This window comes from Nannobrachium achirus (genome assembly GCF_963921795.1).
Source record: "Nannobrachium achirus genome assembly, chromosome: 18".
In the NCBI taxonomy this organism is placed as follows: Eukaryota; Metazoa; Chordata; class Actinopteri; order Myctophiformes; family Myctophidae; genus Nannobrachium; species Nannobrachium achirus.
The window spans coordinates 20,186,384-20,422,238 of record NC_137825.1 but is presented as its reverse complement, the minus strand read 5'-3'; the positions used below and the strand labels follow the sequence as shown (position 1 = coordinate 20,422,238).

Below are 235,855 nucleotides of genomic sequence, written 5' to 3'. Positions count from 1 at the left end.
CGTAAACAGTATAACAGCACTGGGGTGTTTTTCTCAATAATTTTGGTGATCCTGGATTACATTCTGCTTGGCTGTAATCAATGTTCCTTAAAACTAGCCTAAAAGTGTATGGGCGGTTAACCTAATGGAATCCAGCACTTTTTTTGATTAGGCCCAAACATGAGAAACAGATGGGATAAAAACAGATGCAGGTGTAGACTTGGGCTGCTAAGGAAATTAGAGTGACTTAATCCATATAGTCTGATAACCACATAATCCACACCAAACCTAACTGATGTTCTTATTGCGAATACATTGTTTTGTGAAGGAAGTATAGGGCTATACTACTAACTGTGACAGTTAACAGGCTACTTTTTAGAGTCTTGTAAAACCGCAAACGTTATATATCCACAAGAGTAATTTGAGTTTACACACGTATATTTTCTCAACAGCAAGGTATTAAAAACATATTATTGTTGTAACATTATTCGCAACACATGAGCTTAAATGTCACCGTTCGGGTAAATAAATCTCTCATAGGCTGTTGATAATAACATCGTTTAAAAAACAAATACACACAGACATGATCGGCTATAAAGTTTAGAGTTGTTAGCGGGCGACTAATACTTTTGACAGCTCGATCGGGGTCTCTCTCTATACGGTAATGACAACCTGATCAGCGTTACACAGCGCTAATGACAGCTGCATACGATCAATGCTCACTTTCTGACAGCTGCCCCGAGCAGAGCAGGGCATGTATGTTTAGGTTCTAGTCTATGTCGACCGAGCCGAGACGTTCCGTTCCCCTACGCGGAGCCGCCACAACAACCCCAGCCATAATAATACATCCCCTTAACTAACAGACAAACCGACCTATGGAGTTGTTGAATCATCCGTTGAGGAGTTGCCGAGGAAGGATCAATGACACCAAACGTTTGCCCACTAGTGAGTAGTGTTACTGATGTCACCCTAAACAGTCGCCATTTTGTTACAATGTTGTAGTTTACATGAATCCGACATGACGCTGATTACAATCCAATGGAGTCTCATTAAACCTCTACCTACGCTAATGTGCCCTCCCCAGCAACTTCAATATTGGCTGTAAAGACAAGATCCGATCGCTGGTTTGATAAAGCACATGTCAATCTTTATGTATGAGCGCAGCGTGCGAGGCGCCGCACTGGCTGCGTGATCTGTCACTCAGGGCACGGGCACACACAGACATCACAGGGGGCTCGAGCCCCTGCCCCTTTAGCTGTCTGTAAAAAAAAGTGCCCTCTCCTCCAGAACCATGAATGTAGTTTTTGTTATGGTGAAATAAATACAAATGCCCTCTTTAGCATGCCATACCTGAAGATGGCATTCAAAAGAATTGCTAGTTGTCCAAACTCTCCCTCTCTATTTAGAAATCCATAGTACATCACATCTCAAGTGTTGACTTGATTATTGTTCTTGACTTAAGAACAATAATGTGTTTAGTTCAGTGTGGTGTCAAGCACCGAAAATAGCTGACCTCAAAGCTCACAAGCTTGGAGGTCTGCTATTTTCAATATTTTCACCAAGAGGCCCTTTTAAATGTCAGACCCTGCCCCCTAACATTCTCTGCACGTCCCTGCTGTCACTTCACTGGCGTTGACCCGCCTCTTAAGGATGCCTCGCTGTAATGAATTGATATCATTTACCTTTTTATCGCTCTGGATATTCGTGCTCGCGTGCACGAAAGGGCTTATTATCAACTTATGGAACACACTATGACTGAATTCATTAGTGTAATAGCAACTGCTAATTTCTTTTAAAAACAAACAACAGTCTTGCTTTGCAAAGCCCCAGTTTGACGCCAGCCCACCTTTACTGCGAGATTCCTCCTTGAAACAGTTGGTTACACTTGAAAGTGATTTGGGGATCATTTTAGACTTTAATTGGTTGTTTGTTAAATCCATCATTCTGTTTGCATAAAAACCCCTGCAAAAAGGCTGGGACCAGTCGATTTAAAGCGGCACATTGTTATTTCCTAGCAATTTCTACTAGTACTGCGGGTAAATAAAATAACATAATGTGGAGCTTTATCGCCTGCTTTCTCGTACCGATCTTCGTTTTTCTTCCCCCCCTGTTTTATTTGCCACCAGCACCACGTAATGACTGAGAGCGGTTCTCCACTTTATAGCATGCAACATTTATTATAAGCTACAACAGCGGATAAAATGGCACAATAAAAACACCTCATTGCCTCAAAGTGTGCTTTCTGCACACTCAATGCTTGCAGCGCCGATGCAAAAACCCTCGTTACGGTAATGCAATAATGATGATGACATGACTCCCCCTCCTATCAGTATTAATAACTAGGCTACAAAATATTTCCGATGAGAAAATAATGAACACCGCAGGGAAAAAGGGGGACATGATGATCGTTCTTTAGGGAGGAAGAGAGAAGAAGTTCCATGACTATTGGGAGAGAGTAGCTCCTCTCATGTCCCTTCAATAATGCATCGCTACAGTTCTCTTCTCTCTTCGCTCCTCCGTCTCTCTCAGATCGGATCCATTCTCGTTTTGCTTTTTGCAGATTCTTATTAGGAAACATCGTTTTGCATTATAGACGTGCCGCTCATTGCCCGTGGGCGAGGAGGCAAAACAAATTACGCAAGTTTCACATGCAAGGATGAACATGGAACTATAAGTGTAGGAGAAGAGCTAGTAGGGAGAGCGAGTAGAGAGAAAAAGGCAACACTCTACCGTAAATATTTGCTGGGTTAGTTTTTTTTTACCTCTTCAAGTTTTTTTCCACCCGGATACTCCTTCTTCATTATTTAGGCTGATGATTGAAAAACGTCGACGATTGAACACACGGCGACATAATATCCATTCGATTTGGTTCGTATTTGATCCCTAAAACGACACGCTGAAAGCTCTCGCCGAGACAGAGGGGACCTGATAACAACTAATTGAAAGGTTAATCTACATAGCAGCCTGTGACAAAGTGGTACCCTCCCCCTTCTCTTCTTCACTGTAGACATCCCTACTTCACTGGAGCGGAGCGGACCGTCGCCCCTTTTAGTGCGCTTTTTACAATCATACTGTCAATTTCACTTTTTCCCCCCTATCATCAACATTCAACATGTCCAAGACTCCAATGATCAACTTGGACATTATACACGTTATTTATGTTTACACTTAATGCTGTGAATATCATGGATAGTGCCATAGTGGTTATAAAATTGCACGCATTTTAATGTGATAATCTGATCCATGATGTGTAAACTACACTGAAATTCACATTTCTTCCATCCGTGGATAAGGATACTTTCAGTGGCCATAAGTAACTCCGGGGGTCGTATAATTTAATTGGATGGACCCCCTACAAGTTGCTGTGTACAATATATATAGGCTATATATATATATATATATATATATATATATATATATATATTTAAATATCACACCTAATCATCATCTATGTATGTATGCATTTGTCAAACATGATTTGTTGTGGCAGTAAGTAATGTATAAATACCCTCTCATTATCATGCTAGTCATAACATCTAATAAAGCCATGGCAACTAATTAATTGAGCATGCTTGCCCAAGAAAGAGGGATCATAGTTTTCATTGTTGACTGAAGCTAAAGCTATCTTTTTCATGACGTCAAGCACACAAGTACCTTAATGCTCATTTTACATGCATCAATAGGCTACGTGTGTAATCTGAGACAGTTTCCCATAGGATTATGAACCCAAAGCAAACCTAAAACAAATCATGTAAGCTACATATGCATAATAAGAACACACCTGACACGTTTTAAGTGTAATTACATAATAATACATATGCCAACTACAAGATATTTGTCAATTTCACATAAATTGTCATTGTGTACAGTGTATTGCTTCATGTCACAGATCCATGTGATACTCTGCACATTACCTTGGTGACCTTGTTTTTCCACCTGCAGGCTTTGTCCCACGTTTAACCGTTTCTTGGGTCAGTATTTTTCCTATCTATGCAGGTAGCATTATCTATTATGCAATAAGTGTTTGGTGACAAATGTGTCACAAATGGTCCAATCAAGTCCTTCTTTAATATCGATTTACATCATAAGAAATCAGTCAGGGGGCATCATGTGAGCAAAATATCATTGTGACGAGGTGTGGTATGGATGTGTCATGTCGGAGGCGATGATGCCCAAACAAGCTTATGCATATAATGAATACCACCCTGGACTCAGCAGGTCCTCCAGTGCTGCATGTGTCCAAGGATAATTTGAATTGGAGCATGTGCCATCGCAGTCTGCCCATCCCCCTACGCAAGCCATGCCAAGTGCCACACTGGTGTTCACAAACACTGCTGCCCATCTGTGGGGCAAGAACACTGGCCGGGTCCCTAGTCACTCCCCTTGTCTGCGTTCAAAGAAGAAACGCTGGTCATGATGAACCCATATGATGCCAGACACCACATAGAAGATATACCCACCCCACACATCAAAAGTCGTTACCATGGCACTGTACCTTATAGATATTACCAGTCAGACACACAATACAATTGTGTTCATTTACCTCTGGGTGTAAAAATGGACCCAAGTGGGCCGGCAAGGTCCATTTAGATCCATTATGGTCCAGCTCTGATCCATTTTTACACTGAGGATGTACATACACATCTCTTACATTGCACTTACTTTTGACATAAAACGTTTTTCAAAGTGTGCCGTATGGACTATCGTTTGCAGCGTTACAGCAGCCGCACTGTAAATCAAAATTGAAAACGTGTTAAGTTTATTGTTTTATTTTCCCACCTCTTGCGAGCTTTACAAGGAGAAAAGTGTGAAAAGTATGTGTTGTAGCTTCCTTATCGTGGCGAGCGTTCTCATTACTTAATCATGGAGACGTGTCTGTTTCTGTCTTTTGTCAGAACTAACCCATTTAGGCCTAGGATTATTGACTGCTTTAACTATTGAAAAATAGCAGATATACAAGCTCACAGCGCGGCACCGAGTGCCGCGCTGCGAGCTTGTAGATCTGCTATTTTTTTTCCCTTGTTTTATGACCATCTGTCATCTTGAGAAGCAAATGAACCAGCTGCCATGGAGTGTGATCTTGCCCAATCAGAAATGTGCTCCTTTTCAAAGCGCATCTGTCTGAAACCTTAAAAACGCTGATGAAAAAAGAGTGTCTCAAAGTTGTTAATAACAGTCTGGCTGGAGAATGTTTTCACCTAGATGCCCCTTATTAGCATAAACACATAAACCATTCCTCATTACTGGAGAACAGAGCGCTTAGTGCGGGGAGCGTGGAAATGGGATTCTTTCTTGACGTTTTAGCGATGGCCATAAAACAAGGGAAAAACATATGATGAAACAGGTTGTTTTGTGGGGGGGACATAAGACGGCATCGCTGATCACCTTCAAACATATATATTTTTTGCCCTCCCAAAACAGACCAGAGGGGGTGAATTGTTTCAATCAAACCACTTGTGTTGGCCAGTGCTCTGAGTTGGGTAATAAAGTTACCCAAAACACAAGTCTGACCACCAGTGCACAGTCAGTGTGGGAGGGGGAGGGGCGGGATCTCCAACAACCCCCAGTCACAGCACAGCTGGGTACCAAGGAGCAGCCTAATGTGCAGGTCCCTAATATAATCACCATGAAGAGGACCTCTAATCCCTCAACTGAGGGAAAAATGACCTCCTGTTGCCATGCAATGGAGAACCAGGGTCTGTGTGTTTCCACTTAGATCCCACACGAGTAGATGTCTCAGTGGAACCAGGACACTGGACCAGCACTGGGTCCCCAGTAGGGGTGGGCGATATGGTGATAATTATCGTGGAGACGATACAATGTCTCCACGATATGCCTTTTCAGAGATATCGTATATATCGTGATACAGTTGAGGGAGCCTTGTAAAAAATCCTGTAAAATAAATAATACAGAGATTCATTGCAGGATTCAACATAAACCTGCATTTTGGTTTAAATCAGTAGTTCTCAAACTTTAAAATGTCAAGGTCTCCACTTAACTCTGACAGTATACAAATGAAACCAAATGGACCCGTAAGGGTCCATTTGGTTTCATTTGTATACTGTCAGAGTTACATACTTGTAAAGTTGAATTTAGACCTCCCAAAAGGAACCCAGAGCTAGTTTTTGTCAAGTAACTTGAAAAATAACCATAAAAACCAACGTGAAAAAGAATCACGATAAAATTGTGTATCGTGATACAGCTTGGGAAAATATTGTGATATTGTATTGATATTGTATATATTGTATATTTACATAATGTAAAAGCACTAAAAATGTTTCAAAATGTGTCAAACCTTTTCGAAAACAGCTGATCAACAAGCTCACAAAGTGTTGCGATGCAACTCGTTGGGATGCGAAAAATGGAAACACTCAAGTAAAAGTTCCCAAACATTTTACTCAAGCACAGTGGGCTACTTGAGTGAATGTACTAACGTTACTTTAAACCAGTGGTTCTCAGCCTTTTCAGGCCGTGACCCCCCAAATAATCATATTTTAACTGGGGACCCCCCACCCTGACGAGCACTAGGAGTTGAGGTTGTACATGTAGTTGTACATGTAGTTGTAGTTGAGCACTAGGAGTTGTGTTGTACATTTTGTACAACACACTTCTATTGTGAAAATAGCCGATCTACATGCTCAACTGCTATTTTCACAATTTCTGCCTCTAATATTTGACATTTTGGCCAATGTTTAATTTGTCATTTTAGAGGTATTAAAAAGTCCTTAAATTGTCACTTTACAAATGTTTAGATACCCTCTATACACTTACTGTTGAGTGGGAAAACAATGTTGCACATTAATGTAATTATCTGGGGACCCCTCCAATAATTTGGGGTCCCGACCCACAGGTTGACAACCACTGCTTGGTGTGAACAGGACCCCCCAAAAGTATTGGCACGATAAACAGAAGCCTTTCCTCGGTTAAGTACTTTGGGTAGGAGAAACACTAAACGTTGTTTGTTTATTGCAACATTGCTTTTAAGATTGTTTTTTCCACGTTTTTCAATGAACTGGGGGAATATGGACAGATGGCGCTTCTTCTCTTGCAAAGTTTTAATATTGAAAGTTCTCGCAGACAACTTGGGAGACAAACTGCATATTCTGGCAGGATGTTAGTTATGGATATTATAATATATTTTATTTAGGAACATCACAAAAATAATATTCTTCTCGTTTTTGTCTCCTCGTTTCTTCTTTTTGTCCATGTTCAAAATCAACGAAACAATTGTTGGGACAATTGAAGGCATCAATATGTCCAGTTCAAAATGACAGCTTGTGGCTTAAATAAAACCTTGTTATGCAAACAGCAAATAAATAGACTGGGACAGTTTAAAGGACGATACCAGCCTGTTTGACATGAGAGTCCTTTGTCACTAATCTGTCATAAGTAAATCAAATAATTGTCTATGCATGGTGAAGGGGCGGGGGTGAATTATAGCCTACGGCACAATGGACCTAAATTACGATATCTAAGTGAGAACATCAACATCAGATAATAGATGAAGTGTGATACGTTCTGTGTGATTCCGAGGTGTTTAAAATAAGACTTTGATAAACAACGATGAACAGGCCGATGTATCTAAATAAAGTGGAGGCTCACAAGCTGGGGAAAAGGAGGTCTGATGACTCCTCTGTGTGTGCATTCCCTCCGAACTCCACCCACAGTGGTCGGACTGCACGGGTGAGTGGCATGCAGCTACCTGCTGGAGAGGCGAATTCTACAGACAGATAAAGTATATCGTCGTTGTCGGGTGGAAACCTTGTATGTCCAAGACCGTTCGTTTTGTATTTATCATTTTAAAAATGAACTAAACTAGTGAAAATAGCAGATCTACAAGCACACAACGTGTGCTTGTAGATCGGCTGTTTTCACTACTTTTGTGAGACAGCCTTGTGTGATGAAGCAGGGCTTTACTTGGTGAGAAAACGTACAAACTTGAAACTTGGAGATACGAGGTTTCTACCCGACAGTGACGATATACTGTATGTATAGAGTATTGAGGAATTAAATCCTATAGCAAGGAAGTAAAGTGTGACAAAAGGCCCCTCGTGTCCAAAAGGCTAGTCTGATTCTTTAGGAGTAGTTCGGCATTGGAGTGGCTTAGGTTTTAAACAGGACGTTGCCAGTCAACATGTATTCAGGTTGCAACTCTGATTTACTCCAATGGAGTTAAAGCAAATACAAAAACTTGACACAGTCTGAGGCAAACATGCAAGTATCGTAGAAAAAACAACAGAGAAGTGTACAGTGTTTGGTTGCATTATTTAAACTCTGGCTTTTCCGGGAAGGTGCATCCCACCCGCCTGATGATGACGTTGGCGGCGTAGTGTCCGGCCCGGATGCATTCCTCCAGCGGTTTCTCCTGAACCAACTCAGACAGGAATCCTGGATGGACAGAAACACAATTCTAAGATCAGCAAGATTCTAACAACTTTTGGATTAACCACTTAAGCCCTATGTAATAGCAGATGTCTAAAAAAGCTAAAGCGATTTTTGCCATTTCTTGAATCTATGACATGCCCAAGATAGAGATGCCAGGTTCAAAGATACCTGAAGATGGTCTGTTGAGCGAAACATTGCCTAAAAAAGTTGGCCTTATCGGGCACGTGTAGATGGTGAGCGGGTTATTTTATTAAGCCTGATCCGTGCCTACTCTGAGCTGATCAGGTGTGCATAAGACCTTGTTTTTTCCAGGTTCAAAGCGAGTAAAAGGGCAATTCATCCACACAACAGGATTCAAATTATTACCACTTTATGTGGCGGTGGTGGTGTGATCGGTTTGTGCAGAGGAAAAACACACTGTCATGTTCATATAATCTACAGACAGAACTGTGTCACTTAGCCTGGTTCAACGGTTAATGGGCAGTGGATGTGGAAATCAAGCTACGCTTTGAATAATTTGTAGAGGTTTGGATCATGCTGTACCCCCCACGAAGGCATCTCCTGCTCCGTTCGTGTCCACAATATCGTTCTGGTCGATGTCCAAAACCGGGAACATGGTCACCTTCTCACCTACGGTTGGGACAAACACAAAAAGGACACGTTTATTCAAATGAACGACACATTTTGGTTTTGTCTCTATGTTATAATCTTTCTAGACATTTTTATCTCAATTCCATCGACTAAGAAATAGATGGGTAGTTGCATTTCTTATTATAATTGTCTTATTCTTATGTAATTTCCTGTGTATTAAAACTAAGTCATTTTAAAATAATGTCATGCTCTTGATCAAACATCTAACAAACATAAAATCCCGGAGGGATAAGGTAGGATTTTTTCTGATGCATAGTATGTGCAAAATAGATTACCGCTATCAGCTCTAACACAAGCTATATCGTTCCTGCTGAGTGGATTGATTTAAACACTAATGAGGAACTAAGAGGGAGTTATTCTGTGAATAGTAAGCTGGTTGTAAATGCTTTTGCCGGGCAGAACCAGTAATGCATTTCTATGAATAAAGCACAAACCGCTCAGGTTGCATTGTTAAATGATGGTTTCCATTGACACAAAGATGTTGGAAAAGTATTTAGCGAGAGTTTTAGACAATAGGAAGAGCCAAGGAAGTTAAAAAGATGCTGTAATCATCAAACAATTCCCCAAAATATACTAATGTTATTATTTTCAAGTACCTTTACCTGATACTTAAAGTTTGGCCTTAGAGCAAATCCCTAGTCTCCTTCAAAATTGGTATGAAAAGTCACCTTCAGGCGGCTGCTACTCGTGACTTGTAAATAGACTAAGCCCCCATGCTCCCCCCCCCCCCCCCCTTTTTGCTTTTGTAATTGATCTTATGCCTTTAATGCTTTTGAAATTGATGTTATACTAGATGAATCACTATGTTCTATCCGTCTGTCTTTCAATGTTATATGAGATACATAAAGTGTGGTTCCTATGTAAATAAGCCGTAAGGGTTTCTAGGATCTCCTTTTAGTTGAACTTGTACCAGTGAGTTGTGCTGTCATGAAACTGTATTTTTTTCTATTGCAAACTGCTAATAAATTCTTCACTCAATCAATCAATCAATCAACCTTTGACTCAGAGACCAACTTAGGACACAAAGTCAAAATATATCTATGTGCAACAGACAGGGACGAAATATGTGAGCGAAAGCAACTCTGTGCACCTAAAACAGAACCTAAAATATAAGTTAATATTGCTGTACTCAAATACACAAATATATGATCCACCAATAACAATGCAAGAACAGCTTCCATGTCTAAAAAATGGATTCCATTAAACAAGTGCTCTTTATTATCTTCTGTAGATTATATTGCTTCAATTATCAGTAGCATATGCACTTCAAAGAAACTTCCACTTAAAAGAGGGAACAGGGAGAGAGAGAGGGGGGTGGGGGGGGGGCAGAGGGAAAAAAAAGAGAAGCAAAAATCTACCAGATGACTAAGTCTTGAGGTGTAGAATGACATTAAATCAGCAACTTATGTCAGAACGATCTAAACCACGCATGCACGCACGAACGCACGCGCACGAACGCACGCACGCACGCACACACACATGCGCGCATGCAGACACACACACGCACATATACACACACGCGCGCGCACACACACACACACACACACACACACACACACACACACACACACACACACACACACACACACACACACACACACACACACACACACACACACACACACACACACACACACACACACACACACACACACACACACACACACACACACACACAACCTTCAAACGAGCCAAGGTTCCTGGTGCCGACGTGAACCTTGAAAAAGGTGTGAGAGACAAAAGACTGACGTGTGGATGAAAGGAACAAGAGGAGGCAGACAGCGCTCCTATTGAGGAAATAAAAGGCTAGGAGTTTAAGCAGATGTGGAAGGGGGAAAAGAAGCCAAAAATGACAAAAAAAAAGTCGTTTAATGAGGCCCCCCGCTAATCTAACCGTGGCTCACTGATTCGTGTTTGAGTCACAGGCAAGACACTCTGCCTTTATCAATTTGATCGCGCCCCAGTCCTCCTGTAATACAGGCATGCAACCAGGAGGGCCTAATGTATGCTCAATACCCGATATCAATTACATGAATTATGCATTGTGGGAGACAACAGTGGGGTTGTTCCTAACTAACATTATCTGATACAGAGGAACGTGACTTGATTACAGGTCAGATACTGACACTGTATGATGAATGGAACTTCCATGGAGAGTGTAATACTTGCTGTCTTACTGTACACAGACAGGTGGATATACAGTAGGGCTGGGTGATGTGACTTCAAATCAATATCACGATTATTTGAAACTTCTGCTTAGATTATAATTTAAGAATGTTTGTTTTTTTAATAAGAAAGGTGAAAATAGCAGATCTACATGTTGACAACGTGTCACATTGCGGCGCGTTGTGAGCCTGTAGACCGACTAGTGTTGCTATTTTTGTATGCCACCATTGTAAAACAAAGTATAATAATTCTTGATTATTTGACTAACCTACATGAGCAAGAAAACTTGATCGGTTTTGATATATTTTGGGTAAATTGCCCAGCAGTGCTGACACTGCTTGATGAATGGAACTTCCACAGAGAGTGTAATACTTTGTGCCTCCATAGACAAGTGGACATATGGCTTTTATCAAAGAACATTTTTCCCTTTGCAGGAAAAGCAGCTGATTGCCACTTTGATCATAAATTACAATAGAGCAACATCCTTTTAGGCTCAGCTAATTAGTAGCATAACGACTATACTTAATTAATGTTGCACATGAAGCCTGAGAATCCTCCCTCTTGAAATGATTAACCGCACATCTAATAATAAATTATACTTTGTCAATTATTCCGCAGTTAAGAGTTTGAAATTATTAATTGCGAACCTGCTTATGCAGAGGGGAGTTTAATTTGGGACATCAATAATGACGGCAGGTGCTAAATGGATGGCAGAGACAATAAGAAACATGAGTCATTTATTTTTGTGAATGAATTCTGCTTTTCAGTACATCTAGGGACTTCAAATAGTATTCAGAAGATTCACTATTTGTTGATATAGTTCCAATACAGAGGTTACTATTCATTCTACTTATATTAGGACTTGTTCCCTTGTTTTCTTTCTATTCTTTTCTCATTTTGCTGAAAACTGCAAATGTTGGGAGCTTGTACAACAGATCATTTTTCATCCACTTTTCTTACACATGTAAACCTTGTGATGTGCCAATAAATGAAATTGAAATGAATCTTTCCTAAAGGTTTCCCCTATGGTGAACGGCCCCTGGATCATGCATTAAAAAATCCTTTCTTTTAAATCACCTATAAAGTGAGGTATATAAAAGGTAAATATATATAAAGAAAAGTCTCTGCATTTTACTGATATGGTTACTGTAGCGACAAAACCCAATATTTGCCTCTACTGCTGGTTGCCGATTTATAAAGAACTATAGTCTAGACATGTGGTGCGATACAACTGATGTCCAAAACGTTCTTCAGAGTTGCAACAAAAGGTGTAATTATTTTCAAACTTTGTCCGTCAATACTTTGACAAAAGATAATAAAGAAACAAAGAAAATAAGCAAAAACGGCTAAACGACAGCCTCACACTGCACAGTCAAAAGACTGTCTCAAACCGACAACACCAGTCACTGATTACTGCACCTCCCCAAGTAACCTGGCCACCTTGGCCTTGAACTTGGGCGTTAACCTCAAAGTGACGTCATAGCAAGAGAACATGCAGAAATCATAATATGGCTCTTACAGTTACAAAGCATCAAATGAAGGTGCAGCATTACACATTTGTCCAAAGAGGAAGATGAGTGTGCCTACAAATCGACAAAAAATCGACTACATCTTCCATTCACACTGGCGTACGAGCGCTCATGTGGTGTTGCATTGGATTTTTTTCTTTCTGCAGGAGAGTAACGTAGTCAGTTATAACTACTATTCATCAAACAAACACAACTCAACAACACTGATAACAAATGTCATGGCATCCAAGGAATCTCAAGGATCGGGATTTCCCTACTAGTTTTCCAAAGCTACTAATTTCCAGGTACTGCCGCAAAATTAAAGATTATTTTCCAAACACAGACTGTATTAAATATAACTACATCCTATATTAAATTTGGCTTAAGTGAGTACTGGCGGACCATGGTAACATCACTCTGACTCAGACATAACCATAAACTAGTTAGTATTTTGTTTTTAGGTTTTTTAGAACCTTTTTTTCTTGACTGATTATATTGTTTTCTAGATAGATAATCATTTGCATTTGTTATATTGCTGTTGATGTACTGACATGTTATCTTGTTTATTATAGTGATGTATTATCTACTTATTGTAAGTCGCTTTGGATTAAAAGCGTCTGCTAAATGCCTAAACTGTAAACTGTAAACTGATAAACAAACCAAATACGCTCATACAGTATGCATGTCACTATGACTCAGATCTTACCATAAACAAGACCCATAGGCATATTGAGATCCAGTTGTCCATAGCCACAGATCCGAGTGCTATGCACATACAGTATATGTTCATGTGCATATATTGGATCAAGCGACTTAAAACCCGGCTCACGCATCCGCAAGGACTCAAGGGAGTGCGTCACCTAGCGCCGAGTTGTTCGGATATCCATTTGTCCAGAACTGGACGATCCAACCAATATGCCCATATAAAAAGTGAAAGAGTGAAGCATGAAAAAAGTGTGTACTGTGTGTACTGTAGATCTGCAGATCTGCAATTTCTGAAATAAATTATAATAAACAATTTTGACAATCTTTCAAAAATAAGCCAATGAACAAGCTCATAAAGTATTGCACTGCGAAGCGTTGTGAGATATGTTCTATTTTTATATAGATGATCTTTTAAGTTAATCATCTTGGGACCCCCCCCAAAATAATTTGGGGTCCCCCCTGCCTGGGGGTCCCGACCCACAGGTTGAGAACCAGTGGCCTATGTTGTACTGTACTATCCTGGTCACTTACAGTAAGCTCTGAAACATCACTACCATACACCCTTTTCCTCTGCCTTCAATCATCCTTGCCAATACTTGCACTTTGCTGCTCCGGAAAGTTCACATAACCTCCGCTGAGGGAAATTATTAGAAGTGACTGACATGTTAGCTCAGGTTACAGTCCACCAGTTCTCTGGCTATGTGTAACAAAGAGCTCATTGGCAAAGGTCTGTCATGGAAACGGTCATAAAAAAAAGAAAAAACCCTCCTGCCAAAAACTCGGTGTCTCTGTTGTTATTGGCTTGTACCGATGTCTGAAAACATCGCCCTGCTGAAATCATTTCACATTTCACAGTAATGAGGGCAACGCCATTATTCGCAGGCAATAAAAAACGCACTATACCTTCTTTCAGTATGATCATAACACCAAAACGAACTTTATATATATATATATATATATATATATATATATATATATATATATATATATATATATTCTTTTCTTCGTTTCTTTTCTTTTTGAAAAGCTGTCCCAGTAGATGGCAAGTGTGTGTGTGTGTGTGTGTGTGTGTGTGTGTGTGTGTGTGTGTGTGTGTGTGTGTGTGTTGGGGTTACAGTAACTGTGTGTTTTCCGAGTTAACCTCTGACATATACTGTGACGGAGCGAGAATCTAAGGGTTTAAATAGTTTATCCCAATAAGCTGTAATTGTGCGCTTTTGTTAATTCATAACTCGCTCGTTACAACCCTTGAATGGAAGTGATTAAGCTCAGGAAATTCTTTCAACAAGCCACTCTCTTTGAAATCAGTATCAATTAAGCCCTTTGTTATTGGTTGTTCTTCTAACAATGCCAATCCACTCCCCTGCGGGGACCAGAACATGCACACTGCTGGAAGAAAAAGAACCCGGCAAAGTGAGGCAAACCTCACATTTATTGGAAGATTAGCGCATGCAGTTTTGATACGGCAATTACTACATGTTTTCACTTGATTCCGCTCCAATAAGGCTCAAAGATCAATAAAGATATGTCATCTTGACAGATAGGTAGAGTGAATGCTCGTCAGGTCATAAAAAATTAACTACGCCAAATGTAACATTTTACTATCCAGACAAATTCAACCATTAACCACATCATAATAAATTTAGGCCTGTCAAGTCTTTGGAAATTAGAAACAAGTAGCTTTCGCTCGGAGGCATGCACTTGAGCATGCTGCACAGCTTTAATGCAATCTTTCTGCAAAAGGAACCTGCCCAAGATCACTTCTTCTGGAGCAAATTCCTCTTGCATTTCAGCCAAAACCTGCCTTTGAAAACAAACATTACCACTTTTCTGGCAAACACGACGTTCGTTCGGAGCAAGTTGACATTCACTCCGTTTCCTTATCATACCACTGCATCTTTATTCACAACCAGGGACGTGCTGGGCCCCTGATTCAGCCCGGGAAAAATAGTTGGAGAGGCCCACTTATTTTTTAGTTATATTTCGTCGTTGTCGGGTGGAAACCTTATATGTCCAAAACCGTTTGTTTTGTATAAAAACTAGTGAAACAGCCGATCTACAAGCACACAACGCCTCGCACTGCGAGGCGTTGTGTGCTTGTAGATCTGCTGTTTTCACTACTTTTGTGCAACGGCCTTGTATGATGAAGCAGGGCTTTGCTTTGCGAAAAAAATTATAAATTTGAAACTTGGAGATACAAGGTTTTTGCCCGACAGTGACGATTTACTTTGTTGGCCGCACAGCCCCCAAAATGGAACGAAGGCCGACATTTTATTTTAATTTTTTTCCTAATGGCCGGCCTGGACCGGCCGGGAATGAACCGGCCGTTCGGGAGTTGTCCCACTTTTCCCAATGGCCAGCACGTCCCTGTTCACAACGGAGTTAGAAAAAAGATACATATGCCTGTAATTATTGGAACAACAGGCAAAAAGATCATCGTTCGATGCGGGATGAAAGAAAACACTTCAACGTGAGATGCCAAGTAAAAGAGTGGAGGTCATTCTCAGCCACTAAGCTGCTAATTGATTCCATCTTTTTTTGGAATATGAGGAACACAAACATGGCCTTTTTTTTGCAAGGCAATTGCAAGACTTTCCAATTAAAATCTCATAATAGTGCTGCAAAGTTTGTTATGAATCCAGGAGGCCAAATGTGTCATCCAGTATAGAATAAGAATAATAAGATCACTGCTAACGTGCTTTTAATAGTTGAGGATAACAATGACAAATCACTGTTCTGTTCTTCTCCAGAGATGACGAAGAATGAAGCTTGCGTCGATCGTGCAGCCTCTATTTAAGATGACTCTGCTTTCTGTGATTAACTCGTACAGACCTGGGACCATATGTATGAAAGTGTGCACAGCACACTAAATGGATGCACGCACAGTTCTCCTCACAGACGTTTTTCGTCAGATGTAGTAAAAAGGAAAGAAGGAAAAAAAAGAAAAGAAAGAAATACGTACACCTGTTTTTCCATCATAAATCACGGCATGGCGGAGAAATCGGTGTGGAAATGTGCACGGATACTCCCATTTTTACCCCTAAATGGTTCGAAAAACTCCCCAAATCAACCTATTAATTCTCTATAAATGTCCAAGTCCAAGTTCATATTAATACAGGTAAAATGCAGAAGACAATGGCCGAGCAAACAGTGAAAATGGGGCGTAACTTAACAGACTGTGAAATCCAAACATTAGTTGAGGAGGTAGCAAACGATAAACAATATTATTTCACACAGCCTTAGTAGTGGCATATCAAGCAAAACAAAAAGAAGAGTGGGAGAAATTGGCTTGTGCTGTAAATATATTTACGCTATGGCATTCGTAAAAGAAAGTGGTGGGTGGGACTTAGAAAGGGTATAATGTGAATCCATGCCCAAAAGGCAAGAGTGAGCTTCTGGAAGAGCTGCTCAAATGTTGTTGTTTTTTTGTTTTATAAATGCATGTCGGCCTATTCATTCATAATGATATGCAGTAGCACTCCACGTTCCTAGTATCACTTCTTGTCACCATTTGGTTCATAGATTGTAATTATACTACTATACCAGTAAGACTCCCTAATCGGGAGATAAGCGTCCGTCAGGTCGCATACACAAACTTTAGAAGACAATTAGAATTAGCCAATCAGGAGGGAATATGGCAAATGGCACAGATCCATGTTGATGACATGCCTTTAGAGATACTATGTACCGCTTTGCGTGATTTTAGGGCAAAATCTGTAGGAGCCAAAAATGTGTTTTGCAAGAATCTGCCTCATGGTGGCGCTAGAAGTGGGCCATGTGAGAAATGAGGGGTGGAGGTTGAGGTTTGGCAGCCAAGGACTGTGTGTGCAAAGTTTGGCATGGATAAGGCAACGGTGGCGGAGATATGAGCAGGGGAAAAGTTTGACGTGTGATGTGACTGACAGATGGACGGACTGACTGACAGCCGGTGGAGGTTTTGATAGTAACTGCGACCTGACGGTCGCAACTAATGTTGGTTTGTGCACAGTATGCTATATTAGTTTTTTTTTATTATAGAGACATACTGGGAATTTGAACACAAATGCAAATATATTTCGATAGCATGTGGTTTAGACAGATGCTAGGTTTGAGGTTTACCTAATTGTTTACTTACAGTATGTGACCAATTTAGCCTGTCTTTTTGGAGCTGTGTGAAGCACAGGCTCCCTATACGTGGCCGTGTGGGTCTGTGTGTCTGTGTGTGTGTGTGTCTGTGTGTATGTAGCCTGAACTTCCTAAACTTCGGCACGCCACTAGTCCCACAGTTTTGCCACCGCACACTCGCGCCATATGTCAAATCGACCGGCTTACTCGGGAATCGTGGGCTATTACTTTTCTAAGAGAAAGGTTCTATAGTTTAATTGATATTAATTTATTAGTGAATTAATTTTCCCCATTGACTTATAATGGGAATTGCAAAAACTCACATTCAATTATTTGTCTCTCGCAAACCATAGGGGCTAGAGTTTCAAGACTTGGAGAGGAGGTTCATAATGATTTCAAGGATTAAATAAAAAATAATTGTGTCATTTGGCCGCATGGTGGCGCCATAACACCCCACTTTACGTTTTGGCCTGTAACTCTTGAACCGTAGGTCGGAAAATTAAAAATATTTTTTCCCTGGATTCCTTGGGTCATGACGCATCTCCCCATATAGGCCACGCCCATTTGCGCCATGATAGATTTTCCGCCATCTTGAATTTTCTCCAAAACACACTTTTTGCTCCTTTTCCTACATATTTTCTTCAAATGTCACAAAAATCGGTACACATGATCCACACACACACACACACACACACACACACACACACACACACACACACACACACACACACACACACACACACACACACACACACACACACACACACACACACACACACACACACACACACACACACACACACACACACACACACACACACACACACAGCTCCACTTCACACGGGTGTGATTTTTTTAGATAATGGCTCATGCCATTTAATGAAATCTGCATCTTACTGCACTTTTAAGTTGAATAAGAGCGTCTGCTTAATGCCTAAACTGTAAATTGATAGTGCACTGAACCGAGGAGATGTTTCCAGTAAATATAATGTGCAATAACGTAACAAATTCTTATCTGATCCTGAGCAGAATGCAACCAATTTAAATCGCACAAACATTATTATGTTGCTATGAAATGATATTGGAACAGCAGGCTATTAGAACAGAGTATAACAGCAAAAAATAAATAAACACATTTATAATTGTTCCTGTATGAACTATCTTTGTGATTCTTTGTCACCAGCATATGGGGTGGGTGATATGGTGATAATTATCGTTGAGACGATACAATGTCTCCACGATATGCTCGATAATACAGAGATTCATTGCAGTATTCATTTAAACCTAAATTTTGGTCTAAATCAGTAGTTCTCAAACTTTAAAGTGTCATGGTCTCCACTTAACTAGACCTCCCAAAAAGAACCCAGAGAGTCTAGTTTTTGTCAAGTAACTTGCAAAATAACCATAAAAAATGAATTGTGATAAAATCGTGTATCGTGATACAGCTTGGGAAAATATGGTGATATTGTATTTTTCCATATCGCCCACCCCTACCAGCATACTTTACATTCTCCCTGAAAACATTGCGTCCATCACCTGCAGTGGGTAGGTGTGTGGAGAGATACACAACTTCTCACATTCTCAAGTTTCCTTTTCGTATTACAGATCTTTGCGTAGATCTTTTTGTTCAGCATCGTTTTTATGCGAACACACTCCCTCCATACAAATGGCCCCATCAAGTGTCCCCCCCCCCCTCCCCCACCCAGCTTAGCCCCCACGAGAGCCCTAAAACCACTGGAGAGTTGACTCAGGCTCTATCAAGTCCTTATCAGCGATTAGGAGCGGCGGCAACCCCCGCTGAATGATCGTTTATTAGATCTCCTCACCGTTAAGGTTCAGGGCACAATGATCTTAATTAGTGCTGTAATGGACGTATAAGCAAATGCCCGGTGTAGCTCAGCGCCATCAGTGGCAGCTAAATAAAGGCGCATTTTCCCCTGCTCACGGCTGTTAACAACCCATTTAGGCCTAGAATTATTGAATGCTTTAACCAGTGAAAAATAACAGATATACAAGCTCACTGCGAGCTTGTAGATCTGCTATTTTTGAAAAAGTCGTTAAAACGTGTGCAAATCTTTGAATATACTGTATTTTCAAAGCGAACATTTGTAACTCAAATTTTGCTTCTGGGTGGTCCCTGGAACTACATATTTTGAGATGGGGGCCCGTGGCCAAATAAATATCATTTTGGGGGTCCTTCACATGAAAAGGTTTTAGAACCACTGACATAGTAGTCTCTCAAGAACAGACTAACTGAGCTCAAGTGAAAATGACCTTTTATTTGACGATGGCTGGCCAGATTGCTGACATAGAAACATAGGTTTTTCAAAAAATCTTAGAAGGATTCAAAAGACACTTATAGAATCGGGTCAAAATTCTAATTTTCATGATTTTTCAAAAATAGCTGATCTACAAGCTTGCAGCGCGGCACTCGGTGCCGCGCTGTGAGCTAGTATATCTGCTATTTTTCAATAGTTAAAGCATAAAATAATGATACACAATGTGTACCCGTTCTAAATGGGTTTAAAAGGCATGTTTGAAGCACTACTAAGGTGATGAACAGACTGGTTTCAGTATCCAAATGAAGGGCAGAAAAGAAAAAGATAACAAAAACAAATTGACATCTCTTTTTTTGGGGGGTGAATTATACCACAGGGGAAAGCATTCACCCATCCTTAATCACTATGAAATGGTTTAACATGACGTGCGGAGGCTGGCGAATGATCAAATCCTGACAGGGGGACAAATTGCAAACAAAATGAGAGATCAAGTTTATTAGAGCTCCGCCTCTGGGAAATGAAAATCTTTAATTCTCTTTTTACATTGACATTTATTTGGCTGGCGTGAAACAGCGGCGTTCACACACACACACGTGCACGCACACACGCACAGTCGCACACACACTACACATAACACACACACAACACACCGATTCTGCTACAACCTACAGTACTAGTGTAACCGCCTGGGCCCAGCACGCGCACGTTCAATGACATTCATCATGTTTGCCTTTGTAGATGACATCAGAAACACATTGTCTTTCATCCCACCTGCATTCATCATGTATTTTATATAAAGTTCACAGAGGCACACACAGCTCTGTCTCCGTGCAGAGGAGCAATGAGGGAAGCAGGCAGGAATTATCCATCACCACAGAACACCTCCCAGACAATGGATGGCTTCATTTACTTTTTTAACCACTCTACCACGTGAGCCCTAGCTAGCGTCTGGGGGGGGGGGCAAACATTCGGCAAAGAACAGCAGACATACAAGCTCACAAATCAAATCGAATTCATACGTTTATACAAGGACGGTCTCGTTGTCGTTTTGGTGTTGTCACCAAAACATGTATCACGTTTACGCGTCGTATTGGCTCGTATTGTCTTTAGGGTTTGTGTGTTTACATGACAACGCACCAATTCACGCAAAAATGCTGTATACATATGCCTGTAATATGCCCATAATTCTAAAACAGTTGTAGGTGTAAAGATTATAAAGATTCCGCAACTTCATGGCATATTTACAGCCCAAAAAGTACGAGTCTTCTACAAAATAGGCGTCAGTGATTAGTTTCGTGGGTCCACCGCGTCTCCTTCCCAGCTCTGAGGCGCTTTTAGCGGCCATGTCCTGCTGTCCAGACTGGGTCAGAAATACGCGTCTCTGTGAGTCACTATCACTGTATCAATATCAATTACTGAATTTCCCCCTTGGGATAATAAAGGTATCTAGTCAGAGAAATTCGTACGTGTAAAAGTCCCCCAAGTATATGGGTTTAAGAGGAATCGCGGTACGTCAGGACGGTCTCATTGAAACAAATGTATTTTAATGAGATGTCATCGCTCACGCCGTGGCGCTGGCAGTGCGGATGAGCCGTTAAGGCTTTTTTTGGACAATGTTTTTGCTTATAAGTGCAAGGTTCAGTGATTTTCACTAGGAGATCTTTTTTTCAAAACCTCATGAAAGGGAAGTCGTCCCCAAAAAGGCATGTCCTCCAACTCTCTCTCTTGCTGGCTGACAATTTTAGTTAATCCCGTTTATTACACTGTAGCTGCTATTAATAATTAAAAACAGCATGGGTGTTCCAATACACTGAGCCTATTGTGGCATTTATCTAGTTATGCCAATAATTATAGTGCAGTAGACTGTAGAAAAGGGATGGGATCGGCTATTTTTTTGGCAAAAGTTCCGCCCCAGGATAATGGATTTTCGCGATTTCGTAAATCGCGATTTCTTTGGTCACAATAATCGTGACATAACATTTTCATATCGTCCCATCCCTACTGTAGACCTTATCGTGATATCACAAATAAAAAAAAGAGAGAAAGAAAAAAACTTAAAATGTGAAACATTTAGGCCCCGTGCCGTTCCTGCCAACGGAATGAAACTGTAGACGTTCAAAGCCAAACACATTTTGAAGGCTGCTATTGGATCAATGCTTGGTGTCTGGGAGCGCCAACTGTACTGCTGTAGTTGTGCTTCTCTCTGCAGTCCCCAGTGATGAGTGATATGTTAGGAGCCTTTACCTGAGGCCATCTTTCCCCCTGTACACGTCTCACTAGTCTGAACTGCAAGGGCAATGAGGAGAGACACCCCGTGGCTCCAAACAAAAGGCAAAGGCTCCCAGCAGTAATCGGAAACCATCACCCCCACACACACACACGCACGCACACAGAGCTTACCCTCGCAACCCCTGCGCGGTTAAGATGACACCAGCTGTAATGTCCACTAACAAATATGGCCCATATTGCACGAATTGGGATTGATTTGAGGGGCCCGCGTTGTCAGCCTCTCCCCAAGGTCACACACGTCGCACACGCATGTACATGCACACGCAACACACCAAGAATAGCCGTAACTTAATTTTGTGTTATCCTTTTCTATACATATGTTTGTTAGATCAAATTAGTACAATATAAATCTAACTAACATTAATGTCTTAAAAGTTGCAACAACAGTAACAATCACATTGTTACACGTGGCAAGGTAGCAACCATGTAGCGTTCCTATTTGGAACGTCCTGAACACCATTAAACATTACTGAGCAACTTCATGGCCTACTTATATCGCCAACATTTCAACTAGAAACCGTTTTGTCTGGACTATATCACGTCATCATAAAAGAACTGGAGACATGGCTAGGGATGGGACGATATGAACATTTCATGTCACAATTATTGTGACCAAAGAAATAGCGATTTACGATATTATCGCGATAATCAAAATATAGCCAACATCCATTATCCTGGGACTGAACATCTGCCAAAAAATTGCAGATCTACAAGCTCACAACTTGTAGATTGCCAATTTTTTGTCAAAGAGATTTGGTAGAGAGTGAAAAAAGACTGTATCAAGTATGTTATTTCCAAGTCCGTTTTACCAATTATAGAGGCTTTAAAGAGGTGGTGCCATGATTTATCCCCCCTCTAAAACATGATTATCAGGTATTATGATTATACTAGGAGGAAGATTTTTTTCCAAAAAAGTATACAGAAAGAGTTAAAATTGGGTTTTTATGTGGCCACACCCCCAGTTCATTAAGTATGCATGGATGTCATGGTGGGTGGTGACCCAGCTGAAGTTAGCCACACCCCACAGTGTTGGGTGAATGGTAATTAGGGGAGGAGTTGATTCTGTGATGTCATCGTATCTGTGTTTTTTAACTGACACTTTTGACCACAAGGTGGCAGCCTCCAAGAGAAAACAAACAAATACCAAGAGAATACATAATTGCTCATAAAAACCACACCAGGGGGTCTAATGAAGTACTGTCAACCTCCTAGACACATGAAAAACAGAAAAAGTACAAAACTATATGGCACCACCTCTTTAAGTGGTAACACGTATGCAGCTCGACAAATAAAAGGTGAATTGATCCCAGTTCGTCGTAACAGAGGACAATTTCACGATAAATTTAAATCTCTGCGATACGATTATTGTGGGTGTTTTTTATCACGATAAATAATAATAATGATTCTCGTCCCATGCCTAGACATGGCTGCCCATTCATTTCAATGAAACTTGCTGAAGCAGCGCATACGCCACAATATATGCTATTATAAACTCTTTCACGCACAAATCTCTTGCACATAGTATCACATAGATAGCCGGTTTGTATATCGGTTTCTTATGGTGATAAACTGATCTCCCTTACTTCTTCTTTCGTGTATCATCATCCTTGATGATTGGTTGACAACATTTTATTTCACAAGATTTCTTGTTACTTAGGGGAGGCCATGGGGCTGGCTGTCGTCTTCCCTTACTACATCTTAACGGTTAAACGACCGAATGTCTGTCTGTCCATCTGATGCTGAAACTGCGCCCAAATTTGGAGATGACTGACATCACTTATTTGTACACTCTCAAGAGGAAAATTGACACTCAGTATTTTACTGTGATATACACGTGCTGGCTTAAAGTTTTAAATGCATTATGTTTGATACGATTTGATACCGATTATCTGCATTGTAAAATGATACCGATACGATACAAAGCCAAAACGGTACGATATATGCTTTTGCTTATCGATATAGTAGATCATTGCAAATTAAAAATATGTTTTTTGATCCACTTACTATATTGTTACACGCCTATTAGAAACAGTTCTACTAAGTAAAATGTTACAATCTATCAATCAGTAACTGGGCTGCGACATTCATGTTTATAGGGCTGGCCCGCTAGTCCAGCCAAAAGAGGAAACCTAAATAAATAAATAAATAAAAGGGGGGGCAGGATGTAAGAGTTGACGTGTAAAGAAATTGCTGAGGATTGTTCTGGAATCCATCCAAGACAAAGTTAGAAGTACTTCACAAATCAATGCCTGCTCTGCTACTTCCTCTGCACTCCTTTTCATGCTCTGAAATGACAGAATGTAGTGCAAGCATTCTGTAGGGTTGCTTTTTTCTTTTCTTCTATTCTTCTATTCCTTTCGTTCTTTTTTTGGTTCATTTTCTAAACATCTGGCGTCAATATACAACTTCAAAGAAATTACTGTTGTCACTCAGCTCTCATCAGTTGGCAATCCATCCCCTGGTGTGGTTTAAATCCTTTGAAGAATCCTCTCTGTTCAATAAATGTACATGTCAAGTATTTCTCTCCCTCCAATAACATCACAATACTGTAGGTGCTTTACAGTAACCCTTTCTTTGCTTTGTATTTGCCCTCATTTAGTATTTCAGTATCAATGATTAACCCAACGAGTATCTACAGCAGGGGTGGGCAACTTTGATGATGGCGAGGGCCACTATATTTCCACCTTCACTCTAGAGGGCCACATTACATATTGTTACGTCCTACTAGTTCTACAAGCTTTTAGATCAGCTATTTTTGCATCTTTTGAATTGGAATCCTGAATAATGTTTTTGTTCTTTTTTAATTGGAATCCTGAAATGTAACATTTTGATTTAATTTCAAACGCATTTAGTTATATATTCATGTTAACTTTATGAACCTAAATACAAATACATTTGACATGAAATAAATACATTTTAATACTACGATACTAGTCATTAAGCTACTAATATAGAGTGACGGAATTAAAGCAGGTCATGTTTGGAATAGTAACAGCTGAAATCAATAATACTGTATATCAGTATTCCGGTATCAACCTGCGGGCCGCATTAAGTGAAGGTGGGGGCCGCATGTGGCCCCCGGGCCGCCAGTTGCCCATGTATGATTCTACAGAGAACAACCAAACATCATGAACACCAAAGCTTGTAGATCAGCTATTTTCACCCTGTAGAAACATGCAGGATGTGCGCGACGGTTAGAAACTTCCTTCACAATAAGAGTGCAGGAAGAGTGGGCACCTAAACATTGTGGGCACCTCAATGTTCAATTGGAGTAAATAATTGCTGTGTGTGGTTCTATATGGGCTGTGTCAATAATTTTGACAAATAATAATAATACAAAAATTGAATAAAGTTTAATTTATAAAAAATAATTGTTTAAAAAAAGTGAGTTCATTTTGGGAAACCATGAACTTTAGTTCAAAATGTGGAATTATGAACTATGAAATGAGCTAGTTAATTTTAGAAGTTGTGAACTTGAATTTGAAGTAGTTCATGTTGAAAGTGAACTTTCCCAACATACTTCCTAATTGTCTAATATGTAGCATTTTGTGATGCTCTGACTAGCGTTTGGTGTGCGATGTCACACCTCATCTGTGTCCCGTGCCTTGTGTCAACCCTGTTTTCAGTGTGTTAGACTTGAGTTGTAAAACACGACGTTAATGTTTTGGAGATATGCAGGGCGCAAAAGAAACTATCAGGACTTTCAGGGGTGAAGCTTAAATAACCAAACAAAAAAGAAAAAAAACATGATTTTGGTGGCGAGAGGGACGACTTTAAGGCAACATTCTGCAATTCTGAGATATGAGGTTTAAGTGAAGGATAAAGACGTCCAAGAGGGGGCCTGTGGCAGCAATGGCTTCAAGTAGTGTTTTAAACCAATCCAATAACGGCACAGATAAGCAAGTAAACTGAAGGAATTAAAAGAGGATTTGTTGTTGTTTTTTTTTGCCTACCAACAGTCGCAACGGTGTCGTCCTTGCCCTGAGTGAAGACCACCACTCGCTGCCTCGTCTTGTTCACCTTGGGCAGGTTTTGGGTCTTGCTGGCGATCTCTGCAATGTCCTCCGTCTGTAAAAAGACACGACGAGGCCCACGGGGTGGGGATAACAAAAAAAGAGATTCTAGCGTTAAATAAATTAACACAGTAACTGCAGTGATGATGAGAAGCAATTTCAGATGAGTTAATCAGGGATCACGAGTGCAAAGGAGCGAGGTCAGCCTTTTGCCAATATTGGCAGAGGGATCAAGTGATAATGAAAATAGATGGGGTTATGAAACAATTTAAAGAAAAAGGAGATCAATATAGGGGCCCGCTCAATGTTATTTGCGATTCTCTGCATTCTTATTTTCTCTGCATAAGTGCATGGTACTGTGTTTTATCTGTCATTCAATGTTATATGAGTTAAAAGTCATGTGCTTACTTGAGCTTATCGTCGTTTCGGGTGGAAACCTTGTATCTTCAAGTTTCAAATGTGTATGTTCTTTTGCAAAGTAAAGCCCTACTTCATCATACAAGGCTGTCGCACAAAAGTAGTGAAAACAGCCTGATCTACAAGCACACAACGCCTCGCGGTGCGAGGCGTACTGTCATGAAACTGTACTGTCATGAAACTGTACCTTTTCCTATGCAAACTTCGAATACATTCTTCAATCAATCAATCAATCAATTCACACTACAGGTTCCCCGAGTGTAGATAGCTGCTGCTATGCTATCCATGGAGATATGCTCTTGTCAGATGAAGTTACTTTTGCGAGCCAGAGGGATAGGTGGTGCGTGTACTGTATCATTCTCCTCCTGAAACGGGCCATCTCCCCACAGCATCTGCACAGAACAGATACTCGCCTAGAGACGACAGAACTCTCCAGAGTGCTTGCCTTTGATCACGAGCGAGGGATGAAAAAACCCACACCTGTCAGTGCTACTTTATTATTAACTCATCATGATGTACTATGAGCAGGTGGAATGTCTTTATCGCCGCCTCGCAGTGGGGTGGACGCATGTTTTTTTTTTTTTGGTGTGTATTTTTTAGAATACAGCCCACAAAGAGCTAACATTAAAGGGGCGTCGGTATGCACTCTAGCATCACGCGCAGCATGTGAAAACACTGAAGAGTCTTTAGGTTGAGCAAATTCAGCGGTGAATCGAGTAGGGATGGGACGATATGAAGATTTCATATCACGATTATTGTGACAAAAGAAATCGCGATTTACGATATCATCGTGATAATCAAAATCCATTATCCTGGGGCGGAACATGTTCCATAGAATTGAACATTTTCCAAAATAATTAACATTTACCAGAAAAATAGCAGATCTACAAGCTCACAACGCGTCGCAAACGCGACGGGTTGTGAGCTTGTAGATCGGCAATTTTTTTGGCAAATACATCTGAGAGAGTGAAAAAAAGACTGTATCAAGTACGTATATTATAAGTACCTTTTACCAATTATGGAGGGTTTAAGTGGTGCCGGATATGCAGCTCGGCAAAACATCACAAAATCACTCTCAAGTGATGTCACGATAAATGTAATCTCCACGATACGATTATCGCGAGTGTTTTTTTTATCACACTAGACGATAATATCGCTTATCGTCCCATCCCTAGAATCAAGTAATCACAGAGAGATAAGCTGCACACCAATACTACCAGCCAGGCAGCCACACTGCATGGCTCACTCAAGCCAATGAGGTTTAACACCTCTAAATGTTTCCCAAACGTGCTTTAATCAGCCTTAAGAGGTCCAGGGAGACCTTGGGCAGAGGAAAAATGGGTGTAACACTCTAAGTAAGTGCTAATGGCGAGGTTAATACAGAGGCTGTTAGCAGGCAATAGGCAATAGCTAAAAAAAAAAGAAAAAAAAAAGAGGAGGGGGGAGAGGCAATTTGTCACTGTGACTGAACGTAACCACAAGCACTCCTTGAGACATGGAATGCAAAACCCACAGAGGACATGGGTACATTGTCACCCTTTGGTTTTATGTTCTCTGAACATAAAAAGCACTACACTAAGGTTTAGGACCTAAAAGGTTCTAAGAGGCTAGAGGTGGTAGGTTAAGATTGTTGGGGACGGCGGAACTAAACGGACACCTGCGCACAGACACACAAATCTCATTTTGCCTAGTATAGACTAGTAAGACGCCTCGGGGCAACATGCGACCTCGCCCTGATATGGGCATTCCCAGATCACACTTGCAAATGAATTACATCCTTGTCCGTTTTATGCCCATATATGGAGATCCCTGTCCAAGTGTCATCAATATTAAGGGCATATCTGGGAATGCCCATATATGGACATGTTCTGACATCACATTGTCGACTATATACATGTATGGGCATAAAAGGGACATGAAGCCAGAGAGTGATGTCAGAGCAGCAAACCCATTCTGTTAAGAATGATGTCAGAGTGATGTCACAGTGACAAGGGAACCAATAGACTGTAAAAATGTGTACTGACTGACTGAAGGACTGACACAGACGGAGACAAGCTATGACATTTCTCATGGTATACTGCGACCTTCGGTCACAAAATAAACCACTTACTTGGAAGCTTCCTATGGCAATATAAAATACAAAAGAATGTACATTTAGAACGTGGGTCCAAAACAAATGAATTGACAAATTATACGGTCAATTTGGTTTACTGCTGAGAAATGGCAATGGACGTGATTGTGAGGCAATTGATCAGGCATAAATCAACAAACCGTGAAATATGAAAGGTTTTATAAGGGTGTTAAATTCTGTGTCTGTATTGAAGCCAATGAGGAATTGATCGTCTCCGATGCAAGGCTGTTTGTGAAAGACTGCCAGGGAGAGATTCAATTACTGCTGCTCTGCAGATATTTCTTTGGGCATTTAAAGGAGGCAGATCCCAATCATGCTACTCAGTGTGTTCAGATCTACTGATTGCTGTTTTGGAGAGCACGGGCCTTTTATCTTGTATTTAAGCTGGGGGAAAAAAAAGACACTGATGTTTTCATTGCGACTATTTATATAATGAGATGACTCGCCGTTAAGGAACACTCAGAACACAACTTTTATCATCAAACAAACAACAACCATGATAACAGGTGGAGGGAATACTGATAACCATTTAAGTGTTATTAAAACCATTATTTGATGATAACCTGAAATATAAACGACGGTGGAACACAAACCATAGTAATAATGACGTTCAAAGGACGACTGTGACAGATAAGGACATCCACTGAAATGGCTGTGAGCTTGTAGATCTGCTATTTTGGCTGAATTCGCCTATCATGACATGACCAAAATGTGGTTAAATACTGTAGTAATGCCCTAGCAAGTTCCAAATAGCATTCTCAAAAACAACAGTACAGTATCGACAAAACAAACACAGACCCAGCCGTACTAAGCAAATTGCTCATTTAACTCCCAGAGTTTACAAATGAAACCAAATGGATTTTACAGTGCATCTGTGAACGGAAACGTTTTTGTGATAATATATAGTACTGTAGCTGTGAGAGAATTTATCTGCTGGACCCCCAAAGTGAGAGTTTAATGCCTCACATTGTTATAGCTCGATGACTTTTAAATCTTGTCTGAGCAATGAAACAGGGAGGGTGCTTACACAACGCCGAGCCAAATTGTTATCAAATGGCCGTCATGAAAAATTCTAAAATTTGATAACAAAACCTTTTTGAACTGCTAAACCGTTGAGAAATAAAAGTACATAATAGCAATGTTATCTGAGAAATTACACTCATCCGATGCAATTTTGCAGCGTTGTGGCAAATCAAGTTAACACAGAAAATATCAGAAAATTGTTAGTACCAAGAGAGTCCATTCCTTGCCCTGTATATCGTCACTGTCGGGCAGAAACCTCGTATCTCCAAGTTTCAAGTTTGTACGTTTTTTCACCAAGTAAAGCCCTGCTTCATCTTACATTTTGAAAACGATAAATATAAAATGAAAGGTCTTGGACATACAAGGTTTCCACCTGACAACGACGATATTTATTTTTTGTGATGCGTGCTTCACTACCCGCCCCCCTCCCACCCCCTCCAGTCCCCCCCTCCCCATCCCTTTCATCCTTTCTCCTCTCTTAAACCTGTCACTGCCATCGGGATTGCATTTCTATTCCGGTCACGTTGATCACACCGTAAGTGATTCTGGATGACAATTATTCACACAGAGCTGAGCCATATTCAAGCTCTACCTTTGAAAAGAGAGACGGCACTTAAAATACCTGAGCCCAATTCAAAACGCACAGGGCTATTTATGGTTTTTGATTTCCTATTTACAGAGGAGGAGTGCATGAGTGTTGTTAAGGGTATGCAGAAGAAAAGCGCAAAAAAGAAAAAAAATTAAGGCTAAGTGAACATTCATTCCTAACCCACATGAAACACACACACACTTCTATGTATGTATTAATAGGGCCCTGTAATTTTCATTTACATAATCTAAAACCACAGGTAGCTGTGAGTTGGTTATTAAAAGACTACTGTGTGCAGTACAATGTGGTGTAGTAGTGCTGAAGGGGAGACATATCATCCCTGGGTGCAATGAAGCTAATGAGGAAGCCTTTTTAATTCATTAAGACCTTGAATTATTTTATACTTCGATTGAAAAATAGCAGATATACAAGCTTGCAGCGCGCTGCGAGCTTGTCGATCTGCTATTTGTAAAGAATCATGAAAATGTGCACAAATCTTTGAATATATATCTTTTTTAAGTGAACATTTGTAACTCAAATATTTGCTTTTGGGGGGTACATAATATATTGAGACGGGGGGTCGGCGGCCAAATACATATAACTCTAGGGGTCCTTGACATGAAAATATAACTCTAGGGGTCCTTGACATGAAAGAGTTTGAGAACCACTGACGTAGAAACATGCATTTTTCAAAAAAAAAAAAAAAAAACCTTCGAAGGATTTAGACGACATTTATAGAATGGGGTAAAAATATTCAAAGCCTTGCCCAAATCTTCACAATTTTTTCCCCAAAAAATAGCAGATCTACAAGCTTGCAGCGCGGCACTCGGTGCCGGGCTGTGAGCTTGTATATCTGCTATTTTTCAATAGCTAAAGCATAAAATAATGGTCAAAGTAATAATGCGTTCCCGTTCAAAACAGGTTAACCAGGCAACCTGACGAGCCCCGAGCCTGCAGAGGAAGGCTTGAAACCATGCCCAACTTCTCGGCTTCCCAAGAGGCTTTTCAAAATTCAATAAATAACATCTGTAGGCGATGTTGGGTGCAGACCTAGCAGAGTGCGTCATAACAGAGAGCTGCACTGAACAAAGAAACCATGACGACTGCCAGGTTGCCATGGCAACTGCTGCAAGGCCTGGAGAGTATAATAGCACATCAATCACTGTCCAAAAAAGAACTTCATTATCAGCAAAAATAAACCTTTAGGATCTGTTTAGTGTGCAACCCCGCCGGTCAACTCACCTCAAAGCATTGCTCTTTGGCGAAAGTGGCCGCCTCCTAAAAAAGGAAAACAAGAAAAATGAGCAGTTAATTATAGGAGGCACAAAGTGTAAGGAGGATGTCACACTCTCTCAGACATACATAAGTACAGTAAAGACATCTCACTTCTTTCAGCCAGCCACACGTGTGGCAGTGTCACCTGAGAGTGAGTAATGTGAACTTGGTACTGCTATGCTATGCACAACTCTTAATTTAGTAGACATGCAGCCTACAATTTAAGCCTTCAAGACCGGGAACGTGTCCGCGTCGCGTTTGATTTGAACCACTTTAACCATTATTTTATGCTTTAGCTATTGAAAAATAGCAGATCTACAAGCTCGCAGCGCTGCACTCGGTGCCGCGCTGCGAGCTTGTAGATCTGCAATTTTTCAAAAAGAACTTCATTATCAGCAAAAATAAACCTTTAGGATCTGTTTAGTGTGCAACCCCGCCGGTCAACTCACCTCAAAGCATTGCTCTTTGGCGAAAGTGGCCGCCTCCTAAAAAAGGAAAACAAGAAAAATGAGCAGTTAATTATAGGAGGCACAAAGTGTAAGGAGGATGTCACACTCTCTCAGACATACATAAGTACAGTAAAGACATCTCACTTCTTTCAGCCAGCCACACGTGTGGCAGTGTCACCTGAGAGTGAGTAATGTGAACTTGGTACTGCTATGCTATGCACAACTCTTAATTTAGTAGACATGCAGCCTACAATTTAATCTATGGCCCCACTTCATCTCAACTTACAACACCGCGGCATGAGAAAGTAACGCCATTCCGGCCCGCGGCAATGAAACTACCACTGAAACCAACAATAATGTGTTGATACAAGGGGAATCCCCAACACTGACACTGAACACCACCGGCCACAGAAAACACATCAGCGCTTAGCGGCGCTTTAGTCTAACGGCAGAGTGGTTATCCGACTTTATTTTTTAATCAATGGCCGAAGCCGTTGCATGTTAATGTAATCTAACGCCACAAATCATCATGACTGGCAACTTCATCCACTCAATTCACTTCTGACCCCCCAGACAGAGCAATAAGTCGATGCTATGATGCTAAATGATGCTATTATATGAACAGGGAGGGGTGTTTGCCTGGCGGCTTGACCTTGGGGAGAGGTTGACAACCTGGTCCTCAAACAGCAAAGGAGGAGATGACACGAAACAATAAGGTTACCGGTCCCAGGAGGAAAGCCTTGTGGCCCCCTGCCTTGGATCAACATTACAGCACAGATAATATGTCAATTCATCACAGGCACGCACTCGCACACATGCACGCACGCGCGCGCACACACTACACACACACACACACACACACACAAAGCGCATCTGCTAGCCAATTAAGTAGTACTCAAAGTACCTTTTATAATGAGGAATGGTGAGATGTCTTTCTACACATCTCCCCCAGCCCATGTCGGTTCTTCCATTTATCTCACATTTAGGTCTCACATTTGTTTCCATTATTTACAACCACTATTGACTTTTCTCCTCAGGAACATTCCATCACAGGCAGGAGTACCAGGCATCTCTACAGGGGCACGAGCAGCAGTTTGACAAATGTCTTGTCAAAACAGAGATATTTCATCTCAAACTCTTCAAAAAAAGCCTTTAAAAGAGACACATGAATGAAGGCTGAATAACAACATTGCTGGGAGGCACGCACGCACACACACTCACACACACACGTCTCTTCCACTCTCGCTAGTTAGCAAATATAACATTTACAGCAAGGAAGGTCTGTGGAGAGGGAGTGGGTGTTGGCAGAAGCAATAATTGTAACAATTTCTATTAGCCACCTGTGTGATGAAGTGTTATTCATTTGTATGGGTAGGCAAAGGGTTCATAGATCATATAAAATATTAGAAGAAGATAATAGCTTGCTTTGGCAATTATGTAATATATTTTGAATACAAGGACTAAAAACTGTTGACTAAACAGTAGGGGCGTAACGATACACTTTGGCAGTGATACAATACGTATCACGATACATGGTTGACGGTACGATATACATGGACGATATTGGTTTATTCACGGTGATACGATTTGATCCAATGATTTAAAATTCATACAGAAACTATTTAGCAAAAACTAATTATCTGTGTGAAACGTGTAGAGTGCATGTTCTTTAAGGGAACAATGTATTATTATGGATATAAATAAGTAAACACTGATTCTCTGGCAAATACATGGGGACAAACCTGCACCTTGACATGAGCACGGAGATACACACATTTATCGATAAACCAAATGTAATGCTAAAAAATACAATGCACAAGTACTTAGTATTGATACAATCGGTTATTTGCATTGTAAAATGATTTGATACTATTATTTGCATTGCAAAAGGATTCAATACGATACAAAGTCAAACGATACGATATTTTGCTGTTTGCATCACAATATAGTAGATCGTTGCAAATTAGAATCGATTCTTCGATGCAGTTACTATATCTACTAAACAGTCAATACAAACTGTAAATACTCCTCAATGGCATACACCGTAGGCCTGTGTTCATTAAATGACAAATGTTTTGCCTTTGTATATTATACAAGCATGTGGTACAGTACAGTATATGACTGGTTGGCAGCCCAGATGACGGACTGTGTGCTTCTACTGTGCAGCTGTCACTACAATGACACATACTTTGAGAGACAAAGCCCCTCAGTTCTCAGAAAAGCAACACATTTTGTTAAGTGATAGCAGTGATTGCACACAGCCCCATTTGATGGTTGCAGTAGTTTGCCACATGCCACCTCTGTGGCTTTGCTGGGGGTTCCTCACACTCTTCTCGGGGACAAAGTCAGGTGGATGGCACAAACATGTTTAGTGCAGAGCGGGCAGGCAAGATGGTACAAGCCAGAGCAGATGGAGATGTGACGCTATGTGCGGCCTCTTGAAAGTGTGTGGGGATGGCTGATACATACTGTACACATCTATTAGATAAAATGCACAACAGGTGTGTATTCAAACAGCACAGAATTTAATTACACAGGCCAGATGTGACTGCTTAAATTAGCCATCGTCCATATCACAATACTCTATTCTAAAATATAATCTTAAGTAATTTACTGAAACCCTACATACTTATTTGACTGGTGTCCGCCAGCGGTATATAATCAAAATCTCTTGACCATTGTGCCGTTATGTTTAGTCAAAGTTACATCATCCTTGTTTAAATTATTACATTTTTTCCGCAGGCGTGGTAGTCCAGGCACCCTAGGCTGCAATGCCAGCCTGACAGCGTGTTGCCGGTTCCAATCCCGTTCCCGACGACCTTTGCTGTGTGTCACTCCCCATCTCTCTCCACAATTTCCTGTCAGTCTACAGTTCTATCAATGAAGTCATAAAGCCCCCCTCCATTTAATAAAATAAATACTAAAAAGAAAAGAAAAGAATATGATTAATAAGTATAATAATAATGATAATAAATAAAGCCAAAAAATGGCCCTGGTGAAAAATTCGAACTTGACCATTTATTCAATGACAAATGATATCACAATAAGCTATGTTAACGGTCCTTTAAATAGAGACGGTAGTTTAAAAAGATGAGTTTTGCAGATTCAGGGGTCCATGACTTCTCCTTGGTGGGCAAACGAGGTAAAAGATAAGCTGGGATGAGAATGGCCAAAGTCATTACACAGTAAATTCCCCGGTGTTAATTCTTCCAGTTGTAACTCAGAGTGTACAAAATGTTAACCATTTGGACTCCATTTGGGTTCATTTGTTCACTCTCAGAGTTAAATTAACGCAGAGGATTTTCCAGTCCGGTATAAAGCTATCAGGATGTGAGAGATGCTGCTGCTGCTGTCAGAGAGTCATAGAGTCAAAGGGATATTTTTAGAGAGCTTAAGCTAATAATCCAAAGCCCAGTCAGGGGTGCAGGGAGCCTACAATTTCTTGCCAAGCAAAATGAAAGAGGAAATATACACTTCATGCAAAGGGCATTTTTCAAAGCTTCACACTTTCTATTTTTTGCCCCCCTTCACACCATAAGTGACAGGAGCCAGCTAGTGTGGCTTAGATCTGCTCCAAGCATGCATAGCTGGGATGCAGTCTCCATGAAGTCGTCCGTGATGACTGATTTCTGTTGCACGTTGTTGTTGTTGTTGACTGAGGCCAAGTTCCTCAAACTGCAGGTCTTCAACGTTTTCAGGCCAAGGACCCCTTAGTTGAGAGAGATGAAGCAGGGATCCCCCACAACCTTCTCATAGATCACTTAGTTGAGAGAGAGATGAAGCAGGGACCCCCCCCACAACCTTCTCACAGATTCCATATAGTTTCATTGTTTGACAGCACAATCATCAGTGTATTTTGGATTCATGTCAATTCGTGTTTTAAGCGATTTAACCACTTACGCCGTCATTGCCTTAAAACTTGACCTTTTACTCTGTACTTAGTCTGCTCTTTTTCCCCCTTTACACAAAACCTCTTTGCCGAAAATAGCCGATCTACAAGCTCACAGAGCTTGTAGATCTGCTATACACTAGGGTTAAGTTGTTAATAGAAAAAAGGATTGGAAGATTTGGAGGACCCCCTATATTAACTCTGAGGACCCCCTGTTGAAGACCTCTTCTGTACTGTCATTGTATGCTATTACATCTTTATCAGTCGCCACTATTAATAATCAATTTCTCCTTTCTAACTCAAACCGGTTTAGGAATGTTTCATGCGTTCAAAGCGCAAAGCTAGGCATGGAAGGGTGGTGAAATCGATGATACATTTGGAGAACTAGCCGGGCCTTGACGCTGGAATAATATTGTTAACCGATTTAGTGCCATTCCCGAGATATCTCGCGAAAAGTAATATATTACTGTAACGGCGGTTATCCTACCGTGTACAATGGCAGAAGGTCCCGAGCCGATCTCCGTTGCTGATTTATCATCATCACGGCTCCACGAGCACAAAATAGTAATCCCATAACATTGAGGCAGACGGGGGATCTCATCTTTAATGTCCATTATCTCAAAACAACACTTTAGAAGCGAAGATGGCAATAGATGCTCGCTTATAAAACACATGTTGAAAAGCATCGATCTGATCCGCCATGACACCACGTAAACAATGATCGATTCCGGTGAAGGACGCGATGACGTCAGACCGTAAGTGTTTACGCTGTGGACTTCTGGCCTTCAAAATAAGACAACGGGAGTGAATGCAGCCTGAGGGAGGCATCGTGGACATTTTAATCTGTTAATTTCAGGGGCTCTTAATGAGTTAACAAAGCACAACAAGCTCACACAATGTTTCTTTTTTTTCCCCCTCCGCTGCGTCAAGGAGTTGTTGAGCGCTGTGTCACAACGGACACAAGGGACTCAGTAGGAAAGAACCCCTTTTATGAGTTTCCCAAAGAAATCTAAACTCTGTGCGCCGCAAACCTCCGCGCGAAAGGTTAATAAAAGTTGATCAGCTGAAAAGCCCTAAACTCCCTCAGGCCATTCAGGGAATAGGCATTTCCTTGACCGTGTTAGCCCAAGCTAGAAATTGAATTGTGTTTGACACTGGGCGGGTTGGGGAGGGGGTGTGGGGGTGCCGGGTAGAGCTGGCCCTGACAAGTCATTTAACAACAAGACCTGTGATTTCCTCATCCGTTCGGAGCGTTTCAATAAGCGGTTCTTTTATTTTGAGGGCGTGCAGCAATCTGAAAAGAGAGACTGATTTAAAATGGCTGTGGATTTATTTTGAAACACAACATGACAAGGTTGTGAGGGATTTATGTACGATTCCTGTCAAGTTCATGAACTGCAGGGTGTAAACAGCAGGACATTGATAATTATTAATGAAATAATTATAGAAAATAGAAAAAATAAATCACCTACTGTAAGTAAATGGAAGTTTAGGTGGAAGGAATTCAACCTAAACTTTCGTCATTCATTCCTGCACGAATTCTCCACACACTTGTAAAATGAACCACAATGGAAAAAAGCCTATATTTTATCCGCTTAGATTTATTTTTTAAAGTTGCACTGTGTACTCTTATTTCAACAAAAATATTCCATTCAATGGCACTAAAAGCAATAGCTTCATCTGATACCTGCCAGTGAGCAGTAGTGTGGGCAGAGGAACACCCTATTCCTCACAGCTCAACACCCCTGCTGAAAGGCACCCTTGACCAACTTGCAGGGGCGTCACAAGGGGGGGGGGGGGGCTGAGTTACAAGGGGCCCAAGGTGGAGGGGCCTTAATTATTTTATAATTTAGCTATTGAAAAATAGCAGATATACAAGCTCACAGCATGGCACCGTGTGGTGCACCGTGGCACCTGTACGTGAGAAACTAGGAAATGGGAATGTGTATTTTAGTCTTATGGTCAATGATAAAACATTGACAAACTTTGTGTGAACCTGCTCAGTTGTTAAATGATTAAACCAAATTACATCAATACCTATTAGCACAACTGTTGTTGAATAGAAAGCAATGTTTATTTGCCATTATGCTGTTTTATATTTATATATTGGCATGGGAATTGGACTTTGGATGTCAATCTTCCTAGCAAAATGCTGTAGTCAGGGGAAGGGGGTACTCAGCTTCAGAAATCAGTATAAGGAGGGGTACTGCAGCCAAAAAAACGTTTGAGAACCACTGCGCTATGCAACGCTCTAAATAGGTGAACTACAGCTATACTCACACGCACGCACCGAGGCCAAGATTTAGCACTTCCATAGTAGGATATACGTACAGTATGTGGCATCTGACATGTTCTTTGTTAATTGATTATTATTTTTTCCTCCGTTATTGTTTTTCTCCCCGTCCAAGACATAGCTGGGGCAATTCAACACAGCTTTCATAAACGCCTAGTAAAAACAACATCTGGCATTCAGCTCAAGTGCTTCCACCCAGATTACTACTACAGCATACATTACAGGACGGGGGGGACGGGACGGGCTGTTCGTGGGTGAGGGCGGTTGAATGAGAGAGCGAGTAATTGATCAAGTGAAGCCGCTGGTGGGGTGGGGAGCAGTGGGTGCCCTTGAGGTGGCTGCCCACTGCCCAGGGGTGTCGCACCAAATTCTGGGCCCTGGGTACAAGGATGGCGCCCCAAGAATGTTCTTCATAGGACGAGGGGGTTTAACCCATTTAGACTGGGAACGCATTATTACAAATTATTTTGTCCTTTAACCATTGAAAAATAGCAGATATAAAAGCTCACAGTGCGGCACAGAGTGCAGCGCTGCGAGCTTGTAAAAATCGTGTAAATTTGCAAGTCTTTGAATATTTCAAATCCTTCTAAGGTTTTTTGAAAAACCTATGTTTCCCAATTCCCCCGGAAGCAAAAATCGAGTTACAAATGTTCACTTAAAAAAATACATATAATCAATTCAGATTGGCACACATTTTCACGACTTCCCCTCCACCTTGGGCCCAAGTAACTCAGTCCCACTTTTCCCCCCAAGCTTGTAACACCCCTGCCCTTGAGGTGGCCCCAAAGGGTCATGTACACTGAATGTCCCTCTTCCCTCTCCCCCATGCCCTCCCCACCCCGAATGTCCATCTCCCCCATGCCTATCCCCCCCCTCCCCGCAACGCACCTCAGGTGCTGTCCAACAGGAAGCTGCCACGCCAAAGATGTGTAGGCTGATAACTACTGCGGGTTATTATTAATATGATAATGTGTGCCTGATAGCGACCTCTCTCTCTCTCACTCCTCACTCTTCTCCCTCGACCGGCTGGAGAGAGAGGGAGAGCGGGAGAGAGAGCAGGGGCGTCAATCGGGTATGGCAGGGGTATGCAGCTGCCATACCCTGGGTCCAGGGGGGAAAATAAACGTTACTTATAATGAATGTCTCTTTGTCTATCTGTGCTGGTTATTATGTTGTTGAATTACAGTAAAATAACTACAAATGCAACATTTTACAAAATGGTCACTTTAACAAGGTATTATAATTATATTCTCCCCATCTTAACAAAATGGTATATTCCCAGGTTCCGCAGGTCAGCCGCACAGGTGCAATGCATTATTGTTAATTGTGTGGTACATTTACTAACACGCCAAGTTTAGCTGCACTTGAACAACCATTCCAGGCTGCCAAATCCAGCCCAAGAAACCGTAGAAACAGGGGGGAAAAAATCTTAACCCTTAAAATAAATGTATCATGCCTGTTGCTGAGGTAAAGGCGCGCGTGCAAGACACCAGTCATGTTGCCATACCTCAGCTTTTTTCTGAACGGACGCCACTGAGAGAGAGATAGAGAGAGGCTGACCGCCTGCTATAGCGGCGGAGGACAGATTAGGCGAATAAATAACCTGTACCGGTGGCTACTGAAGCTCCCATGAGAATGCAGCATTCCTATTCAACCATGACATGCCACAAACACAGGAGCACGCACACACACACACACAAACAACACACACACACGCACTACAGAGAGACAGAAGTTGCTACGGTGGTGCTGCTGCCTCTGGGAATTTACTCCACACAGACAACGAACGGCGTTACTTTATTTTCACTGAACCATTAAGCGTGGGAGGTGTTTTTATTTAATCTTAAACTACTTCATTTCCTTCTCTCTCTCTTCTGTGTGTCTGAGGGTTTGGTAAATCAGCTGATAAAATATTGTTTAAACCTGCCAGTCAAGGCGTCGTCTTTACGGTAACTAACTAGGGCTTCCTCCAAACTAACTCCCAAAAGGATTTCCTACAAATTTGTCGTCTTATTGCCGTTTTTTGTCTTAGCTCTTTAAGCGAAATGCGTTGATAGGTTGTGAAGAAACACGGTTTAGAAAAGGGAAACACTGTTTTACAGTGTTGCCTTACACCTCAAATTGTCCCTAGATTTTACACCCGCTTAGATTTATACATCGTTTCAAATGTGTACAATCTTTTCCAAAGTAAAGCCCTGCTTCATCATACAAGGCCGCCACACAAAAGTTGTGAAAACAGCAGATCTACAAGCACACAACGCCTCGCGGTGCCGCGAGGCGTTGTGTGCTTATAGATCGTCTGTTTTCACTAGTTTGAATGTTTTTTAAATGATAAATGCAAAACAAACGGTTTTGGAGATACAAGGTTTTCACCCGTCAACGACGATATATACTGTACACCCAATACTCAGCATTGCTACTGTGATCCTATTCAGTTTGAAATCCTGTCATATTGTGTTCCAGTTCATTATATAGTCCATCAATGCACACTTTGACATGGTGTTTATCTAGGGAAACCATTTCCTTGTTTGCCTTCGGGCAATCATTTTCTTTTATGCAAAGCGAAAAACAATGTCAATGGGGTGGCGTTCACTAAACATGTCAGCATCAACATGACCTCAAATCATAACAAAGCCACACAATGGGGAAAAGACCTAGACACTAAACACAAGACATTACATGCCACAACAATGTGATCAAGGAAAATATTCTATTCTGTATATACTGTATAGTTAGCTGTGATTTAACCCTAAAATACCTGGAACGTGGCCGAGTCGCGTTAGATTTTAACCACTTTAACCATTATTTTGTGCTTTAACTATTTTTGAAAAATCATGAAAATGTGTGCACGTCTTTGAATATCTTTGACCCGATCTTTGACCCGACTTCCAAATTCTTCCTCTAAATCAGTGGTTCCCAAACTTTTTCATGTCAAGGACCCCCAAAATGAAATTTATTTGGCCGCAGACTACCAATCTCAAAATATGTTGTTCCAGGGACCCCCCCAGAAGCAGAGATTTGAGTTACAAAAGTCTGCTTTGAAAAATAATATATCGAAAAATGTGAACACATTTTCACGAAAAAAAAAAAAAAAGCAGATCTACAAGCTTGTATATCTGCCATTTTTCAATAGCTAAAGCATTGAATAATTCTCGGCCTAAATGGGTTAAGTGCACTCTTAGCTATCAAGGGCAGGGCTGACCCCATGCTTTCATCCAGTCGGTTTCCGACCGCGCCTCCCCTTCTCTCCGCCTGCCTGCCTGCCATTCCATTACACACCTCCAGTAACAACCTCCGCCTCCATCCATCTCAGTCTGTCTACAAGGGCAGACGAGAGGTCTCCTGCTCGGGCCGGGCCCGCAGGGACGGCACCGGTACCTACAGCACGGGGTCCAGAGGTTAAACAATCCCAAACATGTGTAGTTCATAAATATCGCCGCCGATAACAATCTGCGGGGGTTTGCGTTGGACACAGGATGTTCACCCACAGCACAGGGAGGGAGGGAGGGAACGGGTGCAGGGGCGTCAATTGGGTATGGCAGGGTATGCCACAGGGGTTGACACTAAGGTCTCAGAGGCACTTGCCCGTCAGGCAAGTACAGGTCAAGTACAGGTCATGTTCTACTTGCCCGAAGGTCATGCCCACTTGCCCGAAAAGTAAATTGTCCATAAAAATGACAGGTAAGATTAATTACAGCTCAATTTAACTTTCTGGGGCTGTGCAATAATAAATGTCATACCTCCAAATCCAAATACCTACATAGTTATGATTAAATATGTCTATGGTTTCACACTTGTTTCATTCCACATACAGAAGACAGAGCGTGCTGGCCACGTTCAGGTGTTTAGACAGATATGTCTATGGTGTTGTGTTTATAGACAGTTGTTGCGTCCCCTCTGAAATGAGCACTTGCTCGGTACGGGCAACTTGAAAGCAATAAAATGTACTTCTTAAAATAAATGTATCATGCCTGTTGCTAAGGTATGGCAACATGACTGGTGTCTTGCACGTGCGCGAAGGCATGCGTGCAAGACACCAGTCATGTTGCCAACTTGCCATACCTTAGCTTTTTCTGAACTGACGCCACAGAATGGGCGTGCATGAGACGTCCCTCTGCTGGGGCTAATGGAAGCCATGGCGGCGGTGGTAGTAGCTTGGTGCTTGGGGGTGGAGGGGTGTTACTTATCAGGCCTGATGGCCTTATCAGTGCTAAGGGCCTCTATCACACATCTCACCTCTGGGGCTTTAACATGGGGTCAACGCACCGCCATCGCAGTGCCGGGGACTGGCTATCTCTCAAGGAAAGAAAAGAGACGAAAGGTACAAAAAAAAGAAGAAATATGGCGGAGGGTCTTTTCGACAATGTCAGTTGGACACAATTAGAGCCTATTAGCCACTTAACCTTAATAAAAGAAAATGTATAATTGACAACCCGTCGCATCGCTATGCGTTGTGAGCTGTAGATCTGCAATCACGCAAGTTTTGCGGGATGGAACTATCGGGAACCAATAGATGCCCATTATGAGAATATGATAATGCGTAATGCGTAATAATGCGTAAAAATGCATAATTCTCACTGGTTTGCTTTAGGGCATTCACCAAATATTAAAATATTCGAATATTAGAATATCAAAGTCACTATTCGACGTTGTTCACCGAAATCGAATATTCGCTGTTTTTATTGTTTTCAATTTAAAAAAAGATATACTTTATAAACCTTGGCTAGATAGGAAGTCATAAGAATGAGCTGTCAATGCCCCTGGTGGATGAATTTGTTAATGCTCTATACCAGGGGTTCTCAAACCTTTTTAGGCCGTGACCCCCAAAATAAACATATTTGAACTGGGGACCCCCACCCTGAAAAGCACTTGGAATTGTAGGTATTACATTTAATGTGACTTGGTTCCACAGATAAATATTGTGAAAATAGCAGATCTACATGCTCACAACACCTCGCAACGCGAGGCGTTGTGAGCATGTAGATCTGCTATTTTCACTATGTTCGCCTCTTGCTTACTTAATATTTGACAGTTTGGACTGTCCTGTCGAATATTCGACTATTCGATTACTTTGAGGTTGAATAATTCGAATACAAAAAAATCACTATCCGTGAATGCCCTAGTTTGCTTCCATTCACCAGCAATCGCCCACCCATGTAGAGTATTTAGTAAAGTCCCTGTGTGCGTAACGGTATCATTACATGTACACGTCTCACTAGCTGAATGGAGTCTTGCTTCGATGACACGTACTGTACATGCCAAATACGTATGTCAGAAGCGGCGAGTCTCTGACATATTTGACATGTATTTGGTTGCAGCATCTGCTAACAAAAAAAAAGGTCAAGAAAACAAACGGGCTCCTTTGTTGCCGAACTGGAGAGAGAGTGCTGCGACCGTGCCCTCCCGTGTATAATAAACATATGAGCTTTTGGCCTGCTCTATTTACCTCCTAATGAGAAACAAAGATCTGGTCTGGTGGGATTTGCATGCTTCAAACAATGAAAGCCCAGCGAGAGAGAGGAGGAGGGGGGGAAAAAATAAACCTCTCGAAATAATTCAAACCATTTGTTGCGAGAGAGAGTTCTGAACATAAGAGCTCCGTTTGAATAAATTGGTTCTATGAAAAACTGAGACGATGCCCAATGTGTTATCTGTTGATGTGGCGCAGGCTGGACCGTTGCCAGATTGGGGGGGGAGGGGGGGGAGCTGCACACAGACAGTGAAATCCTCAGAAATACCCTTACGGGTCCATTTGGTTGTGCACTACTCTCTGAGTTAAATTAATGCTGATTTTTACTGTGCAAGGAAGACAGGGCGGCTCCTGCCAAGTGCTTTAGCTAAAAAAATCTTTTCACGTGCATAAAAATCCTTTCACATGCATGCACACACACACACAGATATCATGTGATAGGTGCAGCAGAGAGAGGGGGAAATAAGTACTAAAAAGAAAAAGAAAAGCAAATAACCACAGGGTTTTTTTTTTTTTTTCTAGAAGGAAATACTGGGCGTGATGCAATCAAAAAGGCCCACAATAATTTAGGTCACAAAAACAACCGAGTCATTCAGTTCAAGTGGAAGCCGCGCTGGGGCAGCTGGGGCTAAGTGGGGTTCCTTAAAACATGCGTGAAAAGGTTCCATCATTGCTCCTTGACACACAACAAATCTACTTGGTATTATGGGGCGAGTATGGTCACGTTAATGCCGTAGTATCGCTGTCATTTTGGAAAATCATTCCCAAGTGTGCGGGACACCGTATTCTCTTCCCAGTCCTTTTCTGATGTGAGGATATACAGTAGGGGAGTCCACCGCACGATGCTGGAAAACATGACTGCATCCCTTGGATTGCAGGAAAAGCTTATAAGAGCAGACAAAAGGGCCGTCCTCGCGGCCAACTCGATGTGGATAAGAGGATCGGGGAGAAAGTCGGTTGTCTGCCAGGGGTGTCGCACCAAATCCTGGGCCATGGGTACAAGGATTCACCGCGGGCCCCCCATGCTCCCATGACTGTTCTTCATAGGGGGACCCCCTCCCCCTATGAAGAACAAGAGCTATTTTTGAAGAATCGTGAAAAATGTTCCTTCTAAGGTTTTTTGAAAAACCTAAGTTTCTATGTCAGTGGCACTCAAACCTTTTCATATGAAGGACCCCCAAAATGATATCTATTTGGCCACGAACCCCCATCTCAAAATGGCTGTGAGCTTGTATATCTGATATTTTTTAATAGTTAAATAATTAAAGCCCCTCCACCTTGGGCCCTAGTAACTCAGTCCCACTACCCCCCGCCCCCCACTTGTGCTGCCCCTGGTTGTCTGTGTGTGTGTGTGTGTGTGTGTGTGTGTGTGTGTGTGTGTGTGTGTGTGTGTGTGTGTGTGTGTGTGTGTGTGTGTGTGTGTGTGTGTGTGTGTGTGTGTGTAGTAGGCAAACAAGCCGGAAAACCCACGTTCCGGTGGATCAGGGGCAGGAAAAGGCGCGAGAGGGCTATTATAGGGTATCGGAGAGGCGGCCGCACGGTGTTCAAACTTCTACGAGTCACTCCGGCAACAAGCTGACATCCTGCACTCGCTCCCACTGTGACAGAAATACACTGGCCTCAGCGCCAGCCGAGCACGGGCACTATTGATCTGCTCCCCGCGCAATATCTCCTCTTACATCCATAATTATTCTCCTTCAGAGGACTCCACCGTGTGCCCTGATCGCCTGTCTGTCTGCCCGGCCGACTGCCTGGACGGCTGGATGGCTGGCTGGCTGGCTGGCTGGCTTTCTATCCGCCTCCTTGTTAACCCGTTTAGTCCGGGTCCGTATTATTATTTTATACTTTAACTATTAAATATTTTTATATTTATTTATATTTAAAAAAAATCTTGAACATTTGAATTTTGAACCGATTTTTACCCAAAAAGTGTCTTCTAAATCCTTCTAAGGTTTTTTTGAAAAACACATGTTTCTACGTCAGTGGTTCTCAAACTCTTTCATGTCAAGGACCCCTAGAATTATGTGTATTTGGCCGTCTCTAAATATCTTGTATCAGGGACCCCCCCCCCCCCCCCCCCCAGAAGCAAATAATTGAGTTACAAATGTTCGCTTTAAATATGAGATATTCAAAGATCTGCACAAATTTTCATGATTTTTTTTTTCAAAAATAGCAGATCTACAAGCTCGCAGCGCGGCACTCGGTGCCGCGCTGTGAGCTTGTATATCTGCTATTTTTCAACAGTTAAAGCATTCAATAATTCTAGGCCTAAACGGCTTAAAGATGCTCTATGCTCTCCCATTTCATGTTACACTGTGAAAGGGCCCCCCTGCCGCCACCAGGCTTTAACCCCGGCACTTTCAAATATTTCATGGTTCAGTCCCGGGGTTGGGGGGGGGAAGGCGGCCTCGGCGCGGCACAATTACAGTGGTTAGCCAGTCTCTGGCGGGAGCCGTAGCTGCATTCCCAAAACGCCACCATGACTCTCAAACAAGACAGGCCAGCCAGGGAAATGGAGAATGGAGGAAAAGATGTAGTTGTTGGATGGATTATCGCTTCTTCAGCAGCACCACCACACTCAAAGTCTGCACTCTGCAGCCCGGGTGGATGGATACGCAGCAGCAGCAGGGCTGATGGTTTAATTTTAACAGCTGTAACATCTTGTAACGGCGCTGCGTGTGATCTAGTATTCAATTAAAAAAAAACAAGGCAGCCTTCGCATTTAGCGATTCACCTCGGTTAATGCGCGGCGCGCTATGACTCATCACACGAGTCACTGACTGTACATCACGTTGAAGGTCAATGTACTATCGTACGCTGACGGAATGCGCGTGACTCAGCGCGGGGAGACAGTAGATTCAATTAGAAATGCAGTCGCAAAAAAAAGACACAAAGGAGTTCAGGATCTAATGCAGCTTTTTGTCTTTCTTCCCTTTCTTTTCTCCGTTTCGTTTGTTCCTTCCCAATGACACATCCTGATTGTTCTGCTTGACTGGGGTTTAGAGAACTGTTCGTCTGCGTTCGTTCATCCCCACAGTTGGCCTGTGGGGGCCTCGTGAATAAACGCATGGAGGTTAATGTCTCATGTTCTTCACATCCTCTACAGACAGCTCTGACAGGAGGAAAAGGGAGACAGAGAGAGAGAGCTAGAAGGAGAGCCGTTTCTGTAATGCGCTAATCTGGCTCCCACATCTCTTTGTTTTAGGGCGAAGAGAGAGAGAGAGAGACGGGATATTTTCCCCAAGCTACTGTGAGAAGAACACATCTTCTTCCAGTCCGCTGTGGGTGAGCTGTCAAGGGGGAAATTCTTTTTCCTTTTTTTTTCTCCTCCTTCTTTGCAAGAAGAACACCCCTCTCATACCCTCAGGGGTCTTTAGTGAACTTGCCATCAACCACACATACTGACAGCAGAGAGCACACGCACTTCCACAGTCCCCCCGCTCACGTCACCGCCGCGATAAACAGCCACAGGCCTTGCCACGGAGATAAGGCGTCCTAGCAGTCCGTCAAACAAACACAGCAGACCCAGATGACGAATCTAGGGAGAGATGTTGTTGAGAAAGGACACCATATTGCCCATGTATCTCTGCCGGGGCCTTTTTTCCATGCACACAAACAGGCACACGTACATGCAATGTGTGTGCATCTGCGCACGCACACGCAACAAGCGTACATATCGTCGTTGTCGGGTGGAAACATTGTATGTCCAAAACCGTTGGTTTTGCATTAATCATTTTAAAAAATGACTTAAACTAGTGAAAACAGCCGATCTACAAGCACACGGCGAGGCGTTGTGTGCTTGTAGATCAGCTGTCTTCACTATTCTGTGCGACGGCCTTGTATGATGAAGCAGGGTTTCGTGCCTTCGTCACACAAATCTGAAACTTGGAGATACGAGGTTTCTGCCCGACAACGACGATATACTCACACACACCCACTTCAGTCTGTCCTGGAAAATCATTAGAGACCCCCCCCCGCCACCTCACACACACACACACACACACACGTGCACGCATGCGGGCACGCACACACACACACACGCGTGCGTGTGCACGCACGCACGCATGCATGCAGATGGGAGAAAAGGAGGGCCCAGAGCCAAAATGCCTGAAGGGCTTCTTCATGACAATAACCTTCTGTAGAGGTTTGCTTGCATCCTTCCACAGATCACGGAAAGGAAAGGTGCTGAGGGACGGATGGGAAAATAAGCAAGATATCCTGCACAAAATAGTAGCTAAGGAACAAGCACACACACACACAAGAAAAGTATCAGGGAAGAACAAAAATCTGTGTCATTTGGCTTTTACTGCCTGGGGAACAGGCGGGCTAAATGCTCTTTAAAAAAACAGCTTGAGCACAGGAATGATGATGGTTCCTTTTGCCTGTGCAAAGTGCATTAATACATAGCTGAATGCCATTTCCACTTTTGTTAAATGGCTCACCTATCGAGTATTCAATTACAACGGTTTGGAAGACGGGGCCAGGGACCCACATAAATAAGCTCCCTCAGAGGATGGAGGTGCTGAACGGATTGGACAGCAGTGGAAGGCGTGCAGAGCTCCTGTATGGGGGTGGTGGTACAGTATATAATGTCAATGGCAGAACGGAGAGGGGGCGGTAGGTAGGATGTAGTACAATTGGCTGTGGGGTAAAAAGAGAAATCTCAAGCTTCTCATCTGCGTTACCGTTTTATTAGGAAAGCACATTTTTAAACCGCCTCACCATTGCTCCTGCTGCCCAGATAAAAAAAAAGGTCCAATTACTTGAAATGATCTAAATCGAGAGGCAGTCGTGAATCCTGGCTTATATGGAACAGTCAGTCAGCGTGATTAATTCAGCCTCAATTAATCATTCCATTTGTCTATGATATGTCTAAAATTCCACAATAACAAATCCGCGGTGGTAATGGCTCCAATCCTTTACCCCCATTGTGCGGTTTTTATCTGCGACGCTCAAATGGCAAAAGCAAATTTGTGGCTAATTTTATCGGCGAATCCGCTGGCATGTGGTTTTTCCAGCGGTAATGATTCCCTCATTCGGGCCTAATTAACTGTGGCCATTAAATGGAGGGAAATGTAATGCCCTGGGTTCCATGTCAGGTAGTCAGAGGAGGACGGCAAGGGAGGACTCAATTAGGCCTGTGCTGTTCCCAGGTTATCACACGACATGTTTGCCAATTAAGTGAAGTAGCGTCTGATGTCTCGGAGCCTCACAGAGTCTTCCGTCCCCGTGCAGCCATCTCGCTCAGAAGGACCCAGCGCCATAGAAACAGCGTCACTAGCCCTTCTCCACCTCCCTGACAGCAGAGGAGCAGACACTACACCATGTCCCAAAAAGGCAGTAATTACAGGACGGATGGGAGACTGTTATATAAGCAGGAGGCTGCCGATAGGCCAACGCAGGCAGGCAGGCAGGCAGGCCTGCTGATGCCAGGTTTCAAACAAGTACCAGCAGGATCGAGTTACAGCAGAATTACCCAGGGCGGTCGGTCGTCTCAGTCAAAAAGCACAAGACACATTTCAACATCAGAAAGCAAGGGGCGAGAAGCAAGCAAAAGGAAGAAACAAGAGCAGGAAAAAAACACGGCATGCTATTGACATTTTGGAGTCTGTGGTGTTTGTGGGATAATTTTAGAAATTCCATGTATCAAAAGAGAATCGCAATGTGACTGAAATAAGATCCTAATCCTGGTAATTAAATTACCGACTTGGAAAGAGGCATTTCATTTTCAAAGAAAGAAGGGGGGAGGGGTGGTTGTCACTGTAATTTTCTTGACTAAATGACTATTTGTCATATTGAACAATCAGGATTCCATGTAGATATATGCATTAAGTGTAATCAACCCTTTCATAAATTCCGTATCAGCGATTTCAGCGTGAGCTCAAAATAGTTCGGGAGCTCAAAACAGGAGACTTCATCTGTTATGATTGTGGGAGGGGAGGAGACAGACGAGCATATTAGCCCTTCCCTTACAGCATATTCCGCGAGGCTACGGGAGTCAGCGTGTGTGATCCTGACTGTCAGTGACTTGTTATGAGAGCGTCATGGGCTCAAGCTGATCCATCACCAGAGGGGGAGATCCAGGCAAGAGAGAGGGCAGAGATGGGGTGGGCAGGGGCGTCACAAGGGGGGGTAAAGTGGGACTGAGTTACTAGGGCCCCAAGGTGGAGGGGCCTTAATCGTTTTATACTTTCGCTATTGAAAAATAGCAGATCTATAAGCTCACAGAGCGGCACTTTTTAACACGTTGCAGTCCGAAATAGAATGGTGGTTGGTAGATTAGCCGTGAAATTTCTATTATTGTATTGTGATCTGAGACATAATATTATGTTTATAAACATGACCCCGCAGCCCCTCCATCTTGAACAGCGCCGCTGTTTTTTCTTTTTTTTTTTCCCCCAGGCCAGTAACTCACCATGATTTTCTCGATCTCCGTTGGGATAGAATGGGGGTTTTGGCCGATCGTCGATGTCCCCGTGCGTTTCGCGTGCGCGATCCTTTCACGTAAATGTCCCCGCAAATAGTCCATGTGTGACTGAAGAACAGAACTGAAAAGTTTCGCTAGCATAGCCCCAAGCATGGCTGCAGGAGGAGCTCGAGTGTGTAGACAGTAAACGGATGGGTGGAAGGTGCCTTGGAGAAGGAGAGGCGCTGACGTCACCTCTGCTTCATGCACGGTCTGCATGAGCCATCAGTGCACGAGTGGTGACTAGGGAAGGTTAGACGATCGCCGATTTTCGGATCAAAAGCTTTTATTCCGGTTTTAAAGACAAAGTCCGGGAATAGACGGCCTGGCTGAGAGTCCCTGGGGGGATGTGCGATATAGTACGGTTTTAACATTAAGGGGCCCCCCTTGGCTTAGAAGGTGTTAAGAAGCTATTTTTGAAAAGTCGTGAAAATACGTGAAAATCTTTGAATATATGTATTTTTGAAGTAAGCATTTGCAACTCAAATTTTGCTTCTGGGGGGTCCCTGGAACTAAATATTTTGAGATGGGGGTCCGTGCCCAAATACATAATAATTTTGAGGGTCCTTCACGTGAAAAGGTTTGAGCACCACCGACATAAAAACATATATATCCAAGACTTGAATATTCAAAGACTCAAAAATAGCAGATCTACAAGCTCACAGCGGTGGCACTCGGTGCCGCGCTGTGAGCTTGTATATCTGCTATTTTTCAATAGTTAACACACAAAATAATGCCTAATCATGCGCTCCCTGTCTAAATGGGTTAAACCCCCTCCCCCTATGAAGAACATTCATGGGGGCCCCGCGGTGAATCCTTGTACCCGGGGCCCCGAATTTGGTGCTACGCCCCTGGGTGGGGGTGGAGTGGAGTGGAGTGGAGTGGGGTGGAGTGGAGTGGGGTGGAGTGGGGGTGGCTGAGCGTGGCTGGGGCAGTCCTGTTGTCTGTCACTCACCCTGCAACGCTGCATGACCGCCAACCTGCTCTGGGCTGCAACACAACGGGGGGTCAAGGGCCTCGCCGTATGAACAGTCACTCTGGCTCGCGCCTCTCTGTTAGTCCTACTACTGCGGAGGCCAAGAGAAGTCAAAACACTTTGGACTCTGCAGTGGTGCCATAGATCTGTGGTTCTCAACCACTGTGCCTGGGGACCTAAAAGTTACTTTTAACCCTTTAAGTGCCTATCCCGAACATGTTCGGGATATTCGGGATCAAAAAAATTTTTTATTTGCTATTTTACTTACCCCGAGCTGCTTGGAGCAACGTGGGTGGTCCCGGCTCGCCCAGCGCTCACCAACGAGAGACGCTAGATGCTCCGACAATTTATTCCATTGAAAATGGTTTAAAATAAAGTTTAGACCCCCCCCAATGTTCACCCAATGTTCATTGTAGGCGGCGCGACGTATTCCAGGGTGCCTATCCCGAACATGTCCGGGATATTTAATAAAATTAATTATTTTATCGGAGGCCTCAATGAAGCCCCGGTCTAGACGTCCATCCTTGGCCGGGACTTAGACTCGGCCATCCACGGGCCGTATTCGCGCTAACGGCCAAATCGCGCCGCCCACTCCAATAATAAATCACATCTTTAGACAGGATTTTCTCCGGATTGTGTCCCCAGACCCAAAGAGAAAGTTTTTTGCGGCTGAAATAGCTTTAGATCGGGCTTCTAAAGGGGTTAGCATTTTGGCTACGTGTCAGCTAGCTTCCTCCTCTCGACACCCATAGCATTGACTGGAGTGAAAACACAAGGCAGTTGGGAGAGGGTCGACGAAAGCTATAAAGAAGGTCTATGGAGAAATTTCTGGCACTCTAGCACCCCTTGTGGCCGGATGGCACTGTATGAGTTAAATATAAATCCATGAATGTCTCTTTGTCTATCTGTGCTGGTGATTATGTTGTCAAATTACAGTAAAATAACTACAAATGCAATATTTAACAAAATGGTCACTTTAACAAGGTATTATAATTATATTCTCCACACTTGTATTCTCCCCATTTTGACAGAATGGTATATTCCCAGGTTCCGCAGGTCAGCCAAGTTTAGCTGCCCTTGAACAACCGTTCCAGGCTGCCATATCCAGCCCAAGAAACTGTAGAAACCCGGTGGAAAAAAACCGGTCAAAACCCAATTTTTTCTGCTCCATCTTTGCCATTCCCTAGCTTTTGCTGAACTGACGCCACTGCTTTGAGGGCCGTTAGCCTGGGGTGTACTGCTGCCGAAGCGCCCCCCCCCAGAACGCCGGTATAGTCCACTTTTTCCCCACCATGTGAGCAAATAGAATATTTGCAGCTTGCACAATCTGGCTGAAATAATTGTTTTCATCGTTTGAATATACAATCATCAGCCAAGCATAATGTCATGAAAGAGAGCCAATAGTAACAGATGAAATTCGGAAAGTTGAACGTTTTTATATTGACATTCAAGGTGTGTTAATCGATTCCCCACTCAGGCATTATTGAGTAACATGCAAGAAAACAATTCACCTTCAGAGTTGATGGTAGCTGCAGGTAACCTTTGAGCAGCACAGAGGCACATTCGGCTTCTATTAATGCCAGCTTGCTAACTATCAGTGATGATAGCGTTACATGATGTAACACAACAGACCTTTTCATTTAAATACACGAGATTATCTACGGCTGTGACATTCACCCGCTGACAACTATTTCACGTACTTAAACCACACCAGAGAAGGGACATACTGTATAGATGCCATCAGACAGGCAGAGATGAAGATGAGGCGGGTTGTTTTCATATTTGTCAAGGTGCGTTGTCACCAATGATGTTTTCATATTTGTCAAGGTGTGCACTAGGGATGAAAATGTCATATCACGATTATTGTGACCAAAGAAATTGCGATTTACAATATTATCGCGATAATCAAAATATCCCAAACATCCATTATCCTGGGGCGGAATGTTTGCAACGCGGATATGCAGCTCGGCAAATAAAAGGTGAATTGATCCCAGTGCATGACGGAGGACGACATCACGATAATTTAAATCTCCACGATACGATTAGTGTTTTTTATCACTATAAACGATAATATCGCTTATCATCCCATCCCTAATCACAAATAATGTCCTCATGTTGAGACTGAACATGAAGTCAGTCTATCCTAGTGACTGTGTGGTTAGTGATAGTTGACATACTATATGTACAGTATGTAAACTTACCAACAGGGGTTACGTGTACATAAATAAGCCTCAACTTCACTGTGCACATGCTTGCATTATAGGTACACTCCGGTTCTTAAATAAACAACACTACACCCCTGGCTTTAGCATCCCATTTGACTATCCTGGGAAAAAACCGGGGCTGTTTCGCCGTTCTTTGCTCGACTTGAATCCCGAAAGCGAGCCCGGACACAGAGCCTCAGAAAAAGATCATCTCTTTGAACAAACGTACGTTGTAATTATCCCCAGTCATTAAGCTATTTAGGCCTAGAATTATTGAATGCTTTAACTATTGAAAAATAGCAGATATACAAGCTGGCTGCGAGCTTTTTGAAAATCGTGAACATGTGTGCACATTTTTCAATATAAAATTTTCAAAGCAAAATTTTGCAACTCAAATCTCTGCTTCTGGGGGGTCCCTGGAACAACATGTTTTGAGATGGGGGTCTGCGGACAAATAAATGTAATTTTGGGGGTCCTTGACATGAAAAGCTTTGAGAACCACTGATTTAGAGGAAGGATTCCTCTAAAAGTCGGGTCAAAAATCTGGTCAAAGATATTCAAAGACTTGCACGCATTTTCACGTTTTTTCAAAAATATCAGATCTACAGAGCTTGTATATCTGCTATTTTTCAATAGTTAAAGCATAAAATAATGGTTAAAGTGGTTAAAATCTAACGCGACTCGGGGCGCGTTCCCGGTATTTGAGAGTTAAAGTGTAATGACGTGGAGGTGTGAGCAAACTTCTTAAGCAAACAGTTACAGTGCTGCCACCCACCCGAAAAAATACATAACGTTTGCAAAATGTACTCTGCGGTTTAGGAGACAGAATCGTTCCTCACGGCAATTAGGGAGAGAGAGAGAGAGAGAGAGAGATCGAGAGAGGGGGGGGGGGGCGCATATGCAAAAGGGAGGTCTTGTGGAGCTTATGGGGAGGAAGGGAGAGAGAGAGAGAGAAAAGGAGAGGGGAAAAGCTGAAGTCAGCAACAGCAATAAATCCTCAAATGCTGAGTAGTTTCTTCCAATTCTGTCCCGGTCTGTGGACCCCATCTCTAAACCCAAAGAAAGGGCTCTGTTTAGTAGCTTTAGCAGTGGGGAGGCCGAGTGCAGTCCAGAGATCTGCCCCCAGAGGTATAGTTTGTCTAGCCCTCAAATACCGGGAACGCGCCCGAGTCGCGTTAGAATCTAACCACTTTAACCATTGTTTTGTGCTTTAACTATTGAAAAATAGCAGATATACAAGCTGCGAGCTTGTAGATCTGCTATTTTTGAAAAATCGTGAAAATGTGTGCAAGTCTTTGAATATCTTTGACCCGATCTTTGACCCGACTTCTAAATCCTTCCTCTAAATCAGTGGTTCTCAAACTTTTTCATGTCAAGGACCCCCAAAATTACATTTATTTGGCCGCACACACCCATCTCAAAATATGTTGTTCCAGGGACCCCCCCAGAAGCAGATTTGAGTAAAAAATGTTTGCTTTGAAAAATATATATTGAAAAATATGCACACATTTTCACGATTAAAAAAAAATAGCAGATCTACCAGCTCGCAGCGCGGTGAGCTTGTATATCTGCTATTTTTCAATAGTTAAAGCATTCAATAATTCTAGGCCTAAATGGTCTAGGCGGTACCCCCGAAGTGAAGCGCCCCGCCGGCCTGTTAGACGATACTTCCCCGCAGCACCGCAGCACTGTGACCACGGCCTGACCTCCAACCAGCTACTCACTTCCACACGGCCGGGGAAAATCAATAGATTAACTGGCATGAAACGGTGACGCGATTAAGATGAATGATTACCAGGCTAATTCTTATCCATCTCTTTATGGGGCGCTGGGCTAAGTGAAATGTTAAATGGGTACATGGATTAAAAAAAAAGAAGGAAAAAAAAGCAGACAGGGCATTTCATTTCCCTTTCAACAAGGTGAGAGGATAGAATCTAAGGACCCCTTAGTTGAGAGAGAGATTAAGCAGGGACCCCAACAACCTGTTCATAGATTCCATATAGTTTCATTGTTTGACAGCACAATCATCAGTGTATTTTGGTTTCAGATATTTAACCACTTGAACCGTCAATACTTAATAAACTTAAAAAATAGCCGATCTGCGAGGCGTTGTGAGCTTGTAGATCTGCTATTTTTGGCCTAAGTTCTCAGAATATGGACACTACGGTGCATGACAAGTGGTTAAAAAAAAAAAGGATAAAAAAACGTCCCATCACTCAAATGGTACGTGATTAATGGTGCATTTATATAGTGCTTTTATCCAAGGTGTTTACATAGATTGTGCATTACATTCACCCATTCACACACACATTCATACACCGATGGCGGAGGAAACCATGCAAGGCACCAACCTGCTCACCATGAGCAACTAGGGGTTCAGAGTTTCAAGGACTCTTCGACATTAACTCAGGTGGAGCCCGGATTCGAACTGGGAACCCTTCATGCTCTAATGTCGGTTTCTCTACCCCTGAGCTATGCTGCCCCCAAAGATTTGGAGGACCCCCTGTAGTAACTCTGAGGACCCCCTAGGGGTCCCGGAACCCCTGTTGAAAACCCATGTTCTAAATGTATGCACTCCCTTCTTTTCTGGCTAAGAAACTCAAGCCCCTCACACATGTGCACACACACACACACACACGCACACGCACACACACACACACACACACACACACACACACACACACACACACACACACACACACACACACGTTTTGAACTTTGCAGAGGTACACCTCTCCTGAAGGCCCTGACAAATGGCCGTGTTGTTTGTTGCACTCACCGTCTCGTTGCCGAACACAATGTCGACGTACGGCATGACCTTCATCAGCGGCTCCTTGAAGAACTGGCTGATGAACGGCGCCGAGAGGTTCAGGCAGAAGATCTTGTTGTTTTCAGAGGCGTGCTTGGCCACCTTGAGGATGGACTCCGGAGACACGGTCAGGAAAAATCCCTGGAAAAACGAGAGAAGCAATATTCAACTAGGGCTGTCACAATTATTACATAATCGTCTAATCGAAATTATTTTGTCATAATCGTCATAATCGTGAATGTTGAAAAATGTCAGAAATAGTGGAAATAGCAGATCTACAAGCTCACAACGCGTCGCATCGCGACGCGTTGTGAGCTTGTAGATCGGCTATTTCCACTATCAATGTTATTTTTTAAGTAGTAAGTTGTCAAATATGTCAGTAATGTATTTGTATATTTAGGTTATGTGTCATATCTACCATAAATGCAACTTCAAAGCCTAAAAGCCAACTATCAACGACAAAAACACAATTAAATCGTTAATCGCCAATTATTTGAGTGACAATTAATCGTCATGTAAAATGTCATATCGTGACAGCCCTGTATTCAACTCACATCATGTTTTCTAGTGGTTTTGATCAGTGGTGGAAAATGTACTGACATTTTTTACTTGAGTAAAAGTATCAATACTGCAATGTAGAAATACTCCGTTACAAGTAAAAGTCCAGAATTCAAAATGTACTTGAGTAAAAGTATGAAAGTATTGGCATCAACATTTAATGAAATTACCAAAAGTGAAAGTACAAAATGTTTGAAAATAGCCGATCTAAAGCTCGCATCGCAACACGTTGTGAGCTTGTAGATCAGCCATTTTTAAACATCCAAGGTATAGAATAGGGCTAAAGTGCATGAATGTATGTTTTATAATATAATCATTTATATCTGCAAAGTATCAATCAATCAATCTAGTAACTAAAGTTTTCAAATAAATGTAGTGGAGTAAAAGTACAATATTTGGATCCGAGATGTAGTGGAGTAGAAGTAAAAGTACTGAAAACTGGAAACACTCAAGTAAAGTACAAATGCCTCAAAACTGTAATTAAGTACAGTACTTAAGTACATGTACTTAGTTATTTTACACCACTGGTTTTGATTGCCCCTGCCCTGAGAAAAAAACGATCCCCGCGGCCCTTCTGTGCAAGTCGGCATCGTTTTGTGGCTTTTGACAGCGGAACATGGGCCTAAATGGACTGAACCGTACAGGCAAGCCCACCTCGGATAAATAAAACTGCTAATTTGTGGCTTTTGGATTCTGACAGGGCGATTTTTGGGGGTGACACGGTGCGGTGTTATTAAAATAACATGAGAGACAAACGGTGGTCGTATAGCTCACTTGGAGCGTTTATCTCAAACGGGTTCTTGGAAACATGTACAAGGGAGGAAAAAAAGGGGGGGCAGGAAAAAATCCATCCAGGACAAAGCTCGTGGCCGGAGTCCAAGGCTTGTACTGAAGGAAGCAACACATGCACGTATCCGATGATAGGGGGAACAAAAGTCTCGTCTGGACTCTCCTTACTTGGAAACAAGAGAGGCAGGTCCACTCATTGTGTGAATGAATACAAATCAGGTAAGAAAACACCTTTGTGTTTCAGGTTGAAACCCGACGCGAGACTCTCCTGCAAACCGCACAAAAACACTCCTCCTTTGATACTGATCTTCTTAACCTTGTTTTTCAGCAACAAGCTTCTCTATAAAACCACTGTGTCACAATAGGGGCAGGGTAAAAGGGAGGGGAGGGGAAGTGGGGGACATTTCAGCATGGTGATACATTTAATCTGGCTGAAAAGCTTCCATTGTGGCCAACAGTGTAGTTCTCGTTTAAGCACGTATGACATTTGCAGGAATGGAGGAGCGACCTTCGTGTAAAAGAATAGAATATAATACCAATGAATCTAGGGTGGCTGTGTAAGTCAATCAAACGTACAATGTATTACAACGACGCCAGTGGTTTTTACAAATTCATTGGAGTGTTTCACTCTAGTGCAGTGGTTCTCAACCTGTGGGTTGGGACCCCCAGGGGGGTCCCCGAATTATTTTGGGGGGTCCCCAGATGATTAACTTAATGTGCAACATTGTTTTCTCACTCCACAGTAAACAAACCAACATAAGGTTTAAGTGTATAGAGGGTATCTACACATTTCTAAAGTGGCAATTTTAAGACTTTTTAATAACTCTAAAATGACAAATTAAACATTGGCCATATAGCCAAATATTAGAGACAGAAATTGTGACAATAGCTGCTATTTTCACAATAGAACCATGTTATACGAAATGTAACGCCTCAACTCTTAGTGCTTGTCAGGGTGGGGGGGTCGCCAGTTAAAATATGATTATTTTGTGGGTCGCGGCCTGAAAAGGTTGAGAACCACTGCTCCAGTGAGACTCTCTCATCATTACTTTACAGTTACAGTATGCATGTCATGTGGTTTTGGGGGGGAAACGTCTTTCATTGCGGACTGGGTCAGTGCCCGTGGGTTGCTATGTCATGGTGCCATCTGTTGCGGAGGAGAGGTGTTTTGAAAGGGCCTGCGGAACACAAAAGGAACTCACTCCAGGCTAATGGCCCATCATTGACCCTGGCATTTTTCTTTTGCAATGTGCCAACGTGTCGGTGGAAGGGAGATTGTTTTCTGACACAAATGGCCCTTTTTGTAGTCGAAAATAAACTGTCACGGTTACCATAATGCTGCCTCTTGATCAAAGGCCCGTGGCTTGATCAAATATCCTGAGGGGTGGTGAACTTTAAAAGCCATGCCACATTCGCTTCTCTGATCACACACTGGCTCTGTGCAATTTTACCTCCAACAACACTATCACTGCCAGCACACATACTGTATGATCACACTGGATTGCAGAGATAGAGATCCCCCTTTTTTCTAGAAGGAGAATTAACCACTTTAAACCTGGCGTCCCTATGTTGGGTATGTCATTATAGGCAGACATTTTTGTAAATGTTCCAATAGCTAAAATAGACGATAACAAGCTCACAAAGCATTGTGATGCATTCTGAGCTTGTAGATGCACTATTGTCACCGTGCGACACAAGTATAACATAAGGCTTAAGTGTTTAAAAACCACTAAGCTGATTTCTGGTTAAACTCAATCTTCATGACTTGTTTTACAATATCTATAAGTACATCATTTATATAATCTCTAGATATTGAAAAGTTCCCAATTCGAGTTTCCTCAAAGAATGCATTCATGCAGTCTCAGCTGTTATATATTTATTTTATTTTTAATCCATCACCCATGTAAAACGTCTTCTGTTAGGAATTGCTTTGTGTGTGGGTGTGTTTGATGTTATGTTAACAGAAAATGCCAGTGGCATCCCTTTCATAAAACAAGTCAGATGATTTTTTTTCTTTTTCTTTTTTTCATTCAATTGAATTCCCAAACTTTGTGACTCCAGTGGCTTGTGGGCAGACAAAACCAGAAGCCTGAGCCATGTGAAATTCCAGTTCCCATCGGCAGACTTGACTTTGCGGACAGGGGAAACATGAGAAGTTAAGTCTTTAGCGCTGTGGCCATGGATCATGTGTCGAGAATAACAGATACGGTTTCCCCAGGTGTCAGGGAGCCTTGTGAAGGGGACAATGATCACGTTTCCAGGTCAGGGTGATCAAAGTGCTCTCGGTACACTTTGTACAATTTCCATCCAAACATTTAATGAAGGCATTCACATCTCGGAGAGATGCATTTTCCTGGCAAACGATATAATAAGAAGCGATGTCTGGCCATGTCGAGCAGTAATTTGAGGGAAGACGTTTGGAAGAGCAACGCGTCCATTTTCAGCGCTTAATCCATTTAGGCCTTTATTGAATGCTTTAACTATTGAAAAATAGCAGATATACAAGCTCACAGCGCGGCACCGAGTGCCGCGCTGCGAGCTTGTAGATCTGCTATTTTTGAAAAATCATGAACATTTTTGCAAATCTTTGAATATCTCATTTTCAAAGTGAACATTTGTAACTCAAACATTTGCTTCTGGGGGGTCCCTGATACAAAATATTTTGAGATGGGGGTCGGCGGCCAAATACATATAATTCTAGGGGTCCTTGACATGAAAAAGTTTGAGAACCACTGACGTAGAAACATGTGTTTTTAAAAAAAAAAAACCTTAGAAGAATTTAGAAGACGCTTAAAGAATCGGGTCAAAATTCAAATGTTCACAATTTTTCAAAAATAGCAGATCTACAAGCTCGCAGCGGGGCACTCGGGGTCGTGCTGTGAGCTTGTAGATCTGCTATTTTTTTAAATAGTTGAAGCATCTTCTTCTACTTCTTCTACCATCTTCTACTTCTTGTGCATGTTTGAAATAGTTGAAGCATAAAATAATAATACGTATCCGTCCCGGTCTAAACAGGTTAACCCAAAAGAGGAATGACTCGCACACCACTTGCACAAAGACGATGTCTAAATGCTAGTGTGAGTTGAGAGGACTGTGGTAATCTAACCACACAGAGGTCTCATTCTGCAGCGGCGGCGGACTGTCACTCGCCGCCGCATTGTATCACTGTGTTTTTGTCCTAGGGCTCCTCAGGTCTGAGGAGCCTGGGTGTGATGGATGGCATGATGTCACCGGGGCCGAAAATAAAAGTGGACATGTGAAGGGTAAAAATGATCTATTTTGGGAAGGGCATTTTCACTTGTGCCACCAGCGGCGGTGGTCATGGGAAGAAAGCAGTTTTGTACCTAGGTTCTATTTTAATTCTGCTGGGGCAGGGGGAGGGGCAGGGGGAGAGGGGAGGGGAGGGGAGGGGTGCGTTTAGAATACTGTATCAGGACACTTTCACTCGACACCTCCCATTACTCAGAGGAATGATGGGAGAGAACACACACACAAAATGAACGCCACCTCCAAGCAAAGTGGAAATACGGTACCTACAACACTCGTGCCCAATTACGTCCCAAGTATCCAGACAATCAGAGGTCGCCGGTCGCCTGCTGATACGTCTGGTGACATCTAAATTCAATTAAATAGTACTGGGTGGAAGCCATGTGAAAAAATATATTATAACTAGAAGCAGTGCTCTTCCGAGCACAGGTCTCCACCAGGTCAGGTAGGTCATGGTGGCGCTAAATGTGTCATGTCGTCATTGGCCTTTAACGGCAATGTGACACTGCATGCATGATTTGAGGCATTTTGTTCCAAAAATTTGTTTGAAAAAAATCAACCTGCTGGTGGCGCTATAATGTTTTCAATGTGAAAAGGGTGGCATTTGTTCCTTGACCTAGTGGGAATGTGGGTGCAGAATTTATCTGTAATCACCAGCTGCGTTCATGATTTAAGTCATTTTGTTCAAAATGGACCAATCCTGCAAACTTTGGAAGCCAATGTTAGCCAATTAGGATGGAATATGAAATATCGGACAGATCCGTCTTGATCACATGACTATAGAGATACTGTGTACGGATTTGCATGTTTTCTTTGGATAAAATCACAAGGAATAATAGGAAAAAAAATGTTTTACATAAGTCGGCCTCCTGGTGGCAGATATGAAAAATAAAATAGTGTTTGGCAAAACTAGTCTTCAGAGTACTGTAGTTAGCGCAAGTTCTTCAGCAGCTGTCCGCCTACATTCAATTTAGATTTCCCCACACATATCAGCAGGTGGAGATCTCTGATCGCCTGGCTATTCGAGACTACTGTCCAAGCGGCCCCCATCGTATCGCAGCTCTCTCTTCTCGCTAGAGAGCTTTGTACCGGCGGCAATGACTTCCTTATTGTCTGGGAGGTCCGGTGAGCTCAGTTAACAGTGCTTCCATCAAAGCACATACAAAGACCCTGCCTTGTGCTTTCCTATGTCATTACCATAGGCTGGGGGGGGGGCATCATCATGCTCTCATGGTGCGGCGGGTTCATTACGCAGAATTAGATGTCACACAGATCAGTGTGTGCGTGATGCCCACACACTGGTCCCTGCCTCGGTTATCTTTGTGAAGCGCCTTTGCGGTGGTCGGATCGATAGCCGAGGTTTGGAGCTTCATTAGCTCAGTGTGACTCCCAGCTCCATCAAGAGCACCTCTGGCACGCTACACTGGCGTTCCCAGCAGGGGTGTCACAAGGGGGGGGGGGGAGTGGGACTGAGTTACTAAGGCCCAAGGTGGATCGGGGCCTTAATTATTTTATAGCCATTTAGCTATTGAAAAATAGCAGATATAAAAGCTCACAGCGCAAGCTTGTAGATCTGCTATTTTAGAAAAGTTGTGAAAATGTGTGCAAATCTTTGAATATATGCATTTTTTAAGCTAACATTTCATTTGTAACTCAAATTTTGCTTCTGGTGGGGGGTCCCTGAAAGTCTGAAACTAAATATTTTCAGATGGGGGTCCATGGCCAAATACACATGAAAAGGTTTGAGCACCACTGACAGAAACATTTAAAAAAAAAACTTAGAAGGATTTGAAATATTCAAAGATTTTCACGAAAAAAAAAAAAAAAAAATAGCAGATCTACAAGCTCGCAGCGTGGCACTCGGTGCCGCGCTGTGAGCTTGTATATCTGCTATTTTTCAATTGTTAAAGCACAGGGGGCCCCCACAGTGAATCCTTGTACCCAGGGCCCAGAATTTGGTGCGACACCCCTGGCGTTCCCAGATCTATTTTACTCCCCTTATATCCAAGAGGCCCTGCTGTTTTACACAAATAGACACACGGAGCCACATCCACACAAACACACCTTCACACTGGAGAGCAAAAACAGGGGCTCTGCTCTCGCTCTACCAGATAAGGGAGTGAGAGAGGACAGAGAGAGAGAGAGGTAAGTGAGTAATGGGGCCACAAAGTATCTTCTTGAGTGAGTGGGAAAAGAAAAAACCACAGAGACAACAAGAAAAGCTTTCAGGGGATACTCTATATTCCTGAAACGAGCTTCAAAGGGAGATTATAAAAGGTACATTTATAATTGCAGTTGTTTCACGGTCATTCATATTAACCGCTTAAAACCTACATTCGGTTCAATGTCAAAATAGTGAAAATAGCCAAACTACAAGCTTGTAAATTTTCACCTAGAATTGCGACCGTCAGGTCGCAGTTACTATCAAAACCTCCACTAGCTGTCAGTCAGTCTGTCCGTCACATCACACTTTTGCCCTACTCATATCTCTGCCACCGTTGCCCCTATCAATGCCAAACTTTGCACACACACCCCTGATTTCTCACATGGCCCTCTTCTAGCGCCACCATGAGGCTGATTATTGCATAACACATTTTTGGACACTGCTCCTACAGACTTTGGCCTAAAATCACGCTAAGCGGTTCACCGTATCTCTAAAGTCAATAAGTCATGTTATCAACATGGATCTGTCCCATTTCCCATATTCCCTCCTGATTGGCTACGACTGCCTTCTAAAGTTTGTGTATGCGACGTGACGGGCGCTTATCTCCCGATTAGGAGTCTTACTGGTATGATATGCCCAGAATAGGGATGCTAGTGTTCAACTGGTTAACTAACCACTTGTCATACTTTACACTTTGTCTTACAATGATGTCATGCAAAAACAGCCTTTTACAAGCTGCTATTTTGTTTGACTCTGAAAATGTTAGAAAATGTTCACCTATAATGACCAGCCCAAGTTAGAGACGCCAGGTTCAAAGTGGTTAACCTTTGGTATGCCAAGCTAGCGTGCTATTGGAGTTTTTTAGACGCCAATATCGTTTTCTACATCCGGGAACAGGACCACCAGACAGTCAGTTTAATCTGAAAACACCTTCAATTAGACCAGGGGAAAAGATAACAAATGGACTTTAGAGGTAAAAAAAAAGAAAAGAAAAAGAAAATCCCTCCACAGCCTGATTCAGCATTCCCAGCACTTTCACAATATGTTTGATCTGACTGCGAGGCAATCCAACCGCACTGATAGCATCTGCTTCTTCTTCTTTCGCTAACATTAAGAATCATGTTCGGGAGGACCTTATCAGATATCTAGGAATTCATCCACTTCTTCTGAAGGGGCTGGAGGGAGGCCAACCATACTGGAAACTAAGGGAGGAGGGGTGGGGTGGGGTGGGGTGGGGTGGGGGGCGCAGGGTAAGCTTGTAAAGCACTTGGAGATGAGGGAAAGGCGGTATCGTGTCAGCTAGGATCTCCAGGGCAACATAAATGTGCCACAAACCCTGGATTTAACAACTGTGCCGAGACATTACTTACTAACCGCGGCAGCATTTATTTCTCAAAAAATCTTCCTCTGGTTTAAATATTACCCAATTTACCCAAACTGATTATATATTTTCCAAATGTTGCGGATGTCTCCTGTGGCACACGTGACATAACAGCGATGCAGCTGGAAGGGGGACCGCGGCAGCAACTAAAAAACGTACCTGGTCAAGGTCATCCTTAATGAGCGTGGATAAAACGGGACATTAAGGGCGAACCGCAGAACACTTCGGGCGGCGTGTCACACACACTACACCCGGCCGGCAATTTGTACGGCCATCACAGAACATAATCACATTAACCCCGGATGCCTCCGCTGCAAAGGAGCAAAGGCAAAAACTAAGTTGCATGAGGAGGGGGGAAACTAGTTTTGACTGGTACGTGTCAAATGTGGATCTACACTTTTCTAAAACTTTTAGATTTTCACCAAATGTATCCACCTCTTTCCGCGGGAGTTTACTGGAAATTATTTGGACCACACTTCCGGTTTAACAGCAGACATACAAGCTCACGTCGCGTTGCCGATGCAACCTGTTGTGAGCTTGTAAATTACACTCAGCTGCGGTGCCGGAAGCTCGGTACAACATCTGCGCAATGCACTATGGGGCGTTGGAAAGTCGTGGATAGGGATGCTAGGGTTCAAGTGGTTAAACCACGTTCAACCTGGCATCTCTATTTTGGGCATGTACCGTAGCTAAAACAATATTCTAAAACAAATTACAAATAGTGAAGATAGCAGGTCTACAAGCTCACGATGCGTCACATCGCGATTGGCTATTTCCACTGGTCATCGTACTGTACATTGAAGTACTGTATATAGGGCTTGAGTGGTTAACTCAAAACCACAAAATAAGAAGTTAGTGTTGCTGGCATCACAACAGTGAAAAGAATTGGGGCGATTAGAGGGTATCTTGCAACATGGTAACATGAGATGGGCTTCGGGGGGCTCTTGTCTTCAAATGGCTGGCTTTTGCTCTCTCCTGTACTGTTCCAGAGTTCCAGCAATGTGTTGGCCAGGGTAAGAGGCCAGCCTGAGAGGGAGAGGGGAATGCCAAGGAATGTACTTAAGATCTAAAACAGACAAGATTTAAAGCCAAGAGCATTCAAATGCCAGTACTAATCCACAAAATAATTCAGTGCACAGCACAAACCAACTCCCTCTTACAGATACCATATGTTACCTCTGTTAGGAAGACGAAACAAAACATCATTCCGGCAAAAGAAGCAATGCTTTCTTCCCCCCCCCCAACAAATTCTGTTATGGTGGTAATGAAAGCATGGGCACAACAAAGAGATGTGCGCGCACGCACACACACAGGCAAGCGTGCAAACACGCACACGCGCATGCACGCGCTCCAGAGTAAGTCGATTTCCACTTCATTTTCTACTGTTGTTTCTTCCACCATCACTGGAGGCTGAGGCAAGGATAGAACAAACTGTTTGGTTTGCAGGGAGTTAAAACTTGCTAATGCATACACTCTCAAGTGTCCTTGTCTGCCACACTGCACTTAATTAGCATTTTAGCGCAAGCAGTTCTCTCTCCTTCAGTGCCTCTGAAGGGGAAACATCACTGAGACACACACACACACACACACACACACACACACACACACACACACACACACACACACACACACACACACACACACACACACACACACACACACACACACACACACACACACACACACACACACACACACACACACACACACACACACACACACACACACACACACACACACAAATATTTTTGGAGTCAAGTTTGAACTCCCGCAGTTCCTATGCTACTTCAGTTCAGGATGGGGAATGGAAGAGGAGTTGGTGGGGGCTGGTGGGGGGGGGGGGGGGGGGGGGGGGGCTGGGGGGGCGATGGAAAATGGAATAGAAATCTGCAAAACACACCTATATGGAAACAGATGTTGAGACTTGAGATTTTTCTCAGCTGAATTGGCTTGAAAGGACATATATATTAATATATGGGTCAGATGTATAAAGCAGGGGTGCAGTCAGTGTCGGGGTGTCTGCTGCTGCTGCGGCGCGGCCCGCCAAAGGGGTTTCCAGTTTCAGCGGGCCAAAGTGACCACAGAAGGTCACAAACAGACAGAAACCAAATCTCCGCAGACATTCCTCCACACTGTCGCACAGAAGTGAACATTTCCAAATGTGCCACTCTGTGGACGTAAATGAATTAGCAACACTCAACTTAAACGCGGCGGCGAAGAACCAGCGGGACAATCCCTCACTGTTCGAACGAAAAACGATCAGCCCAGCGAGAGCGAGAGCTGGTGGTGCACCCGATCGGAAAATTGCAGGTAATTGCTGAAGCCATTGAATCAAATTTGGTTTTGGTTGAGAGACTAAAATAACAAAGCTCTGATTGCTGAAAAGACAAGGGCAGGGTGCTCGGCGGGCCCTGTTGCTCACAGTTAATTTGATACATATTTCTCCCCCCTCGCAAATGTCTGAGGTGCTGGCAAGAGACCGAAAAGAGAGAGGGGGGTGGGGGGTGCGACCCCCACTTTTCCCTGCAAATACTATCCATCTGCCATATTACATTTAACCAGCATGAGAGGCAAAGGGAGTGCCCTTGCACAATATTGTGTGAAGGCTGTCAAACTCAATGCAGGAGCCCGGTGCCCACTGTTTGGAGCCAAGGGCATGGGATGGGGGGGCTGCTTAAATTCACTCTAATAATAATAACTCCTGACTGCGTCAGCTCAGTGCCAGCAAAGGAGCGTGTAAAGCAAAAAAAGAAAAAAAAAAGTATCCTTAATTATTCATTCCTAAAAAATGTCTACTTGCAACTGTAATCTGATGTCCCTGCGTCTCAACACAAACTGCCAACAGCTTTTTGCGTAATCGCCAAATTAGAATTTGAGATTAAGTACGAGAGTAGTAGTAGTTGTTGTAGGGTATTACACCTTTCCGAAAGTGCAAAGCAAGAAGTCCCTCAATGTATATTTTTCTGCTGAGCACAGTTTCAGTTCTTGACTCTGCAGGCTACTGTGGTCATATGGTATTCTACAGAAAAATGGTGAGGAAAAAAGTGCAGTACAGTCCATTACATTTTGAAGTGATTTACACTGCAAAATCCTTAGTGTCAATTTCACTCTTGAGAGTATACGAATTGACCTGTAAGGGTATGGATACTTATCGTCGTTGTCGGGTGGAAACCTTGTATCTCCAAGTTTCAAATTTGTATGTTCTTTTGCAAAGTGAAGCCCTGCTTCATCATACAAGGCCGTCGCGCAAAAGTAGTGAAAACAGCAGATCTACAAGCACACAATTGTAGATCGGCTGCTTTCACTAGTTTAAATCATTTTTGAGCGGTGGTCACAACGCTCCTATACGTGGCCGTGTGTGTGGGTCTGTCTGTCTGTCTGTCTGTCTGTCTGTATGCGTGTCTGTCTGTATGTTGTATGTAGCCTGTATGTAGTACCTTTTGTGACCACACATGTTAAGGGAGGGGCGCTGTTGTTCAGGCCAGGCCAGGCCAGACACCCACCCACCCACACACATACACACACACACACACACACACACAATATATATATATTTGTTTTGCTGTTGCGCAGCCTCCACGACCACCGCTCAGTTCACACGGGTGTGATTTTTAAATGGTAAATGCAAAACTAACGGTTTTGGACATACAAGGTTTTCACCCGACAACGACGATATGGTCCAAGGGATTTCCACACCTGTATAATTGGGAACATAATGTCAGCAGCATAACATAACATTGCACTAGGTCTCCGTTGCTTGTATCACTGGCCTTGACTGATACAAAATAGAGCCCGACTCTGGTATCAGTACGCCACTAAAAAACCAAGTTCGGAAAATCAATTGCCTGCAGGCAAGAAGTGTGAACTCTCATACCCTTAGCACAACTTCCTTGAAAGTGCAGGTCCTAAATCAAATCAAGCAGAGCCAATGCACGGTGGAATTGTGCAAAAAAAAAAAGAAAAAAAAATGACACGGTTATATAAAATGACAACTAGAGGAGAAATACAGCCAACTGTCAATGCCAGGAAACTTTTTGAGTTCATTTATTTATTCCCTGTTCCGTGTGTTATTATCTTCTCGGCACAGTGATGATGCTAGGAGTCAGCACTGATCATCTTTGTTTTCCTCGGGCCTGGGGAGGTGAAATATTGAATGCACAAAAGATGATGTAAACATGCTGTACACAGGAGGACATGCATGGGGGCATAAACAGCCCGGTGGATGGATGCTGTGGTGCACAGAACCTTTGAGTTCTTTCCCATGTTGTGACATAATCTTCATCAAAATGACGGATTCTGTTGTCGCTGCACATTTTATAGCACACTGTCTAGAAAAGGATTTGTCTGTATGTCACTGTCGGGCCAAAACATTGTATCTCCAAATTTCAAATGTGTATGTTTTTCCGCAAAGTAAAGCCCTGCTTCATCGTACAAGGCCGTCGCACAAAAGTAGTGAAAACAGCAGATCTACAAGCAGATCGGCTGTTTTCACTAGTTTAAATCATTTAAAAAATGATAAATACAAAACAAACGATTTTGGACATACAAGGTTTTCACCCGACAATGACGATATACAGTATGCCCCTCAAAAGTAGACAAATCACAGCTCATGAGGTAGCGATAGAAAAACAGACAGAAAGGTCATCTCCCCGGGTTGTCCAGTCTATGTCTGAGCAAGACACACTTACCCCCAACTGCTCCCCGGGCACTGCATTAATAGTGCCAACTTAACACATCTGGTGCCAACCCCGAGTTTCCCGAGTTTGAAAAGGTACTACCGCTGTGCCAACCCCGAGTTTCCCAAGTTTGGGCCGTTTTTGATTTATTTTTATTTTTTCAAAAAAAAAAAAATTCAATTTTTTTTTTTGGACCTCCAGAAATGTATTAGGCATGATCGCGATCGCGAAATTGCATGTTTAACCCCCATACCAACCCATTCTTTCAAACATGGCAGCCATGTTTGTTTACATCTGAAGAAAACATAATGGCTGATAAATCATGAATGCCTGAACGGATTTCCAAGCGGATTTTTGTGTTTGAAAGCTGTGAACAGTGTGCACACACGTGGTGCATCATCTAGGCATGGGCGTGCACTTTTTACACAATTGCGCAATTACATGGAAGTCTATGGTAACCATGGCAACGTGGGACATTGAAGAGAAAAAATCATAGCAACATAAGTGTTAACTACTCCTAATAATTAGAATGGGTAAATGCAGCTAGGGGACAAATGTAACGTATGTGAAAATGTACAATGACAAAAAGTACCCCAAAGATGTTTGGACTAAATGATGATGATGATGTTCATGACATCATGAAACTGAACTTGTACTTATGTGCAGTATTTCCATCTGACCAAGGGAGAGGTAGACCATCAAGCAACTATTAGACATCCCCACACAAGCAGTCACTTTGTCAATGCAGGGATGATGTCATCCAAATTGGTCCTGTATAGTGCAGCTTTGTCACTGAACTCGGCATTATGATTTGTGTGGCTATGGTCACAAACTGCAAACATACATAGCGACTCGCAATCAGTGTCTTAAGATTGGACACAGATGCCATGCCGTTATTAGACTGTTGCGGGTCCATAGTTACTTACAATGGCATAGGCATTTAGCAGATTATCTTATCCGAAGCAACTTACAATAAGCAAGGTAATCACATACACTACATACAGTACATAATACTGTACAACGCAGAGAGACACTGTAGTGCCTCAAGAAACTAGGATCCCAGGTAAAACAAGAACTTATAGCATCAGTCTAAACAACATACTATTGAAATAACAATCACTATAATTGGTCCCTTCCTTTTTTCCCTCTTTACCAAATCTCTACAAAAATATCAAATACATAAGCTCACAAAGCATCACACTATGACACGTTATGGGCTTGCATATCTGATATTTTTGCAGAATGTTTGGCTGGTTATGACACATCCAGGAAAGGGGTTGCTAGAGTTTGTGTGCTTAAAAGGGTGAGTTTAGATACACAGAAACTACTCTCACCATTCACTCTCGGGTAGACGATGTTCTGTTGTACTCCTATTTCCTAAGTACACAACCAATGACAGCTCATGTAAATAAATACAACAGCAAGACATCAACATTTTCGTGATCAAAGAGAAAGTGGCAGAGTCGGGAAGACGTTGCAACGTTCCAGTAAATTTCCAGTAAATTCCCTGATAATGCCGTTGAAAATGTCATCTATCGCTTCTGTGTTTATATTCTCTCTGCAAGTTTGTTCTTAAAGAGTCAAAACACACAGAAGTGAACTCTGAACGGTGAAATACTGTGTCACTTTAGTACTAAGAGTATCGCTCACTGGGGGATGGCGTCTCATACAAATGTACCGGGAAAATCTGCATCTCACTGAAATACTGCTACAAACAACAACAACATAATGTGATTGGCCTCGGGCATCCAGGAAGCCTGTGCAAAGGATTCACAGCGGTGAATCATACCTGTGTGAATCAAAACTGAACAAAAACATTGTGTTCTCTAACTCTTTGTTTCTTCACGTCTAATCCAAATGTTTTAAGCTACTGTATGAAGGAGGAAAGGCATGCCACTGCTGCTGTTGCATACTATCTATAGGTTTCTGTAGTACAAAGTCAAACCACATGGACCAGTTTAAATATCATCTCCACTGACTGACTGACTGACTGACTAGACCATCTTTTACAATCAAATGAACAAAACCCAGAAGCACTAAAGCAGAGGTCTTCAACAGGGGTTCTACAGGGGGCCACCAAATCTTTTTACATTAATCACTGGAACCCTAGCATCCCTATTCTGAGTGGAACATTAGCCAAAAAATAGCCGATCTACAAGATTCTTTGGGGGGGGAAAGAGGGAAAAGAAGAGCGGACTAGTAGGTATTGACGGTTCAAGTGGTTAAATGTATGAAAATACACATTAATCCAACCTACACATATGATACTGTGCTGTCAAACAAGTCTAAGCTGTATAAGAAATCGATGAACATCGAACAACAGAATTTTATACAATATATAATGGGGGTCCCTGCTTCATCTCTCTCTCAGCCCGGGTTGATTATAGCAAACGTCTCTCAGACAGACATGCAGGAAAATCGTCTTTCACTTCCACAATTCCCATTTATTCTTGTGGTGGAAATGTTGTACTTCAGAATACAGATGATTTGCAAGCGGAGGTCCTCGCAAAAAGAGAGCAGGGTAGTAGAAAGGACTTCAAAAAACTGTAAATCGTCCCAAAATGAATGATGTAGTCTACACATCAAGTACCATATTGCCCGTCTGTGTCCAGTGATTGCTGGCTTCTGCTTCAAAGACTCTATGAAAGCTACAGACATATAAATAAATAAACACATAAACATTTTAAGAGATAAAAACACTTAAAACATTTCATTTCCAATATGCCACTGTATGGCTGAAGAGTATCCGTTACTTAATATACGCCCCCACACTTCCCTCAACATGAAAAATTACCACTTAAGGAAAAAATAAACGTACAAAGCTGGTCTGAGGAGCAAGAGGGTGGAAGGTTGCCTCCTAATTGCTGGAGGGGAGAGAGCCCATGGAAGAGTAAACAAAGTCTGATCGATGGTGGGGATTATATCAGAAAGAGCCTCTGGCCTTTGGCCAAGACGAGCAAACACACTGGTCTCTGTCTCCGCTCCAGTTGTAAAAAATAGCCAAGGCGAGAGCCGGTGAGTTAAAAGCATTATATTTCACAGAGGAGGGGGAACAGATGGAGCATGCTACAATACTAGGTATGACATGTAGCCAACTATATCACTCCTTGGCCATCCCTATCAGACAGAAATGCCAGCAGATAAGAGAGCAGCGTTGTGAGCTAGATGGAAGGGTGCTGTGGCTGGGGGGCTTAGCTTTAGGTCAGAGAGTGTGTGTGTGTGTGTGTGTGTGTGTGTGTGTGTGTGTGTGTGTGTGTGTGTGTGTGTGTGTGTGTGTGTGTGTGTGTGTGTGTGTGTGTGTGTACAACACTGGGTGTGTGAAACCGCTCCATCACCTCACACACACACACTGCTGGCTGGCCAGGGCGGTTGAGAAATGTATTCTGTGTATTCCGGGTTTCCACGTAGCAATTGCAATTCACATAAGAGCAGGCTACTTGACCACTTGATACCCATTTTCAATACTTTGGCTATTTGAAAATCTATTTGAAGATCTACAAGCTCACAACGGGTCACACTGCACCACATTGTGAGCTTGTAGGTCAGGTATTTAAAGAAATAATTTCTTTATGTGAAAAACATTAAAAAGGGTCAGATTGGGGGTAAATTCTACGGCACCACACGTGTGAAAACCACTCCACCACCGAGCATGCATACACGTGCCGAGTTCAACGCGCTGTTAGCTGGCCACAGCGGGTGAGAAATGTATTCTGTGTGTATTGCCGGCTTCCATGTGGCAATTGCAATTCACATAAGCCACTTAAGGAAATCCGCGGAGGGGGAGAGAAAAGGTATAAAAACTGAGAAGGGCTTACAAGTTATTGGAGCCTTTTAAAACATGAGGGCTCCTCATCCGACACGTTTTCCCTTTTCCACTCTGGCGAATGAGCTCACTCTTTTGCCTTTTAATCCCTATAAAAACGTATTAACACCCAAAATAACATAATTCATTACCTCTATCTGAAACGTATAAAACTTAAGACGCTGGCGCCTGAGATGTAACACTTGCGAAAATTGCTTTGGTCGCACCGTTGCAAGGGTTTCTTAACTAAAAGCAGGTATGAGGAGTATAAACTAGTCTGTCTGGGTGTCATGTGATACTGATATAGTATACTGTAGTCCCAAACAAAAGGAATGCTTTTGAACTTTTGAATCTACTTCCACTTTAAACCAACCTGTGATCCACGCTAATGGCCTATGCATCACGCCGGCTGCCTCAAATAGTAGCATGTCTTTTCGCTTTAAGTTTCAGCAACATATCTGTACAGATAAGTGGGCGACGACTTCGGTGGAAGGATTGATTACGTGTATTAATCCCAGAAGAAATTAGAGGAGATTGATGAAGGCGTGCATGTACTCCACACAAAGCCTTGGGAGTCTCTAAAAGCCGTTACCATGGTGGTATCCCATTAGAATAACAAACATTTCCCCTGGATGTTTAACATCGCTTCCCAGTGAGCACAGCCCTCCCAGAGCTGAGCCCCCCCCCCCTTCTTTCTCTCTCTCTCTCAAGCACCTGCCTTCACATTTTCCACTTCTGAAATTCCACCAGCCGCCTGAAAGAAAAAAAGGAGGGATGAAATATGAAATGCAGTTACGAGAAAAACTTGAGTGCCAAAGAAGAAGAAGAAGAAAAAAAAAGACTTTTCTTCAAACCCGTAATAACTTTCCATGGGAATAGGGAGAAACTTAAAAAGAATAACACTTCCCCCTTGATTCTCTACTCCTACCAGTTTTTTTAAGCAGGCAGTGAATTTCCTGGAGTGATAAGGGCTTAGGCAGTGTAATCCTCAGAGGGCCCTTCTCTGGCATGCCACGAATAAAGAAACCTTTCCCCCTCAAAAAAAAGAAGAAAAAAAGAGAGAGACACACAGAGAGAGAGAGAGAGAGCGGCAACAGTAAGTTCGAGAACAGGGTGTGCAGGGGGGGGCTCTGGCATCTCCCACACACGATGGGGAATGCAAATTAGCATGTGTAGAAAGAGCAGCCGGACTGGTCTCAGCTGGAGATCAACAGAGGAATATTGATAATGACAATACGAGAGGCTTCCATGGCTTAGAGACGACGGCGGCGGACACTGAGGCCGCTCTAATTGGCCTCACACAGGGGCCACCTATAAATGTTTCACACTGTTCGCACAGATTGATTCATTATCGGTTGCCGCAGACGGGGGGGGGGGGGGGGGGTGGCCCTCGTGGTGGAAAGTGTACCGTCTTGAACCGGTCCCGTGTAAAGTCACACCCCGTGCCGCGGCAGCACTGAATATATCATTTCAACCTTTCGCTTTAGATATTGAAATGAGAGCAAGAAACATGACTTGCCCACCACCGTGGGACTGGGTGATGGCGCTGCATTTCAATGCAAAAAGAGCAGGAGGGGGGGGGGGGGGGGGGGGGGTATTGCAAAGATAGGTGACAGTGCAGGGAAAAACATTAATAATTCACACACTCCTCAGTCAAGGTATCCCTGGCAATAATATACTGCCATTTTCACACCAGAAGTTGAAGCTAGCTCGCCAGACTGAGCTATAAATACGGAGTTAATTGTGGTAGCAACTGTCAAATAAAACTGCACTGATAATCTATAATGCTTTCCATACGGCAGAGATAATAACCTTACGCAATCAGTCTATCTTCTGTCCTCCATTATGGTTTTGATGTTCTTTTTTTATCTCAATGATAAATGATTGCACAAATGATTCAATAATATCCAGCATAACCCACTCTTGCAGCCTTCACACGCAGGCAAAGCGAGCCGAAGATCACTGGCGGCCATTTAGGAGAGCCGTGAGAAAGGCAGCTTGAGCATCTGAGATCCTCTCTGGGTGGTTGGTTACATGTGGTTGACACATTTTGCATCTTCAAAGATGCGCACAGACAAGCTCAACATGTGTGAGGATGTCTGTGTGCGGCATGTGGAAAACCCCAATCCTTCCTCTGAAGATGTTTCACCCCCCCTACCCCCCCCCCCCCCCCTACTCTTTCCCCACTCAGACTATGCAATGTTGTGTGTTCATTTATCTGTCTGTCAGGCATTTCAATCGAAAGTCTGTTCAACAGTGAGTTAGAAACATGTTGCACGGGAGGGAGGACTGCATATGCATGCAAAGCAGTCGCCGTGCTGCGTCGAAAACAAAACAACGCCACACAAAAAAAACCTGCAGGAAACTACGAATCAAGAACCATAACACACCAACAAATATGACACGAACAGTGCTGCATATTATTCGAGCTCCAAGAACCATTCACTCAGCGTCTCTTCCAATGAGCGTGAACAATGTGTGCATGGAGCGCATTGTGCCGCAGAGCATGGAGAGTGTTCATCTGAATTGTGGGTAAATTACAAAAGAGGCCCGCGCAAATTAGACGTGATGACTTCATAATGCATGTGAAGTGTTGGCTTTCTCCAGAAAAAACCTATCCTGAGGCCATGCTCACGGATCAGCGCTTTGAACTTTCATTTGTTCCTGCCAAAACCGCCACAATCACACCGCTGTAAAACAATCACTAGCATTATAGTACACGCTGGATCAATGTTGACTCAATCACTGGCAATGGGTTAGATTTACCAGCTTAACGCATGTGTTTATATCATAATACAGCTAATCTATATTTGCAAGGGAAGGCGCATATCCGTTCTGGCATGATGCAAAACTGTCTGTGTGTGGGTGTGCGTGCGTGTGTCTGTGTGTGTTTTTTTTTATTGTCAAATTCAAACCATTGAGTGAGGTCCTTAAAGAAGATTAATATCCTCAAAGTGTTTGTAGTGGGTTTAATCCTGAGAGACCATTCGTTATAGAAGGAGGAAGAGGACTGGAGGGAAACAGCTGTATTTCAAGATGAACCATCCAGGGTTTCTTTCCCCTCCTGATATTCACATGGCGGCTGTGATAGCTCCATAAGATTACAGACACAGAGAGGACTCGTAAACAGCCCGCGCAGACCCTGAACAATGTCTGGCATGTGCGCCAACTGCTGAGCAATTTCATATTACAATGCGACCCCTTACTCATGCATAATTTGTCTCGCGCAAGAAATAAATTACCTTTGCAATTTGGGACGCCTCCAAGGGTTCTACTGGGTGCCGTTTCCCCCACAACACATTGTGTGATTGCAAGTGCAGCCAACTAAAGGGGAAACTAAACACACAGGCATGGATTTGACCAGGGTCGTATACCTCTGTTGAACCAAAATAAATGACCACAATGGTCAGATTGAGAGACACTCGGCAAAGAGTGACTCTCAAAGAGTGCCAAGAATAAAACATAGCCCTGGGGAGATGTGGACAGGAAGAAAATAGAGGTCTTCATTGGAATGCATGCTGTAAACAGGGGCTAAGGGTTATTTACTCGCAGGGCAAAACATTGTGCCTTCTCATCCTTAATTAAGCCCCGTTTATATTTCCTCAGTGACGTGTGAGCGATCTGCATAGCACTCCTAGTTGAGATGCATCAATATTGCCTCCTCAACTGCCTGCGTGCTACATAATTAATACGTACGCCGACATGACATGGATATGATATGACAAGAGTATCAGAGGCATGGAGTTGGAAAAAGAGCTGAGTGAATGCATTTTTCATGAACTGCAGTTGAGTGTTCTCCCAGCCAAAGTTCCACAGACGTGATGTTTCGGTTTCAGAGACATGGAGGGACACGGAGGGCAAGGCAAGCAAATATGGAGCCGTATGAAAACAAACCGGGATTTAAACCCATTTAGGCCTAGAATTATTGACTGCTTTAACCAGTGAAAAATAGCAGATATACAAGCTCACAGCGCGGCACCGAGTGCCGCGCTGCGAGCTTGTAGATCTGCTATTTTTGCAAAAAAGTCGTGAAAATGTGTTCAAATCTTTGAATATATGTTTTTTTAAAGCGAACGTTTGTAACTCAAATTTTGCTTCTGGGTGGTCCATGGAACTAAATATTTTTGGATGGTGGTCCGTGGCCAAATAAATATCATTTTGGGGGTCCTTCACATGAAAAGGTTTGAGAACCACTGACATAGTAGTCTCTCAAGAACCGACTAACTGAGCTACGTTTGAAGTGAAAAGGACCTTTTCTTTGACGATGGCTGGCCAGATTGTTGACATACAAACATCGGTTTTTCAAAAAATCTTAGAAGGATTCAAAAGACACTAATAGAATCGGGTCAAAATTCTAATTTTCACAATTTTTCAAAAATAGCAGATCTACAAGCTCGCAGCGCGGCACTCGGTGCCGCGCTGTGAGCTTGTATATCTGCTATTTTTCACTAGCTAAAGCATAAAATAATGATACACAAAATGTGTACCCGTTCTGAATGGATTAAACTTCCGATTCCCGTGGATCTGATGCTGATTGATCCCGATCTCAGATCGAGACAGCCAACAGGTTGACTTTGATTGGCCTTTGATCCCCCCCGAGGACGACTGGATCAGGGGGGTTCCTGTTCAAAAAGTGTAAAATGTGATACATCCTCGGCTCTCATCCCTAACTCCTACTGATCCCTGTACTCTCACTGATGTCTCAACATCTCATGGGCTACGGGTCATTGCCGCGGCCGCCAATGTTAGTGAAAGCGAATGTCGGTATTAGTAAATGTCTCGCTTTTCCGTTTTCTCTCGCCGTTATGGCGCCGGATGGTGGCCAACCTATAAATAGGCGACATTCCTAGCGCCTGGTGGAGGGAACCACACAGGTGTAGAGACGGATTCATTTTGCAGTGTGTTCGTACAGGGTTGCTGTGGGCTGCCATTGGGAGGGGGGGTGGCCTTAGCCCATTTAGACGTAGAATTATTGAATGCTTTTGAAACTATTGAAAAATAGCAGATATACAAGCTCACAGGGACACAGCTGCGAGCTTGTAGATCTGCTATTTTTGAAAAATCGTGAAAATGTGGGCAAATGTTTCAATATATATTTTTCAAAGCAAACTTTTTTAACTCAAATCTCTGCTTCTGGGGGTCCCTGGAACAACATATTTTGAGATGGGTGGTCTGCGGCCAAATAAATGTAATTTTGGAGGTCCTTGACCGTGAAGAAGTTTGAGGAAAGATTTAGAAGTCGGGTCAACGATCGGGTCAAAGATATTCAAAGACTTGCACACATTTTCAAGATATATCAAAAATAGCAGATATACGAACTCGCTGTGAGCTTGTATATCTGCTATTTTTCAATAGTTAAAGCATAAAATAATGGTTAAAGTGGTTAAAATCTAACGCGACTCGGGCGCGTTCCCGGTATTTGAGGGTTAGAGGGGCCATTTCTCCTCATTCAGAGCCATTACCACCCCACTGTCACTGTCAGTCTGTCCCCTCACCCATCACCCATCCCAGAGCAGCCCCACAGCCTGTCTCAGACCTCGCAACTAAATCACATTCTACGCACAAACGGGCCGGGGCCGTGCAACATCTACTGTATCTAATCTAATCTGTCCATCTCCTGTGTTGTCCCTACACATGCACTCAACACACACAAACACACACATCCTGTGGACACGACAGGGAGAGAAAGCGCATCTCAGCCTAAAAGAACACACACTTCCCAAATCGTGTACATTTCCGCCGCGTATGGTGAAATGAGGGCCGGTAATGCAAATCAGAAATCAAGGATTTGCTTCATAATTGGGGTGTTATCAGCTCATTAAGAAGCGGGGAGGCATCAGTGAAATGAGCATGTAATGTTCCCATTACACAGCCGAAGGAGAGAGCACTTAGAACACATCAACAACTCCTTGGGAGAGGAACGGGAAGCAGCTGTGATTGATAAGGTTACTATCTTGTCAGCTTTAAAACACACACACACACACACACACACACACACACACACACACACACACACACACACACACACACACACACACACACACACACACACACACACACACACACACACACACACACACACACACACACACACACACACACACACACACACACACACACACACACATGCAGGAAGCGGCGTGCAATTTACCAGAGAGAAGCAAATAGGGATGGGACGATAAGCGATATTATCGTTGATATCGTGATAAAAAAACATTCACGATAATTGTATTGTGGAGATTTCATTCATCGTGATATCGTCCTCCGTCGTACACTGGGATCAATTCACCTTTTATTTGCCCAAGCTGCATATCCGGTACCAATTAAACCCTCTTATAATTGGTAAAAAGGTACTTATAATATACGTACTTAATACAGTCTTTTTTTCACTCTCTATAAAATGTCTTTGCCAAAAAATAGTCGATCTACAAGCTCACAACGCGTCGCAAGGCGACGCGTTCTGAGCTTGTAGATCGGCTATTTTTTGGCAAAATGTTCCGCCCCCAGGATAATGGATTTTGATTATAGCGATAATATCGTAAATCGCTATTCCTATTGTCACGATAATCGTGATATGACATTTTCTTATCGTCCCATCCCTAGAAGCGAAGCGAAATGTTCACAGGTGCTCCCTGATAGCCACTTCCCTGGCCCCGCCACGCAATCATTTCCAATACAAAGTGGCACATCTTATTAAAAATGTGACAGATTTATTATTATAGTTGTTTAACTCCCCTTAACCTCTTTATAATCAAATCATGTTAGGGGTTCAAGGAGACTCTCCCCCAGTGAATTACAATCATTTTTTGCTTGCTTGATTTAAATTCTCCCCTGTACATGGCAGGGTCCAGGGACCCCATGCAGGGGGGACATTTCCTGTTTATTTCTCCTACTAGCCCGTCCGTCCACCAGCTTTAAGGATCAGAGTATGGATGTGTCAATGAAAAATACAATGAAAAATAACACGAATCAAAGACTTGTATGCTGTACTTTGTCGTACAACGAATAGCAGTGGTGTAAAGTAACTAAGTAGATTTACTTAAGTAATGTACTTAAGTACAATGTTGAGGTGTCTGTACTTTACTTGAGTATTTCCAGTTTTCTGTACTTTTACTTCTACTCCACTACATCTCAGATCCAAATATTGTACTTTTACTCCATTACAATTATTTGAAAACTTTGGTTACAACTAGTTACTTTGCAGCTATGAATGATTTAATTATAAAACCTACATTAATCCACTTTAGCCCTATTTTATACCTTGGCTATTTGAAAATAGCAGATCTACAAGCTCACAACGCGTCGCGATGCGACGCGTTGTGAGCTTGTAGAAAGCTTTGTACTTTCTACTTTTGGTACTTTAAGTACTTATTGATGCCAATACTTTTGTACTTTTACTCAAGTAAATTTTGAATTCCGTACTTCTACTTGTAAGGGTGCCCTCACACCAAAATACCTAGAGTGGAATCCGCCAATGCATTTCAATGAGAATGGAGCGTTTTTTGCAAAAATCCTCTACTGGCAAAAAACACTCCATTCTCATTGAAATGCATTGGCGGATTCCACTCTAGGTATTTTGGTGTGAGGGCACCCTAACAGAGTATTTCTATATTGCAGTATTGATACTTTTACCTAAGTAAAACATTTGAGTACACTGACGAATAGCTAAAATAGCCGCTCTACAAGCTCACAATGTGTCTCAAAGCAACGGATTGTGAGCTCGTCAATCCGCTATTCTTGAAAGCCCAAAATAGGGACCCCAGGTTTAAAGTGGCTAAGAACTTCAGAGAAACCATTCCTGTGTGTAAACAGAACGGGGGTTGCGTCACAGAAATAATCGAGTATAACACGTCCACCCCCCCTCCCCCCATAACCCCGTCCTCGTCTGGTCCATTAAAACGTTCAATGCTGAGTGGAACACAGTGTACTAGCAGTGCTGATGGATCCCACTGGCGGGATGCAGATTTGTCATCATCACGACACGGCGGTAATGCCACGTGCATCTCAGTGTGACAGACGAGGAGGGACACCCAGCTGCCATATTGTATTTTGTGTGCTGTAATTGGCGCGGTGCAAAGTGCTCCGAGGTGAAATTGTACCCTGTACAGTATGACGAGTGACGACCGTGACGCATGTCATCGAAGGGCTGCACTTTTTCTAAACCAAGGGTCTTCAACAGGGGGTCCGGGACCCCTAGGGTGTCCTCAGAGTTACTACAGGGGGTCCTCCAAATCTTTGAGTGATATATATATATATATATATACAATGGGGGAAATAAGTATTGGATACACTGCCGATTTAGCTTAAAAATATTTGACAGTTCTGTGAGAGCCAGAATTCTTGCTGATTGGTAGGCGTATCTAATACTTATTTCTTGCAATGAAATACAAATTAATTATTTAAAAATCATACAATGTGATTTCCTGGAATTTCTTTTTAGATTCTGTCTCTCATAGTTGAAGTATACCTACGATAAAAATTGCAGACCTCTCCATTTTTTGGAAGTGGGAAAACCTGCTAAATTGGCAGTGTATCCAATACTTATTTCCCCCATTGTATATACAGTACATATTTCTTTTTTATATTAACCACTTGAACCCTAGTGTCCTTATTCTGAGAAATGTAGCCAAAAATAGAAGATCTACAAGCTCAAAACAGGCGCTGTGAGCTTGTAGATCTTCTATTTTTGGCAAAGAGCTTTGGTGTATTGGGGGAAAAAGAGCAGACTAAGTACAGAGTGAAAGGTCAAGTTTATTAAGTATTGACGGTTCAAGTGGTTAAATATCTGAAAACACAAATTGACATGAATCCAAAATACACTGATAATTCTGCTGTCAAACGATGAAACTATATGGAATCTATGAACAGGTTGTGGGGGTCCCTGCTTTATCTCTCTCTCTCTCTCAACTAAGGGGTCCCTGGCCTGAAAACGTTGAACCATTTTCAACCGGGTGTCCCCATTTTGGGCATGTCATTGTAGCCGAAATTAAATAATGTTGTCACGATGCGAAGCACTGTGAGCTTGTAAATCGTCTATTTTTAAAATAATATCGGCATCCACATATACGAAACGGCATGGCTCAATGTGGATCTCGGACTTCATGTGACCAGCCTGTGACATTGGTCACCTAACAATATGACGTATCTGTATCATGTATGAACCCACATTTGGTTTCAGTGTGATCACAGCCTCTTTGACCTGCATTATATTATTATTACTTGCGCCAGCAGAGAGCGCAGGTACTGCGTTCGGCTGCGTACAATATGTAGCTAATATGTCGGTGTCTGTGTTTGATTTAGCCCGTAGCCCAATAAGGGACCGGTATTTCTGGCAATGTCATCATTAACAGCCAATGAGGGACCAGCATTCCTGGTGATGCCAGTGGTGATGTCACTGGCATCGCCAGTGGTGAGCGCATCTCATGGCGTTCTCTGCTAGCACACAAGGCCTACTTGTGCACAAGACGCAAGTTGGCACCTCGACAGAGTGCAGTTCTAGTTAACTCTCATTTAGCGCCTCAGACATGAAAGCCTTAATTGTCCAGCGTGCCGGCCGCCTGCTCTGCGTCCAGTCTCTTATTTTGAAGGCCGGAAGTAGATCGAGCTAACTAAACGAATTCCTACTTGACGGAGATTCACCCGGAAGTACTTCAGGTCCAAATGTAAACAGGGGTGGAAGATGGATCCCTTTATGCTTTTGCTATTTTAGCGAGAATCCAATGCCATCCTTGGCATCAAAAGTGTTTTTTGGAGAAAATGGACGATAAAGATGAGAAAGGCCGTTGGTTTCAATGTTATGGGATCACTATTGTGTGCACGTGGATGCGCAATGATGATGAATCGGCCACTCCACCCATGCCAGGGCTTTTCACCGGACAGTAAGTAGCCATTGCCAGCTTTACTGTATATACAGTAAATAGCCCGCGTCATCGCGGGATCTGCAATCTAGATACCTTTTAATATTTCGCGAGTATTCGCGGGAATGGCACTATATGTGCACTCTAATTTTTGACTGATGGATGTTTTTGAAAGGTGCTAACACACACACACACACACACACACTGGATGGCGTCTTATAGACCCATGCACCTAAAAGATTTGTGGTTCAGTGGTTAAAAAGCCACTGTGAATTGGGAACCACACCTTGGGCAAAAATCAATACATCTTGAGCTGACCGAATGCAAATAGCTATTTTCTGGCTGTGTGACATGATGGGGACGATGCACCATTACTTATTCTGGCTCCATTCAATGTCATCATTAGCCTCTGCAGTGTCAAATCCGCTCAATAAAAGGGCATTATTTCCAAAGGATAAGCGCTGCATTAATCCTTTTATGCTGCTTTCAGCGGGATGGAGTCTACCATAGCTAATATTAATGCACAAGGTGTCAGGAATGAGATGGCTAAGCCTGATAGCTGGGGATGTACAGTCAACTTTACAGATTGCTATCTGCCCGGGACCCACCGATCCTAATAGGAAAAGAACAGGATGTGGTTTTAGAGCTCCGCTTCCCAATGTTGACTTCAAAGAAAACAATAATTTTCAACGGGGGCTTCCTGAACCGAAGAGATAAGCCACAGACCGGGGGAGGACAAAATAAAAATGATGCTCGCCTCGCCGAGAGAGGAAAAATAGCTTCCTGATATAGTCCTAGCTCCCTCTTTAAAGCTGACACCTAGAACATCGAGTTTATCAATTATACATAAAGCTGGAATCTATCTTCTGCTGGCAGACTGTTTGGATCTCAACCCAACACTCTGAGTGGTGAAACACCCTCCCTCCCTCCCTCACCAACCCTTCTTGTCGTTGCATCTTTCACCAGCCTGTCCTTAAATCAATCCCCCTTTTTAGGCCCTGAATTTATTTTTCCTGTAACAAATCTGTCTTGGCAAACGATGTCACATAAGCGGGGAGAATGACAGCCTGATGTCTATGCAGGGAACATCAACCTTGCTCCAGCGGCCTCCTCCCCAAGGTGAGTAATCATGCTGAGGAGCGACTGCAGTGTGTGGATGCCAGCCAGAGTCCAAACAAACCACCAGTCTGTTGCAGAAGATAAACAAACCAATTAGGAGGAAGGCATGTTATTCCTCAGTCGGTGGGATATTTGCTAGATGGAAAATAATCAATGCATTCTTATTTCCACAGGGCCATGCCTGAAAAAGACCTGAGCAGAATAAAATCTAGGCAGAGAGAGAGAGAGAGAGAGAGAGAGAGAGGGGAATGAAATTATTCATTAGAAAAAATAAATAATGGGACTAAACTAGCTACTAGTCATGTAATTAACCCATTTAGGCCTAGAATTATTGAATGCTTTAACCAGTGAAGAATAGCAGATATACAAGCTCACAGCGCGGCACCAAGTGCCGCGCTGCGAGCTTGTAGATCTGCTATTTTTGAAAAAGTCGTGAAAATTATGTGCAAATCTTGAATACATGTATTTTCAAAGCGAACGTTTGTAACTCAAATTTGGCTTCTGGGCGGTCCCTAGAACTAGATATTTTGAGATGGGGGTCCGTGGCCAAATAAATATCATTTTGGGGGTCCTTCACATGAAAAGGTTTGAGAACCACTGACATACTGTAGTAGTCTCTCAAGAACAGACTAACTGAGCTCCAGTTAGGTGAAAAAGGATATTTTCTTTGACGATGGCTATAGCCAGATTGCTGACATAGAAACATAGGGTTTTTCAAAAAATCTTAGAAGGATTCAAAAGACACTTATAGAATCGGGTCAAAATTCTAATTTTCACGATTTTTCAAAAATAGCAGATCTACAAGCTCGCAGCGCGGCACTCGGTGCCGCGCTGTGAGCTTGTATATCTGCTATTTTTCAACGGTTAAAGCATAAAATAAGGATACTCAATAACGTGTACCCCGTTCTAAACGGCTTAATCCGCACAGCCTCAGTGGAGGGAGACGAACACAGAGGGAAGATTCATCATAGCTTTTGGCCCCTCGCTCCCAGGGATACATGCCCTTCTTGTGTGGATGAGTCAGCTTACATCTTTTGACAAGTGTGAGCCACGGGCTTTGTCAAAGGGAACCACAGTTATTGTTTTGATTGGTCCCCCCTTGTTATGTTGGGAGCGCAAAATGCTTTCAAATGTGATTGCGCCACAGCATTTTGAAACCGAGGCACGCAACATATATAACATCAAAAGAAGATGTCTGCTTTTTATTTACCGAGGACAATAATTTGGCACTTTTTCCACTGTCTCTCTGGCGCTTTCCCCAGATTGGAACACACAAAACCCTATCAGTAATTGCAGGGAACGGCCCCGTTGGCCAACAACAGCATTAGACGCTTGGGCCGGCCCTACAGTGCATGACATTCAAGCCAGCCAATAAATGTGGACATGCTAATCAAAGTGGCTGTGGCTCTGACATGGCCCGTCTCAGTGGAACTGGAGGACTTTTTGCTGGGTTGAGCTAGCGGGGCAGATGCTCTGGCTGCTATACTCCACTCTGCCCTGGAGGGCCAAGTATCAGCCTAACCGCTGGCACGAGTAGTTTTGATTTGATGCATGAAAGAAATATAAACAAATAGGTGGCGACCAACAATGCCACTCGTGAAAATAATTGATCGAATCACAGCCAGCGTGTCAGCATGTAGGTTAAGAGAGGAAAGTATGTGAAGAGATTTAATGCACTGCTGAAAACATGACACTCGCCAGAGGTCCAAATGTTCCTCCAGAGCAGTGTGCAGCCCTGTCGGGCTAAGACTCCATAAAGCCTCCAAAGCTGCTTACAATATACACTTGAGAAACAATAGATAAGGTCAGTGTACTAGTCTATATCTGAACGGGGACTGATGTATGACAAATAAACACTTCTCCACTGCATGGTGCGAACCCCCCTGCCAGGATTTATTGAAAATCTAGGCCTCTGTAGTCGCCGTACGATCGATTTCCAACAACATTTGTCGGGAACTGCTCTTTGATGAATAAATTATCAAATCATTATACAGTATGATATTATTCTCAGAAGTCATTAGTCATTGAAAAGGGTTGAGAAGGAGAGAAAAGACAGGCAGTTTAGCCCATTTAGGCCGAGAATTATTGAATGCTTTAACCGGTGAAAAATAGCAGATATACAAGCTCACAGCGCGGCACCGAGTGCCGCGCTGTGAGCTTGTAGATCTGCTATTTTTGAATGAGTCTTGAAAATGTGTGCAAATCTTTGAATCAGTATGTATTTTCAAAGCGAATGTTTGTAACTCAAATTTTGCTTCTGGGGGGGGTCCCTGGAACTAAATATTTTGAGAAGGGGGTCCGTGGCCAAATAAATATAATTTTGGGGGTCCTTCACATGAAAAGTATGAGAACCACTGACATAGTAGTCTCTCAAGAACAGACTAACTGAGCTCCAGTTAAGTGAAAAGGACCTTTTCTTTGACGCTGGCTGGCAAGATCGCTGACAAAGAAACATTGGTTTTTAAAAAAAATCTTAGAAGGATTCAAAAGACACTTATACGATTTTTCCAAAATAGCAGATCTACAAGCTCGCAGCGCGGCACTCGGTGCCGCGCTGTGAGCTTGTATATCTGCTATTTTTCAATAGTTAAAGCATAGAATAACGATACACAAAATGTGTACCCGTTCTAAATGGGTTTAGAATGGAGTCCTGCCAACCTGGCAGGAGGAGGATGATATGTGCTGGCTTATTACAGACCATAAACAAATTATGGCTACATAAAAGGGGGGAAAATGAAACCTCGCAGACGGAAACAATTGTCAGAGACCAGTGTCCAGCATCTGCGCTGCAGAGACACGCATCTGTGGTGGAGCCTTTTGTCAACTGGTTTCAGGATCTGTCGGCCATGCTGACCTGAGATCTGGGGCTGGTTTGCGGTGAGGAGGAGAGTATTCCCGGGTTATTTATTCGGCCTGTGTTTTATGCGGCAGCGGCGATGATATAACAAAGTCTGACACTTAACTCCACTCAATAGCTTTGCCCAGGAGACACGCCATTCTAAAAGCGCCTGTAGCGCCATAACGTTCATCTTAATCACTCACTCCCCCAGCAGAGCAGGTTTTTTCGTCCCTGGTGAAGAGTATCGACACATGGGCATCAGATGCATTTTCGTGGCCCCAGAGTGACTATTCATTTTCTTTTTTCAGCGTTACTTTGGAAGAGTAATCACTGTAGCTATTCAATTAAAGCGGTGCAATGTTCATAAATGCTATGAAGCCATTACGTTGCAGGCTGGGAGCTCGCAACATTTTTTAAATGCAGACTAGGGATGGGACGATATGAAGATTTCATATCACGATTATTGTGACAAAAGAAATCACGATTTACGATATTATCGCGATAATCAACATCCATTATCCTGGGGCGGAACATTTGCCAAATAAGCGCGACGCGTTGTGAGCTTGTAGATCGGCTATTTTTTGGCAAAGACATTTGATAGAGAGTGAAAAAAATACTGTATCGAGTACGTATTATTATAAGTACCTTTTACCAATTATAGAGGGTTTAAGTGGTACTGGATATGCAGCTCGGCAAATAAAAGGTGAATTGATCCCAGTGCATGACGGAGGACGATATCACGATAAATTAAATCTCCACGATACGATTATCGTGAGTGTTTTTTTATCACGATAAACGATAATATTGCGTCTTGTCCCATCCCTAATGCAGACTCGCGAACAAAGGCATTCGCTGACTATCAACCTGGCATTTTGGGCAATAGGCAAAAAGCTCGGTTTCTAATCATTTCTAAAATAGCGATCTGTGAAGAGCTTGTAGATCAGTTATCTGCAGACGTAGGGCACAGTATAAAATAGGGCTTACTGTACATGGTAAAATACAGTTGGAGAATATAGTGATGGCATACTGTAGGACCACAATGGAAACAAGTCCCCAGGACTTTTTTCCGTTATCCTTTTAGCCTTAAAGGAGTAAGTAGTTCACCCCCAAATGATTTTTTTTTTAATTGATTACTCGTGCCTTGGACACTTGAGTTCAATAATATTTTGTGTTTTTGTTGCATTCCTAAGACAATAATTTGATTACAATGAATGTACCACCATTGATTCCGGATGGACACCCAAATGCATTTGGGTCCCCATCCGGAATTTCAGATGCCCTTTGTTGGCAACGAGAGGCTGTCTTTGGGCTAAAATTGGAATGATACAGAGAAGATTAGCAAGGTACCACGATGGGAACCATGTAGAGTCAATCCATTCAAGCCAATCTTAGTACCACTTTACCTCATGGTTCCACATATAGTCTCAATAGAATAGGGGGGGGGGGGGGGGCTGGAAGAGACACTGGAAAGACCAAAAAACAAGAAAGAAATGTGAAATTCATGGTGGGGCCCCTTTAATGTTTTACCACGTGCCATTCACATTTCTGACTAATAAAGAATAAAAAAAGGGATTGAAGACAGAGATAGCTACCATTAACAACATAACTGACTGGGGTCCCCCTGGGGTCTATACTCTATCCCATCCTTTTTTTCCCTATACACCAAATAGGGGTGGGCGATATGGAAAAATACAATATGGGATATTTTACCAAACTGTATCACGATACACGATTTTATCACAATTCTTTTTTCAAGTTGGTTTCTATGGTTATTCTTCAAGTTACTTGACAAAAACTAGACTCTCTGGGTTCCTTTTGGGAGGTCTAAATTGAACTTTACAAGTATGTAACTCTGACAGTATACAAATGAAACCAAATGGACCTGTAAGGGTCCATTTGGTTTCATTTGTCAGAGTTAAGTGGAGACCTTGACATTTTAAAGTTTGAGAACTACTGATTTAGACCAAAAGGCAGGTTTAAATTGAATTCTGCAATGAATCTCTGTAACAGGATTTTTTACAAGGCTCCTTCAATTGTATCACGATATATACGATACCTCTGAAAAGGCATATCGTGGAGACATTGTATCGTCTCAACGATAATTATCACCATATCGTCCACCCCTAACACCAGATGTCTTCGCCTATTATGAAATGCCCAGAATATGGATATATAGCATATTAGGGTTCAGGTGGTTAAGAAAAGCTGTGTTTTTGCGTGGACCAGATGCATGCAGTAATACAGGGTGAAAGGACATGGTGTTTTCCCTGCAGGAAAAAAAGAAAGCTGTTTTTACAAGGTAACGTGGGTGTATGAGGAGAGTCACTGCATGCTGCTACAGTAATATGGACGGAAGGCTGGACGTCTGCCAATGTCCAGAACCCCTCCCCTTCAGGAATTTACTCAACATACTGTACTGTACAGTGGATTAAAGCAGTGCTTCTCAACCTTTACAGGCTGCGACCCCCAAAATAATCACATCATATCATATCTAGACATACTGTGTGGCGCTTTGCGTGATTTTAGGGCAAAATGTATAGGAGCAGTGTCCATAAATGTGTTTGAAAAACCGGCCTGATGGTGGCGCTAAATGGGATAGATCCATGTTGATGACATGAGTCTAGACATACTGTGTACCGATTTGCGTGAATTTAGGGCAAAATTTGTAGGAGCAGTGTCCAAAAATGTGTTTTGCAGGAATCTGCCTCATGGTGGCGCTAGAAGAGGGCCATGTGAGAAATCAGGGGTGGAGGACGTTGTGGTTTGGCAGCCAAGGAGTGTATGTGCAAAGCTGCGTGATTTTAGGGCAACATTTGTAGGAGCAGTGTCCAAAAATGTCTTTTGCAAGAATCAGCCTCATGGTGGCGCTAGAAGAGGCCTCAAGGTGGCGCGTTGTGAGCATGTAGGTCGGCTACTATTAAAAAGTCCTTAATGACACTTTGGATTTGTGTAGATACCCTCTATGCACATATGCTGGTTTGTTTACTGTTGATTGAGAAAACAACGTTGCACATTAAGTTAATGGTCTGGTGACCCCCCAAAATAATTTGGGGACCCACAGGTTGAGAACCCCTGGATTAAAGCAATCTTTGTTTTTCTTCTTCCAAAATAGGAAGCTCAAATCAAAGATTCCCAAAATAAGACAAAACCTGTCTACTTAAATAACATGTGAACACACACAAAATAAAAATGGATTAATAAAATAATGTATTAGTAATATTGTTCCATAACAACTAAAGTGGTCAACTTCAATGTCTTGTTATAGAAACATAAACTACAATTTCAGATGTCCTTTGTTAGGCGTACCAATACGCCTAACAAATGTGCCACAGCAGAAAGACTTTAAACAAATAATTCTCAAAAAACCTTGCTAAATCCCATGGATGGGAGAGAACGTTGGGATTTTCCTCAACCAGTGTCATTTGGTCCTCCCCCCCCCCCCCACCCCACCCCACCCCCCCCCACCCTAATTTACCATGCTCCACCCATCCACGCCTGCAGGGCTGGCATCTCCTCCCGACAGGGGCAGGGCCAGCCCCATACGTCCCATTGGCACGGGGCACCCTGCTGAGGGCCAATCACCAGCCTGCGCTGCTGACAGCTCATTACCTCTCAATTAGGCAGGTGCAGATCCATATACGGCCCCTCTGATGAGGAGATCCCTCCCAGATGCATGTTTAACATTCGGGAGAATTACATAGTGACAGCAAAACACTAAACGCCTCACCCTTATCACTTGATTGCTTCTAGGATTGAAATCCTATAATTGGAGCGGGGGGCCAGGGGGGGGGGGGGGGGGAGAACATAAATAAATAAATAAATAATAAACCAATAAATAAGCTCCAGTCGGTTCATAATTGAACAATTATGAATTCATATTCATCAAGATGGCTTGTTTGGCAATTACAAAAAATGCCATCTGATTAGGCTCGCAATTGGGAATGACATTGTTCCGTTCAAAAGACGCGGGTGTGTCAAGCTAATAAAGGGAATATACATCATAGCGGGTTTGCTGACCTCCGGAGAGGAAAAGATGTGCTGACACAGTGGCTTGGCCAGGGTGACAGACAGGATTTGGCACGTAACCGTTCTTTTGTCCGCTAAACTGCTATTCAAAACATACATTCTTTTTATTAGTATTATATACAGTATAATATACACATGGCTTGATATCCCCATTTTAACAGCACTGGGCACACGCTGTACAACACATAACAAAAACACAAGCAAGGCGAAAAAATGTTGATCCCTCGAGGATGGATTCTAATCAAGATGAAATGATTTACAAATCTATTTAATAAGGCTTGCCAGAAGTCAAACTTGGCATGTAAATGCGGTGGGGATTAAATTTCATCGGCAACCAAGACTGTAACCGATCGCCTGCAGACAAAGGGGGAGTCTGCCAGTCCCCCCCTCAGCCCCCCCTTCCCAAAACTACCGCCCCCTCCCTCCCTCCCTCCCTCTCTCTTTCCCTCTCCCTCTCCCGCTCTCTCTCTCTCTGCCTGCATTTTGCCTCGTGATCCTGTGTGAGGAAGGACAGGAGAAGTGCAGTGTGGTGCAGTACAGGGTGGAGCAGGGACGTGCAGAGAATTTTAGAGAGGCAGGGTCTGACGTTTCTAAAAAGGGCCTAATATTGGTGAAAATAACGAAAATAGCAGACCTCCTCCAAGCTCACCTTCAAGCTTGTGAGCGTGAAGGTCGGCTATTTTCAGCACTTGATTCCACACTGAACTAAGCATACTCAAGTCTATACTGGAGATGTGGCGTGGATGTGGGAGTTCTTTCAACATAAGATGCTTGCGTTCAAGTTCAGGAGAGTTTGGACAAGCCAATTCTCTTGAACGCTGCCTTCAGGTGTGGCATGGAAAGAGGGGGCATTTTGCATTTCTTTCACCATAGTAAAAACTGCATTCATGGTCTGGACTGGAGAAGGCACTTTTTTACAGACTGATAAACGTGATGTCTATGTGTGCACCTGCCTGGTACAGGGTGGAGGGGAAAGACAAGAAGAGGAGGGAGGAGAGGAAAATAGAGAGACTAAAGGAGGAGGAGGGGGGGAACGTAGAGACTAAAGGAAAGTGCGGACTGAGGAGATGAGAAAAGGAGAGGAAAGGAAAAGAGGAGAGAGAGAGAGAGAGAGAAGCATCAAGGTCAGCATGAGGACAGCGTGGTCCTGTGAGCTGAGTTGTGGGGGGGGAGGGGGGGGGGGGGGTACAGAGAGAGAGAGAGAGAGAGAGAGAGAGAGAGAGAGAGAGAGAGGCAGCCGCAGTCACCTCTGTGCTAATCAGCCCTTTGGCTGGCTGATGAGGTGTCAGTTATTTGTGTGTGTGTCTCTGTGTGTGTGTGTGTGTGTGTGTGTGTGTGTGTGTGTGTGTGTGTGTGTGTGTGTGTGTGTGTGTGTGTGTGTGTGTGTGTGTGTGTGTGTATGGAAAACCTCTCCCTTCGTTCGCTTTTTTGGCTGCAAATTGCAGGGGCTGGTGGGGCGGAGCGAGCTCAGAGAGAGAGAGAAAGAGAGAGAGAGAGAGAGAGAGAGAGAGAGAGAGAGAGAGAGAGAGAGAGAGAGTGTGTAGGTGTGTGTGTGTGTGTGTGTGTGTGTGTATGTAATGTTCCACTGGGGTGCAGCAGGCTGACGTGCCGCTTGTGGTGCCAGTATTGCGCTTTTTTTTCTCTCTTCTCCCTTTTGCCCTCCCTCCCTCCCTCCCTCCCTCCCCCCTCATCTCTCTCTCCCCCCCCCTCCCTCTCCCTCTCTCTTTGTATATTATGCTACAGCGACTGAAGCTGAACTCCTGCTTTCTCCTGCAGCGAGGGCAAGAATACAACCGCCAATTAATACTATCTGCAATGTGCCAGTGTTAACAGTGTGTGGCATTGCAACTTCAAGCTGCTGTGCAGTTTTCTTTAGGGGGGGGGGGGGGGGGGGTCATTGTGGGCGTGGCTAACGTCCTGCTAATGTGCACAGTGCTGTCAGGGGCGTCACAAGGGGGGGGGGGGGGGGGAGGCTGAGTTACTAGGGGCCCAAGGTGGAGGGGGCCTTAATTATTTTATACTTTAACTATTGAAAAATAGCAGATATACAGTGCCGCGCTGCGAGCTTGTAGATCTGCTATTTTTGAAACATCGTGAAAATGTGTGCAAATCTTTGAATATACTGTATGTATTTTTTAAGCGAACATTTGTAACTCAAATTTTGCTTCTGGGGGGTCCCTGGAACTAAATATTTTGAGATGGGGGTCCGCGGCCAAATACCTATCATTTTGGGGGTCCTTCACGTGAAAAGGTTTGAGCATCACTGACATATACACATAGGTTAAAAAAAAAATTTAAAAAAAATAAAAAACCTTAGAAGGATTTGAAATATTCAAAGACTTGCACAAAATGTAAAAAAAAAAAAAAAAAAGCAGACCTACAAGCTCGCAGCCGCGCTGTGAGCTTGTATATCTGCCATTTTTCAATAGTTAAAGCATAAAATGTTGCGTAATAATGCGTTCCCAGTTCCCCTCTATGAAGAACATTCATGGGGGGGGGGGCCCGCAGTGAATCCTTGTACCCAGGGCCCCAGAATTTGGTGCGAGTGACACCCCTGCCTGTGCACGGTGCTGCCGCTGCTGAGTGGCTGGAGGCGGAAACGGACAGCTTCCCATAGCTGCGAAAGAGGTGTGTGACCTGCTGGTGGCTGAGCTAATCTCTCATTGGGTGATGTTTCTCTCTCTACCGCGTCAGACAGGCTGGCTGGCGAAGAGCGAGCGAGCCAGCGAGCGAGCGTCTCCTATATCCTTGGGTTATTTGGGACCATCTGCGTCCAGTCATTAACGGGCCCTTTCACAGTCAATTGTCTTGTACTTCTCTCTCCCTCTCGTCTCCCATTTCTATTAGCCCTGCCTGCGCCCGCTTCGTGCATGAGTATAGGATGGGACGATATGAAAATGTCATATCATGATTATTACTGTGACAAAAGAAATGGCGATTTATGATATTATCGCGAGAATCAAAATCCATTATCCTGTGGCGGGAACATTTGGCAAAAAATAGCAGATCTACACACTCACAATGCGTGAAGATCTGCTATTTTTTGGCAAAGACATTTAATAGAATGGGAAAAAAAGACTGTATCAAGTACGTATACAAGTACTTTTTACTAATTATAGAGGGTTTAAGTGGTACCGGATATGCAGCTCGGCAAATAAAAGGTGAATTGATCCCAGTGCATGACGGAGGACGATATCACGATAAATGAAATCTCCACAATACGATTATCGTGGGTGTTTTTTTATCACGATAAACGATAATATCGCTTATCATTCCATCACTACCACCCACCCACCTACCCACCCATACCCACCCATACCCACCCCTGAATGTAAATGGCTTAAGTTACGAGAGGCCATTTTATTAGCCGGGGCTTAAAGAGAGCTGTGGAACCTTTAAGGGTGATTTATATTAACTTGTGCGACAACTGGGCACACACACACACGGACGGAACAGCTAATCGATCTACAAGCTCACCATGTGCCCACGGCGGCACCGCTACGTCGTGAGCTTGTAGATCCGCCGTGTTCGGTGCACGCCGCCCGCCACTGCCGCACAACGACCAACTCTATGGAGCCCTATAGGTTAATTCAAAGTGGCATTGCGGAGGACACATCTAAGCAGTGGCGATCAAATTACAGGGCAAGGCGCTCGGCAGTAAGAAAAACAAGCCGGTGGTATGCTGCAGATAGTGTGTGTGTGTGTGACTGTGTGTAGCACACACACAGTGTGTGTTTATTAGCCAGTGCGTGCAAGAGAGTGTGGAGAAGAGAGGGAGGGAGGGAGGGAGAGAGGGAGGGAGGGAGAGGAAGAGAATGTCCACAGTGGGCCGAGGGGGGATGGGGATGGAAAGCAAAGGGAAGGAGGGGGGGGGGGGGGGGGGGGGTATGGGGGGGCTAACTGGGCCAACACACACACACACACACACACACACACACACACACACACACACACACACACACACACACACACACACACACACACACACACACACACACACACACACACACACACACACACACACACACACACACACACACCAATTAGAGTCAGTCATCTTCTCCTTCGACAATGCATCATCTTCCATTTATGAAGCTCACAGGGGCATGCAGGAAAAAATAGCCCCCCCCTGACACCAAAAGATAATAAAAATAAAATAATAATAATAATAATGCAACAAACGGCATTATTATAGACCAACTTTTGTTATAAAAAAAAACGTAATAAAAAGACACATCTATGCTTTCCCATCACACACACACGCACGCACACACAAACACCCTTGCGCTTTTGTTATTGGTCTTTGTGCAATGATTTGCCTAAGGACCCAGATTTCCTAGCAACAGCCCTGCCACCAAACATTTGGCAGGGGTTCAACATTCTCTCTCTCTCTCTCTCTCTCTCTCTCTCTTTGTGAGGAATGGCACTGCCTGCCTCCCCGCTCTGCGTCTGCCACCAACCAGCCCTGCTGCTGCTGCTGCTATGACTGCTGCTGGATGAGCCAGATTGGCTGCGCGAGCCCTCTAATAATTCCGTTTTCATCCAATCACACCACATAGTAGCAGGCACCTTGAGAGCCTCTGCCAAGAATCATCAATCACCTCTTTAACACACACACACACACGCATATACCCAGACGCGCGTGCACCGTGCACGCGTAAATGCATGCGTATATGGGCGCACACGCGCCGCCCAACACGGTCCACACACACACACACACACGGTTCTGTAATATGATTTACAGATTAGAGTGTACACGACCGCGCGTACCACTCGACAAGTCGTTTAATGAAAACCAACAAAGCACGTTAATACACAGCAGTGTCTTTGCAGCGAGGGAGAGAGAGAGAGAGAGAGAATCTACAATCTGGTTGTAAATTGGGTAAATACGTCTGAGTGCTCTCGACAAGGTTAATGGAGAGAGGAGAGGCCTTAGTGAATGCCGGTCCAGGCACGCCACGAGGTATTAAGAGGGGGACGCCAGTGGCAGTGCATCCGGCTAAGTACTCAAGAAGTGCGAATGGGTCTCTAATAAAGCGAGTGATCCCCTTGTTTTGACAAAGGGGCCCAGGAGGGAATGCTGAAACACTGCGTTGCAAATTCTCCGTTGCTGACAAACACCCAATTGTGGCCCTTCTATCCCCCCCTCCCTCCCCGATCCCACGGAAGCCCCCCCCCCTCTCACATAAGACTGTCGGATGTGGGCAAAAACCAACTGCCAATTTGCAGAGGATGTGCCGTGTTTGCTAATGCGAAGCAGAGGCTAAGAAATGAGACCACACAAACTCTCCAGAGAGAGAGAGAGACTGATCTGCTTTCTGGCATTGGCAACCGAGGGCTTTTTTTTGTTTTTGGCGTTTGTTTCTCTGACCGGGTGGCGAAATTACGAAACCCTCCGTCGCCGACACCAAATTATGCTCAAGTTAACTCTTTTACAGCTATGTACGTTAATGTTCGCCCCATTCTGGTGAGTTATTGTTGCCAATACGAACGCTCGTTCTTTTACCTTGTTTGAGCACTGTAAGCTGATGAGGGGTCGCGCAGGTGTGTACAGTAAAAACAGCTCCCGTAACGCTGCTCTCAAATCTCCACCACACCACACATAAACAATAATGGATGTTTTCTGTGGACCTGATCTAGAAAATGCATTTCTACGCGCTGAACTACGGGGCGAGGGAAGTGCCATTTGCACATTCATTCATTGCCTGCAGTCAGTTTGGCTCTAGTACAGCTATAATTGTGAATTGAAAAAGATTTTGTTTGGAAATAATGCATAGATAATTTCGTGTAACATAAGCTACTTTTTGATGGCAGTAGCACAAATAAATAAATAATAACTAATGCAGTAAAAGAGTTAAGAGGGGCACGGCGAAAAGAAAAAAGTTGTGGCATGATTGCGGGGTACAGTACATGGCAATGCACCCTGTGGGTGTGACCACCACGCACCATGAGAAGAGATGGTTGAGCCGTAACGTTGATTTATGTCGATAATGAACTGTTTAAAGACGAGGAATGCAATGCGATTTCAGGGCTATCGTCTTGACTCGAGATCAGAGACAAGGTTGATCCGCCGGGCATTCAATAGTAATCCGCAACAGTGTAACACGAGCATGGTTGACCATTCTAACCCCGAACCAGTAAGTTAAGACATTACCTCAGTGTGTGCGTGGGCGTGTGTGTGTGTGTGTGTGTGTGTGTGTGTGTGTGTGTGTGTGAGAGCGCGCGCATGTGTGTGTGTGTGTGTGTGTGTGTGTGTGTGTGTGTGTGTATGAATGATGCATAGACATACATCTGTCCTTAGTCATCTTTTGTCTGTAATGGGGGAGTTTTTTGTCAATGGTGAGGGCTGTGTGTGTGTGTGTGTGTGTGTGTGTGTGTGTGTGTGTGTGTGTGTGTGTGTGTGTGTGTGTGTGTGTGTGTGGGGGGGGGGGGGGGGGGTATCAAGGGGGTTTTCAGGGGTATGAACTTGCACATAATCAATTTGCACACTTTTGGCAGCACCTGTTGGCTTGTCTGCGTGTTAAAAGAAATGAATGACTGCATTACATGTACAACAATTTCACACTGTGCCGGGGGAGAACGAGGGACAGAAACCGCGTTGCATTGTCTCACACAAGGCAACGTAGCTCATCTCGCCCGACAATGGATGAATGGATATATTGACAATGCAGAAAGGCGCGCGCCGAGGCATTTCCTGAATAAAGCCTCTTAACATTTTGTCCTCCTCTGGCAAAAGAGAAGGGGAACAGTCATTTGAATGTAGAGGGTCTCACTTACCGCAATATAATAGACCTTGGCTTTCTCCACCAGCTCCCAGTTGCTGTCCAAGTCCAGGTGTTTTTCCTTTTTGTAGCAGTTTGCCGCTGCCAGGTTAGCAACAAGGGACCTGCCGAGACAGATCCCATAAATCTTCTAACTCGCTTATCATCCATCTTAATTTTGTCTCAAAAAACATCCCTAAAAAATACAGTCGGCCCCCGCCGGTCTTTCCTTTGTTCCTTCAAGATATAAAAGGACGATAATGGTTTTTTATAACGTCTCTGGACCAAGGTGAAATAATAAGTCACCTAGATTTTCTTTGTTCTTTGCTTTTCAAAATTAGCCATCACATCACAGACAGTGAAAAGGGGATGAGAATTAACCTAAGCCATGCAGGGGTCTTCAACGTTTTCAGGGCGAGGACCCCTTAGCTGAGAGAGAGATGAAGCAGGGACCCCCACAACCTTTTCAGATTCCATATAGTTTCATTGTTTGACAGCACGATCATCAGTGTATTTTGGATTCATGTCAATTTGTGTTTTCAGATGTTTAACCACTTGAGCCGTCATTACCTAATAAACTTGACCTTTCACTCTGTACTTAGCCTACTCTTTATCCGCTCTACACCAAACCTCTTCGAAAATAGCCGTTCTACAAGCTCACAAAGTCACGCAGTGCGAGGAGTTGTGAGCTTGTAGATCTGCTATATTTGGCTACAGTTCTCAGAATATGGACACTAGGGTTCAAGTTGTTACTATAAAAAGGATTGGAAGATTTGATTGTAGTAACTCTGAGGACCCCTAGGGGTCCCGTGCCCCCTGTTGAAGACCCCTGACCTAAGCAAAGGGATTTACTATTCACATTATCAATCACATCATCACCCTGGAAAGTGGTCCATTATTAACAGAGATGGGGGAAAAACAACAGAATTGCATTACTAAATGAACACTCCAGTGGAGTACAGTGAAGGGAGGGGGAGAGAGTGAAGCAGGTGGCATTATCTTAACATAGTAGCTCATTAGCTAGTCCTTGTGTATTGTCTGTCTCTTTATGAGCGGCCATCAAAATGAGTGCAACCATCATCGCTACTTAAGGGAAACAGTTAGTCTCCCATCTGACGCCGGTAGTGGGGGGTGCCGGTTCATGAGGTCCGTTCTCACATGATGGACGGGCTGAGAAATGCTGTGTGGCGCTTAGTGCGGAGGAAAGAACTCTACACTGCCAAAATCCTGAGTGTTCATTCATTTTCCGAGAGTGTAAAAATGGGCCCTGTACAGTGACTCTCGAGTGTTAAACCAACACTGATGATTTTACCGTGTGTAGGCAGATCGGGGCCTGACAATGACAGCTACGGTATGACAGTGCGATTGGACCCGGGTTCCTCTAATGGACTGCGAGGACAGTGCCAAGCGTGATGGGCAGAATGAGTGTCTTCTCCCCCCCCCCCCCCACAAGTCACAGGTTCCTGACCTTTTTTTGGATCAGGGCCCACTCAAGAGATTTTAGTGTGCGCACTAAAACACACGGTTGGATTGGGAGTAAATCCCTGCAACATACTAGTGTCATGTGCAGGGATGTGACATTAAGCTGCCTCTTGCTAAGGAAACAGGGGTTACAGTAACATATAGGCTCTATATAGGCCCATATGGGCCACATGGCCAAGGCTACTTACTTTAATAATATATCTACTGTGTATTGTATTGACATTGTTATGAGAGAGACAAGATATCATTTTTGAATTTTTCAACCTCCTGAGCCACAGCCTAGAACACAGCAGCCTATTGGCTGCCATGTTAACTCATTGAATGCCCTTTTCAAGATGGCCGCCAAGTACCAGGATGCCACGTTCCTAAATTTCTAGTGCAAGGATCAATTTTTAGTGCACGGATCGTGCACGCCCATGCACCATATATGCACCATATGTGTAGTACTTTTTAACAGCTTTCAAACAAAAAAATCCGCTTGGAAATCCGTTCAGGCATTCATGAGATAGAAGCCTTCAAAGTCAGACAAAACAAACACTGCCACCTTCCTAAATTTCTAGTGCACGGATCAATGATTGTGCACGCCCATGCCTAGATCATGCACCATATGTGTAGTACTTTTTAACAGCTTTCAAACAAAAAAATCCGCTTGGAAATCCGTTCAGGCATTCATGAGATACAAGCCTTCAAAGTCAGACAAAACAGCCATTTTTGACATTTTGAAAGATGTGTTTGTTATGGGGCTAAACATGCAATTTCGCAATTGCGATCATGCCTAATACATTTGAGGCATTTTTAGAAATTTTTTTATAAAAAAAAATTTTGAAAAAAAAAAAAAAAAGAAGTTTTTTTTTTTTTTTTTTTTTTCAAAATGGCTTCCAACTCGGGAAACTCGGGCTGTGGCAGCCTGGGACTACTGTAATAACTCGGGAAACTCGGGCCTTGGCAGTCAATGAGTTAACAAAACGTATGCCATAAAATCCTTATGACGTCAGATGGGTGGGCCACCAACGCTTCTGAGATTTTCAAGTGGGCCTTGGTCCAAAAAAGGTTGAGAACCGCTGGTGTAAATCACCCAAAACCAGGGGTCATCAATATGATGTGGCAAATTCTAGATTGTCCTTTTTACAAACCATTTTAATGTTCTTATTTTGATCATAAGACCCAGTTAAAAACCTGTTATGGTCATTCAGGGCCATCTCTTTATGTGTTTCTGGTAATATTCATAATTATGTCCATGGCAAAAACATATTTTTGACAAAAATGTCCACCACAATCCAGCATGGTGATGACCCCTGCCCCAAAACCATTCACTAACCTCAGTAAGGGTGGGAGCGAAATGACAAAATATCATCATTTAACCGGTATGGAAAGCATGAAAGAGTGCGAAAGCCGATCGCTTCTTTCGGGGGGCAGGGGGGTAGCCTGACACTTCAGCCCGCACATCACCCCCCCCTGCTGGTGGGTGGTTTGTAGTGTGGACTGAAGCTGCACACATTTTAATCTATTTCGAAGGCGCCCGAAGAGCGGGCCGCATTGAATGGGCCAATCAGGGTTGTATGCTTGGGGCACGTGTGTGGCTGCTCCGGTCCCAGCCCCCTCCAAACAGAGCTCTTGAGCTCACGTAAGACTCACTCGTGGACTCTGATTGGTGTCCTCTGCCCACGTGAGAGTCTAGTGGACTCTGATTGGTCCGTGAAAACTGTCATGGCGGAGTCAGACTTGACTCGTATTATTTTAATAAACTATGAAATAGTGCCGTTTCTTCACGTTTTAATACCATTTTGCACTAACGTAAACATGCAGACATATAATATGTTATGAGAAATAACGTATTTTTGCAATGTCACGCCACGTCGCCGTCGCGCGTGTGTGTGTGTGTGTGTATGTGTGTGTGTGTGTGTGTGTGACGTCAATAGGCTTTAGCCCCCCCCCGCCGAAATGGATTGTCTGCCCGGAATGTCAGACTCTCTCCCCCCACGTAGTGTGGTGTTGAGATGTCGGACGCTAGCAGTCAGGCAAGCAGGGGGGTTGGGGGAGGAAACAGAGAGGTGGTTTTTCTGAAGGCCCTGCGATGTACTCCGTCAGCCTGCGGGGTCAGTGTCATACTCCCATCCTTCAAAGCCCGTGGCCCGGCCCATCTGGCCCTGTCGGCGACCTTTCCCCTGGCCTCCTGAGCTGTCTGTTAACCCATTTAGAACGGGTACACATTTTGTGTTTCATTATTTTATGCTTTAACTATTGAAAAATAGCAGATATACAAGCTCACAGCGCGGCACCGAGTGCCGCGCTGCGAGCTTGTAGATCAGCTATTTTTAAGAAATCGTGAAAATTAGAATTTTGACCCGATTCTATAAGTGTCTTTTGAATCCTTCTAATTCTAGGCCTAAATGGGTTAAACACCTGTAAGAAATATTACAGCGCGCCGCTCCCAGAGCATGGCCAGCTGACCTTTTCAGGTGTCAGAGCCCACATCAAACAAGCCTCTGCAAAGACCATTCAATGGGGCCTGGCTCTCCCGGGGCGGTCGGTCGGGGATGGTGGGTGTGCAGGGGTGTCGCATCAAATTCTGGGCACTGGGTACAAGGATTCACTGTGGGGGCCCCACCCATGAATGTTCTTCATAAGGGGAGGAGGGGGTTTAACCCATTTAGACTGGGGACGCACTAGTACGCATTATTTTGTGCTTTAACTATTGAAAAATAGCAGATATACAAGCTCACAGCACGGCACTCGGTATTTAGTTCCAGGGACCACCCCAGAAGCAAATAAAAATGCATATTATATTCAAAGATAGCAGATCGAGTGCCGCGCTGTGAGCTTGTATATCTGCTATTTTTCAACAGATAAAGTATAAAATAATTAAGGCCCCCTCACACCTCCTTGGGCCCTAGTAACTCAGTCCCACTTCCCCAAAACCCCCCCTTGTGACGCCCCTGATGGTGTGCGTATGTGTGCGTGTATGTGTGTAGGGGGGGGTAAGCTGCTGACTGACTGACTGACTGACACCTTCAGTAGCAGCAGATGAAGGGTCGAAGAGAAGGGGAGTCTTTAGTGAGGGAAGGTTATTGATCCACACCTGGGCCGACATGCACTGGAGGCTTCACCACCGCTGGTGATGGTGTGTGTGTGTGTGTGTGTGTGTGTGTGTGTGTGTGTGTGTGTGTGTGTGTGTGTGTGTGTGTGTGTGTGTGTGTGTGTTAGGGATGGGACGATATGAAAATGTCATATCACGATTATTGTGACAAAATAAATGGCGATTTACGATATTATCGCGATAATCAATATCATTATCCTGGGTCGGAAACATGATTTGCCAAAAAATAGCAGATCTACAAGCTCACAACGTGTTGCGTTGCAACGCGTTGTGAGTTTGTAGATCGGCTATTTTTTGGCTAAGACATTTGATAGAGAGTGAGAAAAAGACTGTATCAAGTACAGTAGGTATATTATAAGTACCTTTTACCAATTATATAGGGTTTAAGTGGTACCGGATATGCAGCTCGGCAAATAAAAAGTGAATTGATCCCAGTGCATGACGGAGGACGATATCACAATATATTAAATCTCCACGATACGATTATCGTGAGTGTTTTTTATCACGATAAACGATAATATCGCTTATCGTCCCATCCCTAGTGTGTGTGTATGTGTCAGGCTAGGTGGGGAGGGGAGGGTGTAGGATGGGGGGTGTGTGTGTGTGTGTCTGGGTGACAGGGCGATGACCTCGGCTTGTCTGAGACGCAGGCGCTGATGACGGTAGCGTGAGAGAGTCGTCTGAGACCCCTAAAGCCCCCTTTTTTTTACAGCCGAAGCGGGCTGACAGGTGAGAGCCGGGATAGCCCAGCCATCTAACACATTGCGGGTGTCAGCCCGTATAGATGGATGACAACCCACTGGGGCAGGCAGAGACCCAGCGAGCGGAGGAGGCCTGGAAAAACACACTCAAGCTGTTCCCCCTCTCTTTGATGTGCCAGCCAAGTTAGGATTCTCCCGTTATGACTTCCAGCCCCGTAAGGAGACGCCAATCGGCTGCCATAGATGTAAAACGAACCAAAAAATGACTCTTCGGAATCTGAGTTGGGGTGGGGGGTGGTAGGGTTGCGGGGGGGACAGGGGGAGGCTATAGGGCAGTGGTTCTCAACCTGTGGGTCGGGACGCCTAGAGGGGTCGTCCCCAAATTATTTTGGGGGGGTCCCCAGAGATGATTAAGTTAAGGTGCAACATTGTTTTCTCACTCAACAGTAAACAAACCAACATAAAGTTTAAGTGTATAGAGGGTATCTGCACATTTCTAAAGTGACAATTTCAGGACTTTTTAATGCCTTTAAAATGACAAATTAAACATTGGCCAAATTGTCAAACATTAGAGGCTGAAATTGTGAAAATAGCCGATCTACATGCTCACAACGCTGCATGTAGATCTGCTATTTTCACAATAGAACCCTGTTATACAAAATGTAATGCTTCAACTCTTAGTGCTCGTCAGGGTGGGGGGGGGGGGGTCTCCCCAGTTAACATATGTTTATTTTGGGGGTCGCGGCCTGAAAAGGTTGAGAACCGCTGGGCTAGGGAAGGAGAGCAAGACAGGGGGAGGTTAATTTCCTGGTCAAAGGTGTTTGGAAGGGAGCCGAACCTGTTGTCTCCGGTGATGCAGGCTGCGCAGGTGCCGGTAGGCTCAACGTTCTGTTCGTAGTAGTGGGCGTCCACGTGGGCCTCCTCCGCTTTCTTCTTCAGGATCTCCCCGAAGCGATCGTTGCCGATGCAGCCAAAGAAGGTGGCCACCTTGTGGGGCTTCTGGATCATCCACTAGGAAGGAAAAAATAAATAAGATTACTTTACTAAATAAAACAGGTGTCTTCAACGTTTTCAGGCCAAGGACCCCTTAGTTGAGAGAGAGATGAAGCCCCACAACCTTATCAGAGATTCCATATAGTTTCATTGTTTGACAGCCCAATCATCAGTGTATTTTGGATTCATGTCAATTTGTGTTTTCAGATATTTAACCACTTGAACCGTCAATACTTGACATTTCACTCTTTACTTGGTCTGCTCTTTTTTCCTCTCTACACCAACACTTTTTGCAGAAAGTAGCAGATCTACAAGTTCACAACGCCTCGCGCTGCGTACTGTAGATCTGCTATTTCTGGCTATAGTTCTCACTTCTCAGAATATGGACGCTAGGGTTCAGGTGATTAGTATATTTTTTCCTTTTTTTATAACCCATTTGCACCCAGTGCCAATTGCCTATGTAGCACTGGGGGAGAAAAGAAATTCTATAACACAAAGATTTGGAGGACCCCCTTGGTAGTAACTCTGAGCACCCCCTAGGGGTCCCGGACCACCTGTTGATGAAGACCCTTGAAATAAAATACTTGTTTGAGACGTGGAGTTCAACTAAGGCAGATGGCACGCCACAAACTGTAGCTTCACAGCAAACACTGCTTTGCTGTATTTTCATTTTTTGTGTGTGTGTGTGTTTTTTTTTTAATGTGATGTGTGTCTATGAGCTGTCACACAAACAACCCCACCAGGACCCAAACCCCACTCGGCACAGAGACGCTATTCTTACCCGGCGCACTCCTTCCTGCCCGTGAGCTAAAAACAGTCCCATCTCCTTATTTACACAACCCTCATGATTCAAGGTTCCATCCCACTTATGCAAACACAGGCAGGCACTCTGTGAGAGTGTGTGTTACCTGCTACCGCGAAGACACTCCCTGACTGGCCCGGTGGCTATTTCTTGCTCCTTTCACAGTAAAATCCTCAGTGTTAATTTATGCATTTGTCAGTAAGTAAGTATATTTACCTAAGTACTGTACTTAAGTACAACTTTGAGGTATCGTTACTTTACTTGAGTATTTCCAATTTCCAATACTTTTACTTCTACTCCACTACATCTCAGACCCAAATATTGTACTTTTACTCCACTACATTTATTTGAAAACTTTAGTTACTAGTTACTTTGCACATATAAATTATAATATTATAAAACATACCACTTTAGCCCCATTATATTTCTAGACTATTTGAAAATAGCCGATCTACAAGCTCACAGCGCATCGCGATGTTGTGAGCTTGTAGATCGGCTATTTTAAAACATTTTATACTTTTACTTTTGGTACTTTAAGTACATTTTGATGCCAGCACTTTCATACTTTTAATCAAGTACATTTTTAATTCCGGACTTCCACTTGTAACCGAGTGTTTCTATATTGCAGTATTGATAGTTTTACTTAAGTAAAATAATTTAGTACTTTTTCCACCACTGGCATTTGTATCTCAGAGAGTGTACAAAATCTACAAATGAAACCAAAAGGGACCTTTTATGGGTCCATTTGGTTGCACGCGTACGATATATCAAAGTTAAATTAACACGGAGGACTTTTACTGTGTGACAGCCCCTGATGTACTCAGTGACTTTTTACCTGGGCTTGATGAGAGAGGGACTGCTCAAATTCTCTCGCACTCAGGTTTAACCTCCAAAGATTTATTGACGTGCGCGGCTTGCTATGTTTGCTCGTTTTATTGCAGCCTCCTGTTTTGTTGCTGACGGCGGGCCCCTTGTGAATGAGATGTTGCTGCTTTCAGGGATGACCTGTATATGTGTGAAATTAATCATTTCACACAACCAAATAGCATCTCGGCGGGGGAAGAAAAATGCATTTTCATCACCCATCTCTGAGTCGCTCTTCCCTCTGTTATTTCGTGCTACCCCCGGATTCGGTGGGTAACTAGTTCAGATGGGGGGGAGAGAAATATATATATATAACCCATGTAGGCCTAGAATTATTGAATGCTTTAACCAGTGAGAAATAGCAGATATACAAGCTCACAGCGTGGCACCGAGTGCCGCGCTGCGAGCTTGTAGATCTGCTATTTTCGAAAGATTCGTGAAAATGTGTGCCAATCTTTGGATATTATGTATTTTCAAAGCGAACGTTTGTAACTCAAATTTTGCTTCTGGGTGGTCCCTGGAACTAGATATTATGAGATGTGCGTCCGTGGCCAAATACATTATTTTGGGGGTCCTTCACCACTGACATAGTAGTCTCTCAAGAACAGACTAACTGAGCTCCATTTAAGTGAAAAGGACCTTTTCTTTGACGATGGCCGGCCAGATTGCTGACATAGAAACGTAGGTTTTTCAAAAAATCTTAGAAGGATTCAAAAGACACTTATAGAATCGGGTCAAAATTCTAATTTTCAAGATTTTTCAAAAATAGCAGATCTACAAGCTCGCAGCGCGGCACCGTGAGCTTGTATATCTGCTATTTTTCAATAGTTAAAGCATAAAATAATGATACGCAATACTGTGTACCCGTTCTAAATGGGATAAAGGATCGCTGCGGAGAAAATTCATTACTTTTACGCAAGGCTCAGGTGTGTTTGCCGAGCAAGGATGTCAATTACAAAAGGTGGTTGGATCAGGTATAGGGGATTGCTTGGCTTTTACAAGGTACACAGAAAATGAACAGTAACAAAATAACAACACCACCACCAGATAGATATGACTGCGACTGTGTGACCACGACGAGCAGGTCTACCTTGTGTCATCTTGAGTCACGGTTCATTCATTCAGCCGTGCGCCCACCTCCATCCCACCCCTTCCAATGACACACACGCACAGTGAAAGCCGACAGAAGCGAGCTCTCTTCTCCAACCTCCTGCTGCAGGCGCCTCACACTTATCAAGGTCAGTGGCTCGGGTACACGTCAAGTCCAATCTGATTTTCCCGTAGCCGTGATGAGCTCTGAAATCCAAGGTTAGGAGCTGCGGGCTGTAAATAATGACAGCGCGGGGGCCCCTCCATTTGCAGGCCTCTCAGGTGGGAATAGAGAGGGCCACTCAGGGGCCCGTCCCCCCTGATGACAGCGTGGTGAATCACAGTACAGCACTCCCTCCCTCCCTCCCTCCCCTACGCTCTCTCCCTCTCTCTCTCTCTCTCTCTCTCCCTCTCTTTTTCTCTGTGACCGTCAGCTCAGCTCTCACTGCCAGCTCAGCTTGTCATCTTACAGGGTCATTAACAGACACACATACGCACAGTCGTGTGCATGTGAGTACACACACACAGTGCACCCGCACGGGCAGGCGGCTTGCAAGCGCCACGGATATGCACATCACATCACTTCCCCCTACCACCACCATCCTCCACAGTAGCCAGAAGCTCTTTTCTCCAACATCCATAAACACAAATCAACAATAGATATGTAGAAATGGCCTATTACATGCGCGCGTAAGAAAGAAAAAAAAAAAATCCAAAAATCCATCTGCCTTTTTCTGCACAGGAGTGGTGGTGGGAGTTAGATCAATTCATTTCTATCCCCGGCACCCTGCAGACAATCCCTCTCCATTCCCCAGATTACGCTAGATAATACCTCCATTATGACAAAAGCACTATCTGTGGGGTCGTGGAGGGGTCGACCAACCCTGCGCCGGGTATTCATGCTTAGTCACATCCCAATTATACCGCAGTGGCAGAGGCAGGAATTGGCAAATGTACATCAAGGCGCTTCATTACTGAGGGGCCGCTCCAGTGAAATTAAGCAGCAGATGAGACGGAGACAGATTTGGCCCCAGGCGGCATGTTAGAAAAGAGAGAGAGAAGGAGAGAGAGAAGGAGGGGGGGGAAGTGAGAGCAAAAAAGGATACAGAATAATAAATAAAAAAAATAACATGGATGGGAAGAACAGGGGAAAAAAGAGATGGTGAAGGAACAGATTTTTCTGAAGGAGCTGGAAGCTTGTTTCTTGCACAGCAGCTCATGTATATTTACTTAACGAGGGAAGAACGCCGGTCCCCAAAGATTAATAAGCTCCCACGATACACACCGCAGCGGCATATCTCTAGGTACTCGCAGACGTGCTGGGAAACCTAATACAAATAGTGAGACAAAAAAATACATATATACCCCTGAAACGTGCAGGGAGGGGGGGTTGAATGGAGCAGAGTCTCACTAGCTAAAGGCAAAGTGATGATAAGTGTACATTATGTTAAGTGGCGAATAAGTCTGGCGTCTCTGTTTAGCTTCCATTTGCCCAAATAATCTCAGCCCCGTCCACACATGTCCCCCCCTACAGCCCTGGGGGCCCCCCAGATAGCTATTAATTATGACATCTCATGGATGCAAGGAGCCCCCACTTGGGGAGCTGACCCAGGCCTACTCCTCCAAGCACCCGGCAGCTGCCACTCTTCACTATGCAGCGAGCCGCTTCGCGTGGCAGGTTCCAGGAGGGCAATTACACAGCCCAGATGAGATGAGGCAGGCTGGGATGTTTGGGACTGGAGCGCTCAGACTGCCATTAACACTATAAGCTATTACCTTCCCTCTTCTTTCTATTTTTTTTTGTATTTTCTTCGCGCTCTCTCTCTCTCTCTCTCTCTCTTTCTCTCTCTCTCTCCCGCCCTTTCTCTCCTCTCCTCTCGCTTGCTGCTGTATATTGATGAAGCGGTAATGGGACCTCTAGTTAGATATTCCTCCTGTAAAAACATTGTCTTGTTTCTAGTCTCCCTCAGGGGTCAATGTATTCTCCCACAGTTTGCCGGGAATTCATTTCTAGCACTATTAATGATGCAATTCCGATGCAATTCAGATGTACTGAAGACGCCACACAAACACAATGGTTTCTTTTTGTTAGGAGGGAGAAGGGGGGAGGGGGAGGGGGCGGGTTGGGTACCTTGGTGCACCTTGCCAAGAGCCCCGGCCGTCACTCCCCGGTTTTCCACCCACGATTTAGCTTTCAGTTCACTGCAGTTCATCCGTACCAAGACATTTTTTAAAACACAAGGACAGAGAAGACTTCCATTCTCCCTGCTTCACCTCACCAGCCGGGGTCCTCTAGAGAAGAGAATGTCCGTGCTTAATGACGGCCACATTAATTATAGGCTTATCAACCCCCGGAAAAAGGAAGAAAAGAAAAAAAATTCAATAGGGCTATTTATAGAGGTCTAAAGTAGAGGAGGGAGGGAGGGCGAGGGGGGGCTGCGCTCTAGGGTGGCCAGAAAGAAACGTTTGCACTCTTAGGTCCTCGGGGTGGAACGGTTGTAAGATCCGTGTTTCGTTTACCGTGTAGTTAAAACAACAACCAAACATCTGTCTATGAGGACCTGTCATGACTGCTGCTTTTATATAAAGTATGGTGGGGGGCAAAAACCCCCCATCCCCAACCACACACACACACACCCCATCAAACCTGCTGACATTGATGAGGTCTGGCAGCTTCCATTAAATCACTCTTTCCTGTTAAAGTGCCAACCATCAAAGCGAGCCGACCGAGGATTTTTCACTCAATCAGGTAACACACAAGGCTTTTTTTTGCCCCCGCCAACCCCCAACCTCAACCCCTCCACCTCCACGTCTCCGTCCTCTTTAGGGGCCTGTGCCTTCTGGTCAATAACTCCTATCAGTACAATTTCATGCACAGTTAGCGATGTTGGTGGTGCTAGGGCACAGGCACGTGTTGAGGTTGCATATGTTGTGGTTGTTGTGGTTATTGGGGTTCCACCACACCAGACCCCCTCCTCCCCCTCTTCCCTGGGAGGTAAGTGATAAGTGGGGTAGGGACCTGGAGTGACTGATGGGACGATACGAAAATGTAATGTACACAATTATTGTGACCAAAATAATCGCTATTTACGATATTATCGCGATAATCAAAATATCCATCATCATGGGGCGGAACGTTTGCCAAAAAAATGCCGATCTACAAGCTCACAACGCGTCGCAACGCTTTGATTTGGTTTGATTTGGTAAAGAGTGAAAAAAAAAGACTATCAAGTGTTTAGCTTGTAGATCGCCTATTTTTTGGCAAAGAGATTTGGTAGAGATTTTGGTAGAGAGTGAAAAAGAAAAAGTATGTTATTTCCAGGTCTGTTTTACCAATTATAGAGGGTTTAAATGGTATATGCAGCTCGGCAAATAAAAGGTGAATTGATCCCCAGTGCATGACGGAGGATCATTTCACAATATATTAAAATCTCCACGAAACAATTACTGTGAGCGTTTTTCTTTTATCACGATAAACGATAATAACGATTATCGTCCCATCCCTAGTGCGAAGAGCACCGAAGCTAGCCGCGGCGGCTAGCACAGGTTGCTTTAACTCTGCTCGCCACGGTGGCTCCCTGCCAAGCCATTAACAGTCCTCGGGCTTTGCTTCAGTGATACAGCTAAAGGAAGAGAGAGGGGAGAGAGAGCTGTAAATGATCAACAAGATAATGAGCTGATTATCAGTCAAAGGCATGGATAAGCTCCCTCCCCAGTAGTTTCCTTTCAGATCACTCAGGCGCATTCTCCTCTCTGCAATCAACACTCAAAGAGAAAGCACAGCAGCAGGCTCCCTCTTCATGGGAATCCAAGCCAATACCGTCTTCAAAAAAACCTCCCCGCGACACATTGCTCCAGCTCATTGCTAGTCATTGCTAACGTGCTGGATAGCACGTTGCGATTCGGAAGTGTGTCCTTATAATAACAATGGTTTCAGGGCTCCGCTTTATGTGCTGACACTGGCAGTGGGATATCAAGATGACTGATAAGGAGAGCGATGTGTTATCATCCATGTGTTAAATCAGACAACAAGCTCCTGAACCGAGGGTATGCTATGGACCAATGAATAGAAGATGGATAGACTGGGACCACAGCATAATACCCAAAATGAGTGGTGCTAAACGCCACAAAATGCCAGGGCTTATTGAAAAATCAACAAAGAAATCACCGCATGAATTACTGCACTACTACTATCACTGAGGCTGCAATTATTCCATAAAAGAGTCAGGTTAAACAAACAAGGTATTCTAGTGTTTTAGATAATATTTGGTCCATGAATATCACTGTAAAATATTCATTTCAACCATACATGTATACTAAAAGGAAACAGATTTAGCTCATTGTCTAGAAACACGGTATACTATACTGTAATATCAGTGTTGGATTAGATATTCATATATATTTTGTACAGAAACAACCGTCAGATATGTGGTTCTCAAACTATGGGTCGCGACTCAAAGTGGGGTCGCGGGAAGGTGCTGATGGTGGTCGCGAATTGGAGGGCTTATCACCTGGAAGTTTGAGCTACAATATTAGGGATATCAGGTAATCATCCAAAAATAAAAAATAAAAAAATAAACTGGGAATGCTTTGAAACATTTTCAGTAGTAATGTAAAGTATTCATAACTTGTAGTCAATGGAGTAATCGTACAATAAAACTGGTGTGGTCCTTTAAATACCGATTTATGTTTACAGTAAAAAATGTGGTACAGTAGTTCCAGTAATGTCTGTCTGTCCTTTGCATATCTTGAGGACTGCTCATCCGATTGACTTCACGCTGTACTTGGCAAGTGTATTGCAGAGGACCCAAGGGAGTGCAGTGTCTAGTGTGAAGTCCATCGAATGAGCAGTTCTTGAGAATGCTACGAGCAGCCACAAGGCTGTAAGCAGCGCTTCGGGGGGCCACACGATTGGGCCATTCCAAATGGACATGCATTCTGAATGACCACACGCTTCCGAACGGGCTTGCCCAATTAGAATTGAAACTTGACACTTTTTGGCAGTCTCAATAATGTTTGGAAAAATCTCTATTAAATGTTCTTCCAAAATCCTTCAGCACTGCAAAATGCCACAACACAAAGTACCAATCTTCCTTCCATCTATCCATAACACCCCACAGGTTGTGTGCATGTTTGTGTTATCATTATCATGTAGTTAATGGGGATATATTCAACTCAACCTTTTCTCTGTGGTACCCCTACACATTTTATCCTCAGTGTCTGCAGCATGACAATAATTAACGTAACTCTGACGCATATTCTGTGGCTGCTATGTGTATACGCCAGTGATGTACATTACTAGGCATGATATAATCATTGACTTGTTAGTCAAGGACACAGTAAGTACAGTAAGTCAATACTGTAGGTATCATCATCAGTCAAACTACGAACACTCATGTGTTTCAACTACTGTGGTCAAACTATGTGTTCAAACTGTGCCATGGTGAATATTCTGCCGTTTCAGATGTTACAGCTAATACACCAGTTATTGTTGTTGATGAGGACAGAATAGGTTACCATTTTACAAGAGGCACGTAGGTTAGACCTGTCACCAGAGGAGGGCATTCCTTATCAAAATGCTAAATTACACATTGGTACAAATGTAAATGGCTTGTGTTTACAGGTGAAAGCCTGGTAATGTCCACAAACTAGTTGTGAGAGGCTTGCAGATTGCAGGAATGCCCAAACTAAGAGCTAAGGCATTGGCAAAATTAGGTTCAATGTCCGCAATATTTGGCAGTCACCAATCACCATATAATACATTAAGACACTACTTCCAGTATTTGTGAACCGAGACTGAAACCATATGCTCGTCTTCATGTTTTTATGCATGTAATTTGTTTTGTTTCTGTGTTACGTTAAATGTGTGTATTACAGTAGGTGTTGCATACTTGGCTGCTGGGCTGCAGGACAAATTTCAGTGAGAGCAGTAAAGTCATGTTGTATCGTATCGTATGTAGTTGAGATTTCGAAGCTTGAGAAAGTACTATTGTTTGTGTTCAAGAAGTTCTTGTAACATGTGAATAGGGCTGTCACGATTATGACATTTTACATGGCGATTGTCACTCAAATAATTGTGATTAAGGATTTACATTTCTGTTTGGCTTGTAGGCTTTGAAGTTGCACATGGCAGATATGACACATAACCTATAAAATCCAAATAAATTACTGACATATTTGACAACTTCATACGCATCGCTCACAACGCATCGCACTGCTATTTCCACTATTTTTGAAAATGTTTGAAAATATATGAAAATTCTTCAGCATGGAAACGATTATGACGATTATGCCAAAGTTATTGCGATTATGTCAAATAATTGCGATTAGTATGTAATAATTGTGACAGGCCTACATGTGAATACAAATAAAGATATCAAATGTGTGTATTGCAGACCGTGTGACGGTCAGGCAGTGATAAGCATGAAACTGGATGACGCGATGACGACACACCCCATAGGCTCTGATGGCGAACGCGACAACAAGGCGTGTCCCCGACAGTTATCTTGCCACCTACTTCACAGATCCATCAAAGGGCAAGTTCAGTGAGCACACACCGCATGCCCCCCACACCCCGCCCCGCCACAAACACATCTTGCCGCAGCATCTTCTTCGCGCTGCATAGGAATAAGGGATGTGTCGCTATCTCCAGGCACCAAGTTTATCTAAAAAGGAAACACCTGATTTTTTCTACCCCTACCCACTCTTCTTTTCATTCTCTACCTCCCTTGTTAAACACACAACCTTGATTTGGTTTCTGTTGCCCCAGAGGGGTGAATTATTTACAGGATAAACAAGCTGATGTTGTCTGTGTCAGTCAGAGCCAAACTCCCCTACCGCCGAAACAGAGACACAGGCAGTCTTACTAGGCAGGCCTGAGGGGGCTGAGCACTGATACAGTACCATGAAGCAGGTCTGCATGACAGGCCTGGCGATGATGCCTATCAGGGGGTGGGAGTGGAGGGGCTACGTGGAGGGGCTACGCCAGTACTTACTGTACAGATGGAGGTGCATGATGCGATACAGAGTCCCATGATTTACATGCTGGAATTGATTAATGCCCCCCTTTTCCTTACGCTCCAATGTTTTACTGCATAGAATGCTAATGTTCAGTTTTTGACTTAAATACCAGATCAGTGGCCTTGTGGTTGGAGTGTTCGCCCTGAGATTGGGAGGTCAGGGTTCAGCCCCCCAGCCGGGTCACACCAAAGACTGGGACCCAGTGAGACCCTGCTTGGCACTCAGCATTAAGGGCTGGATTGGGGGTAAGTCCCAGCGATATATTAGCGTCATGTCCAGGGGGTGTACTTGAACATAGTGGCTGGGGGATGTACTTGTACATCAAGCTGCCTCACGCCAACAGAAATAGGAGATAGGCTCCTGCTCTATGGGTCACATGGCTTGGGAACTGTATGGTTCCCAAAGATATGAATGGTCTCAATCAGGCGTTTCTGTGCAAAGATTTAATGGTCCACTGATAGACTTAAATTAAAGTTAGAAGTAATTGTAATAATGGTTTGTAAAATTATGGGAATGTACTATTTGCTTTCTTACTGAATATTTTAACCTCACCAAGTGATCCATAGCATCGCAAAAATATACAAACATTCGCAACGCCGAAACGATTTGGTGTAGAGGGGAAAAAAGGAGGGGACTGGTCAACTAAGTATAATATACTTAGTTGACCAGTCCCCTCCTTTTTTCCCCTCTACAAATAGGGATCTGAGTGGCTAACGGCACCCTTTATCTGGACAATTGTTATTGTTAAAAAATGTTCACATTTACAAAAGTTGACGGCCCCTGCTTTTGAGTGCAAAACCAGATTCATGGGATGGGAGTCAAGCACACTGTCTGGGGCTTTAAAAGCACATGTACTGATTTATCAGCGCACTTGTGTTTCAGTCAGAAAACCGATCGTAAAGTGGCATTTGTGCTTGCGGGGGGTTGTTGCCATACACGGCTCAGGCAGAGAGATGATGAGGGGACCTTTGCAGCTAAAGCCTCTAATCCCATCAGTGGAAAGGGGTTCCAGCTGGTGGGAGTGCAGCTGTGCTCACGCCCCACTGTCGGCCCTGCCACCACCAGCTCAGGTGCCCCCCCCACCCCCCCAAAAAAGACACCCTAGCACTGAGGATTTGCACGGTGCTTTGATCTCGCGGCGGTGGCGTGCCACACCACACACGATGATAGTGCAGGTGATCCGTGTTACACAGGATTTCTTTTTTTACACGCTAAATGATAAACCTCAGTTGAAGGCTTAGAACGAACGGGTCAGGCCCGGTAAAATTTGATGTGGCACTGCAGGGAAAATAAATTCACTCCAAAACATTAGCTTCTCTGAGGAAGTAGGCTTAAATGAGTGCCAGACTGCATCGCGCAAGATGACTTCCTATCGCCGAGATGACAATAAAGATGTCTCTTGTCTGTCCAGACAACAAAAAAAAAGCACCCACTCTAGACACCGTGATCCTAATCTCCTCTTAGATCCATTGTCCTGTTGACCCACCAACACAGCCATACATCGCTTAACAAAGATTACATCGTATATAGGTCTCTTTCAAGTAAGCGGCTTATGGTATAGCCTATATAATAAACACAGTTAATGGTGCCCATGCTGCATTTTTGTGGTCAGATGTTTACATGTTCAAGGAGAACCAGATTGACGCAGACAGATATCACCTCATTCGGGAGAAAGCAGACAAAAGCCGTCGTGCTCCCACGCTGACCTTTGATCCCCATCCGTGTGTTTCACTGAGCGCTGATTCACATGTAACAGACAGCTTTATTTGACAGCACTACAATGGGAGGATATGATTTGGCCCTCGGCTAACCATTGAGAACAACATTCCCCATGTCTTCGCGCACTGTAGCCAGATCTCACTTATCAGATTACTCATGCCTTTGTGTCCCTTTTTTCTGCAGGCAAAGGGGTTTCTCCTCGTCGTGTTACCAGTTGGAAATATCAGTGATGAGCTTCTCCGCTTACTAAGCTCCGACGGTGTAAAGGCAGTTTGTGTGCAGATTCTGTGGCCGGCCGGCTGCACAGGTAAGCAGAAAAAAGCTCTTAACTCGGGCCTGACCTTGAGGAGGATGCCATTCAATCAGTGAGCTTGTCGCAGTAAAGGCCCTATCATTGCACTAATAGACTGAATCTTCCCCTCTGCCTGGATCACGGACAATGCATGGATGGTTTCCTCCTGCTTGGCAAGTTAAAAGGGGCAATTTATTCAATAAATTATAGCCGGAAAATACACTATGATGAAAGTACTCCTGCTGCTGCTATTGAGTTGGTATAGACTGTAATTGTGTAACAGTCTGCACACCTAATTTAATTTTCCCTTTGTAGACATAGCGGAAATGGGTGACGGCAATTGACTGAACGCAGTTAAAATGCAAGACTGCACAGACAGACGTTCCAAGTTCTTGTTGGAGAGAGCCAACATCACCGGGGGGGAGAGAGTGCACTGCACTGCTTATCTGTGCCCCATATCATCCAGCTGGAAGCAGCAGACACAGAGTCAACCCACTGTAATAAGAAGAAGATTTAAGAACAGTTGCCCGCTTTGAACTTTGAGGTTGTGCTATCAAATTCCACCTTATCAACTGGCAGCTTAAACAAGTTGTGTGTTTTTTTTCTTCCCTTGACGGCTTAGAGACAGAGAGAGAGAGAGAGAGACACACAGAGAGAGAGACAGACAGAGACAGACAGAGAGAGAGAGAGAGAGAGAGTACAAGCTTGAACAGTCATAACTACTAGCTGCGGCAGTGTATCGTGACAAACAACAGTGAAGAACTTAGGATTTATGGCGTTGATAACCTTCCAGATTCCTTCAGCTGGTACCATACGGCAGGCAACTCCGACAGATTTATGCATCATTAATCCCCATGAACACAGCCAGTGATAAATAATGCTTCGTGCCCCTATGAAAAATAAGGCAGTTATTACCCAAACCATAAAGAATGGTATTTGTATCATCATTTCGAGCAGATAACGCGAGGATACAATGTTTCAGGGATTAACTGGCATGCTCACAACAAGGAGCAAGAGTGACAGTAGGCAGTATATCCCTACCCTCGTCATCATGCTATTGGAGAAGGAACCAGTAATAAATAACAGCACTTTAGCTTAGCAAATAAAAGTTGTTTATATCCATGCCACACTGCTGGCCGTAGACACAGACTTGGGCCATCAAAGAGTGTTTAAAGACATAATAAACCAATGATAACTTAATTCTAGCCTTGCATTCATAAGTAGACTAATATTTCCGAGGATCCTTAAGAATAAACACCACAAAGTGAACCATGTGACCCCCCTTGCGCTATAATCTACCCACAAAGAGCAGCGTATTTCATTTGGTATTATCATTTGATAATTTGCTCTCAAGAAGCAGACTTGAACGGAGTCCAACAGACATAGTAAAGCTATATCCCCTACAGGTGTAAATTCCTGGCGGTTTAGCAATACAGGGGGAAGAAGAGAAGAAAAAAAGAAAGAACCCACAAGGAACTCCGTTTGATACAGAGATGTTTCCAAGAGCAGATGCTCTGGGGCCCTTCTGTGTGAGAATTTGGGCAAAGATCAGTTGCGTTCCTATTGTGAGTCGGGACATAAATTCAAGCTAGCCTATAAATCAAATATAAAATTTCTAGCCTCCTCCCTTTTCCCGTGGATTGCTGTAATAACAATGTCACATAAGGCTGCCTGTTTGCCATTAGGACTCTGGACGCCGTCCATGCTAATGATTTGGTACTGTATCCTGCCTGCTTTATAAACCCTAGAAGAAAAAGAAGGGAAATATTATTGGCCTATTTAACGCTTTGCAGGTTAAGAGAAAATACTAAGGGCTGTGGCAGATGCACTTCGTATATCAAAACATCTCTCAAAATGGATTTTCCTTGCCAGATACAACACCCTGTGTGCCAATAAAGTTAATACGCTGAAACTCTGTGGCTGCGCCTTTCACATTTCTAGACAGCCTGGTTGCTGAGCCAGAAAGGACAATGCACTCCAGTTAAATCTATCTTGAGTGAAAAATGTGAATTCTATTTAGATATTGTTCCGTGTGCCAGCAAGCCTTTCCCCGTGCCAAAAACCTGAATTTGATCTCACTCAAACTCCATTTCACATGCATTTTTCCCTCAGCACAATTACAGTCCTGCAATAATCTTTTAAAAAATGAACTCGTGCCAAAGCCTGATTCACCAGTCAGTCTCCCCCGGCCCACGTTGGGATATTTACTGGAACATATCGGTGTCTGAATGGTTTTCATAACCCATACACACACTGTATAGTATCTGAATCTAATTCATATATTTGTTTCACATTGTATAAACATATTTCAACTCCTGTGAAACCCAAACCTTCAAAGTGGAGCTCAGGGAGCAGAGGCACCATTTAGAGAGAGAGGGAGAGAGGGAGAGCAAAAATTCTGGAGCAAGCCAGCTTTACTTGTAAAAAGGAAAAGCGCAAACCAATTTCGGCACAGTGTCCACACCCCCTCTGCCCTGTTGGCTTTGGCTCTGCAGGTTCAATGAGTTTGGAGTCAACACTACAGAGTGCAGTGCAGCTCTGTGTGCCTATAGGAATCTGCACTGACAGAAGGCTTTTACACAAGGACCAAGGTCATCTCTCTCTACAACACCACCACCACGGCACAGATATCTTCTCAGTGTGTCCGTCTCACATCCTTGAAATAAAAACTGGCTCGAGTAGTCGCTCGCTTACCAAGTTCAATAAGCGTTAAGTTCACTTCACGCCTGCCGTAGCGAGAGAAAATAAAAAGGGCGAAGAACCTGTTGGGGCAGTGTGTGTGTGTGTGTGTGTGTGTGTGTGTGTGTGTGTGTGTGTGTGTGTGTGTGTGTCCGGCACTGCCCGCATCGCACTGTATATTAACAACTCAGGAGGGATTCTAAGGGTGTCATGGTGGTCCCTGGGCCGTGTACAAAAACATTCACTGGCCATTTTCGAGTGCTGTCCAAATGTATGGTTATAAATAATACTACTAAATAATAGGACTAATTGTATCCCATAATACATAGTGAAAAGTAGTGTACAACTGATAGTAAATAACCAACAAACCAACTGTGATCTGGCATGTTCAACAATCTCAAAAGACATCACATCATGAGCTTGTAGATTGGCTATTTTGAACACAACTCTTTTGGGTCTCGAGCTTAAAAGGTTCTGGGGGAAATGGTCGTCGTTGTGGGCTAAAAGTTCTGGGGGCAATGGTCGTCTTTGTGGGCTAAAAGTTCTGGGGGCAATGGTCGTCTTTGTGGGCTAAAAGTTCTGGGGGCAATGGTCGTCTTTGTGGGCTAAAAGTTCTGGGGGCAATGGTCGACTTTGTGGGCTAAAAGTTCTGGGGGCAATGGCTGACTTTGTGGGCTAAAACCAGAGGTTCCGGTTGAATGATATATCCTCTTCCCCTCGTCTATTAACAACTTGAGGGTGGTGGATTTGCAGTCAACGGAGGTTTCCTAATTTATTTTTTACACAAGAACGTTCCATCTAGTACACAAAATGACGCTGTGGCGAAGTAGTGATAAAGGAGGTAGCTGTTGGACTAAACCTCTGGTTTTAGCCTACAAAATTCTCATTGGCCCCAGAAGGCTGATTAAAGTAATTATCAATAAAAAATAAATGATGTGCTGGATTTGTGTACAGAGATTGCTACTAGAGAGGTTGTGTGTTAAACAATATAAGGAAAATAAAGACCATCAATGCATCACAACATCAATCAGTATTCAAAATATGTGCTTGTGGTTTCCCATACAGGTAGTAATAATAGGATTTTGTGTTATTATTGATGTGAATATTAAATTGTATTGTGATGTATCTCGACGACACCGCAAATGAGGGCAACCTCAATGTACTTTCAAGAATAAATAAAGGTTGAATGATTTATTTTTAGTGTTACAGTGATGATGTCACAGGAATATAGGCCTACTACTACTACTTGCATACTAGGTATGCTAGCTTCTTTCAACGTTAGGAATTCATCCTTTGTCGAGTCCCCCCGTAGTCCTGCCCCTCTTCACACCCATTGCTTGCTGTGTCTTGGTGGGACACTCCATCCACTACCATTTTAATTCTGTCGCTTCGTACGGTTATTCTGTGTGTTCAATTCTAATTTCAAACTTGGTTTTGCAGGACAAGGCAGATAGAGCCTGCTGGTTGGTCAGTCAGGGACCAACCAGAAGGCTAACAAAGGGTGGATTGTATGGGTAACAGGACAGGTGCCTTCACGCTGCTAGTGAGAATTTATAGGACATGGAGTTACAGTCAAGTTCCTCTTCTTTATATGTGTGATAAAGTCAATTTGTGCGCATGGGGTCGGGGGTTGAGCACACAAGGCAAAGGAGGGTTTGTTTAATTGCTAATGAACGGGGGAAATCCCCGGGCAGGTTGCTTTAAAAAGGCTGCCGGAAAAATCGCTAACAGCTGTCAGCCACTGGAATTCCAAAAAGTGCAAAAGCAGCACTTTGTGATGGGCATTAGGAAGTCACACCCACTTTGTAATAATAATAATACGTTTCCCTCTGGTGAGATGCCAACTGGGCCGCTGCCAGGGTAGACATGGCAGGATGATCAGCCAAAAGCAACAAACATCAAAACAAGTAAAAACAGTACTTGCCTCAGGGTCAGGTGACGCCAAATACCTCAAGAGTATACATAAGAGGGTGAGTACACCAAAAGAATTAATCTGATAATACAGTATATTTGCATGCCTATCATTTGTGTTGTCCATTTTTCCTGGGATGTAACCGAAATAGACACCTATTAAGATAACAGCACGTATGAAGGTCAAAGAAGTTCAGGATGGAGGAACTATTTAATACAGGGGTCTTCAACAGGGGGTCCGGGACCCCCTAGGGGGTCCTTAGAGTTACTACATTGGGGCCACCAAATCCTTGTGTGTTAGGATAATTATTTGAAATGAACAACTTTAGCCAAAATTAGCAGATCTACAAGCTCATAGATCGGCTATTTTCAGCAAATAGGTTTGGTGTAGAGGTAAAAAAGAGCAGACCAAGTACATAGTGACAAAATATCGACGATTTAAGAGGTTAGATGTCTGAAAATACACATTAACACAAATCCAACATTGACTGATGACAGTGCCGTCAAACAAGTCTATGAATCCATCTTATGAAATCGATGAAAATCTGCATCACACATTTATACAATATGTAGAGGGGGTCCCTGCTTCATCTCTCTCTCAGCTAAGGGGTCCTTGGCCTGAAAACGTTGAAGACCCCTGATTTAATAGGAATTATTAACAGGGATAATGTTATGCATTACTTTGTTGCCAAATACACCTGCAACAGATGAAACTGAGGTCAACGCCTACCTACATCCTCTGCATGCCGCTGTATTGCGAAAAAAAAAACTAAAGCCAAAGGAAAACAAAAAGGCCATATAACATCACAAGAAATTAGCTCAACAGGGTGATCAGAGTCGTACATCTTAGTCAATGGAGCCGCACCTGTTCAGGACCGTCTGGAATAAACAGCTCTGTCTGCACTGCAGGTGCATTTGGCGTATTTATTCTAACCCCGTTTACTGCACATACATGTCGTGTTTCTACCGTAACCCCATTTCCTCCTCTCTCGCTCTCCCCCTCGTCAGAATAACATTTTCACACCTTTAGTCCCAGCCTTATCCTACAGGTTTCATTTGGGTTACATTAATCAATCCCTTTACTCCGATCTCTTGACTTATGGATGGCCTTGGCAGGCCCCGCTTGGCACAGGGTAATAGAGAGATGCTCAATAGTTGACCTTCTTACAGAGACAAGCCTGCTTAAAAACTAGACTGCCCCTCAATTGTTTAGAAATAGTCTATATTAGCATATTGTTACATTATTACATAGATGTAAAAATGGTCAAAGACAGAAAAAAACAAGCTAGTACACGTTCAATCCCCTGCTTAAAAACAAACATGTACCATGGTACATTAGCCTGGCAGCATATTAGATGTCAATTGGCATATGACAGAAAAATAACATGAATCTGGAATGCACAAACATACAAACAGATTTTTTGGTAGGGCTGCCTGATTGTGGCTTAAGTGATGATCCAGATTACAGATTATTACTAATATTGTAATCATGATTATTATTTACGACTATTTATTATTTTTTAGTTTGTATCATTTTCTTAATGTGTTGCTCATTGTTTGCTTATGGGTGTCATGGGTGATTATAATAGGTATGCAATGAGCTCTGTGATTTTCTTCAGCTTGATGGATGGCGAGATTGGCTGTACACTGGTCTGGCAATTAACCTCTTTGCAATGGTGAGGAGATGAGGGCAAGGTGCAAAAAAATGACAACCAAATAATATGAGTGAATTAATTGTCAACTTTCATGATTACAGGATTGTGTGAGGCATAAAAAATCCCTAAAATGTTCGATTTAATTTCGATTCATCGTGCAGCCCTGTATACCTTTGTAGGAAACGCTTGATTTAATTTCTTGACATGTTTACCCCTCTCTCCACACTCCTCCCCTCCCCGCCCACTGACATCCAACCACCTCTCCTCCACCCCAGGGGACAAAGCAGGGGCAGACAGCTCTAATAAACAGTGGTGTGAAGTCTTACAGTGGCGGCGTATGCCGAGGCAACCAATGTGATCAATTATCGAGTGGCCGATTCCCTTTAATTAGAGGGTTTAAGTATTGAGTTAGCCTGGGTGGGAAGCTGAGAAGCAGCATGTAAACCAACCTCATTACACTGCAGTGATTCACCTCCCAGGAGCTGTGATCCGCCACAGTGTTTACACCATACATTTGTTTCTGTGGTAACGTATCGAGTGGAGGAATGGCTCGGTGACAGACCCAGTTTTTCCCTCCCTCCCTCCCTCCCTCCCTCCCTCCCACCCCCCCGACCCCCCCTCCCTACTCTCTCTCTATTTTCTTTTCTATCGCCTCTCCCTCCCACTCGCTGCTGAAGAGGCTGTCACACTGGTTTGCCTTTTGTTGTAGAGAGAGTCTGGAGAGGTAGCACAATGTGTCCTAGTTAAAGCAGTGCCCCATCTGCCCGGCATAATTAGACAATTATGCTGGAAGGATCCGTCATTAATTCCTTTGTGGTGGGCAATTTCACACCACAAAAGGGTCTCGGGTTTATTTTGTTCTCCCCTCTCTTACAGATCTGTGTTCGTTCATTCTTGCCCCCCCCTGTTAACGTCATCAAGTATTGATGGTGTGTGGCAACTACAGGGACAAGAAAATATCCTCCTGCCAATATTGACTGGTTTGTCCTATCATAGTCAAAAGGCCAAGGGGAATATTGGCTACGTTTAACCGTCTGAATGGAAACAAGAAGCGAGGAGGAAACTCAACACTGCGAGGAACAACGTTATAAAAATTAAACAGCCACGGTTCACGCGCTGGGGCTGGCACACCGCTGAAACATGTATGATGTGGAATGATGCTGCTGGTGTTGTTTACCTTCATGTGCGTCGACTAACTGGGCGAGAAAACCTTGGCACCGGTTCTTAACGAGACACTTTTAACTTGTTACAACCAGAGCAATTAAGTGCTGAACTGGCAGGTCAGGGGTAGCTTGCTATAGCAGACTCCCCAGTAATTAACTACTATGCAATGCAGTTCTCCCCATTTACATGCCACTGTGTGGCAGATACATTTGATAACTAAATGAACATAGAAAATCCGGTAGCCTGCATGTTCACTGTGGCAGACATATTATGGCCCCCACTACAACTATTATTGGAGTAATGTGAGCTATTGACCATATTCTCACAGTGGCCATTTTTTCCTGTTATGTCATAGTCGTGAGATGGAAACAAAAATTCACAGGGTGGCCATTTTGCTCTTACATCATACCCAGTGGGGATTAATAACAGATTTCATCAAGGTATTTGAGAAGGAATTTGGCAGGATTAAGAGCATGGCAAGAGGAAGCTTTCTGTGGAGCGTAAAATATCAGCGTCTACATCTAGCATATGTGTGTGTGTCGTGTAAAAGGAGCACTTGTTTTACAATCACACTGAAAGGCTCAGCTTGACAGAGGCATGTGGGAAAATATCTTACAGTGTAACTCAAATCTGATTAGAGCGGGTGATCTAATCAGCCACGAATTCATCCGCGAAAGACAGGCAGGCAGAAGAAGAAAATCACAGCGGAGAATTCTGCACAATTATCAAAAATCTCACAGCGGTGCATTAAAATTCTAATTAGGACATATTATCTTAATTGCTAAGGAGATGCAAATCAAAACACAGTTAACACGGCTCCCTTAACATGCAAAAGAACATGTGGTGTGGAGCCTCTTCAATATTCACTGAATCAGCTTGACTTGTTCGACATGAGGGGCTGTCATTTTGTACTGCCGCACCCTCTTCAGGGGCGATAATCCTAGCTGGGAGCGCCGGTTGGAAAACGAAGAACAATAAAAAATAGAACAAATATCTAATTGCTGCGACGTTTTTGTTTGTCATTATTCATTCAATCAAAGCTAACGACGACGGCTCATTTGAGGCAAACTGCTATGCACAAGCAGCTCTCGGCCAGGGGAAAAAGAAAATTATACAGGAGGAAAATATCAGTGTCTAATGCACAAACAAATCTTCAGCTCTGCGAAGGAGGAAAAAATAAAAGTTAAAGAAGAAGAAAAAAAAAAAGATTGCAACTCCCATGGTACACAGCAAATTGGCTGCCATAAATTGTGGCTGACAGGTGCGCACAGTAACTCTGCAGACATAAGACAGCTGTATGACAGCAAGCACAAGGGGTAACAGTGACAGAAGAAGAACATGTCATTGAACATAGATTTATGAGTGGGCCCAGACTGAGGCGATCCATCAGTGGAGTCACATCGCGTTGAACGCACCCATTTCCAGGATACCAACAATTGGCCTTCAGAATGGCTTTGGGGTTAGACTTTGGTGGGAACCAAGGAAGGTGTTGATACCCAAAAGATGTTAAGATGTGTGAGGAAACAAGTGATTTGCTGCTGCTGCTTTTTTCTTTTGCAAAAGAGCTTGTTGCCACCCACAAAGGGCAATTTCCAATGCAGTAAGAGTCTCTTTTAATTGGAGTAGTTATGCTTTGATACAGCAGCGCCCATTTCTCCCATGGTTCTCGCAGTTGACTAATTACAGTGTGAGACAGCTTTAAAACCCAACTACAGCCATTCCAAAACATCAGATTCCTGACAGAAAATAATAAACTGTCATAGGTCTGTGTTATTACACACGCACACGCGCGCACACACACACACACACACACACACACACACACACACACACACACACACACACACACACACACACACACACACACACACACACACACACACACACACACACACACACACACACACACACACACACACACACACACACACACACACACACACACACACACACACACACACACACACACACAGATATTGGAGTTTCTCTACAAGTTGGCTTTCAGGACAGCGGTTACCCACATACTGTAAATTGAGTTTCTCTTTCACACACAGGAGGCACACAGAGCTCTCACGCACCACATACACACACACACAGTCTCCCACCACTTGCTGGATAGAAATGAATAGAGGCCCCTGGAGCTCCCTTTGGCTGGGCTCTTGCAGTCTATACCAGAGGCCGACAGCTCTGATCACTCCCTGAGAAAGGAAAAGCTGCTCGGGGATCACTTTACAATTCTCAAGGGGCTCGAATAACCCGATCTTGAACTGATCCCGTGCACTGATCCTTTGGTATTGGGTTAAGAACGTGTGAAGGGGCCTGTTGAATGAGGCTCGTTGGATATCAACATCCTCACTTCTTGTTGCCGGGGCCTGGCAGATTGGTTGACTTGATTAGTCTTTGCCTAGTGCCTTTCTGGGGATGGGACGATAAGCGATATTATCGTTTATCGTGATAAAAAAACGCTCACGATAATCGTATCGTGGAGATTTAAATTATCGTGATATCGTCCTCCGTCATGCACTGGGATCAATTCACCTTTTATTTGCCGAGCTGCATATCCGGTACCACTTAAATCCTCTATAATTGGTTAAAGGTACTTATAATATACATACTTGATACAATCTTTTTTCACTCTCTATCAAATATCTTCGCCAAAAAATAGCCGATCTACAAGCTCACAACGCGACGCGTTGCGAGCTTGTAGATCTGCTGTTTTTTGGCAAATGTTCTGCCCCAGGATAATGCATTTTGATTATCGCGATAATATCGTAAATCGCGATTTCTTTTGTCACAATAATCGTGATATGAAATGTTTCTATCGTCCCATCCCTGGTGCCTTGGCCTCCCCATCGCCAAGCCCTCCAGACACTGGTATCAGCATGTCAGAGAGGGAAAAGTGCTCTCCCAAGTCTCAAGGTGTAGCCCATTACCCTGAGTGAGAGCACTGTAAGTTAATAGGATTTGCTCCCGATCAAGAGACTGAGCTATTTCCTGAGGCTGTTACAGGCCGAAGCACAAAAATAAATGTTCCTTTATTCAACACTATTAACCGCTCCCCCCCATTCCCCCCACACCCTGACCCCACCCCTCCTTTTCCCCTTGTCGGGATGTCTGTTATTACTGCGGGAGGTTGCACACTCTCTCTGGCTTTTTTCTTCTTTTTTTTTTTCAAACAGCCCAGTGAAAGTAAAAGGTTGGCACTTTTTGTCTAAAGGAGCCATTTGTTCAGGTGAAAATGAAACTTGCATGGTAAGCAGAGAGCGGTGCTGCGGTTGGACAGGGGCAGCAGAGGGGATTTCAGATTAATCATATGGACTATATAGCATGAGGATAATCATTGAAGAGTAATTGCCAAGAGGCTTTGTGTAATGTATGCTCTTCCTGAGGTAAAACCTTGTAGCAGTGAGGAAGGATAATAGACTAAGAGGATCATATAAAAATGTTTGCTGGTCCAACCTTTAACTTGGAGCTTAACCCCGACCCGGGCTAGTAATTACAGAGTTAATTGCCAACTGATCTGAGAGGTGAGTTCCATCCAGCTTCGGTGTGGATATCAATCAGGCTTAAAGGACCTCCCTCGGAGGGGAAGTGGATCACGGGCTACTTCCTAAAAAAACGCAATTCCAACTATAGGGACAATTATTAGGACGTGACATTTCTTATTTTTAACCTGCTAAATCTGTTGGCTGTCAATCTTTCTTTTTAGTTTCACAATTCTGACTGAGTTTCGGCAAACTCGGAGATGGGAAGCGAAAGCGATGTTTAAGACTGTAGCGTATATAATGAGCCTCTGAGAGTGAAAGTCATACAAAAAGTTTGCCTTTGGAAGTCTTTGGAAGTGTTTAAACCTTAAGAGAGCATACAGCCAGCTTGCATTTCACCACACATCTGAGCGAGCAGCACCCCGGCTCACTCAGGAAAAACCCGAAAAATGTCTTCAGTGAGTCAAATAGTTAAGTTGAGCCAATGCTGCCATACAAACCCCGGTGGGAGAGCTTGGAATAATCTAGGCGATGTTAATGATGCAATTTATATGTGAGGGGGACCGGTGTTTGGCAGACTCTTTCCGTCTGAGCGGGCTGCACAACCCAGCAAGCTCCCAGCACCCCCTGCTAGATGGAGGGGGTGGAGTAGGAGGAGGATGTCAGAGCCCATGTGAAAGGAGGGGAGCGAGCGCTGCACTGATAAGAGCCATTACTATTAGTGTCTGTCTGTCACCTGCTGTGCGTCATCCAGCCTTCTCTCTCTCTCTCTCGCTGCACGCCCCCCTCCCCGTCGCTCCATCCCCATCCGTTTTCCTGAGGCGCATCACTTCAAATTTGCACTCACCTACACATTTTTCGATCCTGTCACAGGTACTCAGTTGGGTAAAAAAAAAAGAAAAAAAGAAAAAGGGAAGCGAGCTGCACTCCCAGTCCCTGCATCATCCATCGACGAGGTGAGGTTTGTTTCAAAACAGGTGTGAATTATCAAAACCAAAGATAACTACCAGGACTTAGATAAATATTATATGTGTTATCTCATCAACATATATCCCAATTGCATTTGGCGAGGGGGAGGGTAGATTTCTATGAGCTACACCCGCTCCACACCTCAAGTATTTCTTTTTACTATGTGGCATGACACCAGAGCTCTTTAAACTTATGAACTTTAGAGCAAGGAACAGTAATTGCGGGCTGCTCTGTATTTTCTTGAAACCCTTTTTAACCAAAATATTTAAAGCTGTTTTTCTTAGTTGCTATGCGACACTTCCAACCACGAGAGCGGGAGCATGCCGAGAATGTGCCAAATAAATACTACTGCCACAGTCGTTCTGCGGGGGGAAATATGAGAGAGGGGCACGCATTCAATAATCACAAGGAAATGTAGAAGAGTCGTGTAAAAAAACACACAATGACCCATTCATTCATCAGTTGCTTGACCTATATCAACAGATAATTCAGTTTATTTAATGATCCATTGTTACGGTCTTAACAGCTCGAAATCTACTCCATAGTTATATTGTATGCTTTCCTCTGTCTTAGCACCAATGCTTCGAGTCCCTGCCTTGAACCCATTTCACCCTGGCGTCCTTATTTTGGGCATTTCATTATAAGTAAAAAATCACACCAAGTGTGAAGTGAGCGGTACCATTTATGAGTCAACTCATTTACTGCCTATGACAAGTATGACGAGATATATAAATGCGTCCGTTCCACCCATGACGAGTATGGTGAGCTGTCAATATGCTGTAATCGCTATAAAACAACAATTAAAGTATGATCGCCGATCCGCCATAATTTTTTTTCTCTATGGAGAGGCACTATGCACAAAAAACGGATCCGGATGTTCCCAGACCGGAAACAGTGGGCGAGACAACAAACCTCTGTATGCTGTCTCAGAACGCATTCACTTCCTCGTTTACGCAACAACCTCGTGGTATGCATACACTATCGCTATTGACTATGGAGGGCTGTTGTTTTTTTGTAGCTTACCATGGCTGGATCGTAGAATGAACGCGATCCGTGAGCCGTCGTGCACGATGTGACAAACATACTGTATATTATGGAGATCTGGTTGTCCAGAGCCACAGATTCAACTGCTATGCAAATATGGTCATGTGGATATATGACCATATATGGTCATATACTGCACCCGTTGTGTGTGTGTGTGTGTGTGTGTGTGTGTGTGTGTGTGTGTGTGTGTGTGTGTGTGTGTGTTTTTTTAAGATAAGCTACAGTACACTGAGCCTATGTGGTATGCGTCTGGACCGGTAGACCAGCAGGCGCCTCACTGCACCCGTTGTTAAAGTACAGTGTGGTATCCATTACCACAGTAGTAGTAACTAGAACTGCACTCTGCCGAGGTGCCAACTTGCGCCTTGTGCAGAAAGTAGGCTGTGGTCCCTGATTGGGCTACGGTCTTCAACAAGAGGAGACACCGACATACAGTACATACCCAGTCCATTACAGTACTTGCTCGCTCTGCTTGCGCAAATAATATTAACATTAGATTTGACAATCAATGGGTTTTATTTATAAACGTGCACCAGTCTACTCAGGAGCAATGCAAGTCAGGAACGATGGACGTTGAGAATTGTTGAGCGGTGCTAACCGCGCCTACATCTGGCTTTGTCTGTTTGTACATCCCGCATTGGCCAAGCTTTGCGTTAACCTTAATGAAATGAACTCATGAATAGCACCGCTCACTTCACACTGGGTGTGGTTTCTATTGTGCACTATACCACATGGTGCAGTGGCACAGACTTAATGCAAAGCTCTGCCAATCTGTGAAGCCAATGAGTTGTATTGGCCAATAAGGGAAGCCCATGCCTAAATCCCCCAAAGACAGTCACCCGGTGTATCCTCCAAAGGCCCACAGACAGACTTTTGAGATTTTTGAGCGGTGGTCACACCGTCTCCATAGCGTGGCCGTGTGTGTAGGTATGTATGTTTGTATGTATGTATGTGGGTGGGTGGGTCTGTCTGTATGTAGCCTGTGGTGTAGTACCTTTTATGACCACACATGTTAAGGGAGGGGCGCTGTTTTCAGGCCAGGCCAGGCCAGGCACACACACACACGCACACACACACACACACACACACACACACACACACACACACAGGGGGAGGGGGGGGGGGGGATAAACCACCGCTCAGTTCACACGGGTGTGATTTTTCAGTTCTGGACAACTGCTATAAAATCGTCCTTGAGTTTCATGTCCCTTTAAGTGCTTGACTGTACAATAAAATCAGATTATGTGCATGACTGTCTGTTTCCCAAAGACCTTTTGAATTTTGCTCATAACTAGGCCTGGAGCCCGGGCACGCGTACAACCAACAGAAGAAAAGCAAGCAGGCCAATATGGTGCAATCATTTCTTCCAGAGCCTAGAAGGGAATAACCCTATGTACTTTGGTGATCGGAGTCCCCCAGGGGCTTATATTAGGCCCCATGATTCCTTCCTTCTACACCAAATCTCTTCACAGATCTATAATGGAGTTACAAGCTTGTATACATCTACGAGCAAAAGCAGATCTAAGTGTACAATACATACATGTGAGCTTGTAGATCTCCTATTTTTGGAGAATGTTCGTCCCAGAATATGGACACTAGGGTTCATGTGGTTGAAGTTCTGAAACCAGAGGAAACCAGTGGTGGAGAAAGTACTCACATGTATTACTTAAGTAAAAGCATCAATACTGCATCAATACTGCAATGTAGAAATGTTGTGAGCTTGTAGATAGTAGTTAATGTATGTTTTGTAATAATATAATTTATATCTGCAAAGTAACTAGTAACTAAAGTTTTCAAATAATTGTAGTGGAGTACAATGTAGTGGAAAGTAAAAGTATTGGAAATTGGAAATACTCCAGAATAATTGTAGCGTTGTAAATCACGAGTACAGTGCTTGTAGATTGGCTATTTTCAATTAAGAGATTTGGTGTAGAGGGAAAAAAGAGGGGGCTAAGTATAGATCCCTGGTGTACCAAATCTCCCTGATGAAGTCTTCCATGATCAACCAGTCCCACTGTGATCACAGAGCCTGAGATTTTACACACACACACACACACACACACACACACACACACACACACACACACACACACACACACACACACACACACACACACACACACACACACACACACACACACACACACACAGGTATTAACTGTGACATACAGTCACAGTATAGCTGCGATGGGAGGATCACTTGCTGAAATGGAGCTTGTGTGGAGAGTGGAGACAGAGGGAGGAGGGACGTCTCTGGAAACCAGCAGAGATCTCTGCTTCCACTTCATCATTGAGTAAATGGCAACACAAGACGCCGAGCCGCGACTTCACAGCTGCCTCATGGCGGGTGACATTGACGCCCATGCATGAGCACATCGCTCATCAAAGCGAATGAGGCGTTCCGTTCTTCCGCCGCGGTGTGCCGGGGAAAACAATGGAGGGCCGCGTGCACACCTGGAATGCCGGGGAGGCAGCGGAGGTGGGAATGAAATAAGAAAGAGAGTGGGGGGGGGGATCCATTTGGCGCCTTGCATCTCCTGGTTTTCTCCCAGAAGTAGCTTAATAGACCGTGACCTTCCACCGCGTGCGAATGAGGAGAGAATAGGCTGGATGTCATGAAAACCGCTTAAGAGCTGGCACTAATGGTGGTGGCAAAAATTAACCTGTCTTAGAGCAAACAAGATGCTTTTGTTTTATCAACAGAGGTGTACTTGAGCAGCTCCACTTCGATGGTGAGATCCTAAAAAGGCTCACCAGGGCTTGGGGTTTTTATTCAGCCATTAACATGCTCATTTCAGCACAAGCTGCACCGCGATGTGCTCAGCTACAGCACTGCTCGCAAACACACTCAACGTGATAAACACACGAAAGACAAATAAATCCTGGTGCAATAAATAAATAAATATAAGTTTCCCAAAAACAAAATCGCTGTTGAAAGTTACCCTCAAATCTCCTTGCAGTCAACAATAATCTGAATCAAAGTCAATCAAAAGTGCGAAAAGGATGTTAAGCAATAAACAGCGACGTTGTGAATGGAGTTTCTCAACATGGCGAGCACATCCTCATGCACAAGTTCGAACACAAAGGCCCCCCTTTTTTCTCCTCAACCGTCCTCCTCGCTCCTCTTAAGTGGTAACAGACGAAGGCATTTCTTGATTTTAGCCCATTCAAATGGAGGCAACTTGCTTTTCTTTATTTATTTAACAAAATGAGCTGTAAAGCCAAACATGAGGTCATGGAATATTTTCAACCCCCCCGACCCCCCTCCTCCTCCACACCACCCCAAGAAATAAGTCAATGCCTACAACAAGACATCAAATCCAGATTTAAGTAACCCTACAAAATATGAGCTGTTGAGGGCCTTTTTCTGTACTGCTGCGGCTTTTTTTTCAGCATTCTTTTTTCTCTCTTTTAAATAGAACTTTCAACAGCGCAACGCACATGCGTTTCCAATTAAGAGTGCCGAGCTCACATCCAAGCCTGGGCCCCATTCACCCTCTCTCTCTCCGCGACTGGCAGAGGCTTGAGGAAATGTTAAACAGCCATCATAACCATAACAGAGACGAGAGATTTTTCAAAAGCCTTAACTTTCTAAACAATAATTAAAACATCGTAAGGGAATTGATGAACTAGGCTGCAAACATCACAAAATCTAAATAGAGAAAGAGAACATAGTTAATCACAACTTTTTCCCCCTCCTCCACCCCATCAAGTTCACGGCTAGTACACTTGCAATGAGGGACGGAAAAAAAAACAACCCAATGAAATCGTAATCCTGATTTATACTTCATCGTACGATGGTGTTGTGCAGGCTGTTGAACACTTACATTTTTATCATGACCCACCCACCTACTGTCCCCCAGGACTACCCCCCCCCCCCCCCCCCCCCACACACACACACGTATAGTCTAGTAGGAAAGGGGGGTCCATGCGCATAGGGTGGATTTCTTTTCGCCACCAGTTTTTTCTTAATCCTTAACTCATTGACTGCCAAGGCACGAGTTTCACGAGTTATTGCAGTACTCCCAGGCTGCCACAGCCCGAGTTTCCCGAGTTGGAAGCCATTTTGAAAAAATAAAAATAAAAAATTTTTTTTTTCAAAAAATTTTTTTATAAAAAAATTTCTAAAAATGCCTCAAATGTATTAGGCATGATCACAATTGTGAAATTGCATGTTTAGCCCCATAACAAACACATCTTTCAAAATGTCAAAAATGGCTGTTTTGTCTGACTTTGAAGGCTTGTAACTCATGAAGGCCTGAACGGATTTCCAAGCGTATTTTTTTGTTTGAAAGCTTTTAAAAAGTACTACACATATAATGCATATATGGTGCATGGGCGTGCACGATCCGTGCACAAAAGATTGATCCGTGCACTCGAAATTTAGGAAGGTGGCAGTGTTTGTTTTGTCTGACTTTGAAGGCTTGTAACTCATGAAGGCCTGAACGGATTTCCAAGCGGATTTTTTTGTTTGAAAGCTGTTAAAAAGTACTACACATATGATGCATATATGGTGCATGGGCGTGCACGATCCGTGCACTAAAAATTGATCCGTGCACTAGAAATCTAGGATAGTGGCAGTCTGGTACTTGGGGGCCATCTTGAAATGGCATTCAATGAGTTAAAAGGTATATTTTAAGATTCTGCCAGGTGCCAAGCTGAAATATTGTCCCAATGGGTTCATTTTTAAGGATTTCTTGCACCTACCCATTCACTTACTATACAGGAAAAATGGGTTCATTTTTAATGATTATCTTGCACCTACCCATTCACTTCTGAATCCATTGCCTTTGTTTTGCACGAAAAACATTCCTTGGGCTAAAAACGGCCCCACAAAAAAAGTTTTATGGGGTAATTCTTTTGCCCAAGGAATGATTTTCGTGCAAAACAAAGGCTTGCAATGGATTGAGAAACATGAAAAAACCCTAGTTAGACACCTCACATGCTACTTAACTCAGTTAGCGCCGGGCGACTTTACGAGCGACTAGTTCACTATGGCGTTTGGTGCCGAGCGACTCGGAGCGACTTTTATATAAAAGCATTGTTTAAGCTTTTAATATGTGTTTATAGACGGAGCGAAATGGTTAGCTTACCTCAGCTAATGTCCACACGTAAACCGTGAAAAAAAAGGATACGATTATGACGTCACCTTTAAACCAGGGCTTCCTGTTGACAACAGGCCTCTGCTAGCGTTAGCCTCAATGCAACCATCCGACCCTCACGTAGCTTCACTAGGTCGGATTTTGATTCTGAAACTTTCTGTGTGGCATCTATATACGTCCCGATGCCCATACCAATGGTGGTTTGAGACGATCAAGCACGAATTGAACAGTATTGAGCTGAAATGGTGACCGGCGGCCCGTCCATGTTAAGTCAATGAGGACCAAGTCAGCGTCTCATCCTGTTATGTGGATTTAAACAGGCTTAACATGGGACCATGTCAGTGTATGGTGTATGGTGGTCTCTAGTGGTCATCTGGTGGTATGGTATGCTGGACGTGCATTCGTTAAGGTGGTCTGGTTAAGGTGGTCTGGGGGGATACAAAATAGCTATTTCCTGGCGTTATAAGCGCACATTCATATTCATATTTTGGAAATCTGGCCCTGTATGAGTTAAAGTGGATTTTTTGGGGGGTCTTTTTTTCCTGTATAGTAAGTGAATGGGTAGGTGCAAGAAATCATTAAAAATGAACCCATTGGGACGATATTTCAGCTTGGCACCTGGCAGAATCTTAAAATATAACCTTTAAGGATTAAGAAAAATCACACCCGTGTGAACTGAGCGGTGGTTTTGAGGGTATCTGTGCATTGTGGCTGTGTTTGTCTGTGATTGTCGTTATCCTTATCCACTGCAAAAACTAAGTTCCAAAAGGCAAATGAGGTAATTTGAAGTTGAAGAAAATAGACGATCTACAAGCTTGTAGATCTAATCTGCAATTTTTTTTGCTGATTTACAGTCAGTCACTGACTGATTTACAGTGCAAAAAAAACATGTAATGTACAGCATGTCAATGTGGCAGATTTGTGAGCGTCATAATGAAAACACACGGTTTACAAGAAGCATGCCATTTGCATTTTGGAAGAGTATAATCTCGCTCCCAGGTAAGCAGCAACAGCAATAACTCCCTACGAGGCTGTCTGGCACTCGCAGGCGCTCGCAGACTTCAATCTCTGGGCCCTAAGGAGCTGTTGGGGAGGACTTTGATGTTTTCGTCTAAATGAATTGACTGCGCTTCCTGATACAGCCCTACAGCAGTCAAATGACTCCTCCCACCGAACGCTGTCACCTGTGATAAAACGCCATGCATGCACGGCAGGCAGTGCCGAATCCTCGCGTCACGTGACCGACCACAACGGCCATGACCCCCCCTTCCCCCCCCTCCCGAGTCCCGATTTGCCTGTGTAAATGACTGGAAGGAGAGAGAGAGAGAGAGAAAAAAAATGCGTTTGTTGTTTCCCTACCTCACCCTATCCGTGCAGTAGCCTTTGATGTATGAAGCTTGCACGTGAGCGAGTGACAGAGCGCTGGTATATGTTACCTTACAGCTCTGCTAGCTCTGGTAGCTGCTGATGCCTTTATGCTGAATGCCCCTTCAGGGCACGGTGTTGTTGTTGAAGTCCCCCCACACACATACACTCGCACACAGGGGCGTCACAAGGGGTAGGAAAGTGGGACTGAGTTACTGGGGCCCAAGGTGGAGGGGCCCTAATAACTTTATCTATTGAAAAATAGCAGATATACAAGCTCACAGCGCGGCACCGAGTGTCGCGCTGCGAGCTTGTAGATCTGCTATTTTTGAAAAGTCGGGAAAATGAGTGAAAATCTTTGAATATATGTATTTTTTTTAAGCGAACATTTCTAACTCAAATTTTGCTTCTGGGGGTCCCTGGAACTAAATATTTTGAGATCGGGGTCCGTGGCCAAATACATATCATCTTGGGGGTCCTTGACATAGGTTTCTTGCACACATTTTCACGATTCTTCAAAAATAGCAGATCTACAAGCTCACAGCGCGGCACTCGGTGCCGCGCTGTGAGCTTGTATATCTGCTATTTTTCAATAGTTAACATTCATGGGGGGGGGCCCGCAGTGAATCCTTGTACCCAGAGGCACAGAATTTGGTGTGACGCCCCTGCTCGCACACCCCGCTTTTATCACTCACGTTTCTGAAGGAATCAAGAGCCAGAGGTCTGCATACAAGCGTGCAAATTTACTACGGGCTGTCAGTGGGGGAGAGCCGAATAACATCTAATGCTTATTTGGGGAGCCATGGGTTGCACAGGTAAAGGAAGCAAGCAACACCAATGTGTTGACAAATGTACCGTGGTACTTCTAATGTGTCACAATGTGTGCTTTGAATGTTGATAAGTAGCGAGTGGAGCTGTGACGCTCCAGCATAAATAAATAAAATAAAAAATACAGTCCTCGCTGCTAAAGATAGCACGCCGAGTGCAACCAATTGACGACTAGCGAAAACACTGCGGTGAGTGATCCTGATCCGAGAGACAGCGGTTAACGGAAAACAATACTTAAATCCATCTAAGCTTCAATTCGGTCAATTCCCGTTTTACCAAATCCAATTACCATCGATTCTGCATCTCCTTTAAGCCGCGGTTGTTGTTGTTGCTTTTTTTTTTTTCTTGACGGCGTAGAAATCCAAACCAGAATGAAACGGGGGAGTATTTAACCTATTAGCAGCTCAGATGAAGCGACTGGGTTTTGGAGAAAGGAGTGTTCTACTGGCGAAGGCATTGATCCTCCCACACCCTGGGTTCTCCCAGCGTGTTGCAGTGATTCCTGTGCAAGGCCTCTGAACATTTCTCTCCTCCAGCGGCGATGGTGCTCCTGAGCAAACCTGCCCTGGATGGAGCATCTCATTTAGTCGCAGAGGCCCTTTGATGTGGATTCAGCGCTGCGGTGCATATCATCGTGTTTGAAGGTTCAGCATCCACAATACGGCATGGTTTTTGAAGTCTCAAATATTGCAGGTGCTACAATGTGATAATCTGGGAGTCGGTTATGCATTATACATATTTCTTTAAAGAACGCCATAACCTGAAAGTGAGATCTGGCAAAAAAGCAGTGCTTCGAGGTATATAGTTATACTGACAGAGAACGTTTTTGGAGACTTTTCAACACATGAAGACGAAAACACCCTTGTTACCCTTGTGGAGCGTTTCAGAATGGGCCTTCACATCTCCTCTTAGGGGGTAAATAGGCAAATAAACAGAGTAGAATGCAGTTTGACTCATGGTTCCACCGCGCCATTATGAGCCCAATTTAGCTGAGCGAATGCTTCTCAGAGGGTAGGGGGAACATCAAGACTCTCCCTTCAGCGTTGACATTGAATAACAAGATTCCCCTTCCACCATCTGATTTCACATCATGGAAGTTGAAAAGCACCCCAGGGCGGCTGTTCCTTCCATGTCTCCTTAAATACAACATGAAAACTCCTCGTCAAGGTCTAGGTCTTCGGCTGAGGAGGCCAAAGTAAATGTAATGCCTCCAACAAGCTACAAGACTTGGCTGGAAATAATCTGTTGAAAAATCTCAGGCTCAGGAAATCTCAAGGATGTAATCGACACAAAACTGGCTCAAGTGGGTAGAGTGAGCCCACCAGATCTTCGTTTCTTTTTTTTTCTCCCCACGAAATGCATTCACGTACATTTTAATGTTTGTGAAAAGAAATGAGGTGCGGAGGGGGAGGTGGAAGGAGGGTTGCTCGGAGAATAAAATAGAGTTGGCAGCTAATGGCAGCCGGAGTGAGTGAGGTTTATGCAAATGCTTCTGATCTTCATAATTAAAGAGTGTTTGCACGGAGGTGCAGAGCTCTGCGCTCTTAAAAAAAAAAGGATGTTTACTGTCTCCAAAGCGTGGAGATGCTGGCAGCCTGAGGGCCTGCCTTCGTTTTTCCTTCTCTCTCTTGCTATCTCTCTCTCGTGCTAAACACACACACACACACACACACACACACACACACACACACACACACACACACACACACACACACACACACACACACACACACACACACACACACACACACACACACACACACACACACACACACACACACACACACACACACACACACACACACACACACACACACCACTGTACTGACATACAAACCAAAAGGAGAAGAAAACACACACACACACGCACACGCACGCACGCACGCACGCACACACGCACGCACGCACACAAGGAAATGGCTGTGCTTTCACAAACATCAGCCTGTCAATTAGCTTCTGCACTCAGAGAATTTATTTTTCAGCTGGAAGCTTTTTTCTTTGTTTATTGTGCGCAGACCAAAGCCTTATCAGCAACTAATGACTGTATGTCAAATTTACAGACTTATTAAAGTCTGTATAAAAATAAAATAAAAATAACAAGAAAATGTGCAAAAATAAGATTCTGAGAATAATCTTCTCGAGTTCAGATTGCCATTTTAGATTTGGCCAATCACCAAATTTCTTTTGGATACTCAAATCTGCTTAACAGCAAAAGGGAGATGATCAGCGTTTGTTTGATATAATGTGTTGTGACATGTTAATTACATCTACTTGTAATTCTCCCTAATTGATGTTTGATACGTCTCAGGAAATTAGGCCGACTAGATAACATTGCAAATATTATGAATCCCCCACCCACCCACCCCTCCTCCTCCCTCCTTTTCTCTTTCAGTGGCAGGTCTGATGAATTTGCACCGCCTGAAACTGTAATGCGTCAACGTGCCATGCAGTTCTTGTGCACTGTATTCCCTGGGCTGCCTGGCTGACAAATCTGAGGTTACAGGCACACTACTGTACATTCTAACCCTCTAAAGCCCTTTGCACACAGGCGCGTTTAACCGCACGGATAAAACGGACAATATCATTTTTTGAAAAGAAAACAATGATTCTCTATGACTTCATGCACACCGGCTCCGAATTAGCCGTGCGACGAGTGGCTGCCGCCGTGCGTTTTTTTCTCGATCGAACCCAGTTCGATTCGTGCGTCTTGACGCATGCGGTAAAAAACTCATCACTCCTTTTATGACTCCTTTTTGGATCCGCAGCGCTGATTCCGCACAGCCTTGCACACCAAATCCAATGCGTTTAATTCATGCCGCAAACGAAAAAAACGCAACTGTCCTGTGTGCAAAGGGCTTTAGACCCACTGTTGTAATATTACAACATGTGTATTTTATATATCCAAAAAAAGGTTTAAATGATTTTATTGTTGCTCCCCCTACCACCTAAACATCACCATTGGATCCTATTGTTTAGTATTACAATGCCATTGGCCACGATATTTGCATATGAATACCCCCCACAGAGGCTGACATTCACACTACTTCAAGATCTCTGGAGTCCAGAGTCTGGACGAACAACGTCTCACTTTTTAACTGAAGCTATTCCTCACAAAAACATAAGTAAAATGCCTGTAATATATTTTTTTGGTGATCATTAGAATGTCTAGAACATGTACATATGTTATTATTGTGAAAAATATCCCCCATAAGTAAATTAGAGCATGATTTATGATTTATGGCTATAAAACCTTACAAAAAGTTCTTTTTTTTAACATTACATTTTCCTTTGATTAGGACTCCTACAACACATCAAGTATTTCTAATTTTTGGGTCTTAGAGGGCTAAACACATTCAGGCACACTTCAGAAGGCCAGGAATGACTAACCTGGGCAATTTTCACTGAGTTCTGGGTGGAACCTCCAGCATGATACTCAACTTTGCTGCTCTTGACAATCTCTTCAAACCTGAAAAGTAAGTAACACACGGAAAAGCAAAAGAATGAGAAGTCAAGACAAACACTTGAAGGTTAACCACATGCCTCAGAGTCAGTAAACAGGAAACTCAAGACCAGAGCTAATAATATAGGCCTGGTTCAACCCCCATGGTAGGTTACAGTATAGCCAGCTCATAATGTGGACCAGAATTGGGTGTACCTGTTTCTCAAGACTTCGAGTGCATTGAAAACATGCAAAAGGAGAAGGAAAGGGGTAATTTAAGACGGTTCTGCAGCATCGCTTATTCAATAAGAGACCGCGGGGAGCTCTTCTAGAAATGCAGTTGAAGAACAGCTGTAAACATGGAGACAGTAAAATTATGTTTACGCGACCTCCACAGGTCTGATGTCAATCTTATTAAAAAACGGAAAAAAGAGGAAAACAAAGCTTTGTTTTGGATGCTGTGTTTGGAAAAGCACAATAAATGACTCATGCTTAAATAGCATTTAGTAAGACCTGTGGAACAGAATAAGTGACTGTTAAGTACGTCTTATTCTTAGCAGGGAAACTGGAGCCGACAGTGAGTCATAGTCCTTTTTGTTGACTAATCAAGCACCTAATTTAAATCTTGGTACGTATCTATTATGAGCGAACGTACAGTATCAAACAATCCATGTTTTATTGCTTGTGAAGTAGTCTGGAGAGTGCTGCCACTTCTACGGCAGATCAAACGTTGGGAGTGCGGCGTACGCTACGCTGTGCGCCAACTCTGACATCCCAGGTGAAAGTTGTTTATGTAAACTTGAAAAGGAGAAGAGGGGGGAGAAAAAAAATGAAATGACCGACGAAGGAAACGCTGGATTTTGTTAAATGGGGGATACTTCACCACAAATGCTGCTGGACTTAAAAAGGAGGCACTTGAGCCCTGAATGTCAGCTTGATAAAAGCGAAAAAGGAACATTTCCCCACATGGTTGTAGTTAGCCATATTAAAGCAAGATGAGCAGGGAGAGTCATTTATAAGAGAATTTGAACTGCTTGGCTCAGATGCCATGACTGTACTAAAGCCAAGACTCTTGTAATCTCTTTGGCAGAGAGAGGCAGATCCCACACAGTAAAAATCCTCAATGTTAATTTAGCCATTTGTAACTCTGTAAGAGTGTAACAAACGGATCCAACGCTTACGGGGTCCCTTTGGTTCCATTCTAGTAGTACACTCGCACAGTTAAATTAACACTCAGGATTTTACTGTGTACCGCCTCTCTTTTACAGTAGGTGATGTTTTCAGCAGGGCAGCCTTTTACAAGTTTCACATGCACAACGTCGTTGTCGGGTGGAAACCTCGTATCTCCAAGTTTCAAATGTGTACGTTCTTTCGCGAAGTAAAGCCCTGCTTCGTCATACAAGGCCGTCGCACAAAAGTAGTGAAAACAGCAGATCTACAAGCACACAACGCCTAGTTTAAATCATTTTTAAAATGATAAATGCAAAACGAACGGTTTTGGACATACAAGGTTTTCACCCGACAGCGACGATATCGACTTGTATTTGAGATAACTTGTTTAGGGGAGAGAGACCACGTCTGATGAAACGGTTTGCAGTCTGAACCGTCCGTGATGCAAGATTTAGAATGACAACACACAGACTAAACACAATAACTAAAGAAAGGAGAGAAGACTTTGGGGAACTGGTAGTAAACAATTGCAGAGCGAAAAAAGGAAAACACTGAGACCCCCTGGGGTACACCGTACAGCACTGTTAGTTACTTCTATCATTATTGTATTTTTCCATCACACAAACCTCAATAGCTGCGGATATTCCAATGCTTCAGACATAACATGATACAAAGCCTGAGCTACACACAGAGATAGAGCCTCTACCTGGAGGGGCCGGGAACATGAATAATGTGTATTCTTACACATCGTTCGCACAAACAGCCTCCCAGAGGGCTGGCATTATAAACGTGTCCGCGCGGCTAAGGAAATTGACCTCACTGCAGTCAAGATGATGTGCCACATTAGGGGGTCCTTGACTTATTTATTTTTTTGTTTCCCCCCACAACTACAAATTGAAAAACGGCAATTTGAAAGTGTATTTACACCAGGGGAAAAATTCCACTGACATGGTAAATGGTTCAAGGTCCACCACACCACACCCTCCCTACCGGTTTTCTGTGTAATTCCACCTTAAATGAACTGAGTCAGGGGGGAGTCGTTTAGAAAAATAGCCAAGTCCAGTCCCCCAAGGGCCCCCCGGTCATGTAAAGTCTGCACTATGTAATGCCTACACCTCTCCCTTCACGTGGTTTGAAGAAACAAACACTATAGGCATGACCTCAGGGGACAAAGGTTCCATGTTTGGTCGAGTTAAGCTTCAATGCTATGGTTGAACAGGGGGAATAAGCCGTGTCCACTCCAACACTGGAGAATTTATATTTAATAATTGCAGACGCATAGGCGGCAGTTATAGCTTACATGTACAGTATGTGTAACTTACTGCACCAAGGGCCACTGGCAAACGTTAGTTAAAGGTGTTTCAATACTTCAGCACCTACTTTAACCACCAGACACGGAGTGACTTGCTAACGAGTGTGAAAGTAACCTTTTTCTGCTTCAAAGAAAGTCTGCATATCATGTCTCAACGCAAGAGAGAAGTGTGCGTGTGTGTGTGTGTGTGTGTGTGTGTGTGTGTGTGTGTGTGTGTGTGTGTGTGTGTGTGCGTTAGGGATGGGACGATAAGCGATATTATCGTTTATCGTGATAAAAAACCCTCACGATAATCGTATCGTGGAGATTTAATTTAATCTCGATATCGTCCTCCGTCACGCACTGGGATCAATTCACCTTTTATTTGCCGAGCTGCATATCCGGTACCACTTAAACCCTCTATAATTGGTAAAAAGGTAATTATAATATAGGTACTTAATACAGTATTCTTTCACTCTCTATCAAATGTCTTTGCCAAAAAATAGCCGGCTATTTTTTGGCAAATGTTCCGCCCCAGGATAATGGATTTTGATTATCGTGATATCGTAAATTGTGATTTCTTTTGTCACAATAATCTTGATATGAAATGTTCATATCGTCCCATCCCTTGTGTGTGTGTGTGTGTGTGTGTGTGTGTGTGTGTGTGTGTGTGTGTGTGTGTGTGTGTGTGTGTTGGGGGGGTGGGGGGGGGGGGGGGTCTACCCAGGGCAGAATGTTCCTAATAAAGAAAAAAAAAAACTTTCCATGCAAGTGGAAAATATGCTAACCGAGAGAAGAAAAAACTCCTTCCTGAGACACCTGTTATGACTCATTGACAAAGGAAGAATTTGAGCACTGTGGGTGTTTATAACACGGAGGCAGCCAAGGGACTCCAGAACCCATTTCAAATAGACACACAGCTTCTGAAGCCTAGTTTATAATAATTCATTGTGTTGTACGCTGAAATGAGCAGCTCTACAAGCTCACAACGTGTCCCTAGTGCAGAGGTCTTCAACGTTTTCAGGGCCAAGGACCCCTTAGTTGAGAGAGAGATGAAGCAGCAGGGACCCCCACAACCTCTTCATAGATTCCATTATAGTTTCATCGTGACAGCACAATCGTCAGTGTATTTTGGATTCATGTCAATTTGTGTTTTCACCGTCATTACCTAATAAACTTGACCTTTCACTATGTACTTAGTCTGCTCTTTTCCCCCTCTACACCAAACCTCTTTGCCGAAAATAGCCGATCTACAAGCTAGTAGATCTGCTATTTTTGGCCACAGTTCTCAGAATATGGATGTTAGGGTTCAAGTTGTTAATATAAAAAGGATTGGAAGATTTGGAGGACCCCCTGAAGTAACTCTGAGGACCCCCTATGGGTCCTGGACCCCCTGTTGAAGACCCCTGTCCTAATGTAGTGTGAAGCATTGTGAGTGTGTACATCTCTGGACTTTTTCTGGAGCGCGACACCGGTGTTTAACAAAGTGTGAATCAGGCACGAGGATAGTTTTACCCTTTTATTCCCCTCCCTAGTCCTTTACTAGAAGCATTTGCTCCACCTTTCCCAGCAGACAGCGTGGGGCCCTGCACTCGGGACGCCTCGAAAATCCCATCCCAAAATGGAACAGCTGCCTGGAGACCTTTACACCCTCCCCTCCGACATCATGTGATCCCATAGCGGCGGCGACACCGTAAACGGCACCCGTGGCCATTTAGGGTAGAGAAAATCCCTTTCCATCTACTGTTCACGGTTGTGAGCTCACTATGCGATGAGGGGGGGGGGGGGGGGGGGGGGGGCTCCGCTGAGGAGAAGAAATTGTTTTGGACAAAATGTCCCCCCACCAGTAAGTAACCCAGTCCTTAAAAAAAAAAGTGACCGCTGTTGTCAGAACAATTCCAACGATGTTGTGCATTCCAACTAATGTATCGATGTCAACGGTTATATAACATGTGTGGTTTACAAGGGATTTAACCCCCCCCACCCCCCCCACCCCACCCCACCCCACCCCCCACACACACACACTGCTCAAATGCCACTCTTGACTAGGGATGGCACGATATGAAAATGTCATATCACGATTATTGTGACCAAAGAAATCTCGATTTACGATATTATCACAATAATCAAAACTATTATCCTGGGGCGGAACATTTGCCAAAAAATAGCGTCGCGACGCGTTGTGAGCTTGTAGATTGAGAGTGAAATAATACTGTATTAAGTACCGTACGTATATTATAAGTACCTTTTACCAATAGAGGGTTTAAATGGTACCGGATATGCAGCTCGGCAAATAAAAGGTGAATTGTTCCCAGTGCATGACGGAGGACGCTATCACGATAAATTCAATCTCCACGATACGATTATCGTGAGTGTTTTTCATCACGATAAACGATAACGATCCCATCGTCCCATCCCTAGAGTCGTGGCACTTTGCTACTTTTCAATTTCATACCTTACCATTTGTGACTAATGGGGCACTTATTTATTGTGATTAAATCAAATCAAATTTTAATGGGGAGGAATTAGGGCGCCAGCGCTGAATACAATATTTGTGTTCAGAGGATATTAAGAGCCATACTCCAAATCTAATGCCGCTGTGTGTTCTCCAGCTCAACACGTTCAAATTGTCAGGACCGGATCACACGAGTCAGGAGCAGGAATGGGAGGATAAGCGATATTATCGTATAACACTCACGATAATCGCATCGTGGAGATTTAATTTATCGTGATATCGTCCTCCGTCACTGGGTTCAATTGGGTATATGCATATACGCCATTTTGTTCTACTTCCGGGTGTCTTTTGACTTCCTTCACAGGTGTTACTGATGATACTAATTAAGGCTTTGTTTGATTTATTGTACAGTGGTTCTTTAATGTCAAGGATCGCCATAAACACTGTACAAATGGAATGAACAAATGGAAGCCAATGGACCCTTGCAGGACCGTTTGCTCCCATTTGTACACTCTCAGAGTTGCACACCTGTATGGGGACATTTGGAACCCACTCAAGGACACTTTTAGACCCACTGGTGTAGCAGAGTGTTTCCAGTGAGCCAACATGCACAATAGCAGCACCCTGACTCTGTTTGAGCAGAATGGAACAGACCCTTAACACATCGGATGCCCACGTGATCTCTGACGTCTAATTTGCTGGTGCCCATGGCAACGCGTCATTTTACCTACCGGCGAGAGTACTGGCGAGAAAAGTAATCCGAGTAAATGTAATCCGAGTATGTCCTGTTTATTTCGCGAAAATCTTTTCTTTCAGTCAGGACCGTTTTTTATCATTTCTAAGCCACAGTGTTTGTGTTACGGCATGTAGAAGAGGCTGCCGTTTTGAGAAAAAAATGAAAAAAGGAAGGGAATCCGGAGAAAACAGCACTTTTGTGCAGCCGGTAAACAGGAAGTCAACGAGCCACACAGCACGTCCGGGTGACGTAATTGCGCGCTGCATGTTGGGAAATGGAGTTGTTTCATCACCGCGGTAGCCAAGTGCAGTAGCTACAGTACAGTATAGTTTACTGTACAACACGTCAAACGCGTCGTTGGGCACTCGTAAAGATCAAAGAGATTGACGCGTAGACACCACGTGGGCACCCGATGTGTTAATTGGTATCATCAGTAACACCTGTGAAGGAAGTCGAAAGACACCCGGAAGTAGAACAAAATGACTATGTGCATATACCCTATTCACCTTTTGCTGAGCTGCATATCCGGTACCACTTAAACCCTCTATAATTGGTAAAAGGTACTTATAATATACATACTTGATACAGTCTTTTTTTCCCTCTCCATCAAATATATTTTCCCCAAAAATAGCATCCCTAATTAAGAGCCATACTCCAAATCTAATGCCGCTGAGTGTGCTCTAGGGGTGGGCGATATGGAAAAATACAATATCAAGATATTTTCCAAAGCTGTATCACGATACACGATTTTATCACGCTTCTTTTTCATGTTGTTTTTTGGGGTTATTTTTCAAGTTACTTGACAAAAACTAGACTCTCTGGGTTCCTTTTGGGAGGTCTAAAATGAACTTTACAAGTATGTAACTCTGACAGTATACAAATGAAACCAGATGGACCCTTACGGGTTTGAGAACTACTTATTTAGACCAAAATGAGGTTTAAATTAAATGAAAAAAATGAATCTCTGTATTAACGATTAAACAAGATTTTTTTTCAAGGCTCCCTCAATTGTATCACGATATATACGATACCTCTGAAAAGGCATATCGTGGAGACATTTTATCGTCTCAACGATAATTATCACCATATCGCCCACCCCTAGTGTGCTCTACAGCTCAACACGTTCAAATCGTCAGGACCGGATCATCACACAGAGTCAGACAGGAGCATCTTTCTGTTTACATTCCAGGGACGAGGAGCCCCCACCGTCGTTTCCCATCAAGGGAAATATGAGAGCTTCCAAAGTACCATGAGTGCTCTTTGCCCCCAATGACTCATGAGTTCCTCTTACAACCCCCCCCCCCCAAAACCAGCAGAGAGGAGATTATTTACATGAGGCAATAATTCAAGATTTGCTCTTCTAAGTCTCTTACACAGAAGGGCAAGGCGAGCCCATTTAGCCAATCCCTCTTCATTCCCCTTTGATGCTAGCCTATCTCAATAAGACCGGATGAGTGCCCTAAAATCCCCCATCGAGTGATTTCACAGGAAGAACAAGTCTCTGTTAATCAATGGCTAGATTGGATCTGGATCCTCAGGAGCCGGTCCGCCTGGAAGTCCTCCCGAGTGTTCCGAAGTGCACACCGGGGTAATTCATCGCTAATGATCGCCGCCGCGGCACCCACTCTCCTTCCTCGCCGCTCCGTCCTCGTTTAATTGCCTCGTTCACGTTTAAACAGCTTACAAATCACAAGGACAGGCAGGGAAACATGATCAAACGGACCCCTATCGCTAATCAGGGGAGGAGCAGGGGAAAGAGTGAAGGGACTGGGGCTTCTTTCACTACTCTCCTCGGGGATTAGCAGGCAGGGGCACAGGAACAGTAAATTATCTCTGCTCCAGCGATACAGCAGGCAGGTACATCTGAACAGGCCAGATCCATCTTTCTCTCTCTCTCTCTCACAAACACACACACACACACACACACACACACACACACACACACACACACACACAAGAGATGGGACGATATGAACATTTCATATCACGATTTTTGTGACAAAAGAAATCGCGATTGACGATATTATCACAATAATCAAAATCCATTATCCTGGTGGCGGAACATTTGCCAAAAAATAGCCGATCTACAAGCTCACAACGCGTCACAACGTGACTTGTGAGCTTGTAGATCGGCTGTTTTTTGGCCAAAGACATTTGATAGTGTGAAAAAAAAGACTATCAAGTACGTATATTATAAGTACATTTTACCTTTTTTTAGGGTTTAAGTGGTACCGGATATGCAGCTCGGCAAATAAAAGGTGAATTGATCCCAGTGCACGACGGAGGACGATATCACGATAAATGAAATATCCACGATACGATTATTGTGAGTGTTTTTTTATCACGATAAACGATAATATCACGTATCGTCCCATCCCTACCCTCTCACACACACACACACACACACACACACACACACACACACACACACACACACACACACACACACACACACACACACACACACACACACACACACACACACACACACACACACACACACACACACACACACACACACACACACACACACACGTATAGAGGGGGCAACAACACAGCTAAAAGGCTGGGGTAATCCCAGTTTCAACAGAGGCATCTGGAGTGGAGACAGGTCCTAGTAGAATGATTAGATTCTCCAATCAGAATGTGCATCCTACACCAACCAGCCATCCTTGGTAGTCTGCAGGCGCTACAAGGCCCGATGCACAGTAATTGTTTCCATAGGTCACACGAGGGGAGGGGAGGGAGAACCCCAGCTCGGGGGAGGACGACGTGATGAAAGGGAGATGGAAAAGGGGTGAGGAATATTGTTGTTTTCCTGCCCAATTAAATTGTTTGTCAAAGCCTTCACAAAGGGTTACGCAGTTTATCTGTTTAAAATCAATACGCGCTCGTCTCAGTGTGAAGGCTTGTCCTGACACAAGACAGGCCCATTAAGCCGTTTAGGCCCAGAATTATTTATTGAATGAATGCTTTAACTATTGAAAAATAGCAGATATACAAGCTCACAGTGCGGCACCGAGTGCCGCGCTGCGAGCTTGTAGATCTGCTATTTTTTTTAAATCATGATTTGTTTTTTGCAAGTCTTTGAATAATATCTATTTAAAAGCGAACATTTGTTAACTCAAATATTTGCTTCTGGGGGTCCCTGGAACAACATATTTTGAGATGGAGGTCCGCGGCCAAATACCTGTAATTTTGGGGGTCCTTGACATGAGAAAGTTTGAGAACAGCTGATTTAGAGGAAGGATTTAGAAGTCGGGTCAAAGATCGGGTCAAAGATATTCATAGACTTGCACATATTTTCACGAATTTTCTAAAATAGCAATTTGAGAACCACTGATTTAGAGGAAGGATTTGGAAGTAGGGTCAAAGATATTCAAAGACTTGCACACATTTTCAAGATTTTTCAAAAATAGCAGATCTACACGCTTGCAGCGGAGGCACTCGGTGCCACGCTGTGAGCTTGTATATCTGCTATTTTTCAACAGTTAAAGCATAAAATAATAGTTATAGTGGTTCAAATCTAACACGACTCGGGCGCGCGCGTTCCCGGCCTTTGAGGGTTAATTATTCTGTTCTGCACGCTATCGCCGGGTCTGCTCAAGGTTGAGCCTTATCTTTTCTTATTTCAAATCAATAATTATCTTCTTCTCCTCCTGCCCCCCCCCCTCCTCCCCCCATCCATCCCCCCTCTCAGAAATAGATGGTGCTTTTCATTCAATGCCTGTTAGAGTGGTTCTCTCTCTGTGCGACGAGCAGTGAAGAATGCCGAGTGAATAGGACATTCTTATCAGTGGAACATTAGGGCAGGGACGGATGGAAACGGAGATCATGGCGTAGAATGAGACACGTAAAAAAAAAAGAAAATAGTACCAAATACAAATGAGGTATGATTCAAAAGAGCGACGAGGGCCTTGCTCCTGTCCTCTGACATGCTCTGATAGACTACAATGAGCTATGAATGTTGATTCGCACAAAAGTGAGCAGATATTGCCATTATCAGCCAGGTATCTCAATTCCACTTGATTAACCTATATATGCCTAGAATTATTGAATGCTTTAACTATTGAAAAATAGCAGATGAGCTTGTAGATCTGCTATTTTTGAAAAATCGTGAAGATATGTGCACATTTTTCAATATATATTTTTCAAAGCAAACTTTTGTAACTCAAATTTCTGCTTCTGGGGGGTCCCTGGAACAACATATTTTGAGATAGGTCCGCATCAGTGTGCCGACGGGCCGGTATTCCCACACTAAAACTAACCCTGACTCTAACTCTAACCCTAAACTTAACCTCAGTAACCGTGACGAGTAACTAACATGCCAACGCTAGTCGGAACAGCGGCCCGTCGGGATATTGAGCGGACCCCTTTTGAGATGGGGATCTGCGGCCAAATAAATGTAATTTTGGGGGTCCTTCACATGAAAAAGTTTGAGCACCGCCGACATAGAAACATATATTTTTCAAAAAAACCTTAGAAGGATTCAGAAGACACTTATAGAATCGGGTCAAAACATTCAAAGAATTGCACACGTTTTCGAGATTTTTCAAAAATAGCAGAACTACAAGCTTGCAGCAACGCTGTGAGCTTGTATATCTGCTATTTTTCAATAGCTAAAGCATAAAATGATAAACAATAATGCGTACCCGGTTTAACTGGATTAAATCCCTATTCCATCATTATTGACTAGGTCCCCGCAGCTCAATGAGAACACAAAGTCTCCACATTGTAATAAGGGCTTTTACACGTTATAGATTGGATAGCACAATTAACAAGTGCACAATTACATGGTCCATAATGGGTGAATAATTGCATTAAAATGTAGCAGCAACAAACATGCATCACCTCTAATGTTCACACGATCCGGCAGCCCATTTGCAGGGCATTTACAGGACCGGTGTTGTCCTTAATTAGGTTGCACTCGAGGATTAGGGGAGGGGGGAAAGAACCAGGAAGGGAGGGGGGGGGGGGGGGGCTGTTTATTATATATTTATTTGGTGGATGCAGGAGAGAAGAGAATAGCTGATCTTCAAGCTCTGTGAGCTTGTAGATTGGCTTATTTTCAACCAGGGGCGTTAATTGGGTATGGCAGGGGTATGGAGCTGCCATACCCTGGTACCAGGGGGGGGGGGGGAGATAAAAGTTAGTTCTAAATATGAATCCATGAATGTCTCTTTGTCTATCTGTGTGGGTTATTACAGTAAAACAACTACAAAGTTTTACAAAATGGTCACTTTAACAAGGTATTATAATTATATTATAGGTATATATAATTATATATTATATGTACTTCTTCTTAAAATAAATATATCATGCCTGTTGCTAAGGTATGGCAACATGACTGGTGTCTTGCATGCGCGCAAAGGCGCGCGTGCAAGACACCTGTCATGTTGCCATACCTTAGCTTTTTTCTGAACTGACGCCATTGTTTTCAACCTGCCACACACCGTTGTATGACAAACTATAGATTGGACTTGAGTGTGTGAGTCTGACATGACAGAGAGAGGGAGAGAGAGAGGGAGAGATAGAGAGAGAGAGAGAGAGGAAGGAGGGAGGGAGGAGTGAAGGGGGGGGGGGGGGTGTGGGGGGCTTCTTCTTCTCGTGTCCTCCTGAGAATTGAGATTTTGAAGCCCTGAACACAAAGCCTCTGAGACGGTCCCCTCATCTCAGAGGTTGATACCAGGATCTGTGTGAATTCACCACCGAGCCTCCGTGTGAATAATCCCACCGACGCCCCCTGCTGTGGGCACCATATGGCCCAGTGTGAACTTTAAACACACGGGGAGTGTCGCTTGCACAGCAGTCAGGGCTGTCGCTGCGTTTCCTCCTCCTCTCCTCGCCCCTGATGCATGCGTGCGGACCAGGCGAGGAGAGGAGACGCTGCGCGGCACGGCACGGCACGGCACGGCATGCTCACCACAAGACAGCACCCTAACTAGCCTCTAACGTGTGAAGAGGGCTGCCATCCGTGTCTCTTCTTCCTGTGTGCCGGCTGACGTTTCGACGCGCTGTGACTAAAAATAGCCCCTGAGCGTGCTTTCTGTAACATGCTGTATGTACCGGCTGAGACGCCCACATTTTAATTATAAAACACGCTCTTTAGGAGGGGTAGGGGCAGAGAGAGGGAGGGGGGGATAAAAAAATTAATAAAAAAAAAGAAAAAACGCCCACATACACAGGGATGTGGATTCATGTTTTGTTACACCTCCTTGACTTGTGACGCTTCCTTTTGGCACCACCTGCTGGCAGCTGGCGGTGCCAACAAGAAGGGAGAGTGCATTTTAGAGCCAGGGGTGTCGCACCAAACTCTGGGCCCTGGGTACTTTAACTAGTGAAAAATAGCAGATAAACAAGCTCACAGCGCAGCACCGAGTGCCGCGCTGCGAGCTTGTAGATCTGCTATTGTTGAAAAATCATAAAGATTTGTGCAAGTTTGAATATTTCAAATCCTTTTGAAAAACCTATGTTTCTATGTCAGTGGTGCTCAAACTTTTTCCATGTAAAGGACCCCCAAAATTATATATATTTGGCCATGGACCCCCATCTCAAAATATTTATTTCCAGGGACCCCCCAGAAGCAAAATTTGAGTTACAAATGATCGCTTAAAAAATACATATATTCAAAGATTTGCACACATTTTCACGACTTCAGCAGATCTACAATCTCACAGCGGGGCACTCGGTGCCGTGCGGTGAGCTTGTATATCTGCTATTTTTCAATAGCTAAAGTATAAAATAATTCCAGGCCCCTTCCACCTCCTTGGGCCCTATAGTAACTCAGTCCCACTTTCCCCCCCCTCCCTTGTGACGCCCATGTTTGGAGCTCCTGCAACAAGGCTTAATTGAGATTGCATCAGCCATCTCTCATGATACAGCATTGCGTGCTTTAAACACAGCTCAGTGATCCCGCACGGCAGCCAGCGTGGCCCAGCAAGCCGCTCCATCAAAGACCAACAACCCAGGGGCCCCCTGAATCACTCCAGGAGACTTTCCATTTCCATTTGACAACTATTGTGTTTTCCCCTGTTTAATAATTCACACGTCCCATTCTTGTTCCCGACAGCTCAACAACGACGCGGGCCCGGGCGAAACGCGGCCCGATTGGCGCAAGTGTCCTAAATGGACGTATTTGCACATTTATCGGTATAAGGTCGAGGAGGGGGGTGGGGGGGGGGGGGGGGGGCGTGTTAGTGGCTGGCAGAACATGTTTCTTATCTCTCAATTACCACAGCTAGGGCTGGGCGATAATACTTTACTTTTGCCTCAGTGTAAATAGCACTGTTGACGTGTTGTGCGCTTGTAAATTGGATATTTTATATAATAATTATATAATTAGTGCACAACGCCAAATCAGCATTAAAGGAGTAGTTCACGCTCAAAATGACTTTTTTTCTATTGATAACTCATGCCATAGAGACTTGAGTTCAATAATATTTATTTGTATTTGTCGCATTCCAAAATGACATGAGTAAATTTACCCCCATTGATTCCGGATGGGGACCCAAATGCATGGCACTGGATGGGGAAACCGTCAGGTTAAGTTTACTATAATCAAAGTTTTGTCTTAGATAAAAAACTAAAATATTATTGAACTCAAGTCTCCATGGCGTGAGTAATCAATAGAAAAAAAGTCATTTGGGGGTTGAACTACTCCTTTAAGTGGCAATCAGACTTACAAAATTATATTCCCATTTCTTTGGGTGAAATCATTGATACATAAGGAGAAAGAAACTGGTCTATTTGATTGACCTGGATAACGTCGTTGTTGGGTGGAAACCTTGTATCTCCAAGTTTCAAATGTGTACGTTCTTTCACAAAGTAAAGCCCTGCTTCATCATACAAGGCCGTCGCACAAAAGTAGTGAAAACAGCAGATCTACAAGCACACAACGCCTCGCGGTGCGAGGCGTTGTGTGCTTGTAGATCGGCTGTTTTCACTAGTTAAAATCATTTTTAAAATGATAAATGCAAAACAAATGGTTTTGGACGTACAAGCTTTTTACCCGACAACGACGATAAGCAAGTCTGTTATTGGTTCTTCTAAACAGGTGTTTCGATATTTATTTTTTGGGTTAATTGCCCTGCCCAAACCACAGCGTGCAGTTCATGGTCACTCTCGCTCGCTCCCTGCCTCAGAGGTCAGGATGTGACGGATCCCTGTGGGCCTGTGACCTTTGACCTCAGTGGCAGTGGGATGATGTACTGACCCTGGCGACGGGGGCCGGCGGCGGAGGTGAATTTAAGTACTGTAGTACAGCACTCTGCTTCAGCGACAGACAAGGGTTAGGGTGGGGGGAGGAGGAGGAGGGGAGGGGGGGGGGGGTGAAGTGTGTCTCCACACTCACTCAAGCATGAGTGCATGCAGTGAAGTGGCACGATGGGAAGCACATGGCATGCATGCACGCACGGTCGCATTTGCGTGCACACACACTCACACACACACACACACACACACATATCGTCACTGTCGGGCAGAAACCTCGTATCTCCAAGTTTCAAGTTTGTACGTTTTTTCCACCAAGTAAAGCCCTGCTTCATCTTACAAGGCTGGCGTCGCACAAAAGTAGTGAAAACTGCCTAACCACAAGCACACAACGCCTCGCGGCGCGAGGCGTTGTGTGCTTGTAGATCGGCTGTTTTCACTCGTTTCGTTCATTTTCAAAATGATAAATACAAAACGAACGGTCTTGGACATACAAGGTTTCCACCCGACAACGACGATATATATACGCGTCTGCCGCATCTTCTTGACACACCAGGAAGTCTCCGCTGGGGGTTTCTTCTATACTCGTTATATATAAATATATATATAAAAAGAAAAAGAAGAAGGGGAAAAAAAAGGAGGGAGTCAAGTGTGTTTACAGAGCGGAATGTATCACACACACAGACCCAGGAGCCAGAGTGTTTAGCGTGTTCTCGGTGAGAGAGAGAGAGAGAGGGGGCCTTTTGTTGTCTTTCCTCCCAGTAAGCAGATTGCTAGCAGGAAGAGAGTGTAAGATGTACACAGACAGCAGGGCGTGCGAGGCGGAGAGAGAGAGAGGCACCTCCACTGATCTCCTGTGTCGTGTGATGATGTGTGTGTGATGTGTGTCTCAATCCTAGCACTGATCCCCCTGAGTCAGCCCCGTCAGTGATATGAGCCTCTCTCGCTCTCTCTCACCCCCAGGGGCGTCACAGGGGGGGGGGGGGGAGTGGGACTGAGTTACTAGGGCCCAAGGTGGAGGAGGCCTTAGTTATGTTATATTTAGCTATTGAAAAATAGCAGATCTACAAGCTTGCGGGCCGCGCTGCGAGCGCTATTTTAGAAAAATCGTGAAAATGTGTGCAAATCTTTGAATACATGTATTTTTTAAGCGAACATTTGTAACTCAAATTTTGCTTCAGGGGGGTCCCTGGAACTAAATATATTGAGATGGGGGGTCCGTGGCCATATACCTATAATTTTGGGGATCTTTCACATGAAAAGGTTTGAGCACCACTGACATAGAAACATAGGTTTTTTCAAAAAACCTTAAAAGGATTTGAAATATTCAAAGACTTGCACACATTTTCAAGATTTTTCAAAAAGATAGCACATCTACTGTACAAGCTTGCAGCGCGGCACTCGGTGCCGCGCTGTGAGCTCGTAGATCTGCCATTTTCAATAGTTAAAGCACAAAATAACGTGTAATAATGCGCTCCCAGTTCCCCCTATATGAAGAACATTCATGGGGGGCCCCCGCAGTGAATCCTTGTACTCGGGGCCCAGAATTTGGTGCGACACCCCTGCATGCTCACCCCCATCTCTCGTTCTCCATCACTCTCTCCTCCTCTCTTCTCCCATCCGGAATGCTAATAACAGCCAGCCACTAACACACTGGGCTCTCTCTCTGAATTATTCATGCAGCAGCGGGTCACACGGCATAATGAGGAGTTTACTCTCGTTCTGGATGCGATTGTGACGCCGCTAATCTGCATTTAGCACGGGAGAATGGGAGAAAAAGGAGGAGGAGGAGGAGGCGAAGGAGGAGGGAGGAAGGGAGAGAGGGAGGGGGAGGGAGGGAGGGGGAGGGGGGGCGCTGATGAACTTAATTGCTGTGAGCAAACAACCTCTGAAAGGAGTCACGCCATCATCCCGAGATGGGAAAGTAAACAATTAACCCACGTAGACCGCGTGCGCATTATTACGTATTATTATTTTATGCTTTAACTATTGAAAAATAGCAGATCTACAAGCTCACAGCGTGGCACCGAGTGCCGCGCTGCGAGCTTGTAGGTCTGCTATTTTTGAAAAATCATGAAAATTTGAATTTTGACCCAAAGTGTCTTCTAAATCCTTTTAAGTTTTTTTTTTTTAAAACGCATGTTTCTGTGTCAGTGGTTCTCAAACTTTTTCATGTCAAGGACCCCTAGAATTATATGTATTTGGCCGCCGACCCCCCGTCTCAAAATATTATGTTATTAGGGAGCCCCAAGAAGCAAAATATTTGAGTTACAAAATTCCCTTCAAAAAAGATATATTCAAAGATTTGCAAAGATTTTCAAGATTTTTCAAAAATTGCAGATCTACAAGCTCGCAGCTTGTATATCTGCTATTTTTCAATAGTTAAAGCGTTAAATAACGGTTAAAGTGGTGAAAATCTAGAGTGACACGATGCAGGTCTAAATAGCTTAATTATCATTGGACAGAGGGAGCCGTAAACCAAATGTTTGAATAGGGCTAATCTTCAGGAGCCTGCTAAAACAATTTTTTCCCCCCTTCCTTGCCAGTCCTCTCCGAGGTGGCAATATACAGTAACAACGATTCCCTCATGTGACACACTAATAATCATTAGGCCTAATATGATATGGTTAACTGGCCCAAGAGGATTTTGGTGGGTGATATAATAGGAAGCGTCTTCCTTGTGATTCTGAACAAGCCTGCAAAAGCCTATTTATTCTAAAATGAAATGTGTATTTGCCCACCGTGTAATCTTCTGCAGATAGGTGTGTTATATTATGTTGACATGTTGTTTTCTATGGAGATTTGTGGCGGAATAGCAAGGTTTTGTTGCCCCCTGCTGGGAATATACGGTACACACCACACATGCTATGCTTGGGTAATGTGACACAGTGACAGAGAGACAAAATGTGTTGTGAAATTGTGATATAATGAAATGTAAATTGGGTAAAGCTGCTGTCTTGTTTACCTAATACATACAATGTATAAAATGAACCACAACCGACAGCAAATGCTGTAATGAATCAAATAAAAAACTGTACAGGAAAATCCTAATTGATTTCAATCTTTTCATTTCCAGTCTCATTAACACAACAGCAACAATATTTAGCCATAGGCCTAATATGTTTGCCTTTTCCTGCATTCATGGCAAACTTATCCATTAGATAACCCACTGTGTGACTGTGTGTGTTATACACAATATTATCTTAAGCCACATGGTGGCAGCATTGACTGTCAATGCACACAAGGACATACAGTAATAAACATATTTATTCATTGCTCAGTCTAGTGCAAGTACAGCTCATTAAACTCATGCTGAGGAATATCAAAGGCTTGCATTATTGGATCCAACAACGATGGCATTTGTTGCTCGTTTATAGACTATAGCAACAAACACTCCATTTCAGACAATGTTGTAGGCAACAATACAGCAAGGTTGGCCTCATTTTCAAAAGCTATACTGAAACCAATCAGTGTAAACCTCTTGATAACCACCAATGCAACACAATCCCAGTGAAACTGATGATATGAAACTGCACTCGCCACAGCATCCTTTTCATGCCGTGCTGTATGAATATGATAAACTGCAAGAAGCAGCTGAAGCCTAAACCTTGAGAAGGCATGGCCATATATGGAGGAAATAAGAAGGTTGAGGCTTTGTAAGCCTATAGCAATCAGTAAAATAGATGTATTATACACATTGGGGTGGTGCGTCAGTACAGTACTCACTGTAAAAACAAAACGACAAGGCAATGGAAATTGACGTGTCTATAAATGTATCTTGAGAAAAGGATGTTGAAAGGAGACAGTAGCAGCACTGGAATTTGCCGATGACTGCTCAGGAAAAGGAAAGTTAGCCAGGGATAACGGTTGATGACTTCTTCTGTATGCTAGGCAACTTCTCAGCCCACAACAGGATTATATGGACTCTGCAGTGACCAGATAATTGAATTCAGACATGGCTTACAGTGCACTGCATCCAATGATATCTGTCCCACTTGGGTGATGGAAAAAATGAACAGTGCTCCACTCTGTGGATTTCACAGGCGTAACAATAGGTTTACGGAGAAGACTTCTTAAGCCCACTCGGGTGTTTTAGTTATGATATCATATGTAATGAGCTTCAGCCTAGTTCTTCAGCCAGTCTGTTATATCTTAACACTTGCCTGTCTTACAAAACTGTACAGGTCTCTGTGATGACATCAGCAGGGGAACATTTGGTGTAAGACTACTAGCGGCAGAGGCACATCGAGCTTAATGCACCGTTTTAATAACTAGAACCTCTGTAGTGTTCATTGCATAAAAAAAGAAAAACTGCATGTTCACTGCTCTTGCTGAAGTTAACAGGAACAAAGCATACCATTTAGTGCATTAGATTGAGCTGTAAAGGGCCTGTCACATCATAATGAGGTGTGTGTGTGTGCGTGTGTGACATGCATTGAGGGTGACATGCATTGAAATGCACAGAACTGGGAATTAAACAGCAAAGCCTGGTGTTAATCCTGCCCTGCCCTTGTATGTGGCAGGCATGGTGTCTGCAGTGGCAAAGATAACGGCACTGCCTTTGTAACGGTGGAGAACAACATTGCTGATGATGCTGCTTTGCAGTACCGCAGGCGTGGAATGTCACGTGTGTGTCCCTTTGTCATGTCACAACACCTGTCCTGACGAGAAAGCTTACTGTATGTGACAGATGGCCTGAAATACTGATCTGTTGTTATTCGTTCATATATAACATGCCATTGTGCTTTGAAAATATGTAAAATAAACATTAGAAATTCACAAGAAGTGTGCGCTCAGTAGAGCTGAAATCTTCCTCCATCCATCTTTCTGTCTGTCTATCTGTGGCATGTCTATCTGGGCCCTTTGTCAAACAATAGTGTCACGAAAAAGAGAAATAATCAAAAATACAGAGAATAGCCCCCCCACATGCACTAGTCTCTGTCTTTCAAACACTCAAGCTGTCTTTCAACACTAGGCGTCTTCTGATGCTTTGCCAACAAAAAATATATCCTAAATTGCAAAGCCGTTTGCAATGTCAGTTCAATATGAGCACTATAAATTAAACCCTATGAATTAAGCACCATCAATTAATCACTAATTAATCCTTCTGACATTCAATGATGATGATTGAGATCACCGATATTATGGTTTGCATTGTGGATGTTATGAATTTGCAACACAATCAGTGATATTACACTTGTTCTTCTTTGCTGTTCTCACTGACAGGTCTAAGGTGGTGGAGTAGAGTGAAGTTTCAATATGCAAATTAATGTGTAAGGGTTTTTCTCAATCCATTCAGGATGGTGTATGATAGAAGAAAAGAATGGCTTCTATGCTCAATGGAGAAAAGCAATGAAAACAACTGGACATCTGCTACTAGCTGTTTTAAGCCTACTGTACATTATGTAGCCTAGCCTCCCACTCCTCCTTGCCAATGGATCACTTGCCAGCTCAATTTTCATTTAATTAAGACATTTTTGAGAATCGTCTGTCTCTTGGGTTTTGTTTTGAAGAGGTACTTGTTCATAGTCAATAAAATCTTGTCTAAATGGTCTATAACAGGGGTCTTCAACAGGGGGTCCTCCACATCTTTTTTTCTCCTTTTTTATATTAACCACTTGAACCCAAGCATCCATATTCTGCTAACTTTAGCCAAAAATAGCAGATCTAAAAGCTCACAACGCCTCTGTGAGCTTGTAGATCGGCTATTTTCGCCCAAGAGGTTTGGTGTAGAGGGGGAAAAGAGCAGACTAAGTACAGAGTGAAAGGTCAAGTTTATTAAGTATTGACGGCTCAAGTGGTTAAATATCTGAAAACACGAATTGACATGAATCCCAAATACACTGATGATCGTGCTGTCAAATGATGAAAATATATGGAATCTATGAAAAGGTTGTGGGGGTTGCTTCATCTCTCTCTCAGCTAAGGGGTCCTTGGGCTGAAAACGTTTAAGACCCCTGGGGCTCTATTATGATCCAGGTCTTATGCCTTATGCCTTAACCTCTTTGCCTTTTTTTACTATATATACACATTTTTTTTTATATTTCAAATAGCTGATCTGCAAGCTCACAACGTGCAGATGTAGATCAGCATTTGAAGTATTTAAAAATGTTTTTCAAAATAGTAAAAAAAAGGCAAAGAAGTTAAGGCATAAGACCTGGATCATAATAGAGCCCCTGGTATAAATATTGCAGAGAGCAGAATATGGTTTCATAATCATCAAAACCTAATTAATAATGAATTCTGCATAATCTATCTATAAATGCGACAAATCTCTGTCTGTTTGTTTGTAATCCGCGTATCCCGAGAACCGTTCGTCCCACCGGCTTCAGATTCGGCACGCGCGTTCCCCGCCGCCGCGAGGAGTGCAGTGCCGGGCCTCGACCCGACCCGACTCGCGGTTTTCCGAAACCGGCGCGAAACGTTCGGAATCTCCTTACGCGGAGCTGATTGTTGACATCAGGCTGTTCCTGAGGAAATCGGCACAATCACTGACTCATTGTGACATCACTTCATAAAAGGCTCTGACATCACGTACGCCAGGAGTCAACAAAAAATCTCTGTGAATGTGTATGTATGTATGTGAATCTCGAGAACCGTTCTTCCCACCGGCACGCGCGTTCTCCAGATATGGGCATAAAATGAATCCCCGAATGCGGAGCTGATGTCTGACATCAGAGTTTTCCGCAACCGGTACTGTGTGTGCAGAGATCTCCATATATGGGCATAAGGGGACAATGGCAAACAGATGGTCAAAACGGGTCCTATGACAACAGGTATATTGGGGTTTGCATTAAAGGGTGGGGACAAAGGCTAACAGAAGGCAAACAGATGGTCAAAACGGGTCCTATGACAACAGGTATATTGGGGTTTGCATTAAAGGGTGGGGACAAAGGCTAACAGATGGTCAAAACGGGTCCTATGACAACAGGTATATTGGGGTTTGCATTAAAGGGTGGGGCATTCATGGGGTCCGCTCCAAAAAAAGAAAATAAAAGAGACAAAGACAAACATAAGACAAGCGACAAAGCGTGGGACTGGGAGGATGACTTGAATGATGCAGATTTAAGCAGGCTGTGTATTCTGCTTAAAGAAGAAACAAACAAAAAGCGACAGAGATCTCATATATGGGCATAAAATGGACGCAGATAAACAGATATCTCCATATACGGGCATAAAGGGACACAGACAGATAGATACAGAGATCTCCATATATGGGCATAAAATGGACGCAAATAGACAGATATCTCCATATATGGGCATATGGGCATAAAATGGACCCAGAAACGCGCGTTCCCCGCCGCCGCGAGGAGTGCAGTGCCGGGCCTCGACCCGACTCGCGGTTTTCCGAAACCGGCGCGAAACGTTCGGAATCTCCTTACGCGGAGCTGATTGTTGACATCAGGCTGTTCCTGAGGAAATCGGCACAATCACTGACTCATTGTGACATCACTTCATAAAAGGCTCTGACATCACGTACGCCAGGAGTCAACAAAAAATCTCTGTGAATGTGTATGTATGTATGTGAATCTCGAGAACCGTTCTTCCCACCGGCACGCGCGTTCTCCAGATATGGGCATAAAATGAATCCCCGAATGCGGAGCTGATGTCTGACATCAGAGTTTTCCGCAACCGGTACTGTGTGTGCAGAGATCTCCATATATGGGCATAAGGGGACAATGGCAAACAGATGGTCAAAACGGGTCCTATGACAACAGGTATATTGGGGTTTGCATTAAAGGGTGGGGACAAAGGCTAACAGAAGGCAAACAGATGGTCAAAACGGGTCCTATGACAACAGGTATATTGGGGTTTGCATTAAAGGGTGGGGACAAAGGCTAACAGATGGTCAAAACGGGTCCTATGACAACAGGTATATTGGGGTTTGCATTAAAGGGTGGGGCATTCATGGGGTCCGCTCCAAAAAAAGAAAATAAAAGAGACAAAGACAAACATAAGACAAGCGACAAAGCGTGGGACTGGGAGGATGACTTGAATGATGCAGATTTAAGCAGGCTGTGTATTCTGCTTAAAGAAGAAACAAACAAAAAGCGACAAGAGATCTCATATATGGGCATAAAATGGACGCAGATAAACAGATATCTCCATATACGGGCATAAAGGGACACAGACAGACAGATACAGAGATCTCCATATATGGGCATAAAATGGACGCAAATAGACAGATATCTCCATATATGGGGATATGGGCATAAAATGGACCCAGAACTATATCTGCAGTGATCTCCATATATGGACATAAAATGGACGCCGACAGACAGACAGATACAGATATCTCCATATATGGGCATAAATGGACACAGGCAAACAGATGGTCAAAACGGGTCCTATGACAACAGGTATAATGGGGTTTGCATTAAAGGGCGGGGCATTCATTCCCTATTTACATCGTTCCCGAGTTGGCCAGGTCGCCGACTAGACGCTGGGCCGCCCGAAGGGCGGCCCAGCTTCTAGTAATAATAATAATAATAAGTAAAAAAGCAGTTCCTGCTGAAACTGCATGGGCTCACTGAAAACACCCACAAAGAATATTATGTACAGTAGAAAAAGTACACACAGCTCCTAAGACGGAACTTCAATTCAGCTCAATCTTAGCAGTAATATAAATGTAAGACAGAATTCATTTCCCAGTGGATTCCACTGGGAAACTGTTTCTTTAAAAATCTCAAAAAGTATAACAATTTGTAAGGAGAAAAATACAAGCAATAATAACAGTGTAAAGCTGAACCAATTTCAAGCACAAAGAATGTGGAAGTTGTAGGATGCCAAAAAAAGTGGCGGAATCAAGACTACATATAATTGGGGACAACTAACTGTGTCCACAATAATAAAGCCCCTAACTCCCCTTTAGTTGTTGTTGGGGGAATTTGTGTTCTCTGCATTTAACCATCCTAGGAGCAGTGGGTGCCATGAATACAGCATCCAGGGAGCAGTTAGGGGTTAGGTGGAAAAGAGGCCAATAGAGTGGGCAGACTGCGGAGCAAGCCAGCCTCTCTACAGCTACATGACATTTTATTCATCCAAATGACAATGCAATCACCAGCACTGTTCATCTCTTGTGTAATTACAAGTAACTGATATAATCAGGTGTAATATCTGCATTCATATTAACTGTAAAAAAATGTAAAATGCTGCTTCAAAAAGCTTTCATTTGTTCCAGTTAGACGGGTTCTTAAACAAAGTCCTTCCACACTATGCAAAAAGCACAAACCCCACAATTTGTGGAATATTGATGAAATACATCAACAGAGCCGCCGATGGGCTGTTACTACAATTCATTTGCCAAACATAATTATGTTTGGCAAATGAGATATCTGAGGAGCTCATACGCAGCAGTTGGACCTACAAACACTCTTTTGTTGGCCAAAAAGTTTAAAATCACAGGTCGGTGACACACAATCGATTAGGTTAGTGCAGTGTTTCTCAAACTTTCAAATTTCAAAGCCTCCCCTTAACAGGTTCATTTGGTTCCATTTGTACACTGTCAGAGTTAAAGACTTGTATGGGTCAATTTAGACCCCCATAAAGGAACCCACAGAGTCCCTGGAATCCACTTTGAGAAACACTGGGTTAGTGGACGTGACTACCACTCAATGTTTTAAAATGTCTATCCAACCAAAGCAGTGCATGCTCTTGGTCTTCCAATGCCAGACGAAAGAGGCTGGGAAGTACTGTGGATTAAGTGGTAAAGGGCTCTTCATGTCTGAAACACTTCCACATTACTAACAAACAGCGTATGCCTTTATTCCAGGCCTTTGCCAACCGGCCTGGAGCACGCTGCATGTTCTGACGCTCACGCTGCTGTAAAGCTAGTGGGATTAATATACCGGTCCAGTAGGCTACAAGATCATAATTTCATGTTTGACAACATTCTGGTAGAACTCTTAAGGTGCAATCCAGGTACACTAATGGGTCACTCTGCCATAGTTTATAGTAGTCGACCTGTACAAAGTAGGTTAATCTCTTGTTGAGGCAACATAATGTTCTTGACAATTGCCGGTGAGCGCCCCATTGTGGATGTACAGTAACACATACAGTACTGACCAGTTCTTATATAATACAGTATGCCTTATTATATGCAACAACACCTTTACTCTCTGACCAAATTATTCATAGGAATCGCGCGTGCGTGCGTGCGTGCGTGCGTGTGTGTAAAACATAAATACATACACTATACAGTACTATATACATTTCCCAAACATATGAACTAATGTGGTTCTGCTTTATCAGAACCCACTCTAAGACTGGAAACATTGGGATATGTTAACCATTAACATTTACTGCATTATGATAACTGTCATTGATGCAAACTTTACACTTTACACTTAAAGAACCGGTTCACCTCTGGGACAACCAGATCTTATTTTATTGTTGTTTGGGACACGATCAACACAATCCTGAGTTATTTTTTGTGTTCAATCTGTGTTTTTAGATGCATTGCCAAATAGATCAGCAATGCAACCGTAGCTTGATCATTTCCGACCACACCCATACTCACAAATTACATTGTACAATATTTAAACTTGCGGCTCGCCCCCATCGGGTACCCACATTTTTTTGAACATTCAAGACTGTTCCGTCTGAGAATCAAGTAATATTCCAGAAAGATAAGCATACATGTATAACGGAAAGGTCGAAATCACTTGAACACACGCCACACGGTGGGATAGATGAAGCCCAAACCATGAAAACATTCTGCAGTTAACTTTTAAAGGAATCTGTCCTGTACACACTGAAAATAATGATTAATTCATTGTGGATTCAATGACAGCCAACTTGCTTCATTTTTCATTCACACCCATAGAACAATCATAAACGTATACAATGACAAATTTCATAAAAGCCGCACCTCAGCTGACAACAAGGAAAGGGAAAGAACTAATAAATAGTAAAAAACAAATGCGTTGATGTGTAGGTTTGTCTTGCTATGCCATATCTAGTTTTATATTTTCACAAATTAGCTTGACACTGTAATGAAGTGTCTCCTGACGAATTGATATTAAGTATAGTTTGGCAAAGATGTGAAATATTGTCCAATTATTTATGTGAACAGATTTTCCATTGAGACAGTCTCCCTCATCATTTATGATACGGTACAGAAGAATATGATCAAATGTCCTCCAAGAAAGACATACAGTACCATTGTTGGATCGAAGTTCAAAAGTGAGCTACAGTACAGCCTCCTTTATACCATGATCAAACACCACTGTCAGGCCAGGTGTAGGTCATGTTAACATGCATGGTGCATGATCTGACATCTGAGTTTGCGCACCACATGACTCTTAACGCCTGACAGCGAGTCCCTGCTTTTGATTCCAGGCCGAGCTGACTATTTTCTGCATGTCACTCCCCTTCTCTCGCTCCATGTTTCCTGTCTTTCTCCACTGTGACTATCAAATAAAGGCCGACAAAAGCAATACAAACATCAACAATAACAAAAGACGAGTTAACCTGCCTGATTGCTGCGTGTTAGTTTCAGGTCATGATTTGCCATAGTAACAGGCCAACGGCCATATGCATGAAGGGTGTATACAGTACACATAAATGATACTAAGCAAACAACTACTGTACTCAAAGATCTGTATAAGAAAAGGAAACCTGACGATGTGAGGTTAGGTAAGAAGGTGCACACCTTTCAAATGCAGTTTTCAAATGTAGAGTATGTTGGGAGTTTCTTTTGCGTGTTTTCAAATGTGTGTTTTTTTTTTTTGTTTTTTTAAAGTGTGTATATCTATTACAAATTAAACAAAATGTCTCTTTGGCGCAATGCTTTTTCCCTGCGGGTGCAAATAATGATAAACTAGAAAAGTGTGCTCCCAATATACAGGTATCTGCCACGACTGTCAGGATGCCTATCTAGGACCAGCAAATTCTGTAAGTCAAAAGAATGAGATGGGAGAAATCACATGACTCCCGAGTTGATATGTATTGATATTGTACACAGACAGAAGCTAAAACATCGTCTCCAGCCTTCGACGGTCCGGCCTGGCGGAGACAATGAACCCGATAATAATTGGGCATTGCCGTCTCTCTGGACATTCGTGACGATGCCACTGGCAGCTGTTTGGCCCAGGATGTCAGCCATGCACTGATCCAGAGCAGAGAGGCTACGACCCGGTGCCCCCACCCGCCCGCCAACCCGCCCGCAAGCGGGTGGGTGGGTCAAGGTTTCAGACCTTTTCAGGCGGGCGGCGGGCAGGCGGGTTATCACCACTCTCATGTGCACAAAATAAATAAGAATAATCACCTGTTCTTATTTGCCTTTTATTCTTAATAAGAGTAGGCCTATAAGAATAAGAATACAACGGTTGAATACGATCACGAGCGAGCGAGTTTTAAAATGCGCCAGAGAAGAGCGAGGTTTCTCCTCCGCTCCTTGGTGCGAGGACCGTCCCAATTCCACTCCTGTTGGGGCCACGAACCACATCTTGCCAACATTTGACACAACGTGAGCACAGCAGAGAAGATGCACAAACAATTCAGCGCGTGTCGCTGATCAGGATTTGATTAAGTTATATAACCAGCCAGTCAACGGATACGATTTGAAACACAACTTTCGCAAGTGAGGCGGACTTTTTGACTGAATGAACCAACCACGCTTACCTCGAGTCGTCTCATCTATCCAATCTGGTGATTAATCAATAACCAACAGGATATAATATTGTCCGTCTTTTGCTGTCTGTTTAAAGTGCGAGGCGCTGTATAAATATGAATGACATAAAACCGCCATTCTTACCCCGATGATGCCCGGCGATTTAGAGAGAATGAACGTCTTTGAAAGAATGTCTTTTAGGCTAAACCCCGATTTGAACAACACATTTGTTTATTTAGCCCATGACAATATTGTGCTACGTACTGTAAACGTTTCTGTAAAGCGACTTTGGGTACTTAGAAGAGCCGTATATAAAGATGAGCTATTGTGGAGATGATACCATCTTTTTTTAAATGCGGGTTGCGGGGCGGGCGGATTTGTTGATTTGTATATTGTTCTGCGGCGCGGGCGGGTTACGTTCCGTGCGGGCTGTGGGTCGTGCGGGTTATGAAAAAAAACCTGACCCGCGCACCACTAGAGGCTACAGTCTCCTCTCCTCCTCCAGTGGCTGACACTTGCCATGTGGGCGCCCGGTCCAACTTTTAACCTCCCTTCAGAAGTCCCACCACTTTATTTCTTCCACATTGTGATGCTCTGAACCAACTCTATAGCAACAATATATTTACTCCCACTCCCTTAAAATTTTTGTTTGACATAATTACCACTACACAACAACCAAATGTCTTTTGGTTACCTCCTGAACTAATGTTTCAATTTCACAAACATTCATTTTCTCATCCATTTGACCCAATATGAATGCCTACAGTTAACCTGTTAAAGTCTAACCATATAGCAGGAGTGGATGAGTTCACATTCACATGCACACATTCTCTACCGTGAAATGATTTATGATAAAAAAAAACAGGTCAGTCTGGCTGGATGGAATCAATCAAAACATGTACATCATATACATATATTATACGTTTCCATTTAGTGTGGATGCTGTGCAGACTTTACTGTATATAAGGCACCTGCTGTGATTCTCGTTTTGTAATGGAACTCCCCCCCCCAGAACAGATCAAATATTCATACGGCAATAATCCCCGGAGACAATGAACAGGTGTAATAGAGAAAAAAGAAATAGGCTAGCTTGCACATCCCCCGTGTTAAATATGCTATTGACTTTTTAAAGAACAACACCTGAGGCTCAACAGAGATTATAAATCACCACTGCTGTAAGATGGTTTGCTTGCTTTCCCCTGTGGTAAAATTAACCAACAATTTCAATTAAAAGCCTCCATCTGTATTCAAATCAGATATTCAACATAGGACAACAGCCACACTCAAACCTCACCCTGGTTAACTCACATTATTAATAATAATAGTTTCAAGGGGCCATGCAAGTCGGGAACATTACACGTAAGTTGGGAATACATGCCACATCCTCCTGCTATCTGATGTACTTGTTGTACATGTTGTCAGCTCCACACACGCATCACGTTAGCTTTGCACCGCCGCTTTCATTCACTGTGGCTTTCTTCACCCATGAGCACAGATCTCGTACCATTTGTTCCATGTCTGTCTGTCTGTGTATTTGCCCCAGGCATAACTCGGGCACCATTCAACCGATTGACTTCAAACTGGGCATATGTGTCACCAACAACGACCCAGGGATGTGCGGAGTGGTTATTATGGTTGGAACTAAAGTCTACATCTCTACATCTCTCAATGGAAGAGTAGGGAGACCACCTCCAACCACTGCAGATGTAGGGTGCGTTTGGGAAATGCACACTCAATGCACTGGTGTGCCATGTTGTCGTTCGTTTATTCGGTGCACTTGGTGCGTTGTCGTTCGGAAATCCAGTGCGCTGCGCACCGGGTGCGCTGAGTGCATGCACTGACCGACCCTACTCAGAACTTGGGGTTTGGCTTTGATGGTCAAGGCAAAGCGGCTAAAGGTCTCCAAGAAGGCTATAACATTACTGTAGCATCTGGTTGCAACGGGGAGCAAGAGGGGTGCTGAGAGAAGAGCATGCACGGTCAGCAAAATGTTACCATGCATAAAGGTTAAAGTAAAAAGGCAACATAGACGAGATATTCATGGCACACTGGCACACTGCAACAAGTGTTGTATGAATCAATTATTCAACCACGTAGTAAATTGCTGTGACGGGTTTGAAGCATGTAGCTAGCAGATGTAGTGTGAGAGGTATGTAGGTGTGGAATGGCACTGAGCATTAAATGCCTCTCCTCAGTTACAGCTCATTTATAACTTTTCTATTTAGAGTACTGTTCACTGCGTCATGACGTTTGACGTGAGGTTATGAATGGCTGGCATATCCCTTTTATGGTTGGTTTCCCTCGACAGAATTATAAACAGAGACTTGGCATACATGCAGGGTGATAGCCCTTAAGCCCTGTTTCATACAAAAGCAGCGAAAATGGCCGATCTACAAGCTTGTAGATCTGCTATGTTTGCTGTTTTTGAACAACATTTGAAAGGTTTTGCCCAAAATAAGCACAGGTAAGCCAGGATAGAAATGATAAAAATTTTTACTCACAAGGCCTTGTGTTTCTCTTCAGCAAGAATGGCTTCATTTGGCTTCAGGCCGTACCTTTTAGGGAGTAAACAATGTTTTGGAGAGAGAAAAAAAAATGTTGGTGAAATTGAAACCAATGAAACTCTATACTTAGTTGACAGGATTCCCCCAAGGTTCTATACTAGGCCCCCCTCCGTTTTGCACTGAAAATAGCTGATCTACAAGCTCACAAAACATTGAAACTCATTGCATTGTGAGCTTATAGAGCTGCTATTTTCACCAAATGTTCACCCTACAGGCCAGAATAGGGGTGCTAATTTCATTTCATATGGTTAAACACATTAGTGATCTTTGTGGAGTTAGTGGGTGCTGTGTTCAGAGCAGTGGTGTAAAGTAACTACCGGTAAGTACACTTAATCAAGTGCTGTACTTAGGTAAAATGTTTAGATATTTTTACTTTACTGGAGTATTTCTCATTTTCAATACTTTCACTTCAACTACACCACTACATCTCAGAGGCAAATATTATATTTTTGCTCCACTACAATTATTTGACAACTTTAGTTACTAGTTACTTTGCAGATTTTCATTAAAATTACAAAACATACATCACCCACTTAGCCCCACCACCCCTATATACATTCAGAAATTCGAAAATAGCCAATCTACAACCTCACAATGCCTTGCAATGTGACCATCTTGTTGCTATTTTCAAAAGATTTTTTCACAAGAAAACTTGTGAAATGGGACATTCTGCATTTTCTACTTTTGATACTCCAAGTACATTTTGATATCAATACTTTTCTACTTTTACTCCGTAAAAAGTACCTGAGTAAAGTACACTTTTGGTGTTCGTTGCTATGTACAGCAGGGGTTCTTAAACTTTTCAGGTTCGAGACCCAAAAGAGAAATTAGACGTTTGCCCGGGACCCAAACTAGTGAAAATAGCAGATCTACAAGCTCACATTTGACAACTTTAGTTACTTTGCAGATTTTCATTAAAATGACAAAACATACATCAACCACTTCAGCCCTATATACATTTCAGACATTTGAAAATAGCCGATCTACAACCTTACAATGCTTTACGATGTGACGCATCTTGTAGATCTGCTATTATCAAAAAGAAATTTCACAAGAAAACTTGTAAAATGGGACATTCTGCATTTTCTACTTTTGATACAAATACGCTTGTACTTTTACTCAGGTAAACATTGAATTCCAGACTTTTACTTCAATCAATGGGGTAAATTTATTGAAATCAAATTATTGTCTTTAGAATGCAAATAAAACAAAAACATATTATTGAACTCAAGTCTCCATGACAAGAGTAATCAATAGAAAAAAGTCATTTTTGGGGTGAACTACTCCTTTAAGTTAGAAAAGAAAGTAAAAAGTAAAAAAAATAAAATGGGTTAGGTTTTAGTTTCTTTTCACCAGTGCACATTAGTGGTCTTTGTGGAGGTGGTGTGTTCAGAGCTGCTTAGACTTACTTGTCAAGGAAGTCCTTGTCCACAACAGCTGAAATATCAAGCAGGGGATTGCCCATCCCAAAGAGTATGTTCTCGCTGCAGGGAGACAAAAGCATATTGTATACTTCATTCGATTTTTTTCCCACCAGACTCTTAACTCCCACTATGGTGTTATACTGTAGGAGGATTATCAAATAGATCTTTATAAAACGTCATCCCTTTATTGGGCTTTGTGTTTTTGTAGTGATAATGTAGTGGTTCTCAAAATAGTCATGTAGTAATCTAGTTTGTCAGTACACGCAAGACACTGGACCAATGTTTCAGCCTAACACATACAATTGCGTACAACCGAATTACATTTTTGCAGCACACAGATTAACAAATCAATTTAGGGGATTTTTTTTATAATTTGGGAGTGATTAGACTAAATTAGAATTTGCTTTGAGGGATTAGACTGTGCAAGTTACCAAAGAATGTCGGCCCCATTCGTTTGACGCAAATGGACATTAATCAAATTACAAGGAAGACTTTCAGCTCGCTATGGGGGACCAAATGTTGCAATTTACTTTCAATGAACGGTTCTGAAAGTCCTGTGGACATGATGTGTCAGCCAACAGGTTCATATCTAGTTCTATAACTGTACTGTGGTTGAGTACCGGGTTCAAGATACCAGCTGTGCACTGCAGTATCTGCAGATGGCCCCCAGGCCCCAGCACACCACTGTTGTATTGAGCGGTTATTTGTGTATTCTACACGTGGTGGCCTGCTTATCATCATCATCATCAGACTTCTCTCATTATTAGCAAGCTGTTTCTGCCCACACAAGTGACTGAATCCAAAGAGGATATCGGTTTCCGAGATGCTGCTGGAACCACACCGGTCATTTAGATCAGTCGTCTTTCTCATTCTAATAGTCTCACAGTAACTAACTGTTACTGAACCATCACCCTTTAAGCTTATTTTACAGCCATGTAATAGTCTCACAGTAACTAACTGTTACTGAACCATCACCCTTTAAGCTTATTTTACAGCCATGTAATAGTCTCACAGTAACTAACTGTTACTGAACCATCACCCTTTAAGCTTATTTTACAGCCATGTGCTGTACTTTGGTGGAGTGGGTTTTGTAACAGGCATGTCCATGTAAAGTGAGCCACCCCTGAGGGTATACAGTAGCCAGTAGATCCTTTTACTCAAGATGTCTTTATCTTAAAACAAACGTATACGTGGAGTTGAAACGGTCAAAGTCAAGTGTGATCTTTCAAAAAGACTGCAGGTCCTGAATCACTGGTGGTTTTGATTACCCAAATCTCCACTTGACCTGACCATTAGGACTTGGTCAGTGGAATTACGTTGCTATGGAACAGTTTGGGACCATGTTTAATATTTCCTGTCAGTTAATACACTCACCAACACTGCAACAAGAAATATGTGTACACTTGGACCCATGTTGTCAAGTGTGAAAAGCTCAATAGGCAATGACTTATTAGTGTTTCAAAATATGGACCAACGCGGTTATGGGTTGTCTCATTATTATTATTATCACAATTTCCATAAACTCCCCTCCAGCAGCAACGTTACGTCAATGTTCCTCCCTAACAGTCAGTAACAGCTGCTTTGCATGTGTATTTTCATTAGTGGACAACCCATATTATACACACTTCAAATCACGCTCAGAATCCCATATCACAGTGTGTAAATTCATGCAGTGGCCATACACCCCCAGGGAAGGCTGACCTATAATAACTCTACAAAAAAGAAACCCCATAAACGACTAGGAATTACATTATTTACGGAATAAAATACGTGTCACCGTTTAAGGCGATATATACTTACCTTGCGGTTGGCATGGTGTTATTATTGATAGCCTGCTATGTGTCTTCTGGCGGCCTGTTTATTAGTTTTGACAAGCGCTCTGCTTCGGTCTCAGCAGGGGAGGAAAAAAAAGCAACGTGCTTTTCTTGACTGCAATTTTCTGCTTAGCTGTCGTTGTCCCCCACGTATCCATTCTGATTGGTCGATCTACGCGGCGGGGCGGGGTTTAGTACCTCCTTGGTATGTGGTTGGCTACACATGTTACAACTACTGTAACATTAAAGGGCACGTTCAGTTCATTGAAGGATTGATTATGCGGAAACATTGTTGCCGACGGTCCCGCTCGGATCGCTCGCCCCTAAAACAGCAAGCTACAAGCTTCACAGCGCGTGCGATGATACGAGTGGTGAGCTTGTAGATCTGCTGTTTGATTTTGTTTTTTTGGCACGCGGCACCGCCCGTGTTTTCCTCCCCCCGTTTGTTGACCATCATTTCCGCGTCTCGTTCAAGGCTATAATAATGAAGGTATAGTCAGCCTAGTGGCCGGGCAGACACCATTGATTGATTGATCGATTGATTGAAGAATTTAGCCTATTAGACGTTTGCATAGGAAAAAGTATAGTTTCATGACAGTACAAATCACTGGTACAAGGTCAACTAAAATTACATCCTAGTAAGCTTTTCGGGTTATTTACACAGTCAGGAACCACTACTAGTAAGATGCCTCAGGGCGACATGCGACCTCGCCCTAAATGGCCAATTCTTGGCCATGTTAATGTATATCTGACCAGTTACCCATCTATGGAGATCCATGTACTGTATATAGTACATCCCTTTATGCCCATACATGGAGATCCTTGTCTGAACCAGCAGCACAGATATGGGCTGTCTTCATCCATTAATAAAGTCCTGTTAAATATGAGCTTAATATTGATGACATCAGGGATCTCCATATATGGGCATAAAGGGGATTTTGAAAGAGTGGTTCCCATGACATCACAACATACAATATATTTTATGCCCATACATGGAGATCCCTATCTGAACGAGCCACACAGATATTGGCCATCTGGCCAGGGATATCGATGACATCAGGGATCTTGGGCATAAAAGCGATTCTGGGGAATATGGACTTTTACATAGGTGAACTGTGATATCACCTGTGATGTCACAGTGATGTGTCAAGGGAACCAACCCATAGACTGTAAAAATGTGTACACAAACGTCTACTCTACACGGACACGGACAGGCTGTGACATTTCTCATGGTAAACTGCGACGCAATAACATTTAAAGGCCAGACGGATAGAACATAGTTATATATGCATACTAGGGAATTGTCAGTAACAAAAGGGGAACAAATTATTTCTTAACGATTGTGTCCTTTCTTTGTCAGTTAATTGGTTCAGGAATATAAAAGACAGAATTTTGATGTATTCTGACTGAGGCATCTAAACTTGCCAGATAAGCAAACAGGTCGTCTAGGAAAACAAGCACAAAAGAAGAAACATAGGGGTCGGGCCCTAGGCCATTATGAGCACTTTAGTTTAAACCGTCTCAATGCGACGAATTGTGAGCTTGTAGATCTGCTATTTGAGTACTTTTTACTTTTGGTACTTTTATGTTTTGATAACAATACCTTTGTACTTTCACTCAAGTAGCCCATTTCATTCAGCGAAAATGACGTTGGTGACCGTACCTTCTTTTTAATATACCTTAAGGTCTCGTTAACGTTAAACACACGTGGAAATGTTGAGGTCGCCGTCTTCCAGTACCAAATCATGTGACGTTGATACACACACCCTGTTCAGTTCCGCCTCCTCATCCTGCCCACCACTGCCCGTTTATCTCTAGTCGACAGCAAGATAATGCGATCAAATCAACATGTTTGTCTCTTATTGTAGCCGATTCAATGGAACTTGGTGCTAAAACGCCTGCCAACAAACCGGTGCACGGTTGCAGTCTGTCCACTTGACTGCTAAACGTATCGTTTGCAATCAATCAATGCACGATCCAGCAGATACATTGCTAGCATGCGAGCTAGCTAACTTGCTAAGCAGAGCGTTACAATAGCATCATACATTGGTAAACAAGACAGTCGGCTATCTTTCTTACCCGAGGGATATCCTCCGTGTTGCCGACATATTTTGGTTCTCAACATCAGACGTCATTTTAGTTTTGCAGTGATGAGGAGTGTTTGTAGCTGATGCTGTGGGAACAGAGCAGAGATAGGTCTGCTTGGTACTACAGAGGAGGGCTGGCTCTCCCTCCTCCCCTGCGTGATGATGTTACTAATTAAGACAGCATGGCATTATGGCAATGATGCGAACTAATGTGCTTTAGTGGATGAATGAATGGATATAATCAAACCTCACACTTCTATCGTGCTGCTTTGTTTGCTGTCATTTAGGGCAGTGGGTCTCAAAGTGGGATCCTTGAGGGGGTTCCAGGGAGTCCGGAGTCCCCAGCTAAATAATAGTTAGGAACCAAATGGACCCCAATGGGCTCAGAATCTTAGGCCCCGTTACACCTGCAGCCAAATCCAGCCTGAATCAGATCTGTGTCACATCCAGATTGGAATCCGATTGGTTTAAATGGTCACATGTTCACATGGAACAAATCAGATTCCAATCTGGATGTGACACAGATCTGATTCAGGCTGGATTTGGCTGCCAGTGTAAATGGGGCCAGAAGTTAAGTCCCAGAGATAGAAATGTCATTAAACGTGCGTCTGTAGCCTATTGCAGGTCAAACTGGATAAGCAAACCTCACACTAACACTTCTATCGGGCTGCTGTAATTTTATTTATGGTTGGTGTCTGTCAAGTCCAAAGTTTGAACATAATAGCAAAACGAAATGGCAAACATAAATGCCTGATAGAAAAAACAAGACTTTACACTGCTAGAAATGCTATAAAATGCTTTATTACAAAATCGTGAACAATCTATGCAGAATTGACAGGTCTATTCAAATCCTAATAAGTCGTTTCTATATTCTTTTGTACATAACATATTAGGGTTTGAATAGGGCTAGATTTGACTTCCTAGATTGGATGAATTAGGTGTAATTTTCACCCACCCTCTCAAACATACAACAAAAGTGTTTTTGAACAAATCAATGATACCGTGTGCAGATGATACAAAACATCTGTAAATGAAAAAAATATATATAGCCAATAACGTATCTTCTTACAAGGCACATCAACTGGGTGTTTCCAAAATGACACATTCACACCAATGGGTCTAATTCAGACATTTCCAAAACATCAACCATTGTGGTCACTGGTCAGCAACTGCAGCCAACAGCTGCTGTTTAGTGTACAAAGACATGTTGACGGGAAAAGGCGATAAATAACAATTATAATGCATGTCAACCACACCAGTTTCAGATGACAGTACTTGTGCTATCCACAGAGAGGCTATTTTGCCTTATTTATGCTCTTGTCACATGATGGCGGCACGCTGGAAATATTAGATCTACAAGCTCAACTCGCTGCCTCCAAGAAGCCTTTGAGAGCTTGTAGGTCTCCCGTTTACGCAGCTCGACACAGTCATGCGACAAAGTATGAATCAGGCTTTTCTCTCTTATGCCCACTCCGTTCCCTTGAATACCTACGTGTGTGTGCAATTCATGTTTTACAAAAATGATTGTACTAAGACAACATGAGACGTACAACTGTGCAGTGTTAAGAAAAGAAAAACTGTTGGGCAAGACGAACCCTTCTCAAGGTCGACCAAGGTTACTTGTTGGCGTGCTGGATTCAATGAGAAAAAAGGCAGCATCCGTCTCAAGTCACTATTGTGTTGCATACCCCTTGACTGCTACTGTACAAGGGGTATGAGCATATGAGGACGTAACTTAAGTCATTTTCAACATCACCTCCTGCAGATGTTTGCAGATAAAAAAGCTATACATTATTAATTAAATTAACTTGTCTGGTGAAGTAGCCCTTAAAACGCTGACCCAGAGAACAGGCAGTTATACGTTAAAGATAATAGTGGAAGAAGGTCTTTGGCAGAGGTCCTAATGAAAAATGCTACAAATGCATTATACAATTCAAAATAAACAACAGTGTTTCTTTTACAGTTTGTATAACATAGCATAGTGTAAACAGATAATACTTTTCATAGGGTTTGTGTGAGTTGAGCATTTGCATATATTGTACTTGTAACAACTCCTCTTGAGTTCACGTATTTGTCAGAGCGCAGGTGAACCAATGCCGAAAATTACATAAAATAACTAGTACAAAGATATAAAAACCTCCTCCAAGAAAATCTTGCCAAATCGAATTTAACTTAACATGGGCTTGTCAAAGCGACCGCAAAAAATATCAACCCGACATTATATGAACAGCCAACCTCTAATCAAAATATATATATATATATACGGTAGATATTTCTGGGATTTGTCAAAATAAGCTCTAAAACACATTTTTACACACATTAGAAAAAAGAATTTCCCAGAAAGAATCAAATCCATAACTTGCACTGACAGTCCCATCTTTTACATTCTACCAAAACAGCGACTGCTTATAGACAGTACAGGACGAGTTGAGAAGTAGTGTATCATAGCATTTTTGCCCACATTAGGGTAAGCGGATGCCAACATCAGCAATAGCTGGGGGGGGGGGGGGGGGCATTTATTTGTCCATTCATTGTGTTGCTCAAGCTTCAGTTCTCCTCCTGGCCAGATGGACTGGACGAGCATAAAACTTCGTAACAGAGTAGCCTCTCTCTTACTGGTACCAGGGTGTCTTTCTGACCCAGTGGAGAGTAAAACCTGCATCTGTCCGGATCTTAATGGAAGCTGCCTCAGCCTCCCTGACGGTCTCCTTCACAGACTGCATCAGGTTCTGAGCATTGTGAACCAACATCTCTGTGGCCTGGGAAAGTACACACGTAAAAAAGATATTACACTCAGAAAGATTAGGATAGTAATTCCTTGAAAGCTAAATTAGTTGACCAGTTTTACACAAAATATACAGTAAGTATCTTTCTGTATGTGAGCTTACCTGCTCTGATTCTTCCTCACTGATGTTGGTACGACCCAACATGGTGGCCTTGACTGTAGACAGGATTTTAAGCTGTGTACTAATGGTGGGAATGCGCTCACACACCTGAAACGGGGACAAAAAAGATTATTGTGATGAAAATATATAAAATTAGATTACATTAAAACATACACACACCCACACATAAATATCAATTTATCATATCAATTTAGCCATTATTTACAGAGAAGATAGTGTGCACATCTTATGCCTGAATTCAGGCCAGGTGCAGGACATCAATAACCTGACTTTCGCCAGATAGTTGCAGCAGTGCGTAACGCTCTGCCTTACATCTGGGATCTCTCGGCCAGACTCTATCTAAGGGGCGGGCCATTTTTTGAATTTCTGTAGCAGGTGATTGGATGTGGCCGTTTCTATCACAGTCTGGGAGTGCCAACTCCAACCACTCATATTGGCCTGTCTGCATGACGTTGCAGACAGGCAACGTCATGCACTCAGGCAACGTCACTCTATTGGCTCAGAGCCGCTCAGAGCCCGCCCATAGCTGCCGCTGATTGGTCCGGCCCGGGACTTTACGAGTGTTATCAACGCTGGCGGACCGAGCCCAGATGGTAAAGCAATGCAACACAATGCTGCCACCATCTGGCGAAAGTCAGGTAAGAACATCAAGGCATCAAGGCGATGATGAAGACCTACTGGTCGAAATGTTGCATTGATAAAAAAGCTATTATGTTGTACTACCCCACACCCCAAAATAGCGAAATGGCCAGAGTGTGAATATGGCCAACGGTGGAACATTTTGTTAAGAGTCTAATTTACTGACCTGAAGGAGGTTGGTCCGGATACGCTTGTCAGTGCACTGTTTGGCCACCTCTTTAGCCAGGCGAGTGACCTCGTCTGAGGCTTTAGCAATATCCTTGGCACACTGGATGAGGGCACGCTTGTTCCCGCTGCCACCGCGCACCAGTCGGGACATCTCAGCCATGAGCAAAGCCATTCGCTTAGCTGCACCAATGATGTCATTACCCTATAAGTGGTAAGAACAAAGTAAATAGTAAATACACTTCATATACAGTAGACTGGTGTAGACTTAAATTTTGGGTTAGACTAGACTTTTATATAACAGGTGAAACAAAAAGCTTTAAGGATGGGAACTTCAATGAAAAGAAACATGTTGCAAGTTTCCACACTAAAACTTCATTTTCATTATTAGGCTCTGTGCATAACTGCAGTCCCAGTTTTCCAGCCATTTCTTGTTCTGAATAGTTTCCCCATAGCTTTGTTTGATTGGCTTGGCAGCTATGGGAAAATGAACCTTAACAGGAAACAGGTATGCTACTGTACATTCAGGAAACCGGAGACAATGCACAGAGCCTTTCAACCGACTAGCTCTGTTTTAAAGAGGATTACACACTGAAGCTCTATATACTTTGCCCTACGATAGCGAAAATAGCATATGTACAAGTTCACAATGCATTATAAAGAATAAATAAATAAAAACTGTAAAAATAACAGTTAATATTGCTAAGTCCTTCTTTGGATAGAATTGTTCACTCACTTTGCTGGACCATTTGCGGGCCTCGTCGTGGAGCTGCCTGGCAGCCACCATCATGGGCTCGCTCACCACCTCACCAGCCTTCGCCTCAGGGAAGTCCTCATCCTTCTCCTCAGGGGGAGGGGGCCTAGGTGGAGGGACCTCGCCCTCAGGAAGTGGGGGCTTGGGTGGTGCGGGCTCATCATTAAGCTATGGATGAGTCCAAAATATTTTTGCAATGTGAGCAACACTGTAATTAACACTGAATGAAACAATATGTTGCAAACCTAGTATAGAAGGGGGTGTTATCCTCAGTATATAAATGGATACTTCAATGTGTTTCATTTTGGCTGTTATGAATGCATACACTGTAGCAGAGACTCTCTTCAAATACGTAGATACTGTTAACTGGAACATTTGGTTGTGCTCCGAGGTAAGATCTCAGTACTTACATGGAGCTGATCCAGCTCAGGAGGAGGTGGTGGGAAGTCTGGCTCCTGTGGCTGGAACGCCTCCCTCACCTTCGCCACAGATCCCAATATCTTGTAGCCGGAGTCCATAAAGCCCTTCTGAAGATCTAACAACCACAAAAGACAAGTTATTGTAATCCAAAGTTTCCATATTGTGTCATGCACTCTCAGCACTAAATAAATGCCAACTGTCTGTAAATCCAGCGAATGAAGCTTCAGCGTTAGTTTATGCAGGACAAGGGAGTCAAGTTGCTGCTCAGCTGTAGTCGGATGTCAGTCAGCTCTGTTCTCATACCTCATTAACATATCTGCTGGTCATTATGTCACATGACTGCCACACTCCAATCAACGCTCTCAATCAGTAGGGAAGGCTCCTTTCAAATATGGCTTGCTTCTCTACCAATGCTTGGTTTCCGAAGCTTCGGAATCATTTGCTGCTTGCTGCCTCCTCCACCCCAGCCTCCACCTATTTGAGCTTGTCTGGCTAAGCTCAAATACTTGGTGATTGTCTGATTAAGTTACATGTCAATGTGGTTAAGCTCAAGTACCGTGATCTTGACTAAGTTTCATGTCAATGTTGTTAAGCTCAATTCTGTGATTTTTGACTAAGTTTCATGTCAATGTTGTTAACTCATTCTGTGCCAATGACTGCTTATGACGTTTTTTTTCCAATAGCCCTGTGTGCCAATGACGGCTTATGACGGGTTTTGTGTTTTTTACATAGGAAAAAAAAAAAAATCATTTTTTTTTTTTTCTAAAGATGTCAAAATGACCTGAGATCAGAAAGATGCTTTTCTCTGTTTGTGTGTTCGCTCCCTCGTTTAGCTGATTGAGAAAATGTGTGTTCATGTGTGTCCATTCTAGTGGATGGACACTTTTTTTCATTCAAACAGCTCTATCTCTGGAACCATTTGTCCGATTGCCAAAATTCTTTTTGCCACTGAATCACAACAACTATGTCTGTTTCTGTGGGGAAAAAAATTATAAAAAAATAATCTTTTTTTTTCATTGCATAGTTAAGAAAAACATACAAAATCTCGGCACAGCTACCTTGGAGCCATTTTGGCATCTGGCACAGAATGAGTTAAGCTCAATACTGTGATTTTGACTATGTTACATGTCATGGTTAAGGCAATTATTTTGCTATTGTATCCCTATGGGGGGTGTTGCTTTGCATTCCCAGGTTTTGCTTAGCATGCTCAGAAAAGCTTGCACAAAATTCAGGGAACATCTCCGAACGCGTAGCCCTTCAAACGCCAAGATTAACTGTATTCCATTCATGCAATAAATGTTTAAATCTGCTTGACCTGTATTCCATTTATGCAATAAATGGTTAAATCTTCTTGACGTGAATGTTCCTGCCTAAAGTAAGATAAACGTACTTGGATCTTGGATGTTTCCTGCTACAGCTTTGGCATTCATCACCATAGGCGAGATGGTCTGGCTTAGCTCGTCGGAGGCAGCCTTCACCATCTCCCTGAACTTGGGATCCTCAGAGTTCTCCATCTCTCGTTTAGCCACCAGGAGGATACGATTGGCCCTGCGTGCGATGCTGGTGGCGCCGGCGACCAGCATTTGGGGCTGGTGATTGTTCATGGCCACGCGACACTTGTCCAAGTCCTTCTTGATGGCTTCCTCGGAGGCGTCCAGCAGGGACTTGGTGTCGATGGCCTCATCCACCAAACCTAAGGATAGAGACCACGTTAATCTGTGGGAACCACTTCGGATGCAAGGCGTTATTCGGAAACCTTTTTGAGATTCTGATTATAGTATACCTGTCATTTTCTCAACATTGTCGATCCACTGGTTCTTCATGGTCTCAAAGTGCTCATAGGCAGCTTGGTTGCCAGGGTTTCTCAGAAGAATACGAGCGGCAGATACCACCTAAAAGACATTATACCAATCAATACATATACAGCCAACTGGCAGACAATTAGCTCAGCTAAGCCAGAAACACTAGGCTCGACAAACAACAGAGACAGACGACAAACAGAACCGCGACATACTTGCGGCGTTAAGTCTCGTGTTGACTTAACGGCAGCCTGGATCCCCTCCACTGTGCTCCTATTGGCCGTTCCTACGGCAGCAGCCTTCTCTGCCGTGGCGCCAAGCCTGTTGGCGTGGTTCTCAAAGTTGGCAGCCCGTTCATCAAAGACCTACACGTAATAAGTGACAGATTAAAACATTTTTTTATTATTATTGGGCCTAATAAATAAAAAGGGGCCAAGAGAAAACTGACTTATGACATGACATCATCTTTTTACTGCAGTAGCAGGGGATGATGGCATCACTGACTGACCTCATCCCTGTTGGGGGCGTCGAGGGGGGCCGTGGCGGCCACTGCCAGCAACTTGATGGGGGTGGTGGTGTCACTGAAGATGTCAGACACCTCCTGAGTCATCGCTTCCTGCATCTTACATTTCAGGTCCTGGGAGGAGCATAAACACATGTTTTAAACACTCAAGAGATTCTACTTGTAACTTCACTTCAAACATGGAAATGTGTTGCATTTTTTCTTTGTGGGGACTATGTATTTGAGTTACTCCTGATACACTCCTATCATTTGAAATTATATTTGATTAATCTTTAATAGTCAATTGTTGTTTTCAGGTGGAAACCTCCTATGTCCAAAACTGGAACTTTTCAGAATTCCAATTAGAAAATAGTAGATGTACAAGTTCTGAGCAAGTAGATCGGCATTTTTTTGATACTTTTGTGTGACACTTGACAAAATAGGGCATTCATTATTTATAAAATAAAATAAAAAGTTAGAATATGGAGAATATATGAACATTTCTGCTCGACAGCAACGATATATCTATTCATAGCCGAGCCATATACTGTATATCAGGGGTCAGCAACCTTTTTGAAATGAAGTGCCATGTTTTTATTTTCTAGAGTGTCAGTGTGCCGTGTCAACATACATTTTAATGACAAATATTTTTACATATTTTAATTGGCAATAATCCACCTCCCCGACTCCCTCCCCAGTCTGAGTTCAGAGTTTTAATGAATGTAGAATTTTTATGCAAGATGAAATTTGATATAAACTAGCTAACTTCATTTAATTGACCACATTAAAAAAGAAATGACAACTATTTTTGACATTTTGACTGGCAGGACATCGTTATAATGATCATTAGACTCAGAGCAATAATCTACCTATCTTCCCAACTCCCTCCCCAGTCAGAGTTCAGAGTTTTAATGAATGTACAATTTTGTGCACATTTCTGCACAATGTAATTTTCTATAAATTAGCTAACTTCCTTTAATTGACCACGTTTAAAAAAAAAAAGATCTGTTTTTAAAATAAAAATCCTCTCTCTCACACTTCTGCCAGTGTGCCGGTGATCACCCTCCCCTGTGCCAATGTTGGCACCCGTGCCTAAGGTTGCCTACCCCTGCTGTATATAGACATTAACATACAGTAATAATTTTCCCATCAATGGCTTTATTTTTGAAAAGTTTATGTTTGTAAGTTACAACATTACCGAACTTATATGAATAATTAAAGGAGCTATAGTCAACTTTTTCTTGAAAAACGGATGCTAAAATAAAAATAATGTTTCGAAAATATTTTATAAAAAAATAAGCTTCATATATGTGTTTCAATTAAAAAATGACCACAAAAAGCGGAAAAATAATGATAAAATAATCATTTTGGTCCTTTGTTTACATTTACAGGGCCCGTAAATGTAAACAAAGGGCCAAAATGATTATTTTATCATTATTTTTCTGCTTTTTGTGGTCATTTTTTAATTGAAACACATATATGAAGCTTATTTTTTTATAAAATATTTTCGAAACATTATTTTTATTTTAGCATCCGTTTTTCAAGAAAAAGTTGACTATAGCTCCTTTAAGTTAATGTTGGCATCACTGTAATGGATCAACTCATTTTTCAATTTCCTACATAAATCTTTATTTTCTCCAGGGACTAGTAACTTCCAAAAAATAGTACTACTACAATGATATCTAATGTTTTGGATGACATTGAAGTAAATGTTAAGTCTCTGCCAGTTGAGTACCATAGTGAAGTGAGTTGTTAGTGAGTTGTCAAACCTCTGGTGTTTCTTTCTGCACAGTAAGAAAAAGCAACCAGCAGAGGGAGCACTTGTCTATGCCTATCATAGCATATTGTTGGTGTTGGCAGAAACCTTGTATGTCCAAAACCATTACTTTTCAGGAAATGGAAAAAAATAAATAAAAATAACCTGTGTTCAACAAGCTATTGTTAATACTCTTCATTGATTCAACATTTATAAAACCCACAGACAGACAACCACTTGCACTCAGCATAAAGAGCAGATCTACAAGCTCATAACGTGTAGCAATACAACACGTTGTGAGCTTGTATGATAAGAAATCCCGTCAGCGACGACATTGCGTTTCAAGTCTGCGAGCCGTCTTACCTTGAGCGCCTCCTGGAGCTGTTGAGCCACGGCGCGGGCCTGTGGCGAGTCCCCTTCGCCCCGCGCAGCCAGGTCTGCCAGCTGGGCCATGAGCTGCTCCACCTGCTCACACTTGCCCAGCAGCTCCTGTCTGTAGGGAGCCGGCAGGGAGTTGGCCAGCCGGTGGCCCTCTGCCACCAGCCCACGGATGGCTGCCTGGCCTGGATGGACACACACACACACACACACACAGTCAATCTTAAAAGATATTTGTTTGGTCTTTTCTGCCTTTATTTATAATGTATCTAGTAGAGATGGACAGGAAACGGGGAGAGAAGAGATGGGGAGAGACATGCAGCGAAGATCACCGGGAACAGGGCTCGAACCCGCGATGCGCTGCCAAGGCTACATTAGAGCCTAAGTGCCCTGACCGCTAGGACAGCGGTCCAGGCCAGCACACACAATCTTGATCCTCCTCTCATTTTCTTTTACTTTATAACTGAACACTAAATGAAGGAGTTGTGGAGGACTCATTTATATTTTATACTTTGTATGATGGTGATGGAAAATATCCACTCTATAAGCTTACAAGCGGTCATGACATGGTGTGAGCTTGTACAGTACATCTACATTTTCAGAAGATGTTTTGAATTCTTATGACATATTTCTAAGTGGCTCCAGGGCAGAACAGTGACCCTTGAGTTTGTTTTATAAACAATGTAATAGCCAGGCCTCAGAAGAAGACAAGAAAACTCAGACATTAAAATTATGAGGTCGGAGAATCCTAGTGGAATGTGGTGTAGTAAAGCACATTACATACGTAAATAGAACCTGTAGCCTACAATTCAGCCACAAGAGGAATGGAGGAATGCGAGTGAGTTTGTGTGTGGGAGAATGTCGGGATTAGGATGATGATAACCAGACGTACCCACACCGCTGTCATCCACGTTGGGGTTGTCAATCCAGCGCTGTGCCTGTTCAATCTTCCCCTCCAGGTGAACGGCTGCCTTCGCAGGCCGACTGTTGGCGACGGCTTTGCTGGTTTTGGATTGCAGGTTCTGCAGTGCTGTGGCGATATGCTTAGCCAAAGCTCTGGCCTCTGGGGTGTCACCTTTACCCCTGTGAGTGTTGAAAAGTAAAAATAAATCTCAGTAAAGAAACATAGCGGCAAGTCACATTAAACACTTAAATCCTATATATTTGGTTGACTGGGTCCCCCAGGAGTCTATACTTGGACCCATCTTTTTCCCCCCTCTAAACCAAATCTATGATGAAAATAGCTTAAGTTCACAATGTTTTTTATGATTTGTAAAAGTTCTTCCCTCACAAATCATTGTTTATTGTATGAGTCATCTCTGACCATAAGAAAGAAGAAAGTTATCCTGGGCCACCTACCAAAGCACATAACTCTTACAAAAGTGTACAATCTGAGGCCTTGAAATTATAACTCATATCATGTTCCCACAGTGGGAACTGAATTTGGGAAACATGCTTTTAGTTGTGCTGCACCATTCTCTAGGAATATACTACAAAATATTTAAAGCTAGATTCCCTCATTGCAATTGATCATTTTAATGAACAAATAAGACATCGGCTTGCCAAAGAGTGCCCATTTTTTAATCTAATTTCTAGTTAAAAATGTATTATGCTTTTATTTCTTCTATGCTGCCTTCTCGGTCAGGTCCCGCTTGAAAATGAGACGTGGTTTTAACATACTGGATACATTAAAAAAAGATTATGGCAAGCCCATAATAGGGGCGCTAGGGTTCATGTGGTTTACAAACATTTCCCACTAGTCAACCACTTACTGTCTTCTGAGTTCAGAGAGCTTGGCGGTGAGGCTAGCAATCTCTCCAATCGAGCGCAAGATGTCTTCTCGTTCCTTGGGATCTTCACACATATCAGCAATCTTCTTGGCCTCGAGGAGGAGCGCCCTGATGTTCTCCTCGCCCTCCGGGCCACCGTTGGGGTCTGCCAGCCAGTTCTGCAGGGGCATGACGAAAGAAAAGAACACTCAAAACACAAGTCAACACTTTTCACTATCATTTCATAGTTTGACATATTATCAACATATTAAAGCAGGTAATTTCAAGAATAAGAATTGTGTGATATATGGCAGTGCAGTGATTGTTTTTTGAACTCTGGACCACTAGCATATTTTTAAGAATCCTCAACACTACCCCAGCCCACCTCCCCACAACAATATGTATATCGTCACTGTCGGGCAAAACCTTGTATCTCCAAGTTTCTTTTTGTTTTCATGAAGTAAAGCCCTGCTTCATCATACAAGACTGTCACACAAAACTAGTGAAAACAGCAGATCTACAAGCACACAACGCCTCGCGATGCGGGGCGTTGTGTGCTTGTAGATCAACTATTTTCACTAGTTTAAATCATTTTCAAAATGATAAATACAAAACAAACGGTTTTAGACATACAAGGTTTCCACCCGACAACGACGATATGTTTGCTTTATAAGAAAGGCATATCACAATATATTTTCTTTAAACTTTTTTCATGCCATGGACCACAAGTAGCCTGGGGACCGCTGGCTGAGAACCACTGAGGAATGTCTCAATGAGCTCACCTGGGCAGCATCAATCCTCTTAGCAATAGCCTGCTTGGAGTTAGTCATGGCTTCCAGTTTACGGGCAGCATTTTCCACCTTGCCTGTAAGCACATCCAGACCCCCAGCCACCTGCTGGGCTTTCTGCATGGCAGCCGGAGATGCACCTTGACCCCTGGGGACGGTACAAAGAATACTGTATTTAATGCAACATTCTGGAACAATGCTAGGCCATGCATTTTCCATACCATGGTTTGTTAAAAATCTTTGTGGAAGACACTTTGATTCCATTATTGTTAGTACGGTATGAAAATAAGACAATTCAGACTTGAAACGTGCTTGAGATCCAACACACTACTGTAAATACCAGTAAGACTCCCTAATCGGGAGATAAGCGACCGTAGGTCACTTATCTCCACAAATAGGGCAAAAATTTGTTTTGCCAAAATCTTCCTGATCCATGTTGATGACATGAGTGTAGACATACTGTGTAGTGATTTTCGTGGAGGTGGCGCTATATGGGAGAGATTCATGTTGATGGGATGAGTGTAGACATACTGTGTACCGATTTGCGTGATTTTAGGGCAAAAATTGTAGGAGCAGTGTCCAAAAATGTGTTTTGCAAGAATCGGCCTCATGGTGGCGCTAGAAGAGGGCCATGTGAGAAATGAGGGGTGGGGTCTCCGCGCCGCCAAGGCGGACGAATAGGTACCGGCCCCGGCTGTCCCGATCGCTCCTAGCCGGAGTTACGGCATTTTATGTGAGCTGCAGTTTAGGGGGTCCTCCACTGGGGGCGCCACCACTTTTGCATCCGTTCTGGAGCACCAGGAGTCGGTGGTCCCCGGGAATTCCCCGTGAGCAGCCCCGTTGGGGTGGTCATTTGGTCAGTTTAGCACATTTGGTCATTTTTTACATCTGGGGGTCCCCCAGGGACCTGGGGGTCCCTGGAGCTCCGGGGGTCCTTGGAGGTTGTAGTTTGGCAGGTAAGGAGTGTGTGTGCAAAATTTGGCATGGATCGGGGCAACGGTTGCGGAGATATGAGCAGGGCAAGAGTGTGACGTGTGACTGACGGACGGACTCACTCACGGACAGCCTGTGGAGGTTTTGGTAGTAAATGCGACCTACGGTCGCAATCATTGTGTGGTTGTGGATTAACTGGCTTATTAAAACCACAAAATGATATTTAGCATTCACTCAATTATTCAGGTATGTTCAGTCATGTTTTCATGACTTCTGGGAAAATGTCAAATGCAAAACCGGAAAATAATAAAGCTATTAACGGAAAAACTGTATGTTTATTTATGATCTATGGCCGAAGCCGTGAGTAGACAATACCATGTTTGATACCAATATTTTCCTTGAATAGTCCTTGAATATAGTGCCTCCAATATTTGAATGGCTCCGTTACAAGACAAAGAAAGCTCAATGGGATATCTCAGTTTGTAAAGAAATTCAGAAATTAGATTATGGATTAATACAAGACAGCTGCTTTTAATCTTGCTGAGGCGTCCCTGGCGGCAGCAAGAACTTAGATCCCATAGGATATCACTTACAGTACTCTCTCGTGCTATAATCCTCACTAACATGCTTAGCACCTTACACTTCCCATTTAGCACGGAAATTGATGCTACTGTGTATCCCAATCAAATTACCCAATGACAATTCAATTTGGGTATGTAGGAACATGTTATAGCTACAAGACATGGGTGTGTCCTAAGGGTGCAAACTCAAGAGATCTACAAGCGACGCATTCTGAGCTTTTAGTTTGGCTATTTTAGCGATTCCTAGCATGACACTGTTGTATGACGTATGAAAAAAGGAGGAGATAAAAATGGCTATGTAGGAAAATGTGTCATAGCTAAAAGACAAGGTTGTGCCAAACACAAGTCAAGTCCGGATGGCTTGAGAGAGGTGTCGTCAGCCTGTTTCATACCTGGCCCGCATCTCAGAAACCTGATCAGTCATCTGGCCCAAGGTTTTGGCTGTGCCCAGGATGTCTCTGCGCTCCTTCCCAGCACACAGCTCTCCCACTTTCCCAGCTTCGTCCAGGATCTGACGGATGGCCTGCTCCCCGGCATCACCTTGAAACAACAACATGCATACGCTTCAACTCAAACTCCACTTTATTGCCACATCCTAAGTTTACAGATGTAAAAGAGCAGGTGAAATTATTGAGCGGTGCTAACCGCTCCTACATCTGGCTTTGTCTGTCTGTCTGTCTGTCTGTCTGTATGTATGCATGTCCGTCCCGTAAAAGCTGGGCATTGGCCAAGCTCCGTGGGACGTTTAATGAAATGATCTCATAAAAAAGCCACCGCTCACTTCACACTGGGTGTGATTTTATTTGTGCTAGCTACCAATGAACTGCTTTCTCATTACTTGCGCCAGCAGAGCACGCAAGTACTGAGTTCGGTGGTGTATCTGTCACACCTCTGTGTTTATGCCCGTAGCCAATCAGGGACCAGCATTCCTGGTGAAGTCACCATCAACAGCCAATGAGGAACCAGTATTCTTGGTGACGTCACCATCAACAAGTGCGACCCAATATAAATAACAAGGCGCGCGAGTGCATGAGGCTCAAGTTGGCACCTCGACAGAGTACAGGCTAGTTTTAAATAAGAAGAATTTGCACAAGTCTTTTGTGCAAATAAAATACATATATATAGTAGCAAACATGTATATTCCATACATGTATAAAATGTATGGAATGGGATTGTATTCACACAATCATATTACATACACATACAAGTGATATATAGTGACAATAAAAGTGGAGCATGTAAAACTGACATAGGCCATGGTGCTATCTAATGTCAAATTCACACCAGCAGCGGTGAGCAAATGTGCATAGTGCGGACATATGCAAAATAGGCGTGTCCAAGGTATGAATGTCACGCTCATAAATAGGCGAGCTGTGGTCCAGCGAGAGCTCTGCTGCTCCCAGCGGCTCCCAGCTAGCAGCTGTGCCGGCACGAAAGCTCACGAGTAGGGAGGAGAACTGGAGAAGTACATTCACTCAATGCTCATCTCTGGAGGCTTGTTGTAAACGGTCTATACATTTTAGGGTAAGAAGTAGGGCAGTCGCTCAAGCTTGATTCATCTCACACCTACAGCTGCTTTGTTATCAATATTGGGTACTCCCATATGGTAGTCTGTCGCTGTCCGTCTCAAGTGGCGTCCAGTATGTACGCCTAGTCTATGCCTAATTCAGAGCACAGCGCGCTTCTGGTTGACTGCCGCTCTCTCTCTTGCGCAAACACAGCAAAGTTGAGAGAAATTCAACCTTACCGTGGCCAACGTGTGGCAAGGCAGAGTGGCAGTGAATCAGAATCTCTGCTGTTTAATGACTCTGCCTCTTGCCATGGAGGGGAAAGTGGTGATGGGTCGCTCCTCTCCATAGACAAGGCATCGAACCTCTCCTTTTTCTCAGAACGTGGAAGCTAAATACCATTGCTGATGTGAATTCAGCGTAAAGCAGGGTCTCTCACTCTCACTCTCACTCTCACTCTCACTCTCACTCTCACTCTCTATATATATATATATATATATATATATATATATATATATATATATATATATATATATATATATATATATATATATATATATATATATACAGTATTTTCTGGACTATAAGGCGCACCTGACTATAAGGCGCACTGTCAATGAATGGTCTATTTTCAAACTGTTTTCATATATAAGGCGCACCTGACTATAAGGCGCACATAATAGATGCTACCGTTGCGTTATGCATCCAACAGATGGAGCTGTGCTAAAGGGAATGTCAATGTCAATGAATGATCCATATATAAGGCGCACTGGACTATAAGGCGCACTGTAGTTTTTTGAGAAAATTAAAGGCTTTTAAGTGCGCCTTATAGTCCGGAAAATACGGTATATATATATATATATATATATATATATATATAGATGCATCTATCCTACCATTCTTCTATTAATTTATTGCAGAAGAACAATTTTCTTTTTTCATTACCTGCTTGAGCATTTGGGTCCCTCAGCCAGTTCTTGGCATGGGCCATCTTGGAATCGATCAGCCCCAGAGCTCTCTTCATGGCCTCTGTGTCCTTGGGGCCAAGGAGGAGGTTGATAAAAATCAATGCATGGCTTGAAACACAATCAATGCATCTCAACAAACACAAGAAAAGTAGTCCCTCCATGCCTCAAACAATACATCATCTTTAAATCATGGTCTATGAATTTATTTAAGTTTGATGGTGAAGAGATTCCTTATACAGTCAAGACTCAAGGCTTATGAGAATAGTTCTGTGTTGTGACGAGTCATGCATTCTGGCATGGGCACATGTTTGTACAAGGTCGGATGTGTGATTATCATTATGGAAATTGGTCACAACATAGTCTAAATATAGATCAAACAAATAAGCTCAGTGATTTGCATGTAGAGAAACACTGCAGAATCTAGTCATGACTGTGACAGCAAACCTTTGTAAAACATTCCAATAGAACACACATCCAGCAACCATCTTCAATGCACAGCATTACTACACGGTAAAGTCCTTAAGTGTTCATTTATCCTCAAAGAAAGTAGCGACGGGGACCCATAAGGGTCCATTTGATTCAATCTTTACTCTCTTCTGAGTTTAATGAACAGAACGTAAAGTCTCACATCTATCAGGCTCAACCTTTGGCGGCGCATGCCATTTCAATAACTCTGTCAATAAAGAGTGTGAGTCACATCGTGAAAGTCAAATAACGGTTCATTGTATCTCAATCAGAGCGGATGGAAATACAACAGCAACCCATGATTTATACTTGGTCGCACGAAAGTAGCAGATCTACAAGCTCACAACACGTCGCAGCGTGGCGCATTGTGAGCTTATATATCTGCTATTTTTGGTGCACAACACTGGCGCGCAGCTAAGTACAAATCCGGCTCGAGACCAAGAGCATCTGGCATTGACAGTGAGTCCATTCATTTGCCAAGTGTGCAGAACAAAGCAGCGTTCTATGAGACATGTGGCCCAGTGGGAGACAGTGGATGACTGGGTGCTGAAAGTGAGCTTGATTTTCATGGTACAATAATAGAGCTACACATAACGCAAGCGACTGTTCTCTATAATTCCCCTCATGTGAGTCTAATGATTATCGGGTTTTCAAAGAAATGCTGCACTCTGTGCCACATCTTGTTTATGTGGCTGCAGACCAAAAGAGGGAAACGTTTTCTTTCACTTTCAACATGCAGTGATATGCATACCCTTTTAAAATTAATATTATATTGATTTGAACAGCTTGGCATGTGTAATAATGGCTGTTGACTGACGCATAGCGGAACAAGGAATAAAGAATAAAAAAGGGTGTGGAGGGGTGTGAAGTGATGTCATTACAGCGGTGTATGTTTAATGCCAGTGTGCATGATTCCAGTGACAAAGCTTGCTGGTAAGAGGGAGTTGGTGAGATGACAGATGAACGGAAAGGATCTTTGACCAGCCTATTCATATCTTATGCAAACACACACAATGCAGTCTAGAGCCCAACCCATACAGTATATAAGTTAGGCCAATATATAACGTCATTTCTTTTTACTACATCTATATAGGGCTTAAGTGGATATAACATTGGAAAACGGTGGTCTGGGACTCCCCAAAATCAGGATCGGACCCAAAAATCTGTCATCGGTCGGGCTCTAGTCTGCTCATATCTTATGCAAACACTCTCAATACAGTCACACCTACAGTACGGAATGATGCTACTCTGTATGCAAGGTTGAAGTGCATGGGATTAGTAATGAGGATTGTGTTAGAGGCCATATTAGTATTCATCAAGGGTTTTATCTTTGCATTTGATTAAACAAAAATTAGAACAAAATCAATATCATTGTGTTTCTTCTGTGTGCCCTTTTCCTATGGTTATTAAACGTAAGACCACATCAGGAACATTTGACAAATATTCTAATGAACCCAATCCATTAATATTGTTAATGAAATCACCGGTTTAGGACATCCACAAGACATGTATTGAAGGTTTAACTGGTGAGAAGGGCAAACTGTGCATTCCATACAATGTTATGTCACAAAGCAAAATCAAATGGTGAGAGGGGGTTGGGTCATAGACGGTCAAACTTTCAGCTACTCGATTTGCTCGACAACCCAAAAAAACCAAACACATTTTCATTCCATTAGCAGAGCTACAGTATTAACCACTTTCAACCAGTCGTCCCTATTTTTGGCATGTCATATAGGCAAAATCGAATGAAAATTGTCAAAAATGTAAAAACAAAACAAAACAGATAAAATAGCTGATCTACAAGCTTACAACACGCTGTGAGTAGGGCTGTCACAATTATTACATAATCGTCTAATCGCAATTATTTTAAGGAATCTCAATTATTTTTTCATAATCGTCATAATCGTTTCCATGTTGAGAAATGTTAATATACTGTAGTTTCAAACACTTTCAAAAAGTAGTGGAAATAGCAGATCTACAAGCTCACAACGCATCGCGACGTGTTGTGAGCTTGTAGATCGGCTATTTCCACTATCAATGTTCTTTTTTAAGTTGTCAAATATGTCAGTAAATTCTTGGTATATTTAAGTTAGGTGTCATAATTGCCAGGTGCAACTTCAAAGCCAAAAGCCAAACAGAAATGTAATTGTCAACGACAAATACACAATTATCGTTAATCGCGATTATTTGAGTGCCTATTAATCGTCATGTAAAATGTCATAATCGTGAAAGCCCTAGCTGTGAGCTTGTAGATCAGTTACTACTCAGAATTATAGGGCTAAAGTGGTTAAAACCCTAAGGCAGCATCATCTCACCCTGATAGTTCATAATGGTTTTTATGTCACATCCGCTGGGCTACTGAAAAGCACGCATGGCACAAGACAGCACACACATCTACCAGACATGCTGCTGCACAACCACAGGGCAAGACAGGTAAGGCTTACCTTCTACAGGGGGGAGGGAGGGGGGACAGGGGAGAAGGAAATGGTGAAAAGAAAGGAAGAACAACATAAATACAAAATGTTTCACCGGACACAAGAAGAGTACCATAACCAAGACCAACACAAATGAGTCCAGAAAGCCCAGGAAGAGAGGCACAGTCAGGAAGTTCATTTGGAGAGTAAAAAAGGGACATTGGAGGGGCAGTGCATGCTAAGCAGAAGGAATGCAGGGTAAAGGAGGGGCGTAAAGTCCAAATAAACCAGCTACGCAGATACCTGCTTAAATGGAAACATGTGACAATAAAATAATTGTAAATAGCAATGCAACAACGGACATTTTGATCTCTTAATAAGGTTATCCTACAAGAAAAACAAACAAAATGTTTTTTTTTTTATCAAGGAAGGTAAAAATACTAAATGAGGTTAGTGTTCAGCCTGTAGCCTTACCCTGAGGCATTCTGGGAATGTGCGAGAGAGCGCAATTGAGAGGATGTGTTGGGGAACGAAATGCAAGTTTTGCTGTGTATGATCCCTGCTACTAATTTTGAATTGCGTGAGCCCAAACGGACAATGCACACAAACAATGGCTTTAATAGGAAAGACACACAGTCTCGCAACAGTGTGTGTAAAAAGTAAGCGCTTTCGATTAAACGTGGTGTTTGCATAATCCACATTTGCGTTATGTATGTACCTTGTTCGCCCAGGCATCCTCGTCCCAGGACGTGAGCTGTAGAACTCTGATGATCTCATTTATCTCAGCACTCATCTTCTCAAAGGTGAAGTTGCGGTTCTTCAAGGCTTCCTCAACACCCTGGCTACCAGAGGTCTTTGTCGTCACAAAGATTTTGATGCCTATGTGGGGCATAATAATTTGGGGTTTGGGTTAGTCATGTAATAATACACTGGAGGTCATACAATACCGTCATTGTCTCCTAAAATGTATAATCAAAACAAATGTGTTCAAATCGAATAGATTTGACAAAGCTGACCTTAAATGTGTGTCCCTTTCTTGGGGACTCTAGGGTGCCCTGTCGTTAAAATAAGAGCCATCTAACTATTCATTTACCGAATGCCTGTCCATCCGCCGTCCGACCGTCTGTCTGCATGCTGACATCACTGATACTTAACAAGTGTTGCCACCATGGTAACAATGCCCAACTGACATCAACAAAGCCCAACTGACATCACTGACTGACATCACTACAGTTCCCAAATTTGGAGATGACATCACATACTGGCCTGGACACGGAACACCATATATGGGCATAAAAGAGTGCCAGCCAGACAGACGGATACAACGGGTATTGCACAACTGGACATCGATGGGGACTATTCTGCCCCCAACGGTCGGGCACCGGTCTGGGTTCTCCAACAGTACTTCTGAGACTCCTGCATTCAATCCCTCATCACACACCCCCGGGCACAGGTCTAGTTTATATTAAACAACCATACACACCACCACAGCATGACATTTCTACCACAATTGCTACAGTCTGGTGGCTAAGATCTTTCATTTTCACATTAACTACAGTCCAGCTCTGAAATCTGTGAATGATTTAACACTATTTCCTGGCTCCAGTGCCTGAATCCCTATGCAGATTTAAAACAAAATGTAATTCAAACTGTCACTCGGGTTACGGGTCAGCAGATTCCAGCCAAGCAACGTGGAAAAACATGCAAATAGAGTTGTGTGAGAACATAATAGAGAGCTACAAATGCACCTACGTTTCTATAAATCGCGGATGACCACAAGAGACAAGAGCATAACACTGAATATCATCACTGTCGGGCAGAAACCTTGTATCTCCAAGTTTCAAATTTGAACGTTTTTTCGTAAAGAAAAGCCCTGCTTCATCACACAAGATTGTCGCACAGGACCAGTGAAAATAGCAGTTATACAAACACACAACGCCTCGCGGTGAGAGGCGTTGTGTGCTTGTAGATCAGCTATTTTCACTAGTTTAGATCATTTTTAAAATGATAAACACAAAGCAAACGTTTTTTGGTCATACAAGGTTTCCACCCGACAACGGCGAATCTGCGATATAATACATGTATAATACTGGTCACAATGTCTCTCTCACACACACACACACACACACACACACACACACACACACACACACACAAAGGTTGAAGTTGCTGTGCCCAGAATTGCTGTGCACCGTCTCTGCAGTGTAGAACCTACTATAGAACCTACATTATGAGTTAAAGAGAGATTGAAGTGGAGCGTGGTTATATTACCTGATATGAGGACGGGCAGCAGCTCTTTAACGGTGTTCATGGAGTTCACCAGCATCACACGGTGTTCCTGGTGAGTCAGCTCCTGCTGTCTCTCATCTATCATCTTGGCCATCTTCGTCATCCCTGGACACATGCAGGCAACAAACATGAAGAACACACACAGAGAACACTAGGCCTGGGAAATACAGCGATATTATATCGATATATTCTGAAACGAGACTAGACACTATCTGGGATTTGGCATATTGTATCATCATGGTATCACATAAGTGTAATATTTTCCCTGGCGTTAACCACTAAAGTCTCAAATCTTATTTTACACTTAAAATAGTCGATCTACGGGCTCACAACAATCCAGAGTGCAGACCAAATGGGCATGTTTTTAAACGGTATAATTTCACCATAACTAAATTCTCCAAAAATGACTATAACAGACATTTTCGAGTGAGTGAGTATTATTATAACCATATATTTATATCTCCCCAAAATGAATTAATTTCTGACAGGCTTGTAAAGGAGCTACCCAGACCAGATTGTAACGTGATAAGTAGTAGACTAGAGCAGGAGTCTTCAACAGGGGGTCCGGGACCCCTAGGGGGTCCTCACAGTTACTACAGGGGGTCCTTCAAATCTTCTAATCCTTTTTATATTAAAAACTTGAACCATAGTGTCCATATTCTGAGAACTGTAGCCAATTGTAGATAGGCTATTTTCAGCAAAGAGGTTTGGTGTAGAGGGGAAAAAGAGCAGACTAAGTACAGAGTGAAAGGTCAAGTTTATTAAGTATTGACGGTTCAAGTATTAAGTATTGAGTGGTTAAATATCTGAAAACACAAATTGACATGAATCCAAAATACACTGATGATTGTGCAGTCAAACAATGAAACTATATGGAATCTATGATAAGGTTTTGGGGGTCCCTGCTTCATCTCTCTCTCAACTAAGGGGTCCTTGGCCTGAAAACGTTGAAGACCCCTGGACTAGAAGACCTACCAGGTCCAAGGTTCTTTGTGTACGTGATCAAGTCCTCCATAGACTCCACCACCTCTGCCACTGTCAGGTACTCCAGGATGCCTTTGCACACGCGTATGATTTTGCGCACCTGCAACAATGACAACATGAACACACAAAATCAATGCAGGTTGAAAACAGTGTTGATTTCGTTGACTAAATGATAACGAAAAATGTTTGACGTTTTTTTCACTGACGAAAACGAAATAAAAACTAAGCTGTGGTGACTAAAACTAAGACTAAATATATTGACAATTTCGTCAACAAAATAAAAACTAGACTAAAACGTTAGGGAGGGACTAGTGGAGAAGAGTCATTTTATGTTTGGTTGCTCTCACGTGTTGCATGCTGAAAATAGCAGATCTACAAGTGCAGATCTACAAACGCGTCGCAACGCGACGCGTTGTGAGCTTGTAGATTGGCTATTTTCAGCATGCAACCAAGTGTAAAATTCATTACGATTCCATCAAGCCCCACCAAAATACATTTTAGTTGACTAAATCAAATGTAGATTTAGTCGCCTAAAATCTTATGATATTTAGTCGACTAAAATTAGACTAAAACTAAAACTTTTCAGGTGACTAAATTATGACTAAAACTAAATTACATTTTATTCAAAAGACTATGACTAAAACTAAATCAAAATTTGCTGTCAAAAACAACTGGTTGAAAAAAAAAGTAACAAAAACATTTTATTCTCGCGGTGATGCGTTTATGGAAACCCCTCACTCACAGTCTAATAGCCCCTCGTTATACCGGCCGCTATTGGCATGCCAGTGTCTTTTGTTGCGCTCCCGTTTCCAGTCACGTGTGCATTCTGCCAGTGCTGGTTCAACAGATTCTGGCCCGTCACCACTTGGCTATACCGAGCTGTCCCTGACCTGTATTCACACACAGCAAGCCACCGCTGACTGATCCCTCCTGCTGACTGCTGCAGACAGCAGTGGGAGGCCCAGTGGTGGGGAAACTACTCCAAGGTTTTACTTAAGTAAAAGTTGAGTAAAAGAATTTGCATCAAAATGTACTTAAAGTACCAAAAGTAGAAAGTATTCGTTATGCAGAAGGTCCTAATTGAAGTTTTCAAATGTATACAAATATTTTGAAAATAGCAGATCTACAAGCTTTTAGATCGGCTATTTTCAAACGGCCGAAATGTATATAGGGCTTAAGTGATTAATATATGTTTTGTAATAATCAAAATCTAAAAAAAGTAACTAGTAACTAAAGTTTTCAAATAAATGTAGAGTGGAGTAAAAGTACAATATTTGGATCCGAGATGTAGTGGAGTAGAAGTGAAAGTATTGGAAATTGGAAATACTCAAGTAAAGTACAAATACCTCAAATCAGTAATTAAGTACAAATACTTAAGTAAATCTACTTGGTTACTTTACACCACTGGGGAGGCCTGCAGTCCCGCTGAGAGCCGATCCATCCACCGCTATTTCACCCCCACCCCATTTAACACTCTGAAGGAGTTATGCGTGTGTGTGCACGTGTGTGCACGTGTGTGAATGTGTCAAAGAGATAATGAGAATGAATCTCAGTTTCACAAAAGCATTAATGTGTAACACACGACGCAGATGATCTATCCACCACGCCCTTCAAACAAAGGATGATTTCTGCAGCACTGACTCAGCCTTTACCTGGACAGTGAACCTTGTTATAATGACTGAGAATTCCCCCATGGCAATATCGGTACGGTAAGACATGCCACTGGGGCTTCACTCAGGGTCCCCACACATTTTTACCAATTAATTTCCAAAACTTTTCCAGAATATTTAACCCGATTTCCAGGACTATATAACAATAATTCAGCTCAATAACGAGTCGCTTACTCCTATGCGCAATGCCCAAAGACAGTGGTTCTCAAACTTTTCTGGCCGTGACCCCCGAAATAATCATATTTTAACTGAGGACCCCAGCACCCTGACGAGCACTAAGAGTTGAGGAATTTTGTTTAACACGGTTTCATGGTGAAAATAGCCGATCTACATGCTCACAACGCCTCGCAACGCGAGGCGTTGTGAGCATGTAGATCTGCTATTTTCAAAATATCTGTCTCTAATATTTGACAATTTGGCCAATGTTTCATTTGTCATTTCTGAGGTTTTAACAAAATCAATAACCAAAGACAATGCACAGCTAATTTTTCCAGGACCTTCCAGGACCCTTGATCAATTCCAAAACTTTTCCAGTACTGGAAAAATATTTTTCAAATTTCAAAATATTTCCAGGAATTTCATGACCGTGGGAACCCTGTTCACTTCACTAGCCAGAAACATCTCTGTTTCCTTAAGCGGGCAGTACACTCGCTATGAAGTAGAACAGGGCTGCAGCTGAGGTTTCATTCATTTGAGTTATTCAATACATTGCCAGCATGTCGTTGTGACCATAATAGTTCTATTAGAATTCGATTCTAATCCAACTGTATGCTTGTGTGACTCCAGATCTTTTAAGGGAAGAGATGTTGAACTAGCGAAAGCCTACAAGGATGTCCTCACATGATCAGTCACGCTTTAAACAAGTATGTGTAGGTTCTTATTGAGTGCCAACATGGCTTCCTCTATTTGCTTCTCTTCAATCACAACAGAGAGCGAACTCAGCCATGCCAGGCTGCATGCCCCAGTAGTGCAGGGCCTTAATGTGTAGGTTCTTATTGAGTTTACTGGCAGCAGTGTTTTAGCCAGGTGTTCTGAAAGATGAAAACTTCTAACGTATCCGCTAGAGCCAGACCGATATATCAGTTTCCCCAGGCGGGTGACGCGGGTCCCCAAATAATTTTGGGGGGTCCCCAGATGATTAACTTATTGCACAACATTGTTTTCTCACTCAAAAATAAACAAACCAACATAAAGTTTAAGTGTATAGACTATAGAGGCTATCTGCACATTTCTAAAGTGACAATTTAAGGACTTTTTAATGCCTCTAAAATGGCAAATTAAACATTGGCCAAATTGTCAAATATTAGAGGCTGAAATTGTGAAAATTAGACGATCGAAAATATGATTATTTTGGGGGTCGCGGCCACTGGTCTAGGTTAACTCTCCAAAATCGTTTTCAGACCCAAAATTCTTGCACGTGTCTCAGCGAGTCTCAGCGAGTAGTAGTGCACAGGCCGCTTTAGGCTTACACTATTACAGCAACCGTACCTCGGCCTCGTCAAAGGTCAGGAGCAGGTCAGAGGTTCCAGAGAGGATGCCCCGGGAGCCGTCGATGAGGTAATCACGAGCGGGTACCGAGTAGGGATCGGCTTTCAGCATGGATGCAGCCTGGACCAGTTTGGTGCAGGCATTTTCAACCCTACGGGAGGAGAAGGAGAAGAAAAAGGTCTTAAGGATGGTGATGAAAAAACAAGAACAAACTTAATAGGCCTGTCACAATTATTACATAATCGTCTAATCGCAATTATTTGACATAATCGCATTTATTTGACATAATTGCATTCATTTTGTCATAATCGTCATAATCGTTTCCATGTTGAAAAACTTTAATATATTTTCAAAATAGTGGAAATAGCAGATCACAGCTCACATCGCGATGCGTTGTGAGCTTGTAGATCGGCTATTTCCACTATTCACTATCAATGTTATTGTGTAGACCTGGTGCTACCTAGACATTCTTTTACCTTTAAGGCCGGGACGCTCTCTGTGTCACATTAGTATTTGCTATCAATCGTTAATCGCAATTATTTGAGCGACAATTAATCGTCATGTAAAATGTCATAATCGTGACAGCCCTACAAAAAAAGGAAACAACAGGGAAAAAAAGAAGACATGCATAGAGCCTAGAATGTCATGCTTCATGGTGACAAATAGATCTCAAAAAAGCCAGATGGGCATTACAGCATCATGGAACCAGCTGATTGTTCAAAGCAAGAATTTCACATAGCCGTAGCCAGCCTAGCTAGCCATAACACACACAGTGAAATCCGGAATGTTCATTTAACTCAGAGTGTATAAAATAACCCCAAATTTACACAATGCAGTGACAGAGCTTTTTATTTCATGGATCCATTCTTCATGATCATGATCTAGAGCCCGACCACTATATCGCAAGACCGATATCATCAACCTATAGCTGGCATATAGCAGGTATAATTTACAATATCTGCCTGTATTGATATATTTTGGGGCGATAAGAAAATTCGGAGAGGGGCAGATTATAGGAGCTTCATGTCATTACATAGTTTGCCCAGCAGAGCGCCCTCAGCATGACTCCACGGGTTAACACAACCTTTACCAGGGTCTGTAACACTCGTCTTCACACTGAAGTCTCTGGCCTGAGTATGAGACTATGGTTTATTTACAAGGATGCCGTGCAAAAACGAAATGTCTGAAATATCTCTCCAGATGCATGGGTATCTCACGTCGGTGTTTTGAGCCCAAATATCAACTGGATCGGTAATAAATAAATGGACCCAAAATTACAGTATCGGTCGGGCTCTTGCTCTACTACATTGCACTAAAGCAAAATGTTATTATGCAAGGCGCAGATGGATACCAACTCCCATAGAAATGGTACGTTTCTTTCCGGGAGTAACATACTGTAAGATTATGATGTTTGGTAAGTGTTTTGGTAGCACAATGCAGAGAAGAGCATCTGCAGAGCACAAAATGCAAGCTCAGTGCCGTGGTTGGATTCAGCGCTGCTGTACATGATGCCACCTGCATGTGAAAGGCTCCAGGGATTGCACACACACAGAGAACCAGGCAGAGAGCCAAGAACTTACACATGTTCCAATTCCCACAGAATCCCGGCTTCCTCCTACCATGGCCCGCAGGCCAAACGTTCCTCCAGTTAAATAGGGGGGAGCATTATCAGTATTTTCCACAATCTAAAAAAGGCCAGACAATCGGAGCTAAGTTTCCATTTATTCCAAGGCTAACAGGCTAATATATGTGCATATTAACATCAAGGATTGTGTGTGTGTGTGTGTGTGTGTGTGTGTGTGTGTGTGTGTGTGTGTGTGTGTGTGTGTGTGTGTGTGTGTGTGTGTGTGTGTGTGTGTTAGGGATGGGACGATATGACAATTTCAATATCACGATGATTGTGACCAAAGAAATCGCGATTTACGATATTATCGCGATAATCTAAGTATCCCCAACATCCATTATCCTGGGGCGGAACATTTGCCAAAAAATAGCAGTTCTACAAGCTCACAACACGTGTTGTGAGCTTGTAGATCGGCTATTTTTTGGCAAAGACATTTGATAGAGAGTGAAAAAAAAGACTGTATCAAGGGTTTAAGTGGTACCACATATGCAGCTCGGCAAATGAAAGGTGAATTGATCCCAGTGCATGAAGGAGGACGATGTCACAATACATGAAATCTCCACGATACGATTATTGTGAGTGTTTTTTTTCACGACAAACGATAATATCGCTTATCGTCCCATCCCTAGTGTGTGTGTGTGTGTGTGTGTGTGTGTGTGTGCGTGTGCGTGTGTGTGTGCGTGTGTGTGTGTGTGTGTGTGTGTGTGTGTGTGTGTGTGTGCACAGCCAACAGTGCCCTTTAGCGTGCGCTAGCGAGAGACAAGACAGCCATGCATTAACCGGACCCCTTCCTCCTCAGACGCTATATTTAGTGAAGGTGACACATTCTGCTGCATGTGCTGATGGATGACGACAGGGTGACGATGTGACTCCGGGGCGCCAAATGTGTCGAGGCCTGATGACCTACGCCTGCCAATCCATTTCATCCCCCGACCTTGGGGTGCTCCCGTGTCCCGGGGTCCTGTCCCCAACCCACACACCCTACCCACTAACTGTAGTCACACGTTTAATAATAAGGGGAAGTGTTCAGAGAATAACAGCTGGGCTCAAGTTAATCATTTTGTCGAATAGGGATTTAGAAGTGATGGATTGAACTACATAATCAGGGAGTTATGAAGAGTATTTTAATACAATATAAATAGTACAAGTGCAAATATTCATTGAGAAATGTAGACCCTGGTGTCGGGTTGGACACATAAATGGTTGACAATGTCAATAAAGCTATTTGAAGCAGACGGCGCAACAGATTGGACACCGCCGACATCTTTATTGTAGTAACTTCAAACATGGTTGCAATTATCCTTTTCATTTATGTATTCATTGACTTGCTTATTGTCTCCACCAGCCGAAGGCTGAGGGAGAGTATGTTTTCCCCTCCGTCCGTCCGTCCGTCCGTCCGTCCGTCCTCGCAGTTTGTGAGCGCCTAATCTCAGTCGCCGTTGGCCCGATCGCTGCCATAGTGAGCACACACATTCCCTGGATGCCAATCTAGAACCTCTGCCCTAAATTTTTTAAATGGGCCTTTTCTAGCGCCACCTAGTGGCCGATGTTCGCAAAACACATTTCTGTGCACTACTCTTACAGATTTTGTCCAAAAATCATACAAATCAGTAGGCAGTATCTCGACAGTCATGTGATCGACACGGATCTGTCCGATTTTGCATATTCCATCCTGATTGGCTAAGATTGGCTTCCAAAGTTTGTAGGATCGAGCCGTTTGGAACAAAATGCCTCAAATCACAAACGCAAAGTGCGATTATCATGAAATCGCGCACACACGTTCCCACTAGGCCGAGGAAGAAATGCCACTTATTTTTTTTTAAATCAGCCTCATGGTGGCGCTATAACAGGCCGATTTGTGGTTTTACCTATAACTCCACCGATCAGTTTCAAACTTTGCAAGCACACTCCCTAGAAGCTAAGGATAAACCTTTGCCCTGCATTTTTCACATAAGCCTTTTATAGCGCCACCTTTGGGCCGACTTATGTAAAACACATTTTTGGATATTACTCCTTGAGATTTTATCCAAAAATCACGCAAATCGGTACACAGTATCTCTATAGTCATGTGATCAAGTCCGATCCGTCTGATATTTCATATGCCATCCTGATTGGCTAATATTAGCTTCCAAAGTTTGCCTGGTGGAGACCTGTGCTCGGAAGAGCACTGCTTCTAGTTTGTTCATTTATTCAAACGCTTCTAAAGTTGTGAACTAAAAGCAGATGTCAGTGTAGGGTCTTATGGGCATGGGGTCCACGTTTGAGGCCCTTTTTTTTTCTCTTGGGCAAAGGAGCCCCTCTCTGGGCAAAGAGTCTCCTGCTAGTATTTATATTACACTGAGGGCAAGACTGAGGCACTTAACATGCCATGTCTGACCTTTGCCTGGGTACAAACGGCCATTACTGCAACAGATAAAGAGAGAGAGAGAGGGAGAGACAGAGGGAGAGAGAGAGAGAGCCGGAGAGGCTGGTGGGTTGAACGTACAGGAAGTGTTATTTCATTTAAGGCATTGTGAGAAGTGTGACATCAATAAAATTTAGAACGTTTATAACAGGGGTCTTCAACAGGGGGTCAGGGACCCCTAGGGGGTCCTCACGAGTTACTACAGGGGGTCCTCCAAATCTTTGAGTTATAGAAACCTTTTTTTCTATTTTTTTTAGATTAACCACTTGAACCCTAGCGTCCATATTCTGAGAACCTAAGCCAAAAATAGCAGATCTACAAGCTCACAACGCCTCGCGCTGCGAGGCGTTGTGAGCTTGTAGATCGGCTATTTTTGGCAAAGAGGTTTGGTGTAGAGGGGAAAAAGAGCAGACTAAGTACAGAGTGAAAGGTGAAGTTTATTAAATATTGACGGTTCAAGTGGTTAAATGTCTGAAAACACAAATTGACACGAATCCAAAATACACTGACGATTGTGCTGTCAAACAATGCAACTATATGGAATCTATGAAAAGGTTGTGGGGTCCCTGCTTCATCTCTCTCTCAACTAAGGGGTCCCTGGCCTGAAAACATTGAAGACCCCTGGTTTATAACACAGAGAGACATAATTATGTTGCTTACTTGATAAAAGCTGGCGGCATGTCCCTTTTCATGATCTGGTCCTCTGTGGTCTGAACAGTCTCCTTCCCCACCTGGAAGACAAACACAAAGAAGATGAGTCACTGTTCAACAAGAATCCTGTATGACCTAAAAAGCAGTTGATTTCAAAAGGACTTTCTTTTATGCCTTTATTGATAGGACAGTAGACTGACAGGGAATGGGGAGAGAGATGGGGAGTGATACGCAGCAAAGGCCGTCGGGATCGGGACCCGAACCAGCAACACGGTGTCAGGCACATCAGAGCCTAATATGTGATATGCACCTGGACCGCTAGGCCAACAATATGTTCAATATTATCACTATGAATCTACTTCTTATGTAGACTACAGTTATGACATTATTGCCCGTAACAACTTCTTGGGCTGACAGAATCAACCGAATCGTGGGGGAACATGGTCTTTTTAAAGTCAATCTGCAGGTCTACTCTGTGACATGAAAAAGTTTGATATTCCGTCTCTGAAGGACGGACAACATTTCTGCACAACGCATTTCTAATTCATGATCAAGCAGTGTTGATTTTGTCGACTAAAACTATGACGAAAAATGTTTGTCGACTGTGTTTTTTTCACTGACGAAAACAAAATAAAAACTAAGCTGTGATGACTAAAACTAAGACTAAATATATTGACAAAAATAAAAACTAGACTAAAACGTTAAGGAGGGACTAGTGGAGAAGAGAGTCCTTTTTGTTGCTCTTAGGTGTTGTGAGCTTGTAGATCAGCTATTTTCAGCACACAACCAAGTGTAAAATCAGTCATTATGATGCCATCAAGGCCTGCCAAAATACATTTTAGTCTAAATCCTTATCTTATGATATTTAGTCGACTAAAATTAGACTAAAACTAAAACTTTTCAGGTGACTAAATTGTGACTAAAACTAAATTACATTTCATTCAAAAGACTATGACTAAAACTAAATCTAAATTTGATGTAAAAAACAACACTATGATGAAGAGAGAATTTAAAGTTCTTAAGGGAAAGAAAGCCAGGGAATGTAAGATGTTTTAAGTTTCATTTTTAATCATCGTTTCTTAGTTAGCAGGGTTAGGTGATGAGGGTGATGAGCCATGATTTGTCTCAACAAGTATGTTTCTCTGGAGTGGAGCCAGGCCTGAGCGAGGCTATAATGTGTAAAGCAGCTGAAAGCCACCTCCTGTCCCTCCCAAACACCAAGATGACTCACCTCCCCCCACCATGACCTCAGCCCAGTGGGGGGGGGAGACCCCACATACAACTGTCACGGGTGATGGGGGATTCTCAACCCCACCACGCAGGGCCACAGATAGTATGGTTGGATGACACCTCATGTGAGCACATGTTCTGACTGACACCCAACCACGATCCACACCATTTACTGTACATGATTCATTATTAATACATGATGAACATGTGTTTGGGTCCGATGCCACGCCCGGATTTTGGAGAGTTTGATTACAGTTTCTATTTGAGGACATTTAATAACTTAACATTATTCAACCACTTAATCCCCATTCAAAAGTATTCAAAAATAGCTGATATACAAACTCACAACTGTGCGAGCTTCCAGATCAAATGTAATATATCGTCGTTGTCGGGTGAAAACCTTGTATGTTCAAAACCGTTGGTTTTGCATTTATCATTTTAAAAAGGATTTAAACTAGTGAAAACAGCCGATCTACTGTCTATCTGCTGTTTTCACTACTTTTGTGCGACGGCCTTGTATGATGAAGCAGGGCTTTACTTTGCGAAAGAACATACACATTTGAAACTTGGAGATACAAGGTTTCCACCCGACAACGACGATATATATACTTTGCTTATAAAGATATACTCAAAAATAGGGACGCCAGGTTTAAGGTTGCTAAAGATCAGGACACATTGGCTACATACAGTAAGTGCCGCGGACTCCAGAACTTACGATGTCTGAGTCTAATGAAAAAGACATGATCGAAATCCCCCACCTCTGCATAAAGAACCACAATATGCAGGAGGAGCATTAAGCAGTAAGCACTGTCAAGTTGACTTTTACAGGCACCGTTACTCAACCTGACCCGACCGTCCGCCCACTCAGGGAGACAACGGAAAGTCCAGAATACATGACAGATATGAGATCATAAAGATGTTGAAAATGTCCAAAAAGCAATTTTCACATCTCCAAGAGTGTCATCACCATGATTTCACAGAGTGTCACCATGATTTCATAAGAGTGCAAAAGCTATTTGAAGTAATTGATATAAGCATAAAAAAGGTAGGTTGTAGATCAGCGACTTTGTGGTTTGTAGTTAACCAGATTAATCGATGTCATCAATTTAAACACATCAAAGAATTGTTTTACATGGATTCGTTGATATGTAAAATGATGTGTTTCCAGATTATTCAATGAACACAAAAAAAAAAAGTTAGCGGCTTATTAGCGACAGAAAAATCGTTACAAAAACATTTGGTAGTTGCGTGATTGCATGGCTATTGCCTATGCCAAGTTAAACAAACTCAAGAGTTCATGCGGTGGCACCTTGATTTCAATACCATTAGTGATGCTGAGCGGGGGCTGTTTGTGGGTGGGCCTTACAGCAGAGACAGCAGAGCCATTCCAGACAGCTGACGTGGACCACGGAGCCACTAATGGACCAGACAGACATACAGTACATCTCCTCATTCGCTTTTCATTGGAGACCAGGGAGAGTGCATTTGTGTGTGCGTGTCAGCGGGTGTGCATGTGTGTGTGTGTGTGTGTGTGTTGGGAAAGGGGGGGTGGTGGTGGTGGGGGGGGTGCCAGAGTAGTTATAAATTAGAACCAAAGGTTGTGCCAGGCTAAAACTGGAGCTTAGCGGCAGCCGGTCGGCTAGGGATGGGGCGATATGAAAGTGTCATATCACGATTATTGTGACAAAAGAAATTGCGATTTACGATATAATCGCGATAATCAAAAATCCATTAACCTGGGGCGGAACATTTGCCAAAAAATAGCAGATCTTACAAGCTCAAACAAGTTGTGAGCTTGTAGAACGGCTATTTTTTGGCAAAGACATTTGATAGAGAGTGAAAAAAGACTATCAAGTATGAATATTATAAGTACCTTTTACCAATTATAGAGGGTTTAAGTGGTACCGGATATGCAGCTCGGCAAATAAAAGGTGAATTGATCCCAGTGCATGACGGAGGACGATATCAAGATAATTTAAATCTCCATGATACGATTATCGCGAGTGTTTTTTATCACGATAAACGATAATATCGCTTATCGTCCCATCCCCGCGGTCGGCTCCGGGAGTTTTAAGTGGTAGCCTAGATACGATGCCATCCTCGGCCTGACATTCCACCCCTGAGTGGCTGTGAACAATAGCCAAAAACAACCCACTACTACACTGTTCCAGACCCGTTCAGCTGAAGGGCAGAGGGGCCTGGGGGTGAAGGCAGAGAGATGTAGGGCAACAGACGAGAGTAGTAAACATGAGTGTGTGTGTGTGTGTGTGTGTGTGTGTGTGTGTGTGTGTGTGTGTGTGTGTGTGTGTGTGTGTGTGTGTGTGTGTGTGTGTGTGTGTGTGTAAAAAAGAAAACAGGAAAGTCTTCCTGCAGCGGCACTACATAAAATAATACCCTCCCATGAAGAAAGCAACAGGGTTGCGTGCGCTGCCTTGTAAATTCTGACAAGTAGGACAAAGATTTTGCAACATCAACTGGCACACTGACTTTAGTTTTATAGGGTAACAACCCACAGAACATGTTTTGCTGCAATCTGCTGTAAACGAACAATGTACTGAGAGGGATATATATATATGTAGTTAAGGGATTAATGTTAACATATTGGTTATAAGACAATGTTACAAGTTATTACAAAGAAAGGCAGTGAGGCAGGAGATGAAGAATACAAACATCCTGTCACAGCGGTTCAGGTGTGAAAGCAGTTTGCCAATATGAGATGAAGAGTCTAGGCAGCAACTGATTACAAGTCTGAGTCATGGGACCTTCTCTGTCAGACACTATTTGACTCTGCGTGCGTGCGTGCGTGCGTGCGTGCGTGCATGCGTGCGTCCGTGCGTGCGTGCGTGCGGGACTGGGACGGAAAACTAAATGCTTTAAATTTGACTCAACACGACAATAATCAAACCACAAGTCCTACTGAAAGCATAAGAAATGAGTTGCCGTTTGCATGGCTTATCCGTTCGCTGAGCTGTTAAGACAACACTGGCACCCTATAAGGCAGCTTCTGACATGACCATGACTAAAGAGAAAGAACAAGAGGAAATCTGACATGGTGTCAGCTTACACTCTCTCCAATACCGGGCACAGTACAGGGCTAGAGAGTCCACACAACTGTCATCGGGGCAGACTGCCTATAATTCACGAGTGCTGCTGAGTCATATATCTCCTACTACAGCATAACGTTTTCCATCGCAGGAATAAAGATGAGCCTCTTAACGGCACAATCTACCACTCCCCTTCTGTCTTCCTCCCCCCCCCCCCCCCCCGAGAAGGCCCTTCCTGTGGTCTGGACTCGAGAGTTCAAAAACAGACTGCAGTCGCGATCCAAACAATTTGCTGTAAAAATAGAAGTGTGACACAAGTTTATAACCGTTGTTGTCAAGCAGTTTCCTGATGCCTGCTGGACCCCATGCTTTTTTCTCTCTTTTTTTCACCACTTCAGCCCTACATACTGTATGACCATATGGCATGACAGCTGCTACTAGAGTAGGTTCATTGTTTATGTTTACCTAAAACATTGTGAATTGTATATACTTTGTCATACGATGATATTGAAAATAGCCGATATACAAGCTTGTACATCAGCTATTAAACATTTAACTGTCTGTAATATACCTTAGAGGAGTTGTGTGGAAATAAAAAAAAAGGTCCCCCCCCCCCCCTTCTGTGTTGCCTAGAACTAGAGGATTGATTTTGGGGTTTGTATTGCAAATCACACCGTGATGACATCACACCGGTGTGATTTGCAACACAAACCCAAAAATCAATCCTCCAGTTCTAGGCAACACAGAAGTTGCCTAATGACTAGGGATGGTCCGATCAGGTTTTTTGGAACCGATCACCGAGCACCGATCACAAAAGTTTGATCACCCGATACCGATCAATCACCGATCCGATCAAGTTATTATTTATATATTATTTTGATTTTCTAAATGTTAATGTTTTAACTTTAATTAATTAATTAATTCACTCATGAATTAATTTATATATTTGCCTTATAGTTATTTACCAGCATTACTATGTATTTATTATCATAGCAGTAACTAATTATTCCTTCAGGACTGTGGAAATCAATACCCCAAAATGGCCTCAAGTGGGCATACTGAACGGCTGGTTGATCGGATGCACCGATCGGATCGGTGAATTTACCTTTTGATCTAAACCACCGATTATCGCCGATCACACTGTGATCGGCCCGATCCGATCCATTGCCGATTGATCGGTAACATCTCTACTAATGACATAGTTCAATATTGAAAATTGGTGGTTCTCCCCTTCAAGTAAGATTGTACTATATCATCACTGTCGGGCAGAAACCTCGTATCTCCAAGTTTCAAATGTGTACATTTCTATGCAAAGTAAAGCACTGCTTCATCACGCAAGGCTTTCGCACAAAAGTAGTGAAAACAGCTGATCTACAAGCACACAACGCCTCGCATTGCGAGGCGTTGTGTGCTTGTAGATCGGCTGTTTTCTCTAGTTTAAATCATTTTAAAAATGATAAATACAAAACAAACGGTTTTGGACATACAACTACGGTTTCCACCCGACAACGACGATATACAGTTATACAACATGCCCAAAATAGGGATGCCAGAAAACATTCTGAAACTGAAACTTTCAACTCATTCTCAATCTAGGGCGTGGCCCTTTCCCGGGACTTTTTTTTTCTTCTTCCTGTCAGATACCAACCAGCAGCTGGCTGATTGGGCAATGTGCCCATTACCCAAACCACAGCACAAATTGCCAGTTCCTCAAATAGACCTGAGCCAACAAGCCAAAGCACAAATGGATAAAGCGTTTCCCTTCCGACATTTTTCTCCCCCACTTTTGAGTGATTTGGTGTCATTGTTGCAGCCTGCCGTTACATACCACGTCACACAAGGCTGGACGGCAGCGAGTCATTTACCATCGCCAGGGGCGTCACACCAAATTCTGGGCCCTGGGTACAAGGATTCACTGCGGGCCCCCCATGAATGTTAACTATTGAAAAATAGCAGATATACAAGCTCACAGCGCGGCACCGAGTGCCGCGCTGCAAGCTTGTATATCTGCTATCTTTGAAAAATCGTGAAATTGTGTGCAAGAAACCTATGTCAAGGACCCCCAAGATGATATGTATTTGGCCACGGACCCCGATCTCAAAATATTTAGTTCCAGGGACCCCCAGAAGCAAGATTTGAGTTAGAAATGTTCGCTTAAAAAATACATATATTCAAAGACTTTCACACATTTTCACAACTTTTCAAAAATAGCAGATCTACAAGCTCGCAGCGCGGCACTCGGTGCCGCGCTGTGAGCTATACAAGCTCACAGCTTGTATAGCTCAGCTTGTATAGCTTTGCTGTTTTTCAATAGATAAAGTTATTAGGGAGTAGGGACCCTCCACCTTGGGCCCCAGTAACTCAGTCCCACTTTCCTACCCCTTGTGACGCCCCTGACCATCGCCGAACTGGAGTGGAAATGTTGACACTCCTTTGGACAGCCAAGAGCGCTGTGAGGAAACCCTGCGTTGTGGAGTGGCTTGATAAAGTGGCCAGGCCTGCAGAACAGATCGGGCTTTGTTGACATCAGCCCATCGCTCTGCAGGAAGAAGAAAGGGCACTCTCAAAAAAGCCAAAAGGCTGCAAAGAGAAGAGACACAGCGTGGCTTTCACATATTGGGCAGCTTTTTAGCTCAATGCTGTGTTAGTCATGGTGACCACACAGAGATCAAGATTCTAGCAAGCTCGGTCACCGGTGTCCTTAGCAATGTGCTACAAAACGACCCTTCTACACTTATGGTAATGGGAGAGTACAGAAGTGCCACATAAAAAAAGCACTCATGTTGTACAGAAGACCTTTTAGTCCGGGAGCCGTGGGGGTGAACGTGGATTCGCCTGTAAAAGTTTTTTTCTCAACTGATTCTTGTAGCTTGGGGTCACCTCTTAAGGATTCAAGATGATGACCAGTGATATCCATTGAGCATTTTTTATTATTAACCCCTTAATGCCTGAAACACAAGAAATCCACCCAGGAGGAATATACCCAGAAAAAGATTTTTTTCTGGGTATTTAAGGAGGATCTGAGGGGTCTAACTAGGGGTTTGTCATGATGCTGAATCCATTGCAGGCATTTGTTTTGCACAAAAAACATTCCGTGGGCTAGAAATGGCCTCAGAAAACAATACACGTATGGGTGAGTATTCATGTTAGTCGGAGGCCTTAGGGTTTTTTTTCTCGTGCTAATCAGTCTAAAAGTGCAAAATTTTGCACAGATGTAGCTCAGGGCATGCTCTAATGATTTAGCTAGGGCGCCCGAGTCGGCGACCTTCGGGGTCACCACAGCACCCACAAAACTCTGACTCATCACTTTTCATCACTAAAGTCGATGGGAGCCCAACTTGATTTGGCCGCTGTGGCGACCCCGAATGTCGCAGACTCGGGTGCCCTAGCTAAATCATTAGAGCATGCCCTGAGCTACATCTGTGCAAAATGTTGCACTTTTAGACTGATTAGCACGAGAAAAAAACCCTAAGGCCTCCGACTAACATGAATACTCACCCATACGTGTATTGTTTTCTGAGTCCATTTCTAGCCCACGGAATGTTTTTTGTGCAAAACAAATGCCTGCAATGGATTCAGCATCATGACAAACCCCTAGTTAGACCCCTCAGATCCTCCTTAAATACCCAGAAAAAAAATCTTTTTCTGGGTATTTTCCTCCTGGGTGGATTTCTTGTGTTTCAGGCATTAAGGGGTTAATAATAAAAAATGCTCAATGGATATCACTGGTCATCATCTTGAATCCTTAAGAGGTGACCCCAAGCTACAATAATCAGTTGAGAAAAAAACTTTTACAGGCGAATCCACGTTCAGCCAAAAATCACCATTTGGCTCCCGGACTATTTAGGCCTAGTCCAGACTGGCAGCCCAAATCCAACCCGAATGTGATTTCCTAACCAGATTGGAGTCTGATTGGTTTAGTCTCAGGGCATGACATTAAGGCTTGTCCTGTTGTCCGGGACAACGAATAGATCTTTATTAGTTCATTAAAAATGTACTTGTCCATTGGACAAGTGGCTCTTGGTTTCACTTTTTCTGTGATGCTCCTAGCAGCTTTGTGCTGTATGCAGACTATGGACTGCCACTACTATGGAGTGGTGGGTGGAGGGGGCCAAGGGGGGTATTATCTATTTGTCAAATAAAAGAACAGAAAAATTAATTACTGAAATGGCACATTCTTATCCGTACAAGTGACTTTTGAGCCTGGACAAGTGAATTAGAAATGTACTTGTCCACTCAAAACTAAGGACAAGTGCCTCAAAAAGTTAATGTCAAGCCCTGAACAAGGCTAGAAATGTGGTTCAAATCTGATTCTTCTAGACTGGATAGGCCAAAGATCTGCCGCCAACAAGGCCGTCTCCAACCATGGAAGCGGAACAGTGTTTTGATACACGCATCAGAGCTGCAAGTCTGAACATACAGTAGCCTTAGTGCCACAAAGCAACTGATTTCCCCACTCTGAATGACTTTGCAGTGCTATCAAATGAAATACGATCACACAATTTGCTGACACGGTCCTCCATTAGCTAGCTTGCATCGATGCACTTGTTGTGTTCAAAGTGATATCAGATGACTTCTGACTAAGAATCACATCATCAACGGTAGAGAGAGAGCACAGAAGGTCAACTGCTTCACCAAACCGTCCACCATGTCAAACATGGTTTATTAATATTGAGGAGCTACAGTAAATACACATCGGGTGTACTGCTTGATGAAAGGCACAAATCAACTGCCTTGCCATGTAGCCACAGATGATCTACTGTATAGCACAGCACGCCTCTTGATCTCACATTACAGCAGCCAAGGAGCTCCTACTGTACAGAACTACTGAGGTAATACATTCAACATCATTGCCCCAAAGGAAGTTGCCAATGATTTGCAACTTACTGTACTTCCTTTGTTAGTCCTTTGTTATTTCAAAATGTGTGTTATGTGGTTTTTCTATTGTGTTGATCTCTGCTTTGTTGTTGTGAAATAATGGTCTGCAAACAAACATTTCTAATTGCTGAAGTGGCTTATGCTACATCACCAATACATTTTATTTTTAAACCAATTTTAAAATAATAATTAAAAATCGGTCTACGGCCACATGAGTGTTTCAGAAATAAGGCTGTTTTACTTATACCTGTAGTATATGTCCTCAGGCTCCAAAGCATTGAAACATGACAAACATGATCTTTCACTTTGGGCTCTGAACTATACTGTGGGATGATCATGACGAAACAGCTTGTCAAAAGTCCAATGCATTAGCGTTTTCCAGTCTTCCCTAATCATCACGTGGGCAATCTGGCAAGCCATCGTCAAAGAAAGGGGGACGCCCACTCGGTCTGTCCCTCTTCCTCTGAAGAAGCGTAAGCTATCATGACTGTCTCGAGAGAATGTCACTTGGGTAATACCACACGCAAAACTAGGTCAGCAGATTTTTCGAAAGTCTCAGTTTTAGGGGTTCAAAAAAACCGCTATGTGCACTAAAGCACTGCAAACTTAGCAACACGGAAATGAAGTAGTGTGTGTATGGATGTAGTCTTATTCTGCAATTCCCTGGATCCTGTGGCTGCAGGTCTCCTGGCCACTCAGGCTGCTTCACCGACACTCAGTCACAGCCAGACCTTGGCTTGAACACACTGCCTCCCTCCCTCATCGTTATCTAACAGGTGAAAATAAGAACAATAATGCAGGTCCTGGAAGTGTGAATCCAATCCACAATGGATAAAGTTATGCATTTGTGTGATGACATTTCTGAACCAAACCGGTCAACACTCATTGATACAATGTCAGAATACGGCCTTGGACATGCTCTATGAAAATGGCAAGCGACACAAAACAATTTCCTCTTAACAAATTACAGGAAGTTAGGAGGGTAGGCAATAGGAAGTCTTTCCTTTTGTAATCCTTTAAAAGCACTTGCCAGCAAAGTGCTTTATGAACATGTTTGTTTCCCATTTGTACAGATCATATAACACTTGTCCAAAGGGTGAGAGGATTAATTTCAAATTGCTTTATCCCATTGCAGCTTCCTTGGATAATATGTCATTACAAAATGCTGTCATATTTCAGGCATCTACAGTACATTGAGCAACATCTAGCGGTTTCTAAATTTTTCTGGTTAGGCCTACGTCATCAAGCACAGTATTATTTACCCTACTGCCGGCATTGTGGACTTATCGGAGTATGAAACAGATAAGATGCCGGGGCGCCGCTGGCCTACTGGTCCGGGCGCATACCACTTAGGCATTGCCACATAGGCATGGATGCCTGTCGGCGTCACCGGTTCGATTCCCGATCCGGAAGACCTTTGCCGCATGTCACTCCCCATCTCTCCCCCATTTTCTGTCAGTCTACTGTACTATCAAATAAAAGGCATAAAAGCCCCAAAACAAATCTTAAAAAAAGAAAAAACAGATAAGATGCCAGTTTTTTGAGCACACAGGTGCAGTTATACTTTGCTTATCATCTTGGACTCTCCAGACACTGCCTATTTGTACTCTGAAGTCCAAACACTTGGTTTTCGTCTGTGCCAAGAACCTATGCCATTGGCATTCTTTTCCTTATCCAAGGACTATAAAAGGAACTGCAAAAATGACGGCGAGCAGCCCTGAAATGAAAAGGCCTCGTTAAGTAATCTTAAAAGAATTTGCACAGACCACAGCCATAGAAATGCAGTACTACTGTAGTGAAGGCGTAATATTTGGACTTGTGTAACTTAAGTGTGAAACGTTAACTTCCATTCGGCTCACCAGGGAAAACATGTACACCAATGACACTCTCTGTATGCAGTCTAACATCATCATCTCTCCCTGGCCAAAGCCAGGGACCAGAGAATGAGATTATGTTTTCACCCTGTTTGTATGTTTGTGTCCATGGTTATTCTTGCATTACTGCTAAACTGTTTGGTTAGCCTCAAATTTTACGTGCTCGCAAAGCTGCCAGTAGGTAAAGGTACTCAAGAAATGTTCATAATTCATACTTTGTGTGACAAGTATGTTAATTTCGTGAATTCATATTCGCAGACTCACCATCCCTCCAGGCTATGGGATACGTGTCTGCAAACCTGTCAAGTGCACGTACACACACACACACACAAAGACTGTGGTACCTATGATGTGCATGCATACAGTATGTGCACACACAGCACCTACAGGGACAGAGAGAGACACATTTTTACGATGCTGCATCAGAGTGCAACTATAATATTTTATTATTGGGGCATTCTTCCTGGCAGAGATTTGCACCTCACTGAGCGCACTTTTCTATGTATGTATGTGTGTGTGACTGTGTGTGTGTGTGTGTGTGTGTGTGACTGTGTGTGTGTGTGTGTGTGTGTGTGTGTGTGTGTGTGTGTGTGTGTGTGTGTGTGTGTGTGTGTGTGTGTGTGTGTGTGTGTGTGTGTGTGTGTGTGTGTGTGTGTGTGTGTGTGTCTCTCTCTCTCTCTCTGTATGTTGTTCATTTTGTCCCAAAGAAGATTAGTTCCTTATTTGTTCTCAATTCCTTCTCCTTTCAGATCTCATATTCAATCAAAAGGAACCATTCAACCCCCCTCTGAGCCGAGAGGCGTTCTTGCTTCCTGGGAATTCTTCACATTCCCAACAGTCATCTTTAATTGAGGGCTGCCTCATTCTCTCTAGGAGACACTGGAAGTCAATGAGTGTTAATAAAGGGTTGTTGGGCTTTATGGATATTAAGTTCTGAGACTTGACACACGAATAGAGGCCCACAGGTGTAACCAAACAGTAGTCAGCCCTTAACACATATTGTCCATTAAGAGCCACAGTTAATCAAAATAATCAAATTAATAGTTCATCAAATAGATCTTTGGGAAGAATAATGAAATAGTTTTATTTATTTATAACAACATAAATAGACAGTGAATTCCAATTAGGCTGAAGGTTAAACATCATCATCATTAGGTTAACATTTTCAATCTATCCACAACTTTCCAACGTCCCATCGCGCACTGCGCAGAACGTGTGCGGCAGCTTCCGGTGCCGCAGCCGAGTGTGATCTACAAGCTCACAACGGTTGCATCTGCGACGCGACGTGAGCTTGTATGTCTGCTGTTAACCGGAAGTGTCCCGCAGATAATGCTACAGTAAATTCTCGCGGAAACAGGTGGATAAGAACTTGTAGATACTAGCCCTTACCCGTTCAAAGATATGAGCTCCAAAATGATGTGCAGTGTGTGGGTTATGGGATGTGCACTGTGCATACAGTATATGAGGGATGGAAAGTAACTTTAACTGGTGCTTGCATGATAATATGTAGGAGCATCAATGTAAGAAATACCCGTTTCGTTTAATGGCTAACCCCCCGCCCGCCCGCCCGCCTGCCCGCCTGCACACACACACACACACACACACACTCCCCCCCCCCCCCGTGTGTGTGTGTGTGTGTGTGTGTGTGTGTGTGTGTGTGTGTGTGTGTGTGTGTGTGTGTTTGTGTGTGATTGTGCATGGCCTGAACAACAGCGCCCCTCCCTTAATGTTTGTGGTCACAAAAGGTACTGTAGGCTAAATAGATATAGATACACCATAAAAATGCTATTATACAGCATACGATTTGTGAAAGTGACAAACGGGCTTCACAGTTATGTCAGGTGTGTTCATATGCTGATGGTGATGCGATTTCAGATCAATTGCTCCAGCCACCGAGGAGAAACGCTGTTTCATACAGACAGACAGACACTCACTCAGACAGACATTCGCAAAATTATAGTATAGATGTGGATCTGCTATTATTACTATGTTTATATGACACCAGTTTGAAAGTATAAAAACAGGGCTTAAGTGCTCAGATCAAAGTATCAAAGTAAATTATTTAGTCAATTTTCCCTTCAATTCCTTGATATATTAAATAATCAAATAGTCGCAATAAAAATGATAAATTGCAGACCTAATATTGTGGATGGTTCACCCGTCACAATATCTGCCCTTTTCATCTCCATGCATCTGGAATAACAACATTAGGCCCCTTCCAGTTTTAATACTTGCAAAGTCTAATGATGTTTGAAAAGTGATGCATCAACCCTGCACTCAACTGATCTCCACAGACAGTCGCAAGCACCCACAAAGGAATCTTTGGTCTCATCATCCCTCTCCCTGACAAATTCTAGTGAAGGGAAATGAGCTGAACAAACAGCTGCAGATCCCTAGACCAATTCCATGTCAAATCACTGAGTTAAATTATGAAATTACCTTGATTACGGTGTGGCTTAAGAAATCTTTAACGGACTTAATCGTTAAGACGTCAGCCTCATTAGAGGCCCGCCGCGTCTCTGTGCAACATGTGGTTTTGTGGGAAGCAAAAACAATAAGGTGAATGGTTTTCTCTGGCACTGCCTTGCCCTGGGAATGCCCGAGGCCAATTAGACCACTGTGGAACCATCTATGTGTGGGACATGAGTTGCAATGTGCACACTAAAAATCAAACCTCGGTTCGAAGTGGAGCGGTGAATTTGAGCAGCTGTACCCTATGTGAGTGAGTGAGTGAGTGTAAACTGTGCCTGTGAGTGAGTGGTGAGTGTGCCTGGCCTGCACAAAACAGCGCCCCTCCTTTAACTAGTGTGTTGTGTGTGGCCACTCAAGGTATTGCCCAGGCTACGGACAGGGCCAGCCAGCCACCCACCCACCCAGCCAGCCAGCCAGCCAGCCAGCCACATACCCACGGACATACCTGTCCATTGGGAGCGCTTTCACCGCTCCAAAAAGAGCATCATGCCCTTGCCTGGTGTGTTCCATGGTGCTATCATCACCATGGAATAGTAGACTGGTGCAACAGTAGACTCATGTGATTATTAAAACAACGTTCATCAAAATGACAAGCAATGAAGAACAAGAAAGACTGGCAAACTTGATAGTCAAGTGGTTGGGTTCCCAGGTGGCTGGACAATTTGCTGTATGTCATTCCCTTCTCTCTACATGTCCTGTCAAATCTTTAGCTACCAATTTGTTTATTGGTGTGTGCCAAATAAAGTTGAAATGCGAGTACTTTGTCGTCCATTGATTTGAAATTTGGGATGTGATACCCTTTTGGGATATTTCCCCCCTATTTTTGTATGTTTTTGTAAGTATGTTAATCAAATAAGTGTGTAGTTTGTGAAGGAACTATCATTTATGCCTCTCTCCAGCCATAAATCATTAATTTATGGAGGTGATTCTGTTTTTTTTTTAAAGTTTTGTTTGGGGGCTTTTTATGCCTTCATTGATAGGACTGTCAGGAAATGGGGAGAGAAGGGAGAGTGACACGCAGAAAAGGTTGTCAGGATCAGGATTCGAACCTGCGACACACTGTCAAGGCATCAGAGCCTATGTGGTTTGCGTCTGGACCATTAGGCCAGCGGGTGGCCCCCGAGGTGGTTCTGTTTAGTGACATGCATGATTGGTCTACTTTTGAGGGGACAGGCAATTGGGCATACAGACAAAGATCTGTGTATAAAATTAAGTATATCAAACAAGCACCTAGACAGTAGAATAAGAAACAAAACCTTGTGTCCCTTACATATTCATGCATCATCAATTATTGAGAACTGCTAACTAAGTATAGAAACTAAGAGCCAAGAAGAAGCAGTCCATGACTCAAGACACAACTCGTGGCTTTTTATGAGTCCATCTTCATCTCAGCCTTAATTACAACAGTATCCAAACAGTGTCCGTGTTGTGTTTCTAGGGCAACTGAAAATAATTACAGACTTACGCCTTCATGCCCCCATAGGAAATATGTGATCATCATTCCTCAGATAATCCAGAGAGAGTTGAATCCTTTCAAGTAGCTACAGCAGGATATGATATGAAATCTATGTGATCATAATAACATGTTGAAATGCATGTACCACAAAGCTGTATACATATAATAAAGACTCCCACTGGATTATGACCAATGTTACCCAAGAGTTTCACCCAACAACATCTTCAGCGGGGAATGATGAATGCATGGCATGCCATTACACAGTAAAATGTCCCAGTATGCCAACTGGTCTGGGCCCATACCACTTAGGCATTGCCACATAGGCATGGATGCCTGGTGGTGTCACCGGTTCAATTCCCGATCCGGACAACCTTTGCCGCATGTCACTCCCTGTCTCTCCCCCCATTTCCTGTCAGTCTACTGTCTTATCAATAAAGGCATAAAAAGCCAAAAAAAAAAAGTCCCAGTTTAGTTTCCCAATTTAACAATTTGTAACTTCAGGGCTACACATGGAACTTTGTGTGTAGAATTGGTATCACCTCTCTTAAGAGTTTATTATTAACACTGATATTTGAGGCCTACTGTATATTCTGCCATAAGTACTGTATATCATCCAAATTAGACACCTATCTAGTGTGTACTCTGGCTATTACTTATGCAGTAACCAAACTCAATGTATGTAAGCAAACACTGGACCACTGCAGAATAAAACTATACACCAAACATCAAAGATCTATTCTTTCATTCATCAATGTAGTGTATATTTAACAGGAAAATAACCCATATTAAAACAGATTTGTTCAGAAACAATATTGTACTCACAGTTTACCCCTCAACTCCTGTATACTTAGCTGACAGGAGTCCCCAAGGGCTTATACTAGGCACATACTCTTTTCACTCTATACTGAATATTCGCAGAAAATAGCCGATCTACAAGTTCACAACTCTCTCTTTGCCAAATATTTTGCCCTAAAATAGGGACACTACATGCAGTTCAAGTGGTTAAGGTAATCCAAAAAGTATCAAGCCCTATCTTGTGTTATATTTTGCAGGTAAAACTCTTAAAAGATCACCTCCGATGTTTTTCTGTATAATCACTGACAATGGTGGTGACAGAGAGAAAAACTGCTATTTTTATTCAATGGCCATCATTTGGCATCTTGTCATGCAAGGTTATTTAAGGTACACCATCACTACCAGGCACTTAGACTGGTAACATCCATCATGCAAGGGTTAGGGTTTAGTTTACTTTACAAAAGCCTTTTTTGACTTTTTTGTATAATAGTGCAGGTGGCTAGTGGAAAAAATAAAAGATCAGTCAGTGTAAGAACAGTCATCCTTTCTATACACACACACCTCTCTCTCTCTCTCTCGCACTCTCTGTCTCTCTACATTCTTCCTCAGAGGAAGGAAGTCTGGTGGGTGTGGACATGTTAACAGAGCACACAATGGGGTAAAGTCTTTCACATTAAGCACTTAAGGATATGTTTAAATTTAAAAACAAAAATAAGAAGAGTAAAGAATCCAATACATGACCAATACCAATGAAGACCACACGGTGGTCATTCATTCTAAATTAAGCATTCCTTTGCTGAAAGGGGATGCCAGTCCAATTGTCCAAATTTATCCCCCCAACAACTGCCAGGGAATCCTAGTCTTGCCAAGCTGACAGCGCACAACATAGTGGACTGACAGAGTCTGTCCCCAGTCACTATTTAAAAACCTCTGCCCTTAGTCATCTTTCACTTCCTTTTCGTCGCATACCACAATATCTGAGAGGATGCTGATATCTTTTCTCCCTTCCTACATGTACGTCCATTTTTGTCTGTTGTACATTAACAGTCTAGATAGAAGTTCTTCTAATATCCTCCTCTGTTCCTGTACCGCTTTTATCTAGGTGGAAAACTGGCTGAATAGATTGCAAGACAGTATTATAAAATCTCATTTCTCTCTTGCCGTCATGGGTTCAGTTAGCTATTAAGGGAAGCATGAGAGATATGGTAGATACCACTTCAAGCCCTGTTGTGGTTTGGCAGAGTTTTCAGTATTGTACTCGAAGCCACAGCTGGCAGCTACAAAGAGGCTGCGTTCAATTAATTCATTCAAACAAATCTGTTAGGAGGGACCAAATAAGATGATTTATGCGATAAAATAAACATAATTGTGACAATCCCAAAAAAGGTTACATATCAACTCACTATTTGTGAATAAGCAAGTGGGACATCATTTATAATTGGGTCATGAGTATTGACAGGAGGAAACACTCATTTGGGTGTCTGAGAAACTATCCGATGGCTTCTCTAAAGTGATTAAAAATAATAAGTCATAACCACAGAAGGGAAGTAACACTTTTGCCACACGTTATTAATAGCAATTTGGCGAACTGAATGATTCAGTATAGGTCAGTGGTTCTCAAAAGTAGATTCCAAGGGACTCTGTGGGTTCCTTTAATACTAATAGGGGTCTAAATTGACCAATACAAGTCTGCAACTCTGACAGTGTACAAATGGAACCAAATGAACCCTAACGGGTCCATTTGGTTCCATTTTGTACACTGTCAGAGTTATGGGGAGACCTTTGAATATAGGTGGTGATGGACCATTGGTGCCTATACGTCCACAGATGACAGTCAGACAGTCCAGTCCACTCCCAGGACTCCCAGTCAGGGAGGCAGGGCATATTTTCAAGGGGAAAAGGGCGTCACTCGCTGCCCTTTGCCCCGTGTGTGAAACAACTCAAAAGAAAGTAAAAAAAAAACAGAGTGCACCGGTTCTCGGACGGCGTTGAGTGAAAGCAATTATCTACTACACTTAGCATATACTTAAGCTGGACCTAATAACCCCTTTAATGAGTCAGTCATAAGTGGCTATAGAGACAGTCGTAGGACAAAGAAGAGCGACAGCCGACAGGTAGGCAGCCGATCCGCCCCGGGACAGCCCAGCCCGGGACACCGTCCTGGGACCAATAGAAAAAGACAAGAACTTACCCGAACCAAATTGCTGACGGCGGCCTGTACGGCAGCCACCGGTGCCGTCAGGTCTGGGATGGCTTTCCCGTCAACTTCGCCCTCTTCGTGCATGATCACCAGATGGGATATCTGCTGGGCCACCGGCTCCAGGATACTTTCTATCGTCTTTGTGTGAAAGACCGGCATGATGGCAAATGTTTAGTCCACACTATATCCAAGAATGGGGGAAAAAAGATAGACCGCCTGCTCCTAAAAAAAGTACTTTTCTCTACTTCTTGCTCACAACAAGGACCGAAACGATCCGATCACTCTTTCTCCCCCTGGACGGTTTCACTCTCCGGGAAAGAAGGACTCTACAACTACTACTATGAACTCCCCTTGCAACCAACCATCAACGTGAAAAACTCTCCCCAGCCAGCCAGGCGAGCAAGCTCAGTCAGAATGAGTGAGAGAGCAACCTAAACCATTCAATGAAACTAACACCCGCCCTCTGACCGCCTCTGACCAATACGAGGACCGGTAGGCACGGCCGTGCGTGCGCGGTTGGCTCACGGGCACGCCACTCTGCCCTACGCGCACTCCCCCTTTCTTCGTACACTCTAGTTTGCTAGAGATGGAGAGCTGCTGCTCGGCTGCTCCCGAGATTACGCAATACATTCTCATGCCCTAAAAAGGGAAATATGTGTCTACTGTTTGAGTGAGGAGTGGATTCCACACACACACTGTAAGCACAGGAGGAAGGAGGCTGTAAATTGGGACTGGTTGGACGTGTTTCTCCTTCAGGGCAGGCACATTTTGGCAGACAAGAGAGCTGAGCTGCCTGTGAGAGATGAGAGACCAGATTGTAGCAATGAGACATGATTCCCACAATAGGATAATGAATAAACCTCCATTTGTCAGTTATGGCTCTTGCCTTTTAATAAGCAATAAAATAATCTACAGGCTATACTCACTCTCAGACACAAACACACAATAGTAGCTTTAGGATGTTCTACAAAACATAACAAGACAAGTGACTGACAGAATAGGCCTATTTTTATTTGAGAATTTATGGCAGAGCTTTGTCGCATAACATCTTTTAAATTCCAACTTCCCTCCTATTCCATTCCTCACACATAGAAGTAACAATATTTCATTTGAAATGAACAGTGCAGCAAAACAGCTGAGGAATTCCCACATAATCCCAAGAGGGAGCTGCGAGCAGCGGCCCACTTCCTAAAAAGGAAGATTCCAAAAAGAAAGAATTGAGGAAGCGACATTGCTGGAAACCTCATGTAAACATATAAGGTCTAGATAAGTTGGCTTCTAAGGAGTGGCTATTATAGCACATAGGCTTTGGAAGGTAATTATCTTCAATATCCTGGAGTCCCTCTCTTTAATTTAGGCTTGGCTGCATGACATGTCATTGAAGTGTGAACATGTAACTGTAAATATACACACAGAGTTCGTGGGTGATCACACCATAAAATCACCACAAAAAGCATCCTCCTGCTAGAAGTGTACAGTAGTAATTTCAGTTCCTCTTATGACCTCCAAGTTTGGATGACACAAACAAGCAGGCAAACAACCAATATACATTTAAAAATACCAAAACATGTCATTTTGTTGTATTTGGTCTCGCTCTTGGAGCCTGTCTGTCAATATGTTATTGCTGACAATCAGTTTTCTCCATGTGGTAAACTTACAACATGACCATTTTCAAAAGTGGGGGAAAATACATAATATATGACAACCACCAACACAGCCCAACACACAGCGACAACCCTTTAGGCCAGGGGTCTTCAACGTTTCAGGCCAAGGACCCCTTAGTTGAGAGAGAGAGATGAAGCAGGGACCCCCACAACCCATAGATTCCATATTGTTTCATCGTTTGACGGCACAATCATCAGTGTATTTTGGTTTCATGTCAATTTGTGTTTTCAGATATTTTACCACTTTGAACCGTCAATACTTAAACTTGACCTTTCACTCTGTACTTAGTCTGCTCTTTTTCTCCTCTACACCAAAGCACTTTGCCAAAAATAGCCGATCTACAAGCTCACAACGCCTCGCACTGCGAGGCGTTGTACATCTGCTATTTTTGGCTAAAGTTATCAGAATATGGACACTAAGGTTCAAGTGGTTAATATAAAAAAGGGGGAAAAAAGCTTCTATCACACAAAGATTTGGAGGACCCCCTGTAGTAACTCTGAGGACCCCCTAGGGGTCCCGGACCCCCTGTTGAAGACCTGTGCTTTAGGCCTATCTTTCAAAAACAAGTGTGCTGTACTGTACTGTAATGTCTGGCACAAAAACAGAGGGAGTCCATCCTGGATATAGACATCAAAGATGCTCTGCAGTTTACTCAAGTCTCCAGTTACTGAAAGGCCCTCCCCTGTGTACTGTGTGGAATGTGAGTGGGCCTGGTGGTCTCGATGGGTGGTCTTCTGCACCTTCCCCTGCTCTTCACAGCTGATAAAAGGACCTGATGGGTTCTGCCTGGCCTGTACTGTAGCTGCTAGAGAAAATATCAGCAGCAGCATAGAAGTCTGCAGTCGTTGTAACATGTGACATAGCATAGGTGAACTTACTGAGACAACTTATGATTCACTTAGCAAATTGACTATTAAGCAAGTTGTGTGTGACTTGGGTTGTTGCTCTTTATGCTGAGTTTGCTGACATCCTGACCTGTTCACAGGGCCCTGTTCTGTATCTTGGTTCAAGTAGCTGTTTAAAACCGAACACTTGACTCCCTCTGGCGGTTATAAGAAGTAGCTACACTATAGAAATGTAGTGCTAGGCTATAATGTGGAGTTGTAGATTTCAGCATTTCACTCAATGAAAAACGAAAAAGCTGATAATAAAAAAAGTAATAAAGTGAACAGCACCAACTCCTCTGTTTGATATACATTAAACTAAAAACTGACTGTCTGGGAGAAGTCTATATTTTATTTGGTTTTATTTGTATTAGCCAACATTATTTTTTTTACTGAACATTCCCTTCTGGTATTGACATGTTATTTTTGTTAAAGGAACGTTTCATCTTTTTAAAACCATATGTCTATATCATTTCTGTTAAATGTAATAATATGGTACACTTGTTTTGTTGTCTGTGCTTTTTGTATTCCTCCCCACTGCGGCTTTGTTTTCCCCTCTGTCTGTCCTCTCTGTCCTCAAACCCAGGGCCAGCCCATCACTCATCACTCACCACCATCAATCAGCTCTCAAATCATCTCCTGCCACTGCCAAACAGGCCTATAACAAATTGTCCACTCCACAGCAATCCACAGCCCACCTCTGAGACACAAGAAGTGTGGTACCTTCCAATAGTGAGCACTGACTGAAGTGAGGACTGATATTTGGAGATATGTTTGTGAAATGTTCTTTTAGAAAATAATATTTTCTCATGAAAGGGATGTTATGCTAAATTTATATAGCAAAAAATGTATAACAGTGAACCAAATGATAGACTTCTCCCCGACAGGCAGGTTTCAGTTATGAAAGTTGTAGTAATGTAAGAGATAGATCAACACAGATGTAAAGACTCAAGACATCAAAAACATCAAGTCTTCAATGGATAAACCTGAACTGGATGAGACCACTGAGGTAATTATATGTATCCACCCATTATTCCTGAAATAGATGAGTTGCACTGTATTCCACCAGTTTCCCACACTTTGCCTGATGACACAGCTCTCAAACCAGAAATAACAAGGCCAGCTGTGACTGTGTGTAGTTCCCGTAGAGGGCTTCCCCTAATCCCTTCACTGCCTGTGGAGACCCTCAACTGCTGTTTGCAGGATTCCCTGTTGCAATGAAGTCCTTTCCTCACTGTAGCCTCACATTTATAGAAACAGACGCTATTATTTATGGCGTAGAATCTAAATTTAGAATAACTATAAACCTTCTGAAGAGTTTACTGGGTTGTAATTAAGGTGGATTCTGTGAGTCACAGGCAGATGATATTTCACAGGGATGGTGAGATAATGTATCAACAGCTGCAATTTGTAGCAATAGCAAGCGTCCATTTATAGTTAGCATGAGGGGCATTCTCTACTCTGTCAATGATCTGTCACTGCTACTTTGATTGATTGATTGATTGATTGAATACTTTATTAGAAGTTTCCATAGGAATAGTACAGGACAGTACAGTTCAGATACAAGGTCTACTAAATGGATTTTAGACCACAAGAAAGTGCAATGGCTTGTTTGCATTGGGTTCCACTTGTACACAATTCATGAAAAAGTAGAAGAAAATGACTGTTGCTGATTAGCTCCTAAGGTTGATGTCATGGATGTGGTTGAGATCCAGAGTGGACTCTGGTCATAGCAGATTCCACAAGCATGACAATAGGCTCAGTGAGTGGTGAGCGTAGGATGGTGTTAAAGCCAGGGCAGCAGTAATACCATCTGGGACCAGTGACAAACTGAGGAGACCCCGGTTTCACATAGTCAGATGATCAGAGATTGATGCCAAGGGGGATATCTTTGATTGTCGGACTACGCAACCTAATCCAAAAACAGAGTGTCAAGTGTAAGGGCTAAATCCCTCAGACAATGATTGGCCTTGGACACATTATTTGTCTTATTTAACACAGCACAGACATAACATAAATACAATCATTTTTGTAAAATACAGAAGTAACTGGACACATGCTGCATAATAACTGCAACAGTAAAAATGAATTACTGTAAACATCTGTACAATTGAATAAACAATATTTAATACTGGCAACAAATTCACTATTCAGTATAACTGAAATACCACAAATTACAGTTTACAACAGGGGTGCCCAAAATCGCGATCTACCAGTAGATCACAAAGGCTGTGCAGGTAGACCACATGACATGCCCTAAAAAATAATTACAAAATCACGAAACTCCTCTTTTTGGCATCTGCCACTCGGAATAAGGTGACTTTATAGATTGACATCAAGAAGGGCCTGTCAGCTCCCTTTACGCCTGTTTTCAAAGCACCTTTTTTAGGGTGGGTAGATCTTGTTTAGCTGGTCATTTTAAATGTTCTCAAGTAAAAAATTAGTCCCTTTATTTAGCCTCGTCGGAAATTCAAGGAGACTCAAAGGAGATTAAAAAGAGATAAGCCTTAAATGCCTGACACCTGAAGTCCCCGGATCGATTCCTGGCCAGCCGTGGCATCCATTTGCTGCACGACACTACCCTACTACTCTCCAGTCTCTCTCTCCAAGTTTCCCCATCTCTCTCTCTAAATAAAGGCTCATCATTTCTGAGGGAGCATGATGGACCCTGTAGTAATGGAATCCAGACCCGTCTTCTCGCCAATCCACTGGTTGTAATTGGTCACTGTGGTATACACACCTGGACGGTATTCCTGTGCACACCCCTCACCCCAGCTGACAATACCATACAGGAAGAATCTATCATTCACCTCACACACCAGAGGCCCACCCGAATCCCCCTGCGGAAAAGAGTGATGTGTGTGAAAAATACAAACAGCAAAAATCATCAGGCAATGTCTGATCATGTTTTGGCTTGTATCACATACCTCGCATGCATCCCGAATCCAATCAGGGTGAGCGGCACAGAACATATTTTCTGTGATCATGTTTCCGTAGTAGTCTTTTTGACGACACACATCGTGAGCCAAGGGGTTCACTGTAGCCATTCTTAGGTATTGAGAGTTATACCACAGGCCTGGAAAGAGCAACCAGATAAATCTTTATTCAGGGGTCTTCAACAGGGAGCCCAGGACCCCTAGGGGGTCCTCAGAGTTACTACAGGGGGTCCTCCAAATTGTTGTGTGACAGAAACCTTTTTTCTCCTTTTTTTTATATGAACCGCTTGAACCCTAGTGTCCATATTTGGAGAACTTAAGCCAAAAATAGCAGATCTACAAGCTCACAACGCCTCGTGCTGCGAGGTGTTGTGAGCTTGTAGATCAGCTATTTTTGGCAAAAAGGTTTGGTGTAGAGGGAAAAAAGAGCAGACCAAGTAAAGAGTGAAATGTCAAGTATTGACGGTTCAAGTGGTTAAATATCTGAAAACACGGATTGACATGAATCCAAAATACACTGATGATTGTGCTGTCAAACGATGAAACTATATGGAATCTATGAAAAGGTTGTGGGGGTCCCTGCTTCATCTCTCTCTCAACTAAGGGGTCCTTGGTCTGAAAATGTTGAAGACCCCTGCCTTTATTTATCCCAGGAGGGAAATTCAGTTTCTATGGCATTTACAGCAGTAAATTGCTCAAGAACAGATAATTTAAAAAAAAAGAAAAATCACACTCGTGTGAACTGAGCGGTGGAGGCTGTGTGTGTGTGTGTGTGTGTGTGTGTGTGTGTGTGTGTGTGTGTGTGTGTGTGCGTGCGTGCGTGCGTGCGTGCGTGCGTGCGTGCGTGCGTGCGTGCGTGCGTGTGAATGTGAGTCTGAACAACAGCGCCCCTCCCTTAACATGTGTGGTCAGAAAAGGTTACTGCAGGCTACAGACACGGACGCAGACAGACATACATACCCACACACACCGCCACGTATAGGAGCGTTGTGACCACCGCTCAAAAAAAACAGCAGAAAACAATTGCCAGCCAGGTAAAGATAAGGAGGGCCAAAAAAAGAAAGTCCCAGTGTGACTTGTGAGCAAGATTCATATTGGTCAGTCTGCAGACTGGGTGGAACGCCTGTTAGTGGAGTGACAGCTTGGCATCATTGTACAGCCAGGAAATTAAGGTAAAACAATACAGTGTACAATATGCATTTAAATGACAAACATGAACCAACTGTACATTTATCTCTACTTTACCTTTTTTCTCTTTTCCATAGCCCGCAATCTCACAGTAAGCACCCAGGTGGAGGCTCTGGTGGAGTGGTGGTAGACAGACTGTCTTTACAGCCCGTGTCTCCTGTGCACACTGACCATCTCTGGCCTTCAACTTTAACAGGGCTGTGGATCATAGTGATCATCAAACATAAGTGACAGGGGACAATGACAGTTTTGGGGTGTACACACCTGTGGTTTCTGAGAAACTATCTCTTTATTATGGGTGAGAAATGAAAGGAAACACCTTAATAACTGAGAGTGGAGAAACATAACAAATGTGGTGGAATGTATGATAAGTCGGAGAGAGGCATCAGCCAAAGCGTAGGAGTCTATCCCCGTTTCACAATGGGCTATCTGGAAGATAGAATGCTGAGGTATAGGGTGCAACACCTACCATCTGCTCCCACTCCCAGTACTTTTACTGCATGACTTGCTGCACCCAAACCATGCTACTCATGTGCCGAATTGGTACTGCCCATGACCTTGTGGTCAAAAGGCAAGTGCTCTACCGACTGAACCATCCAGACACTGTATGATAGAATACAGCAATTAATATCTGATCATGCACTATGACATGTAAAGAACTGCTAAGCATCTGATTTACGATCATGATGGCAAGAGAAAAAATCTAAATGATTATGAAAGAGGCTATATCGTTACGGTTTGGAGGCAGGAGCAGGAGCTTCAGTCACAAAGACTGGCTGGCTAACTACTAGCTAATGTTTCAATAGGATAATCTGCAATTTTGATCTATGGGAAAGACATCAATAAATACAAATTGTGTTCGAAAGCGCAGATTCAGTGACTGTGATGCATGTGCATTAGTGATATGATGGGACAAACAGAACAGCTGCCCATCCTATGAAATGATGTCCATACCAATATCATGTTACCGTCAATGCACAGTGAAAAAAACATAGGCATTGGTCTGCACCAGGGGTCGCCGAATGGTTTGGTGAGTATGAAATTGATGTGTCATCATGTTATGACCTTCATAGTCACCATATCTTAACCCAATTGAACACCTATTGGAAGGTTTTGTACTGACGTGTTAGGCTGCACTCAGACTGGAACGCACAAGTTGAGTGAGAGTTGTGTGGGGGAGGCGGGGGGCAGAGACAGCACAATGCATTGCGGATGGAAGTCGAGTGGTTTGAAGTCTAGTGCGAGTCGTGAGCAAGTTGGACGCAACCACACAACACCACACGACTCGCACTCGACTTCAAACCACTCGACTTCCATCTGGAATGCATTGTGCTGTGTCTGCCCCCCGCCTCCCCCCCACGAAACGCACTCGTTTTTGTGCCTTTAGGTCTGTAGCCGGCCTTAGACAGCACTATCCACCATCACCATAACATCATATGAGGTCATATATTTAGAATCATGTTTCTTCCTTCTAGTTTTTTCATTTTCTCCTTAATTTAGTAGTTGCCAAGACACTTAATATTTTCTTTAATTTGTCACCCCTCTGTATATCATTCATGTTATTTGTCTGAAAAATATGATTACTAGTATCATATGGGTTAAGGAAAAGAATATTTGAGTTCACACCGATATCATTGTTGTAGTTCTCCTCACTGTTGTCAAACATCTCGTGGATATGAAGCTCCTCCACTTGGAAGGTCTGCTCCAGGGTATGGTCGGTCTCATTCAGTGCATTCTTCCCCAGGGTGACAGATAAACGGCGTGTTTTTGTTTCGGGGCTGGAAGAGAGTCACAGAACGTTCTAAACAATCCAAGCTATCGCTGTTGCTTCTCAGCACCTTACAGCAGTGATTCTCAACCTGTGGGTCAGGACCCCCAGGGGGGTCCTCAAATTATCTTGGGGGTTCCCCAGATGATTAACTTAATGTGCAACATTGTTTTTTCACTCAACAGTAAAACAAACCAACATAAAGTTTAAGTGTATAGAGGGTATATGCACATTTCTAAAGTGACTATTTAAGGACTTTTTAATACTTCTAAAATGACAAATTAAACATTGGCCAAAATGTCAAATATTAGAGTCAGAAATTGTGAAAATACCAGATCTACATGTTCACGCGTTGTGAGGCATTGTGAGCATGTAGATCTGCTATTTTCACAATAGAACCGTGTTACACAAAATGTAATGTCTCAACTCTTAGTGCTCGTCAGGGTGGGGGGTCCCCAGTTAAAATATGATTATTTTGGGGGTCACGGCCTGAAAAGGTTGAGAACCACTGGTTTACAGTGAGTGATCTACCCTACCCATCAGGGAAGCAGTGGGCCGCGGTGAGGACCCAGCAGGGGGAGATCAAACTCCCTCCACAGCGGAAAACCTTCTTGGATCTGCTCCGCCAAAATATGGCAGCAATCCACGGGTGTGATTCCACAGTAGTAATTGTTCCTCCCACGATCTTCATCTGCCTGCCAGGACGCTGGCCACATGTTGACTCTGAAGGGGAATGAAATGGCGTTGGTTAGTGGTGAGAAAGCACATCCTTCGAAGAAAACATTGCAAAAACTGTTGTTCAGAAGCAAGACAGTAACTTTACCTATTCCTGACTCAGTGGGTGTGGGTGAAGATGGGAAGGGCTCTAAAGATGAGATATTTGATTAATTAAGTAATGCAATATCCACAATACACAAGTTGATACACTTGTGTGCACACACACAGGGGCGTCACAAGGAGGGGGAAAGTGGGACTGAGTTACTCGGGCCCAAGGTGGAGGGGCCCTAGTAACTTTAGCTATTGAATAGCAGAAGCTCACAGCTGTGAGCTTGTATATCTGCTATTTTTGAAAAGTTGTGAAAATGTGTGCAAATCTTTGAATATATGCACTTTTTGCTTCTGGGGGGGTCCCTGGAACTAAATATTTTGAGATGGGGGTCCGTGGCCAAATACATATCATTTTGGGGGTCCTTGACATGAAGAAGTTTGAGCACCACTGATATGGAAACATAGTATAGGTTTCTTGCACACATTTTCACGATTAAAAGAAAATAGCAGATCTGCTATTTTTCAATAGTTAACATTCACACAATAGTTAACAAACACACACACACACACACACACGTGCACGTGCACACACACGTGCACGTGCACACACACACACACACACACACACACACACACACACACACACACACACACACACACACACACACACACACACACACACACACACACACACACACACACACACACACACACACACACACACACACACACACACACACACACAGGTTCCCCATCTTTCTTCCCAGGCTTTAAACAGCCATAACTTCAGTTCCCAACATGCTACTGGTCTCGAACTTTTGTTGTTGGTTACCCGTCCACATTATATTTTAATTTTATTTTGATTTAATTGTCCATACCTTTAAAGGACCAGGTCACCTCTGGGACAACCAGATCTTAAAAATATAAAAACCTATGTAAGCTGTGTACTGGAAAAAACATGCCATGCTTAATAAGTCATGTCCAAGCTTAATAAAAATAACATTCAAAAAAATATTTGACAGTTTGGCCAATCCTGTCGAATATTCGACTATTCGAATACTTTGAGGTTGAATAATTCGAATACTAAAAATCACTTGGTGAATGCCCTAGTCTACAGTGCAATATTTTTAACCCATTACGACCCGGAATTATTTCATACTTTGGCTATTGAAAAATAGCAGATATACAAGCTGTGAAAATGTGTACAAATCTTTGAATATATGTATTTTTAAAGCAAACATTTGTAACTAAAATATTTGGTTCTGGGGAGGGGCGGGGGGGGGGGGGGGGGGGGGGGGGGCCTGATAGGGGCCCATAATATTTCGAGATGGGGGTCGACGCCAAATAAATACATTTACTTCTAGCGGTCCTTGACATGAAAAGGTTTGAGAACCACATGATAGAAAACATGAGTTTTTCAAAAACCTTGCAAGGATTTAGAAGACATTTATAAAATGGGGTCAATAGCAGATCTATTATGATTCTATATTATGTGCAATAACCATCCGACCAGTCCACTGCGAAGTTGCCATGTGTAAACTGTCCATGAATATTAAGAAATCCACAAATCTCTGTATCTGTCCGTCTAGGATAATGGGTACTGCACTAAGTACTTTGACAACGGGTACCATGGGTATTACATAACCCAGTGGTTCCCAAGCCACTTATGACTTGCATACTATACTTCTCATCTTACAACTGATAGCGAAAATAGCCAATTTAAAATTATAATGTAGGGGTGCCTCGGATTAAAAAAATATTCATGGGGTGCCCTGAGACAAAAAAGTTTGGGAACCCCTGACACAGGGCTTAAGTGGTTAAAGTACAACAACATCTACACTCAGAATATACACAGACACAGCATATAGATACTGTGTATAGGTCATTACATTTTTCTCAAAATGATTTTTGTTTTTACATTGTGAAATGATTTAAAAAAATGATTTAAAAAATGTTGCCAAAAAGAGAGAGAGAAAAAAAAATGCTGACATTGACGTGACTCCTTTCTAAATAATAGGACTTGTTATTGCATTGGGTTCCGCCCTCTGTTCAACTCAGTGAGTTGAGAATGGAAACACTGCCCTCATGTGGATTCTTTCATAACACACTGTAACACTGTTAGTGAACAAACACTCGGTGGGAAGGATTCCTGTCACAATATAGAGCCGTTTTACACTGTTACTGAACAAGCACTCTATAGCAATGATTACTGTGACAACGTGGAGCAGTTTAACCCTGTTAGTGAACGCACATACTGTGATTCCTACCTTGAGGCAGCAGTAGCAGCAGCGGCAGCAGTGTTGTTTCTCCAACACAGACTGGTTGGACTTCCTGGTCAGGTGAGCAGGCTGGGTGTGAATTCCTTGGCTACAGCGACATCTGTTGATGGGGACCTACTGATTGGTTTTATTTCACCAGACTCTACCTAGCTCCAGTGGGTTGGGGCGGCCGCGGCCGCTTCGCGGCCGCTGCCAGAGCACGCAGTCCGGCTTGGGTGCCCTCCGAGACCTCGGTGTCTGAGTCTGGAGCTCTGTGAAAAAAAAGAAAAAAGAAAAAAAGCCAGCTGCTGAGCGGGCGTGCGTGCGTGCGTGCTTGCGTGCGTTCAGTGCAATGTGAATGCATGTGACCAATTGATAGGAAGATAGATAGATACGTAATAAACATGAACTAAAAGGAGATCCCAGTAATGTTTTTGGCTTATTTCCACAGGGAAGTCATTCATGAATGAACGAATTATTGATATAGGACTGTCATAGGTACAGTGTCATTGACAGTACAGTTCACTGGTACAAGGTCAACTAAAAGGTGATCCTAGAAAAGACTAAGTCAGGGGGAAACAGCCGATCTACAAGGCTGCATGTGGGCTTGTGGATCAGCTGTTTTGGGTAAATGTGGGTTTGTATTGATCCCTTTATCGAGTGATTGATTGAAGACTTTACGACAAGTTTCATGACAGTACAGTTCACTGGTACAAGCTCAACTAAAAGGAGCTTTATTTATTGAATGAATTATTTCCCTGTCTCCACACCAGGCCCAACTGCGCCGCCACTGACTGATAAATTGCGACCGTCGGGTCGCAGTTACTATCGAAACCTCGACCGGCTGTCTGTCTGTCCGTCACACTTTTGCCCTGCTCATATCTCTGCAACCGCTGCCCCGATCCGTGCCAAATTTGGCACACACAGTCCTTGCCTGCCAAACTACGATTCTCACATGGCCCTCCTCTTCTAGCGCCACCATGAGGCCAAAACTCATTCTGGACACTGCTCCTACAAATCTTGCCCTAAAATCACACAAATCGGTACACACTTGCTCTACGCTCATGTCATCAACATGGATCTGTCCCATGTAGCGCCACCTTCAGGCCGATTTTTTTAAACCCATTTTTGGACACTACTCCTACAGATTTTGCCCTAAAATCACGCAAATCGCTACGCAGTCAGTATATATTAGGGAGTCTTACTGGTTTAATTATTTATTATTTATTTGTTTCCGAGACTGATTATTTATTTATTTATTTCCCGACTATGTTTCCGAGACTGATTATTTATTTATTTATTTATTTCCTGACTGTTTCCGAGACTGATTATTTATGTAATTAATTATTTATTTATTTCCGCCCCTGGACTCCGCCCCCCCCAGGCGTCTGCCTATCGATCGGCTGGGCTTTAAAGAGCCATAACTCCGTTTTGCAGCGTGCTACCGTCTCCAAACTCGCTTTCTGGCTTCTCGTGTTACTGGTATTAAATACCACATACAAGCTCACGGAAGCTCCATCCAACTTCTGCGCAATGCATTATGGGATGTTGGAAAGTTGTGGATACTAGCAACAGAGTATTTAAATAAATAAATAAATAAATATATAATGAATGAACGAACACATGAATAAATAAATAAATAAACAAAGAAAGTGTGTGTGTGTGTGTGTGTGTGTGTGTGTGTGTGTGTGTGTGCGCATGCATGCATGCATGCATGCATGCGTGCGTGCGTGCGTGCGTGCGTAATTACTGCCTCCTCGTTAAGAACCCCACACATTTAGGCAAATTCTTTCTTTCTTCCTTCCTTCCTTCCTTCCTTCCTTCCTTCCTTCCTTCCTTCATTCCTGTAAATGAGGCCGCATGACAAGCGTTCTCGTCACCTCGCTGACGGGGTAATTACACGCAAATACAAGGGGTGGAGTCGAACTTAACGAGTGGGCGTGGTTTCAACTACAAGCTCACAACGCGTCACATCAAGACGCGTTGTGAGCTTGTAGATCTGCTATTAACGAGTGGGCGTGGTTTCAACAAGAGGGAGGACTCTGACTTAACGAGTGGGCCTAACGTAATGAGTTTTGTGGGCGTCGCACGCATTAATTATGTAAATTAAGCCGACTTATGCAAATGGGGGGGCGGGCATGGTTTGGAAATGCGTGTGGGCGTGGTGCGTGCGTGCGTGTGCGCCTCAATTAATTAATTAATTAACTGCCTCCTCGTTAAGAACCCCGTAAATTTAGGCAAATTCATTTCCTTTCTTTCTTTCTTTCTTTCTTTCTTTCTTTCTTTCTTTCTTTCTTTCTTTCTTCCTTCCCCTTCCTTCTAAATAAATACATAATTAAATAGCGGGGGTCCCCGAGGGTGTCATCGCGTGCGGGGCGGCGAGCCTGATTATTATGTAAATGAGGCTGCATTAATTATGTAAATGAGGTCGGGGTGTGGTCTGCATTAATTATGTAAATGAGGCTGTTAAGTGGCGTTTCCCAGCGCGTAAAATATGCAGACGACCGTATGTAAATGAAGGGGAGGAGCTTAGTCGACGTATGCAAATTGGGGGCGGGGCATGGTTTGGAAATGCGTTTGGGTATGGTTCGCATACATTATGCTCGCATACATTATGCTAATGAGGGCGTTAAGGTGGGTTTCCCAGCGCGTAAAAAATGCAGACGACCGTATGTAAATGAAGGGGAGGAGCTTAGTCGACGTATGAAAATTGGGGGCGGTGCATGGTTTGGAAATGTGTGTGGGTGTGGTTCGCATTAAGTGGCGTTTCCCAGCGCGTAAAATATGCAGACGACCGTATGTAAATGAAGGGGAGGAGCTTAGTCGACGTATGCAAATTGGGGGCGGGGCATGGTTTGGAAATGCATTTGGATATGGTTCGCATACATTATGCTCGCATACATTATGCTAATGAGGGCGTTAAGGTGGGTTTCCCAGCGCGTAAAAAATGCAGACGACCGTATGTAAATGAAGGGGAGGAGCTTAGTCGACGTATGAAAATTGGGGGCGGGGCATGGTTTGGAAATGCGTGTGGGCGTGGTTTGCAGACATTATGCTCGCATACATTATGCTAATGAGGGCGTTAAGGTGGGTTTCCCAGCGCGTAAAAAATGCAGACGACCGTATGTAAATGAAGGGGAGGAGCTTAGTCGACGTATGCAAATTGGGGGCGGGGCATGGTTTGGAAATGCGTTTGGGTATGGTTCGCATACA

At 43.1% G+C, this 235,855-nt stretch overlaps 2 protein-coding genes across 2 annotated transcripts; both read right to left on the bottom strand.

Moving 5' to 3' along the window:
- Positions 1–8,196: 8,196 nt before the first annotated feature.
- On the bottom strand, positions 8,197–173,392 carry adkb (adenosine kinase b; the record flags this gene model as incomplete). Its single annotated transcript, XM_080748188.1, has 11 exons — positions 8,197–8,367; positions 8,908–8,994; positions 26,020–26,134; positions 31,482–31,517; positions 56,041–56,211; positions 97,326–97,434; positions 103,428–103,600; positions 138,958–139,036; positions 167,984–168,037; positions 169,456–169,530; positions 173,364–173,392. The coding sequence occupies 11 exons, from the start codon at positions 173,390–173,392 to the stop codon at positions 8,243–8,245; spliced, it is 1,053 nt and encodes a 350-aa protein (XP_080604314.1). The 3' UTR covers positions 8,197–8,242.
- Positions 173,393–174,309: 917 nt separating this feature from the next.
- Positions 174,310–221,499, bottom strand: vclb (vinculin b). Its single transcript, XM_080747867.1, has 21 exons — positions 221,167–221,499; positions 203,236–203,306; positions 198,548–198,698; positions 195,381–195,489; positions 194,388–194,510; positions 192,835–192,995; positions 189,215–189,305; positions 187,154–187,301; positions 185,242–185,395; positions 184,463–184,638; positions 183,583–183,773; positions 182,676–182,875; positions 180,563–180,691; positions 180,270–180,419; positions 180,039–180,147; positions 179,646–179,948; positions 178,246–178,370; positions 177,818–178,003; positions 177,083–177,286; positions 176,260–176,364; positions 174,310–176,130 (listed from the first exon to the last, which is right to left on the bottom strand). The coding sequence occupies exons 1-21, from the start codon at positions 221,332–221,334 to the stop codon at positions 175,984–175,986; spliced, it is 3,201 nt and encodes a 1,066-aa protein (XP_080603993.1). The 5' UTR covers positions 221,335–221,499; the 3' UTR covers positions 174,310–175,983.
- Between the last annotated feature and the right edge of the window lie 14,356 nt (positions 221,500–235,855).

Bases quoted from the DNA above. Each gene is read 5' to 3' on its own strand.
- vclb (XM_080747867.1), bottom strand. From the start codon at position 221,334: ATGCCGGTCTTTCACACAAAGACGATAGAAAGTATCCTGGAGCCGGTG. The intron at 194,511-195,380 runs GTAGGTCTTCTA...GCATGTGTCCAG, and splicing joins CACAAAGAACCTTGGACCTG to GGATGACGAAGATGGCCAAG. The intron at 192,996-194,387 runs GTAATATAACCA...TGCCCCACATAG, and splicing joins GCTGCCCGTCCTCATATCAG to GCATCAAAATCTTTGTGACG.